Here is a 288,358-nt window from a genome sequence, read left to right as displayed (position 1 = left end):
CAAACCCCAAGTATTTTCCAGTCTTCACTAAGCTCTTAGGAAATTTACATATTCTTCTCAGGACACATGCTTTGCCTGAGACCAATGCTTTTTCAGTCTCTTGGTCGCTAACTCCTTTCGATCGCTTAGGCTACACAAAGGATAACAGGCAGGCCACAAGCAAAGCAGTCACGCAAGGAAGGGAGTGAAATGACAGTGTCTGCATCTCACAGGCCTCCACATCCTTTTGAGTGATTCTCTTGAAAGTCATCCCTTCCACTGACTTGTAGAAAGAGAAGCACTTCCCTCTTGGAAAACAGCATCCTTCAAAAGGCAGGGTTTCTTCCTCCTGGTTTAGCCCTATATTACTTGGGAGGTAGACATATCACAGGCATTATGATGATTAGCTCAATTCTAATGTCTTTTAGTAAATCCTACAGGAAAATGTCTGGCCCCAAATGGTGACGGCGAGGTAAACCTAAAATGAGAAGTTTTTAGCACCTTTCCTTCTCATTTTACATCCTAACTGTGAGTCTGGTAAGATAGGGAAAAAACTTAATTGATATCATCTTGTGAATAAATTGTAACCTCACAGTTCTGCTCCCTTGCTGTTGAGAAAAATCCTGGTCCCAAAGCTGACTAACCTTAACTTGAATTCAGATCTTCATCTGGTGTCCTCACACACATATTCTTTATGTCATCCATGGTTGCTCCATCACCTACCTTGGGATGGAAATACTGAAGCACTGATAAATCCCCACGGTTTCTTTTTGAAGTTCAAACCTGTCTTCAAATACCCCTAATTGCCACATTCCTCAGAATCTCTTTTTTTTTTTTATCGAGAGATGAATTATCAATCTTCCCTTTATGGACTAACAGAGCGGGAGCCCCAGTTACTGCTGTCTGATTCTTCCCCTTTTACCTGACCTTCGCTCATATCTTTGCCTTCTTCTAGTGTGTGGTGATAATTCAGAGATTTTACCGTACCCTACTGGAGGTGCTGATTCTCTAAACTATTCAGGACAGTATTCAAGCAACGTGTCTCAGTTTGACTCAAAAAGCAAGTCTCAAGCTTAGCATACAGACTAAAGTTTTCCTCAAATATCTGCTACCCTGACACATGCCACAAGTGACAGAATTTATCAACCAGAAAATTCTATGCCATACTAGCTCCATTATTCTAGGAATCATAGAGAAAGTAGATTGTATAAACATAATTGAAGGATTAACCCCAAACCAAGTATTCCTTTTTACTGAATTAGACTCTTCCTTTTCAATTTAAGTTAAAGTGGATTTAATTTTATCTTATTCAACAAATATTAATAAACATATTTCCTGACCCTGAGAAGCTCATCATGGGTAGGATGTGCAAATATCTACCCACATAGTTCCAAGAGAGGGCAGATGGGATTACAGTAGAGGCAAGCAGGAGAAGGAGGAGTTGATTCTGACTAAAATATCAGGGGAAGCTGCATGGAGGAAGCTGCAGTGGAGTTGGATCTTGGATGGTGAGTAAGGTGTCTAGTGCAAAGGGAAGGGAAGGGCAGCTTAAGTGAAGGGAAAGGCTGAACAAAGATTCATGAAACAGAGAGCTCAGGATGTGTTTAGGAAAGAGTAATTCGTCTGGTGGGTCACAGGGCTGACACCCTAGGAAAAGTAAAAAAAGATAATATAGAGGAGGGGTATCTTAGACACCAGATTTATTTTGGATTTGATTATAGGAGCAAAAAGGATTCAGTGAAGATTCCTAGAGGAGGAAGTACGAGGAGACACAGTTTTAAGAAATTCGTATGTGTCAACACATTCAAGCAGGACAACACCACGATGGATAATTACTGTTATTATTCCTAGTGTACAGATAAGGAAACAGACTCTAAGGGATTATTTGCCAAGGGTTACATGGCTATCAAGTGGCCAAGACTGAACTTGAACCCAGGCAGTCAGACCGCAAAATCCATTATGATTAACTATTGATACTACGCACATATCCTTTAAGTCCAGGTTTTAGGAAAGGGTCGGATATCAGGGCTGCAGGACTTCCGGAGAGGGTGAAGTAAACGTGGACTGCAGTGGGGAATGTGGGCAAGAAAGACTTCCTGGAGGCAGAGAGACAGACGTGGAGGCGTGACAGGAGGCTCAGTGCTCTTTCTGGTATGCCATTGCCAAGAGCCCTGGCTACCACAGAAGCTGGGTAAAAGTGGTATGGTGCTTCAGACAAGGAGGAAATTGTTTCCATCACAGCAATCAAGCAAGGCTTCACGAGCTGAGTACGACGGCGTTTACTTACCTGTCGTGCATCGCTGGCTTCCTCCTTGGCACAGAACGGCGCCGAGCACAAAGCAGGTATTCAATAACTAAACGAATGACAGCACGAATAAATAAATGAATTAATGATGAACTTAAGAGAGCTAGACTTACAGGTGTAATATGGAAATACACTTCCTTTGTGTACACTTCTCCATTCTCCCTGGGCATACTCACTCCCCATCTGAGCTGTCTATAAATGATTCTCTGGCAATGTTTATCTCATTAAACCTACCCTCGCTGGAAGTCTGTTTTCTTGTCTCTAAGCCTTATCTCTGTCTGTAAGGCAGCAGAGAAGGTAGAAGAGGAATATAATGGGCCTTGGAACCAAACAGACCTGGGCTGGACTCCTGCTGCATGATATCGGACAAGGTACCTCAGCTATTTCTCCATCTGTAAAAAACGGTGAAGATGGATCTTGTAAGTAAATATCCTTAATATAGATGTATATTTAGTCCATTTTTATCTAATAAAAGGCTAGGATTACGCACATATAACACAGCTGTGGAGTGTATGTTCCTAAATTCAGGAAGAAAGGCAATACTCAAAGGTAAAACCTAACCACTGCCGAACCAGAAAACCACCATTTGCTTGGCGTAAAGGAAAACTGACTTAAGGATAGAATTTTACTATTAAACTTTCACTCTCAAAGTACATGGCTAAGAAGAACAATGTTGTGGGCTCATCCTATTATGCTGTGAAAGCCACTACTTTATGTGGTAGAGCCAGTTTGAAACTTGAAGATTCAAGGGAATTTCACATCTGGGTGTGGAAATGACCTTTGTGTAATGAATGATTCTGACAACTGTATTTCTGGCCCTTCCAAGTCAGGAAATCATGTCTCTGCTTGGGTGTGCTTGTGAAAAAAGAAATTCTGATTAAATCAGCCACTGAGCTTGCATTTCCTGGAACTCGTAATATGCAACAATGACAATAGCAAAAACACCGCCAACATCTGCCATCTCTATTAAACATCTTCTTGATGCCAAATTCTATAGAAGACACTTCTTATATGATTCCATTTCATCATCACAACAACCTTGTACCATCCGCCATTTAGAACTAAAAATACTGAGTCTTGGAAAAATTAAATAATGTGCCTGAGGTCATCTGCTAGTAATTGCCTGGGTTAGGATTTGCGTCCATAGCTGTGATTTAAAAGTCATCTTCTCATCATACCTTTGATAGCTCAGATCCTAGTCTCACCATCCTTCAATCCTACAAATTTATCAACAAAGAGGGTAGAACCAGTGTCATTATGGATAAATTTGGGGGCCACCTTCTTCTGCCCCAGGTTATTTCTTTTTAAAATTCCTAAGATGCGGACACATAAATTATTTCAGGGATAAAAGACGGTCTATTTCTTAGTATTCAAAAGTATAATAGAATTAGTGTTGGGAGACTTGGGTTCAAGTTTAGGAACCACCTCTTAGTACTCTGTTCATAGAACATGTCACCTCCTCTCCTGATTTTCTTGTACATAGAAGAGAATAATACCACCTTCACAGAATATATAAGCAGAGCAAATGAAGAACTGGATTTTGTAAGTCAAGGTCTATACAGATGTAAATTGTTCTTTTATAACTCCATAGGGCAGCCTATTCTTTGCCTAGATCTTCAAGTGAGTCCAAGACAACCTTCTGTGTCCTGACCATATAGATGTTAAATAACAGATGATTTTTCACAGGACCCTAAGAGGACAGTCTCAACATCCCCAAAATTACATTTCTTTACAAATATGAACTATAACCTCTGCTCTACCCTTCAGCTACCATAGCCTGCAGGAGCTGGGCCACCAAGCCTACCTTCCTTGGAGAACCTCGTTGTCATAGGAAGGGTCCTTCACACCCCTGCAGTGCCTGGCATAAACTGCTCCAAGAATGGTAGCACGTGAGTGGCTGGCTCAGTAATCATCAGGAAATAATCCCGGGTACCATGACTACTGGCTTATGCTGCAGTCTTGGAAGGGAGAAGAGCTGTTCAACATTTTCTACTAAATTACCTTGCTGGGAACTGAAACTCTGTAACCAATCTCCAATCTTCACGTTTCTGATCTTTCCCAGGTTTCATATTTTCTCCTCAGCCTTATTTTTCAATGCTGGACTCTCTTTGGTGGCTAAACCCTTAATTATATAGACATAAAACTGCCCTTGCTAGAAAATATTCTAAATGTTTAATATTCTCTTTTGGGTCCTCTGTGGCAGAGCTGAGGTTTGTTTTCTAAAAAAGAGAAAACTGTGAGAGAAAATAAGCAACTTACTCAAGGTCACTAGCTAAATCACTGTCACGGTAAGATCTGAAGCAGTGATTCTCACTGGGCTTCACATTTGAATCATCTTGAGTTTTCTGAAATCCTAACGCTCCGGCATACACTCCAGGACAATTACATCCAAATCTCTCAGTACAGAACTGGGAATCACGATTTTTTTAAGTTCCCAATGTGATTCTAACGTACACCCAAGTTTTAGGACCACTGACTTAAACATCTGTTTCTCAAATTTTAATGTGCAAAGACATCACCTGAGGATTATGTTAAAGTGACGATTCTGATTCAGTAGGATGAAGGTGGGCAAGGGCTGAGATCCTACATTTCTAACAAGCCCTAGGGGATGTCAGTGCTACTGGTCTAAGGACCACACTTAGAACAGCAAGGTCAAAATAAGGAGCAATTCTCAAATTTTACTCCACATCTGAATCAATTAGGGAGTTTTGAAATTCTGGGTGTCTGGACTGGACCCCATACCAACTAAATCAGACGCTCCAGGGATGGCACTCAGGTATCAGCCTTTTTTTAAACTTATCCAATGATTCCAATGTGCGGCACATTTGTGAAACAGTGACTGAGGAATCCAGATCTCACTAATATCACATCTACTTTCCTCCAGAGGGTGGGAAGGATGAGCACAGAGAAATTCTAATTCACAGAGCAAGTTCGTGTTAGAAGGAAAGTCAAGTCATGCCATGTATGAAAGGATCAAATGAACACAGAGCACATTTTACTTGGAGGAGAGTAGACCCATGGTGTGTGTGCCGGGAAAGAGAGATTTATAATCTCTGCCTTTATATATTTGGAATTGTTGGAAGGAAGAGGCAGTAGACTTGGACTCTATAATTTCAAAAGCTAGGTCTCAGATCAGTGGGAGAAGTTCCAGGGAAACAAGGCTAGGCTAAATATAAGGAAATTCTGCCTACAAATTAGCTGTCCAAAAACAGAAAGTTTGACTTAGAAAGTTGCACATATTCCTACATCGTGGAAAAGGCTGGGCAGGGAAGAATCCTTCACGACTCCTTTTATTCCTCCGCACCTTCCCACCCCGCCTCTGGTCCTGGTCAACATCTAATCCATTAGTCAATCTTGCCAGGCCTACTTTGGATCTATATACCTGATGCATCTACACCTGTTATGACTCTCCTCATAGAACCACCATCATTTCTTGCCTTCGATACTGGGGTAGCCCCTCAACCAGTATAGCCTCATAAATGGAATATCCCCCCAATTGGAACAGCCTCCCGCATAGGCTCCTAACTGGAATAACCTCTTAACTGGAATGGCCTCCCAACTCGAATAGGCCCCCAATAGGAAAAGCCTGTAAACACTAAATGTGCAAACTCACCCTGACGGTGAGTGTTTCCAGAAGCCTGGCCCTCAGGCATCCCTAAACCTCAATGCACACATACCTACCAGCCTTGCATCTTACTCTATGCAGCATCCATGGCTGACTGACTTCTAGTTGTGTTTTCTCGAGACGGTCATTCCTCTGTGCACACTCAGGTCCTGGTTTCCTCAATGCAGGAAATTATGTTTGTCATTTTGTTTTCAACTATCAAGAAGCTTTCATCTAAACCTCTTTTTAGCGAGGGTTGTTTTCTGCTCATCTTATAAGAAAAATGCAAATGTTCTCTCTGCATTATTTCTGTGCATACACCATCTCTTTGTGTGTGAAACTGCAGCTGCATTTCACCACTTTTCTAGCAAAGCCCCGGCTCACACTCCCAGCTGTTGCCTTCCACACGCTGGTTCTTTGGACTCTGCAATGCAGTAAAAGTTGTTTCTGTAATTGAACAGCTTCTGGTCTGTCCTGTCCTCACTGGACTATTAGGCTATCCTCTGCAGAGAAGCTGCTGGTGACACTGTTCCATTTCTAAGGTCTCTAGAAATATTTGCAGTAAATAGTATTTCTTTGGTTTAACAATTAACAGAGAGACAAGAACTTCAGAAGGTTGTATTTTATCTCTTGTATTCAAACATCTGTATTTGGAGACCTTAGCCAAGGCTATGCCTGAGGACGTTTATGCCCCCTTGCACAGCACACCCTGGATTCATCTTATCTCACATGAAATCTCTGCACTGAAGGACAAGAATCTAAAATAATAAATTTGAAAAATTAATCTGAATTCTCACCTTGATAAAGTGGTTTTTCTCTCATACAGAGATTTAAAATGTTACAGTTAATACTGATCTATTACAAATCATGGAAAGACATAATTTGCCTTCCCTTAATTTTAGGGGAAGTAGAAAGGGGTTTGGAATCAGACATATTTGGATTTAGATCACAGCTCTGCTGCTTGCCAACCCTGTGACCTTGAGCATAATACTTAATCTTTCTGAGCCAAGGATTCTATATCACAGTAAGGGACTAATACAGCTCCAAGGGATGCATTAAAGCCTCCATAAGGCTCTGGGGATCTGGCAGACGTCAACAGACAAGAGTGGCTTCTGCAGCTGTAATTATTAGTGGTGGCAGGCTTTAGTGATATGGGTAGTGGTGGTGGTGGTAGTAGCATACAAGCATTTCATGTGCAGCTACTCAGATAAGTGACTGTGGACCTGGGATTTAAATTGACTTGAAAACTAAAAGTGTCCCAGTATATATACAATAGATGTAGATCATCAATCAACAAGGAACAGTAATTAGCAAATTCCTGAAGCATGGCTCTGCTTGCAGGGCCAAGAGAAAGAACATCACCTGTTGGCTCAGGAGGCCAGGTCACTAGGTGACAGTATTGGCTGCTGTGTCCCCTGTCTGAGCACAAGCACTTCTATGTCTTGGCCTGGAGCAGGACAGAGCGCAGGATGGGGTGGTGGCCTAGGTAGGACCTCAGAAGTCCTGAATCAGGATCTCTGAGCTTGGAAGTCTGCAGTCTGCGAAACTTCTTCACATGATTCCTATGCACACTCACTTTTTTTTTTTTTAACATCTTGATTGCAGTATAATTGCTTTACAATGGTGTGTTAGTTTCTGCTTTATAACAAAGTAAATCAGCGATACATATACATATATCCCCATATCTCCTCCCGCTTGCATCTGCCTCCCACCCTCCATATCCCACCCCTCTAGCCGGTCAAAAACACTGAGCTGATCTCCCTGTGCTATGCAGCTGCTTCCCACTAGCTACGTATTTTACATTTGGTAGTGTATATATGTCCATGCCACTCTCTCACTTCGTCCCAGTTTACCCTTGCCCCTCCCCGTGTCCTCAAGTCCATTCTTTACATCTGTATTTTTATTCCTGTCCTGCCCCTAGGTTCTTCAGAACCTTTTTTTTTTTAGATTCCATATATATGTGTTAGCATACGGTATTTATTTTTCTCTTTCTGACTTACTTCACTCTGTATGACAGAATCTAGGTCCATCCACCTCATTACAAATAACTCAATTTCATTTCTTTTTACGGCTGAGTAATATTCCATTGTATATATGTGCCATGTCCCCTTTATCCATTCCTCTGTCGATGGACACTTAGTTTGCTTCCATGTCCTGGCTATTGTAAATAGAGCTGCAATGAACATTGTGGTACATGACTCTTTTTTTGTTTTCTTTTTTTGGCGGTACGCGGGCCTCCCACTGCCGCGGCCCCTCCCCTTGTGGAGCACAGGCCCCGGACGCACAGGCTCAGCAGCCATGGCTCACGGGCCCAGCCGCTCCGCAGCACGTGGGATCCTCCCAGACCGGGGCACGAACCCACACCCCCCGCATCGGCAGGCGGATCCCCGACCACTGCGCCACCAGGGAAGCCCTACATGACTCTTTTTGAATTACGGTTTTCTCAGGGTATATGCCCAGTAGTGGGATTGCTGGGTCATATGGTAATTCTGTTTTTAGTTTTTTAAGGAACCTCCATACTGTTCTCCATAGTGGCTCTATCAATTGACATTCCCACCAACAGTGCAGGAGGGTTCCCTTTTCTCCACACCCTGTCCAGCGTTTGTTGTTAGTTGTAACTAGCCCAATGCCTGTCTCATAATAGGTAATCAATAAATATCTGTGGACTCATGAATGAGTTAAAATAAGTTAATACCATATAACTGTCACTAAACCCACCTTACAAATGAGAAAACTGAGGCTCAGCATCTGAGCTCAAGGTCAAGATCCGGTTTTGACAGCTTGAGAGTGCCTGAACCAGTTCCCACAGGTATGTTTGACTCCCAAGCCCATGTGTTGTCTACCTCACGACACTGTGCCTCTTTCAGCTTCAGGTAGGAACACACTCGTTAATAAGGTGTCCGGCAGGCATCGACCCTCTTTCTCCTAATCCTTCCACATAAAAATCTAGACAAATGTCTTTTGATGTCCATATTAGAATCTTATAAGTTTTGGCTGGGCCTGCCACTATGATCAGATCAAGAGGCTTTATAAAAGGGAACCAAATTTATTACTGGATTATTTTCTCTGGTGCCTTCCTGATTAAGTTAAGGAATGAAAACTAGATTTTAAAATAGAAAGAGATCAAAGTAAGAACAGTTGGATAAAGCGTCCATCAAGGAGACACCATAAAAGCAGAAAACCATTTTGTAGCTTCAAAATGAAGCATCACACACATAAACAGTACCTGCAGGAAGAATCCTGGAGAGTTCGGAAGAAAACCCTGACAGTCCACAGTATCCATATGACTGAGGAACAAGAGCCTGGAACTGGGTGTCAGACGACTTGAGTGAGTTCTGGAACCTCCTCGGTCACGATGATAAAACCCACAGAACAACTTAGTCCTGAGAACTAAACGAGATGCTATATTTGGAAAATGCTGGTAAAAGCCTTCACAAATATGAAAGGTGGAAGGCTGACAAAACAAACCTTGGGAAATGACCATATATTTCATTGGATTGACCTATCTCATAAGAAGCCCGTGACATGTTTGAATAGAGAGAACCAAAGGTTACAAAGAATCCTGACATTTGATTACCTGGGACCAGCGAAGCCCAGGTAAGCCTGCAATGTTTCTATCTAACAACCGTTTCAGGTTCGGTCACTGCAGACTCTGCCTGCTCTAGAAAATAATCTTCCCAGAATCTATCAACCTCGCTATTAGCTTTAACTGCAGCTTCAAAAGCCATCGGTGTCCTTTGCAGCAAAAACTTAGATTAGGCAATTTATCGGCAGAAGACAATGTCTAATTTGCACATAACTGAGGGCAGGAAAATGAACGATGCGTTCATAGCATTTCAGCTGACTCTGCAGTACAGCTCAGCTTTTTTTAAAGTTTCTTCAAAATTTAAAGGAAAAGAAATACAAGTACAGTGATTTCACTGCCTGTAGACATGACTTTTTGCCCTGTACTCAAAGCTCTGCGTGGTCTGGCTCCAACTTGACATTCTAGCTTCACCTGCAAGGAATTCACCGGCAGAATTACTTATACATGGTACCGTAGGCACATCTTTTGCCTTCCCAGCTCTATAAAATAATCCTCATAGAATCTATCAACCTTGCTGTTAGCTGTAACAGCAGCTTCAAAGCCTTCCCTTTATTTCACCTGCTCACGAATTCATTCATTCTTTATTCATAAATGAGTCCCTTTCTGGTGCTGGGACCTGGGACCATCTTGATGAATGTGACAGGCATGAACCCTCACCTTGGAGGCTATCTAGCCCAACAGGCAACTACTATGAACGTATGCTAAGTGCCTCGCTCCCCAATTTCCATCAGTTAATATCCTGCCTCTCTTTTCCAAATGTTACTTCTTCCTTGAAGTCTTTTCTCACCTCTCCAGTGGGGTCAACCTTTCCTACTTGCTTTGTGAGTCCCCTGACATTTCATAGCTGCCACCTATTAGGCACTATGCAGTTAGTGCTGGAATAAGTGCTGTGGAATAAGTGCTGTGGACAGGATTTAATTTTCAAAATAACACTATGAGGTAGATAGTGTATGAACCTCAGGTTTACAGATGATGAAACTGAGGCTTGGAGACTCACTCTGCCCAGCATCACTCAGCTTTAAGTGATGAAGCCAGGCTTCAAACCCAGGCAGTCTGACCCCAGCGCTTGGGCATTTCATCATTATGGTTTTCTGCCCACACACTTAATCATATTCATTTTTCTTGTCTCCCCCCAGCCTTTAGACCATAGGCTGAGAGTTTCCTGAAGGCAGGGTCTATGTCTCATTCACCTCTCATTCTACCCTGCCCATCATACCCCACCTCCATGCTAACATGTCCCAGCGGGACTGAACACTGAGCCAATATTTGTTGGATTTAACTGAATTCTATGGATACCCAATTTAAATTCTGTGATGTATCCTTGAACCATCTAGATGAACTTCTAAGTTCTTGTAACACATTAGCTTATTTTGTACTTCAATATTTTTTGGCTTCATTTGCATGAACTCCTTAGCGTTTGCGTCTCCAGACAGTTTATCATGCCAGAAAGCTAGCTGAGTTTGCTTTTATTCATGCATCTACCATTATAGAAAGTGGGGAGAGAATGTGATTTTCCAGGAGGGTGAAAAGCATTTCAGAGAACAGGTGGGTCTACTAAAAATGCTGCTGGCTTTTGCCAGGAGGGCACAACACGGGAAATGCTTTGAGCAGAGGTCTCCGCAGACTCACCTTTCTCAGTGACAACCCTGGGATGGCTGTCTCTGTTACCACCATCAGAGGCCTAAGCTCAGGACCCGGCCTGAAATACAGCCACATTTTCCCTCTTAGCCATTCTCAGCACAAATGCTTTGCGGAAAGTATTTGGCACAATTTGTAAGTCTAAAAGCAGGAGAGTGATTTGGACACTGATCTCGTATAATAACACACGATCTCCAACCAAGGCCTTCACTGAGACAGAAGAGGTGTAGCTCCCAATAACTACACAGTCCACAGACAATTTAGGAAACTATTTCCCATGGAAGAAGACGGTGCAGGTGCTGAGGTCCTATGCAATACCACCACTCTTCAGATTTAAGCAGAATTGTGTAAAATACAGCATTTTATACACAAATCTGATGTAAGTATAAGCTTCCTGGATCACTGGATTTAAATTCTTACAGGTACTAAAATGATCTGGTTATTGGCAATACAAATAGGTAGGCTGCCCTCTAAGCAGAGAGAGGAAGGAAAAGAATGTGCTCAGAGGAAGGGATATTGAAGCATTAAATTGATTACTGAATAACTGTATTATTTCATTTTCAGTGTTCTGTATATGTTATTTCCTGCCTGGAATTCTTCAGGACTTAGCTCTGTGAAGACATTCATAAAATCCTGCCTTATTCCCTAGAGAGTATCTCTGGTAACTGTTTACCAAAAACTCCTAGCAGGTTTTCTTTGGCGAGAGGGATTGGACCTCTGAGCAAAATGTATGAAAAAGAGATTTATTTCTCATTGGATATTCTTTTGTTTACAGATTAACTATTTAAAATAGAATTTAGGGGAAAAACATAAGTAAAATCAAAAGATAGGTGTCTGAGCTGCTAGTTTACTGTAAGTAAGGAATGAAGGAGCAGGCACTTTTTAAACCGCCCAGAAGCTTCCTTCCACTCACCTACCCCAACCCAGAGGTCAGTTTTTCTTTCTTCAGAAGGCACTGAGCAAAGCAATATTAAGCAAGGAAACAGCAAATAAAGAGGGAGTTCTTTAAAAAAAAAAATCTGTAGTTTGGTCATATATAAAGTTATATGTAGGGGCTTCCCTGGTGGCGCAGTGGTTGAGAGTCCGCCTGCCGATGCAGGGGACGCGGGTTCGTGCCCCGGTCCGGGAGGATCCCACATGCCGCGGAGCGGCTGGGCCCGTGAGCCATGGCCGCTGAGCCTGCGCGTCCGGAGCCTGTGCTCCGCAACGGGAGGGGCCACAGCAGTGAGAGGCCCGCGTACCGCAAAAAAAAAAAAGTTCTTATATGAGAAAAGAGTTTATGAAATATAAAATTCACAAAGAACAGAAGTCACTTTTTACCCAGATTAAAATAGTGGATCAAGCTTCTTCAAGATGGCGGACAAGACGCGGAGATCACCTTCCTCCCCACAAATACATCAGAAATACACCTACGTGTGGAACAGCTCCTACAGAACACCTACTGAACACTGGAGGAAGACCTCAGACCTCCCAAAAGGCAAGAAACCGCCCACGTACCTGGGTAGGGCAGAAGAAAAAAGAAAAAACAGAGACAAAAGAATAGGGACTGTACCTGCACCAGTGCGAGGGAGCCGTGAAGGAGGAAACGTTTCCACACACGAGGAAGCCTCTTCGCGGGTGGAGACTGCGGGTGGCGGACGGGGGGGAAGCTTCCGAGCTGCGGAGGAGAGCACAGCCACAGGGCTGCGGAGGGCAAAGCGGGGAGATTCCCGCACAGAGGATCAGGGCCGAGCGGCACTCACTAGGCCGAGAGGCTTGTCTGCTCACCCGCGGGGCCTGGAGTTAAGGCTCGGGCTTCGGTCGGAGCGCAGGCGTGAACACAGCCTGCAAGGGGCTAGTGCGCCACGGCTGGCTGGGAGGGAGTCCGGAAAAAGTCTGGCGCTGCAGAAGAGACGAGACTTTTTCCTGCCCCTTTGTTTCCTTGTGCGAGAGGAGAGGGGATTAAGACCGCCTCTTAAAGGAGCCCCAGAGACGGGTGCAAGCCGCGGCTATCAGTGCGGACCCCAGAGACGGGCATGAGACGCTAAGCCTGCTGCTGCCGCCACCAAGAAGCCTGTGTGCAAGCACAGGTCACTATTCCCACCTCCCCTCCGGGGAGCCTGTGCAGCCTGCCACTGCCAGGGTCCCCGGATCCAGGGACAACTTGCCCGGGAGAACGCACGGCGCGCCTCACGCTGTTGCAACGTCACGCCGGCCTCTGCCGCCGCAGTCCCGCCCTGCATCCGTACCCCTCCCTCCCCCCGGCCTGAGTGAGCCAGAGCCCCCGAATCAGCGGCTCCTTTAACCCCATCCTCGCTGAGCGAAGAATAGACGCCCTCAGGCAACCTACACGCAGAGGCGGGGCCGAATCCAAAGCTGAGCCCTGGGAGCTGTGCGAACAAAGAAGAAAAAGGGAAATCTCTCCCAGGAGCCTCAGAAGCAGCGGATTAAATCTCCACAATCAATTTGATGTACCCTGCATCTGTGGAGTACATGAATAGACAACGAATCATCCCAAATTGAGGAGGTGGACTTTGGAAGCAACGATATATATTTTTTTTATTCCCCTTTTTCTCTTTTTCTGTGTGTGTATGTGTATGCTTCTGTGTGTGATTTTGTCTGTATAGCTTTGCTTTTACCATTTTTCCTAGCGTTCTGTCTGTCCATTTTATGTTTTTTGTTTTTATTACTTTAAAATTTTTTTAATAATTATTTTTTATTTTAATTATTTTATTTTATCTTCTTTCTTTCTTTTTTTTTTTCTTTCTTTCTTTCTATTTTTTCTCCCTTTATTCTGAGCCGTGTGGATGAAAGGCTCTTGGTGCTCCAGCCAGGCATCAGGACTGTGCCTCTGAGGTGGGAGAGCCAAGTTCAGGACACTGGTCCACAAGAGACCTCTCAGCTCCACGTAATATCAAACAGTAAAAATCTCCCAGAGATCTCCATCTCAACGCCAAGACCCAGCTTCACTCAACGACCAGCAAGCTACAGTGCTGGACACCCTATGCCAAAAAACTAGCAAGACAGGAACACAACCCCACCCATTAGCAGAGAGGCTGCCTAAAATCATAATAAGGCCACAGATACCCCAAAGCACACCACCAGACATGGACCTGCCCACCAGAAATACAAAATCCAGCCTCATCCACCAGAACACAGGCACTAGTCCCCTCCACCAGGAAGCCTACACAACCCACTGAACCAGCCTTAGCCACTGGGGACAGACAACAAAAACAACGGGAACTATGAACCTGCAGCCTGTGAAAAAGAGACCCCAAACACAGTAAGTTAAGCAAAATGACAAGACAGAGAAACACACAGCAGATGAAGGAGCAAGGTAAAAATCGACCAGACCTAATAAATGAAGAGGAAATAGGCAGTCTACCTGAAAAAGAATTCAGAATAATGATAGTAAAGATGATCCAAAATCTTGGAAATAGATTACAGAAAATACAAGAAATGTTTAGCAAGTACCTAGAAGAACTAAAGAGCAAACAAACAGTGATGAACAACACAATAAATGAAATTAAAAATTCTCAGAAGAGATCAGTAGCAGAATAACTGAGGCAGAAGAATGAACGGATAAGTGACCTGGAAGATAAAATAGTGGAAATAACTACTGCAGAGCAGATTAAAGAAAAAAGAATGAAAAGAATTGGGGACAGTCTCAGAGATCTCTGGGACAACATTAAACGCACCAACATTCGAATTATAGGGGTCCCAGAAGAAGAAGAGAAAAAGAAAGGGACTGAAAAAATATTTGAAGGGATTATAGTTGAAAACTTCCCTAACATGGGAAAGGAAATAGTTAATCAAGTCCAGGAAGCACAGAGAGTCCCATACAGGATAAACCCAAGGAGAAACACGCCAAGACACACATTAACCAACTATCAAAAATAAAATACAAAAAAAAAATATTAAAAGCAGCAAGGGAGAAAAAACAAACACACAAGGGAATCCCCATAAGGTTAACAGCTGATCTTTCAACAGAAACTCTGCAAGCCAGAAGGGAGTGGCAGGACATATTTAAAGTGATGAAGGAGAAAAACCTACAACCAAGATTACTCTACCCAGCAAGGATCTCATTTAAATTTGATGGGGAAATTAAAACCTTTACAGATAAGCAAAAGCTAAAAGAATTCAGCACCACCAAACCAGCTTTACAACAAATGCTAAAGGAACTTCTCTAGGCAGAAAACACAAAAGAAGGAAAAGACCTACAATAAGAAACCCCAAACAATTAAGAAAATGGTAATACGAACATACATATCGATAATTACCTTAAATATAAATGAATTAAATGTGCCAACCAAAAGACATAGACTGGCTGAATGGATACAAAAACAAGACCCATATATATGCTGTCTACAAGAGACCCACTTCAGACCTAGAGACACATACAGACTGAAAGGGAATGCATTTCGCATTTTTAACAATAATTTTCTGAAATCAGTTGCAATAATTGGAGACACCTCAGAACAGAAAGCCATTAGAAGAAGAAGGTAAAAAGGAAGGGGAAGCATGAAGCCAGAGCTTGTGTTCCTTGATTCTGTTTTCTGAAGCAGAAGCATCGTCAGCCAACACCTGCTGAAGACATATCCACCCTCTGGTGACTGATCATTTACCAAATGATCACCTTATAAGTTATCCAGCTCTCAATACTATTCGGTTGGCCAAAAGTTTTGTTCATTTTTTCCCATAAGATGGCTGTAGTAGCACTTAGTTGTCTTTTAACTTCATTCGAAACAATTTTGTTAGATTGTATGTGACAGCTGTCATATCGGTGTACATTTTAAAAAAAGACATCAAAATTGGTGAATTTTTGTGTAGCCATTTTAATAATGAAGATGGAAAAGAAAGCAACATTTTCAGCATATTATGCTTTATTATTTCAAGAAAGGTTAAAGACACACCGAAACGCAAAAAAAGATTTGTGCAGTGTATGGAGAAGGCGCTGTGACCGATCGAACATGTCAAAAGTGGTTTGCTAAGTTTCGTGCTGGAGATTTCTCGCTGGACGATGCTCCATGGTCGGGTAGACCTGTTGAAGTTGATAGCAATCAAATCGAGACATTAACTGAGAACAATCAACCTTATACCATGCGGGAGATAGCCAACATACTCAGAATATCCAAATCAAGAGCTAAAAATCATTTGCACCATTTTGGTTATTTTAATTGCTTGGATGTTTGGGTTCCACGTGTTAAGCAAAAACAAAACCGTTCTTGACTGTATTTCTGCATGCAGTTCTCTACTGAAATGTAATGGAAACGTTCCATTTTGAAAACAAATTGTGACAGGCAATGAAAAGTGGATACTGTACAATAACGTGGAATGGAAGAGATCGTGGGGCAAGCAAAATGAACCACCACTAACCACACCAAAGTCCGGTCTTCATCCAAAGAAGGTGGTGTTGTGTATATGGTGGGATTGGAAGGGAGTCCTCTATTATGAGCTCCTTCTGGAAAACCCAACAGTTAATTCCAACAAGTACTGCTCCCAGTTAGACCAACTGAAAGCAGCACTCAACGAAAAGCATCCAGAATTAGTCAACAGAAAATGCATAATCTTCCATCAGGATAACGCAAGACCACATGTTTCTCTGATGAACAGGCAAAAACTGTTATAGCTTGGCTGGGAAGTTCTGATTCATCCTCCATATTCAGCAGACACTGCAACTTCGGATTTCCATTTATTTCGGTCTTTACAGAATTTTCTTAATGGAAAAAAATTTAAATTCCCTGGCAGACTGTAAAAGGCACCTGGAACAGTTCTTTGCTCAAAAAGATAAGTTTTGGGAAAACGGAATTATGAAGTTGCCTGAAAAATGTCAGAGGGTAATGGAACAAAAGGGTGAATAGGCTGTTCAATAAAATTCTTGGTGAAAATGAAAATGTGTCTTTTATCTTTACTTAAAAACCAAAGACACTTTCTGGCCAGCCCGATATATGGGATTCATCTTCAGATGTGGGCTTCCTCACTCCTTTCTCCAGTGGAAGCAGCTGCTCGGTATCAGGAAATGAACCCACAGACCTCTCACCAGTTTGACCCCATCACTGCATCTGGACTTCCCAAGGTTTTTTTTTTTTTTTTGTATTCTTCATGACTGATCCAGCAAGTCATGCTTAGGTATCTACTGTAGAGAAATTCTTGAGCATGTACACCAGAAAATATGCCTAAGAAAGTTCATAACTACTGCTGAATTGCCCCCCCTCACAATTAATATGTTGAAGTTCTAACCCCCAGTACCGAAGAATGTGACCTTATTTTGAAATAAGGCTGTTGCATATGTTATTAGTTAAGATGAGGTCATACTGGACTAGGGTGGACCCCTAAACCAATATGACTGCTATCCTTAAAAAGAGAATGCCATGTGAAGAGACAGACATGTGCGCAGAGAGAACACTGTGCAAAGACTGAAGTTATATTGCCATAAGCCAAGCAATTACCAGAAGCTCAGAGAGAGGCCTGGAACAGATCCTTCTCAGAGTGAGCACGGCCCTGCCAGCACTTTGATTTTGAACTTCTGTCCTTCAGCACTGTGAGATGACAAATTCCTTTTGATCTAAGCCACCCAGTTGTGCTACCTTGTTATGGCCACCCTAGCAAACCAATACAGGCTGATATTCAATATGCACTGGTACAGCTGACTGGTTGAAGTAATTTTCTTCCATTTGGTACACAGACATGGCCTCACTGTTGTTTTAGGCACCCCTGGCCTCCCTGTCTACCCTAACCCATTTCTTGGGACCCGTGGGCTTTCCCCATGATGCAAAACCTAAAGTCCCTCACAGTCTCAACGAACTACATCATTAGGGCTGCAACAACCTACTCAGGCCAGATTACTCTCTTCCTGCAAGAAAGGCAAAAGAACATACCTGTTCTCCTCAGCTTATCACTTCCTCATTGCACCTTAAGCCAAGGTCAAATCCTCTTCACATTATAAGGATATTACCAATAAGCTCTCTGAAGAAAAGGTAAATGATTACATATTAACCATCATGGAGGTGTAATAAATGTTCCAAAATCTATGCAATTCTCTGTGGCTCCTGGTTTCTATCTAAAAGGAGATCCTCTGGTTGAGGATGGGTTAAACTCACCTGAAGAGCTAATAACGTATTCCTAACTTCTATACATTCAATGCTTTCTAATCTCAAGTGGCATTTTCTATCTCTGCTTTCTTCAGGCCCCCACAGGAACTATTCCCACATAGAATGCCTTCACCAAGGGACACGGGACATACAATGCTACCCCTGCTTCCAGACATCTATGGAAAGCAACAGATGGAGTTGCTACCTCTGTTAAGCGGAAGCAAGGAGATTGTGATGCCACCTGACACATAAATGAAATGCCATAGGCTACACCTTCGCTGCAGGTAGCGCTCTCAGGACCTGATGTGATCCTGTGACCTCACCACACTAGATCTATCAACAGCTCACTGTGCTCTAAGGGGAAAATACTTTGTAGACATGATGTTGTATGAAGTCACTACTGCTTAGTTGAAATAGTCACCCGTGCAGGCCTGAGATAATACTTGTCTTGGAAGGAAACAGATGTAAAACTACAGTTTTAATAGAGGCCCTGACTTTCTAGGAAGAGTATGTTTCGGAACCTGTATTCGTGCATCTCAGTTGCCATGGATACAGGCAGCTGTGTGGATATGAAGCTAGCTCTTAAGGTAAGCAGCTAAAGAAGACCTGTGGTTAAAGCAGAGCTCAGCCTGCCTAACGAGTAATGATAGACCCTAAATCCAGTACTTCAGCTGTTTGAGAGAACTGCCAATGTAGTTTATTTGCTTCCGATAACATTCCTTAAGTTGTATTTGTTGCGTGAATAAATTAATGAATTAAAAGTTCATTTAACGGGTATTAATTGAGAGCTTTTATGTGACAGGCATTACACCAAGAGGCAGAGATGTAAAGATGAATAAAATATGGTTTCCGCCCTCAAAGGTCTCACTCTTTACTGAAGAAGGAAGGTATACATTATGGTAAGTTTTTAAATTGGCAAGCCTAATATACTACAAGAAAAACCATTCCTGGGAGGATAGGGCAGTGCCAGGGGAGGCTACATAGATGGGGGACTCTTTTAAAGCTGAGTCCTAATGGATCAGTCGGCTTGGCTCCAATATATTTGAAGATCAAGGGCTTTCCCAGCAGAAGGAAGATTATGTGGAAAATAGAGAGTCATGAAAGAGCAAGAATGTTAGGGGACTGCAAGGGCTATTTCTCAAAGACAAACAGTTCACCATTCCTCAAGTACTTATCAGTAGTGGCTCCACTATCTGGCGATCATAATCATCCAGAACATGGCCACACATCTGCAAAGGTCTCCTCCGCACTGGGGCAAACTATGACAAAGCCCATGCTCTTAATCTCTTGGTGGAATAGGGGCACCATCTTCACATCTGGGAGAGTAAATGCTTCACGTGACATCAAGTTTACTCACTTAACAAACACAGTTTTCAGTAGTCTCTTGAGAACGTACCCAAGGAGAAATATTAGCTGAGAATAAGAAAAATAATCAGAAAAATGCAGAAATCTAGTGATCAGTGTACTAACCCCCTGTCCCCCCAATAAAAGCATATCCAGCTGCCAGAGTACTCACACATAGCAGGCAAGTATAATAATTAATATGGTGATCCCTCTAGTCAAGGGAACTAGTTAAGATTCCGAGTCTGCTGCTTGTTAACTTGTGATGACGCTACAACTTTTCTCACCAAAATCACTTAAACATTAAAAAGTCTTGCTTCCTCAAGGTGTTAGTTTCTACTAACATTTCTTTTTATTTTTTAAATAATTTTTAAATTTTTTTAAATAATGTGTTTTATTTAGGCCACTATATCCAAAATGTTACTGCTTCAACATGTAATCAATATTAAAATTTGTGGTCTTTTGTATTTTTTTTTATTGACGTTATAGTTGATTTACAATGTGGTGCCAATCTCTGTCCTACAGCAACATGACTCAGTTATACTTATATACATTTTTTCTTAATATTCTTTTCCATTATGGTTTATCCCAGGTGATTGGATATAGTTCCCTGTGCTATACAGTAGGACCTTGTTGTTTATCTATTCTAAATGTAATAGTCTGCATCTACCAAACCCAAACTCCCAGTCTGTCCCTCTTCCTCCCCCTCTCCCCGTTGGCAACCACAAGTCTGGTCTCTATGTCTGTGAGTCTGTTTCTGTTTTGTAGATAGGTTCATTTGTGCCATATTTTAGATTCCACGTATCAGTGATATCATATGGTATTTGTCTTTCTCTTTCTGACTTACTTCACTTAGTATGATAATCTCTAGTTGCATCCATGTTGCACATGGCATTATTTTGTTCTTTTTTATGGCTGTCTATTCATTTTTTAATTTATATGGCATTATCTATTATATTTCTGAAAGGCCTGTCTGGAAAACTGAGATATCAGTATACTTTAACTTATCTGATGATTAGTGAAGCAGATGTTGGCTTCTTATCCTACGATTCTTTTGTGTGATGAACAAGGTCATTAAGTTAATTTAGAAGATAGTCTGACTAGTTGAAATACATATTTTATTTAGATAGAAAGGAAAAGAAATATTATTCCAACAGGCTTCATATTGAAAATCAAGTGAAAGAATTAAGTAGGATTACAAAACGGATGAAACTATACTTGAAATATTGGAAGAAGGCTGTTCTTGTAGGATCAGGGGCTGGGAGTTAGGCTAACAGAAGGTTTTGATTGTCCTTACATATTTCTGCAAAGATGCAGAAAAGCACAAACATATGCAATACTAATCACACACAACAAATCCATCACAGCTAGTATCTGGCTTATCCTAGAGAAAAACAGAACTGCATCTCAACTCTACTACCTGCTAAATTTTAACAAATTTGAGAGCTTGTCTTATTCTGAATCACTGTTTATTCTCTCGAAATTGATTTATCTATCTAGCTTTCAGAACCCAGCTTACCTTTGAAATTCAAATGAAGCAAGTGTGTATAAATGTATGAGTCTTTTCTTTCTTGTAGGAGTCTAGAGAGCAAAGATAACACCTGTGAGTCCTGTTGCTGTTTTTGCTCTCCCAATTTTATAGGCTTTTGTGAGATTAGAAATCACATATGATAAGTGTTGGCACATATACGTAGTCAGTAAATAGTGACTTGTTATTCTAAGCATTTAAAGCTCCAGGAAAGAATTCCCATCTTAAATTGTCTTTCTACAGGAGGAGATCATTAGAGAGCATTTCTGATTTAAAAATAACTACATAACTCTTCTTCAGTTAAAAACCTGACTCATTACTCAAGTTACAAATAATGCCCTCAAAGATTTTTGTTTTCTGTAATGACAAGACTTTCTGCTCAGAAGCAGATCCGCCATGAAGTTTAATCTTCCAGGGCTCTCACTTGCACAGATCCCTTCGAGCCTCTGGAAAAGGCAAGCAATGTATTCAGTCAGTTATGTGATTTTATAAAATTTGCCGAATAAATGTGTTTTAGCAGCAGACAGTTAAGGCCCCTGACTTTCTACTTTACTCTTTCTCTCTGTCACACTTTCCCTCCTGTCAGGTACAGAGTACCTGCAGGCATTTTTGGTATCTGGCCAAAGAATAGTTGAATTTGAAATACATTTAGTTGGGTTTACAGAAAAGTATTGATGTGTTTTGCTATGACTTCCATGCATAAATAAGTCACTGATAGCTGTCATGTACAGAAATGTCTTCTACAGATACCACTATCGCCATGCCAACTAACCCTATATCTCAAGATGAAGGTATACAGCAGAGGTTGTATACTGGTAGAAATGTGTTCAGTAGTACCTGGTATTAAATTAGGTGGGTAATGAAGGAGGGATGAGGTTTGGAATGCATAGAGCTGAAAGCTAGTCTGCAGAAAATTCTTCCAAATCCTAAATCTTATACATGAAAGATATATGATAGAGATTTTCCTGTATTTGACAATCTCCAAAATTTAGATACCATTACTAAATTATTATTGAGCAGTAGATTTTAAGATTCAATTAGCCATGATATAAAACATTATTCTGTAATAAATACATAACCTAAGGTTGCAGCCAGGGTTGTCAGTTGGTCCTCCTTATCCACGGGTTCCACACCCACAGATTCAAACAACTGCTGATCAAAAATATTCAGGACAAAAAATCCAGAAAGTTCCAATAAAACAAAACTTGAATTTGCCATGTACTGCAACTATTTATATAGCATTTACATTTAGTTATGTTTTATAATTAATCCAGAGATGGTGTATAGTATATGGGAAGATGTGGGTAGATTATATGCAAATACCATGCCCTTTTGTATAAAAGACTTGAGCATCCATGATTTTGGCATCTGCAGGGTGTCCTAAAACCTATCCCCCCTAGATACCAAGGGATCACTATAGTTTGCTTCAGGGAATTATACTATTCTGGAAACTTCATTTGTATAGGTATGTTTTTGCAGTATGGAAAGAAGCATATTTTGATATATTTGCAACTGTTGCCAAGGAGAAATAACCTATAATTCTCAAACAAGAGAACTATAAAAATTTAATATGTTTACCATGAGTAAAGAGAGAACTTCACAACTAAATCTCAGGGAAGCAGAAGAACTGGGTATAGAATCAGGAAGAGGAGACCTATGGAGGGATGTGAGGTACCATGGAGATGTGAGCAACACGATAAAGCAGGTGTTCTAACCTCAGTTATGCTGATAGATAGTCATATGATCTTTAAAGTGAACTATATTTTCTCTGGACCTCCATACCCTCATCCACAAAATAAATCAGCTGTTAAGATTTGTGATGTGGTACAGGATTGAATTCTTGGTGTAGTGTTTTCCAAAGTGTTTTTCTCAACTCCAGTCCATGAGGGAAGTTCTGAAAAATAACATCCCATGGTCAAATAATTTTAGAAAATGTTGCACAGGTTTTTTTCCCATCGGTATATTCGCCGTGCATTAGCATAATGCTGGCTCTAAAATGTGCTACAGTGAAGGAATATTTTTATTTTTGTTTATGTTAGTGCTCGCAAAATGTATTTGACTGTGAAGACCTTTTAGCATAATATCTATGGCATGTAATTTGGGGATGCTCCTCTAAAGCAGCATTCAAGAGTTCCTTCAGAGAGACTGACAACACACTATTTGCAGTTAGATAGCACAGTCAGAACGCTGCTTTGAGCTGTCCTCTTGCGATGGTGCTGAATTTGTTACTAGGAAGTCACCAGTAGACACAGCAAAATCCTTTGACATAAAACATAAAATGGAGGGAGGGCTGCTGGGTCGGGGGGAGGATAGTTCAGAGCATGTTGATCTTAAATAAAATTCTTCCCAATGGAGAGAAAAACTATTTTTAATGGCAGGAAATCATGTGAGGTTGGAGAGTCATTGACTGTAAAGATAAGCTCATTTCCATGGTAGAACCTCATCTGAGGAAAGGGGATACAAAGCAAGAAAGGAAGGTCACACCTTGTAACTGTGAATTATGTTCTATGAGAGATGCAAAAGACAGCACACATTTATGGTCTTTATTCTAAAAGGATTTAGATTCTAGTTTGGGAAAATGATGCAAATATTTGTAATAAAAAGAAACATGTGGATTTAAAAGGTAAGCAGAAACTGGCGCTTTGCAAATGGGATAAATCCCTGGGTGTGGTTAGGGAAGACTACTTAAAGAAAATGGTTGGTGTAGGTCTTCTAAGAGTGGGTAAAATGAGGATGGAAGGTAGATGCTTGGATGGATGAACAGAAGAGTAAAAATCATTAATGATAATAAAAACAGCTTAGATAAGGAAATGATCATGTATCAGGATCTGGGGTAGGAATACCACTACTGACACCATATAATGGGAAATTTGAAGCAAGAGCTGTCAGGCCACAGACAAAAAGGCAAGGAGAGAAAGAACAATGCCTGTCCCTAAAAGCCCAAACGCTTATGGAAAATAGATAGCTAGTGGGAAGCAGCCGTACAGCACAGGGAGATCAGCTGGGTGCTTTGTGACCACCTAGAGGGGTGGGACAGGGAGGGTGGGAGGCAGGGAGATGCAAGAGGGAAGAGATATGGGGATATATGTATACATATAACTGATTCACTTCGTTATAAAGCAGAAACTAACACACCATTGTAAAGCAATTATACTCCAATAAAAACGTAAAAAAAAAAAAAAAGAAAGAATTACACTAGATGAGACAGAGAATGAAGAGACTTTAAGGAAGTCCAAACCAATAAGCAAAGGAATGGATATGTGAGGATGAATGGAATGAGGAAAGGATGTTGGCTAGCAAATGTGACTACGAGGTGCAAGTGACAGTGGATGAGACTGAAAATACACTTTGGGCAAAACTGTGAAGGATCTTGAATGTCATATTAACGAAAGATTTATACAGAAGAATATTATAATTAAGTCTGTTTAAAAACAAAATTTTCAGACCATTCCCTTAGGAGATAAGAGACCGCTCACAAGGCAATTTAGAGTAAACAAGGACAGAAGAAAATATGGTAGCACTAGCTTCCAAATTTCATATCCCTGATGCAGTCTGAGGAGCTCTGATTCATATCTCATTTCATATAAGGCTTCCACTTAGGGTTTTGTTTGAACAAAGAGATCCACAATTTTTTAAAATGTTTGCTATCCAAAGATTTGGAAAGATAACTGGCTGTCTAGTACTAGATACACTAGAAAGGCAAGGATATTTTAGGAAGCTATTACAATTTAGCTACAATATCATGAACCCTTAATTAGAGAGATCAACACTAGTAGAAAATGGGAACATTCAAAGAATATTTCTGAATTATAATAAGCAGGAACTGTCTGCACACTGAACATGAATAATGAGGTACAAGGTGGACATACGATGATGACTCCAAGGTTTAAGCTCAAGTGCCTAGAAATGTGGTGGTATTATTCACTGAGATAAGGATCATAGGTTGAAGGGGAGATAAGAACTGGGACCTTTTCAACTTTATATACAATGATTCTAGATCCATAGCTTGCGACTGGATAAAGGCATACACTTAGGTGTTTCAGGAGACAAATATGGGTTAGAGATCTATACGTTGGTGTTCAACTGCAAAAGAGTGACTAAGGCCCAAATGTGTCCCCTGTGAAGGAGACATTCTTAACAATAAGAGCAGTATTAACAGCTAACATTAGCTAGGCACGTAATTTATGCCAGTAACTATGCTAAGAGTTTTACAAGGATTATATAATTGCATATGAATCCTATGTGTAAAAAATATCACTACTGCAGAGCAGAACAATGTAGCGATTAACATCTGGAAATGAACTGCCTATATTCAAATCCTGGCTCAGCGGTTAACTATCTTTGTCATTTGGGGCAAATTATTTACCTTGTCTGTGTTTCAGTGTTCTTATCTGTAAAATGGGGATAATAATCCCTAGAGCTATGATGCAAAGTGACTTAATGCATACGAAGGGCTTATAAGAGCTCCAGACACATAGCAAGCGTTCAGTAAACATAAGCAATTATTTTTCACCTCATTTTACAGATAATGGAAGCTAAGTCATAGAGAGGTTAAATAACTATCAATAGTAAAGGACACACTGCTACATAAATGGTCAGCACAGTCTAATCTCAAGTCCGCTCAACTTTTACACTAGCCTTACTGATGTAGATAAGAGAAAACGGTCAAGATTGTAACCTTGGGAAATGCCTACATTTTATCAGAGTAGAAGCCAGAGCACTAGTTAAGTGCACTTAGAAGGCATCATCAGATTACCGAAAGAAGCCGGGGGTGGGGAGGCGGGGGGTTTGCTAAACCATTGGAGGAAAGGGGTGGTCAAAAGTTGCAGAAGCTTCAGAGAGTTTAAAAAAGAAACACAATAAGAAAAGACTGCTGCGTTCGGCAATCAGAAAATCCTAGGAACATCAAGAGAGGATTGAGCATGTTAGGAAGGGCGAACACCAAGCAGGACATTCACAAAATGAATGCAAGGGAGAGAAATAAGAGCAGTCAGTGTAAAGTATAAATGGAGAAAGAATGTCAATTCAACCATACAACTCAAGGGAAAGAACGCTTAAGGCAGGTTGCCACAGAATGGGCAAGTCTTCGCTCTTTTTCTGTGTAGAGACTGGTACCATTAATGGGAGAGAGGGAGATGATATTAGGAAGGGGCAATCAATGCATCATGACCAAGGAGGATATAACAGCACATGGTGAAGAGAACACAGTGGTACATTTTAGCCTTGGAAAAGAGAGACTCAGGTTATTTTGAATCAAGAGAGGATAGAAGACATGTTTAATACTTACAGTGTGAGGGAGATAGATGGAATTTATCCCTTAGCAGTTTCAGACTTTTTGTGTGGAAAAAAAAAAGGTTTCTTTGTAAACAACGAGAAAGGGATGTATAGGGACCTTGAAGAAGAATGAAAATTTCTCCACAGGGATAAAAGAAAGATTACTGAGCAACTGTGAAGGCCCCGCTCAGCTGAGAGCAAAACAAATGATTAAGCGGCTTGTACAAGGGAATGAAAACGTAATGAAGCTCTCATCCACAGAATAAGGTAAAGGGAGACAAAGTGATATAAACAACTCACACAAATGGAAATGGTGCTTTTAGTCAATAGATATTTCACAGAAAAAGAGACAGAGAATGCTAACATCTTTTTGCATAAGGCATAGTATGCGAATGTATGTAATAGGATGTACAACACTTGTCATGCAACTGCTTGTAGAGGGGCAGGCATTGCAGTAGCATTCTCAGAAATTTTATTCACATGACATATATGTGGGAATTTGTAGAGCTAAGACTCTAATTCTGACTCTGCCACTAACAACTTTCTAACGGCCTAGCCTGGTCAAAATATGTTTCCTTTCTCTGGGTTCTCACCTACAAAATAGGGCTGAATTAGAAACTCTCTGAAGGTCAGTCCAGTTTTAAGATTGCATGAGCGTATGTTACAAATAATAGTATACACTGCCTTCCCTCTCCATCCCCCATGCCTCCAGAGATCTGCTTTTTGTACAGGATCTAGCTCTTAAGCTGACATTAAAGGAATGTATTACTTAGAGCTCTCAGGATACAGGCATGCCTCACTGACCCAAGGGCAGGTATGCAGCTAAGGCTCAAAAAGGAGCTGCTTTATTCCTATCTCTTTCTGTAACTTTCTGTGCTACTTAATCTGCATGAAGGAAGATGAATGCACCACAGCTACAGAGGTTTAAAGGAGCATTCCACATGACCAACTAGGATCTTTGAGCCCTTATTCCAGTTGGCTTAGATGGATTTGGGTAGTCTCTTCTAGTTCAATATATTCTGGACAAAGGGACAATTTCACTAACCAGTAAAAACTTCTGAAGGCCCACATTATAGATGATGAAGAATAGTCCTACGCTATGCTAAAAACCACTGTAAGGGTTTAGATCAAGTAGTGGCAATGTACACATGATCAAAGGGTGAAAAGGTCCTTGGGTATTTCTGTCTCAAACTCCTTTCAATGTCTTTGAAAATACAGCAGTTTTTGCCATATTATGAGAAGAAATAAAATGTACAATTGGAGGGCTCAGACAAATTATTTTTAATACTCTGAACACATGGGCAAAAAATAAGATTAGTTAAGATGTCTTCTGTAGTGGGACCTTCTCACCTGCTCTGACTAACTTTTAGTATAAGAATCTAGAGTTTAAGGCTCAGATCAGGTTCATTTGCTCTAAGTGTCTGTTAACCTACCTATACCTAAATCTAGCAAGCTAGCAACTTAGCCAAGGTGATAATTGGAGGAAATCCCTTAACTTAGAAAAGTAGATAACAAATAAAGTAGTGAAAATAAAACTGTGTATATACATCCTCTGGAATGAGAATATATACAGTTTACTATGCAATGCAACAGAAGTGCACATTTAGTGGGTTTAGTCTCAAATTCTTCATCACTAGAAACGTAATAAGCATGCTTAATGTAAAGATTTAAATGCAGGGGCATAGGCCTTTTAGGGGCTCGTATAAAAATACCTGGGCAGCCCCAGGGGTGTTTATAAAAATTTATTCAGTATTCTAATTTTATACTTTGAAAGTTGAAATGAATGCCTAATCTTTTATATACAGTCTATGAAAAATAAAGCTAAGCAAAATTACTTAGGCTGTTGAAGTTTAACTGTGCAAGGCGTTATTTTTCTCCAAATATGTCATCCATGAAACTGGCTGACTGCTCGTCAGTGTTAAGTACAGAGATGGCTGAGTGATGCGGCACTTTCCCCGTCCCCTGGCCTGAGTGCTCTGCCTCTTCTTGTCAGCTGTAGTCTCTGTATGTGATCAGACTCTGCTCTTTTCGGATGCAGAAAAAAACCTTGATTCTCCTTTATGTTAGGAAAGCCAATCCCCGTCAGGGTCCAGAGGAAAGTAAATCTTGATTTGGACAGTGACATGACAACTACTGGGAATACGACTGCCCAGGGCATTGCTGTTTAATCATGCCTGAGACCATGTGCCCCATGTATTAACCAGGGTGGAATACCAGCACTTTCACAAACAAGAGAAAACTGAACCTCAGGAAACTAGATTTGGATGTTTCTTCCTCAGATGTTCCTCTTGGTCACCAGTATCCAAGGGCAGCAATGAATATAACAGCATTCCCTAGTTCCACTGTGCTCAGTTGGCTTGGGGTAATTCACATGCTCCAACACAGGAGGAAGGGCACCCACTTAAGTAGAAACATCTTTATTCAATAGGAGTGACTATTTGGGGTACGGGGTAGGTAGGATAAAAAGTCGAGTTTCCTCTCACGTTCACCTATTTTCTCAGATTCTGGTAATTCCAAGGTGTGGGCACTAATCATTAAAGTCTGAACTTAGCTTTTACGTAAATCTTGGTTAATGAACATTTTCTTGTGGTAAGAAATGTCTCCTCTATTAAGCGTTGCTGATATATATGCGTGTCAGCCATCATCACCACCCACCATGGGCCTGACTACCTGACCTCTGTGAACTGATCAGGCTGGTTGTGAGTTCAAGCTTTATTATAGCATGACGTGAGTGTACTTTCCTCCAGCTCTCCAAACACCACTTCTGCTTGTGAGCAAAGGAAGCTACCAGATTTGTGACCTTGATGAGCTATTACGAAAATTATGAAATATGCAACATCTTTTGGTATAACACCAAGATGAGAAAACCCTCAACATTACAGATTCCTACTAATTGCATCTTATGTGTATCTGATCATCACTGCTTCATACTCAATAAGCATTTAGTGACTATTTGTTAGGTGAATGAATTAATGTATTGCAACCATGTCAAGATGGGTATGGAAATGACCAAAAACTAGAAAAGGACTTGGAAGAGTGAAACAGTTATTATGTTACAAAAGTAGGATTATGGGTTGTTTTTCTCTGATTAAAAACATCTTTTGCTATCATAGCAATAATGCTTTAATAATAACCACAAATTATGTTGGCATGTAATTCAGTTTATCGAGAATTATTCAACCAAAGATGTGCTTAACCTTATGGAACATATTAGAATACCTAAGCTGAGGTCTCTGTCCTTGAAAACCACATTTTATCCTGGAAGATAGCACATAAGCATGAGACAGGGACATTTCAAACAGGTAATGACTTAGTGGAATTCCCAAAAGAGCAATAAACAGAAGCACTGGAAGCAAGAAGAGCTCGAGCTCGAGCTCCAGGAACATCTCTAGAGCCTTAAGCACTCAAGAGTGAAGGATTCGCTTTGCCTGCTGCAGCAGTTAAGCTGGAACCGAAATCACTGCAGCAGCTACTACAGCAATCCGCAGCTCGGGGCTGCAGTTACAGCCATTGATTTTCCGTGGCTCTGGGGCTTGGTTCACCTCACTCTTATCACCTCAGACCCTCTGTGGCTTCAAGGTGTCAGGCACAGTCATCGCTTCTTTGAAATGTACCCACGGATCATTCTTGTGCTCTACATCTGCAAGAGCTCTGGGAAGAGAAAAATCACATAAAGGCTTTCTGACAACTGGCACCTGCCGAAGTGTCTGACGATGGCTAAGGTGTCCCTGCTGTCCCTGGCACATAACTCAACCTTATTCAGAGCAACTGAACTGGCTTTTACTCCTAATCCTGAAATTCAAAACTCTCCACATTTAGGGTGGCCCCAAATGAACTTCTAGCTTCACCTTTATCACACTATCCTCTCCTTCACGTCCCTTCCATAAATTCATCCCTATCAGTCTACCTGATATTCTGCAAAGTTACTCCCCACTCTTCAGGCCCTGGAGTTCTGCTCAAGTCTTTCCTTCTCCCAACACATCCCTTAAGACCTTGCTCAAGGGCTACCGACCCTATATCAGCCCCCCAAACTAATTCCCCTTATCCCTCCTCTAACTTATGATACCTTAATTACAGAATATTAAATGTTTTCTTAGGTATGTCCCACTTACTTACTTATCAGTTTCCAGAAAGTCACTCGCATTTTATCTAGCATTATGCCTTGTGTTCTGTACTACACACAGAGACAGAAATAAATCAGGCTAATGAGGCACTATACAAAAGATGTTTGTCTGAGCACCAGAATTATGGCACCGGTAGTTAGGTATGTTTCATAAGGTCAAAATACTTATTTCTAACCATACCTGGAAGAAAGTCATTAACTTGATTTTGAAAAGATGATCAAAGGATTGAGAATGACAGAAGCTACATTCCAAAGCTGCTGGAATGAGACCTGTAAAGAGTGTCTTATGTGGTTACTAACAATGGATGCTAAAGGACAAAAATGTGGTCTGAACTCAGTCTCCGATGCGCCAAGAGGAAATCTGGTCTGGACTCTAGCACATCTGCTTTTCTGCTTCAGAGTGTTTGTATTACTGACCACATCAGTAATACTCTGTGTTTGCATATTGACTCTGTGGCAGGGCTGCAAATGACTCTCTGTGTTGTTTCTCTTTCATTATCTGAGAATTAAAAAAAAAAAAAAAAACCTCATTAAAAGATACAGCCTGATCTTTGCAGACCAACAGGGAGATAAAGTGATAGAATACAACATGTGAGAGTAAGGTTTCCTCCCTCAGGGCTGCGGTTAACAGCAGCAGTGAGCAAAGGTAACTGCGTAGCAGCTTAAAGAGAGAACTGAAAGAGGAAAGGATCCCCGAGTATATGGAGCACATCATGAGGAACTCTCAGAAATCACTGGGACACAGTTTAAGGAGTTTAAGGTTTGACAAATTTATTTTGACCTTATGATATAATTTGGGTTTCATGACAATGAGAAAAAAGCTCAGAGTAAGTAAATGATTTGCCAAATATCATTCCTTTAACAAAGCAAGTATTTTAAAAAGTACGTTCTGTGGGCCAGGCACTGTACTTGATAAATCCTGGTGATTGTAGATTTTGAACTCAGTAACTCTCTCACAAATCCAGGATCCTATACACTGTGTCAAGATGGCTTTAAAATCCAAATAATGAAAAGTATTGAACTTGATTCCTGAGGTTTCTTTCCACCCTGGTGTTCAAAGGCTATAACGCATTTTTCCCTGGCTGAGGTTCAGCTGACACCTGCAAGGAGACTAGTGAAGTCTGGGAGTAGCTCCACGTATTTGAAAAAATGTGGAAGACTTTTTTTGCTCTGAGCAAGAAAGGAAACAGTCTGTGTGCAGGTTAGTTCAGGTTAAAACGTTTTAAACTTTCTGACCTGTTTCCGTATTGTGTTTATCATTCCAAATTCAAAATAAGTCAGGTCTCCTACAGTCTAGGAACTTCAGTCTAATGGGGGAAGCACAAGAAATAATTTCAATAGAACAAATAGGTGTTATGATAGTGTTAAGTACAGGATTAGGAAAAGTATACTTACCACAATCTATGTAATCAGGACACATTTTAGGGAAAACTAGATCTCAGTTTACAGTGATATTAACTAGAAGTTGGTCAGGCAAGAAGACAGACAAGGGCAATCCAAGCAGCTTTTGCTGAACAAGAAAAGGTATGGAAGAAAGAGACAACATAGTGCTTTTAGGAAAATATAAACACTTTTCTGATTCTAAAGAGTATAAAGGAAAAAGATTGACTGGCAAGGAAATTGGAGAGATAGGTATGATTTTCTTCTAATCATAAAGAGGAAAGGAGGAGTCATTTAAAAGTATGTGACATCACTGTTTGTAGAAGACCTAATACTATATGTAGAAAATCCTGAAGACATCACCAAAACACTACTACAGCTCATCAACAAGTTCAGTAAAGTTGCAGAATACAAAATTAATACACAGAAATCTGTTGCATTTCTATACACTAACAACAAGCTATCAGAAATTAAGAAAACAGAAATTAACTATCAGAAATTAAGAAAACAATCCCATTTAGCATGGCATCAAAAAGAGTAAAATACCTAGAAATAAATCTAACTAAGGAGGCTAAAGACCTGTACTTGGAAAATTATAAGACCCTAATGAAAGAAATTGAAGGTCACTCAAACATATGGAAAGAGATATCATGTTTATGGATTGGAAGAATTAATATTGTTAAAATGATCATACTACCCAAGACAGCCTACAGATACAATGCAATCCCTATCAATACACTACGGCATTTTTTTACAGAGCTATAACAAATAATTATAAAATTTGTATGGAAACACAAAAGACCCTGAATAGCCAAAGCAAACTTGAGAAACAATAGAGCTGGAGGAATAAAGCTCTTTGACTTCAGACTATACTACAAAGCTATAGTAATCAAATCAGTATGATACTGGCACAAAAAAAGACACATATATCAATGAAACAGAATAGAGATCTCAGAAATAAAGCCACACACTCATTGTCAATTAATGTACAACAAAGGAGGCAAGAATATACAATGGGGAAAAGATGGTCTCTTCTATAATGGTGCTGGGAAAACTGGAAAGCTACATGTAAAAGAAGGAAATTAAAATATTTTCTCACACTATGTACAAAAATTAACTCAAAATGGATTAAAGACCTAAATGTAAGAATGGAAACCATAAAAAAATCATAGAAGAAAACATAGGCACTCTTTGACATAAACTGTAGCAATATTTGTTTTGGATGTGTTTCCTAAGGCAAAGGAAACAAAAGCATAAATAAACAAATGGGACATATTTAAACTTAAAAACTTTTTCACTACGAAAGGAAAACATCGACAAAACAAAAAGACAACCTACTGAATGGGAGGAAATATTAATATTTGCAATGATATGTCCAATAAGGGATTAATATCCAAAATATATAAACAGCTCATACAATTCAATATCAAAAAAACAACCTGATTATAAAAATGGACAGAAGACCTGAATAGACATTTTTCCAAAGAATATATACAGACGGCCAATAGGCACATGAAAAGATGCTCAACGTCATTAATCATCAGAGAAATGCAAATCAAAGCCATTCAACAGGGCTTCCCTGGTGGCGCAGTGGTTGAGAGTCCGCCTGCCGATGCAGGGGACATGGGTTCGTGCCCCGGTCCGGGAAGATCCCACATGCCGCGGAGCGGCTGGGCCCGTGACCCATGGCCGCTGAGCCTGCGCGTCTGCAGCCTGTGCTCCGCAACGGGAGAGGCCACAACGGTGAGAGGCCCGCGTACCGGAAAAAACAAAAAACAAAAAAAAAACATTCAACACCTGTTAGAATAGCTATCATCAAAAAGACCACAAATAACACAAACTGGTGAGGATGTGGAGAAAAGGGAACTCTTGTGCACTATTGGTGGAAATATAAATCGGTGCAGCCACTATAGAAAACAGTATGGAGGCTCCTCAAAAAATTAAAAATAGAGCTACCATATAATCCAACAATTCCACTTATATCTGAAGAAAACAAAAGCACTAATTCGAAAAAATACATGCACCCTAATGTTCATAGCAGCATTGTTTACAATATCCAAGATATGAAAACAACTTAAGTGTCCATCAACAGATAAATGGATAACGACAACGTGAGATATACACACACACACACACATGCAATACTACCCAGTCACAAAAAAGGAATGAAATTTTGCCATTTGCAACAACATGGATGAACCTAGAGGGTATTATGCTTAGTGAAATAAGTCAGAGAAAGAAAATACTATATGTTATCACTTATATGTGGAATCTAAAAATAAAACAAATAAATATAACAAAACAGAAACAGACTCACAGATATAAAGAACAAACCAGTGGTTATCAGTCAGGAGAGGGAAGTGGGGAGGGGGAAGATAGGGGTAGGGGATAGAGAGGTACAAACTACTAGGTGTAAAATAAGTTAGCTACAAGGATTTATTGTACAGCATGGGGAATATAGCCAATAATTTATAACTTTAAATGGAGTTTAATCTATAAAAAATTTTGAATCATTATGTTGTACACCTGAAACTAATATTGTAAATTAACTATACATCAATAAAAAGTAAAAAAAATTCTTTGGAGGTGCTACCTGTTAATTTAGGGCACAAAAAAACGCATGTGATAAATTCACAGGGCCCTCTTACTGTTTCAAAATTCAGCCATGGTGATTGTATTCTGGTGTTTAGAAGACCTATAACCCTGTGGACACTCAGTAAATGTTTTTACATATAAATGAATGAGCACACAGTGATTTCACTGATTCCAGTACGTAATAGGAAGAGAAAACATGTCAGTGCAGACACTTTGGCTATCTACTAATGTTCTTCTGTTGCAGTTAGAAGGCTGAGTAGAAGGCAGATGCCAGCTTGGCTCTTTGGAAAGCCCATTTTCTAGATTGCCATTTTCCGTCCAAATAACACTGGACACAACTATATCTCTTAGCCAATCCATCATTATGATGATCAAAGGATCTGGGGAGAAACACTGTGCTTTCCTCAGTAACGCATTTCCACCACCATACCAAGGAGACTTCAAATTACTAACCTCGGTAACCCAGCTACTGAGTGAAAATAAAGAAACCAGCAACCAACAAACATAGGAATAAATAAAACAGTGACATCACTAGAACATTACTAACTTCTTCAGAACAAAGATAGGTCTAACCTTACGCAAAGATATCAAAAAGGCACAGAAAAAGGTAGGCAAGAACTGCAGGTATCATGGTGCCTTTGAGTCTATGGCTAAACTCTTGAGATACGCCACACACTTGTCTCCAGGGAGGTCTGGATATTTCCAAGCCAGGACTACACTGATCAAGAGGGATATCCTAAAGCTGAGCCATTCAAGATTTACTTTGTGATGTGCCAGTCTGATACATTTTTACCATGAAAATGAATTCTCCATTTCCCAATTGTTTTCCCCATTTTAACAAGCAGTTCTGTTCTTCATAGACTAGGAACCTGTATGGAAATGAATGTTCCTACCATTCTGCAGTCTCTGCAGGATGTTTCCAGATTTCATGGAACCCAAAGCTTGCATGGTGTAAAGTACACTTTGAGGTGAGGACAGATGGGGAGGCAGGCAGCCACATGTTGTTTTGGACTGAAAGAGAAAAGAATAACGGGAAAAGGACTTAGAAAAGTGGGAAAAGGTCAATCCAGCCATTCATTTGAATGCCAAATCAAGGAGTTTGGACATTTCAAGCAAGCGCATGAGGTAATCGTTACATAATAGTGATTTATGGTTATCTTTATAAACTTCTTCTAATGTAATTTAGCTGAAACGTGATCCCTCTTTCAGGTGATGAAACAATAAACTATTGGCTTACACTATGAAACCTTGATGCCAACTTAGTTTTTCTTAACGGTACAGAATCCTTCTGAAGTCACGATTTGGAAGCCTTTTTATTTCCTATAATTTTGTGCCTTTTCATTTATAAAACAAATCTGGATATACAATGGGAAGTGATTACCAAGTAGTAATATTTCAATGTGAGCCTAACATCCTTTATTCAAATGCAAAACAAAGACATTTCACCTTTAAAATAACCATGCTGGTTTCTAAAGTAATTGAACAGACACCATGTACTCAGTGATTTTCTCTGTTTCTATCTGTCTCTGTCTCTGTCTGTCTCTCTCTCTCTCTCTCCCTCCCTCTATATATATATATATATAGAGAGAGAGAGAGAGGGAGAGGGAGAGGGAGGGAGAGAGAGAGAGAGAGAGAGAGAGAGAGGGAGAGAGAGAGGGAGAGGGGGAGGGGGAGGGAGAGGGAGAGGGAGAGGGGGAGGGAGAGAGGGAGAGGGGGAGGGAGAGGGAGAGGGAGAGGGAGAGGGAGAGGGAGAGGGAGAGGGGGAGGGAGAGAGGGAGAGGGAGAGGGAGAGGGAGAGGGAGAGGGAGGGGGAGGGAGAGCGAGGGGGGAGGGAGAGGGAGTTAGGAGTTAGGAACCACATCTCTAAATTTAACAGAGAAAAATGTAATATAATTAACTCAGTAAAAAAATTTTGACTAGATAACTGGTCCTACTAGAATACTCCAGCACTTTGTAGCTTCTTTTTCTTCCATAAATTATTTTACACATTTGGTTCCACAATTAGCTGCATCAAAATTCTGATTCCTATTTCAGAAAGTTGTACTGGTATTCACGTACTGTCTTATGCTCACTTTGCACATTTAAAGTCAGGTAGAATGAGGCCTTACTAAATTTATCATATTATAATTTAATTTACTTTGGAATCCTTCATGACTCAATGCAATTTAATTGAGTTTCTACCATGCCTAAGGCCAGCAAGTCACTTCTGAGAAAGGGTAAGACCAAACTGGGAAGAAAATCCTATGTCCAGGTACAACCCCAAGAAGCTTTCTTCTTATTGTGTTCGCTCTTCTGAAAGAATTACTCACCTAGAAAACGAGCGTTTCTAGCTCCCAACATAGAGCAGTTTACGATTTACCCACCAGGGTAGAGGGCTTGGTGTCATTATCGCAGCAACAACCATTGTGAGTCCTCTGGTTTGTGGCTCACTTCCAGCCCATGCGCCCACACACACCCAAGCCTGTTTTCTACCTCAGCGCATGCTACCCACAACAGTCTACTTCTTTTTCAAGCACCAAAGCTTCCTTTAAAAACTCCATCATGTCTCTGTTATAAAGATCAACTTAAACTAAGGATCTATTTTTTCAGTCACTTAAGAGCGCTAAATGCCGGGTTAGATACATCACCGTAGTACCTAGGTTTTTAGCAAAAAGGTTATTTCATTCATTCCCACATGCAAAGAGACTGCAAACTGGAAGGAAGAGCGAAGGGCTGGGTACTCAGCTGGTTCTCTCACTTAGGCCTGTGACCTAGAGTAAGCTATCTAACCTTCCTCTGCCTTGGAATTCTTACCTTTAAAACGCATATTGTAAAAATCCTTATCACACAAGGCCTGTTGCATTCAGAATTTTGTCCCCCATGATCTCTGTGCACTGATGTTGCTTCCATGGTTATGTTGCATTACATGACAAATGGGATCTCGTAGCTGTGATTAAGATTACTAATTAGTTGACCTTAAAAATAGGAAGGGTATCCTGGGTCATTCAGGTGGGCCCAGGGTAATCCTATGAGCCCTCAAAAGCAGAAGAGGAAGGCCTAGAGATCTGACTCGTGAGAAGGATTCACCAGCCTTTGCTGGCTTGTCCAGGGGGCGGGTGGAAAGCATGACAATGAAATAAATGCTTCCCACAACCAGGGAGTGTGGAAGAGGATCCTCAGCCATGGGTGAAATCTGCAGCCTCAGGTGATACCTTGATTTTATCATGGGAAGACCCTGAACAGAAAATCCAACCACACTGCGCTGGACTTCTGACCTACAGAACTATGAGGGAAATAGTGAGTGTTGTTTTAAGCTACTAAGTTTGGAATAGTTTGTTTAATTAGTTATGAAGCAGTATACAACTAATGCATGGTCAGTGTGAGAATTAAATGGTAAATTTAGAAAGTCATTGTGAACAATAAATAGCCTTTGTGTATTAGTCAGAGTGTCCCAGAGAAACAGAACCAATAGGATAGATAGATATAGATATAAATATAAAACTTATCCTAAAGTATTGGCTCATGCAATTAGGGAGACTGAGAAGTCCCATAAAATCCTATGTGCAAGCTGGAGACCCAGAAAACCTACAGTGTAGTTTGAAGGCCTGAGATCTAGACAGCAGATGGTATAGATTCCAGTTTAAGCCTGAAGGCCTGAGAATCAGGAGTGCTGCGGACAGAAGATCAATGTTCCAACTCAAATAAATAGGTAGAGGGTAAATTCAACCTTCCTCTGTCTTTTTGTCCTACTTAAGCCCTCAGCAGATTGGATGATATCCACCCACATCGGAGTGGGCCACCTACTTTACTCATTCTACCAATTCAAATGCTAATCTCTTCCAGAAACATCCTCACAGACATACTCATTGATAATATTTAACCAGATATCTGAGCATCCTGTGGTCCAGTTAAGTTGATACATAAAACAACCATCACACTTTGTCTTTGCTATTACCGTTTTTTCCTTTAATAGTAATTCCCCGTGTCTCTGTGATTTCCAGAGGTTTTGTTTGTCTGGTGTGTTCTTGTTTTGGGCTGGTTTTTTGTTTGTCTTTGAATTTTGATTATTTCCAGCTTTGTTAAGGAATGACTGACAAAACTGTAATATATTTAAGCACACACGATGATTTGATATACGTATATACTGTGAAACGACTATCACGATCAAGTTCATTAACCCATCCGTCACCTCACATCCTTACCATTTTTTGTGGTTGTTATTGTTATTGTTGCTGTTTTGGTGAAGACATTCAAGATCTCCTCTCTCAGCAAACTTCAAGTATACAATACAGTATCAATAACCATAGTTACCATGCTGTACATTAGACCCGCAGAATTTATTCATCTTATAACTGAAAGTTTGTACTTGTTGACCTATAAGATCAGGAACAATACAAGGGTGTCCACTCTTGCCACTTCTGTCCAGCATAACCCTAGAAGTCTTAGAGCAACTAGGCACCCATTCAGTCAACTAAAACATAAATAAAAATCCTTGGTCTAATTCTGTGCTAAAAACAGACTTGTTTTTCATCAGGTATCACTTCATGTATACCTCTCTCCCTAGAAAAACACTTCAGAAAAGATAGCTTTTACTGAAGAGCAAAAACTAAGATCTGTTGTTACTCCCTACCACGCATACTTTTTTAAGAAACCATATTCTATTTCTTACATCATCATATCTCAAACTTTCTCCAAAAATAAAAAGAATTTTTATTAAAATATTTCATATTTCCCTCTGTAGCTTTTCAGTAATTAGTTAGGTATCACAATGAAAGATACAAATTTTGTCTATGGTAATATGGCACATACAATATTTTAAAACTGACTATTTCCCCCTGATTATCATTAAACCCGTTCTAGGTTATAAAGCAATTCGGGGTTGTAAATATGGCCAGAATGTGTTTTTGTCTGTATTCTGGTTCCACTAAGTATGCAGAACATATAGTAGTTGGGAGCTCATACCCTGAAAATAGACAACTTCAGTTTTGTGTTTCAGCTCTGTCACTTTATCAGCCATGACTTTGTGCAAGCTATTTAACACTCTAAGCCTCAGATTTTTCATCGTAAAATTCATTCATTCATTACACATACTTGTTGAGTAGCCATCATTTTTATTATCATTATTCTGTTCAAACTTACGTGACATACATGCCTATGTCACTGTACTTGACTAAAACAATTACAGAGTATTCAACTAGTTGGTATAAAACATAAATAGCAAAGTCATAACTTAGTTGGCAAGACTAAGGTCAAGTGTGAGAGCAGTGTGCCTCCTTTCACTGTTACCATAGGTGTCTGCACTTATGAGCTTGGTAGTATTTTTCACAATGTTCAGTGATTATGTATTTGTGCCCCCTCCTCCCTGACTTGAAGACAGGGGCTATATTATCCACCTCTCTATTTCCAGCTGCTAATACAATACCATGCACAATATGGTAGAGTTTAATAAATGTTTTAAATGAGTAAATGAATAATGAAACATATGCAGTGAGAAATAGGAAAACAATTAGAAAAAAAAAAAAACCCTCAACCTGGGGGATATGCTTTACTCTCCAACCTGTCACAGAATATCTGCAAATCAGAATACATTTAGGAGGGGCTTGAAAGAAGAGACATCTATGTTGGAATTCTATGTTGTAAAGTTTACTACAGTAGTGATTAAAGGACAGAAATGACAATCTCAAGAGTAACAGAGATGCAGTCTCAGAACTTGGGGGAAATGGATTAGAAACCCTACATCTTTAGACTGAACTTTAAGCAACTGTACACAAAGATGGAGCACTACTAGCCTTTTTTTTTTTTTTTAACATATTGGCACTAACACCAAGAAATGACCATCTCGGTGGGCCAGAGTGAAAGACAAAGGCAGGAAAAGATGACTATGACATAGAACCAAGTAAATCAATGTGGAGATAGACGTGACCCAGAAGATGTAACTCAAGTCAATCGAAGCTAAGCTTCAGTCATACTTTTGTAAATAGAACAGCACATTTGGCTTATGACCATATCACTCCAATCTCTGACTCCATCTTCACATTGCCTTCTCCTCTATGTCTTCTCTTCTATCTGTTCTCCTCTGTGTATCTAGTATAAGAAAACTTGTCATTGGAGTAGGGCCTACCCAGATTAACCAGGATAATCTCACTTAAAGATTCTTAACATAATTACATCTAAAAAGACCCCTTTTCTAAATAAAGTAACATTAACAGTTTCAAGATATTAGAACATGTACGTATCTTTTGGGGGGCCACCTTTCAACCCACTGCAGGAGGGACACTTTCCAACTCATTTCATGAGGGCAATGTTACTAAAATACCAAAACCAGACAAAAACATCACAAAAAAAGAAAAATACAAATCAATCTCTTATGAATATAGCTGCAAAAATTCTCATCAAAGTACCAGCAAAAAGAATATAGCAAACTATAAAAAGAATTATATTTCACAACCAAGGTGGGGGGCGATTGAGAGAGAGAATATCAGTAGAATAAAGAACAAAAGACATATGGTCATCTCAATGAATACAGAGAAGTATTTGACAAAATCCAACACCTTTCATCATAATACTCAACAAATTCAACAAACTAGGGATAAAAGGAAAAATCCTCAACCTGATGAAGGGGAACTATGAAAATTCTACAGCTAACGTCATACATATGGTGAAAGACTAGACGGTTTCCCCACTAAGATCAGGGACAAGACAGATATCCTCTCTTCTATTCTACATTGTACTGGAGGTTCTCGTCAGGTCAATGATGGAAGGAAGGGAGAGAAAAAAGAGAAGAATGAAGGAACAAAGGAAGAAAGAAAGAAAAGGCACCCAGACTGGAAACAAAGAAGTGAAGATACTACCTCTACTCACAGAAGACATGACATTTTATATGGAAAATCCTGAGAAATCCACTAAAAGTCTACTAGAGCTAATAAACAAGATTGGCAAAGTTGCAGAATACAAGATCAATATATGAAATGAATTGTATTTCTATAAACTTATAATGTCTAATTCAAAACTAAAATTAAGAAAACAGGTCCTTTTATAATTGCATCAAAAAAAGAAAATACTTAGGAATAAATTTGACAAAAGCAGTGCAAAACTTATATTCCTAAAACTAAAAATCATTTTGAAAGAAATTTTAAAAGACCTACATAAATGAGAAGAAATCCCACGTTCATGATTAGGAAGTCTTAAAATTGTCAAAATGGGCTTCCCTGGTGGCGCAGTGGTTGAGAGTCCACCTGCTGATGCAGGGGACACGGGTTCGTGCCCCGGTCCGGGAAGATCCCACATGCCGCAGAGCGGCTGGGCCCCTGAGCCATGGCCGCTGAGCCTGCGCGTCCAGAGCCTGTGCTCTGCAGCGGGAGAGGCTGCAACAGTGAGAGGCCCACGTACTGCAAAAAAAAAAAAAAAAAAAAAAAAAATATCAAAATGATAATACTCCCAAAATTAATCCATTGATTTAATGCCATCCCTATTAAAATCCCAGCTGGCTTCGCAGAAGTTGAGAAGCTGATTCCATATTTCATGTGGAAATGCAAAGGGCCCAAAATTGGCAAAAAAAAAAACTTAAAAAGGAAGAACAAAGTTAGAGAATTTACACTTCTCAATTTAAAACTAAGAGCTACAGTAATCAAGACAGTATGTATTGGCATTTGATAGAACTATAAATCAACTGAAGATTATTTAAAGCCTAGAAACAAACCCTTACGTTTATGGTCAATTGATTTTGGGCAAAGATACCAAGATAATTCAATGGAGAAAGAATGATAGAAATAGAAATGCATCTGTATGTTCACTCAAAGACATGTATAAAAATGTTCACAGAAACACAATTAATAGTACCAAACTAATAATAGTAGAAATATATGGGTAATATACTTTTTATGTGCATACAATGGAATAATTTACAGCAATGAAAATTAATGTATTATTTATGCATACAACATTAATAAAATACAAAATTATAGAGTTGAATGACCAAAGTCACACCTATTTATTTACATACTGTATGACAGTATTTAAAGTTTAGCAAAACTACGCTATGCTATTAGAAGTCAAGATAGTGCTTGCATTTGAGGAGGAGGGGTTGTGTAGTGATCTATCAGAGGCATAAGGAGAGCTTTTATAGTGTTAGTACTATTTATTTCTCAGTATGAGTGGTGATTATATTGGTCTGTTTACTTTGTGATAATTCATCAATATGTACAATTATGATTTACACATATGACTGCATATATGCTATGTTTTAATACAGAAGTTTAACTGGGAAAAAATGGATAGTGGCATGCACAAACCAAACAGCAATGGTGAAAAAGCAGACCTAGGTTCTCTTATCTTCTGACACCTGGTCCACTGTCTTACCATGCCACTGTATTCCCCCATACTATTCTTAATACAGTCAAATCAGATAGCTTTTAAAATTCAAGTTCATAATAAAAATAATAATGTTCTTTTTAACATATATTGGTAACATATTATTGTGCTCAGGTGAGATTACTTTTCTTGAGTCCATCTTAGAATTGTTGTCTACTCATAACCCATAGGGAAATATTTTAATCTAACAACTAATTTGAAATCATAACACAGAGCTATGTGTATAAGTAAATTCTATTCAATATTAATCCCTAAGACTATATCATTCAATCTTTTCCTTAGATTTTATTAGGTAATGTCTGGATTTTTAAATAAATTTTTTAAATTTATTTTATTTATTTATTTTTGGCTGTGTTGGGTCTTCGCCGCTTCATGCAGGCTTTCTCTAGTTGCCGCAAGCTGGGGCTACTCTTCATTGCAGTGCGCGGGCTTCTCATGGCGGTGGCTTCTCTTATTACGGAGCATGGGCTCTAGGCGCGCGGGCTTCAGTAGTTGTGGCACACAGGCTCAGCCGTTCTGGCGCATGGGCTTAGCTGCTCTGTGGCATGCGGGATCTTCCAGGACCAGGGATCGAACCTGTGTCCCCTGCATTGGCAGGTGGATTCTTAACCACTGTGCCACCAGGGAAGTCCCTAAGTACTTTGTTCTTTATCTTCTGACAATAATGTGCCTTGATATTTTCTTTTATTGATTGTATATATTTTATGGTCTGGGTAACACATATAAGAAAACAGCAAATTTAAGTTTCAAATGTCCGTTTGTGGCTTTTATTCTACATTTCATTCAGGTTCACTACAGCTCTAAATTTAAAGTCTCATAAAAGTTTGCTACAGTATATGAAATGTCAATATAATTTTTTTTATACTTGGAGAAAATAAAATTGAATTTTTACTGTTCAACTGGGATATTCACATAAGTAAAGAGTCTTTAAACTATCTATATACACTGCCTGCTGTAAAAATCACAGCCACAGTTATTTTAGTCCCTCTAGTTAAAGTGACAGTGTGTTATATGGCTCTTATGATTCTTTCCCATAATTAGCCAAAGATTTTACCTATTTTGACAGTTAGAAAAGACAGCCTCTTCAATAAGTGCTGCTAGGAAAACTGGACAGCTACATGTAAAAGTATGAAATTAGAACACTCCCTAACACCATACACAAAAAGAAACTCAAAATGGATTAAAGACTTAAATGTAAGGCCAGACACTATCAAACTCTTAGAGGAAAACATAGGCAGAACACTCTATGACATAAATCACAGCAAGATCCTTTTTGACCCACCTCCTAGAGAAATGGAAATAAAAACAAAAATAAACAAATGGGACCTAATGAAACTTCAAAGCTTTTGCACAGCAAAGGAAACCATAAACAAGACCAAAAGACAACCCTCAGAATGGGAGAAAATATTTGCAAATGAAGCAACTGACAAAGGATTCATCTCCAAAATTTACAAGCAGCTCATGCAGCTCAATAACAAAAAAACAAACAACCCAATCCAAGAATGGGCAGAAGATCTAAATAGACATTTCTCCAAAGAAGATACACAGATTACCAACAAACACATGAAAGAATGCTCAACATCATTAATCATTACAGAAATGCAAATCAAAACTACAATGAGATATCATCTCACACCAGTCAGAATGGCCGTCATCAAAAAATCTAGAAACAATAAATGCTGGAGAGGGTGTGGAGAAAAGGGAACCCTCTTGCACTGCTGGTGGGAATGTGAATTGGTACAGCCGCTATGGAGAACAGTATGGAGGTTCCTCAAAAAACTAAAAATAGAACTACCATATGACCCAGCAATCCCACTACTGGGCATATACCCTAAGAAAACGATAATTCAAAAAGAGTCATGTACCACAATGTTCACTGCAGTTCTATTTACAATAGCCAGGACATGGAAGCAGCCTAAGTGTCCATCATCGGATGAATGGATAAAGAAGATGTGGCACATATATACAATGGAATATTACTCAGCCATAAAAAGAAATGAAATTGAGTTATTTGTAGTGAGGTGGATGGACCTAGAGTCTGTCATACAGAGTGAAGTAAGTCAGAAAGAGAAAAAGAAATACCATACGCTAACACATATATATGGAATCTAAGGGGAAAAAATGTCATGAAGAACATAGGGTTAAGACGGGAATAAAGACACAGACCTACTAGAGAATGGACTTGAGGATATGGGGAGGGGGAAGGGTAAGCTGTGACAAAGTGAGAGAGTGGCATGGACATATATACACTACCAAACGAAAAATAGATAGCTAGTGGGAAGCAGCCGCATAGCACAGGGAGATCAGCTCGGTGGTTTGTGACCGCCTTGAGGGGTGGGATAGGGAGGGTGGGAGGGAGGGAGACGCAAGAGGGAAGAGATATGGGAACATATGTATATGTATAACTGATTCACTTTGTTATAAAGCAGAAACTAACACACCACTGTAAAGCAATTATACTCCAATAAAGATGTTTAAAAAAATAAAAATAAAAGCAAAGAGGCCAATGATGACACAAAGAAACTTATAAAGGATACATTAAAAGAAATATTTTACTGAAGAATCCCTGAGCACAGCAAGCATTCACTCTATGTCTAAGATTTCTTTCTTGCTATAGACTAAATGATTGTGTCCCTCCAAAATTCCTATGTTGAAATCCTAATCCCCAGTGTAAGGGTCTTACAAAGTGGGGTCTTTGAGAGATAATTAGGCTGTAAGAGTGGAGCCCTCAAGAATGGGATTAGTGCCCTTATGAAAGAGACCCCAAAGCTCCTTCCTCCCTTTTATCACGTGAGGACACAATGAGAGGACAGCTATCTCTGATACAGTTTACGGGCTGATTCCCCAGACACTGAATCTTCCAGAGACTTAAATATAGGCTTCCCAGCTTCCATAACAGTAAGAAATATATTTCTATTGTTTTAAGCCACCCAGTCTAATTGTACTGTATATAGGAAGTTTGTTACCTTCTCCTTATTTGTATGTTTATCATATACTTTGATATTTGAAATGTTATATGCTGGAAAGGCCACTTATACTTCTAGAATAGGTTGGATTTTATGCAACCTTTCTCTCTTGAATTAACAGCAATTAAGAAAATAAAAAACAAGAACAGCAATAACAGCAAAATATACAATGGTGTGTTCTCTTACTACCCTGGGAGGGATTGGAATCTCTAAGTTATAATAATTATTATAAAAATGAATTGTCCCATTTAGTTCAGGCTGGAGCTGAATAATCTACACATGGGTTGGAGAAATCATATCTGGTGCTTCTGTTTTCAAGTAAAAACTGTATGTATCTTTATGGGGAGAAGTCTCAAGGGGGGCAGTGAGACCTCCAGTGTAAATGATCAGGCATAGTCTAGATGACTGCACTCAAAAATGCTTTCACTTATATGTGAAATCTAAAAAAATGAAATGAAATAAACTGTACTCATAGATACAGGAACAGACTGGTGGTTTCCAGAGATGGGGAGTAGGGAGTGGGCAAAATAGGTAACGGTAGTCAAAAGGTACAAGCTTCCATTATAAGATAAATAAGCTCTGGGGATGTAATGTACAGCCTGGTGACTAAAGTTAACAATGCTGTATTGTCTATTAGAAAGCTGCTAAGAGAGTAGATCTTAAAATTTTTCAACACAAGGAAAAGAAATTTGTAACTATGTGTGGTGATGGATATTGACTAAACTTACTGTGGTAGTCATTTCACAATATATACATAATCAAATCTTCATGTTGTGAAGCAAAAACTAATACAATATGATATGTCAATTATATCTCAATAAAACTGAAAACAATATTTTTAGTACAGTTGATTTTTTACAAGTGAAAGCATCAGAGACCTTCAAATTCCTCTCTAACACAGAGAATCTTTGAATTTACTTCTGAAAAGCAATGAACTTGTCCTGACAGTTGGATAAACTGCAACTGATCTTGGACTGTAAAAGGTCCACACAGGTCTAAGGCAGTCATTGCTTTCATCACTAGGAGAAGTTCCTGAACCCTAGTACCTTTTTTGGAAATAAAAATGAGAAAAGCATATAAATGGTTTTAGTCATCTCAGAAATTAATGGGTCGAGGATCACCTTGTATTTTTTCATACACAGTACTTGCAATGCAAATATTTATTTTCAGAGTTTGGTAAATTATTCTAGTCTGTGGAGAAAGGAGTAAAAAGAAAAGAACCACAGGAACCGAAGAGGATGTAGGGCTCAACTAGATCCTTTGGGGAAAAGGAGCCCTGCAGAAAATAATTACTTTTCCTCATCACCTGCTTGCTCAAACCGAGCCTGTGCATCTATGCTAGTACTTTCTCTGACACCTGACATTTTGAAGAAGCCTCGCTTTTTTTGTCTGATCACTCTCATATAATTAACATTCCTCCAAACATTTTCTACACAAGAGTCTTGATTTGGAAACTAAAACACCCATCCCTGTGTCAGAATTATATGACTTCCTCCTCCCATCCAATTTAAAGCTTTTTCTCACCCCTACAGTAGAGGGAAAAGGGCCTGTATGTGCTTGCTTTCCAGCTCCCCTGCACCTCTCCATCCTGGCTGGACGTAGTTTCAGACCCTCCAAGGTAAGGAACAGGGAAGATGATATCAGGGGGAAGGGCATAGCCTCCTTGGGCAGCAGGGTGTTTAAAGCTAGTTCTTCCTCTCAAAGATGTGTGGAGAGCTCTTAGGAGTTTCTCATAGTTGCACCTGCAGGAGACTTCCAACTGCAACTCCCTTCATGCAGGCACTATCTCCAGTCTGGCTGGTTACTTCTAATTCCCTCCTCAGCCCCTGGACAGCTGTTAGTTCTCCCCCTCTTTGGGGATTATTTGCTTCATTGGGCACTTCTCTCAGAAGAATCCAAGATGGCCCCGACCAGCTCCCTCCTGGGGAAACACACAGTTCATTCCCTGTTTAGCTCTCAGAATTTCAACTTCTGACACAGGTTGCTTCTACCAGACTCTCCTCTAGTGACAAATTTTGGAGCATAAACGTTGCCTGGTACCTTCACCTCAAAACTCTAAGAGGCATAGGTCAACTATTCTGAGTGTTTCTCTAAAGTTCCTTACATGGTCTTCCCTCCTGTACGGGGAAGAGAGGGGGTGACAGGCATACACTGTATATCAACAACTTTCTCAAAAAAAAAAAAGCTTTCTTACCCAAAAAGGACTCCCTTTTCAACCTCTCCAGTCTTAAGAGGTAGATTTTAATATTTGAATTTACCTTTAGGTAGATATTAAGATCTTAAAATTGAAGACTCAAATGTGAGGCATCTCATTAGCCAAGGGATCTATCATCTTTGCTTTGATTACTCTCAGTCTTTTGGACTCTTAGCCCAAAATGAAATAGAAAGAGTCCCATATTGCCATCCTATTTTATATTGATGTAGCACCTGGTTATCCCTCTTGCCACCAGCTGGAGAACGCCACAAATCTCTCCCAGAGTCAGACTACTACTTATGAGTTTGGGGGATGAAAATGTGCTTTTCAGAGTTGCTGTCATCCACATTCTAATCAGTTCTTATGCAAGGTTAATCTACCTCCCAATGACACGAGACAAAATTAAGCCTCCATAATAGGTATCTTAGACACCTCTGGGGTGACAGAAACATAAGGAGAAAGCCACCCTAGAGTAGAAGTAAACCCAACCAAGAGTGTATGTAAATGGAATCAGCTTGTGACTATGCAATCTATGTGTTTAACACCTAGCATAATGGCTGGCATATAGTAAATACTAAATATGTTGCATTTGTCGTGTCATCCTTACCGAATCTCACTTTTCAAATGAAGAAAACAATACCAAGAATTTGCCTATTTTTCCCCATTCTGAAGAGAAAGATCACATGATATAATACATATACAAGAACATATAACCTCTTTGTGTGTTGTGCATGTATGCCATCCAGAAATATTCCATGAAACTAATTATCTGATGGAATGGATTAAGTGCTAATTTTGAAAATAGGGTGAAATCTGCATCTCCATCAGTCACGTGAAGAATGCATGGAAGATAATATTTTCATTTGACACAAGAAAAATAAGACTGAAGTGGTGGTTTGGGGCCTTACTGAAAGTCGCACAAATCAGAGGCAGATTTCTCCTCATTCCAACACTAGACAGAACAACGAGGGAAGCGTGATGAGAAGTTCTACTTTCCAACTTTAGAAGAAAGGCTAGGAGTTCGGGTTGATTCCCTGATGATCCACTCTCATTCTTATAGACATTGCTATCCATTAAGGCACCCATTAGCACAACTCATGACTGAGAGACAACGATGCAATCTGTTTTCATCAAAGAAAGAAAGAGAAGATTGCCAGGGATTTGTACATAATTTAGGATATAGTACGACATTTGTCAGGCTTTTTCAGCATTGCCGTTTTACTTATAAACAGTTTAGAGGAGGAGTATTTATAGCCCTTCGACCTCTCCCACTGGCCCTGAAAGAAATTGGATTTCCAACCAAATCCATTTACAAGGAGAGAGCTATTCATTCTACTAAAACCACATGGTAAGTACATTAAGTCGGAAAAATGCATTTTGATAAACAGAGAGACATTATACCCACAGGAATGGCAGCAGGCTCAGCGAAAGTTAAGCTTAGCGGCTTCTGGTCTCACTTGAAATTTTCCCAGCCCTTAAAGCATAGCAGTCCTACAATAGGTACTACAACAGACTGCTTCAGAGTTACAAGTTCAATTAACCACAGGGCCCAATTTCAGCCTTGACAGTTGGGGCATGAGGTGCTGTATGAAGAAGAAAAATGCCACAAACCCTTAAAAGGAATTTCAATTTCGAATCTACTTATATATAGCCCTAGCACCAGAATTAACATGGAGAGGTTACCAGAGGATATGGAATATATTCACCTTTGAAAAATGTTTTATCTATTTGGAGAGAAAGGACCAGCATATGCAAAATAGAACATTACAAAATTGAACATGATTGAAAGTTAAAAACAGACTGTCAACTATTAGAGCAATTTGGGCAAATTCAGATGAACTTCCTTGTAGTTCACCTGTAGGTGAAAAGGATATGAATTCAAAAGTTTGGAGAAAATATAGACTGAGCTTGGAAATCGAGAAGAAGTGAGAAAGAAGGTATTAATGATTACACGCTTGTTCCTGACTTAACGGACTTAGTGAATGGTGGTGACATTCACTAAGATTTGTAACACAGAATGAGAATTGGGAAAAAATATGATGGGTTAGTTCAGAAGTGTTGAGTCTGATCATTCTATGGGGCATTCAACAAAAAAGTCCAGCAGTGGTCTGGTAATATAAATGGAGTCCAATAGACATATAAATGCTGGAGATGAAGAACTCACAGTTATTGGGAATTAAGATCAACTCTAAGGTATCAATATCTTGCTTTCCTTTCAGTTCTAACCTTGTCTTTAAAGAAAGATGTGTCATATTTAACGACACATAAATTGTTCAACAAATAACAATACATATACACATAATATTCAGCACACATAAAAATACTCAAATATAGCTTTAGAAGAGACATCCCCAAATTGTCCCTAATTTTTAGATCAGCTGTAAATGACTCTTTAGATTCATTTTTAGTTATCTCTGACAACACTTCTGGAATTAAGTTCCTGAAAAGAATCAACGTTGGCTCTTTGTAGGCCGGGTAGCATATAATTCTGCGTTCTCCAACTTGGGAAAGTCAAAGAAATATTCCACAAGATTCAGTTATCTGCATCTGCTGAGTTGGGGGACCGTCACTCTCTGGAACTGGGTTCACTCGTCCAAATGCTAGTCAGGGGAGTGTAGCTACTGCTGTTTCTGCTGGGTGATCCACAAGCAGCACCAAAAATCAAAGAATATAAGTAAAACAACACACACACAGATTTCAGCCTCAGTGACTATGTCATAAATGAGCACGGAAAGTTCCAACTAAGCTTGGAAAAGACACGGAGAAGAAATTACACACCGAGCAGAAAATGGGACTTTGAGAGTACATGACAAGAAGCCGTTGCTTCTTTACCTTACACAAAAGTCTTCCGGGATCTCTAGGTACTAGAGACTAAAACTAGTTTCTTTACCCATCAACAAAATGAAAGAGCAAGTCTACATGTGTTCTGATGAGAATTGGAAAGAAAATTCCAGTTTTTCTCAGCAAATCTAAACAGCTGATTAACTAGACCAAATGGAATGAACAGGGGAAAATAAGCACCCTGAGAAATACCAACATAGAAGAAATGGGCAGGGAACAAGATGCCTGCAGAGATGTTCCAGAAGGAGATAACAGGACCCAACTGAAATTAAAATAATAAACTTTGGGGTAATAAGAATACTTAGGGGATCTGATCTAACTGGTGCATAAAAGTGCTATGTGATTAAAATATTATTTGTATATAATTAATGCAGTAAGACTATAATTCAGTGTATAATATAGAAAAGAATGAGGTTAGAGGACTGTGTGTGCAGAGAAGAACCCAATAAGGACAAGATGAATCTCCCCAATCTCAGTGGGAAAGAAGTTTCTCTCACTCTGGAGATTTCAGAGAAATCTTTTTTTTTAACTCAGGTGCTTGGATATAAACAAAGTTTAAATAAGCCATATTTATGATATTGTGTAAAATCGGTGGATTCTTGGCGAATGGAAAGTCAGATCCTAGCCCAATAAATGTGGAAGAGAGCTGGTGCCAAGGAAGATGAGAGATGTTTGTGACAGAGCAGGAGAAGTGAGGAAAAATATTTGACCACACCACCCTGTGTTTGGGGAAGAGTTTCTACCCTGCCTGTGAGTTTGATTTCCTCTTCAAGGTCACCATTACCGAATGAGAGTGCTAATATGCTTCTAAGGGGGCTTCTGATTCAAAGCAAGCTCCGTAAACCCTGCTATCATATTATTTACTTTACTAATATCCTTTGAAAACCTTATGTTAACAGGATTGTGCAACAGTAAACTTTTTCCAAGTCCAGTGACCACAAACCTGCAGCCAGGTCCTGCCAAATACGACTCTGAAACTCTTGAATATTCCTTATTTTTTCATTTGCATTGACTTGTCGCTGCCATTACTCTCCTGGACTTTTCTGCCCATATCCAACTGATTTTTCTATCTACGTTTCTCATCTCTGCCATTCATCCTTCACACTGCCGCCAGAAAACAGTGTTAAAATTATTAGTGATCTACATAAAAATAAATAACTATTCACCTTCTAAAAACAAAATGCATTTTTCTCCCCATGGTACTCAAAACATAAAAATCTGGTCCCTACTTTTTTTTTTTTTTCCATCTGCATCCTTTATTGCTACTCCATCCTCCATCATCCCACCACTCCATCATCTTTTCCAGTTTGAGGGCTGGGTAAATCACAGCTTTCTGTGGACAACTCTGCTATGCGTTTATGTAATCTTGATGTTGACTGGTATCTCCCTACCCTTAGATATTTTGGACGTTTCATTACAGTTCTAAATTATTTACTTCTTTCTGTAAACAGATCAAATCTTTCCACCACACTGAGATCAGGCCTAGCCATGTGACTTGTTTGACCAACGAAGTGTGAACAGAAGTAACATTTCTTTGCAGAAGCTTTCAGAGCCATGACAGAATTCTGACACTATTCTTTTTCTTTTGCCATGAGAACAGCATGTCCCAGTTAAGGGCTGCTCCCTCAGCTTAGATGACAGAATGGAACTCTGCGGTACAGAGCTAAAGTGAACCCACGCCCAACATGAAACATAGGCTAGATGGCCTTTGCAAACTACTCAGCAAAAGTGGACTGATGCAGAGATCTGGTTAAATAAGGTCCCAATACTAGCTCCAGGGCTGTGGCAATTCAAAGTCCTCCCCAACTTTTCATGTCTTACTTCCTCTTACATACTCTTCTCTGGTTCACTTCAACGAGTGCTACCTGAATTCTGTCCCATATAAAACCTACACTCAACGCACAGCCCCTTTATAGTTCTCTATAAGAAATCTAATCATTCTCAGGAGTTTCAGAAGTTGGCAACATTCAGGAACATTTCTATGGTTGAGACATTGGATGGCACCTCGCAGTATACAGTCTTCTGTTCACGCTGTCGCAGCTCCTCATATGCCACGGCCTTCCAAAACCTTGCTGCAACTCAGGACGCTCTCCACCTCCCACAGTGCTGCCCTGGGATGGTAGGTCAGCAACACACTCCTCTTGCATCTCTGTCTTGCCCCACAGAGCAGCATGTTTTCCCCATATGTATTCCCATTATTTATTTAAACCAAAATTCCATTTGCTATGAAATCATATTTTAATGCTATTACAAATAATGTTCTACCTTGACAGATAATACCTAAAATCCTATCAGACTTCTCCACTGCAAAAGCACTTTTAAATCCATTATCTTGTCATATCATCTCTATTTTTCTCTCCATCTCTGTGAAGGCAAGTGCCTTGACTCATATAATAACATGGAGTCTGCAGCTCTTCGCACAATGCCTGACATATAGTGGGCACTCAATCAATATCTGTGGGTAAATAATGAATGAATAAAAGAAAACATGAACATCGGTATTAAGTGACAAGCCAAGTATCTAAAGGTGCTTTCGCTTCTAAGGAAGCTAAGTAAACGCTGCTGCCATAATATTTACTCAGTTAATATCCTTTGTAAACCCATGTTAATAGGATTATGCATAAGTAAAATTTTTTCCAGCTCAATGACAACATAAGGGGCAGAAGTGGGGTTTCAGCTAATGTCTCTGATTCCAGTCCCCATGGCCTTACTGCACTCTGCCTCTGCCCCACACTCACAGCACTTTTACTATGGAGGGGTGTGGACAGCGGTAGAGTGAACACAATCTTCTGATCTCAGAGAGAGGGTTAAAGTGTCAGACAAGAATTGAACTAAAGGTTCAGGTTCAAGGTTACTTACAAACTGAAATTTTAATGAGAAATCTAAGAATAATCTGAGATTTGCTATAGGTAGCTGTAAAACGGGATTTTTCCTCTGGAACATATTTCGTTTACATTCATGAAACTGTGTGGATGCAGATCTCATAAATTCAGCTCACCTGGATGTGCCAGAGGGACGATCTAGAATGAGATGTTAAAGTCATAAATTCTACAAGCAAACGCCGTCTTCCTCACTCTGCAACGATAGATGACAAGCTGTTTTTGCCTGTTAAATAATTCATCCTCCTCAGTGTTTACAGGTTGACAAACACAAGAGGATTTACTCTTTCCTAATCACACTCAACTCTCCATTTTGAAAGCCTAGAGTCAGTTTTTGTAAATGCACAGGCTTATTATTCCCTGGCTGCTGTTGTCACAGAGTGAATAGAGTCATCATTCTTTCCTAGAAACATATAATCTGGAATCAGATGACCTGTATAGAGGTTTTAGCTCAACTACTTATTGACTGCGTGACCTGGGGCAAGGCGCACAAGTTTCAGGTTTGTGATCTCTAGAGCAGGATTACTAATAAACATAAGTGAGCAGTGAGGATCAAATGAGATAAGACAGTGACTTACAAACTCTATTCTATGGAGACTCAGAGGTGGGGAGAGGCCAAGGAAGAGAAGCCACAGCCCCGTCCCCATCCTCCACTGCTTGGACCAGAGAAAGTCAGCTTTTAGCTTTTCAGATCTCAGCTTCAGGCCTTCAAATCTCCAATTCAATCTTTTGTCGACCACATCTGTGGTTGCTTCCAATAAGAACACTTTCTCGCAATTGTCCGATGCTGTAGAGTTCATAGTGCACGTCCGTATATGTCATCTCACGTATAATCCTTACCGTGACACAAGAAAATTATCTCTCCCCCTTGGATGCTGAAAGACTGTGAGCCCCTAAAAGATTAAGTGACTTGCTGTAGTTCCCAAGATGAGGCAGCAGTAGCTCCCAACCAGAGAGAGGCGTGCTCTTCCTGCAACACTGGGCGGTTTTCACACATTCCTGTTTTCTCCAATACATAAGATACCATCTTTAATTTGAAAACTATTTGCCTTTTCAGATAACCTATGTTCTCACAATAAACAAGCCACATTTTCATTTTTCTTCAAAGAATGAAACTTCTGGCTTATCTTAAGAAGAAGGTAAAAGCATTGATTAAAAATCTGATAGGACTCATAACACAGCCCATGTTTCTCTTTGTAAAGCCACAAAGAACACACTGTCCCCAGAGCATGGACAATCCTGGTCCCAGCAGAGCACACTGGGAGGGACAATTGTGACTAGATGGAGACAGCAAACGTATCAGCAGCAAGGGTCACAGAATTTCCTTGTCAATGATACTAACTTTCTTCTCATTTAAGAGGAGCAACTATCTGGAATTTTTTTTCCTAGTTAACATTCTCTGTCCGTCTCCGCTGTAATCCCAAACGTCTGGCTATATTAAGACATTTTCTCTACTCACTGAGTTCATTAATCCATTCACTTATTAAATAAGCAGTAAGTACTTATCCTATGCAGGACATGGGGCTAGGAATTGTGAATACTGAATTTATAATAACCAGTTCCTGCCATCAAGATGTTCACAGTCTTGCTAAGAAGAAGTCACATGAATAAACACAAAGCAGAATGAGGTAAGTGCATAAGAGAGGTACAAAGAGTTCTGATAATGCGAAGAGGAAAGACCACTTTTGACCTAGGTTATCAGTAGCGGTCTTTGAGGTGAGACAGTCCAAGTGCTGCAAGTTCATGAATAGACAGAATCTCACTAGGTGAAAATGGGGGAGAGTCTATTCATGTTGGAAGGAATGGCAAGGCCAAGGAGACAGTCTGAAAGGCTTGGAAGAAGCAAAATGTGATATTAAAAAATATCAGATTGTAGAGTTAAGGAGTCTAGAGTTCCAGCTCCAGCTTACTCAACAGCTATGTGATCTTGGACAAGTTATTTGATCCTCCTTTACCTTAATTCAATCATTTTTAAAACAGAGATTAGATGTCTTGTTAAAAAACAGGAACCTTCAAGCATTGTTTCGGTTAACTTTTGAGGTTCAGTTTTAAAGGCCCCTGATAAGGCTTCTTACTAATTTAGATACATTAACTGGCATAACTGATAGGCTTCGAAGAGTTGGGCTGATATGAGTGAGCTGATAAATAACCATTTAAAAACTGGACTTCCACATTAAAGCCAACTGTTAAAAAAGGTAAGATAAAAGATTATACTAATGCCCATGAAAATAATGAATGTGATTTCAAAAGTGAAAAGGCTTATATTTACCTCGTATTATTCCTTGCATTACTCAAACAGTCTTTAGGGGAGAATGAAATTTCCCTATCTCCTTTAAGAGATGCTATCCATGTTCTTATATTAAGAGGAAGTAGTACTTGCACCTCCATAATGAAAATTAAATTACAAGAATCAAGATTGAAATCAAAGAAAAGTTTCTTTGTAGAAACGGACAGGCTGATTTTGAGGTGTATACAGAAATTCAAAGAGTCAAGAGTAGCCAAGACAGCTTGAAGAACAATGTGTGAAATCTTACTCTAATGGATATTAGATTCTTAATTAGGTAAGGTTTTGTTTGTTTGTTTTTATTTTTCTTTTCTCTCTCTTTTCTTGCTGCCTCTCCACACTACACTAAAATTGCCAGAATGCTTACTTTTTCTCCTGGGGAAATAATCTCTTGGTGTCCTCAAGCTTATCCCAAGTTCTCAAGTATTCCCTATGGTCATTACTGGCTCTGCTCCCCATGTAAACTTGCATAGCAAAGATACTTCACTTTGAAAAAAACTATTTCCAAGTTCCTCCTGCAGGACAGGAGGTTTAATGAGACAAAATGAACTTCTGGAAGTATCTTAGGAACCAATTAAGAGTGAGAATATTCATAAAAGGAATCCAAATCAGAAAAGAAGAAGGAAAGCTGTCACTGTTTGCAGATGACATGCCACTAAAAATAGAGAATCCTAAAGATGCCACCAAAAAACTACTAGAGCTAATCAATGAATTTGGTAAAGTAGCAGGATACAAAATTAATGCATAGAAATCTCTGGCATTCCTATACACTAATGATGAAAAATCTGAAAGAGAAATTAAGGAAACAGTCCCATTTACCACTGCAACAAAAAGAATAAAATACCTAGGAATAATCCTACCTAAGGAGACAAAAGACCTGTATGCAGAAAACTATAAGACACTGATGAAAGAAATTAAAAATGATACAAACAGATGGAGAGATATACCATGTTCTTAGATTGGAAGAATCAACATTGCCAAAATGACTATACTACCCAAAGCAATCTACAGATTCAATGCAATCCCTGTCAAACTACCAATGGCACTTTTCACAGAACTAGAACAAAAATTTCAAATTTGTATGGAAACACAAAAGACCCCGAATAGCCAAAGCAATCTTGAGAAAGAAAAACGGAGCTGGAGGAATCAGGCTCCTGGACTTCAAACTATACTACAAAACTACAGTAATCAAGACAGTATGGTACTAGCACAAAAACAGAAATAGAGACCAATGGAACAGGACAGAAAGCCCAGAGATAAACCCACACACATATGGTCACCTTATTTTTGATAAAGGAGGCAAGAATATACAATGGAGAAAAGATAGCCTCTTCAATAAGTGCTGTTGGGAAAACTGGACAGCTAAATGTAAAAGAATGAAATTAGAACACTCCCTAACACCATACACAAAAGTAAACTCAAAATGGATTAAAGACCTAAATGTAAGGCCAGACACTCTAAAGCTCTTAGAGGAAAACATGGGCAGAACACTCTATGACATAAATCACAGCAAGATCCTTTTTGACCCACCTCCTAGAGAAATGGAAATAAAAACAAAAATAAACAAATGGGACCTAGTGAAACTTCAAAGCTTTTGCACAGAAAAGGAAAACATAAACAAGATGAAAAGACAGCCCTCAGAATGCGAGAAAATATTTGCAAATGAAGCAATTGACAAAGCATTAATCTCCAAAATTTACAAGCAGCTCACGCAGCTCAATATCAAAAAAACAAACAACCCAATCCAAAAATGGGCAGAAGACCTAAATGGACATTTCTCCAGAGATATACAGATTGCCAACAAACACATGAAAGGATGCTCAACATCACTAATCATTAGAGAAATGCCAGTCAAAACTACAATGAGGTATCACCTCACACCAGTCAGAATGGCCATCATCAAAACATCTACAAACAATAAATGTGGGAGAGGGTGGGGAGAAAAGGGAACCCTCTTGCACTGTTGGTAGGAATGTAAATTGATACAGCCACTATGGAGAATAGTACAGAGGTTCATCAAAAAACTAAAAATAGAACTACCATATGACCCAGCAATCCCACTACTGGGCATATACCCTGAGAAAACCATAATTCAAAAAGAGTCATGTACCACAATGTTCACTGAAGCTCTATTTACAATAGCCGGGACATGGAAGCAAACTAAGTATCCATCAACAGAGGAATGGATAAAGAAGATGTGGCACATCTATACAATGGAATATTACTCAGCCAGAAAAAGAAACATAATTGATCTATTTGTAGTGAGGTGGATGGAGCTAGAGTCTGTCATACAGAGTGAAGCAAGTCAGAAAGAGAAAAACAAATACTGTATGCTAACACATATATATGGAATCTAAAAAGAAAACAAAAAAAAATTGTTCTGAAGAACCTAGGGGCAGGACAGAAATAAAGACGCAGACGTAGAGAATGGACTTGAGGACATGGGGAGGTGGAAGGGTAAGATGGGATGAAGTGAGAGAGTGGCATGGACTTATATTACTACCAAATGTAAAATAGATAGCTAGTGGGAAGCAGCTGCATAGCACAGGGAGATCAGCTCGGTGCTTTGTGACCCCCTAGAGGGGTGGGATAGGGAGGGTGGGAGAGAGATGCAAGCGGGAGGAGATATGGGGATATATGTATATGTATAGCTGATTCACTTTGTTATAAAGCAGAAACTAACACACCATTGTAAAGCAATTATACCCCAATAAAGATGTTTAAAAAAAAAAAAAGAACAATACCTTGTTAGTCTTTAAAGGCACAAGTAATAGAAGGGAAATATTTTTCACCAGAATGATTTTATTTGATTGTAGCACGTGGTTTCTTATGAAATGTGTAAATAAAGTTCAGAGAAAGGGAGTAGAAGGAGGACATAAAGTTGGGAAACGGAATAAATCAGAGTTTGTGAAAACCTGTTATCACAGTAGTATTGGGTCCATATGACAAATCTGTTATGTATACACAATGAGCAGTGGTGTTCTAAAATAAGCATAAATCGATCCGTATTATGTCCTCATTATTCCACGTCATGTACTCTACATTCTGGCCAGCCACACGTACTCACATAGGCCCCAGATCACTTGCCTCCATATACTTCCTCTCTCTACAATCCTCAATATTCCTCTTTGCATTCACATAAATACCAGGCCCAGGCCCAGGTAACTTTTCCATTTATTTAATTTTAAAATAAGTATTCTACTCACAAGTATCATAGTTTCACAGTCTCCCTCCCACTACTATTCCCCAGCTACCAGTTACCTCCACAGAAGTGACCAAGCATGTATCTCCCTGTGTGTTCTTCAGTCAGGAGGGATATTTTATAGATACGGGTGTATGTTTCTATATTTTACACAAACATGTCGTATTAACTGTATGTTACCTTGGGCAAATTATTTAACTTTCCACAGCAGTCTCCTCATCTGTAAAATGGGGGGAAAATAATACTACAGGCATCATAGTGATGTTCTGAGGATTAAATAAGTTAACACTCTCTCTCACACACATACACACACACACATATATATGGCAATGTTAAAATAGCCTTTAAAAGAAATTTATAGGCAAAATGGCAGCATAAATAGACGTAAGAGCTTCTCCTCCAATTGCAAACCACCAAAACTAGAATTTATTTTTATTGCTCAAATTAAAGGGGAGGGGTTTTCTAAGTTCCAGGAATGGAGAAGGAACACTTAGATGTAGTAGTGACCCCTACTTGAAGTTATGGAGCTCATGGGGGACTGGAATCTGAAACACACATTAGGGACCAGAGCTTTAACTTCTACATGGAAGCTAGAATTGGGGCTAGAGATCCCACATGTCATAGGAATCCAGCAGTGGACATCAACTGAACTGGAACACACTTGTCCATTTCCCAGGATCACAGAAGAAAGCAAGTCATTTAGTCCAGGCTGTGATTGGAAAGAGAATCAACCACCAGAAATTAGAAACCCAGTTTTATCCCAAGTTTATATTAACTGAGTATTATTTCCAAAACTCTGGAGACAAGAACCTAGCCTAAAAGTTGGTTAACAGTGGATAATCCCATGGAACTGGCAGAGTCATCTGTGAGATCTTTCAATAGGGAGGCTTCCAATGACCAAAGCATATGTGGACATTTTACAAAATATCTACAGTGTTAGTTTAAAAAGGCATAGCACCAAGAAAGCCAGCCTATGGAATTAACAAATGGAAGGATTACATTGCGGAAATAGAGATGGCAAAGCTTTAGAATAAGTATATGTGAAATGTTCAAGGTAATAAAAAAATGTAAATATTCAAAAAGAAAACAAAAGAGATTATAAAACTAAAAGAAGCCAAGTGAAAATGTATAAATTAAAAAATAAAGAGAATGTAACAATTCAGGGAGGTAATAATGAATTTGGAAGGCATAACTGAAGAAGTTAACAAAAACATAGTACTGAAAGTTAAACAGGGAAAAAGTGTGAGAAAGAAGCTAAGAACATGAAGAGCAGATGTAATTTCTAACAAAACTTTAAAATGAGTTCCAGAAAAAGAGTGGAGAACATGGGAGAGAAGTAATATGAAGAAATTTGAAGAAATAATGGTTCTAATTGAAGGCAGACATAAGTCTTCAGATTTAAAAGGCACAGTACAAAACACTATAAATCAAACAGATATACTTCTGTGTATATTTAGTGAAATGTCGAGTTTCAAGAATAAATAGAAAAGTTTTAAAGCTAACAGAGTAAGAAATGTTTACCCACGAAAGAAAAACAATAAAGAAGACAGCAGACTTATCATCAGCCACCATCAATGTAGAAGAAAATGGAAGAAGAAAAAAAAAGCTTTACAAATATGTGTAAATATACCAGTAATCACAATAAATATACACATACTAAACTCACCAGTTAAATAAAAGACCCTCAGCTTTAGGCGGGATGAACCAGTCGATAGGAGACAACTTCTCCCTCCTAGAACAATGTTAAAAGCCAGATAAAAAACAAAAATCATCTGCTTGAAGACAGCTGAGGCAAGAGTAGCTAGAGAAGCTATGACTCCCAAGAGAGAAGAAACTCTGAATAGTGACCTTTACGCAGCGCTCTCGAAAGACAAAAATGAAAGTACAAGATATACCAGAAAAGGAACTTGCAGACTATTACATTAATGAGCCAAAGATGGCCTCTGTGTGTTGGCCCCTAGGTTGTTTATTTCTTCACTACAGGCTGAGGCCCTTAGCTCAAAAGCCTGACTGCTCCAAATTCACATTTTTACAGATCCAATTCTTTTTAAAATAGCTGAAACATGCAGATTTTTAGCCATTTAGAGTCTGCCTGTTTTGCATACCCCACAAAACCTCCCTGGACAGTTACTAGTCATAAGGCCCCAAATCACTGCTCTCCTTTGGAGCTCCCTGACCCTGATACTCCCCACCCTGCTGCTAAGCCTCCTCTCTGATTCTTCTGTCACTTAGGAGTTCCCTTAACCTCCTCCCTTTCTGGCTGGTGGTCTCCATGTTGTAAGTCTCTGGAGGGTCTCATAAAGTGAGGAGCTTCCCATTTCATGCCACCCTGTCCAAATGCCATTGAATAAAGGTTGTTGTGTGTTACTACCTCTCATGGTCATATCTTTTAATGTGATTAGCCCCAATCCCTCAAACTCCTTACATAGACTACTCCAGGCTCTCAGTTTAAAACTCTGAAAAGCCAGGAATGAATTAACAGTAAGCCCAGCCTTTCTAGGGCTCACATTGGGACAGTCCCTGATTGAATGAAAGTAATAATCTATCACTATCTACTAGCTAAAAAAGAATGAGCCCATTCTAGAGGGAAAATAACCTCTAAATACTTTCAGTATACAACTTTTGTCATTCAATCAAAAATTAACAGATATACCAAAAGAAAAAAACTATATAACTGGAATCCATGGGGGTGGGGGCAACAGTAGAAACAGATACACAAGTGATGAAGATATACTTCATAAGGATTTTAAAATAGGAGAAAATAAATATGATTGTGGAGGATTTACTATAAGGATTTTAAAATAGGAGAAAATAGATATGATTGTGGAGGATTTACTAGAGAACTGTAATCTATTAGGAAAAAAATAGAAGTGCTTCCACTGACAATTTCTAAATCTGAAATTAGGTTAGATGAATACTGTAAACTAGAAGTCCAGAAGGACAGGAGAAAAAGAATGGAGAAGAAGAGAGAATGACTGAAAATTTTTTTCTAAAATATACTATCCCACAGATTCAAGTATCTCTGAAGATTTTAGAAAAGAATATATACAAAGAAAACTGACCCAGAGCATATAATAGACAAACTGGTGAAAAACACAGGAAAAGACAAACATTTAAAACTAGCTAGAGAAATAAGGATGCATTACCTACAAAGGAGAATATGAAACTGCTGACTTCTCGATGGAAAAAAGAAAGAAAAGACACATCTAAAATTCTGAAAGAAAAAGAAATGCCAAATGAAATTCTATATTCAGTAAAAATGTCATTAAAAAATGAAGATGAAGTTATCATGTTTTTAGATCAAGAGAGAATCTTCCAACAAACCTGCACTAAAATAAATCGACTAAAGAGAAATGTTCAAACAGAAGGAAAATGATCTCAGAACCTAACGTGTAACTGCAGATTGAAATAAAGAGAAATAAAACAGATAAGTAGTTAGGGAGATATAAATGAATATTGAGTATCTGAAATAATGATAATAATTATGGGATTTAAAATGTATATAACATTAAAACACACAACAAAAAACATACACCCTCACACACACACACTTATAAAAATAAACAAAGACATGTAGAAAAATGACCAGAAAGAAATATAAAATGATAGCAATGGTAATTGTTCTCGTTTGTTGGTGAGTTGCAAGTAGCGCTTTTTAGATAAATGATTCTAATTTTCTTTTCAGTGTATATATCTCTGTAGTCTCTGTGTGGCACCCAAAACAGGTAAAAATCTCTACCTTACCTCATGAAGGTAGTTGGGGAAACAAACATTAAAAATACTTAAAGAAGTAAAATATATAATAGAGCAGATGGCAATAAATCTACAAGCAAAGGAAATACACACACATTTAAAGATGCTGATTACCAAAGAGTGGGAAACTCGGTAAACAGCCCTTGCAGCCCACTTTACAGAATGCTATTCAGAGAGCCAGATTTCCCCCTCCACACAGGCCGATCCCCTACCCCCACTACCTCCAAGACCTGGGGGCTTTATAAATCCCCCAGTGGATGATCAGGTTTGCCCCTGTACCCTGCCCTGCCCAGGGACTTTTCTGGTTTTAATATTTGAAAATCCCGTATCCCAGGAATCCCCTCAGTATCGGCCAAACCATAACAGTTTGTCAACCTGCAACCTAAAAATAAAACCATTTGCTCATTCTGTTAGTTTACAGAGCTGTCACCAATGAAACTGTTGCCTTCAGAAGCTGTGCTTATTGGTCACAGCATCTGCCTCTGGATGTGGTATTCAAAGTTAGAATAACCCCTTCACAAGTCATGGAGAAGAACAGAGATGTCTTCAAGGAATAAATTAAAACAGTACAGTGACATACATTGGATTGTCACCACCAAGTACTGAAGTAATCCCACGTATCTCTGTCATTATCCTCAGTTTTTCTTCCTTAATGTTGGATAAAAATATACCCCCACTTCTTGTCAGTGTTGGCTCTCCTGAGAACTGTTCAGGATCATCCCCCCTTTCTAAGCATGTTTTGTAGTAACTGACATATTTTCTGAGCATAGATAACAGATGACCAGGGAACTAGGCATTTCACACATGTAATCTCATTTAATTCCAAAAACAATCCTGCAGGAAATATATTGCAACTATTTTACAGATGTGTTAACTGACATTCAGAGCGGTTCAGTAATTTGTACAGCGCCAAACAGCTAGCAAGGGCAAAGACGGAGAGGAAAACCATGGTCTAACCGCAAAGTTCAATTTCTTAATAATTTATCCTAAACTTTACTTTAAGAAGCTTTATGAGTCATCAAACACGAAACTGGGGTTTTAAAAGTGATTCTTATAACCTTTAGGGTTTTTTTATACAACGCTTTCTGTTCTGAGCTGCATTGACTTAAATGATATGATCTAAATTAGAGAATCTATGCATCCATTTCACTCAGGCACACAAATGTCTCTCTGCTATACATCGCTCTCTAAATAGAAATTGCTTTAGATAAAAAATTTTAATAGCTGAAATACTTATATAGTTTCTAGGTGAGTCATTCTGCAACTTTTAGTCTTTGGGAAGATTCCATATTTCTGGTTATCTGCTATGAAATGGTTTCCAGCTACCCACTTATGTCCTTGGTAAAGTTACAGCCCATTATTAAACAGCTTTTTTACTCAATACAGTTGATTTATTTATGCATCAAGCCTACAGTTAAAAGTTCACACTAAAACCAAAGATGTATTTTAAAGTTTTGTCAGGGCTTTTCAATAACTTCATCAGGCATTTAACCACATTTGACTAGATAGTACCCTGGGAAAAGATTAAATTTAGACAAAAGGTCTGTTGATTAAATTTAATTGAATTCCACAAATATTTACTGCCTTCCTCCTTCCTATACAGTAGGCACTCACCCTGCTTCCAAAAATACAGAGGTGAGATGTTGCTTCTGTCTCAATGAACTCTCTATCTACTTGAGAGACACATCAGCAAATAAATGCTCAGACAGAGAGGCAAATGTATCAACAGAAGTGACACAGAGTAACATGTGATACTGAAGCTGGGGAAAGAATATCAAGGGGGGCTCCCCAGAAGTAATGATGCCTAAGCTGGATTTTGAAAACGTTGCTATGTGGAAATCCTCAGGACCTACTAATTGATTTGATCCCTCTCCTTCAGTTTACTTCCAGTTTTGGTCAATCAGAATAATCAGAGATGTCCCAGGATTTTTTTCTCATACATCCAATTCAGAATCAAATGTCATCATCCTGCTTTGCTTATACTGCATGCATCCCACTAGGCCACTATCAGAAGCTACTACTTTCCGAAAACGTCTCCTATCACAGTTGTGCATGGACTTTCTCTCCCTTTAGAAATAACACTTAGATGCTCTGTTATGTCACTTATCAAAATCCTGCTTTGTGTCTGGGTTATCGGAACAATCGTTCTATCCTTAACAGGTGGTATGCTTTCTGAAAACTCAGAACAAACTTCATTAATATCACTACCTCTGTCTCCTCACATTCATTTACCCATCACTGACTGCAACACTGAGCCCAGTATCTGCAACAGAGTAGGGATTCCATAAGCAGTACGTCTTTGAGAAAGGAATTTTTGCCTGAGAGATGAGCCTTTGCATCCCTTGGCAGGAAAACAGGAGAGGTTCTCACTCCTATAGCAGACATGTGTAGTATAAATGGAATTTTAAATAAATTCCAAAATACACAAAATCAATATTAAAATGTACTAAGATGTCCCCGTATAAATGGATTCTTTCATGAGAAACTAATAATTCAATAATGCTTAGTTTCTGGTTTTTAGTCAGCAATAGAGGGACCGAAAGAAATTTCCTTTCTTGACTTGTCCCCAGGGCTCACACTCACTCACTTGGTTTATTTTAAGTTCTAGAATATAAAAGGGCTCTTGAATGCCTGGGATCTAGATGAAAGAACAAGATCTAAAAAAAATCAGAAAATTCGAGGAAAGAAAAGAACAAAAAAAAGAGTTGAATGCTTCCGATGGTCAAGAAGAGAAAGGATTGAAGAAAAGTCATCAGGTTTTAAGAGGAGGAGTCATGTGGCAAAATCAAACATGACAACAAATTTATCTCAGCAGGGAAAGAGGGGAAATAAACATTCTTTGGGAAGATAAATAAATTTGGAAGATGTCAAATAACTGAAATGTTATAATAGTTAAAGTTAGAATAGGATATTATTAAGCCCAGGAACTAGCTTGGCAAATAACCCAGTATCTCCAAGGACCCCATAAATGATTCATGTCTCCTCTTCAAAGGATCACAGTGCCAATTTCTTTTCAGTGAAAAAGGTGAGATATTCTCATTTCCTTATTTTATTAAAAAAACCTGAAATTTAAAATGTAGGAACATAGCACATTCCTAAATTTCCCCCTTAATATTGTTCAAAATCTATAATTTTTATTCAAGTCTTGGCTGCCTGCCAAGAACTAAAACAAACAAAAGAAAAATGCTAAAAGAATTTCTTAGGAAACTTAGATGATGTTCTACTTTAGTGCACAGAACCGTTCCTTGTAAAATTAAATATCTCACTAAAGCTAATGGGGAAGGTTGATGAAAGACATACACTTTGTATTCAAGGTCATTTTTTTACTTTATCCTTTTGATTGTGTTCTATTCTTTTCTACAGCCTGACATAATTCTTTTCATGAGAGAGATGGAAAATTACTTAGAAAAGATTTATATTTGTATCTATCATGAAACCACTTTAAATATATATTTAAGAACTTTGATCAGAAATTTTTATAAAATGAAAACAAGTCCAGAGAATTGCTTGAGTAACCTCTGAGGGGCAGCCAGTAAAAGTCATAGGTAACCAAATACAGCTAGAAAATGGTCTCAGTCATACTCAGTGTGAGGTTGGATTATTATTGTTTTTCTTTCTATCATAGCAGGAAATAAAATACCACATTGTGTTCAGAGCTTGGAAAATATCAAAAAGGTAAACTATCAAATTCCAGTGTATTAGTTATGGTAGGCAGACTGCTATAACAACTAAACCCCAAAGTAAATATCGGCTCAAGCACAAGAGACCCTTGTCTGGTCCTAGACTAGTGTAAAGGTCAGTGGAATGGCTCCTCTCCACACAATCCTTCAAAGACCTAGGCTGTCAGAAGCTCTGCTATCATGAACATGTGGTTTCCAAGGTCACCGCATCCCTTGTAGGCAGCCAGAAGAGAAAAAAAAATCATGAAGGAATACAAGCGTTTGTGGGTCAGGTCTGGAAGTGACATATTATTTTGCTCACATTAATTGGTCACTTGTCTGCACATGGAGGTTGGAGTAGATTTGCAGAGCTGTATTCCCAAAATTGGTAGACACCTCCCATAGTAACTCTACAATGCCAAGGAAGGGGAACAAGTATTTGGTAGACAACCTTCCATCTCACCACAATCCTGTACATTGCAGGAAATAGTACCAAGTATAAACACTTGTCAGTGGATCTGTTGCTGTGGGTAGCTGATCTGGGGTCAAATAAGTTTAGAATATGTCTTCAAGTTCCCTTTCTCTTGTCTGTGGGTGCAAAGTTTGTGCTCCCTGAAAAATTAAACATATCTATATAGATATATAGATAGCTATCTATATATCTATATATCCATACACTTGAAGCTATGGGCAGGATTCAGGAATATTTCCAATACAGAGTTAATACAGACCCAGTCACACAGCACAAATGATGAATTTTGGGTTAATGTCATAACCTGTTTTTTCACTGACAGCTTTTTATGTCATTATTCTACAGCATTATTTAAATGCTGCATGGTATACTACCATATAAAGTTACCATATTTATTTAATATTGCAGTTAAAACATATAAATATATTCTATGATCCAGGCTCCATTCTAATTTTTATATCATATCTCGTTTATCCCTCACAACCATGCTATGAAGTGGGTATTTTTATTATTATCCCCAACTAAAAAATGTAAAACCTCAGCTTCCATAACATAACAAAACTTTTACAAGATCATATACTGATCATATTTTTATTTACCTGCTTCTAGAATCTTTGTCTGGTTCAACTCTATTTCGCAAGTAGCAACTGCATTTCAAGCATTCCTTTGTGCTCTAATTCTTAACTCTGCCACAGAATTGGGAAGACAAAAGGAATTTAGATAAGCACAGAAAAAAAAATCACATTTATAAGCCTGCACCATGAGATGCAGTTTATTGCAGCCCCCAAGCTAGTTTTTAGAAAATACTTCCACGTGATCTACGGCTTAATCCAGAAACGGACCAAGGAACTGGACTGCTGCCATGCAATGAAGCTAAGAAGGCTATTTTAAAGTTCTTTTCTTGAGCAAACTCAGTAAAATAAGACAGGCTTCAAATGATTGATTTTTTTAAATACGACAAAGTTTTGCTCCATAAAGAAAGCACTGAGTTTACCTAATAGACTTTAGGAGTCCATTATTACGTTAATAATGTAATGCACAGTTCTGTTGCTGTTACTCATTCACAAACATGTTGCTGTGCAACGTTCACACCATCTGCAGGTAAAGCAGGTCAACTTTGGTCAGGGGAGACACTCACAGTCACCCAGTAGTAATACTGGGACTTTATCCTTCAAGTTCTAGGCTTAAAGTCCTCGCTATTTTTTATCGCTCCAAGCCTCCTTGCAATTTCTTTCCTGTCCTCCCAGGGAGCCTTATTAGTTTTATAGGTGTTATCTTTTTTCTGTTGGGTTAAAACAGTAAATGAGGAATTTGTGTTTCATACATAAATTCTTGTTTGATGCAAAACTACTGGCAAATATCTTAAACCTTAAAAACAGTCCCAGAAACAGAAGTCAACATAAAGAGTTCAGAAAAGACAATTGAGACAACTTTTTAATCCCCCTTGGGTTAGAGTAGTTTGGCATAAATGTGGCATGCATGCCTAAAGGAGGGAAAGATCATGCTTATTTGGAGGGATGATAAAAATCTTCTGGAGAAAGTTACATTCTTTAAATGGGTCTAGATGGAGTGCTGAAGGAGAGTCCCCATGTAGGAGACCATAAAACACAAGGTCTATGTGCCATAGAGTTTGTATCTAAATTCACTGAAAACTTTTATATGAAGAATGATATATTTGATACACGTGGGGACTCAGAAAATAAATTTTGATCTACACGTTTAAGTTGGCTTGGAAGAAACTTCTGTTAAGAATAAAGAGAAAATAGCACAGCTGTACTTCAGTTCTTTAACGTAACAAAATATCAATGGGGAGGGAAGGATGGGTCAGGATAGTAGATATAATATGGAAATAGAATTTGTAAAATTCACAAACTGAGCACAGAAATTGAATAGGCTTTTAGAGCTATTAATACACCAGATTCAAAGAGGGCCAACTACTGGAAGTTTGGGTATTGGTAAGATACTTTATATATCTCTAAGATTTTCCATTAGAAAATACAAATGTTTCTTCATTTATCGATTCAATTACTTTCTCTATATCCTGGTAATGTGTCCATTTTACCAAGAAGGAATTCAAGGCGCAGTGAAGCCACATACGTGGGCAATTGAATGTGCTCCAAGCTCAGCTAAAGTTGCCTGGATTCCTGGTTCTTCAAATGACAGACCACTGAATCACTTCATATTTTCTAAGAAAGCCAGGTGGGATGTTTCAAGTGTACTTGTGGAGTTCTCACTTGAATAGCTCTCCTTTGAGAAAGATTAATTAAGAGATAACAAGTAGGAATCCTTCATAGCATATCAATCTCTGCAGGTAGAAAGGATTACTATTTTAGCTCTCCACCTTCTGAACTCATCTAAATAAGATATTCAACATCATTGATTAGATAGTAACTATTATGCACTCACTTTGGAATGCAGGGTGGCCTTGCTTAAGGAGAGGCAGCAGAGAAATGTATAGGGTTAATAAGAGTATGGGCTCTGATACCAATCTTCTCAGGTTTAAATTCTACTTCTATTATTCTACTACTCATGTGACCTTGGGCAAGTTACTTAATATCTCTGTACCTCAGATTCCTAGTCTATAAAACTGAGATGGTAAGAATAACAGCTATTAGATCCTTCTGAAGTTAGAGGCACTCTTACCTGTACTGGTTAGAAGAGTGCCTGTCACATAACATGTTGAATATAACATGTATGTGCCTGGTTTCCCTAATTAAACAAGTAAGCTCCTTGAGAGAAGGGAAATGACTTAAGTAATTAATTTTGAACCTCCTATGACTTCCAGCATAATACATTTAGGTTGAATGAAACAAAACCATTCTAGAGAGCTTTTTTGGTCTGCAGAGATTCTCTGACAGCACAAACACTCAGTAGATGGCAAGGTCTATAGGGGCAATAAATTTTTCTCATTGAGTAGAGGAAACTCCAGAGTTCAGGATTCCCAGGAAATTGTGAATGTTCAACAGGGAGTTGCTTTTGGTTATTATTACTTGCCTTTATATACTTTAAGTGAACTGCTAAATGCCACACTGAGGCAATAAACCAGTTAAATATAGCTTGTTCCAAGAAGCTGGCCCTGAAAAGAAATTTTCTGTTAAAAGCCAGCTTTTAACGTCACAAGCAAATCTATGAAGGGACTGAAGAAGAGGAGGAACTTCGATGCTTGAAAGAACGTAGAATTCAGTCAGCCAGACCTGCATTAAAATCCAAGTTCTACCACTTCTCAGCCATGTGACAAACATAATACCCATCCATCCTCATATATACCGAGTCACAGACACACACACACACACACACACACACATACACACACACACACAATTAAATAGGTTTCCTAAGGCAAGAATTTAATGCATCTCTCCAGCCAATAATGCACATAGGTATCGACTGTTTATACACACCACATACTTTTCTGAATGTATACTTAAAACTTACAAAATTTAAAAATTTCTACGTTTAACCTTAAATATCTATCACTTATTTTGACCTTAATATGACAACTCATGCATGTTTTCATGAATGATATGTTTCTAAGCATTTTTTTATTTGATTAAATAAGCTATACACATTTATTAGCTTTTTAAAAAGTACGTTTTAAAGCTTTAAAAGGTGTAAAAATGCCTAGATCATGAAGTAGATCTCAAAGAAATATAGATTAAATGTTAATGATACGTTAGGAGAGAGCTCAAACAGATTACGGGATAGAGTTGAAGCTTTTGGTGATAAAGGACAGAGAACTCTGATGAAAGAAAAACAGTGACGGGAATGAGAAGAGCTCTCCCTCCACACTCAACAGGAGAAGGAATCACCCAAGCTGCAATGTGGATGAGCACCGCATAAGAAATTCATGCTACAGTGGCCTAGCTGCGGGGCAGATTACGGGGGACAAGAATTCACTAAATCAGGTAGATCCAATTATACTGCACTAACCACTACTAAGACTTTGTGAAGTGGAGTATGATACATTAGGCGCAAATGATTGGCCACAAAATCCCTTTGACCTTTGGTTTCCTCATGTCTAAAATGAGAAGAATAATGGCAACCTTACTTCTCCCTAGGAACTTGGCTGCGATGGTCAGTCATCACCGTGGGGAGGAGAGTGGCAGCCCCTCCACCCACTTGGCAAGCACCCCCCTGGGAACGGCAGAAACTTGAAAAAGGTTTCTCCTTGCCCTGCAGAGGAAGTCAGGTCTAAGTAAAGATGATGCGGCTGGTATTTATTAAGTGTTTGCAATGTGCCAAAGGACTGTGATGAGTACTTTATGCATATTTATCTATTTAATTCTCATGCCAACTTCATGATAAACATATTATAAATGTTCCTGGCCTAAGGAAAAGAAAATCAAGCCCAGAGATTTGGCCCCAAACACTTAGTTTAGTAAGTTGCAGGGCCCAGACTTGAACTCAATGAGTAGGTCAGTCCTTGACCTTAACCATGGCACTAAACCGTCTCTAGAAGAGATAGTTCCCCAGAAAGCTGAATTCTGAATCTCTCTGAATTCACCTTAAACCAGAGGTAATTCACCTTAAACCAGAATGCAAAGCCTCACCAAGAATGAATCACATGAATTCTTATAACACCAGGTTCTCAAAGCCTCAACGATCAGACCAGCTTCTGATTCAGGAAACTTAATGCATATAAGAAAGGAAGTCCTGGTAAGACTGAGAGCCAGATAATCCGTGGAAAATGGGTTAAATAGAAGATAGGTGAGCTTAACTTGTGATGAACATTTATTTCATCTTTGTTCCTTTTTCAAATGTTATTTCCTGTGTTGTATTCAAAATTAATATATTTCTTATCCTTCCTACTGCACAAAGATTGCATTATTTAGGAAAAGAACTAGTTGGGGTACTTTGACTCTACCCTTGCCCATGAATAGATGTCTGTTTTGTCTGAGTGAATCTAACAATAACCGAGGCACTTCCCCAGAAGGCAAGCATCAAAAATCAGCCATTTTGTGCAGGGCCTCAAACATAACGGCAAGTAAACAATACAGAAGTTACTTGTGCAAGCAGCTATCATAAGAGAAAAGGCTTTAATGTTACGGGTCAGCAGACCTGGGTTCAAGGGCATCCCAAATGGTGATGAAACTGCAGCTTGGCATGAGAGCTCTTCTCACTCTGCTCTCCCAGCATCACTGGACTGAGAGCTCTCCTGGGAGCCTTTATGTTCCTCACCACCAGGCGTCAGGTCTCACGCTTCCACGGGAGGCCAGTTCAAATGCTGCTTCTCCAGCAAGCGTGTCAGGACTGCTCCTGCCCTGTCCCTCACAGGCTAGGATGCTCAACGCACTTGGCTGAAGCAAAAGCCTGAAATCATAAAGGGAGCTCACAGTATCCACTGAACCACTTGGAAAGGAAAATGTTACAGTTATGCCCAGAAAGTGTGGAGATTTGAAGTGAAACATAGAATGTAGAGGTGTGAGTTATGAAAATAGAACGAGTTCACAAATGGTCAGGTGGTTTTTTATCATTTGGGGGCATCTTTTATGTGCCCGGCGCGAAGCTCATGTGAGTAAACTAGAAAGCTAGACCTGAACATCAAATACGTGGAAGTCAGCCAAGATAAGAAAACAAGAACTAGAAAGAGTGAGCAGAATGCTATGAACATAAAAAAGTAGAGACTATACCAAAGGAAGGGCAGCCATGCAGGTGGGAAGGACGGATGGATGAAAGAGCCCTCCTAACACACCTGTGCTTTACTCAATTTACTTAGCCAGGAATTCCGGACTAATCAAAGCAAGGTCACCGCAGTGCTATACAGAGCAGATGCCTGTTTGTCTGCAGCCTTTCCCTGACCCAGTGTCTACAACGGGCCAACTACCTCTAGTGGCAGGTGAGGTGCACCTAGGACTGAGAAAGAAGCCAAATTTTTGCTGCATCCCTGCCCCAAGACAAGCATGCCACTTCCTGCCCTTTTATACACAGGTAAATATCACCGTTCCTGAGTCGCTTACACTAGCATTCAATGCTCTTCCACATTTACATTTATACTTACAAATAGCACCAGTAAGGCCACATCCTCAGCTAGCGAAGAGAAAGCAGAATCAGTGCCCAGGGATCTCAATAATTTCCTTGCCTCTGTGTAGCTCTCCAGCACCCCGTAAAACTTCTGTCCACCCAAGCAGCTTTCAGAAACAAGGCAAAAATCCTCCATAGGTGCCTCAGCTATTAGCATGTCCCTCACAGACCTCCAGTTAAAGCCACTAGAAATGACTGAGGTCCCCAACCACTACGCTCTGAAGTCTTTGCCTGACTTTGCACGAAGGCTCTGCAGGGATACTGAGACAGGTCCATCTCAGGGAGGCTCAGTACTTCTTGGACCAAAATTGGCTTGAGGATTCTCCCACGTCCTTTCCCCACTTTCCTTAGGCTGCTCAACAGACTAGGATGCTTTAACCTCTCCCCCCATTTCTTCACTCTCCTTCACTCCAGGTCAGATTTCCAACAGTCCGATGGGCCTCCAACCTTTCCCAGCTCCCTCTTTACTTCCTCTCACAGGTGTTTTCTGTAATAAAGCACTTCCACCTTTAATCCTATCTTGACACTTGCTTCTCAAAAGACCCAGGATAATATTTTCTATGTAAAGCTATACATCTGCTCATTTATTCACTTATTGAAATAATTATTAACCATGTACTAAATTGTGCTAAATACTGTATGGGCAGAAAAAGGAGACTTAGCCCCTGACTTCAAAAAGCCAGGGTGGGGAGGCAAATAAATAGACATTTACAGTACATAGTAAGTGTTTTAATAGAGGGAACCACAGAAAAATGTGGAGGCTGATGATCTAGAACTGTAGAAGAGAAAGGAGGAGGGTTCTTATGGACTTCTGAGCAGAATTCTAAAAGAAGGAAGAGGAACTCTGCTCAAGTCGGTCTCCATTATGGTTTGTCCCCTTGAAATAGATCTTAATTCTACCTTGTTAGTTGGGCACCTATAGAGAAAGATCTATGGGCACAGAGTCTTGAGGGTGAGGCAGATCTATACCCCTACTGTTTCTGAGTAGATTTTACTTACCTTTAGAAAATAACCTAACTTGCATAAACTACAGAAGCTGCTTAGTCCTTAATCCTTCAAAACAATAGAGAAGCACAAAAAAAACCCTCTACTTCTACCAAAACACCTTTCGTCCCCAAAGTCATAACGTGCCAGAGCCACTAAAGTAGTAGCTAGTCCTCAAGCTTTATAAATATGTATCAAAAACCTGGATTTTTAAATGGAACTTTGTGCTTCATTAAAAATAAAGAATCTCGTTTAGGGGAGAAAAAAAAAAAATTTTGGACTCCCTGGGAGGCACTGTAGGATGTGTGGATACAGCCAAAGCTGCACCTCATCCTCACGCCTAAAAGGCTCCATCAGTGTCCCAAATCTGGTCTAGTTCCGGCACTGCCCGTCTCAGTGTGGCCTCGAACCACTAGCCATGTTTTCTCATGAGTCTAATTATCTTCAAGTTCACTTCCAGCTCTAGCCTTTTAAGATTTTAAATTTAATTAACTCAAGAGCAAATGACAAGTTAGAGCTTCATGAGAAGAGAGTCTGCAAATGAAGACTCCAGGTGAAGAAAAGGGAATTCAGTACTTGGAGTAAGAGGAAACTTATGTGTTTGACATCAGTTGGGTAGTTTCTGTGCCACTGAACGGACACAATCCTATGTCTCCTTTGTTGATAATTCAGAACAACACCTGACAGAAAATGTCCCCAGTATTGTGGGTGGGTAGCCAAAGCCCAAGGAGAATTTTAGATTCTAAGCAGCCCTGAAGGTGCACCCTTAGCTGAAGGGGAGATTTCTGGGCCTCACAGTTACAAGGTGGACAAGTGTTCTCCAAGGGCAGCCTCTTATACACACAATCACACTTCAAAGTGTTGATCTGAGAGAAGAAAGTGACAAGGAGTCCCTCCAGTGGGACCCAAATAAGAGAAAAGCAGCCCTAAGTAACAGTCTGTAAATGAGATCAAAATATAATATTTTAAAATATATTTCTCAGGGAAGTTGAACACTTTGAAGTCTAACACTCACAATGATCACTAAACACGTTTTAATGGAATGTGAGTCACAGATAAAAGGTGGGTGCGCAAGAGCAAAAGCAAAAAGTTACTCTGGAGGCAAGGCTGGGTGTTGGGGATTTGTTTCTCAAACATTCTTGTTATTTTGTTAACACAAACACTCTTAGTCTTCCAACCCAGAATGTCAGGCCACAGCCAACATCAAGTCACAAATCCAGGCCAAGTGTGTCTGTCTACACCCCTTAGAAACAGTGATGACTTTTAAAAATTAAAGATTATTTATTTTCAAGTCATAAGACATTAGATCTAGGAAAAATCTCAAAAGTCATCAAGTCCTCGCCCCCTCATCTATTGGGTGAAGTCTAGGAATAAATGACTAGTCTACGGACATGCACTAGATTGGAGTCCGCGCTGAGGAGAGAGTTCATGCCTCTATTCCCTGCTTTTCCTACGATAATTTGCTGTCTGTGTGGAGAATGATCCCAGGAAGCAACATCAGTACCTTCTCCCCCTTAGGCCAGACTGGTGGTCACCCTACCCAGGGTCATGATGCGCTGAGGGTGCCCAGCAAACGTCCGACAACCAGATGAACAGAGACCACCTTCACAGAAACACAGCCAAACCGTGATTTGTAGTCACTCTGAAAGCTCAAAATAAGCAAAGTGACCTGTTACATGCCACTAAGTAACAAAAGACTAAAAGAAAATGGCTATGTTTTTTAGTTCATGTTCAGGACATTGTGGGAGTTACACACCTGCAACAGGTCTCCTATTGCCATTTTTATCAAAGCTATCATTCAGTCAAGGCAAAGTTCCCTAATACACTTAAATATTTGCTTTAAGTTCTTCCAGGACAATGTTAAAACTTCCCAGAAGTGAACTTTTTAAAGGAAACAACAGCCACTGGCATCAGAGTCCATCAGAACCTTCACCCTCTCTACAAAGTTTCTGCTTTGATCTTAACCAGCCCACAATGTGCCCTTCTTCTCTGAAAGCAGGGCCCATTGGATTGAACCCTGCATGTCACAGAAAGTCACAAACTCATAATTTAGACAGAATTATAATTTATGAAGATACATGTAACTGGAGACCCAGAATGAGTCTGAGTAAGAATCACCCACCTCTGACAGTTAGCGCATCTGAAAACATCTCTATCTCCACTCATGACAGTGATCTCAGGCAGTCTCGTGGCTTTAAATATCATTTATGTGCAGATAACAGCAAATACACACCTCATCTCCCACCTCTTCCTTGGGCTTGGCATCTAATATAGGCTGTATGTGTCCACCCCCAAATCCATGTTTTAAAGTCCTTAACCCCCATTACCTCAGAATGTGACCTTATCTGGAGATAGGGTCTTTATAGAAGTAATCAAGTTAAAATGATGTTAGTACAGAGGGTCCTAATCCAGTGTGACTGGTGTCCTTATAAGAAGAAGAAGTTTGAATGCAGATGTGCGTTGAGGGAAAATGATGTAAAGAGACAAGGGGGGAAGACAGCCGCCTACAAGCCAAGGAGAAAGGCCTGGAACAGATCCTTCCCTCACATTCATTAGAAGGAACCGACTGACCTTGATGTTATGGACATCTAGCCTCTTCAACTGTGAGAAAATAAATTTCTGTTATTTAACCCACCCAGTTTGGGATATTGTGTTACAGCAGCCCTAGAACATTAATACAGCATCTCTACTTGAATATCTAATACTAATGTCACAAACTCAAAATGTCCAAGTCCATAGCTTGTATACCACCTGCTCCAACCTGTGGTCTCCAATATCCCCTATTTCTATAAACAGCAATTATAACCCATAGGTCTCCATGACAAAAACCAGTGATATCACCCTTGAAATCACAGCTTTCCTTCATATTCCTTAAATAATTCAGTATTTGATTACTGTACTTTTAAATCATATCCAAAAATGGACCACTTCTCACACGAGTCCACTCTGTCAACCAAATCAAACTACCATCACCACTCACCTGGATTTGTAAGAGCGTACCTGTCTCTTTCCTTCCAATCTGCCCTCTTACAATCCAATCTCCATACAGCCCCAAGAGTGACACTTTTAGGTGAGATCATCTGAATCCTCTGCTCAAGACTTCACAAAGGTTTTGTATCTGTATTTATTTATTTAAAGTCCTACCAAGGTGTGCAAGGCCCTGCTTGAGCTGTCATCCTGGGTAACCCTCAGTCCCCTTCTCTTATCTCTTTCTCCATTTCACCCACTCTGTTCCAATCAATCTAGCCTTCTTGCTGTCCCCAAGGGCCCTTGGTTCCCTCTGACACAGAATCATCTTCCCTCATATATCCACTGTTCCATCTCCTTTCCTTATTCATGTTTCTGCTGCAATGGCGTCTGACCCAAGCCTTTATGATCATCCCATCTAAATAGTACCCCCATATATTTGGTTACTTTTTGTTAGGTTTCTCCCACAAGACTCCCTGCAAGACCAGACATTGTATATTCTGTTCATTGCTATGGTCCTACCATTTAGATAGTACCCGGCAACTGGTACGTTTCCATAAAATATTTGTTGAGGGAAATGAAGGAGGGAAGGAAGGAGAAAGGAAAAAAGGAAAGAAAGAAGGGAGACAGGAATGCATTCATATGTATCTGAGCATATCAGTAAGATCATGGGGCAACCTTTCAGACAAGTACCTCCATGAAGAATGAGGAACTTTCTGAGATTAATCCTAAGCGTAATCCTAAGCAAAGGAAAAAGGCTTCCTGACATCGAGGCGACAAGCAAATCCTGAGTCATTACGGGGAAAATTTGATCTGACCGTAACATGGAAACTATCTCTAGGACTTATATTCTGGCCCAGTCCTCACTGGATTCAGGGGTGCTGTATGCAAATTCTGAAAGAACCTTTATACTAAAATTCTATACAACCTTGGGACCCAGGTGCATTGCCGTAACACTGGGGAAGATGTGCCTCTTTCACCACACATCATAAAGCAGCCTTCACATCTGGAAGGCTCAAGTATATTGGTAGAATCCTTGATAGAAACTGATATCACACTTTGCCCAGTGGAGTTTATAGTGTCCAGGGGGCACTGGGGACCTGTAGAGACCAGGGGGCCCAGCATGGCAACGCAGTGGCCAGAAAAACTGCAGTGATAGGCAGAGCAAACACTGCACCCAGTAGGCGCAGAATTTTTTCCAGAAACAAGTAATGTACTTCCCAGGGACTTCTACAAACACTTAGGAGGGCAATGGTATTATATAAGGTGTATGTATAAGCCTGTGAAATTTCAGTTTCTATTCCTGTGACCTCGTTGGCCCCCCAAATTTCTGAGTCCTGTGAAAATTCAGCATATATGTGTGTAATATCTTCTAATGAAGATAACTGAGATATAAATCTTCCAAAGAATTAGCATGATTTAGCTTTTTCCTACCAACTGAGGATTTTTATTAGGAATATTAATATGCTGTTATCTGCCCTGAAGTCTTTAAAGTATGTGATAGGATCGCCCCTCAACTAAATGTCCCTATGAGTACTTGTGTTTACTCTGTTAATTTGTGTCAGAAGACGTATTTAAAATTAGAATTATCAGTTGTCACTTTGTGTTGCCGTCAATGTGCCTGCTGGTATAGAATGCATATTTCCTTCTACTTCTGTTTCCATTTTGCTTTAACAAACCAAATCCCAGGCTGCAATTCCTACTAGCAATTCAACAGATACATGGATAAGAAAAGTCCCTGCCCTTTCCTGCCCTCACAAAGCTTACAATCACTCATTCTTTGTAGTATGAAGAAAAGCCTTTCAAGAAAGTTGGAGGTGACAGAGACAAATGGGCGCTACATTTGTAATCAAATTTTAAGTGGGTAAAAAATATGTTTTGGCAAACAGCATTGACTACTTTAGAGGGAAAATTGTTTGCCACTCAGGTAGCCTAAATCTGTTGGTGTGAGAAGTAAAGCAGGACTTGAGAAGCAAAAGAAAGAAGTGATCTGTCTGCACTGTCCTCTCAGGCCAGCATGCCCAGGAGCTAGGGCGAGTCAGGCGGGAGGAAGGTACAAGGTTGTTCTAGGGCCACTACCACCTTCGTAACAGGAAGAAAGCAGAAAGCTCTTCGTTTTCTAGAACCAGACATCTTGAAAAGCAGCCACTGATCCTAGTTCAAAGTCAAAGGAAGCCCTGGTCCCACCCTTCCTCAGTTCCTGCTAACAGGGGGGAAGACAGGGTGTGAACAGCAAATGATAGTCATGAAGGAACAAGGATACCAGCCAAAGCAAGAAGCAAGGGGATGAAAATGATATGTTTGTCATGGAACCCAAAGTACTCCTGGCACTAAGGCAGAAATTAATAGAGCTCTTCTAAAATTCAAAAACTTTCATTTATGTATCTGTCTATGTAAGTGGAAGTTTCCAAAGAGGGCATCCTAAAGGCAGCCCCTGGCAGCCAGAGAAATAATCTCAGCAGAGCAGTGGGTACGGATCTGTGTCCAGGACCACCATCAACAGTGCCTCATTTTAATGAAGAACAGATAGGCAGGAAAATGTTAATGTTGTATATACATGTAGGGTGGAGACACAGGTAGAGCTAAAGATAGAGACAAGATGAGAGAGAGAGATTAGTGCCTGTGTTCCTATACTCAACAAACCTTTTGAGTCCTAGCATCCCGTGCTAGATACTTGGGATAGAAACGTAAATCAGACACAGGTCTGAGAACTAGTCACAACCAAGAGGAGCCTAAGGAGACATGACGACTAATCCTAAAGTGGGATCCTGAATGGGATAATGAAACTGAAAAAGAGCATTAGAGGAAAACTGAGTAAATTCGAATAAAATACAGACTTTAGTTAATAATAAAGTATCCATATTGATTAACTGTGATGAATGTACTATACACATGTAAGATGTTAATAATAGGGAAACTGGATGTGATATATATGGAAACTGTACTATCGCCCCAGAAATTCTCAAAATCTAAAGCTATTCTAAACTAAGAGGGCTATTTTTAAAAAGTGGATTACGGTCTGAATAAAATCCAAATCCCTTATTATTACCATCATGATCTGGCCCCCGCCCACCTTTCCCACTTGACCTTGCACCTCTCTCCTTTTTGCTCAATGATCTTTAGCCGGATGGCTCCATCACACCATGTTCCTTTCTGTTTCAGGGCCACCGCACATATTGTTGCAGCCTCCTGGGATGTTCTTCTCATGACAACTGATCACTCAGGTCTCGGCTAAAGTGTCCTCTCCTCAGAGAGAGGCCTGTCCTGAATCCCCAATGTACCTCGTATGCCCTCACTCTGATATCCACTCTTTCATAAATTTATGTTCTTTTTCTTAGAAGGTATTATTAGTTGGAATTCTCTTTTTATTAGAGTGCTTATTTAATATCTCTCCCTCACCACGTATTAAGTTCCCTGTGGGTATAAGCTATTTCTGGCTTTTTCACCATTGAACACCCAGCTCCTAATCTAATACCTGCCCTATGATAAGTGTTCAAAAATATATGTGGAATCAATTAATTAAATGAGATATTGTGGGTGGGTCTATTTTAACACTTAAATCATTTTTTACATCCCTGTACACTAAGCGTCCAACATAGTATCTATTATGCCATGCACATATGCTCAATAATGATTTCTTTATTGTGCTAGATGCCTGGGTTTCAGATATAAATCAGACACAGGTCTACTTTCAGAGGCCACCGATTAACAGAGGAGACTAGAAAGCAAATGAGTGATTATAATTCAGTGTGATACGTGCCTTGGAAGCACTGAGGGTGGACATTGAGTCTGGGGGTTCAGTCTCCTTTCACAGAGTAATGCTGAACATTGAGGACCAGCTCTATCACTTGCGTCCTATCTGGCTGTGGACAAATAACTTCATAAATCCATGCTTCAATTTTCTTATTTCCAAGTTGATAAAAATGAACTAGAGACAATCTAAGATCCATTATCTAACATTCTTCAATTCTCAGTGTGGTGCAAGTTTTATGAACTGCTCTTCAACTTTACAACACAAGGAGTTTACAAATGTGTGGTTCTTTATATATAGGTAATTTCCTCAAATCTCCTATTTTCTCCCAAATAGTGGGAAAGCATGATGTCCAAAACTCTGAAGTTGTTTTCTGGTCTAAATGCTCTTCTTCTGGTAATCCTGGATCACATAGTGACAGTTCTTATTCCAACATAATTCATCTTAGTGGACTTATGAATATTCAAACCAAAAATCTGGAAAGAAGTGTAAAGGGTGTGAAATTAGGAACCTTCCATTTGGTGATAAAGTAGACTCTGTGTTGTTCTCGTAACAAGGGCCATGAAAGCTTCTCATTTGCCCATAAATAAATTTTCAGCTTCTGTGAGCAAAATCAACCATAAAAGTTTTAGCTTTTTGTTTTTGAATTTTATTTTATTTATTTTTTTATATAGCAGGTTCTTATTAGTCATCAATTTTATACACATCAGTGTATACATGTCAACCCCAATCGCCCAGTGAGTTCTGGCTTTATTATATTATCCAGCTGATATTGCTTTTTGAACTTGCATGAGTACCCCAATACATACTCACCTTGTTATTAAAGATCAAAGTACTGAAATACGGCAAAATGCGTGGTTCTAAGAATAGCACCTGGCCTGTAGTTGCCATTTAGTAACTATCTACTCATTTAATAAACATATATGAAGTACTGTATGAAGATCTGAAGACAAATGATCTGTAGGGATGTGACAAAGAGAGGCCTAGTCCACAGTCAGACGCTTCGGAGAGATCAGATAGTATGAAGACTAGAAAGTACTCCCTAGATCCCCAACATAGGGGTTAGTAATGACCTCAGAAAAACTACGTGAACTGAAAAACTGGACATCAAATCCAGATTACAGAGAGCTAAGGGATGAGGACGTAGGTAAAATTTCCAACAAAAGTTTGGCTGTAATAGGGAAGAAAGAGATATAGGGGTAGCTGGAGGGGTAGATAGTATTTAGGTGAAAAAAATGTTTAAACTGGGAGAGATTCATATAAGTTAAAATGCAGATGATAAAAAAAAAGTCTACAAATAATATATACTGGAGAGGTGCGGAGAAAAGGGAACCCACCAAAAGGGAACACTGTTGGTGGGAATGTAAATTGATACAGCCACTATGGAGAACAGTATGGAGGTTCCTTAAAAACTAAAAATAGAACTACCATATGATACAGCAATCCCACTCCTGGACATACCTCTGGAGAAAACTCTAATTCAAAAAGATACATGCACCCCAATGTTCATAGTAGCACTATTTACAATAACCAAGACATGGAAGCAACCTAAGTGTCAATCGACAAATGAATAGGTAAAGATGTAGTATGTGGAATATTACTCAGCCATAAAAAAGAATGAAATAATGCCATTTACAGCAACATGGATGAACCTTGAGAGTATCATAATAAGTGAAGTAAGTCAGATAGAGAAAGACAAATATCTGTTATCACTTATACACGGAATCTAAAAAATGATATAAGTAAACTTATTTACAAAACAGACTCACACACATAGAAAACAAACCTATGCTTGCCAAAGGGGAAGTGGGGGAGGGGTAAATTAGGAGCTTGGGATTAGCAGATCACACTACTATAGGTAAAATAAACAACAAGGTCCTGCTATATAGCACAGGGAACTATATTCAGTATCTTATAATAATTTATAATGGAAAAGAATCTGAAAAAGAATATATATATATACATACATATAAAACTGACTCACTTTGTTGTACAGCAGAAACTAACACAACACTGTAAACCAATTATACTTCAGTTAAAAATGCAGATGATAATAGTCCCGTAGAGAGGACGTTATTGCATATAGAGGAGGGAGAGAGGAGATAATCAGTGTCTCCCTCTATATATAGAAGAATCAACATCAGGAGACAATGAGGGGCTCAGAGAAAACTAAGTCGAGAAACACAATTGGATGGATTATCCTTAGGCAGGAGAAGCAAGAGAAGTTCCACCATTTGTACTGTAACATAAACAAGGAATTTGAAAGGACTGTACTTAAGTTGGGAGGTAGCAGGAACATTTTCTAAGACTGACTACAGCTCTTCAGGCTGCTGTTTCCTTACCGGACCTATTAAATCAATGGGTCCAGTAAGGATGTGCATTCATCTCTCTTCCTTCTAACAAAATTCTAATAAGCACTTGGAGTAGTGGTAAGAAAACTGGGGTAGAAAGCATGAAATATGCTTTCCAGTCACGATGCTACCATTTATTGGGCTTTCACCTCTGAATATAACGCAATCTGAGATGTACAAAAACGTTTCCATATAGCACAGTGCTTGAACACAACAGTGATCCATGGGAATGGATGCAAATTCCCTACCTGCCTTATAGTGTTGTAGGGATGAGTGAAATAATGAGTGTAAGAGTGCTTCATCACAGAGTTGGCAAAATCTATATACAGGTATAGGATTACTGGTTTCTTTGTTTTTTTTTCCTTAGAGAATCTACATTTCAAAACAGTTTTTTTAAAAAGAGGAGAACAGGGCTTCCCTGGTGGCGCAGTGGTTGAGAGTCCGCCTGCCGATGCAGGGGACATGGGTTCGTGCCCCGGTCCGGGAGGATCCCACGTGCCGCGGAGCGGCTGGGCCCGTGAGCCATGGCCGCTGAGCCTGCGCGTCCGGAGCCTGTGCTCCGCAATGGGAGAGGCCACAACAGTGAGAGGGCTGTGTACCGCAAAAAAAAAAAAAAAAAAAAAAGAGGAGAACAGAGAAAGCATTAACTTAGAGCACACCAAAGTGTGGGGGGCTGGGGGGAAAGGAGCGCACGCAGTCAATTCCTCTACTGCGCATTCGGAGAGTAAACAACAAGCTTTGGAACTGAGAGCCGTAGCCTTGAAACGACCGTGGCAGGCAGGCAGCCCAGCCAAGGAGAGCCGCGCCCAAAGGAAGAGAAGCAAGAGTGGCCTTCAGCCAAGTATAGATCATCTCGCTTTCTAATCTGAGCTGTACTTAAACCTCACCTCGCTTCCCCTCTTGGCGTATATCCTATCTCAAATAAAACAGGAGACGAAGTGCTCTGTGCGAGAAGGAGGTAAGCCTCAGGAAACATTATTAATGACCCACCCCTAACCTTCAGCCCGCAGAAGCTCAGCTGCCCAGAATTCTCTTATGAATCGGCATGGGGTTTGTCCAGAACACTGCATTTCCTCTAACTACCTCCACTCTATTCACGGTCATTGTATGAACAAGGACAACAGTGAGACTCTATCCTTTCCCACTCGACTCCAACCCTCCTCTAGTATGGCTTCTCAAGCTCATTCACTACATACTTGCTGCCGGGCAAGGTCAGTGCTCAATAACTATTTGATGAATAAAGAAGGAATGAATGGGCTTCCCTGGTGGCACAGTGGTTGAGAGTCCGCCTGCTGATGCAGGAGACACGGGTTCGTGCCCCGGTCCGGGAAGATCCCACATGCCGCGGAGCGGCTGGGCCCGTGAGCCATGGCCGCTGAAGCTGCGCATCCGGAGCCTGTGCTCCGCAACGGGAGAGGCCACGACAGTGAGAGGCCCGCGTACCGCAAAAAAAAAAAAAGAATGAATGAATGAGTAAATGAATGATCATTCTATGAACACCACCCTGTACTGCATGCTGGGGAATGAATGACAGGACACTTAAGCTTGGCCCTGGCCTGTGGGAAGCTCAGTACATGAACAATAACGGGAGCATGGTGGCTTACCGTGAGCCAGCTTGGTCTGGCCCCCATCAGACCTTGAACAGTTCTCATAATCAGTGTACCCTAAAGCTCTGTAAGTGGAAGGTGGGTTCAGATCAGTCCAGTAGCTTTTGAAGCACAGTGTCAGAGGAATGCACATGTTCATCCCCTCCCTGTCACTCCTCTGTTTTGATGTTGGAGGAACGGTGTCTCTTAGATGAATAGTGTATGAAGAAAACCTATAGCAATAATAACTAAAATGTATTGAGCATTTACTACTCTTCTAAGCATTTCACATATATCCATTTGGTCCTTTCAGAGGATCCAGGATTTTTATAACCTCCATTTTACAGATACAGAAAATGAGACAAAGAGAGGCTAAGATACTTGCCCAAGCCATACAGATTATAAGTGGGAGACCTAGGAATCAAATCTAGGCAGGCTAATGCCCGAGCCTGCACTCTCAACCACTACAGTTTACTGCTCTAAGAGGAGAGAGGAGGAAACAGCAGGACCCCTGAGGATAATGAAGCTTGGACTAGACTTCAGAGACAAACCAAAGCAAGTACACACTCAAGGGTAAACGTGTCTTGCTGAAGGCTGTAGTTTTGCAAAATCACACGGAACTCTTATTATGCACAGGGCACCCTACAAGGCACAGTGAGATGGTAACAGTCAGCAACAACTGAGTACCTGCCGTGAACTTTACATGTATTCGTACCAATCTTGAAAAGTATCTTGTATTTTACAGATGAGGAAAGTGAGACTCAAATACTAGGCTAGGTCACATAACTGGCCTGGCAGGGACAGGATTCAAACCCAAGTCTGTCTGACCCCGCAACACCCGAGCTCCTCCATGGTAGCACATGGCTCTCCAGGAGAGAGATGAAGGTATCCTGCTTCCCAAACTGGATTCTTGAGATCCTGACGGTGGCACATTGTAGGGTCCTGGGTCATCCTCCCCACTCCCAGGTTTTTCTGCCGGCCTCCTTTCAGGCTACTTGCAAGCTAAAACATGACAATCAAGTGGACAGTCCATACTTGCATAACCCAGATATCCACTGAAGTATCCTGTCTTTTTCCATTTCTAATGAAACTGGCTCAAACATCCTTCTCCATGTGATTTTTCACCCCAAATTCTTCCAATATCTCCAAGAAGTTTGGGTGTCTTCTGAGCATGTACAGACTTCTCTTCAAACATTCCCAAATGAAATAATGTCAGGAAGTATAGGGAGCTTTTCCACCCAGATCATGGCTTGCCCACCTCCCTCCTTTGGCCAATTAGGAAACTTCCACCTTCATCTTCTTACTGGATGCTGGAGACATTTCTTCCCACCCTCCGCTCTATGGTGATAACATCCATACAGGGTCTCTTCAAACCCGGGGAAAGTTTCTTATCTTCTCATTTGTCCAGGACAGTAGGTTGAAGCCCAGCTTTGTCTCCCAACATTCCTCTTCACCCTTGGAGTCAGAACTCTCTCCTGGAACTCTGACCTCGAAACACTAAGAAGTATTACTATACTGGGTCACTGTCTACTCTCTCAGACTCTTTACCTCCAAAAAAGAAATGGGAAGCCCTAGCAATGAGCTGGATCACTGCTACAGAAATAGATGGCTTAGCTTTCCAGCCTACTTGCATATTCTCATCCTTCCCAAGCCTCAGCTTCCACATGATTCAAGCCAGATTCTCTTGGCATAAGCAACGTTTCCTTAGAAACATCCATCATCATTTCCCATAGTCAGAACAAAGGGTAATTCTTCTCATCAGAATTCCAGGATTCTGCTCCACAGGTACTCCCCACGGGGACCTGAGCAATACTGTCTTCCATGGCTGGGTTCATCCCCATCACCCCCATCACAATGTCCTGAGCCGTTACCAGCATACGCCCCAAAGACTCAAGTACAGAGAGCAATTTGTGAGTGTGGTCACCAATCATGTTCTGAGGACTACCTCCTCCCAAAAGTGTAGGTGGAAAGCATATTCATCTCTGCTTCCCAGGTCCGTTAACCGTCAGGAACTCAACCTCAGGTGGCTAAATCCAACCCACACCAACATCTTCTTCCCCAATCAGAGCTAGAGCTTCCAGTGCTGGTGTTCTGTCCCAGGATATTCCCTGAGAGTAAGCAACACCAACTCCTTCTCCCCTTTGCCTAAAATTAACCTTACTAATCAGGGAATTGGAGAAATCCCCCAGTTCTACACAGCAGTTCATATTCTTGCAGCAGAATTATACCATAAATAATGATAACCACTCACTCCAATCGTCCTTTGGACCAGTATATCTATTTTAAAACACATTCAGCGGCTTCCCTGGTGGCGCAGTAGTTGAGAGTCCGCCTGCCGATGCAGGGGACACGGGTTCGTGCCCCGGTCCGGGAAGACCCCACATGCCGCGGAGCGGCTGGGCCCGTGAGCCATGGCCGCTGAGCCTGCGCATCCGGAGCCTGTGCTCCGCAATGGGAGAGGCTACAACAGTGAGAGGCCCGAGTACCACCAAAATGAATAAATAAATAAAACACATTCAGAGGTCTTCAGTGAGCTAGTACACGGTTCAGAAAAAAAAGCTGACATGCAGACAGTTCTAGCCATACTTCTGAGAAAACCTGCTTCCACAGAATCTAAGTAGATTCTACCCATATTACTGACTTCACGTAACATGCAAGTATAAGTAAGTATCCCACAGTCATTGAGAGAGAGAGTTGACATTTTGAGGTTGCAGATGGATGTGTATACAGTTTCACGGGTTTCCTGTCAGCTGGCTTTCCCTCCCTGCCTCATAGGTCCTGCAGCACTGCAGCATCGCCACAGTATAGTACCCACATTCACAATCCCTCTCTCCAGTGCCTGAGAATACCCACTCTTACACATTGCATATCAGGTTCGTTAATGTTGCGGCCCCCAGTGAGTCCATTCACCTGACAATTTTTGCTCAGTTGTTTGATCAATAGCAAGCCTATTTGCTGTGGAACTCCTAAGCCCTCCTGGACAACAAGAAATGCAAAGAAAGTAAGGACACAGAGATTTTGGTTTCCAAGAGTCTTTCATGCCTAATTGGCTAGAGGATTTTTTTTAGCTAAAATGTTTGCAAAATACTGCATATAACGTGATCTGTGTGAAATATGGAGAGAGAGATTAAACTATGAGGAGAATCTCTGGATTGTTTCATAAATTCCCTCTGACTTTGGGCTGGTATTCCAAGGATAAGTACAGCCCCCAGGTTGGTTAGTGTGTCCTCTCCTGTATCATGCAACTCTTTGGCAGCCATCGTACGAACATGCTAGGCTTCATCTTAGAGTAAGAATTTTGTGCAAAATAGAGTTGAATACTGTAAAGTGAAAGGTCGCTGACAAAAATTATAAACTGAGTGTTATTTGATGTGTTCTATCTTGTGAAGAAGGCTCAAACCCATTTTTTTTTCCAGTAATAAACTCGGGAGTAAGGAGGAGAGCAGTTGGTTTATGACTCAATTCTTGATCTTAGTCATGGTTTCCATAATATTAGTTGAGTTTTTCTGTTTCTTTTTTTCTTTTTTTTTTATCATACCATCACCCCCTCAGTGGTGTCCTTGTTATTCAATACGTTGACTCTGGTGTAGAATGCACCCCCTTTCCTTGATATCACAATCTCTTCATCTTACTCCAGTAATAAACAAATAAATGAATAATGAATGAATACAAAAATAGAAGATACAAAACAGACTTTTCCTGTTCTTATGCACTGAATTTCAGCCCCCCACACCACATAACATGTTGAAATGTCAACCCATAGTACCCGTGTATATGACTTTATTTGAGTATAGGGTCTTTGCAGATGATCTAGTTAAGATGAGGTCATTAGGGTGGATCCTAATCTGACTATACCCTTATAAGAAAAATTTATACACAGAGACAGAAATTTGGACACAGAAACAGAGACATAGAGAGGCATGATGATGTGAAGATGCAGGGAAATCAACATATACAAGCCAAGGAATACCTAAGGTTATCAGGAGCTAAGGGAGAGGAATGGAATAGATTCTACCTCATAGCCCTCTGAAGGAATCAACCCTGCCAAAACCTTGATTTTATACTTCTAGCCTCCAGAACTGTGAGACAACAAATTTCTGTTAAGTCACCCATTTCTGTGGTACTTTGTTACAGAAGCCCCAGGAAACTAATAGAGCTGAGTAGCAGATGTTACTGAACATTGACACACTGGCACAGGGGGACGTTGGTTTACATGGTCATGATAATGACACTTAAAATTAAGTATTAAACATTCCTCCTCTTTTAATATCACTCAACTATCTCTGTCATTTTAGGCAACAGTTCCCTTTTCCCCTTGCTCCTCCCTCCGCCTCTCCTCTGCTAAGACGCAGACATACATTTCTTTTCATTTGCAAAGCAAAGAGATATAGCTGTCCCTCCTGATTTCTGGACTCCAACCAATCCATGGTTTCAAGGTCTCATCCTCCAACTTCAAAGAGCTAATGAAGGCATTTACCTGAACAAAGAGTATCATCTCCCTTCATCTCTTCCCCCTGAAGCACTCTCCTTTATTACTGAGTAGGTATTTCCAATAGACTCAGTGCAGCCCATATACCACATGCTTGTGTCTAGGCTTATGACCCATGTTAGGGGCAGAGAGACTCTCCGTGGTCTGAAGCACTTACTTTAGAGAATCAAGCTGGTTACATGTTTCCAGAAGAGACGCCGGAAGAGAAGCCATCTCTCAGATGAGAGCTCTGTTCCTACTTATTTCCTCCTCTTCCATTCAGCTGCTCTGTAAATCTCTCTCTTACATAGCACATCTTTGTTTCTATCAGTCCACATATCCTTCATGGGACCAATTACCTGATTCTAATTTAGAAATACAGAAGCCAGACAGCACAGAAGAAGCCCAATGTTAATCTCTCAAAGTTCTTAGCCATTATTTAGAACAGATAAATAAAAATATGACTTGCAGTTTTCTTACACTAGCAGTTTAATACCCCGTGCAACTGTCTCCTTCTCACTTTCCTCACTATCTTTCCTTCCCTTCACAGCGTAAGGGTAGGTTTGTGAACCTGTAATTCTTCACTCCATCAATATGATTTTCTTCTGTAACCTTGGCTGTGGGTAAGTACTCATGAGTCTTCATTCCTTTTCCAGTTTAGAGCATATCAGAATCAATGGGGCACCACTGTTTCTACCAAGTGCTGCCCCTGAACAAAAGCATTCAGCAACTCCTTCTATCATTCACCTCAAGTCAAAACAATGAAAACACGTTAGGGATCATGAGGTACAGACAGTAATCCTGAATTAAGAATCAGAAGTCCTGGGTCTGATTTTTTTTATTCTGTGTGATTTTTGGCAAGTTACTTAATCTCTCAGGATCTCAGTTTTCTTACCTGTAAAATGGAGATGATAATACCACATACCTTGTTCTCTCCTCCACTTTAATAAAATTTTCTTGCTCCCCATGTAGAATGAATTTTGATCCATATTCCTGCTTTAACCTATCTCTATCCAATCCACCACCAAATGCATCTACTTCTCAAATGTCCCATAAATTGTCCAATTCCAAATTGTACTGCCAAAACTCTAGTCCAAGTGGCACAATCTCTTGCCAATAGCATTAAATGTTTTCTCTATTTGAGATCCATTGAATTTCTCCAAGACATTTTCAGGAGTATTTTTTCTAACATAATTCAGACCATGAAACTTCCCAGATTGAAAACCCTTTAAAAATGTTTTCCAGGGTCAGCTATGCTTTATTTACAAATATATCAATCAGTGATGGCAACCTAGAGGCTTGAGCCTCTGTTTGTTTTCCCTGAAGAGTATTTCAAGAGGATTTTAATTGGCTCCCCGCATTTATAAATCAGGAGATTTCATATAAAATTCAGATTCCCAAGTCCCTTGGAAAATTAGAAGACTTGGTCACACTATGACTGATTTCCTGTGGCAACAAGAAGTTGGAACAGAGTAGTTACTCCAAACTTGGACAAGACATGCCTCTCCCAGTTTGCAACACCATCCACCATTATTGTCTTCTAGGGGGCCCACTTCATTGAAGAATATACCTTGCTGGTTTCAATATGCATTTGAGTTTTTAACCTCTAGTCTGGATCAATTGAGCTGGATTTTTCCAGTCTATGTCAAGTTCCTGGCCCAATCCTAGAAATGACTTTCTCAAGACTGGCATATATCCACAGCTAGACATATTGACATAGAGCTTTCTAAGTCTTTATTCTAAAAAACATGTAGAACAAAGGCTCATTGGGGAACTGACAAATGTACTTGTATTTTTCTTTCATAAAAATCATACCACACACCTATTTAAATGGCCAGAATCCAAATGCCTGATAATATCAACTTCTGGCCAGGATGCAAAGCAACAGAAACTCTCATCTATTGCAAAATGAAACAACTATTTTGAAAGTCACTTTTGCAGCTTCTTATAAAACTAAACCCAGTCTTACCATACTATCTAGTAATCATGCTCCTATGTATTTACCCAACTGATTTTAAAACCTATGTCCACACAAAAATCTGAATACAAATATTTATAGTAGTTTTGTTCATAATAACCAAAAACCAGAAGCAACTAAGATGTCCTTCAATAGGTAAATGGATAAACAAAATGTGGTACATTCATACAACAGAATATTATTCAATGATAAAAATAAAGGAGGTTTGAAGCCATGAAAAGACATAGATGAACCTTAAGTGTTTATTTCTAAGAGGAAGAAGCCAATTTGTCAAGGCTACGTACTATATGATTCCAATCATATGGCATTCTGGAAAGACAAAACTACGGAGATAGTAAATAGACTAACGGTAAATCAGCTTGCCTCTAAGTTGAATGAATAAAAAAACTTTCCCAAGGACTTGTCCTGTTCTCCTAGCTAAGGGTACCTGTCCCTTTGCTGCTGCTGCTTAACTGGGATCAACTCTATCAGTGGCCTCCAACATCCAAGAGCCTCAATGTGTGTACTCTCTGGTAAAAACTGGACTAAAAAATATAACTTGAACTTAATGCTACAATCACTACACCATTTTATATAGAGTTTAGAAGCCAACCAAGAGGAGAATTTCTCTGAAGAGTAGATTTCTTGTCTGTTTTCTTACCCACTTGCAAGCAGAGAAGCTTACCACCTGCAGAGAGGCATTGAAGATAGCCCTTGGCCCTCTGAAAGATTCAGGAGGAAGACAGTGAAAGACAGAAACGCGATGGAGACGGTCGACAACTTTAGAGGTCAAAAGTAACACTGCAATGTAAAATACAGCCTTATAAATATTAGCTTCTGGACAACCAAAGTAGCCACTACCTCTCCCTTGAGGAAGAGCTACTAAATGGTAGAGAGAGAGGTAGAAGTTTCTTCCCTAGTACTTCCCTGAGTTGGAAGAACATGAGGAGAGAAGAAGGGCTTCCCATCCATTCCTGTTTGGCCCAGGCCAAAGGAATTTTGCCATTTCATATATAAGCATTGATAGTGAGGTTTGCAGCAGAGATGTTGCATAGTAAATCCCTGATGGAAGATTTGCAATGACCTGATGCAAAATTTGTAATGATGGTGGGAACAGAGAAGTCCCCATATCTTTATGCTATTCATATTATGAGGATTTTTTTGCCTCTCCTTGCTTGCCAACCTCTGACCCTCTCTCACTGTCTCACACCCACCTACCCTCTACATATACACAGACACAAATTGAGGACAGCTCTGTAGCTTCAGTTTGACAAAGAAGAAAGCACACTCCTGAAAGCACATTGCCAGGAGAAGTCTTTGGTCATCCATATCCGGAAGAGAACACGAGGCTTCTGAACCATATATGGTAACCAACTGTCCAGGTTTACCTGGGACTGAGGGGTTTCCCAAGAGACAGTTAAAACTGGATAAGGCCCAGGCAAATCAGGATAAGTTAGGTACCCTAACTTAGGCAAGTTGATGAACAGCTCTTATCCTTGCTGTATCAGATTTATCCTTGAGGCTTTAGGTGAAAGGCAAATACGAAAAAAGCCAAATTCCTCCTTGCCCAGCATGACTGGGATCCTTTGCGCTCCTTACTCTAGGTCAAGGAGAGCAGTACACTAGGCCCGTCTTGTGTATCTGCTGACAAATCTTCGGGAAAGAAAAGAACAAGATTAACAGAGACTTACAGCCTCTAAAGTACTTTTTACGACCTCCTCCCACTCCCATAGCTACCAAAGTCAAAGTTGGTAGGAATGCTATGTGGAAATCACACATCCCTTTGCTCACAGTCAGGTCAAGATAGACTCAGAAATGGAAGTGGATCCTGAGAAGGCAAAAGAAAATATGTCTTGGTGAGGGAGAGAAGGCAGCAAAACAGAGAGGTGATTCCTTTATCAAACAAATAGATAATGTGAAGAAGGTAGAAGAAATCACATTAATGCACTTCAAAGAAAATACAGCATCTTGAGAAAATGGGGGAAACTGGATAAGAATGAGGAAAAAAGTCAAGGTAGGAGTTGACAATTCTGTAAATTTTCACAAGACAAAAGCAACAACCACCTTAGCCAAATTATATTTAAAATAAGAAAAATCTGCCTGTGTGAAGATAAAAGTTTGGAAGGCAGTGAGTGTCAAGACTATGCAAAGATAAACCATGCCAGACAAATGATTACTCTTAATATGGGTATTACAGAGCAGAGGAAAGGAAAACAATAGCTGCAATAGATCTTGATTTGTATTCATTGCTTGACATTGTCTAATGAAATCACCTTTGAAACATTCATTGAAATTGTCTCAGATTAAGGCAGAAATTGCAAAGAAAGCTTTGTGGGAAACGGTAATTAACTGGGTCTCTTGGGAGGTAAGTGGTTCGATGACATTAAGTTTGGTGCTGGGTCCAGCTCAGTTCGTGTTTCCAGTAATGATGTACTGAAGGCAACCACAATGACTGAACTACAAGCCTCACCCTTACTTCACTGGAGGGTGAGGGAATTGAGTGGGGAGTTGGTGAAACACATATTCATGAAGACAGACAAATGCCTTAGCAGCCATCTACCCCCAACAGGTGAGCACTATACCAACACAAGGTCATTTAATTCTGGACCAGCATTTCAGATAGGTCGAAGGATCTGTAGTTCCCATGACAGCACTGGGGTTTTTTATGACTATGAGTGTTTCTGAAGAGTTTTGCTGTAAAAGAACTATCTAGAGAGAAATACGAGGTCCAGAAAGTCTATTTTTTTCAACAGGGAAAAAAGTACCTTGCCATACGTAGAACGGCACTCTAATCATTAACTTGAGATATCTGTGCTTTGTGACTCTCAGTAATTTTTCACCAAGATGTAGACTCAACTGCATGTACTCCCTAACAAAAATCACATATAAACTAGTTTCCCCCCTACATCTTTGGAGCAGTTCCTCAGAGCTATCTGAGAGGCTATCTCCCAGTTTATAGTCCTCAACAAGACCCTGAATAACCTTTATTCACAAAAAAAAAAGTACCACTGGTTCTTTGTTGTTGTTGTTTTTCTGATGGGAATGTAATAAAGAAAACAAAAGGAATTTAAGAAAAAGAAAAAATAATTGCTTGAACAATTTCATGGAGTAGACAAAAGCATTTAATCCTTCATAAGAGCATTGACAGTTTATATCTAGTAAGGCAGAATATTTGGGAAGGATGCATGGGTAGATATGTGTGATGGGTATGAGAGAGGCCCCTTCTGACTTCTCTGTTTTCAGGGATATGGAGCAGTGTCAGTAGACTGTGGCCGACGGACAGGCACCGGTCCACCACCCATTGTTTTCTGGCTCCCAATAAAATAAGGACATAATTGAGAGTATGTGTTTAGAAAGCATTATGACAAATTGTCAGAGTATTCTTATGTCTGTTGAATCTAATATTAAAAATCTAAGGTTCATTTTTTTGGTCTGTTCTTGTTTTCTTCTTTTCCTTTTTCTGCACATCAGAATAAACACTATAGTATTTTTAAAAAGTAGCAGATTGAAAACTTTTTAAATTTAGAAATCATAAAAAAGAGCAACAGACTAGAAATAAAAAAGAAAAATCCTTCCCCACTCACAGTCTGAGAAGCGCTAATGCAGGATTCAAGGTCACCACCGACTGAAAGTGTGGATAATAGAAGAGGTGCTGGTAATGAGGCTAGAGGAGACGTGAAGTAATTAGAAAAATGCAAGAATGAGTGGACTGTGGTAGCAGATCTTGATGTGTGGTCATCAGACCAGCAGCATCAGCACCATCTAGAAACTTGTTAGAAATGAAAATTCTCCAGCTCCACCCAGACTAACTGAATCAGAAACTTACCATATGTGTTCTGTAAAGCCCTCCAAGTGACTCTGATGCTTAGTAAAGGTTGAGAGTCACTGGAATAGGAAAATGCAGTAGAATTACTGGGCACAGCACTAAGAATCCATTTGAGATCTGGACTCCTACATTTAAAGTGAGTTCAGACAGCATGGCTTGGAATTTTCTCCTTTTAACACTTCCATTTTAGGAATTCTGACTTGCAGAATTGTAAATTAATAAGTTTATCTTGCTTTAGGTCACTAAGTTTATGGTTATTTGTTACAGCAACAGTGGGAAACTAATACACACTCCTTCCAGGAAACCAGATGAACTTCCCACAGTCTTCCATACTCTTTCTTCCCCCACCCACAGTATAGGCACAGAGGATCCAGGAGAGGACCCCAAGTCCCTGCTGGAGGATGACAACACAAGATGCAGCAGCCTGAGCCCTGGAATCACCACTTAGGAAACCACCTGTATTTAACTGTTATGCAGGAGAGAAATAAACACTATTCTGTTAAAACTCGGGGATTTGGGGGTTTATGTTAGAGAGCAGCCAGCCTAGACAGACTAATATTGAGAGTGATCTTGATGGTGGTAAAATTGTGAGTGCTGGGAGGGGAGTGAGAAGCAAAAAGAAGTCTGACAAGCAGTGTACAGCATACCACAGCTTTCTCTTCACTTCTGCCAAGGGTGCTACGGAGAGAGGCCACAGGAGAACCGGTAGTATTGACATATGTAACTATAGCCTAGTTGAGGACTATAATCACATCAAAGGAAATAATTAGCACATATATTAATGAGGTTCTTTTGTAGTCCTAATGTGAATGGTAATTGTTTGTATATTAAGACTTAATGCCTTGATCAGGTGCGAGAAATGTGAAAACAGTCATTCCCAACTCCCTGATGAGGATTATTTAAGTCCTCCTCTACACCTTTACTTGGGACACTAAAGACTGTCAGGAAGACAAAAAAATAAATAAAGACTGAAGTTCAAACAAATCAAGTGAGCACAGCTGGCTTAAGTGGATAAGTGTTAACCAGTAACTGAATAATTCTTCTTTCTTTCATATCTATCTTTTTTTTTTTTTTTTTTTTTTTTGCGGTACGCAGGCCTCTTACCGCTGTGGCCTCTCCCGTCATGGAGCACAGGCTCCCGACACGCAGGCCCAGTGGTCATGGCTCACAGGATCTTCCCAGACCGGGGCACAAACCCATGGCCCCTGCATCGGCAGGCGGACTCCCAACCACTGCGCCACCAGGGAAGCCCCCTCAGATCTACCTTTAAACTTGATTCCTTTTAAACATATACCCATCTGCACCAAGCTTCATTCTGTCTGCCTTCTAAATTTCCAAAGTTTGGTTTAACCAAAACACTAACTGCCTCTCCTCATTCACCTGCACCATTAACCTTAGCAGTAGGTACATCAAACATCCAAGAATGCAGCGCCATAGAAATGAAAAACAAGTTTCATACATGAGAATACTTGGAGTGTCTATAAGGAGCAGCAACTAAGACAATGGGGTAAAACTCAGGTGAAAGTCCGTAATTTAAAACCAAGTTGTAAATAAATAATAGAAAGTTAAACTGTCAAAAACAATTATGCAGTGGTAGCCTAGATTAAATAAACAAATGGTAGTGATGGTGAGAACAGGTTAATCCTCAAAATTTGTTCTGAAATTTTAAAAGATTAATGATTGGCATTTAAAAGGAGGGAGTTTCGTTTTCTATTTTAATGCAAAAAAAACCAGATTTTAAAATAAAGGATAAAAAATTTTGTCAATTGAAACACATTGAGGTCACTGTCAAAGATCTTTGGGAAGACTAGAATAAAGCTGGATACTGAAGGCATAATAATACCAGAATCTGAGTGGCGAACCACACCAGGAATTTCTGGAAAGGAGTACCATTTCTTAATCATCTCTACATCTTCAGCATTAGTCACAGTACCTAAAACAAGTTTTCAAAACATACACTTATTTTAATGAACAGGATATATGATCATTTCATTTGTACCACTTGGCAATATGGGTTTTCATTCCATAGAATGAAAAGTCTCCATGCCAAAAAAAAAGGAATAAATCAAATAAAAGTCAGCTATTTGCAGAAATGCCCAATTAATTCCACTTTTTTTTTTTTTTTTTTTTTTTTCTGCGGTACGCGGGCCTCTCACTGTTGTGGCCTCTCCCGTTGCGGAGCACAGGCCCCGGATGCGCAGGCTCAGCGGCCATGCCTCACGGGCCTAGCCGCTCCGCGGCATGTGGGATCTTCCCGGACCGGGGCACGAACCCGTATCCCCTGCATCGGCAGGCGGACTCTCAACCGCTGCGCCACCAGGAAAGCCCAATTCCACTTTTGAAAGTGACTGACAGAACGTAAACAGTGAACATTAGACAAAGATACACAACCGAATGGAAGTAGTACGTGCCAGGCCACCACCAAGATACAAAGTTATGCCACGTGTATTCTCGAATTCGTAGTTTCTTTTTGTTCCTGTCTAATCATGATGTTTCCTTGCGGAAATCTGAAAGAACAACTAATATTAGCTGAGACTTTAGGGAGGATATTCATTATAAGCTACAGCTGGCTGAAGGACAAAAATCAAAGGCATTTTGAACCGTGACTAAATTATGCGGTCAGAGTTTGCAATGATGAGCGACAAGTCAAAGAGAGCAATTTTTCTTTTTTAATAACTGTGTAGACAGTGACGGCCCATGCTGACATTCAGCAAATTTTTAATAACTCAGGGGTTTTAATTTAACATAGTCCCCCGTTCCTACCAACACAACATATAGATGCAATCATACTTATTTCACTTTTATACTCTCACCCCCCTCTCAAGAATTCCTGACAGATTTCTCTGACCTACCATGTTGTTTTGGGCTCAATTATGTTTTCCCAAAATTCATATGTTGAAGCCATAACCTCCAGATGGGCCTCAAACTATGACTGTATTTGGAGATAAGGTCTTTAAAGAGGTGATTAAATTAAAATGAGGTAATTAGAGTGGGCCCCAATACAATTTGTCTGTCCTTATAAGAAGAGGTGATTTGGACATCCAGGGAAACACCAGGGCTGCCGGTGCACATGAGAAAGACCATGTGAAGACACAGCAAGAAAGCAGCCACGGGCTTCCCTGGTGGCGCAGTGGTTGAGAGTCCACCTGCCGATGCAGGGGACACGGGTTCGTGTCCCGGTCTGGGAAGATCCCACACGCCGCAGAGCGGCTGGGCCCGTGAGCCATGGCCGCTGAGCCTGCGCGTCCGGAGCCTGTGCTCCGCAACGGGAGAGGCCGCAGCAGTGAGAGGCCCGCGTACCGCAAAAAAAAAAAAAAAAGAAAGAAAGCAGCCATGTGCAAGCCAAGGAGAGAAGCCTCAGAAGAAATCAAACCTGCTGACACGTTGATCTTCAACTTCCAGACTCCAGAACTGTGAGAAATTAAATTTCTGTTATTAAAGCTACTCAGTCTGTGGTATTTTGTTACGGCAGCCCTAACAAAATAACACAGATCAGGTCTGAACTCTTTCTGGCTTTAAAAATCTTGCCCCAGCCAACTTTTCTGATCCCAATTACCAACATGCACCCTCAGATCTCACCTTAGTGTCCTACACACCTCTGAGGGATCCTATATTACCTTTCATCCTGGATGCCCCTGCTAGTGATGCTCTTTCTCCTCTTTTGCCATTCATAAACCACAAGTCAGGAGTATCACAAAGGCTGCTTTAGCCCAGCGCAGGCTCATCTCTCCCTCCTCATAACACCTACCTGGTGTTACTACACTGAAAATGGAATCATTCTCAAAATCCCAAACAAATTCAATTCTACTGAGAACCCTGAGGACAGTACCACCAGTGCCTAAAACAAAGTATGACATAGAGAGGTACTTCAAAAATACTGGTTGAATGAACAAACTATCCAGAGAGGACTTTATTATTTCCTTATTTTTCACACGATAATTTTTATATTTCTTAATTTACTCATCTAGTTAAGAAGTAGTTAATGAGCCTCTTGTGTGTTTCTGGTTCTGTACTAGGCACTGAGGATACAGAAATAAATGGTATGAATTAGGTCCTCTGACTTACAGATAAGTAAACTGATTAACTATTACCTTTAACCCTCTCAGGAACATCAGGGTAGACACTGTACTGAAAGTACTGAACAGATGAAGAAATTCAAAGTCCGAGAGGTTGCTTCACTTACAAATGATCCAGGATCATTTGGAGAAGAAGTGGCAGAACTCGGCAGAAGCCCAGGTATGTCAAGTTCAGCCCCACTTGCTCTGAACCACTGTGCTATCGTTCTGTTCTGAGGAAGTGCAGGTGCAGAGGTGGTGTGGAGTGGCCTTGTGGGGGAGAGTGCTGAAGACCTTGCGGCGGGGCCCTTTGGGATTGGGGGCTGAGTGGTATATGGGGAAGCAGTGCTAACTTTGGAAATCAATCAGGAGCAGAAGGAAGTCCGAAAGTATGGAAAGGGCCTTAAAGGGCCTGGTTTTCTTTAAAGCTACACCTAGGCTCCCAAAGTGAAAGCAGAGAGGAGAGGGCTCAGGTAGGGTTGCCAGATAAAATATCAAATACCTAGTTAAATTTGAGTTTCATGTAAACAATGAATATATTTTACTACACGTATGCTATATATGTGTATATAAATATACATGATGGTTTTTTTGTTGCTGTTATTAAATCTGGCAATCCTAATTTCTGATCTTCTTTTAGATGTTTCTTCAGCTACATTCCTCGGGTCAGGAAGTAGAAGGGACTCAGGAAAGAGCCCCACCTGGAATGTAGTATGCATTTGGTCACAGCGTTGCCCGTGTGTCATCCCTAAAGAACCTGGGACTTCTGTGCCAGGGAGGAAGCTGACAGGCTGTAGGAGGATCAGAGGGCATCAACCCAGCTGACCTCAAAGCCTGAAATGTGCTTCCTCTTCCCACTTAATCCTATATTTAAAGATCAAATTTCCAAGGTAAACTCAAATCCAAAATACCTGATTATTACTTAGCTTCTGCTTAGATAGATTTAATGCACAAGTCCCAGTGTGAGCCCAAAGCAGATAAACCCACAAAATACATAAGCACGACCTTGTTTCCATGCAATAACTCCTTATAAAATAAAACCCACACTATCTGGCATGATACCCAAGGCTGTCCTCAAGCTACCTTTCTAGACTCAACTCTTTCCACAACAGCTCCAGAGCTGTGTGAAATACAACAGGTCCTGGAGTACAGTCAAACCAGTGACAGCCCCAAGTCTGCCTATGCTATTCCTCTCCCCAACAGAGACCCTACACTTCATTTTTGATTGTCAATATCCAAGGTGAGGGAGGCAATGATAGTATCAATACTTCCCCACCCTTGCCTTGTAGCCCATCGTACCACCAAGATACCAGCTGCATGCACTGTTATTACTCACACTCTATACAGCCAGTGTCACTGACTGAGAGTTCTCGAGGAAGTGGACATTGCTATGGAGTTAAGAGTACAAAGGGTTACTGACAAATAATACCTGTGAAAGGAAAAGGTAGGAAGCAATACTGGACAGAGGAGAGAGCTACCAGGGAGATGCCAATCTAATGATGCTTTGCCATCCCAACAGGGCACTCCAGAGCAAAAACGGCCCATCAGAGAAATCCCCAAACGGGCAGAAATGGTTAGGCCCTTGTACCACTGCGCTGCAGCCTTTGGCCACAATCCAGCCTGAGAACAGCACGACGAGAGCTAGAAATGAGGCATACCCTGACAATGCTAATAGTTGAAAGCTATCAGCTGATCACATCCCACAAGTAAGTAAAGAGTCCTTTTTTTAAGGAGGACCCTGAGAGGAACATCTACATGGCTGTCACAGCCAGAAAGGGACTCCCAGGCAGGGTTAATCCATGAAATGAGTTCAGAGGCATTCCACTCTGAAACATCCCCTAAAACTGACATAACACCTGAATTCTGCCATTCAAGTGTCATCTCTTTTAGGATATTAAAGATCTTTGGAATTTCTGAGATTCTCAGTATACTTCTTAAAATACATATACACTCCTAGACTAAATCCATCAGCACATGTAAGCAGAAAAAATTCATGACAATTGTGGCAGTACTGGATGATAACTGATGCCATGGGTGTGGGGTTTGACAGCCCTGGATATGAGTGCTTGCTAAAGGAACACAGAGTCAATTGTCTTCCGCCACAGGAACTAGGCAATGGTTGACCTGTTTGTTTGCGTTCAGGAATGCAAAAGGAAAAAGAGAAGGCTAAAAAGAGGTAAGGTAGACAGGGCATTCGTATTGAGCAAGATTCTGACCCATATCAGGAATGCTAAGATTCCCCAGTCTGCTACTCAGTGACCCAAGCAAGTTAGCCCTGCCAAAGAATCCTGCTGGAGCGGAAGGGCTTTCCATATATAGAGTCCATTCCAGAAGCACAGGACTTAGTGGAAGGATGTGAGCTGTTCAAGCTGAATAGGCGTCTATGGCTCTCTGGCCCTCGCTGGGGCAACATGATAGATGAGATAGAATCTCTATTGTAATGAAATTTCACAAAGTCCAAGAAGTAAATGCACAATGTAAATCAAGAATAAAGAAGCAGGGCTTCCCTGGTGGCGCGGTGGTTGAGAGTCCGCCTGCCGATGCAGGGGACGCGGGTTCGTGCCCCGGTCCGGGAAGATCCCACATGCCGCGGAGCGGCTGGGCCCGTGAGCCACGGCCGCTGAGCCTGTGCGTCCGGAGCTCCACAACGGGAGAGGCCACAATAATGAGAGGCCCGCGTACCACAAAAAAAAAAGAATAAAGAGTACTACTGAATATGTGAGAATAGGGTACTGTAGAGTCTCTCAGGAGGCCATGAAATCCTTTCTGAGAGTTCAGAGGAAACTGCTTCCAAAAGGGAAATTCAGAACAAAATTCTAAAATGTTTTAAATTTGGCCAGAATAGTGAGAAAGGTTTACAGGAAGAAGTATATGCAAAGGCTAAGAGGAGGAAGTATAACATGTTTGGGAACTGCCAGGTGTTTGGTATGCCTGGAGTAAAGAGGCTGAGAATTAAAAGAGCGGAAACTGAGAAACGTTGAGAGATGTGGCTGGAGTGCTAGGTGGGGGCCAGATCCCGAAGGGCATTGCTCTTATGTTAAGGAATTTGTATTTCATCCTGATGGCAATAGGGAGTCACTGAGTGATTAGTACAATGCCTAACACATAGAAAGCACTTATTAATATTACAAGTTATTCAATCATTCGTTCAACAAGTGCTTACTGAACATTTAAAGGACTATGTGCCAGACACCTTCCTACGATGGGATTAAAAAAAATAGTGAATAAAATCTGGAACTGAATCTTTTTTCTTGGAGAGGCCTCCTGTCTAATGGGAGAGTCAAACATCAATAAAAACTAACACACAAATATAACACTGCAACCAAATTAGTGCCATGAAAGAGACATGTATAGTACTGTGAGGTTTCTGTGAAGAATTGGTAATGCGCTGAGATATAAAAAGAAGAGTAGCCATGACTAAGGAAAGCAGGTTAGTGGTAAGAGTGCAGAGCAATGGGAAAAGCTTGAATAAGGACCTTGAGTAGGGATGCTGCATGGCTTGACTAAGAGACCAAAAGAAGATCAGATGTCTTGAGCCCCAGAAGCTCAAGGAAGTATGGAAAGAGATAAGGCTGGAGAAAGAGGAAGGAATATCCCCATCCAGGGCTTGTATGCAAGTGATGAGAACTTAAGTTTTCGTTGTGTGAGTAACAGGAAGATAGGGAGTTTTTTAATCTGCGTGCTAAGCGAGATACAACAGATACATGATGTAATGTGACTCCTGAAAAGATCTGTCTTGTTATAGTATGAAGAACAGAGCAAGGGAGGCGTGGGAGCCTTTGGAAACAGCAGTTTTGAAACTGAAAAGAGATGACTGTGCCTTGCACTTTGATGATGGCAGTGAAGATAAGCAAAAAGAAGCAGTAAGTATCAAAATAACAGGACTTTGATGGATAATATATCACATAAGCAGGTGAATGATGCTATCATTTACTGAGATGTGAACTCTGCGTCAGGCTTGGGGAAATCATGAGTTCAGCCTGAAATACGCTAACTTTAGCTGATACTGAGAGAGATAAATAGAAATGTCAGTTACGCACTGAGCTCTGACTTCATAAAATATATATATAAAGTATATGTATAAAATCTATGTGCAGTTTGTAACTGATCCTAGGTTAGCAGATGAGCTAACCTAGGGAGGAAGTGTAAAGTGAACTAATCTGATTTGCCTTATGCAAATGTCACATGGGCTACAGTATAAAGAATGGATTGGAGGAGAAGTTCCCAAGATAGCAGAGTAGAAAGACTCTGAGCTCACATTCTCTCAGGAACACAGCAAAATTACAACTATTTACGCAACAACTATCAATGAAAAAGAAGGGAATCTACCAGAAAAGATCTTCTACAGCTAAAGTTATAAAAAATGAATCACAACAAGATGGGTAGGAGGTATAGTCAAGACCCCAAACCCCAGGCGGGCAACCCATTAAAGGAAAAATAATTACAATGGTAGAGGTTGTCCCCCAGGAGTGAGGGGTCTGAGGCCCACATCAAGCTCCCCAGCCCACAGGTTCTGCGCTGGGAAGATGAGCACTGAGAACATTTGGCCTTAAAGGCCAGCAAGGCTCACTTTCAGGAGACCCAGAGGACTGGGGGAAATAGAGACTCCACTCTTAAAGAGCACACACAAAATCTCACATGCTCCAGGACTCAGGGCAGAAGCAATAATTTGAGAGTAACCTAGGTCAGGTGCACCTGCTGATCTCAGAGTGTCTCCTGGAGAGGCAGGAGGCAACTGGAGGTCACCCTGGGGACGCAGACACCGGCGGCAGCCATTTTAGGGAGCTCGTTCTACCATGTGGACACTGGTGCTGATAACACCATGTTGGAATTCTCTCTAGCTTATTGGCCTCAGGATCCAGTCCTGCCCCCACTCACCAGCCTGCAGGCACCAGAACTGGAAAGCCTCAGGCCAAGCAACTAACTGGGCAGGGACAGAGCCCCACCCACCAGCAGAGAGGATGCCTTAAGACCCCCAGAGCCCACAGCCATTCCTGGACACAGCCTTTCCCACCAGAGACCCCTGGGACCCAGCTCTACCCACCAGTGAACAGGCACCAGCCCCAGAATGCCCCGGGGCCCCAGCCCCACCCACCAGCGAGCGTTAACACCAATCTTTCTCAAACTATTCCAAAAAATTGCAGCAGAAGGAACACTTCCAAACTCATTCTATGAAGCCAGCTTCATCCTGATACCAAAACCAGAGAAAGATATCATAAAAAAAAGAAAATTATGGGCCAATATACCTGATTAATAACATAGATGCAAAAAGCCTCAAGAAAATATTAGCAAACCCAATCCAACAATACATTAAAAGAATCATACACCATGACCAAGTGGGTTTTATCCCAAGGATACAAGGATGGTTCAATATATACAAATCAATCATTGTGATACACACATTAACAAATTGAAGAATAAAAACCATATGATCATCTCAATAGATGCAAAAAAAGCTTTTAGCAAAATTCAACATCCATTTATAATAAAAATGCTCCAGAAACTGGGTATAGAGGGAACAATAAACATTAAAGAACACACTCTTAAACAAGTGGGCCAATTAAGAGATCAGAAGGGAAATTTGTAAATATCTTTAGACAAGTGAAAATGAAAACACAACATGTCAACATTTATGGCATGTAGTCAAAGAAGTGCTCAGATGGAAGTTTATACTTGTAAATGCTTACATTAAAGAAGAGAAAGGTCTCAAATTGACAACCAACTTTACAACTAAGAGAACTAGAACAAGAAAAACAAACTAAGCACAAAGATAGTGGGAGGAAGGAAATAATAATAATAAAGATTAAAAATAATATAAAGATTTTAGAAGAGATAAAGAAAGTAGAAAATAGAAAAAACAATAGAAGAAATCAATAAAACCAAGAATTGGCTCTTTGAGGAGATAAAAAATTGAAAAAAAGTCCCACAAAACTTTAGCTAGACTCACTAAGAAAAAAAGAAAGAAGACAAATAACCAAAATCATAAATGAAAGAGGGGACTACAAATGTCACAGAAGTTAAAAAAAAAAAGTGTGCTATGAACAATTATATGGCAACAAACTGGATAACCTGGATGAATAAGACAAAATCTGAGAAACAAACAACCTACCAAAACTGAATTATAAAGAAATAAAAAATCTGAATAGACCTATAACTCATAAGGAGATTGAATCACTAATCAAAAACCTCTCAATAAGGAAATTCTCAGGGCCAGATGTTTTCATTGGTGAATACCAGCAAACATTTAAAGAAGAATTATCACCAAAACTGCTCAAACTTTTCCAAGAAATTGAAGAGAAGGGAACATTTCTTAGCTCATTTTATGAGGCCAACATGCTCAAATCAAAGTCAGACAAAGACACTACAAGAAAAGAAAACTACAGACCAATATCCCTTATGAATATTGATGCCAAAATCTACAACAAAATACTAGAAACCTGAATTCAACAGCATATTAAAAGGATTATATGCCAAAACCAAGTGAGATTTATTCCTGGAATGCAAGAATAGTTTAACGTACAAAAATCCATCAATGTAATACACCACATTAACAAAATGAAGGGGTAAAAACACATGATCATCTCAATTGATGCAAAAAAAGAGTATTTGAAAAAAATTCAATACCTGTTCATGATAAAACAATAGTCAATAAATTAGGAATAGAAGTAAATTATCTCAGCATAATAAAAGCCATATATAAAAAACCCAAAACCAATATGATATGCAATAATGTAAGCTTTTCTTCTGAGAGCAGGAAGTAGAAAATGATGTCTGCTTCCACCACTTCTATTCAACGTAGTACTGAAAGTCCTAGCCAGTACAATTAGGCAAGAAAAATAAATAAAAAGCATATAAATTGGAAAAGAAGAAGTGAAATTACGCTTGCAGACATCATGATCTTTAGGGTAGAAAATCTTAAATTATACACACACACATACATACACACCTCAGAACAAATGAATTTAGCAAAAGTTGCAGGATATAAAATCAATTGCACTTCTATGTACTAAAAATGAGCAAACTGAAAAGGAATTTTTTAAATTGTATTTACAATAACATCAAAAAGAATAAAGTAAATAGGAATAAACTTAACCAAGGAGACAAAAGACTTGTACACTGAAAACTATAAAATGTTGCTGAAATAAATTAAAGATTTTAAAAAATGGAATGGATTCTGTTCATGGATTGCAAAACTTAAAATTGTTAAGATGTCACTATTACCCAAAGTGTTCTACAGGTCCAGTGCAATCCCTACCAAAATTTCAATGACATTTTTTTGAAGAAATAGAAAAAGTTCACCTAAAATTCCTATGAAATGTCAAGGGGGCGCTCAAACAGCCAAAACAATCTTGCAAAAATTAACAAAGTTGGCAGTCTCACACTTCCTGATTTTAAAACTTACTGCAAATCCACAGTCATCAAAACAATGTTGTACTGGCATAACAACAGATACATAAACAGTAGACTAAACAGAGATCCCAAAAATAAATCCTTGCATATATGGTCAAATGATTTTCAACAAAGATGCCAAGACAATTCAATGGGGAAAAGAGCCTTTTAATAAATAGTGATGGGAAAACTGGATGTCCACACGTAAAAGAATGAAGCTGGAGCCTTACTGTACACTATATACAAAAAATAACCAGAAACGGATAAACAACCTAAACATAAGAGCTAAAACTATAAAATTCTTTGAATAAAACAGTGGCAAATCTTCATGATATTAGATTTGACGATGATTTCTTGGCTATGACACCAAAAGCACAGGCAACAGGAGAAAAAATAGACTTTGTCCAACTTCATCAAAATTAAAAACTTTGTGTGTCAAAGGACACTCACAACAGATTGAAATGACAACCCAGAGACTGGGAGAAAATATTTGCAAATCACATATCTGATAAGGGATTGATATCCAGAATATATAAGGAACTCCTACAACTCAATAACAACAAAAACATACAACCTGATTTAAAACTGGGCAAAGGACTTGAATAGATATTTCTCGAAAAATGTATATAAATGGCCAATAAGCACATGAAGAGATGCTCAGCGTCACTAGTCAATAGGAAAATGCAAATCAAAACCACAATGATATACCACTCCACACCTCTTAAGTGGCTATTATAAAACAAAGTAACTAACACAAACTAACAAAAAACAGAAAATAACAACTGTTGGCAAGGATGTGGAGAAATTGGACTTGTACATTGCTGTGTGAATGTAAAATGGAATAGCTACCATGGAAAATGTTACGGTGATTCTTCAAAAAAATTACATGGAATTACCATGTGATCCAACAATTCCACTTCTGGGTATATACCCAAAACTTGAATAGTTACTGGTATACCTACGTTCATAGCAGCATTATTTAGAGTAGCTAAAATGTGGAAGCAACTCATGTCCATCAACAGATGAATAGATAAACAAAAATGTACATACAATGCAATATTGTTCAGCTTTAAAAAGAAAGGAAATTTTGACATATGGTACAACCAGGATGAACCTTGAAAACATTATGCTATGTAAAATAAGCCAGTCACAAAATGACATGTATTGTATGATTCCTGTTATATAAGGTCCCTGGAGTAGTCAAACTCACAGAGACAGAGAGTAAACTGATTGTTGCCAATGACTTGGAAGAGGGGGAATAGGAGTTAGTGTTTCACAAGTACAGAATTTCAGTTGAGGAAGATGGAGAAGTTCTGAATGGGGCTGATGGTTTCAGAATAATGTGAATGTAATTTAATGCCACAGAACTATACATTTAAAATGGTTAAAACAGTAAATTCATGCTATGTATATCTTACTACAATAAAAAAAGTTACCAAAAATGTGGGATACAGCTAAAAACCATGCTTTTTTTTTTTTGTGTGGTACGCGGGCCTCTCACTGTTGTGGCCTCTCCCGCTGCGGAACACAGGCTCCGGACGCGCAGGCTCAGCGGCCATGGCTCATGGGCCCAGCCGCTCCACGGCATGCGGGATCCTCCCGGACCGGGGCACGAACCCGCATCCCCTGCATCGGCAGGCAGACTCGCAACCACTGCGCCACCAGAGAAGCCCTAAAAACCATGCTTAAAAAGAAATTTATAACATTAAATGTGAATACTGGAAAAAATTCTCAAATTATTGACTTAAGCTTTCATATTAATCTTTAAAAAGAAATGAAAATTAAAACCAAAGATGCAGAACACAGGATATAACAAAGATAAGAGTAGGAAAATCAATCAAAGAGGAAACAAAATTGAAAGAGAAAATTTAACGTAATCAAAAGGTGTATACTTAAAAGATTAACAAATTGAAAATTTATCAATACTAGTAATGAGAAGGGTGATATTACAACAGATCCTATGAAAATTAGAATAAAAGGGAATATTTTTAACAAGTTCATGTCAGGAAATTTCATAATTTAAATCAAATGGATAAATCTGTGAAAATCACAAATTATGAAAGCTCATTAAAGAAGAAATAGACAAAAAGAATAGTTCTAGATCTATTTTTTAAATTAATTTATAGTTATAAACCCTTCTATAAAGAAAATACCAGTCCCAGATTTCACCTGGTGAATTTTGCTAAACATTTAAAGAAAATATAATGTCAATTCTATACAAAATATATATTTTTTAAAGTACAAGAGGAGGGAGTACTTCTCAACTCTATGAGTATTACCCTGATGGGAGGAAAAAAAAAAAAAAACTAACTCCATCTCAATATTTCTCATGAACATAGACACAAAAATTCTTAGCAAAAACATATAGCAATTGTGATGGATGAAAATAAAATGCTTTGACAAAATTCAACATCCATTCACAAGAAAAACTCTCAGCAAACTAAGAAGAGAGGGAGACTTCCTCAATCTGATGAAAGACATCTATACAAATCTTAAACCTGTCATCACTACTAATGATAAAATAGTGAATACTTTTCCTCCCAATATCAGGAAGAAGGCAAGGATGTCTATTCTCACCATATTTATTCTAGACTGTATTGGAGGATGAAAAGATCAAATGTAGACACATTGGTAGACAGTCCTAGCTGTTAGTGTCAACTGTCAGTCACGTGAGTGATTCATCTTGTACGTCTAACCCAGTTGAACCTTCAAATATTTCCAGTCTCAGCCACTATTTGGCTGCAACCTCACGAGCAACTCCAAGGAATAATCACCCAGCTGAACCAAGTCTATCCACAGAAATGCAAGACAAATTATGGGATATGGGGATATAAGTATACGTATAGCTGATTCACTTTATTATACAGCAGAAACTAAGACAACAGTGTAAAGCAATCATACTCCAATAAAGATGTTTAAAAAAAAGAAGAAAAATGCTGACAAAAAAAATTGTTGTTTTAAGCCATTAAATGTTGAAGTAGTTTGTAACCCAGCAATTGACAACTGATATAAAAAATATGTGCAATAGCAAAAAAGAAACCAGACAATATTACTTAGGGATAAACCCTATAAAACCTCCAGAATACTGCTGAGAAACTGAAGTGGCATGAACACACTGCAGCTTCTCCTGTCTATAGGCATCCAGCAACTGTTCAAAAATGCAGCTTCTAGTAGCCTTGTTCCCAATAGGTGAGCCAATCCGTGTTCTCTGGGGACCTTTGCAGCTAATAAATTGTTCTTTCTAAAGCCAGCTTCTGGAACAACAGTCTGTCTCCATTTCGCTGCCCAAGTAAAGATTCTCCAAGGATAAATATGGGGAGATCTGCAAATGTTCTTCCTTCCAAGATCAAAGGAGACTCCAGAGTTTTGTCTAAACTACAGAAAGACCATATACAAAATCCATGCCCCTTTATGAAACACATCCTATTCTCTGCTCTGAATGCAGTTCCTGGGAGCTCAGTCTCCTGGGAACATGACACTGCGCTGGGCTAACTCATCAGTGCTCTGGGAGGGGTGTCAGGAAATGCCATCAGCCACCAATACACCAGAAACGCTGCCCGGCACATGGTACCTCAGACACTGCCACTTTCAAATGTATCACTGTTTGAAATATATCACTGTATTTCAGTTCTTATTCTGTGCTGAAAACCTTGGTATTTAATTCCTTACAGCAACTGTTTTTTTCAATTCCGAAGTTGCAGAAATTCCCAACCATGCTAAGAAAATATTTTTAGCCCCATTTTTCATGTAGAAAAACTGATTCGTAGAATCTATTGAATCAGTAGAACCTACATTCTATCTAAATTTGAAGTCTTTGCTTTGTTCATCTCCACTTTGCCTCTGCTTGCTTTTATCCCTGTTTGCTGACTTATCTGTGTCCCCCATTAGACTATGAGACCATCAAGTACAAAGACTAGGCCTTAGTAATTTTTAGATCTCTAGGAAATAGCATAGTTGCTTATCTCTTAATCACTATTCACAAAATGTCACTTCAACTTTTGGATTAGAAGTTGCATCACACATATCTTAGTCTAAGTATTATCTCCCTCAACCAGACTGTAAGATCCCGTAAGGCAGGGGTCACATTTTATTCACCTTTGCATTCTTGGCGTCTAGCTCGAGGGCTGGCCCACAGTGAAAGTTTCATAGTAGAATAAGTGACAGACGCAACTCACCCAATTGCCCTGGCCTTCACTAACCAGCAGTAAAATTCCCAGAAGAGCTATAGAAAGCAGTAGGGGTATTAATGAAATAAGAGTCTGTGGGGGCTTCCCTGTGGCGTAGTGGTTGAGAGTCCGCCTGTCGATGCAGGGGACACGGGTTCGTGCCCCAGTCCGGGAAGATCCCACATGCCGCAGAGCGGCTGGGCCCGTTAGCCATGGCTGCTGAGCCCGCACGAGGCCACAACAGTGAGAGGCCCGCGTACCGCAGAAAGAGTCTTTGAATAATTTAGTAATTAACATTGTCTATATTTGCATTTATTTGCATAATGCTTCTTAGCTTATGAAATGTTTCCACATCTATTTTCTAACATAATCTTTCCAAGAGCCCTATGAGGTACAAAAAGCAAATACAATCTGCATTTTATATAAAAGATTCTGTGTCTTGCCCAAAGATACAAAACTGGATAGTGGTGATGTTAGAAATAATACTCAGATTTCCTGTCGTCCTGTATAGAACTTTTCCCACCGGATCACCCTTTGACCAAGGTGAACAACTGAGCATTCACTTCGGAATCCAACCATTTACAGCTGTGGGCCTGCAGTCAGGTTTTTTAAATTTTTGAACTTCAGTGGCCTCTTGTAAAATTGCAATAATTATTATTAACCTGACTTCCCCAATCAAGTCACATTTACTAAAATATCTATTAATATTAATCTGTACTAATATAATATGTTAATTTAAAAATAGAATTAAATTGTATTACTAGAATAATATTTACTGAGTCATATTTATTCTTTTTATTAAAAATAAAAGTGCAAAGAAGATAAAATACTGACTGAATCCAATGCAAAAGTATTAAAATTCTGAGGAAGAAATGAGAAATCTTCCCCCAAAAGCAGAGAGATTTGACAAGTAATATCTTTCCTAAATTCTGCTCCTTGTTTTCTTCTGAGCCTAGGAGTCTAGTGGGGTAGAGCTGTCTGTTATCCCAAAGCAGCCCTCATCGATAATTTAGGAAGCCTCCAGTATCCAGGGTGGTTGGCTCTCCCTGCACTGCAATCCAGGATTTGAGCTGCCCTGCTGATTCTTTAACCTAGCTCTTCACTACTACATTAAGAATGCTTTTTGGGGCTTCCCTGGTGGCGCATTAGTTGTGGGTCCGCCTGCCGATGCAGGGGACACGGGTTCGTGCCCCGGTCCGGGAGGATCCCACATGCCGCGGAGCGGCTGGGCCCGTGAGCCATGGCCGCTGGGCATGCGCATCCGGAGCCTGTGTTCCGCAGCGGGAGAGGCCACAACAGTGAGAAGCCTGCGTACCGCAAAAAAAAAAAAAAAAAGAATGCTTTTTGGGGCTTCCCTGGTGGCACAGTGGTTGAGAGTCCGCCTGCCGATGCCCCGGTCCGGGAAGACCCCACATGCCGCGGAGCGGCTGGGCCCCTGAGCCATGGCCGCTGAGCCTGCGCGTCCGGAGCCTGTGCTCCGCAACGGGAGAGGCCACAACAGTGAGAGGCCCAAGTAACGCAAACAAAAAAAAAAAGAATGCATTTTGCTAATTATTCATATTTATGTAAAATATCTCATATATCCCAAAAGGGAAGCTGCTTTAGATGGTTCTTCAGTGAGCTTTCTAACTGCCAGACAGAAAGTCACACCCGTTTGCTAGCTAGTGTCCAGCATGACCTATGGATTAAGAATATACTACCTGGGCTTCCCTGGTGACACAGTGGTAGAGAGTCCGCCTGCCGATGCAGGAGACACGGGGTCATGCCCCGGTCCGGGAGGATCCCACATGCCGCGGAGCGGCTAGGCCTGTGAGCCATGGCCGCTGGGCATGCGCATCCGGAGCCTGTGCTCCGCAACGGGAGAGGCCACAACAGTGAGAGGCCTGCGTACCGCAAACAAAAAAAAAAAAAAAAAAAGAATATACTACCTTATGCCGTTATGGGCAAGCATCAGATGGTTTTTTCAGTTCTGAAGAAATTTTTATTAACTTCCTAGGATTTCGAGGGTAGTCAAATCTAATTTGTAAGAACACACGAAGTCAACAGGCCTATGAAAATGTCAGGAATTCCTTGCTAAGGACAAATGTATATGGGTCAAATGGTGAGTCTGAATCCACTCAAATTCCTCACTGCCTTCAATGTAAATCCTCAACTCAAGCAAACAGCACAATTCGCCTACTTCTAGCCTCCTCTCTCTGCCTGTGATTAAACTCACTCCGACCCGGAATGCCTTTTCAACTCCTCTGCAACCATAAAAGTAATGGTTGCCATTTATTATTACCTAATAGGGTGCATCTGTTCCCAAACTTAAGTCGCTAAAGGAAGTGTTGTCTCCATTGTACAGACGATGAACCAGAGGCTCGAGAAAGTTAGGCAGTGTATGCGAAATGCACAACTAGTGATAGAAGCGGGGTTTAAATTCTGTGCAAGTCAAATGCGCACTCTTCCCTTTATGCTTCTTCTCTCAGGACTAGCCCCAAGCCCACCCCCTTCCAGAAAGTCTCCTCCGAGCATGCGACTCTGAATGACCTCACACTTCTTTCTTCTCCACTCACTGACTACTTAGCACACTTTGCCTGGTGGTGACTCCTGGTCTCTAACGCTGTCTTCCACTCAGCCACAAAATTCTTGGGGACAGAATATGCTCTTATATTTCTGGTATATCTTACCTCTCTTCCACCAAGCTTTTTTTTTTTTTTTTTTTTTTGCGGTACGCGGGCTTCTCACTGTCGTGGCCTCTCCCGTTGCGGAGCACAGGCCCCGGACGCGCAGGCCCAGCGGCCATGGCTCACGGGTCCAGCCGCTCCGCGGCATGTGGGATCCTCCCGGACCGGGGCACGAACCCGCGTCCCCTGCATCGGCAGGCGGACTCCCAACCACTGCGCCACCAGGGAAGCCCCCCACCAAGCTTTTTATCCCATTAAAATAAAATTTTTTGGTAAGGACAAATATCTACTTGGATGTCCTATTGATCTCTGCATACCTTTAGATGTTTTGAATAGTGCTGTGTACAAAGTAGACATCTAAAAACTGGATGTTGACACGAATATAAATTGGATCTAGACTAAATATCCATTTGAAAGACAAAGAAAGTAGGATGCAAAGAGGTTAAAAGCCAAAATTCTCACAGAAATTTTCTGACAGGCCTAGGTCTCTTGATGCACTGACCAGTGGATTTTTTTCCCACATGATATCTAGGGTGACCTTTCAATTTCTTGCCCAAACTTTGACATTTTTAAGAGTCAAAGTGAGTAATACTTAAAATTTTTCTGGGACAACAGGCATAAACGACAATATATCATCACCTAGTTATTTCTCACGGCCTTTACCAATGGCAATAAGGGCTGTACATGCTTACATACAGCGTATACAATGTGCCAAGTGCTGTTCTGAGATTATAAATGCTGTCTATGATATAGTTATAGATATACGTGTACCTATAAAACAACTTGTGTAATCTCCGTAAATAAGTACTATTATTATTCCATCGTACGGATGAGAAAACTGAGGCACAGAGAGGATGAGTAACCTGCCTAAAGTCATACATCTAACAAATACTGGCGCTAAAGATTTGAACTCAAATAGTCTAGCTCACAAGCCATTGCTCTTAACCACCACAAAACAGAAAGCAAGTACTCAATAATATCTGATGGCTGTTTATCCCTAAGATCACTTCCGTTGATCAAGGTGCCATTATTATGGCACAGTAGAAAGAGCCCAGGGTCAGGAAGCAAAAGGAATGGAACCCAGTGTCCACCCAACCTCTGAATCACCATGTCACACTCCTCAGTCTTCCATCTTTAAGAGTGTTAATTAGTCTACTCTTTTTTTTTTTTTTCTAAGAAGATGTTGGGGGTAGGAGTTTATTAATTAATTTTTTATTTATTTTTGCTGTGGTGCGTCTTTCGTTTCTGTGCGAGGGCTTTCTCTAGTTGTGGCAAGCGGGGGCCACTGTTCATCGCGGTACGCGGGCCTCTCACTATCAGTATCACCTCTCTTGTTACAGAGCACAGGCTCCAGACGCGCAGGCTCAGTAGTTGTGGCTCACGGGCCTAGTTGCTCCGCGGCATGTGGGATCTTCCCAGACCAGGGCTCGAACCCACGTCCCCTGCATTGGCAGGCAGATTCTCAACCACTGCGCCACCAGGGAAGCCCTCCCAAGAGTGTTAGACTACTCTTGAAGTCTACTAGCTTGAGAGACTCCGTTTATAGGATTGATGGATATGATTTTACTTCAGGGTTTAACATGGCCTAGCACCTGATGGGTACTGAGAGAGAACTCACCTTAGTCTGAGTCCTGAGGGACAGTTATCCTTGACTTCTGAGGGCCTTGATGACAATACGCCAGGTTACTCACAACAGCCTGTGAAATTGGTACAGCATCTCCAATTTCAGATGGGAAAGGAGAAATTCAGGAAAACTAAATTATTTACCCAACGTCACACTGTTATATGGAAGACCCAGGATTGGAATCCAGTCTATCTAACTCCAAAGCTGTGGTCATTGTACTAGAGCACTCTGGCAGACAAATATCACCTAAGTTCACAGACACAGCTTGTTTTTCCAGCTCCTCAATTTCATGATTCACTAGTTATGTGGGTCAGAAGTAGCAACATCCAAAAAGCACAAGAAGCATCGCTCGGGAGGCGGGGGGGCGAGGCAAGAAAAGAATTCCATCCAATTCAACCAGCTTTAGTACCCGTGCCATTCCTGTTGCTCAAACATACTTAGAAACTAGATATAATAAAGGTGTTTATGGAGACACCACAGAGTATACTGCTGAATTTCTGAGGTTCTATGGTTGCCAGGGAAACAATGATCTTCTCTTACTTACAGGAAAGCTTCTTTAAGAGTGCGACATGACTCAGAGATACCAGGAACTGGAATCTTTACAGGGAACTGTCTGTGTGAAGCATGCAGTCATCACCATATACCTGTCTGACTTGAGTTTCTCAAAGTCCATCTCCATCTCCCAGAGATTCTTCCTGCACAAATGCTGGGGTATGGGTCCCACCACTGTTACTCAGTCTGCTGAGGACGATGGGTCCCAAGCCCAGTCTGGTTTCTTTAGAAATCTTCCCCCCTCTTAGTGAGAGGCACCAGGACCAGCACAAAAGGGCACTTTGGGGGATAAGCAGGGCTCTCAGATATAGATCCGGAACCATCTTCCTGGCCCACCTTAGAACGGGCTCCATTCCTGACTTTCTTTGTTGCTGGCTTCTCATTACAGTTTCTGTTTAAGTCCCAACTTCCTTTCTGCTTTGACCTGCAATATCTGTTCCCCTAACCCCTGTTTTCATTTCAGCTCTCAGAAACTTTTAGGTAACGCTTGCCCTTTCCCTAGTAGCCAGAATGCCTACTGCCATGGGGCAGAGTCAGCTCAAAGAAAGGGTCTTAATAGTCACGATTCCAGCGCTCAGCCTGAGGACATCCTCCCCTCTCTACCATCTCAGTAAGAGGACAGCCAGCCCTCGCTGTCCTGCTCGGGCTGTTCCCTGTCAACCAGCTTTGGACAGCTGCAGCCGTCAGAGTGTCTCCTCACTGGCCTTGGTCCTGCCCTTTAGGCTGCACAAAGTCTAGCCCCACCCCTCTGGCCCAGGAAGTCCCTTGAGGGGGGTGCTGGCCCCCCTCAAGCCCCGCGCCCCAAGCCCTCTCCTCCAGCACCTCCCCACAGGACCACACACCATTCCTGTCGGGAACATACAGACAGTGCTCTAATCCCTCACCAGGACTTTGGCTTCTTGAATGGAATGACCATGGAACATCCATGGCACAACACGGGAACATCACATCCCGTTCCTCCTGAGGTTCCTCACTGACACCCCTCACACAGGACCTCAAGTCCTGACTTGTGTTTTCAGGCTTCCTTGTCCCTCCTTTTCCTCAGTCTGAGTGCTGTCTACTAGGGAAATCTCAGTCCTTTCCATGCCCATATTTCTACTTTCCACAAGGAAGCAGTAACTTTCCACAAGTCCTTTTCCCTCCCCCCCCCAACACTGTCCTCTCAGAGTCAAACAGCACGTATTGAGTACTTACAGTAATCTCAATTCTGACCAGCTTTATTAGAATTTCCTGGGGTAGATACTCTGAACTCTGCCATTGAACACCCACTGGTGAACACTGCCTTGGGGAAAAGAGAGTCCCTTCCCTTCTCAGCTATAAGAGTATCTGCTCAACTCCATGCCTTTAAGCCAGACCAACTACCCCGAACGCTATGGACTACTCCCTAGTGGCCAATAGAAATGAGCCTTGGACATTCCAGCCCCACTGATGACAAATGTCTCTGAACTCTCCCTTCACCCTTCTCCTTCTCTCTCACCTCTGGAACCACCCTTTATCTCCCTGACTCCCAGCTTCCAGAATCTGTCCCGCACTAGTCATGCCTTGGAATGAAACCCAGGTTTGCTTTTCGTTACTGCTCTTGACATATTTCTCTGACAAGGTATGTGTTCACCCTCCACTGTGTTAGCTTGCTTGCCCAGCTACCTGCACAGTTTGAACATCCAGAATCACTAACCTCCTTCCTGGCCAGCCTCGAAGGCGCTTCTGCGGGTGCTGCCGCTGGCTCTCTAGCACACAGGCCAAAAGGGCCGATACCCACTTAATGAAACCTCAGCTTGGCCAAAGTCATTTCATTCACTATGCAGAGATTAGTTACACCTCATGAAATTCTGGCCAGAAAGTTTTGTTTTCATTTTCAGAGGTAATGATGGCCTGACGGAAAAAAATTATAGCATTTTAAACAATACTCCGGTAATAATTTATGCATCCATCACACAGAAGTCTTATTAGATACAGACTATGTTTGATGGAATCAAAATCTAATCAGAAGCCCCTATTCCAAAATATCTAGCTGAAGACCCAGGTGGGAAAGTAAGTCTGTGGAAGGACAGAAATGAAAGCAGCAAACAAGCAAAGTTTTATCCTTAGAAAGCACGTTGTTACAACTTTTAGTCACCATTGGAATGTTGGCTTGTCAAAAAGAAAAAAAAAATATATATATATATATAGAGAGAGAGAGAGAATTAATTAAAAACTGAGCCATCTTAGGCACTTATCAGTCTTTTCCCCAGGAGAGGACAAACTCCTCGAGGACCAACTCCCTAGCCAGGCATGAGACTCAACAACTGAACTCTGTGTCCTTGTTCTCTACTCACCCCTTTCACCCCTTAGGTTTCCTCTGTTCTGAGCACCTCATCATTCTTCAAACATGACTGAACCTATTCTAATGTCTGGACCTGGATTCCTCCATCCTATATACAAGGCTTCCCATCTTTGCCCTTCCCAACTCTTCCCATTAGTGAATTCCAAACTAAAATTCCTCCTCCCTCAAGAAGGCTTCCTAAATAGATTCACCCCCCAAACTTCTCCCCCTCTTCACCCATAGCGTATACAGACTGTGCCAGTAAATTAGAACTAAAATTGGCCCTTTTCTTAGTCACTGTCTCAGATTACTGTCTCATTTAACTCCTGAATCTCCTAACTTAAGATTGATCTCACTCACTTTCAAAGACACCGGCAACCACTTCACATCCATTAGGAGGGCTATTATGGGAAAAACAGAAAATAAGAAGTGTTGGTGGGGATGTGGAGAAGTGGGAACCCTTGTGCACTGGTGGTCGGAATGTAAAATGGCACTGCCACTGTGGAAAACAGTGTGTCAATTCCTCAAAACATTCAAAATAAAAGTACCACATGACCCCTATTACCATGTGGTAATAAAATTGTTATATAATGTAAGCGAAAGTAATTAATGCCACTGAAGTCTACACTTAAAAATTGTTAAGATGGGGGCTTCCCTGGTGGCGCAGTGGTTGAGAGTCCACCTGCCGATGCAGGGGACACAGGTTCGTGCCCTGGTCCAGGAAGATCCCACATGCCGCGGAGCGGCTGGGCCCGTGAGCCATGGCCGCTGAGCCTGTGCGTCCGGAGCCTGTGCTCCGCAACGGAAGAGGCCACAACAGTGAGAGGCCCGTGTACCGCAACAGAAAAAAAAAAAAATTGTTAAGATGGTAAATTTTGTTATGTATACTTTACCACAACAACAACAAGAGAAAAAAAATAGAGAAAAAGACTGAGACTGAAGGAAGAAAAACTAACTTTCTTAATGTCTCCCGTGCTAAGTGATTTTCATAGATTATCCTTTTTAAGCTTTGTAACAACCTTGATTTTAACCCCATATTTCGGATGAGCAGATGAAGCTGAGGCTGAGTATGTCAGTAATTTTCCTATGCTTTCCAACTTGCAGAAAATGCAGATTTGAACATAGGCCTGTCTGACCCGTGACCACTGCTCATATGTTCCTCCTCAACGTCTCTCCTTCCTTATACTTATGCTCCTTCTCCTCACATACAGGTTACTCCCCTGAGAAAGCAGAATGTGCCTTAAATGTCGGTGCCTCCTCATTGGCCTAGCCAAAGCTAAAATACGTGCTTCGTAATTGTTTATTTATTTATTTATTTTTACATCTTTATTGGAGTATAATTGCTTTACATTGTTGTGTTAGTTTCTGCTGTATAACAAGGTGAATCAGCTATACATATACATACATCCCCATATCTCCTCCCTCTTGCGTCTCCCTCCCTCCCACCCTCCCTGTCCCACCCCTCCAGGCGGTCACAAAGCACCGAGCTGATCTCCCTGTGCTATGCGGCTGCTTCCCACTAGCTATCTACCTTACGTTTGGTAGTGTATATATGTCCATGCCTCTCTCTCGCTTTGTCACAGCTTACCCTTCCCCCTCCCCATATCCTCAAGTCTGTTCTCTAGTAGGTCTGTGTCTTTATTCCTGTCTTACCCCTAGGTTCTTCATGACATTTTTTTTTTCTTCAATCCCATATATATGTGTTAGCATGCGGTATTTGTCTCTCTCTTCATAATTGTTTATTGAATTGATTCTCCTCCTTGCTTACTTAGGCAGTGAATGACCCAGAACTGGTGGGTGCTTTGGCATCATTTTTACCTGAGATTACTGGACTCAACTCATGGCAAATCTGTGATCAGCCAGAGGCTGCCAGGCTGTGCCCTTCTCCATTGCAATCTATGATCTGACAAAAGAAAAAATCTATTTTAGGATTTCCCACGTCCGCTATGGTTCTGAGTAATGCCTGAGATTTGTTATCTAGCAATAAAGCAAGAAAAGATGGGAAATTGTATTTACATTTTCCACGCTGTTAAGCTTTCTATACCTAACCTTGAATACTTAATACTGTGAGTTATGTGATGAGTTATGACTCATCAAGGAAAGATAGTTTTATTTACAAAAAAGGAAACAAAGCTTAACTCTCAGTAGGATGGTTACCTCACAGAGGAAAGAGAGCAGAACATACGTTTTTAAATTGTAAATGTTGAAAATGAAAAATAAACTACTTCTCTTACTGAAAGTGAGGACTTTTCAGATCTTCTCTTGATTCCTAACCTTCATCAAAAGAGTAATAATAGTACTAATTTCTCATGACTTACCCATCTGGAAAGCCCCTACCCTAATAGCTGCATACTCAAATCTCATCTTCCTTCAAGGTTCAGCTCCATACCCTTCTTCCATGAAGACTTCTCTGACCAACTCCCTATCTCCCTTCTTTCCTGCCACTTACCTTGTCCAGTAGTCTGCACTTTAATTTGCTAATGCTACTTATTTACATCTCACATCTTCCCTTTAAACTCGGTCCTACTTCGGAATAAGAGATTTTATTTCTTTAAACCATAGCCCAAGACACTGTAGTGACTCAGTAAGTATGTACTGTTGACATATACTTCACATATTGTGTTTATTACATTTCGCTTGTATATATAGAATGCAGAGTTTAAATCTATCCAGTTTCCTTTAGAACACAGGGCAGAAGAATACCTACAGTTATTGCCAGTAATATGGTTTTTAAAGAGCTGCCAGTTTTACTTGGGAAAACTATTTATGATGAAATGTCCTCTTATGCATTTATATCACTGGACCCAGAAGAAGCCAGGACAAGCACAGATAAGGGTGGACAGGATGTGGTACTTCCTGGGAATGCTGTCAGATTCCATTTTTAAGGTTCTTCTAATGCTAAGGGCAGGAACTTCAAGAACATGTAGTAACCTGGTTAAATATTAATGCTCCACAGGCTAGGAGACGAGACTGATGTTTAATTTTCAGTGCTTTACCTCCCTGCCATCTTCCAGACAACAGAAAATTAAATTCTGACTCTACTGCAGTGCTTTTCAACCTACCTTCAGTTTAGAATCATCTGTGGTGATATGGAAAAACACAAATTCCCCAGCCCTACCTCCAGAGACTTGGATGCAATTGATCTGGGCATCCGTATCTGTTGAAAGCTCCCAAGGTGATTTTAAAGTGTAACCAGAATTGAGAACCACTGACAAAATGTTTGATTTATCAATTCCTCTCTCTGAACCTACTCTAAGTGCCAAAAAAAAAAAAAAAAAATTAAAAGTAACAACCCAGCCTCCATGCTGCCTCAGAAAAATGGGAATTTACTAGGTTTTAACAGAAAGAATATAGTAATAAAAGATATGGTACAGGATGGGCAAATGCCCAATGACATTTCCAAGTCTGGGTACCTTGGGTCCTAGATACTTCTTCCTCTGCACAGAGCCTCACTGTGGCTGTTAGAATAAATACCTATGATATTTGAAATCAACCAAGAAAAGACTTCCCTGGTAAGAAGTTGGCAGTCCTTACCACCCAGAAAAATGACACCAACATATCACTAGGCATTTCAGTCTTCATTGCTTCTGAGTGATGGGATACCGAAGCCATGTACAACTGTTTCTTGCTAAAAGCAGAGGAAAGGTCACTTTTTATGTCAAGTACTCCCTTGAACAACTGGAACAAGTTCACAACTGGGATAGAGATGGAGGCAGAGATAGGGGGACTTTATGAGGAAACACAGATTTATTGTTGACCAAATTATGATCAGAAGAAGTAGAAGGCATCCCCACCGGCAACATGGACTAAATTAGACTTCCCAGGGTAGGCTGAGCTCTTCCAGAGAGAGTAACAGACCCGTTTTCTTGTTGCGTGAGATGAATCACCCTTTAGTGTTAGTCAACAACTGACTTGGTTACAAGGGGACTTATTGGTTATAAGAAGAAAGCATAAAATGCATTCAAAATGGTCCATTTTGAAGGTAAGATGATTAAAAGAAACATTTTAACTCAGAACATATACAAAATGGGGGAAGCTAAAGAGGTATAACAAGAGCATTGGGTCAAAAGCCCCTCAGACCATATAGTCTTTGGGTTTCAGGTGTCCCTACATGTCCCTCAAGCACCTAAAATTCGGCCAGTGAAAAATTGAGCCCAACTCCTCTCCTCTATTCTCGGTCTTGGATGGTAACACTACCCAGAAGCCTATGTCAGAAGTCTAAGCTTTACCTTGATTTTTCCTCCGTCCTTCCTCCCATCCACGTCCAATTGCTTACCAGGCTTTACTAGTTTCTCTGCCTTGAACTAGGCCTAGTTCAAGTTAGGCCTTTATCATTGCTTGTCTAAATCATGGGTTACCAAACCAGAGCTCTTGGAACAAATCCTGGCCCTCAACCTGTTTTTGTAAATAAAGTTTTATTTACATATCATCTAGGACTGCTTTCAAGCTACAATAACAGAGCTGAGTAGTTGCAACACATAACATACATAGTCCATAAAGGCAAAAATATTTACTATCTGGCCCTTTACAGAAAAACCTTGCTAACTCATGGTCTATGTCACTGCAATATTCTTCTGAAAGGTTATCCTACTCCACCCTCTCCCCTACATCCAAACTTTATCCCTCACACTGCTAATAGAATAGTATTTCAAAAATAAAACTCCAATCATTTCCCTCCATACCTTAAAAGGATGGCTTCTCGTGAAAAGTAAGATCCAAACTGTCAGCCTGGCATTCAAGACCGCACTCTATAACTTCTCACCCAATCCCGGGTTCCCTCAGCTCGTTCGTTCTCTCTTCTGAGCAGCATAGCTTTTCTCTCCTTGGGAAATCTATGCTCCAATTTGACATGAAGTTCATTCAGGCATGTTTCAACTCACAGAGGGCTTATCGTATCATCATTTCAAAAAGCAAACACTCCCCTAAAGGAATTTACTTTCCAGTTTACTCTACTTACTTTATTATGTAATGGCCTTGATAGAGAAGATGATCAGAAAGCTTTAACAGAGGTAGATCTTCCAGTGGAAAGAGTTTACCAGGTAATAGAGAATAGGGAAGGGCTTCAGAGACAATTGTTTGAACAAAGTTAAAATGGGAAGGTATTCTTGAGAAACAACAAAAAGTTTGCTGTGTGGTGCTGAATAGCCCCAGATGAGGACAGAAAGGCAATTTGTAAAATTTTAATGTCATAGTAGGGACCTTGTACATATCCGATACCAGCCAAAATTCTAATGATGGTAGGATCGTGACAATCATCCCACATGTGGAAAACCAATCCAAGACTGCTAGGCAAGGAAATGCCAGGATTCGATTCTCCTTACACAAAGGAAGCTGGTGAGAGTGAGAAATAAGGGAAGAAAAAAAATAAAGGCAAAGAATCCAGTATAGAGGTAATTATAATAGCCCAGTGAAAAATGAAACGGCCTGAACTTGGGTGGTGGCAGTTGAAATCAAAGATGGAATTAGCAATTAACTGGATCTAGGAACTCTGGATAAAAGAATGAATGCTGAATTTAAGGCTTCTAGTTTGTACAATTAGCTAACTGGATGGAGGGACTTGTAGCCAAGATCAGGATTATAGGAGAAGGACCTGATTTGGAAGGCAAGTTGCAGATGCAGATAATAAGTTTCATTTATACATGTGAAATCCCAGCTGCTGGAGATTATCTAGATGGAAGTACCAAGGATGAAGTTAAAAATGTGTACCTGTTCCTCCAGTGAAAACCGGATGCTAGAGATTAAAATACCATCAAGTTTGGGGAGTGGTAGAAAGCTTGAGAAAATGTAGCCATGTCATCTTGGCTTCAAGGTTGCCCATAAGCATCTTGGTTCATGATCTTGGTTGGCTCCATGGGCCTTAAGAAAAGAAATTGTCAACCAATTGGAGAAAAAAAGTTCTGATTCTCTCGACCAGAGACTTTAATGAAATAGAACTGAAGAGAATGAGACCACTTAGAATTTAAATTCAGTGTATGTTTTTGAAAACAACCCACAAATAAAGAAAAGGGAGGGGTATTATATAAGAAAGTGTTAAGAGAGCATTATTCCTGAGTAGATCAAAGGCCTAATTAACTGGGTACCAGTAGATCTGGAAAGTTAAAGAGATGCAAATTCTCCGCATGAGATGAGGGGGTAGCTGCATCTCTGCTTCCTGGGAGGGGTCATCCCAGTCTTGCTGTAACAGGACCAGGAGGCAGAATGGTGAGCTGTACCTTCGGTAGTAAAAGCTGAGAGAAGAAAAATGTTCCTATGATCACCTCAACGGCGTCAGGAACTAAAAGCCAAGGGGAACGTGAAACTGGGAACTTGTATCCTTCACTTTGAAATTTTGGCTTTCCTTGGCTTCTTTCTCACCGAAATCATCCATAAAGCCCTTATAATAAAAAAGGCCTGTAAATGTATTTAGGGGTACAGTAAAGAAGCAGATAACTCTCAGCGGACAAGACCATGCTCCGCTCTACAGGAGTCTGAAGAGAGGGAACCCAAAGAGATCAAACAGGCGGGGACAGCCATTAAAGGAGAGAAACGCAAGCTGAATTTCTAGGTTCTACATCAAACAAATAAAGGAGATCCTCAAATGTCAGCCTATAATTAAGAAAGGGGCCAAGAAATAGCTCTCATTCTCTCTCATATTTTTAAAGAGCATATTATGGAAGGTACCAAAAAGACAATGCATCTAATGGCAAAATATAGCGTGTCACATCTTTACCAAGGAAGGCTGGAATCCAGAAACCACTAAAGTTTCTAGAGACAATCAAGGGGAATATTGAAGGGGTTCAATGGTCAAGGAATGGCTAGATCCAATACTCAGGTTGAATAATTCTGATGGGATAGGATCAAGGCATAATATTCAAACTAAAGTTGGCCTCCTCTTCCCCATGAAGAATAATCTCAGTTTGTTCACTCAAGAAACATTCATTAATCATGTATTTGTACAAACTACTGTATTAGATATTCACAGAAATACACACAGTCTCTACACTTCAAAGGGATCACAGTCCAAGGAAGGAAGCCAAGTGAAGACAAGGCCACAAAATGAAGTCATATGAGAGCACATGGGCACTGTCAGTCCCAGTCGAATCCCCCAACCCTAAAGTGTGATATACAGCACAGACCCACTGCTTGTGTCCCTGAGGCACAGAAGGGGATGAGGGAGATGCCCAAAGACTGGAAATAAGCAAATGTAATGGCAAAAAGAAAAAAATATACGCCTCATCAACAGAAGACCCACAGGTTGATATATTTACTCTGGTCAGCTGTCAGGGCCAGCCAGGCTAACAGGGCCAGAGGCTACATCTTAGCTGCATTCTGATTCTCTGTTGTTCCTTCCTCTTTCACATAGACTCCTGGAAAAAGAAGTTTTGCTCCTTCTTATGAAGCGACAAGACACAACGGAAATAGCACAGGCTTAGCAGTCTGACCAATCCCTCATCCTTCACTTGTTATCATATGATCTCAGCTACATTTTTCAACCTTCCTGAAACTGTTTCTTCATCTATGAAATGAGAATAAAAGTTCTGCCCTCAAGTTTGTTGTAAAGATTCACTGAGAAAATAAATTGAGTATTTAGTTCAGTGTTTGGCAAATCGATAAATATTATTCGTTATTATACTGTTATCCCTTTGCCCGCAAGTACAAGCATACTTCCCTTACCAACTTCTGTCTGGTGTAGTTTCTCCCTGTTTGACTAGGAAGTCACACAGGTGTATTTTTTTGTAGCAGCTATAGCAGCCCTGCCACCATCATAGCTCAGGAGATGATCGTCGGATAGGAACTGTGGACACAGTTCCCCAGCCTGAAGACCTTGATGGTCCACTCCTCTCCACGCTGCCCTCTGCTGACCACAGACAGTCACTGCAATTGACCTTTCAGGTCCTAGCAGTGTCAGACTATAGGAGAGATCCTTATCGCTGACAGATTTCTAGAATTAGTTGTTGATAAACAGGTCGTTTATAGTCATATAGCAAAGAAGGAGATGACCACCAAGAGTCAAAATGGACTCACTAAGAAAATATCTCCTGCTAAATTCACATCATTCTTCTGTGTAATGGCGTTATTAGCCTGATTATTAGAAAATATATTAAACAGAATTGCCATAAAACACTTGCCAAATGTTTTCTAATAACCTTGTGGAAAAGATGTAACTATTAGGTGAAATAAATATCAGACAGGAGGCTCCACGGCATGGATGAGTAATCAAACTGTAGAATTTGTTAATGAATCTTGAAAGTTGCTCCAAGGCTCCATCAACAATCCTATCCCACTCAACATTTTTATAATTGACATGAATGAAGATGAAAGATATATCGTATTTTCCAATGATACAATATTAGGCTGAACAGCTCACGTGATACACAGACTCCACTTTCCAAAAATCTCACCAAACTCAATTTAATAAATAGTTACTGAGTTGCCTCTATCTTCCAAGCACTAAAGACAGATTGACAAACAAGGACTCTACCCTCATAGAGTAAATGCCTTGTGGAAATTCAAAACTGTATTTGGAATCACCTGAATTAAAATATTGGAAAGCAAGTTATTTTTTAATATTTGGCCTAAACAAAACATACCTGTTTAAAGATATAAACCACAAACAACTAGTTTGCAATACACAGTCTAAATCAGCAATATTTACTCAGTGACTAAAATCACTATTTAATTGTAGGTGAAAGTCACAGAAGAATTCATATAAACGTGAAAGCTCCCTGGACATCTGTCCTAGTTGGACCATATATGGGTAATTGTAAAATGGACAGAAATCTATGCTGACAAACTAAAGAGTGGCCACAGTTTGATGACCAAGAGGGATCTAGATATCTTGCCTCAGGAACACTCAAAAAAAAACCATGTTTGTTGGGTTACAGACAAGAAAACTAAGGAAAGAGGCCATGTGTGTTGTGTATGTGTGTGCACACATGTGGGCATATTTGTGACAGGGATTAAGAAGCAGGTAGCTTTTTTCAAACACTGAAGATATGTCGTATCCTTCACCATAGTGGACTGTGGTAGGTGGATACAGTTTTCACTACAAGTACACTTTCCTTTCACTGTGTCTTCTAGTAATGGAAGCCTTTTTCCTGTGGGAAATTTATTCCACATCGTCCAGGTAGGGCTAAGTGCTAGGCTTCCCCCACTCCAAGCAACACCCAGCTCTGATTTGGGGTGTCACATGACCCTAACCTTCTTCCACTAAAGTTTTGCTAGTGTTATCAGGAAAAAGGCACTTTCGTTTCTCTGAGAGTCCCACTAAGGTTCACATAAGCCAGGAGCTACCAAGGATCATCTTTTCCATCACTTAGAGCCCAACAGAGAGGGAAAGAAAGAAAAGAACTAACAGAGAAAAGTAGAGCTCAGAGATTTAAAGAGGGGAATTGCTATGATATGGTTTAAGTACCTGTATCCACCTTACATGATGTTAGACCAATCACTGTATCTTTTCGATAAGTTATCTTTTTGTTTAAGGTACTTTGAGGGGGTTTCTATTATTTACCCTAAAAAAATCCTGACCATTATTTTCACTAAACACTTAGTACTTTATGAACTGTGTCTTCCTTACTCATCTTTATAACCCAGTATGAAGCAGAGACCTTAAGATATAGTAAGTACTAAAAAAAAAAAAAAAAGATATAGTAAGTACTCCATAATTGCTATGATAAATTGAAGTGAACCAAAACTTCAAGGAAGCTGATTTGGACTCAGTTAAGGGCAGTCTTCCTAAAGACTGGCATTGTTATGGACTGAATGTGTCCCTTCAACGTTCAAATGTTGAAACCTAATCCCAATGTGATGCTATTAGGACTTTTAGGAGATGATTACGTTTCGAGGGTGGAGCCCTCATGAATGGCATTAGTGCTCTTATAAGAGACCCCAGAGAGCTCCTCTGTCCCTTCTGCCATGTGAGTGCATAGCAGGAAGACAGTCATCTATGAACCAGGAAGGAGGTCCTCATCAGACACCAAATCTGCCAACACCTTAATCTTGGACTTCCCAGACTCCAGAACTACATGAAACGAATGTTTGTTGTTTAAGTCACCCAGTCTTTGGCAGCCCAAACTGACTAAGATAGGTACGGTTCAATATCAGTGCCACGAAAAGCATCACTAAAGGTGTTCAAGCTGAGACTGTGACTGTTCAGGCTCCTGAGGCTGGGTACTTGGGGAAAGCATCCTATAAGCGGGTTCCTTCTGGTCCAGGGTCTGTGATTCTAGGTAACATGTACCTTCTTTCCATCACTGAAAATACCCTTTATGTTGTTTTTTCTATCAGATTTCATTAAAATTAACTTATCTTTTGGCCTTTTATTCATTTGCTTTACTCTTTAAGTTCTATGAAACAGTAATTGCTGGAAAGGTTGGCATAAGGCAAGCTGAAAGAAAACTGAAGCAGCACTGAGAATAGCCCCGTTAGAGTCTCAGCTCTGCCTGAGATTCTCAATGATCACAGACAAGGTGGTTTAGGCTTCCTGTCTATACATGTTCTGTTAAAGAGATAGCATGTAAAACTATTTAAAGTAAGAGTAAAATCAGAACAATGTTTAGTTATGTTTGAGGACTGTCTGAAGGAAGGAATATATGAGAAGAAAAGTAAAAGATGGGGAAGACATAAATAACAATTGGAATATTCAAGTGCAGAACTGTCAAGAACCAATCTTGTTTGATTTACTAATCTCTAGGTAGATACCCCTGTATTAACCATATACTTTCATATTAAATAGTTTCCATAATCAGAGCATCTTTTAAAAAAGAAAGTTTAAATGAATTCAATCTTTAATTTTATTGTCTTGACTATGCTCTCAAAATCCTATGTTGACTATTACGTTTTTATCCTGGACATAAATAAATGTATAAACAAAAATCTGAAAACAAAGCAAAGGTTAAAGATTTATTGTAAAATATAAGCCATGAAGCATTTTGACCGTCAAAACTGGGACTTTGCTTAGTGATTAGAAAATGTGATCCTGTATACATCGTTACCTCCACACCTGCTTAATGGTTCTGCATAGAAAGTAATCATCAGAAATGATCCTCATGGACTGTTGTTCAAGTTCTTAATCCGCTTAGCAGTTCCTTCATGTGTGATTTACACTTTCCCTTATTACCAGGCGGCTGCAGCAAACACCTTTTTTTCTGGTCTTTGGGAATCGTTTTGTTGCAGCAGGTAATACCAACTCAGACAATACTATGACATCACTAATACTATTTGTGATGTGTGCTTGCAGCTAAATCCTGCCACCTCGTCTGCAGAGCAAACTTGACTCGTATCTACGCAGATAAAATCATAGCCCTAGGTCCTCACTGAAATAAGTGAATCACTGTGATATTTCAGTAAATATTGAGAAGCATCAATTCTTTCTTTGTACCTAACTATCATCTAGAATTCTGGGTGACATGCACAGGCCAGAGATGGCAGGGTAGAAAGAAAAAGAGGCAGCGAGCCTGGGCAAGGGAGAAGATGAAAGAGGGAAAGAGACATATTGCAAAGTATAAGGATATGAGCATTTAGTTTTTATAAGAAAATTACCCCCGAGTTCTAGAATAAAACTAGTATTGCTATCATCTACTTTGCTACCCTGAAAAGGAAGACAAATGTGCTTATAGGAAGGAAAAGAAAAAGTTATGCTACAAGATTTAATTCTACATTCTGACCATTCTTTTTTTGTCACATCCCCTATACAATCATGTGAGAATATCATTTTAAATGACCTTAAGGAAAAGGGAAAGTACAAGATGAAAATTTATGTAGGACCGAGGGCATTATTTCTCTCTTTTGCAGAGCTGTCTTATTGTTATATTGTTCTTGTAATAAAAAACAAAAAGACCTTCAGACACCAGCAAAGAAATTTTGCCTTTGACTACTATTTTCTTAGCAACATGGCAAATATTTGGTGGGCTAACATATACATACAAAAATAACTCATGAGTCAAAAAAATCATTCCTGTGGGAAGTACTTTTGAAAGTATATAATTAACCTCAAACAAAAGCAAGTGAAGGACACCTTTCAAAGGAAACATTTCCGCACTGGAGAATTAGTTCGCTTTTCTTTCTTTTCCAAATACAAAATGACTTTCCTTGATTCTCTTCCCACACACTAATTCAGATAAACCATATGCAGTATGAAGCTTTTTAAATACCGAGATAAGATATTTCAAAGGTCATATTAACATCTGAAAATAGTCCTTTAACATTTTGCAAATATTTAGAGATTTTGCACACAAATTCACTAATTTTCTAATTTTTGATTGTCAGCATTCCCTAATAATTGAAACCTTAGAAGATTAGAAAATGCTGTGCATGTTGCTATCTTGTTCTCAGCATCATCAACCGTGCGTAGGGACATAGCTAAGGGAAGATGTCAATATTCCAACCTGAGAGATAGCAGAAGAAATGATCATTTTGCCTACTCTTAAAATAAGGGCTGAACTCAGTGAAAAGAATTTTGGCAAAGCAAAATTATAAATATCTCACCATACAAACAGTCAAACAAATGAACATAGTAAATGAGTCTACTTTTCAAGATACAGGAGCACAGTGTCCAGAGGAGGACCCTGAGATGATTCTGCCCCTGACTTTTTTCTCCTTGATACTGTCTACACAGCAGATATGCTCAGTGAACACCATTCCTACCAGGCCATCACCAACGTTGCCAACTCAACCTCAGAAATAAAGTGTTTTCTTTCTGAAACTGGTAAAGCATGCTTTTGACAATTCCAGGGTATATGTCAAAGACTAACTTGGGCCAACAGATAAACAGAAGATTGTCACATATATAAGTAAGTTTTGTCACAGGTGCTTCGGGGCTATCATTTCTAAATCTGATCTCACATTAGAATCACCCAGATAACTTTTAAAAATGCAGATTCCAAGGCCCAGCTCCAGAATCAAGTTTTCTCAGGTCACCGGAGCTGGGGGAAATGGGGGTCAGAGGAGCATATGAGGTTTTCTCATGTTCAAAACCACATGGCAAGCAAGAGACAGAACTAGAAGAACTCAAGTCTCCTATTACCAAAGATATCTAGTCACCATCTTCTCTGTGCCATAAAACACACTTTATCCCAAATTAACTAGCTGGATTACATGATTTCTCGGTCTTCCTCCTGCTTTTATTCCAATTGCTTCCAATAGTAGTAAGCACAAAATCCAGCCTCCTCACCATCGCAGGGTCTGCTTCATGGGCACATGGCTCACACAGTCACACCGGGCCCACGGTAAGAAGGGCCCGCACTTAGTTAATGCTTTGTTGTCTTCGTCTTGAAATCCTTAATAGTTTCTTATAAAGGGGTCCTGCGTTTTCAGTATGCACCAAGGCCCCACAAATTATGCAGTCAGTAGTGCCCAGGATCCAGCCCCAGCCTCCTCTCACCTCACCTCCCTCGGCTCTTCTCCTTCACTGGGCTCCAGCCACCCTCGCTTGCTTTCTGTCCCTCGCACATGCTAAAAAACTAGGTCAGACCACCTAGAGGGGTGGGATGGGGAGGGTGGGAGGGAGGGAGACACAAGAGGGAAGAGATGTGGGAACATATGTATATGTATAACTGATTCACTTTGTTACACAGCAGGAACTAACACATCATTGTAAAGCAATTATACTCCAATACAGATGTTAAAAAAAAAACTAGGTCAGAGCATAAGGCTTAGCTTAGAGACTGCATGAGGTCTCGTACATCCCTTAATTGTAAGTTTAGCTCTCAGGATCCTACCATCCTCTGACCAACACCAAAACGATGACGATGTGCTTAGTGGCGTTTGCAAAGAGAGAGATGGTAGAGCTCAAAAAGGGGCCTTGACTTTGCCTGCCACCCTGCCACGTGGTCAGAAGGGAGACAAAGTGCTACTTGGTACTCCTGCCTTTCGATCCTTGCTGGTAACAAAGAGGAATTGTGTCCCAAACATTGACCTGGGAGTTGAGCAATCAGGTTATCAATGATTCCTGGAGGGACTGGAAGAGAGAACTGGAGAGACTGCAGGGGGAAATAAAAAGACAAGGTGAAACAGCCTCTCCTGCAGTCAAATAGATTTTAAAATACATTAAAATGTATTTCTAAGTCACAATAATATAAGCTAATTAGGGAGAAAGAGAGGCTAAATGTAGAAAGTCTCAATTATGCTAAATTTCAAAGAATTTAAGAGAATTGTATAAAGCTGCTTAGGGACTCTGCTTCAATGAACCACAACAAAGAATTTCCAAGTGTGAAAAGCCAGTTTCCTTGAGTAGATAAAAAGACCCTGGAAATTTAGCAGGCTATTAATTTGGTAAGCAAATCTGTTCCTTATAAATTGAACAAGAGTGACTGCAGATTTCAAATCAGTGGGTACTGAATCCCTGTGTAGTATATTTCTCCTCTCCTTAGTGTAGGACAATTCTAGAGCCCATGCTATACTCACACACCCACTACTCCTGGAAATCTCAACTATGAAATCCCCAGGAGCACCAAGAGAAGCTAGCGTTTCAATTAGGCATTATGCCTTTCCATGACAGCTTTCTCCAAAACTGCCCCATGTGAGGGGCACGGCAGAGAATATATTTTAAATATTATTAGAATACTCCTGAGTGACTGAGCAGTCCTTGTAAGGCTTGAATCCCAAATGTTGACAAGGGAATTGAATTCAAGGACAACCCTCCAGGAAAGGCCGCAAAGAGTAATAGAAAGCGAGTAGTCTTTAAAGTTGACCTACTTGAATGCCAACTCTGCCATCAGCTCCCTGGAGAACACAGGAAAGATATTTTGACACAGAGGTTTCATCTGGTGAATGAAGGAAGGACCCTGTCTTGAAGAGTGGTTGGGAGAACCAAAGGGAGTAAAAAAGGTAAGATGAGCGTGGGTGATCTCCTAAACTATCATTACATAGTTTGAAATTCACGCTATAGTTTTTCTTTAAGCATCTTCACTAAAGGATATAGGAGCTGCAAAGGATCAAGAGAATCATTTCAAATGATGCTTTCATGTAGCAGATGAATATCTGAGTCTGGCCTAGCACCACGTTGATAGCTTTGGGATAATGTAGGGGTTCAGAACAAGTCGCCCCAAGATGTGGCACTCTGGCCTGCAAATTCATATGTGCTGAAAACAATCAAGGCCCAAAAGACTTAGGAAGAGCCTCTGACCTTCCACCTAATGCCTAAAAGAATTTAGATAGAGAACCTATTCCAGGAAGGGAACTATCACCATAGCAGCCTTCCGTATCCCGTATTATACAGTCAGCATCCTCCGATTCAACCAGCCCAGACTGAATTTCTACACCATTTTATATAAAGGACTTGAGCATCCATGGATTTTGGTATCTGTGGGGATCCTGGAACCAATCTCCATGGATACGGAGAGACAGCTGTATAATACGAATTAGGTGCAGTGGATAGGTAAGAACCTAGCAGAGCCTGTTTGACCAAAGGCCTCTCTTTATGTCCCATTGTTTCTGGATGACCCTGTAAACATTTGTTTACCAAGCATTTACTCTTTTCATTCTTCTTGTGAATTGCCCTCCTTCCCTTTGAAGTCCAGACTCCTAACACTCTCTCTTTCGTCCGCAATGACGTATAGACATACATACCTCATTCTGCCTGACTGTCTTTGGAGTCTCCCATGTTTATGCAGATTCCCTGTATGTACATGATTAAGTTTAGGGGATTTTTTCTCCTGTTAATCTGTCTTATGTCATTTTCATCATTCAACCAGCCAAAAGAACTAAGAAGAAAGGAGGGGAATTTTCCTCTCCCCAACAATAGCAAGAGGACATGAACCCAAGGTCATCTTGCTTGGGGCCCTTTCTGTCACTTCCTTCTTCACTGGGGACCAAGTCGTAAGGACAGACTGCCTCAGCAGCAAAGCTAAAAGGAAACTGTCTTAGTCCAAAGTTGTGCATAGCCCAGCCCATCCTGCTAGATAATAATAAAAATGATAGCTCCATTTTTTGAGCGGCTGACAGGTGTCAGGCATTGTGCTAGACATCTTACCTTACCACCCTCCTCACCCATTCATAGAAGTCCTGCCTTTACAGACAAGAAAGGTGCCACTAGCAAGTGTCAGTTATGTCCTCAAGGTCACACAGCTGGTACCAGACAGAACCTCGATTCAAATTAAAGTCTGCCTTTGCTATGGACCCTGCTCTTTTCAAGTAAGGGGATGGAAGAGAAAGTGTGGAACCATGAAGAAAGTGAATTCTGCAGGAGGTGACAGCAACCCTGACAGGTCCTCAGAAGATGAGAGCCCCAGCACTGCTGGTGCCCACTGCAGAGGTTATATAACACTGACCTGCAGAAGGAGTGCCCGGTAGGCTGCAGGCGCGGACCGGCGGGAGGATGTTGCTGCGGCCTGGGAATCGTTATCTTTTTAAAAAATCACCACGCTGCTCACTGCAGAGAAAAAAAGGCAATATCAAGTTTTCAGAAACTCTGAATTGGAGATCAGCCAAGGCAAACTCAGTTCGCTGCAGAGGACTCGGTAATAAAATGCCGTGTGCATTTGGGCCGGATGTATGGGGAAAAGCAAATGGAACAGGGCAGAGTTTTTAGCTCTAACGTTGCCTTCAATCATTGGACAGTGGGGTTTACAGTTATTGGAAGTCCTTGATGCGGAATTTAAGAGAAACTCTCCTGCAGGAAAAAGAAAGGACAAAAAATAACCCAAAACATTAAAGGACCCACAGCTGTTTTCACCTTGGGTCCAGTTCTCCAATTGAAATTGTTCTCCCAGCAGCAAACCTAACACAGTACAAACACTGTTCTATAGAAAACATTTGTCTAATCAGGAGTTGGGGTTTGGTCCCATCTGTTTAACAGAATTGCTCATCACCTCAAAGTTAACTGAAATCTGTTATCAACAAATTACATAAGAACCTGGTAAATATTTTATAGAGAGAATTGTAAATATTTCCCTCTCTGTTCAAGGAATAAGTGATTATTTACCCATTGCCTGCTTGGCTGCCTCGTAGGTGATCAAGGACACTTTCAAAGCTGCTGTGGCTCATCATGAAGGGGAGAGAAATTTCCAGCCTCCAGGACACTACTGTCACTGTTAGGTCAAAGAGTCCAGTAAATCGAGAAGACATGACATCATGATATCAGCTTAACAGGGCAAAAGAAATCCCAAGAGGGAGATTATCATTGCCTTCGGAGATTATGCAGTGTGGTCCAAAGAACACAGACTTGAGAGCCAGACAGACCTGGGTTTGAATCCTGGCTCTGTCACCGACTGCTGTGTGGCCTTAGGAAAGCTACTTTATCTCTTGCAGTCTCTCAACTCTCCACACAGGGTTGTTATCATCTGGTAAGCAAGTTGCCTAGAACAGTGCGGGGCACATAGTAATAATAATAGCAATGATGATACTGGTAGTAGCACTTGTTGAGCCATCACTCAACACATTTTACTTGCCTTCTTCCAACCTCCTCTCTTCTTTTCAACCAAGTGTTTCCTGCGTTAGGTAGAGAAACCAGCTGACCTCTGAAGCGTCTTCCAGCTCTAAGCTTCCAAACAAGACCACCAGGCCATATTAGTTACTGGTCTTGTCTCAAGAGTGTAAGGCAGAAGAAGTGCTTCTTGGGAATGACATCCTGGAAGATGGGCCCCCCATTGTGTCTTTTCATAGTGCAGTGTAGGGTCATTCTGCCTTTACTGCATGAATGGATGAATGCATGGATGGAGTAAAACATCCAGCCTAGGACCTTGACTTGCAATGAACAGCTGTGTGGCTTGAACCTAGCCCTGTAGGAGTCTAGGTTTGTGTATCAGCCTTGGAAAGGCAGCAGTGAGAGAGTGGAACCAAATGAGGCACAGGACACATCGATGGAAAACGTAGGTCCATGTTTTCAGCTACCAGGGACTTCTCTGCTTGGACCAGGAGGTAAACCCACAATCCTTGAAAATCAGCAATGCCTGGGTTCTCACCACTGAACCCCATCAGCACACAGCTCTCCATACCACACCCATGCCTGTGCTCTGCCTTTCTATTTTCCAGGGGCACTTGTAACACTTTTTAGCACATATTTAAAACTCTTCTGCTGGGCTCTTTGGGTTCGCTGCAGTTTGGAGTGAGCTGAGAGGGGCCTGCATGTCTATCTGTTAAATGTTCCCTGGCACAGAACCATCCTGGGAGGCCTCAGTCAAGGCTTTGCAACTTCAGGAGACCTACTCTCCATTCTCTGCCCACATGGAGTCCCCCAACTCCACACAATCTAGCTCCTGATGACAGATATGCCAGAGTGTCTTGTGTCCCACAGCCCTGCCTGTCCCCGTGAGAGTGAAGGCTCCTTGAGGGCAGGCACAGAGAACACATCTGCTTCCTTCCCTCAACCCTCCGTTTCCCACACATAGAAGGTCTGGCTGATTAAACTCTGCTGCCGCGTCTCTGCCTCCTTCCACAGGGGTTAGATTCTTCCTCTCTGAGTCGAGGACCCGCAGCCTTAAGAGCCTAAGGGGGAAGGAGGGGTGAGATCGAAGGCTGAGGGACCTGGGCGGCTCCTCCCCCCACTGAAGATGTGTGTGTGTTTGCAGGGGGAGGTCTATGGACCAGGGCAAAGGAGGGTGAGGGCCAGACCATCAGGCCCCCAAGGACATGCCCAGAGTCAGGGAACCTGTACTGCAGACAAAAGATAATCCTCCAGAGACTTCCACGTGTTAAAAGGCACAAAGCTCCTTTCCCAAAGGGTGAAACTCTGGACAAGCCCATCCCAGAGGCCAGTGACTGGCCTCAAATGGCCTAGAGGACATGTGCAAACACGGAGAGTTTGTGGATTCAGACCCATCCTCTGCTCCCACACTAAAGTGGGCAGTGGGACACTGGACCCTTGAACACGATTTGTTTGTTATCCTCATCTTCACAAGACAGAAATAACTTGTGATAGACAATTAGGACAGAACTGTCTATCAGCAGTCACTAGATGACCTTGAGCTTCCAAGGCCTCGTGCAAGTAACTACTTAACAGGAGGCTGGAAGAGCAAACCAAAGTCCTTCCTTCCACTGTCTTTCTTGCCAACTTTAAATATTCTCCATATTTTTTTTTCTATAGGATTCTTCCTGGGCTTGATGTTCTGACTAGATTTCCATGCTTTGGAAAGACCTGAGTTGTACCCAATAATTACCAGATGGCTGTTTATTACCTCCAATTACTCACTTTTCACCTCTAGCCTCATCTTTACCACAGAGCTTCCAGCAAACAAATCTATTAGAATAAACCCACCTACACTGGGCCATCCCAACGAAGTAGGTAGTTTGACCTTATGAAGTAAAGGCTGTTTTCCACAGCTCACCCCTCTGAGGTTTCTACATCCATTGGGCATTTGATCTAGGCCTTTGGGGACATGATCAAACATGGCCATGTTTAGCTACTCCGCACACTGTCATTTACCACTGGGTTATGCTCCCACAAATCAAGTCTCCTGGGAAGGTTTTCAAAGAAGGTCTTTATTTGAAAATCAAGTTGTTCCCTCCCTGCTTTGCCCTGCCCATGGGAGCCAGAAGATTTTATTTTAAGGTGAGAAGCGGGGCAGCTAATAGACTATACTCTTCTGAATTTTAGAGGCAGCATTCATTCTCTGCCAAAAATAGGGGCTCCAATTGCCAATCTGCTCCGTTTCCGGGGCACTCACTGAACTCCTTAAAACTGCTAATTATATCCTGTGGAAATCATAATCCTTCCTACTGGCTTTTGGGCTTGCCTATTTTCAATGAAGTCAGTTGGCCCCAAATGCTGACTCTCTATGAAAGTTCTTCCATATGAATAGAGGGAAAGTAGAAGGAAGAAAACAGTCTTGCCTTGGAATTCGGAGACCTGGATGTTAGTCTCAGTTCTGACATTAACGGTTCAGGGGACTTTTATTCACGTGCACCTATTTCCTCAATTCTAAAATGAAAGATTGGGAATGACATTTTCAGTGTCACTTCCAGTCCCAAACAATGCTAAACAATGCTAGTCATCCTTCCATGGGCTCTCAAAGTTTCTCTGAGCAGAGAAGCAAGAATTTAAGCCCTGGGTCTGAGGCAAGGGGAAGCAGCTAGAACAAGGGAAGAAAGGAAGGCAACGAATAAAAGCTAGGATACGTAGGACGTTGTTTGCCAAAATATATTCCAGGAAACAACATGGCCCTGGAAAACAATAGGTGCTGCTACCTTTAAAGGGTGCTCTATGGTCAAATAAATTTGGAAAATATTCAGTTAACAAATGGCTTCCTTTACTCCGGGTCTTCTCACAGCAATTAAAATGCTAATATGAATTGTAGATCTCCCAATGGTGCACACAGCGTGTATGACATCTCAAAGTTATATTCTGAAGAAACCACTCTGGGAAATGTTAATCTAAGAGAAGCTACAACCATCAACAGTGCTGTTAGCAAACAGGGCAAGATATCCCTGGAGATAGCACCTAGGGAAAGTTAGATTATCGCTGTAAATGAAATAATAATGGCTATGGATTCCTTCTGCAGTAAAGGTGTGAATATATAGAAACTCAATTCTTTCAATCAGTATTTATTAGATGCTTCCTATGGATTTAGGCCTGTGCTGGGAAAAAGAGAGTATTTTTAAGTGAGCGTGTGTGTGTGTGTGTGTGTGTGTGTGTGTGTGTGTACACACACGCACGTGCGCACACGCCTGCATACACTGAGCAGAGGTAGGGAGTGCAGCAAGTGTGGTAAAGAGAAAGACTTGATCAAAGGCCTCAAGACGTAATCTGGTGAGTTAACCTAAGTTACTTATAGAAAACTATGCAGGGTACCAAGCTTTGTGGTCAAGACAATGTAAGAATGTGTATCAAGGAGAGATGGCACAGGCAGGAAAATCTCTGTGGAGAGTCGAGGCTCATACTGGTCCGTTAGAAATTCAGTTAGTATAGATCAGATGATAACCTGACACCACTGACACGTAAGATTTGTCTCCATTTATAAGTTAAGAGCTGACAAATATTTCTTAGCACCAATAGTTAGAACAGAATAGTTGGAAGTGCTGCCATAACGTGTAGAATTACCTGTCTCTGCCTCGAGTCAGTTGCAGTATATGGCCATTTCTCACTACCACTTTAGAAGATAATTCTTCCTGTTCTCCTCCTACTCTATGCTATCAACCCCACGCCCTGTCCTCTGGGTTTCCCTCGATTCATGTAAATTAATGACCATTTCAAGCCCCAATTTGTGGCCAGTCTCTGAAGAGGTCCTGGAAAAAAATACCACGCACCTCGTTTATTCCATCGTTCTTTTCCATCGTGGATTTCCTGGTTTCATGTGAGCTCGCTGTGCATGATATGCTCACAGGGAGTGTGCCCGTGAACATTCACCCCACTTAAAGCTGAGATGAGTCTTCCAACACATACTGGGAACACCACCTTCTCCACAACTGTTGTGCCAAAGAACCCACACATGCTCTCTCTGCATAGTATTTACCAGGGTATGTGAGTGCCGAGAACTTAACCTGGTAAATTTCAATAGGCCAGACGATTAAAAAAGAAGAAGACCATGTGCTCAATCAATTGCTATGATACATAACAGGTCTTCAAGATGACCCCCCATGAGTCACACCTCCATGTGTTCACTTCCTTTGTAGCCCCTCTCCCAGTGAATTTTAGCTGGCCTTGTCTAACCAATAGAACGTAGCAACAGTGATACTCTGTGACTTCTGAAGCTAGTTCATACAAAGCCTTGAAGCTTCTGCCTTGGCCTCTGGGAACAATCACTCTTGAAATGCTCACGCTAGACGAAGTCAGCCTTCATGTAAGCGTTTTGACTACCCTGGACTACCAGGCTTCAAAAAACTCAAGCCACCTGGAGGCAAGCTGAAGATGCCAGGTGGAAAGAGTAGATGCTACAGAACACTGAAGTGACAGAGGAATGAAGAAGTCATCCTGGAAGTGGATCCTCCAGCCCCAGGCACCCCAGCTACGGTCCCATATATCAGAGACAGACTGCCAGATGAAAGCTTTCCTGAATTCCCAACCCGTAGAGTCATGAGCCAAAGAAGATGTTTTCGTGAAGCCGCTAAGTGTCAGGGAGTTTATTATGCAGCAATAAATGATGAGAACTCATTGGATGAAAATCCAATGCAGGAGTTAACTTCAAATGAAAGGAACACACAGAACAGGTTTTGATTGTTGACATAAGAAGAAACAGATGAAAGTTTCACTGCCTGACAAGGGCAACGGTATCCATATTTTTCCTAACTGAGAAACTGTCAACTCCAATAAGAGGAAGTGATATCTAGACTATCAAGCAGTGGGAGTCATTTGAAGGAGCACGATAGGAGGAATCGTGTATGAAGCACTTGGTATTTTCAGGTATGGTTGCGTGAATTCTCTCACGCAAGCCCCATAATGAACTTGTTTTAGCGTGGTATCGTGCTGCTCACTTTATAAATCAGGAAACTGAGCCACAGAGAGAAGAATGGGCTGCCAGGTCACAGAGCTTGGATGAATGAGTGAGCCACAGAGAGAAGAATGGGCTGCCAGGTCACAGAGCTTGGATGAATGAGTATTCTGCTTCTCACAGGGTTGAGAAGTAGACCTCACGAGCTAGCAGCCAGGTATTATTCTGCGCGCTCCCTCAAGGTTGATTCTGAAATTAAAGGTAGTAACAGAGCTAGCAGCCTGTGGGTAGAGACAGGATCACTTCCAGGGAACCACTTAAGAAAGGCATAGTAAATCCAAGCCCCGTGTAAAAATCCAGTTTTAACTCCCTGAACTCCTGCTGAGGAGACTCCTTTCCACATATATTTATTGAGTACCTCCTGTGCTAGGGCTCCAAAGATGAGTAAGAACTACCCCTGACTCAAAGAACTCGTAATCCGGTAGAGAAAGCATTCACGCAAATTCAGTAGCGTTAGGAGGGCTGCGCAAAATGTCTCAGGAGAAGCTGCCCTTTGCCCCACCTGAGGGGTCTGGAAGCGTGTTCTAGAAGAGCTACTGACTACACTCATCTTTGCAGGACTGGCAGAAGTCAGCCAGCCTGAAGGGACTGAAGATGTCCTCCTTGTAGGGAGACACTCCACCTTGGGCCTCTCTGCCTATCATTTCTGGATCCTCTGTGATCAACCTGCAGAAAGGTATGACTGCCTCTTTCTTTCTATTAAGCCTGTCACTGGAGTTTCTAGTACTTTGTCGAAATATAATGCACACACGAAGCCTGGGTAGGATGATAAATTGAGAAAGCGGAATTCTCTGTGTGCTTTGAAAATAAAGCCCAAAGGAAAATACCTTGAATATTGATGGGAGATTTAATACTTCATTTTTATCGTTCTCTCAAAGCACACTTCAAACTCCACTGAACTAGTTCCTAGATCTGGCTGAAAATCTTCCATTTTGTGCGCCTTTGCTGGACATTGTCGTTTCCCCAAATGCTCCTACCTCTCAATATGAAACTTCATTTCTTGTCCCTTTTTAGAGAAGAGCTCTCACTGGCTAAACCCAGACATGAAGAACTGAAGAGGAAAAATGCTATTTCCTCCAACTTTGGTTCTCCCCTTCTCTTTTTTCTCCTTCTTCCCTCTATCTCTCTCAGTACTTCTCTCTCTGGCTAGCCCTCTGTCTCTGTCTTCCTTTCCTTCTTTTTCTCTTCTCCGAAACCATATCTCCAACTCCCTTTTCTCTTTATTTTCATCCACCCTTTACATACATTTTAATGCAATGAAAAGGTCAGCTTTTGAAATCAAGTTGATTCCGATCTTCTTACTGAACTTCACACACACACACACACACACACACACTTGCACACAAAACACACATTTGCATGCACATGGCACCATGTTATTTGCATATTCTCCGTTCGTTCTCTTCTCCCTCCTCTTTGCCTTTCCAAATCCTTCTGCCCTTTCAAGTTCATATGCTAGCTCCTGCAGGCAAGTCTCTTCAATCCTTCCAGGCCACAGAGACTTCTCCCTCTCTGGAGTTCTGATAGCATTTATTTCTGTACCATCTATCATAGCGTGAAATTAACCATTGTCTAGAATTGTTCTCCCATAATACTTTTATTCCTGAGAAGATAGATTCTTCTCCATAGCTAAAAATGTCTCCTGTACTGCAATCCCCTGCTCAAGAATCTTGAATGGTTCCCTGTGGCCTATAGCAGAGTTTCCTAGCTCTTCCAATGAAGCACAGACCGCTAAATAGAATGTACGCATACCGTTCGTGATTCTGGGGTAGAGCCCAACTGCCCCCTCTCACAAAATGTCCTTAGTAGCTCATGGTTTCACCTTTAAAATGCAAGCAAATTTAACATTATAACTTATAGTAAAGCTTTCTGTAAATCTGTAGAGATGAACTCAAATTCATGAGATATGAAAATGTGGGAACATTCGAGATAATTAAGTCTAAAGCCTAATCCTTTCACATGCTTTAGAGACCACTGCAGGGCCAAGAGTGGCCATATCAGTGCCATAAATTGTTCTGGGGCTTCCTAGCACTTTCACGATGTAGACCAAACTCTCTAGCATGACGTTCAGTACCATCTGTGACTTGGCCACTGTCTGCTTCTCCAGCCTCACCTTTCATGCTGCATCTCTCTGTCCTCATGCACACTCCACTCTAGCCATAAGGACGTGCGTGCGATGCCTTACATACACCTTGGCATTCACATTTCACGATGCTCTTTTCCTGAATGTCCTTGCATATCAACCCTCCACACACACCTCTCAGTCCCAAGCCAGCTGGTGAACACTTTCTCCAAGAAGGTGTTTTGTGCTAACGACGTACCAAGCATCATCCCGTTTTTCCACTTTCTATTACAATGTCTCTTACATTATTTCACTCATTTGTTAAAAAAGAAAAGAATTGTTCGAGCCCCTCACCCAATAAGGAGCAGATGAAGCATAAAGTGCAGTAATACTGACTTGTAGGTTTTGGTAGAGCAGTTGGTATGCGAAAATATGTACAAATAAAAAGTCAGCTTTTCGTGGAATGGGAACTGTTCCCGTAGAATGGGAAAATCATTTGATGTTCAAAAACAAGCTAAAAACTTCGTTGGGGGGAGGGGAATACGGAGGTTCTGTATGTAGCCATTCATCTAAGATGCATAATGCACACTAGACAACAGGTGCTAGTCCCGGGCAATAGTCCAAAGGGGAGCAGACCTCTCTCCTGTGTGTCTCAGGCAGCCTGGAAACTGGCTCTTGCTCTCTCCCTTCTTCCTCAGCTCCTCTCCCACGAGGTGCTAGAAAGAGAATACAGCGTGTCCCAGACCCTGAGGAGCTTTCAGGTGAGCTGAATGGCTGAGTCACACACATATACTTTAAAAGCAATGTAAGAGCTTTCCAAGAGCTGCATAAAGTGACCCAAGAGCTACAGTTTCTGAGGGAAGAAAAGAGTCCAGTGCTGGCGGGTTAGGGAAATCATCCTGGAGGAGGGCAGAATCCTTCAGAGATGGGAGCTGGTCTCAGAATTCTTCAAGGCCATTTTTGCTGCTTGTATAGTCTGATGTCAAAGGACGCAGCCTTGATTTCCACTACATTCTTGCTTAAATGCCATGGCTCACAGTGGAATGGTCCTTTAGTACTGCTGGCCTTAGGGGACGGGATTTCCATGAGGAGCCACTATCCTAACCTCTACCCTCTACACTCCCACTCCCCAAAGAAGAAAGAGGCTGGCATTTCTTGAGTATCCACCAAGTGCAGGAACACATTTAGCATATAAGTACATGTTTACAGTGACTCCTCCCCAAAGCCTGTGAGATATGCTCATTTCATAATTGAAGAACCTCTGGTAAAGCCCAGTTAAGCGACTTGCCCAAGGTCAAACAGCAGGTAAGGGGCATACCTGAGCTTTAAACACAGCTTTTCTGATTTCAAAGCACATATTCCTTCTACAACATCAGGAACTGCATTGGCGTAACATTATTCTGTGCTTTATTTTATTGAGATCCAAATGTCATTGAGCTTATAACTGTACATAACTACTGTCCAAAATATATATTGTATTGATATACCCCAAACTCTCTAAGTTTAAAAAACATTTCCATCAACTTACTCTGGGCTAAAGCTTTCCACAGTTACAGCATTGATGAACTCTGCAAAGGGTAAACAATGATTTATCTGGCAATATTTCACATGATTCCTTCAAACTTTTTTTTTTTTTTTTTTTTTTTTTTTTGTGGTACACGGGCCCCTCACTGTTGTGGCCTCTCCCGTTGCGGAGCACAGGCTCCAGATGCACAGACTCAGCGGCCGTGGCTCACGGGCCCAGCCGCTCCGCGGCATGTGGGATCCTCCTGGACTGGGGCACGAACCCGTGTCCCCTGCATCGGCAGGCGGACTCTCAACCACTGCGCCACCAGGGAAGCCCCCTCCAAACTTTTTTATTTAACTCAATGCTATCCCTGAACTCCTGTCTAGCTTTCTGGGAAGAAAATGCAGCAGAATCACCTGCTTTAAGGTTAGGCATAGCTAAATGTTAACCATAAATAGTATGTCTTACAATCCCCAAGTTGCTATTGATTTTCTTTTGGATTTTAAAGCCATTTAATTAAAGAGCTGAAAGCAATGTAATATTGCATAAGTCAAACTTTATATAACATTTGGTCCTTTGTTTTGGCCTCTCACTTATATTGATCACCTTACCCATGAATAAATTAGTTGGGGTTAAACAAATGTATGAACCACGTAAATATTCACTGGCAGTTCTGCCTTGCCCCCAGAGTACTCCTAGAGGTGGGCAGCACATCCCAATTAGACCCTGGGCACAGTGCTGCACCAAAGCAGTCATTACATGGGAAGCTCATTACGTGACTCCCCTTAGCAAGCCTGCTTAAGGGCTTTCCTACTTGGTCCTCACACCCTTCTCATGGATAACGGGTCTAAAGGAAGTTACATGCAGGGTCCTCATCTGCTAAGCTGGGGTCCCATGGGACAGTGGGACCAAACCAGGATCCAGACCAGGCTGCTGGAGTGAGCTGGGCTGTGACAGGGCACAGGCGACGTGACTACTGTGAAGTGTAGTGGAAACTCGGGGAGGCGTTATGAAGAATCTAATCAAGGGGGGACTTTAAGTAGGACTGGCAGCTGATAATGGGCCCTGGGATACATTACTCGGTGGCCATGGAAGGAATTATGAGTGGACAACAAGGTAAAGGGGGTCCAGAGGTACCAACCAGAGAACAAAAGCACAGAGGGCGAGACAGGATGGAGTTTCAGAAGAGAAGGAGCCCAGTTAGCAGAGTGAAGGTACAAGTTAGAATAGCTCCGGCACTGAGAATCACTTGATGTTGAGCTACTGATTTAACAAAGTGTGTTTACAAATATCTATGCCTTCTTATTCATTTTATTTCAAACACTCATACTGCTTTCTGTGCTTCAGTCACCTTTTAAAATACTCACAAACATTTATTTAGAAGCTGTAACAACCCTTAGAGGCAGATACTAGTATTATCCCCACTTTATTAGTTAGCAAACTGAGGCGCAGGCAAGTTAAGAAACTTGCTCAAGGTTACAGAGTTAGAATTTATTATTTTAAATTTTACCTAGAACACGGTGAGTCTTTTCAATTTGCAAACAAGTGTTCATTTCAACTCCATAAAATTATATATCTAATATATTATTCATTATTGTCTACAATCTATTGCTCAGTTTATTTTTTTCTTCAGAATGACTATTTTTCAAGGATTGGATATTTATTTTGTGATCCACATATCTATTGTCTTTTTGTTCATGTTTTTATTTTGTCCTTTTCTCTGCATTTGAAGAAAGTATTTCAAATTTATCTTTCATTTCTTTTTTTTATACCTTTCACTTCTCTTTTTTCCTTCCATTGCAGATTTTTGTTTCAATACTGTATTTTTACTTTCTCAAATTCCTTTATTTCAACCAGTCCTTTTTTATCTCTACCTTCCCTTCAATTTGGTCTCACCTTATGACTGCCTATTCCTTAGATTGAGAACAGGCCATCTTACATTTTATTAAATGCATCTAACAAGGGGGTTCTGAAATTGTCTTCTAGTTTCTGGAGTAAAATTTGTTTTCTAAGGTATCTTAGTCTGAGTATTTTAGATTATTCTACTTTCTTGGAGGTTTAGAGAAACAATATGTGGAATATCCTTCCAGCCACCATCCCCCATGCACACACACACACACACGCACGTGCACACGCCTACACACGTGCACACAGTCCACTTGGGTTTAGTCACTCAGATATACATCCGGAGTAAATATTGATGTGTATAACCTTGAGTCCAAATTCTGAGACCCAACACAATTCAGTGTAGCTCTGGTTGGTGTAATATGAGATGTTTTGTTCTTGATGTCAGTTTTCCTGTCACACCACAAAATTAGGACAGGCTGTAGCTCTTCTTTGAATAACTATAGTACTCAAATGGCTTCTCATTGCACAATATATTGTACAAAAGAAATTCTAGGGGAAAGAGAAATATGTGTTCACACACACACACACACACACAAAGAAAAAACCTGGCCAGAGGAGAAGGAAGTATCTGATGGATGTGGTGTGCCTTGGGGCAAAAGATTTTTAAATTCCTTCTGATTTATTTCATACTTGGAAAAATAAACAAACAAAGCCACAATCCATCAGACCAGTGATAAGGCACTAGATGCCTTCTTGCTCCCACAGTCCCTAAGAGTTTAAAGTCGAATGAGTAGATACTACACTTGCTCCTTCAAAAAGGAGGTCTATCCTGTTACTGTAGCAGATGGTACCATGCTCAGTATCAGAGTAGTTTTCAACAGTGAGAGGATTCATGCTGGCTAGTTCATTACATACATATCTGTTCCACTTCTTCTTTTGGGCAATCAGGCATATGGGAAGTTTAGATTTTGACAATGAATCTTGTTGAATGATACATATAAAAAGATATCTTGGTATCAAGATAGCGTGTTGGTCAGGTAATGACCTAGTAACAGAAAGAAATGTCTAGGAAGAGGACTTCATTGATCATACTGTGAACGATATTCTATATTCTATCCTTGTCCTGTTGGAATAGTAGCCTTAATGGTATGGAAATTCTTGGAGTGACATCTCAAAAACAAAAACCAATTTGGATGAAGAAATACAAAAAGAGGTCCAGATGGCTTTTGTTGTGCTCCCCATTGTAAATGAGGATGGCTGTCCATAGCAGCCAGAGTGCATCTGTTCACCATTTTATTCAATTACTTAATTAGAATAATGTTCTCTCCTTAACTGTCACTGTTTTAATAAAACAATATCAAAATAAAGTTGTTATTCGATATTTTCTAAGTAGAGCTTAAATGCATAGGAGGAAAGCATCATCCGTTATTTCACTGAGTCTCAAATACATGTCCCTCTCCCTCATCCTATAGAGTTAATTCTCCCATCAGATGTGTAAAGTTTCTGTTTAAGCAGAGGAAAATCTGGGGCCAAACTTCTAATGTTATCCCCTCCAGCAGATCTATCACTGTGTTGCTGAGGAGAGAAAGTTGGCAGCAAGGAACAGCATGACTGATCACATTGTTGTTTCTTTAACTCATATAAATCCATCTCACATGCTTTGTGAGAGTTGTCCACTTGTTAAAATAGGATATAAATAAGCAAGCCTAGGAATGGAAATCCCCTGGTAATATGGCAGATATCCAGAAAAACATTGTCTACTTCTTCAGAGTTGTGACACTTTTCAGAAACCATTCTGCATCTCCACAGTTAAATGCATTTATAAGGTTCTTATGAGAAAAGATCTGTCCATCCTAAAAGTTAAAAACAATTCTTCAGCAGCGAAGCAAGACTGATAAACTCTCAGGAGCCCTCTGAATGCAAACAAAAAAAAAAAAAAGAAAAAAAAAGAAAAAGTTGCTGCATCTTCCATCTATCATGGGTGGGCTATGAGCTCAGGATCTTGAGACCTACAGACGCATAGCGCTGAAAGAGACCCCAGAGTCCATTCAGCCCACATGCAAACTCCCTGGGATGCATTTTAAGAATACTGATACTTTAACCCCACCTCATACTACTAAATCCAAACCTTTCAGGAAGGGACTGGATATCTGTATTCTTTAGACGCCCCCAGGAGATTCTAATGTGCAGAACCACTTGCTTCTGGCCAAATGAGGCAAAAGAAGAATCGGGGAATTCAAATCACCCGATTGGAGAAAGACCATCATAGGGGATGCAGATGGCATACACGGGCATCTGAAATATCTCCCTATCCAAGCTGAATGCAAGTTGCACATGTTAAAAAGAAACGATGATGGGGCAGTTCAAAGCAACAACAACAAAAGACTACTTTAGTGTTATTTAGAAGTGCATAGAAGGCAGTTTAAAGTCTCTTTCTTTCAGTTAGGAGCTGTTGATGAGAAAGTTGCTCTCAAGGACCAAAGCAGCCCAGAAATGTGTGTGTGCCCTTGAAAGAATCAAAGGCTGTAATTTAGTAAAAGTCAAAACAAAACAAAAACATTAAATTTTACCTAGATTATTTAAATTCTTAACCCTTTCTCTGATTTTTATATTTCCTTTATATTATTTAGTATAACCATTTGGAATTAATAAGTAGTTAATTCTATGATTTCAAGAGGATATTTCTTTTGGTGGAGAAAGCCTGAGTGGGTATTAGAGAAGCCGGGGAATGGGGAGCATAGGGGACTTACTGGGCCATGGGGGTGGGGAAGGAAGCAACATTAAGAATTCATTTTTTTCTTTTACTAAATCCAAGAGAAAAGAGCCATGGTGTCAAGGCTGAAATTTTGTTTTGGCCCCCTCAGCACACACTTCACAAATGGTGCCTTTCTCCTAGACCAACTGCAAGTCTGCAAGGCCATTAACTGCCCTGGTAAAAGTTCACAACTACTGGGGCTTCCCTGGTGGCGCAGTGGTTGAGAATCTGCCTGCTAATGCAGGGGACACGGGTTCAAGCCCTGGTCTGGAAGGATCCCATATGCCGTGGAGCAACTAGGCCCATGAGCCACAACTACTGAGCCTGCGCTCCGCAACAAGAGAGGCCACGACAGTGAGAGGCCCATGCACCGCGATGAAGAGTGGTCCCCGCTTGCCACAACTAGAGAAAGCCCTCACACAGAAACGAAGACCCAGCCCAGCAAAAATAAATAAATAAATTACTAAACTCCTACCCCCAACATCTTAAAAAAAAAAAAAAAGTTCACAACTACTGCCTAGAAGCTTCCAGAAGCAAGAGATCAAGGAGACCCATGAGTCAAAGTGGGCTAGAAATTCAGGCTCCAAGTCTCAGGCTCCCTCCAAACCTTCTGACCTGGGCTGCTGCTACCCACTGGGCCCCAGGGAGGCCCCATACCAGCAAGCTCTGCCATCTGTTCAGAAGTCCCACGTGGGACCAACTACCATCTGTATTTCAATTTCACCACTTGGTCTTCTGTATACGTTTACCTGCATTCGTTTGTACAAGAGTTGATTGGGATTTATTTGATTTTGATGAATAACTGACTTGTGGTTTAGTCTTAGAACTAATTATGCCAGACAGCTCCTAAAGAATCTGTCTTCTATGATTCACAGCTGACTTCATAGGAATTTAGCCCAGACATAAATGTAATAAATCCAAGATTGATCTGAGAAAGACTACATTATTCATGTTTCTCTCCGATACTTGACATAAGCCTGTTTTCTGTTGAGGATGCCGGTGTATCCACTGTAACTTGTTTTTGCTCTGAGCATGGCTTAAACTGTACTGATGCCCCTCCTCCTTGGTGACTCACATAAGACAGTTCAACTGCCCTGAGCCAAGCAGGATCTATTATGGCCAATGTCCTCTCTGGCTAGAACTGCCCGAGCCACAGTCCTTGGCTCAGAGAAGTAGTGGTAGCCCAGGTCTTGTACAGAGCTGGTGACTCACTGAAGCAGCACTGGCTCCTGACCCAGAGGCTGGGCTCCCATGGCTGGCCAGCAAACCACGAGAGAGCCTATCATGAAGGCACAGCCAGTAGAGGTGATAGATACTGACCAATCAGAGCAGCAACTTACTGCCTTTGAATTAGCAACTCCAGAGAGGATTGGCCAGACAGGAACAAATTGAGCATGAAGCACTCCCATGCAAAGAAGCTTAGACCTCACGAAAAAGAGAATGTATGGGTCCCAGAGCTGCCCTGAGCCCTGAACAGACTCCCAGTCCCAGAACCACTCCACCAGCATTCCACTCCAAACCCACCTTTTCTCTGTATGGCCTGAGAAAATCTCTATTCCCTACAACTATAGATCTCAAGCAATGGAATGAATTCTAGACTTGGAATTGTGACAAACTGGATGAGAGTTCTAGTTCTGTCATTTACTAGGTAAGTCAACTTGTTTGATTCTTTTGAATTTGATTTCCTAACTTGTAAAAGAGGAGAAATGTCAATTACCTGGTCCCAATGTTAAAAAGTGGATGTGAAAAAATTTTTATATGAAACTTAGAACAATGTCTTGCACGTAGGTAGTCAACAAATGTTAGATATTGTTTTTATTGTGATGATTAAATAAGATAAGAACTGTTTCAGGCACACAGCAGACACTAATACATGGTAATTATTAGCACAGTCTCTACAAATAGACAGGCTCTAAAGCAACATCTCTATCATTAGCAAAGAGTTATTTGTTACTCAAGTTTTCTCTTTAACAAGTGGAAACAAGGGAGGAGGGTTGCTGAGAAGCCCACAGCCCAGTGTTCTGCTGGCAGGCATGGTGAGAGGCCCCCTCCTGGGGAAGAAGCCAACATGTGCTGTCTTACCCACTTAACAGAGAATGTCCTATTGCTGTCACTACCACTCCTTCCTACTAGAAGAATAAGTGTTATTGATATGAAACAATTTAATTTAAATCCAATCTAACTGCAATAGGAATATCTATTTTCAGCAAGACTCCCAGCCAACTGAGCTAAAGAATGCTAACAAATTTGGGAGGAGATCCCTAGATAAAGAATGTCATGAAAATTTGGCCTCCTGCTCTGAATCTGTTACACAAGAAAAGTTGGGAAAGGGGGCTGGCGGAACCTGATGGTCGCCACTCAATCCCTCAAGTTCTGACAGAGGCCCCCCCTGGTCTGCCCAGCTCCAGCCTCCTGTGGGTGTAAGGAGGAGGGTAGGTGAGTGAGCTAAGACACGAGGCAGAGGAGTCTATGGTCCCTTCTCACAGAGTACTTTTGCTGTGTCTGTGGATGCTGTTCAAGCTCAGAAGAAGAGGGGCTACAGATTGGGAACATTTGCCAAAGGATGAAGAGTAGGAAGGAGCTGAGGCTTGGAGTACGACAGAGCGAGCACAGTAGAAGGAGAAAAGTAAACCTTTTTAATGTTTATGTAAACATAAACGGTAAACATTGATAGACTTGATTCATTTATTAAATCTGTAGCCTCTTTCACACTTTGGGCAAGTTGCTTCTATAATTTTACCTGTCTGAACCCTGCTAAGATATTTTCTGATCATTCAGCTTCAAAAAAGAAAACGGAGAACCAGAGCCAGGCACCTTATAAAGTGCAATGAGATGCGCTAACCGTCCATTGCCTTGACCATGAGAACAATGCAAGGGGAGTAAGTTGATCATGACCTAACATAGCCTGTGTTGGCAAAGTTGGTTTGGTTCACACTTTTAGCAATTTTTCAGAACAGTGGCTATTATTAAACCAATCTGGATTCTTTTCTGTGTTATCATAGTCTCTTAGAGATGAAAGAAACATTGGAGCAGTGTTTTACAAGCTGTGTTCCACAACAAAGTAGTTCCAAGAAATATGATGGTACTACAAGAAAAGAGGATTCTCTTTGTCAGAAAAGTTTATGAGATCACAATGTCCGTAAGGATATTAAAGGCTTTAGAAGTCCTACAGTAAAAAAAAAAGAAAAGAAAAACCAAAAACTATGAAGCTTGGTTTAACTCAGCATTTCCTAAACTTATTTGATGAAAGTATCCTATTTTCATGAAGCACTTCTCTAAGACCATGCAGAACACGATCCACATAACATTGGTTTAAAAAACACTGCCTTCAAGTGTTTTGTTACCAAAATATCTGGTCCTGTAACCCACTCAATTAAAAAACAGCTTCTTTAACATCCCTGACAAAAAGACTTCCAGTTCACACTCTGCTTAGCCATGTCCCATGACTAGAAAGACTTTACCTCAGGGGACATCTAGTTCCACGTCTGAAAAATGACATGACAAGAGCATGGAAGTTGGAGTTAGAAGACCTGAACTCTAAAACCCTACTGGCCATAAGCTTTTCTCCTCTGAGCCTTGGAGTCTTTCTGTGTAAAATGGCCATGATGACACTACCTACATAAAACTATATAAAGTTTTATAGTTTATTGTCTCTACTGGTATTCTACTAGTAGCCAAGAGTTGCTTCCTGTAACTTTGTTTCTGTTATCCTTATCTTGTCTTCTGGAGACAAACAGAATTGAGTGAAAACTGTCCCGGTTTCACATAGTATTCTGTCAGTTAGATCACAGTTACATTGAACTTCTCAAAATTCCCTTTTCTGGGATATACTCAGTTATTTAACTACAGCTTGTAAAATAAGAAAACATAGTACCAAGTTCCTTCAAAATCATGGGAATTTGCTCTGCAGATACAATTGCTTAAGGCTCTTCCTAATATTTTTTTATCAGGGATTAAACCTAATGTTTCAGTTTTGATCTCACACCAGCAGAAAAGAGTATCACTCCCACCATGCACCAATTAGTAAAACTAAGTTTAGGTTCATGTATTAACAGTCTTGGGCTACGTAGGGCTCCACTGATCTTGTGGTCAATTAAAAGCAAAGTCTTTCTGGCAGAAGTGCTACCAAGCTGTGTCTCTCTGGCTTGTTCAGTTGAGTATTTAAACCTAAAAGCAGTACTTTACCCTTTACCTTTTAAAGGTCAAACTTGCTGGTTTCAACCCAGCATCCTGGCCTCTTGTTTTCCTCTTTGATTCCAATGTGAAGGCTGTGTCATCTGCAAGGCTGATGAGAGCCTCTCTCTCTTACACAGCCTCACCCAGGTCTTAGCTAAAAATGTTGATCAGAGGCTTAGCAGCAAAGTCAATTCTCCAGCAACAGCAGAGTGTCCTCAACTGTCAAACCAGATAATAGTGAGGAAGTTATGCCATTGGACACACACAGGGAGAAGGGAAACTGCAAACTACTGCCAATAATCCACTCTTCCTGAAAGTAAATAGAAACAGTCTTTCAAAAAATCTGCCACAATGAAGTTGAAGATATTTTAAGTTTCTCTCCTTCAATAGTAGGCAAAAAGAATGCCTGAGATATTGCTTCTTTGTATTCCTATGAACTTTCACTGTGAATGTCAAACAGAATAAGCAGTCATCTGCACTGTCTCATCTGAAGGGGCGCAAAAGACTTTTATTTGTGTATTCATTCATTCAGTCAGTCAATAAGCCATCAAGCATATATTATAGGCTTGTTGTATTCAGGAAATGTAGTGAGCTCAGGACATTTAAGATAAAGCATATCTCTGCCCTTGGGAGCTTAATCATATAAAGGGGGTAATAGAAACTCAAATGAGTGCAAGAAGCGTTAGAGAGCTTTACCACCTATTAGAGTTTAATAAGGTGATATAAAATTAGGATACAATAATACATAGTGTATCTATATATCTTATATCTAAATGTATTTCTACATCTACATCAATATCGATATAACAAAACAACACGGGAAAAGATTATGGAAGTTTTCATTTAAAATCTCAACAGATAGAACAGATGATCTCTGAAGCAACAATAATAATGTGATGTATTTTATAAAATAAAACTATACAATGTTTTCTCACCAAAGTCACACACTTAGTAAGTAGTAGTAAAAGACTGAGGTGTAGGCCATCCACCCCCGAGACTGCACACTGAACTATGACTTTATCCTATTTCGCCTTCTAGAATGACAAAGTTCAAAACAAGGATTCATTCTCAGTGGTGTTGAGGATATTTGAAAGCTCTCATGAACTGATAGCGTGAATTCAAATTGCATGGTTTTCGTAAGACAGTCTCCATATGAATTACAATATGAAATGTGCATGCCTAACCTATAAAATACTCAAAAAGGGTGCAAAGGTATTTGCGCCACGATGGTCATTGTAACATTATTTACAATAGAAGATTAACTAAATAAATGTTGGTGTAGCCACTTAATAGAACTCTATGCAATCATTTAAAAAGACAAGAAAAAGGCAAAAGTGTAGAGACAGAAAGCAGACTAGTGTTGCCTGGGGTTGGGGTGGCCATGGGCATTGACTGTAAGCAGGCAGAAGGGAACTTTTAAGGGTAATGGAAATGTCCTAACGCTGAATTATGGTGATGGTTGCACAACTGGAAAAATGCACTGAAAGATTATCAAGCTGTACACAAAGTCTGTAAGATTAGACACCAAATTATCACCAGGAGGTATCTCTAGGTATGGAGATTATGAGGGACTTTCACCATAAACATCTTATCGCTAAGTGTTATCATTATGAATTACTTTTGCAATCAAAAAAAGTTCTTAAGTAATCCCTATCTCATATCAATAAACAATATTATATATAATTATGAAAATTCACTTTCCCAATAACAAGATAAAGATGACAATTCATACCACTATTTTTTAATGAACAAGGCCCAAGTATTAAAAATAATGAGATATGATCACTATTATTGATGATGTCTTGTCTATTTGAAAAACCAAAGAGAATCAACTAAAAGACCATAAAATTTTAATGAAGTTAATAACAAGGTTAGTTATGAAATAATTGTTCAGAAATCAGTATTTTCCTATCTATTAACAATAATTAAAGAGAAAATATAACAAAAACAGAAACTAAGAAATAGATTAACTCAATAAGAGATGTATAACAACCTGTATAAAGGAAACCACAGACTTCCTGGAGGTTAATGAAAGAAATATAGAATAAATGCTATTTTCCTAGATAAGATGAGAATATTTTAAAGGAGTTGATTATCTGCATAAGAATAAAGACGACTTTTCTAAAATCAAAGCAATCGATGTATATGAATTAAGTATTAAAATTTATCATATAGTGATAAATCTTAAAAGAGGCATTCACATTCAAATATATGACAGATCAGAGGAGCAAAATATCATTTCTCAAATATATATGTGAATAAATCCTATGGTAAAGATGATATTTCAAATTAGAGGAAAAAGGAAGATTTAGTCAATAAGTACTGTGGGACTCAGCTAACCAGTTAGAAAAATAAAGTTAGATCCCCTCATCTCACTTTACCCGCAAAACAAATTTGATGTGGATTTAAAACCAGTCCAGGATTCCAAAGGCAATGTCTCTGGTTAAAAAATGCAAATCCAGTGATAATAGTCCTGTGAACACTGTGGTTCTTAATGTCATGGGGATCTAACCTAAACATGAAGATCAAAAATACAATAAAAGTAGAAGCATCCAGACCTTAAGGAGAAACAATCAACCGTCTCCAGCAGTGTGGGATACTGAAAGGACTGGATTTTTAAATCCGACAGATTATGATTGAAATCCTGGCTCTACCACTTACTGGCCAATCACTCAATCTCTCTCCTTGCCTCAGTTTCCTTTTAGGTAAAGTAGAATAAGTAAAAATTATAATATATTTCACATTAGATATTAGAAGTAAATTAAATAATCCGTGCAAAGTACTTTGCTGTCACTTAGATATTAAACTAATATACTCCCTATCCATCTGTATTAGTCAGCTTGGGCTGCCATAACAATATACCACAGACTGGGTGGTTTAAACAACAAGAATTTATTTCTTAAGATTCTGGAGACTGGAAAGTACAAGACCAATGTGCTGGTCAATTCAGTTCCTGGTGCAAGCTTTCTTCCCGACTTGCAGATAGCCGCCTTCTTGCTGTCTTCACTTGGTAAGGAGAGAAACTGAGCTCTCTGGTGTCTCTTCCTATAAGGACACTAATTCCAACATGAGGATCTCATCCTCATGATTTTATCTATCTCTGTTTACCTCCAAAGGTCCCATCTCCAAATACCATAATATTGGAGATTAGGGCCTCAACATATGAACTGGGGGGAGACAAAAACATCAAGTTCATAACACTCTTCCACCCCCTTTTATCTCAAACTATTTGCAGGACAAGAAATGCTTAGCTATGATTTTTATTTTGTTTCCCTAAAACTTAAGATGATAAGAACATTCAGAAAAACATTCCCTGATTTATTCATCAGACATTTAATAAGCACCTACTTTCTTCCAGATATTGTACTAGGTACTGAGGTTATAAAGATTAATTAATCAGACAGCCTTCAAGGAGTTCAAAATCTAACAACTGCCTATTGATAATGTCTCACTTCTTCCTTAAAAATGACTATTTCCCTCCCTTTTTATGACAGTCTTAATGTTAAGAGCTTTCATGTTCCTCTGGTCATTTCCTTCTTGGATAAAGCAGCACAGGTAAGCAGGCGGCCTTTATTAACTCAATTGAATATATAAAGGAAATAGGTACTTAGAATTTAAGGGCATGAAATAGTATTCGTATATGCTCAGCACTAGGGGAAGAGATGAAATGAGAAGAGTTCTTTTTAAAGTCCATGTGTTTGAATGTTTTTCCTTTCTTAACAGACTGTATTCTCTAAGGGAGCAGTCCTCTTTGGATTCTTCACAAAATTAAAGCAAAGAATCTTTTCTAAAAATATTTACTAAAATAACTTCTCCAATTGATCCTCGAACAGCTTCATGAGCAAGAAGTAACTCTCCTCTTTATAAAACTGAAGCTTCATAAAACTGAAGTGAGAAAAGGTCATAATATCAATGATAACAAGCCTTAACTTGGAAAACAATATTTTATCAGTATCCAGCCATGCCGCAGGCCATTCCTCTTCAAAGGAAAGGTTTTCATTCGTGTTGTGTATGATGCAGCACACAAGAAATAGGGAAATCCCAGGCAGTAATTACTGAAGCAATTATCACTGATTGTTTCAGGTAAAGAAACGGAAGTTCAAACCATCAAGTGCCATATAAAAGGTGCCACAGCTGAGGTTTTTGTACATTTATTTAATGTTTCTTTTATTTTTTATAAAAGCGATACTAGCTCATGAAAAAAATAATCAAACACTAAGAAAAAGTATAAAATGAAAAAAGTAAGTCTTCGTCCATCTCTCGCAAACTTTGCCCTACTATCCAGAGGTAGGCATCCTAGCCTATTCCTTGTGGAAGAGCAGGCAACTAACATCAATGTATATAATACCCTTTTTTAATACGTAAATTGGATTAGCTAATAATAATATTTTGCATCATACTTGTATCAGTAGCAAAATACTTTGGAGAGCTTTCCAGAACAGCACATGTAGCTCTATCTCATTCTATTTAATGACAGCTCATTTCCATAAGAGTCCAAAACGGGATTCGTTTTTCCTGTCTCTTGGTAACCACTGTCCTTTGTACCATGCAAGTAACTCTCTTAATAAATTCAAGAACTGAATTGAGAAAAGGTCATAATATCAAGCTCAACAAGACTTGACTTTAAGAACAGTACTTATCAGTATCTGTCCATGCCAGGGACCACTCCTTTTCAAAGAGAAGGTTTTCATTCATGTTGTTTATGAGGTAGCACACACAAAATAGGATAATGCCAGGCAAAATCCTCTCTTTCACACACATGGCAAAAATTGAAAGACACAACCTGTTTACTGTCTGTGTCAATGCAACACAAGCTTCAGGTAACTTTTCCTCAGACCTTGCAGCTCAAGATAACTATCCTCAAGTTCATAATAATAAAAATTAAAAGAACAAGAGAAAAAAAAATAAGGTTTCTTCACGCTGGAGATACAAAGACCGAACAAATCTGCTAGTTATAATTCTGAGCAAAATAGTTTGACAGACATAGACTTTAAAAGACAATTTCTCAACATTCAAGTGTAGCCAGAGGTAACAGAACATTCTTTTCCCAAACTCAGTCAGGGCCTTCAAACGCTGCCTTGTTCAATTCAAAGGGTGGAGTTCCAGTTACAGTGAGAACAAGAGAAGCAGACAGAATCCCGGAATGCTCAGAAACATGCAACTCAGTAGGTTTGCTAGAAAAGAAACCTCATTTAGGTAAAAAGGTTAAAACTCCTATTCAGCAAACATAGGTTTTTCTAAGAGTACGAAACCCAAAGTAATCATGTCGCCTAATCAAATGGGTGCCCTGTTGCTCTGTAATCAATGATAATGAATGGATTTTGTAGAGTAGAGTATTTATAAGCCTTTTCAATGCAGGAAAGCCTTTTCAGTGAGAGGCCCTTTGCAGCCTCTCAGAGGAGGGCAGAAATGGAGAAGATGCCCATCTTCCTGCCTCCAAGGTCTAAAGGCCAACAACGTTCATTAGCTATTTACCTACCTGTGTAGAGCCACATTCAACACAAGATGCCATTCTACAAACCTCACCCACATGGAGACATGCTGAGAAAGAAAAATTAGCCAAAAACAGCCAGACATTCAAACTTAAGAAAACAACAGAGCTAAAAGGAAAAAAAATAGTGATTTAATTCATTCAGGTGTCACATTTTTATTACGTGCTTTTTCCGACAGGCACGGTGTGTACTAAGGATCTGGCTGTAATAAAACTCAATCTCCGTACACAAAGAAATCCCAGTTTAGAGTGGGAGACAGAGATGTAAACAATTAACCATTCAGTGTTATAAACACCATGATGAAGAGAAGTCACGGAGCCATGGGAGGAAAGAGAGCAACTCCCTCATCTTAAATGATACATAGAATAAGCACAAAGAGAAACTATTTTTGAATCCTCACTGGGAAACTGATCACAGTAGTTGACTGAGGAGGGGAAATATCTACTGAAAGATAGAACTAGAGAGACTTACTTTCATTGTATACATTTATTTTTCAACCTTTGAAATGTGCACACTTTGCATGCATCAGCAATTCACAAATTAATTAATTAATTTAAAATAAAATGGTGGGTAAAAATGATTAAAGAAATTAATCCTTGTCCAGGGTAAAGAACAATAACTATCTAATATCTGTTTATTCACAGTCAAAAAAAAAATAAGAATGCATTAGTACCCATGATTAAATGATAATGCATCTGAATTTTTATAAGCATGTTTGAAATTCAAAAACTTGCATTTTATAACAAGGTCCCATGTTTTCACGCAATCAAATCATAACCTTAGCAAACTATGATGCTGTTCATGGTGTAAACTGGTAAACCACTTGATAGAACAGTTGGACTTTACTGAGTAAAGTTGAAGATATGTATCACCCATTTCCAGTTCTGGGTAGACACTCAAGATGGTTCTCAGTCTTTAATGTATGTCAGAGGACTAGTTAAATCCCAGACTGCCAGGCCCCACCTCCAGAGTTTCCAACTAAGTAAGGTCTGGGATGTGACCAGAGAATATGCATTTATGAATTCCCAGGTGATGATGTTGCTGATGCAAAGGTCACACTTTGAGAACCACTGCGTTAGAGATAATCACACACGTGAACAAGGATATTCATAGCAGCATTTTTCATAATACACCAAACTGGAAACAACCCAATCACTATCAGTAAAAGAAGGCTTAAGTTGTGGTAAAATGGTACAATGGATTACCACATAGCAATAAAATAAGCTGCAGCTTCCCACAATAATGTGAATGACACTCAGAAAAACAATATGTGGCAAAAAAATGCAACACAAAGAACATATTCAGTATGATTTCATCAGTATAATGTCCCAAAGTAGAAAAAAAAAATGAAACTACTATATCATTTACAGATGCAAACATAGACAGTAAAAGTATAATGCAAAGCAAGTAAATGGTTATCTCATGAGTCAGAATACTGGTTACCTCCAAGGTGGAATGTGGAGTTATGATTGGGGAGGGTCATATGGAGATCTTCCGGGTGTTGGCAACGCACTGTTTCTTGACTTGGGTGGCAGTTATCCCCGTATTGGCTTTGTAGTTATTTGTTAAATCGTACGTATGTGTTTAATGAACTTTCTTTACAAATGTTATATTTAACAATAGAAGAAGGGGAAAATATATCCAAAAGGGAGACAGTATTAAAAAAATGAGTGAGGCAGGAAAAGCTTCATAGAGATGCTGAGATATGAGATCCAATAAAGGAAGTTTAAATCTTTTTAATTAAAAGAACTACTATATTTGGATACATGAAAATAGAGTTGTTAAAGAATTTTTTAAATATATTATTCTGTTGATAAGTTAAAATTTTAAATTATCAATTTTATAAAATTCAATGAAAGGTTTCTTAAATTAATAACAATTTCATCCCTCTGCCAACTCAATGGGAATAAAATTTTTAAAATAATCTATTTTATTACTGCTTTTAAGATAAAGAAAAGTTTAATTGATTATAATTAAATATGCTTTAAAGCCAAGAATCAGGCCATTTTCTGTGTTGGGTAGGTTCTAGGTGCCAAATTACAAATGGAAAAATCATTTCTGGGATTGAATCTTTTCAGCAAATGATTACAAATCAACCAACATTTTGTGATCCAGCACAGCCCTCTCTCTTCTTTCCCAGAAATAGACAAGAGTTCTTTCCTTCTCAACACATAATCGTCACTTTAATCCATGAGAGGTAAAAGGTTTTTCAAAATATCTACCTCTTTAGCCAAAGTTTTTAGATGAGTTAAAGCACATCTGTTATATTGGTTTAGCCAAAATTTTTGTTTTGTTAATGAGTACGTTGTTCAATAAATTTCTTGGTGAAAATGAAAAACATCTTTTATTGTTATGTAAAACCGAACGAACTTTTCGGCCAGTCCAATATTTCTCAGTTTCATTTTGCTGAGTGATTCCTATTTGCTTCTTAGGGGCCCCATCTTGAAGTAGAAATTAGTGTTCCTTTTGACTCGTGTATCTATATAATGATGTCTTGATTATTTCTAAAGTTAATAATTACCTCATTATTCTAAAGACTGACATGATGAACCACATAGCCCTCCTTCTAAGCTTCTCCAGTCTGGACCTTCTCCCGACTCAAGAAAATCATAAGTTGACCCAAAAGTTGTTGGTCTCTAAAAATTCAGGGACCAATACATCTTTCATTCATATGTGAGTTCCCACAAATCCACTATTAAATCCATCATTTTGGGTAGAAGAGTAACTCCCTCTCTCATTTTCAGTTTCTTCCTTTACTCTGGATCCTTCTCCCAAAGAACAACAAAAATATCACTTACATCCTTTACCCCTTCTCCACTATAAAGCTTCTCTTAATGCTAGTCCACATCCAATGTTACTGACTCCTCCAAGAAGCCTCCCCTGAATTGGCTCCCTTCTCTCCGGGAGGAATTATGTTTTGCCTCTCTGTGTTCCTATGGCACCTCTTACTGGTCTCTTTTACAATACCTTCCCAATGTATTGCAATTACTTAACTTATATGTCTGCGGCTTTCACTGCTCCTTGAGGGAGTGGCTACGTTATATTCATCTCTGAATCTACATGTAACACAATAACTCATACTCAATAAACACAGTATTGGACTGAACACTTTCAACTTTTCCACCATCTTAAAATATCTTCTTCCGGCAAACGTAAATGCTGATAGCAGACCTACTACGTGTAAGGTACTTTCTTAGAAATCTGGGGGTGCCATCATGGAGATTTAAAATTAAAACTGCCACTTAATAAAATATAATGCAAAGGATAAAAAGTGTTATAAATGCTGAAATAGAATAATGAACAAAATATATGAAAATGCTGAAGAAAGAAAAACCTTTTCAATTAATGAGCAGAGAAGGATGGAAAGGGAAGTCTCCAGGCAGAAAGCAACAGCACATAAATGACACTCTGCCTTTCAACCCCTAATTACCCAGGTTTGAATTACTTGGAATTATTTTTTATTCCCCACCTCATCTCATACAGTCAATTGGAAACTCCCAAACGTTCCTTTTTTGGTAATGGCCCCTATATCCACCACCTCCTTTGCAACTGCACTCCTATTGCCTCATCCATGACCTCTGACGTGAAATGAGCAGGTGCGATAAGCTGTTAGCTCATCTCTTTCTTCCTTCTTTCTCTACTTGATCAATATATCTTACACGGTCTTTCAGGATTATCCTCAGTGTGGAATTCTAATCCTATCATTTCTCTGCACAAAAGCCTTTAATGACTCTCATTAACTACCAAATTAATTTCCAGCTCCTCAGAGCCAAAGCACAGCGCAACGTGGCTAAAACCACAATTTTAGCCTTATCTCCAGCCGTATCCTTACTTTGACCCTGTGCTTTGACCAGACTTGGCTGTTCAACATTCCTCAACAGTCTCTCCATCTTTCTGCCTCATTTCTCTTCCTCTACCTGCTGTGGCTTCCCTACCCGTTTCCACTAGTCAAAATCCCTGCCCACTTGTAGAAACGGCTAAAGGGGCTCAAGTGGCATTTGCTGGATGTAGCCTCCTTACTGGCTATTTTTTCTACAAAACAACCCGTGTGATCTCTTCCATTCTGAATGTCTATGGCATCATTCTTTGGATCCTGTGTTGTTTTCACTGCCCCATTGATGTGGACTCATAGAGCTATGTAGGGCCTCCCACACTCTACAAAACACACCCCCTTCCCCAATCCTACCTCTGCCTTATGCCTGGACTTGCTTTAATAAGGAATTAAATTTTTACTTGAGAGCAAAGCAGCACCTCATTTCTCTCAAGAACTCCTCAAGCACCTTGCACAGGGTCTGACCCTAAGAGTCTTCCATTCAAGTTCAACATCAAAAAATGGATATTACTACAGAAACACACCCTCATGGCTAGATGAAAACATGTAAATCTAAGATAACATTTTACACTATTGTTTTAGGGAAGAAATGTAGGTATCACTAGCAGGATGGGATTTGGTGTTATTCACCTGTGTTCCCCCACGATCCTTATGCCAAGTTGGCCGTGGAAAACATCTGCCTAGTGAAAGTACACAGACTAACAGTAAGTCTTTAAAGACAAATTAGTTTGGCAGACAAGAATTCTCCTTAATTCTTGGAATAATTTAAAAATCAGAGTCCAGCCAAGATGAAATGTTGATCTGAGGGGCAGCAGCTAACACCAGGATGCCAAGTGGGAACTGGGCAGCCTAGCTACCTGGGTATTTCTGCTGGTGAGGATTATAAGTCAAGATGGCTCTGCTTTTGTCATCCACACCTTGCAAGCCTTAAGAAGTTAGAAACAAACTGAGAAATGTAGGAACCTTGGACCCCCTTCAAACCAATATTCCTTAAGTATATGTTCATTTTTCTAGTGGGAGTAAGTAACTTTTTACTAATAAGAACTATACACATAAACAGATTTAATTACTAATCCAGTTCTAACATCTGAAGAAGAGTCAACTTCTGGAAAAAAGAGTGATCAAAACAGTTCCCCATTTTCGTAGAGTTCCTGTCCTTATAGTTTTTCCAAACAAGACACAACCTGAGAGGCATATAAAGATTTGGAATTTAGATAACATAATAAATCATTCATTCCCAATAAACAGAAGCATGGCCTGCATCATTTGGTTTCAAAACTTCAGCTGACTCTGAATGCCAAGGATGAATGCATGTACCACGGGTCAAAACGATCAAAGATCAATGATCAATGGAGCTATTATCCCTTCTCCCACTTAAAGAGTGATATAAATTTCCACTGGATAGTATTTTCAGTGTCAGTGGGAGTGGGAATACATTTAGCCATTTTATTCTGAGGATGTTTAAAAGCCTATCTCTTATATACTAGTGCTCCAGAAAACTGCCCAGCTGGCCTTCCCTGTGAATGGCGCTCCTAAGCAGATACGAGTTACTTTGTGTGCAGTCATTGAAGACTCTCTCCTCTCCTCGGTTATTTTCCAGTCTCTCTATGAAGTGAAAGCTTTATTCCTTGTTAAAGCAATTTCGTTCATCAATAGACAGGTAGGTGGTGGGGAGGCCCGACCTAGCCTGTGCTCACTACATTAATGCACAAGGTTAGAAAAAGCTTTATGTAACTAATACACCTTTTTCATACCTGTACATCTGTTCATGTTTGTACATCACTTCTCAAACAAAATCATGTGTGTGAGAAGAAAGATAGAAGTTGCTTGCCAGGACTTCCCATTCTAGACATTAGATGGGCTATAAAGTAATCAATGTAAATTACAGAACGTCACAAAGGTGTGAGCCAAATCTGCACAACCCCCTCATTTTAAAGATAAGAAAATCAAGTTCCAGAATGGGGAAGGCACAGTCATCTGATGACACAATGCGTTAGTGGTAGAGTAGTACTCACGGCCTCAGAGATCCATGTTTCCCCCAGCGGTGTTGAGCCAGTCAATAAATCCCTAGGAAGACCAGGAAACCATCTTCATGACATAAATTAAGGGGCTGATTCATCTCCCATTCACAGTCTGATGCCTAAAAAGCCCCCATCAAATTTCTGAGGGAGAACAAAAAGGGAAAATTGGTGGTACTATACATATATGAGTGCATACATTTTAGATCCTTATTTGATATTAGACTAAAAACAGGCAGAGAATGGAGCATGAGGACCCTTGGAGACTGAGAAGCCAGAGTGAATACCATCAGAGACATAAGAAGCTCTGAAAGAAAAAGGTTGGCAAACACTGGAAATAGGCTTCACCTACCCCAAAATTGAGGATGGAGAAGGCAACTCTGCATGTACATGTAAATCCCACCTGGAGAAAAACAGCCAAAGAAGCTTGTAACAGTTTTAGGGGGAGAAATTGTTTTTAGAAATGATATGGAGTTTATACAATTTCGCAACTTGGGTAGTTCAGGAAAGTTCTAGAACAGGAACCTATGTGGCAATTTCAGTGGACATTATCCATCTGTTAGCCTAAAGTGAAAGGTAGCACAATAGAACAAAAAAAGAGGAAAGAGAAAATGTAAGATCAAACAGAGACAAACACAATATCCATGGTTGAGAGAAAGGTGCTAACAGTGCCTCTCCTGGCTGCTCTACCACATCTGCCCTAGTGCTGGCCCTCCCCATCTGGACTGATTCAATTCCCACCTCCCAAGCAATACTTTTGCCTCCAGCTTGAGCCTAACACTGATGTCAAAGGGCTCTCAGACCCTTTGTGCTCCAGTGACTTACTCATTGCTCATCCCGCCTCTTGAACTCCCCAAAGCTAACTCCCATTTATCTTTCAAAGACCAGGTCAGCTGTTATCTCATCCAGAAAGCTTTCTCTGATCCCCCAGTCTGCCTAAGAAGCCCCTCCTCTGTGCTCAGATAGTACCTAGGTTTACTCATATCTATAACCATACCCAAAACGCTATCCTACAAACCTTGATTCACTTGTCTGTCCTTCTAATTAGATTGAGAACAACTTGAGGGCGGGAACTCTCTTCCTTTCCTTGGTATCCTTCACACTTACCACAAGGCATGGCACATAGAAGCAGTCACTGAATGTTTCCTGAATGAAAGAATATTCCTAATGTTAAACCTGATGATGTAACATATCTGCTTGCGAGTTCTCCAGGGCCGATGATACAAGAAACATCCAAATTCCTTTGCCTACTGTACTATTCAAGGTTCTCCATGGTAGGAGTCCAGGATATCTTTCCTAAACCAGGTAGCCTGGATAAGCTGATGTTTCCATCATAACTGAACTCCTGTACTTCACATAAATTGTCTGAATATTCAGCGCAACCAGTGGGGAACTCCCCTTAAGGCATTTCTACTACAGATGAGCCAGAGTGACGTAATGGCTGTCCACCAACAAAGGCTCAAATAAGCTGTCCAACACACAAGGTGCGGCCTTCAAACATGCTGATGAAACAAGGCCTTAATACTTCAGGAAATCACAATGCCTATTTCACAGCAATGCACTTGAATCATTTGTCAGTAACCACTGGCTTACGCAGAGCCTGGTAGGCATCCAGATGGTCCAAGCTGGACTAAGTGCCCTGTGTGAGTTTCAGCAGAAGAATGTCTACAGATCCCTGATGGGAAGAGAATCTTCTCACCCACTACTACCCCAGCCTTCTCCACACATACCTTATCATTGTGCTATCTTGAAACACGGGGTTCTATGCCAGGGGATTAAATTTTATTTTGATAACCTATAGAAAGTTCATCTACCTGGCCCCAGGGAACAGTTACAAGGGGCGATCAGAAGTGGTATGTAATTTTTCAGCAGTATAACTTAAAGCCTCCCTAATGGAAAACAGGGACCAAGAAAGGTCCCAAATGACTAGCCAGGGTGCTGTTGACATAGATGTGTAAGCTGATTATAGCAAATAGAGAATCCACTTCCCAGGGGCCTCACTTAGAAGAGGCTGAAAGTTAGTGCTGGAAAGTGAACTCTGAACCTGAAGCCCTCTCTATTTATGACCCTGACCCTTAACAGATAGAAACACAAATGTGCTTGCCTTTCCCATAGCATGGTCTCTACGTTCACACCCAGAGCCTTTGCACAGGTTATTGACTTACTTATCTGCTTAACCCAGTCTTTCTCATCTGTAAAGATCCACTTAAGAGGCCAATAAGTCTCTCCTTATTCCCCAGTCAGGCTTGATTACTTTCTCCTCTCAAAACCCTGATGAACATCTATTCAGCACTCACGTCTTTACCCCCTGCAGTACAGTCTTTGGAGTTCATATATTCCTCCCTTCTGGACTGTGAGTCCCTTAGGGCAGAGAACACTTTCATTTCATCTCTTTGCCCTGCTGCTCCCTAGAGAATAGGGCCTGCCTAAGAGTAGGGACTCTCTTCCCGACGGGCACACACCATACTAGCCTGGAGCAATGTTCTGAATAGCGATTTCCTAGATGAACAAGGTTCACGGAGAAAATTAATAAAAGAGAAAAGCCTCCTCTGACTCGAAGCCAAGGTGGCCACTCTCTGTCTCAGGAGTCATAGAAGTGTTTATAAGGCAGACATGATAATAAATGATCATTCCACCACTAAGACAATCACAGCTTCTAGGATTGCATAAGTGCCTCCTTTCAGCAACATCAGAGGGCCAGCCTGGACAATGCCACTCTACATAACGATGGAAAACAGATGTTTTTCTGTACTTGGTCCAGTTGGATCAAAGTGTTTAGATGAACATCCAACCATTCCTAAAGAGAAAGAGAAGGATGTGTTGGCAGAAACATGGTATCTAGGGATAAAGATCTAAAATTTGGCTTTACCACTTAACAGCTTCTTAATTCTGGCATATAAGTGTTTATCACTTGTAATTTTCTTATGAGGAGTCTTTTGCCATCTTTGGTCAGTAGGAAGTTGATGACTACTTTCTAGTTGTTTTTTTTTCTTTACTAAAAAATGTAATAAATACAACTTATTTTCTCTGTGTTTAACCCTGGCATTATTCTATGTTTGTATATGTTGCATCTTCCTTATTGCTAATTTCTGAGCAGTATGTAATTTCAGTTTCGATTTGTTCTCTGGACAAGTGTTATTTGGGAGAGTTGGCTTTGTTTCAGTATAGTTTATCATTATTGGGGACTGGAAGTTTTGGTGAACTTATGTTATTATGTTCAGTTTTATTTCATGGCCAGAGGGTTGGGCTTACATCAGTTAGGCATTTTACCACTTACCAGCTTTTGATTGTTAAGATTATTTCTTATACAAGGGTGGTGTTGAGGGGAGCCATATTCTCTCTTCTGGATCTGTGAAACCTGGTTTTGAACTAGTGAGAGAAAAACAAACTCATAACCCACCATGACAAGAAGAAACCACAAACATCTCTTAACCCCACCTACCTTTGCTTGAGCCACTTTGCTTTGGTCTGTAGACTATGAATCTGTTAAAGTAGAAGCATAGTTTCTACAGAATATAATGGCTAGACTCATACAAAAGTGATGTCTGGAAGCAAAATTTATTCAGTAATGGAAATACTAGTGCTCTATAAATTCCTATCGTTTAAAATTTTAAAGATCCTTTTTTTAACATCTTTATTGGAGTATAATTACTTTACAATGGTGTGTTAGTTTCTGCTTTATAACAAAGTGAATCAGCTATACATATACATATATCCCCGTATCTCCTCCCCCTTGTTTCTCCCTCCCACCCTCCCTATCCCACCCCTCTAGGTGGTCACAAAGCACCGAGCTGATCTCCCTGTGCTATGCGGCTGCTTCCCACTAGCTATCTATTTTACATCTGGTAGTGTATATATAAGTCCATGCCACTCTCTCACTTTGTCCCAGCTTACCCTTCCCCCTCCCCGTGTCAAGTCCATTCTCTACGTCTGCATCTTTATTCCTGTCCTGCCCCTAGGTTCTTCATAACCATTTTTTTTTTAGATTCCATATATATGTGTTAGCATACAGTATTTGTTTTCCTCTTGCTGACTTCACTCTGTATGACAGACTCTAGGTCCATCCACCTCACTACAAATAACTCAATGTTGTTTCTTTTTATGGCTGAGTAATATTCCATTTTATATATATATATATATATATATATATATATATATATATATATGCAGCACATCTTCTTTATCCATTCATCTGTCGATGGACACTTAGGTTGCTTCCATGTCCTGGCTACTGTAAAGAGAGCTGCAGTGAACATTGTGGTACATGACTCTTTTTGAATTATGGTTTTCTCAGGGTATATGCCCACTAGTGGGATTGCTGTGTCATATGGTAGTTCTATTTTTAGTTTTTTAAGGAACCTCCATACTGTTCTCCATAGTGGCTGTATCAATTTACATTCCCACCAACAGTGCAAGAGGGTTCCCTTTTCTCCACACCCTCTCCAACATTTATTGTTTCTAGATTTTTTTGATGATGGCCATTCTGACCGGTGTGAGGTGATACCTCATTGTAGTTTTGATCTGCATTTCTCTAATGATTAGTGATGTTGAGCATCCTTTCATGTGTTTCTTGGCAATCTGTATATCTTCTTTGGAGAAATGCCTATTTAGGTCTTCTGCCCATTTAAACATTCTTAGCAAAAAATGCCAACAGTATCGCATGTTGATTTGACTTCAACATATTCACATTATTTTGTTTATGAAACACCAAGATAATTCATGATGTTGTTTTCAATACTGTTGCCTCCTTACCCTTTTCTCTTTCTTCTCCAGATTTACTTTTTCTCGTTCACAGCCTATTTAGTGCTGGCACCCTGTCTGCTATCCTGCTTTTTTCAAATAACATTTGAAACCCAGCAGCTTCCTAAGAGGCTCATCTAACCATGTGTTTATGTGGGCCACCTTTCATCTGAGCAGCTCAGGCTGTCTCAAAGACATTAACTCATGGCTTTCCTGGGACATGCTCAGTAAGTCATAATTATATCCACCCTGAATGGAGGACTGCTCAGAATGCCGATGACTAATGGAAACTTACCCAAGAAACCGGATGAACTTGGACTGAAATGAAAGTCTCTGACGCTAACAGCCTGGGCTCCACACTAGAAATTACAATTTTCTCTATTAGGGTTTGAAGTTCTCTTTCCCTTTAAGTTTAGAATCATGAATTTTTGAGTTGACAAAAACCTTAATCCCTATCATTTGTTATCTCAGACGAAAACAAAGAGTTCCAGGAAACGTGAGAAATGAAATAACAAGTGCTTGAAACAGAGTAGGTCTCTCTGCTATTGCTTATAGATTTATAATTTTCTTCATGGATCCATGGGGTTTTTTTTGGTCTTTTTTTAAACCATCCCCTCCTTTCCTCCCTTTCTCTCATCTCTAGTACCTGTCAGATGGTTTTACACAAAAAATTGTTTATTTTACCTTGCATGTACAAAATACAACACAACATAAATTCAGACTAATTATGTGCAAAAACCATTTCAATGACTGAGAAGAGATAGTAGAATCTCTTTAAAGAAATTCAGTTTTGTTCCGCTTAGACCCATAGGTAATTCAAATTAAGCTATTAAAATGCTCCCTAAGAGATACATTCTTTGAAGTTAGGTATTAGAGATGGCCACATTTTAATTATGAGCCATGGGTACTGTAATGCTAGGTCTGCACTGCTAACAATATCACTAATCACATGCATAGTAATGACGCACATCCGTGCATCAGTTTGCAGTTGACAAAATGCTTTCAGGCCTATTAGCCCCTTGGATTCTCCAACTCCCATATCAAGAGAGGAAAGGACATCATTAATCCCACTTTACACACAAAGAAACTCAAGGTCCATACGGTTAAATGATCTACTAAAACCAGACAACCAAGAGAGAGGGTAGGACCAGGAGCTGAGATCTGCTGCCTCCACACCCTTGTCTTTTCAGTAAACGGCCCCATGCTTTGGTTCCAGACCCTGGCATAAGTTTCCCTGCTAAGACTGTGCTTCTCGAGGACAGGGGCTGAGTCATAGTCACCCCTGTACTCTCCACAACTCTACACTGAGGTTGTGCTCAATAAACGTTCTTTACACTAAATGTAATTGCATTGAAAAATTGGATTAAGTTGTACCAAAATCCCTATGGCCATCCTTTGGGTTAATACTGCCTTATTTTCATAAAATTCCTGCATTAAAGGGGCTGAGTAATGAAGCTCTTCCTGCAGGGCCAACTCTGCAAGGAAGAAGCCTCCTGTGCTCTGGCTCCAGGGGAAGCCTGGCAGGGCTCCAGCTTCCTTGACACCTGAGTCTTCTCATCCTCTAACGTTTGATTCAAGGCCTACCTCCTCCAGGAAGCTTTCTCCACCTCACCCTTCCTAAATCTTTTCAGATTCATGTGCCCCATGCTGGATACTTAACACTCACAGCTTTAATTAAAACCTACTCTACCTTCCTCGTCAAACAGACATCCACAGGGACCAATTTTAATTTCTCTGCCTCTTCCCAGCATTGACCAGAGTAGCATCTCATTTTTGCTAGGTTCCCAATAAACACTGAATAATAGCTAATAAGACTCTGGGTTCACTAGGTTCTGAGTTCAATCTTGGCCAGATGTTGAAGTGATCCTACTTCTAGCCTTACCCCAGCATCTCACATCTCCTTGGACAGCCCAGGGTATGCCCTCTACTTGGCTAAATACACAACCAAACACAAAGGGTCATGGCTCCACCTCTGAGCTGCTGCTTCTTCCTATCTGTGGGCTTTGAACAATAAAGCACCCTGCCTGTTGCTACCTTGTATAGTCTTCAAACTCCAGACAGCTATAGTTGGTTCTGCATGCAGCAAAGAGAGAGCCCCTAGTTCCACTGTAGCCATGCACAGAGTTCCCTGAAAGCCAAATAGCCCCTGTATGGCACATCCATATGAGTGGCTAGGGAATGACGTAAACTCACAGTACTCTCATGTTCTTTAAATGGCTCCACTGCAATGCAGCACTCAGCCTACTCGCTCTCTAGGAAAGGGTGGCTCAGCTCTCGGTGGTGTGGAAGGAAGTGCTGAGAGCCCAAGGAAAGAGCTAGTGCTGAGAATACTGTGGCAAAGTCGTGATGCTCACAGCTTAGGCTCTTAATGATGCAGCACTGACAATGGTAATCAGAGACAGAGAGACACAGACACAGAGGCAAAAGGGCAGTGGAGAGAATGAGGGAAGCAGAGTAAGAGAGGGAGAGAGAGAGAGAGAGGCTTAGCAAAACACAAAGGGGTAATGCTTGCTGAGAAGTTTCCAAGTGAGTTCTACAAGTTTCCAAGCCAGTTGTCTGGTAGAACCTTGTTCTTTTTGCTACTCCCTCACAGGGAGAACTGAAACCACCTATCCATGTAGCTAAGCTATATCTAAAATTCCAAGAAAAAGAAATCCCAGGAAAGCAGAGCTGGAGCTTAGCTGCAGGAGGCCAGTTTATAAACTACCTCTAAAAACCCATCCCTCTCCTTTCTCCACTCCACATCCCCAGTCATTTCCTGTTTTAGGGTACCTTAGTGCCCTCCTCCTCCCCCAGTATGAAACTGGATTTCACAGAAGACTGTCCACATTTGTCAGTAAGGCTCTGAGTGACCCATACTTTCCTACCCCACCCCACCCTAAGAAGGTTGATCATGTCAAGCCTGATCGCTTAGCATGGGACATTAGTCTCTAGCCCATGAGAAAGAGACTCCAGGCCTGGTCTGCAAGCTACAGTCCGTCTCTGTCTGGGAACTCTCTCCCGATGCTTTGGGTGCTGGGATTGTTGTCCCATTTCCCCGTGATGGGGCACTGGAGGCCCTGCTCCTAAGGATAACACAGTTCCTGGCCATTTATCAGATTTTCTTGCAATGTGATTTCTTTTTCTCCTGAGGTCATTTCTTGGCCATTTAATTTTTTTTTCTTTGCCCTTCTAGTTCTGCAGGTATTTATTGGGCACATATTGTAATTATAAACCCAGTTTCAGTACAGGGAGCAGAATAAGAGTTCGTTGTAAGCCAGATCTAAAATGACAATGTGGGGTGTGCAAGAAACTCACGAGCCTAAGAGGCCAGGACCCCACACCTCCAGTCTTTGGTGAAAACTCACAGCAACGGAAAACTCACTCAGAGCCTGAGTGCTAAGGAGCACAACTCTGAGACATCGAATTCCAGACGTAAGTGGCTAGAGGCAATCGCATCCCTCATTTATAATTTATACTTAAATAACCTGATACAGCTTTTAGATGAACTGGGTATGGCCTACAAAGATGCCTGTGTGAAGGGGAGCAGAGTAATAGGTCAGCACAGAGCCAGGCCACAGCCTAAACTAAGGTAACACGGTTCTTAAAGGAATAGTTGGAAATGAAGCAGGGGACTCAATATGGCCCTGACATACTGTCTAACAAGACACTGACATTTTAGCTGCAACTGCAAGAATGACAGGAGTTCACCAGGCAGTAGAGGGAGAGGTAAGGCAGGATGTTCTAGAAGAGGGATCAAGGATTGAGTTGTGCTCTGACACAGTGGAGGCTGGAACCCAGAGTGCACGGGTATCTACATTCCCAGGCCTTGGGAATCCATTGTTGGCTCGATTAGAAATTACTGAAGCACCTGTACTTTTCCTTTATAGCAAGTCTCATGGTTTGTAACTATGTATTTGTAAGATTTGCTTATATTTGTCTCCCCCAACCTCTACTCTATCCAAAACCTACTCCAGAAAGGCAAAAATTCCAACTGTTTTGCTCACCATTGTATCCTCAACACCTAACACAGACTTTAGTACTTAATGGGATTAACTAAATATTTGACAATGAACAAATAAAAGAGTGGACTACAAACTCTCTGAGAGCTGCTCTATCAGAGCACTCAATGCTGTATATTAATAAGGCATTGGTATTTGTTTGCAATTGAACTAAATTAGACATCAATTCATATTAAAAGTACCATGGGCTATGCACACAGTATTAATTTTATGATGTTTGAAGATAACTATTTTGTGGATTGGTTTCCCCTCACCTAGCCCCATTTTTCCCTTCTGTAGGATGAGACCCATTTGGAATATATATGCATTTTTTAATCTTAGATAAAAGGCAACTTCCTTAAAATGTGTTCTAAATCTCACCAATGTGCACTAAAAGTAGTAAAAGGCTAATGATTCACCTCATACGCTGCTGGTGGGAATGTAAATTTGTGCAGCCACTGTGGAAAACAGTATGGAAGTTCCTCAAAACACTAAAAATAGAACTACCATATGACCGAACAATCCCACTGCTGGGTATATATCAGAAAAAACCAAAAACCCTAATTCAAATACCCGCACTCCAATGTTCACAGCAGCATTATTTACAATAGCCAAGATATGGAAGCAACCTAAGTGTTCACCAACAGAAGAAAAGATAAAGAAGATGTGGTATATACATACAATGGAATACTACTCGGCCATAAAAATCAATGAAATATTGCCATTTGCAACAACATGGATGGACTTGGAGGGCATTATGCTAAGTGAAATTAGTCAGACGAGAAAGACAAATACCGTATGATATCACTTATATGTGAAATCTAAAAAACACAAGTAGTGAATATAACAGAAAAAGGAGCAGGCTCACAAATATAGAGAATAAGCTAGTGGTCCCCAGTGGGGAGAAGGAAAGGGGGAGGGGCAGGATTAAGAGGTACAAACTATTAGGTATAAAATAAGCTACAAGGATATATTGTACCACAAAGGGAATGTAGCCAATATCCTCTAATAACTATAAATGAAGCATAATCTTTACAAATTGTGAATCACTAGATTGTGTACCTGTTAAGTTATATAACATTATACATCAACTACACTTCAATAAAACATAAATATTTTTAAATTAAAAAGAGAATCCAATAAGTAATTGACATTGTAATTCCATTAATATGGGCCACTCTTGAGCCTATATTTTGGAAAAAACAGGACGAAGAATTAGGAGAAAAACATAGCAGACACACAAATCACTCTATAGTTTTTGTAACTGCATGCATAAATAACATTTCAGCCTGATAAAAAAATCAAAGGCCTTCTTTATTTAGTCTTAGAATCTATCCTTGCACATATATTGAAAAAAATAAATTAGTTAAGTTTTGCAACTGTAAAAAAAAAAGGGTAATTGTTCAGAAGAATACAGTGGGGATATTGACACTCAGTCCCCACGTTAAATATGTGAAACTTTAGTACATTTATGATTTGGAAAGACCAAGAGATCCAAAAGATGCTCTTGGTGCAAAACATAAGGATGCAAGAGAAAATTCTCTCTAAGGCAAATCTGTATTAGAGTGCGCTGGCCTGGGGAGAGGGGAGGAAATAAAGCAAGGCTGATTTCCACTGGTCTCCCTCCTGGCTCTCGGCCACAATGGCATGGCTCTACACTGGGTGTTCGTTACCTGGATATGGGCATTGAAGTGTTTCCTTGCCCTCCGCAATCCATCTACATAATATGCTTTGGAGGCAATTCCCCACTATAGATGTCACCAGCTCCCAGTGAAACAATACAGTCTCATTCTCAGAGACCTCTGCTGACTACTGAAAACCTTCTCTAACTCTGTATCTCTCAGGGATGTAGGGGTAATGCCACATATCTGTTCTGGTCTTTACTTTTCTGATTCTACTTGACAATCTTAATAGCTCCTCCCAGCAGGGAAGGCCAAGATAATTAACCAAAGCCCAGAGAAGTCTAGGTATCGAAACTTCCCCATTTTGCAGATGAGGAAACTCAGACAGACCTAGAGAGGTTAACTGACACACTAAGGTCACCAAAAGAGAATGAGAACACAGATCCCTGCCCTTAAACACATGCTCCTTCTTTTCTCCTCCCCTGCATTTTCTCCTTTCAACAGCGTCTCCTTATTAACATTTCCCACCTCTACACTTTCTTTCAGTTCCCACTGCCATTACACCACTTTGGTGTTCACATTCTTTCTTGTGTTCTCAATACTTTGCCCATGTCATCCCCACCACTTCCACCAGCAGGCTCTTCTCCATTCAAAATAAAAAGTTATCATCACTGAAAAGCCAGTGCAAAGCCTTTCCCTTCCATAAACCGTCACAGTACACTGGCACAAGAATCCTTTCTATCTCTAACACCAAAAGTCTGGACCCTTCTTTGACACTTTGCATGAACTTTCTTTATTTCGTATACTGTTATCCTTTGTTAAGGGAAATGCTTCTTCCCCACTCAGGGTAAATCTTTCCCCCCCAGAAAAGGAGCTTAATTATTGATATCTCTCTACCACTTATTCACTTCTCATCAGGGGAAAGTAGCAAAGAATAAACTCATAATTATAGACACAGTTCCTCTCTTTTCTTCTTGGAAATAAGCTCTTCTACAAAGAGTGGCTCCTCTCTGTTCCCTGGGGTAAGAGGCACTGCATGGCTAAGAGTGTAAATCTCTCTAATTCTGGACTTCAGTGTCAGGTCACCTACTGGGAGCTATGTGCACCTCAGTCTAGCCTTTATCTACTAGAAATAAATGTACTCTATTGCCCTATATGCATTATCTTTGGTATGTTTCTCAACTGGTCCACAACTCAGAGAGGAAGGGAGGGAATTCCTCTGGATACCACAGCATTCTATATGGATATTTAAGTCTCACTTTATCATTTAATCACTGCTTTATATGCTTTGTCTCTTCATTGCTAGTGTGAACTCCTCAGAGGCAAGAACAATGGAGGGTAATTTTTCATATCCCCCCAGAGCACTCAGTTCCAAGCTTTGCACATAGCAGGTGCTCAATCCACTTCTATTCAGTGAAATATTTGTTGAAAAACTGTGATACCTCCCAGCAATCAAGTAATTTTTCTTAAAGTGTTTTCACCATAATTCTACCACATATAAAGATCCGTAACCAAGGAAACATCTTTCCCATTGCAGCTAAAATGGGTCCTTTCAGTTTTAAAAAATCTCCTTCCATAAGTACTTATCCTCCTCCTCCATCATTTCTCTGACTCTCTCTGCATGTAGAAATAAGAAAAAAATTTTAAAACACTAATAAGTTCTTGCAGAAGGACAGCCAGCTAAGGCATGGTAGCTCTGATTACTCTCTCTCTCTTTTCATTCATAATCCCTAAGAAGACATGCTTGCTTTCAGACACAATGACACCTAAAGTTGGTAGAGCTTAGAATTATTATTTTTCTGCCAGCAGACCCCCTGTCAGTATGACCTGGATGAGTTTGAGACAACCCTAGAGATTCCCAGTTGCAGTGTTTCCTTCTTCTGTCTCAGGCTGTTCCAACTCATCTCCCTGGGACTGACTCTTCCTCCTTCTGTGTCCACTTACCCAGAGCCATACTTCTGTATCACCCCACCCTGAGTATGACCTAACGACTGTGATTTTTCTCTGCCTTGCCCCTTCTGGGAATTTGCTACCACTTCCCCACGCCCCAGTTCTGTTACTGACATATTACCGTAGTTCACCTAATTTTGCCAAGCGATTTGGCCCATGTGTAGAACCTCTGAGTAGTCTCCACTAGGACCTTTTTGTATAAACAGTTTAATTCCCCAGCTTCCATTTGACCTGAGGCATTTCCTCTAATTCATCCTCTTTCCTAACCTCAATCAACCCATCATCATCATAACAGCCTGGGTCTACCAAATGTAGTCCAAAATATAAGATCAGAGTGTGAAAGAGAAAAGGAATTTTTAAGATGTTCCAGTCTGACCTTTCCTTTTCTTCATTTTGTAGATGAAGACACCAAGGCACACAGAGGTTAAGTTACTAAAGTGAGCTAAAGGCAAATTCAGGAGTAAACCCCACTACACCTGAGAACCAATTTTATACTCCAATATTTTTAAAGAAATAGAAAATAACACAACAACTGATATTGATTTACCATTATTGTATAAAAGAGAACTGCCAAAATGATACAGATTTCTCACAAACCAATACGTCAAATTCAAGGTATTTGCAAACTGAAGATTGATTTTCAGCAGTTTTTATGAGATGGATATTAAACTATACACAACAAGGCTGAATGTTCTATCCTGTGAGACCAACAATTCAGTCTTTTAATAGTAGATAGCTGCAGTAAGAGAAACTCTAGAAGCCTCCAGGGTCTAATATTCCATTAGGAGTATAAATAGCAGTTATCGATCTGAAAGCAAAAGGATTTCACCATAATATTAAAGGAAGAAATACTCTACAAAATAACATCAAGAGAATTTAATAAAAAATATGACTCTAAACAAAAAAATCCAAATCCTTAAACTTAAACAAATATGTAATAGGTTCATAAAAATAGGACAAATCCTACCTCTACCATAATGAAATCATTTGCATTGATACAAAGAAAAGTCTATCACCCTCCAAATGCAACATTTTAGACATATTCTGTATCTTGTGATGACAAGTTATAAGATTTATAACTTTACCAGCATGATGTAAACCAAACAATACCCCTAAGACTAAAAATATATTTACACTAAGAACACTGCATAATTTTGCTGTTAATTTCCCACCCATCAAACCAAAAACTGTGCAAAATAGTTTGTCAATTCAGCTCTGTGTTTTCATCAATAAATGACACTTGAACTATTCATGTATTTACTAAAATTCTCACAAATTTCACATTGATAAGTAATGTTTCAATTCACAACCATAACACTTTGCTGTATATGCAAGAGAGCGACAGAGATAGGAGAGAGACATATATTATCCATGAATTTGGGCTCTCAGATTCAAATACAGCCATCTCATTCCTGAAAATAATTGTACCCTGCTCCCTATAAGCTCTCCGTCTTCCTGAAATGGGAGATAATGGCAGCACTGTTGGGAGGTGACTGGGCACTGATGATTTGTCAGCACTCGGGGAACGGGTTGGCTGAATCACTTAAAAAGAGTACAGCAATTTGTCAGGCCAGTGCTTATAATGCAAAGGGCTCTCTGCATGCTAACATAGAAGCTTGTCACACAAACCCACCCCAACTTTAAACCAATAAGTAGTCTCTCACTTGAGCCACTCACTGAAGAGGGCAAAAATGGGCCAGGACTCTATAGAACGTACATTTTTAAGGTGGACTATTTAAAATCTACATTTGCATTCGGGTTGTAAGATTTTGACCTTGCCAGTCACTGCTTCTTCAATAACTGTAGATGGAATGATAATAAAGCCTGGCTCTCTTTTGAGTGTTTGAATAACATTAATAATATATTTAATCCTCATCTAATTCTTAGATGAGAGAACTGGGAAGAGTTTTCTTAGATGAGAGTCACAGGGAGGCTAAGAAATTTGTCCGAGACAAGTGGCAGAATCTCAATTCCAGCTCAGGCAGTCTCACTCCAGAGCTCTTATCACAAAGTGCAATGCAGGTGAATCGATAAGGAAAGAAATAAAAGGCTGCCCAGGGAAAATGACATTTCAGAACAACCTCCTCAGATTCTCAGGACCTTCGTAAGTGTTTTTCCAACAAAATGTACTCCCTCTTACTCTGTCTTCATATCTGTAATGGCTTTAATGTCCTCGGAGTACCAACTCTGAGATGTCAACTCCCCAGTTCTGTGCCACAACTTAGTTTCCCAGAACCTTTCACAGTCCTGTAGGATATCATACCAATTCAGCCCATTAAAGACATTATATTGTTCTTTGGAAAAAATGTCTATTCAGTTCTTCTGCCCATTTTTCCAAAGAGGAAGTGCAGGTGGCCAATAGGCACATGAAGAGATGCTCAACATCACTAATCAACAGAGAAATGCAAATCAAAGCCACAACAAGGTATCACCTCTCACCTGTCAGAATGGCTATCATCAAAAAGAACACAAATAAGTGCTGGCAAGGATGTGAAGAAAAGGGAACACTTGTACACTGTTGGTGGGAATGTAAATTAGTGCAGCCACTGTGGAAAACAGTATGGAGGTTCCTCAAAAAACTAAAAATAGAACTACCATATGACCCAGCAATTCTACTCCTGAGTATATATCCAAAGAAAACAAAGGCACTAATTCTAAAAGACCCATGCACCCCAATGTTCATAGAAGCATTACTTACAATACTCAAGATATGGAAGCAAACTAAGTGTCCATCGATAGATGAATGGATAAAGAAGATGTGGCACATATATACAATGGAATACTACTCAGCCATAAAAAGAATGAAATTTTGCCATTTGCAGCAACATGGATAGACCTGGAGGGTATTATGCTTAGTGAAATAAGTCAGACAAGAAAGACAAATGCTGTATGATATCACTTATACATGGAATCTAAAAAATACAACAAAATAGTGAATATAACAAAAAAGAAGCAGACTCACAGATATAGAGAACAAACTAGTGGTTATCAGTGGGGAGACGGAAGAGGAATGGAGGGGCAAGATAGGGAGTAGGGGATTAAGAAATGCAAACTATTAGGTATAAAATAAGCTACAAAGATATGTCATACAATAGGGGGGGATACAGTCAACATTTTATAATAACTATAAATGGAGTATAACCTTTAAAAGTTGTGAATCACTATGTTGTACATCTGTAACTTGTATAATATTGTACATTGACTATACTTCAATCAAAATTTTTTTGATTAAAGGAAGGAAGGAAGACATATTGATGGAACAACATAGCAAGTTGTTCAAGAAAAAAGTGTAGTGTTTGGTGGACACTGTTGGGTAAAAAGGCAAGTTACATCACACATAGGTGTTCTACTTGGATCATTTTACCAAGTAATTTGAAAAGCTGACCACTCTAGTTGGGGCCTAGGGCAACAGAAGATACTCAGACTGGTCCTGACTTCAGAGCAGATAGCTCTGATATATGCCCTTGTAACTCAGTGCATCTTTCAGACCAGAGTCCCTTCAGTTTTGGAGAACAGCTATATGCTCTACAACAAGTAAGCAATCTTCTTTTGAGAAATAGTTCTCAACTCACTACTGAACTCACAACAGTGAGAACATGAGCCCTCCTCACCCATGAATTTTTGGACATTTCAGCAGGACATTGGATCATCACAGAGTGTGATATTGACTCCAAAATCCGGGGGGAACTACCCTGTTCTCACCTGAATTACACAGAAAAACCAGAGTCCTGTTCATTTTCTAGGTTTGTGTTTTAAGTGCCAATCTGTTGCTTAGATAAGAAAGCATTAAACTTACTGTTCAGCATTCTGTGGAAAGTACAGGGTACCCTCAACTACATAACGCTATAGCTCTCCTTCTCTCCAACATGAGCTTCCTGTCCTGCAACTGTGTTTTCTTTGCAGCTGCATTGACTCTGTAAAATCAGCATTGTCTGCTCACTGGATATGAGAACATTGTTATTAAACACTCTTTGGTGTATTTTTAAAATCACACACTTTCTTTCTGAAATTAAACTAAAACCAAAACCCCATTTCGTATCATTATGACAATTCCTGTGAAGCCCTATTAAATATGATGCTGCAGAAGCAGGAGCTAATGATAATTGCTCTTTAATGGCATCAAGTTCAATTCCATTGCAAAGAACTCCCTCCAGAAATTATACCCCCAGCAAGCAGAAATATTTGAACCTGCTAGCATTTGTAGCTAAGTAATATGGTTAAAATAAAATTGTTAAATGGCAAAAGCGGTATCCACGGCATCTTAATAATCCGCGTTCTAACCATTTGTTCGTTGGTTTGTTTTAAAATCTTGGGATGCTTTAGTTATGTACACTGCCTACCACAAAGGGGAAAATGGGACCAACTTCACAGCCTGAGGATTCCTAGTGGTGTTATTATTGACATTACTAACAGTGAGACAGGCTGGGACCTGAGACCCTTTGCTGCAGTGCTGCAATGCTTGCACCTGGACACACCTTTCCTGGAGCCACAAAATACAAAGAAATTATATGGGACTAAAAATAACTGCAAGTATTGCAGTTGGGCAAATTCTGGACAAAAGACCAAAAAACCCAACTGCTGCTTTTGAAGAGCCTGGAGCAAAAGCAGCGTACTGCGCATGCTCCCTGCACACACCACCACCTAAGGGGTGGGCAAACCACCTAAGCTACCCCTCCTCCCTGACCACTGGACACACCCCTACCCTCATCCCATATAAGGACCCAGCTTGCCCCCCACCCCGCCGGCCTCGGGGAGCGAACAAACAAGGGAACCTGCTGTTTGTTCTACCTCCCCCGCTGCTGCAGCAGGGGCCCCAAAAAAGCCTTGCCTGAATTTCTTGTCTGACCTCTGATCAATTTCTACTGATTAAGGAGGCCAAGAACCCTGGTCAGTAACAGTAGCATACAGCATAATTAAGAAAAGTACAGAACGTACAATCCTAGGTGTGAATCCTGGTAACATCCTAACTGTGTAACACCAAGAAAATTACTTAATTTCTCTGAGCTTCAGGGTTAGTTTATGTTTTAAATGAGAGCGTGTACATTGAATGCCTGCCACAGTACCAGACACCAACCAAACAACAACTGTTGTTAGTGTCCTCTGTGGTCACTCTGCTGGCAAAGATGCCCCCAGAGATGCCCTAAAATAGTTCAGCTTAAACTGGGAATAAGGAAGAGGCTCAGCGTGATGGGAAGAACGAAGACGACATGATGGTGATTAGCGGGCACTCTCCCGTACTTATTTCTCGAGGGAGATCTAAAGCGTTCTTTTGGGGCTTCCCTGGTGGCGCAGTGGTTGAGAGTCCGCCTGCCGATGCAGGGGACACGGGTTTGTGCCCCGGTCCAGGAGGATCCCACATGCCGCGGAGTGGCTGGGCCCGTGAGCCATGGCGGCTGAGCCTGCGCGTCCGGAGCCTGTGCTCCGCAACGGGAGAGGCCACAACAGTGAGAGGCCCACATACCGCAAAAGAAAATAAAAATTTAAAAAAATAAAGCGTTCTTTTGTAGCTGGTGGTCAATCCTACGTAACAAAAAGATGGAGCTATGCTAAGGAGGCTTTAAGCCTTCCAGGAAGGAGGAAATCTGAGCTGCTGAAGCTCTGCTGCCTAAATAACAAGCAAGACAGCTGGTGGGAGAGGAAGTCAGGGGAAGTCAAAGAAGAATACATACTGTGAAAATCTGATGCGCGTGTACAGCCACAGTCTGGAGAAGTTTCCAACCTCTACTGCGCTCATTCTAATCACCTGCTCTGACAGCGAAAACCTTTGCCCCAGTGGATTCTATAAAAAGGTTCAGGGAATGAATGTTCTGCTGAGGCTGTGTAATGACTTTTCGTCTGGAAGCAATGGTCAGAAAACAAAGTCTACACTAGAATCAAGCCTATTTCCAGGGATAAAATTGGGTGAGCTCCAAAAGCCTCCAAGTGCTTTTCAGGGGAGAAAAACAGAGTTAAAAGTATTTTTCATCGGCTCAGGTGGAGACAGATATGCACACTGTTTTGTATATAGCCCCTATTTGTGGAAGTAATGCTATGTGCTTCATCCTTAAGCCTGTGGTGACCACTGTGAACAGCATTTTTCCACTTCCATATAAAATAATAAATGGTAATATTTACTGAGCATTTATGATGCTCCAGGCACAAAACTCTAAAGAAAAAGGATAGAATTTGTATGTGAATCAGCACAGTCAAGATATAAGAAGCTCCCCCAGAGACTCTGCAGTAACTGTTTTCTCCTGTCACATGTCAGTACACGTGAGTATCGTTCAGGTTTTCAGGAGGCCAGAAACGAAGGATTCTGCAGTTCCACCATCACAACAGCCTCAAATTATTCAGTCTTTCAGATTAGTCTTTCCTGAATGAAGAGTTTGTTCTCTGATACCAAGCCCTGCAGACATCCTCCTATCGCACTGCCATCATTACCTTGATTTTCCACTCTTTGGCTAGCTGCAGTATTAGTGTCAGCAAGTTCTGTGCATTTTTAAGCTCGTGAAGGGATTGTCATTTCACCCTGTGGACTTGCTCCTTCTTGCAATACTGACAGCTGACTTACATCCTGGTTATAATTAATGACAACTTGCTAGTGGTTTTACATAGCACATTTCATCTCCAGATTACAAAAGGCTCTGTAAAAATTCTCTCCCAGTTCCTCCCAGCAGGATGGAAAGATTTAAGAAGCCAGAAAGCTTCAGTTGCCTGCCCAGTAAACAGTAACAAAAGGAAAAATAGAAATCAAGTTCCTCTGGGTTTAAGCCACTGCATCTATGTGAGGAGCCAGGAGGCCTCCCCATAAAGGAAGAGACATGAAAGCAATGTGTGTAGAAACTCATAGCACAGATGGGAAGAACTGCAATAGTTCGGGTTCACAAACTGACCCCCATGCCCAGAAGACAAAGATAGACTGAAGAAAGAGGCAGACCTCTCCAGACTGGTAGGTGGCAGGTTTAACAAGCAAGGAAACTTACATGTGAAGCTTGTCTCAGGCACCACAAGATAGTAGATCCCTGTGTCCATGCACGAGAATCTTAAGTTTATATAGAGGCCTCACCCCGGTTCAGTCACATATACAGTGCAGACGGTCTAACCAACGCAATGCTCTCTTAAGGCAGTATCCTTGAAATGGCTCTGGGAACTCTGAATGAGAAACACACATTCCAAGGACAGGGGAGGGGATAAGAAACATGCAATTGCCCAGGGCCAGCTCCCGGGTCAAGGAGAGGTCACATCCTCTCAATTACCTCTTCCAACAAATACTTCTCTTTTCTTTGGGCTCTCAATACCTATTTGTGGCTTTGAAACAGATCCATTAGTCAGGTAGGACTACTACTATTCAAGGATCCTGAGAAAGGCTTGGAGAGTTGTTACTAGTTTGGGGTTTTGTGGTTTATTTATAAGCAGGAAGTTTTGTCACTCTTGTTTCAAGATCAACAATAAACAGGGAGAGAGACTCACTTTGTGTGTTTAAACTGAGTTCAAGACCTATGTTATAGGCCCACCGAAACCACAATGACTCCCCAATCTCTCCTTCTTTCTCAAACCCCATCTCAAATGTGTTCTCCAAGATGGAGAAGAGGCTCTTGAGGGCTATTTAGGACAAATTCTGACTCAGCCCTGTTAGCAGAAGGAGGCCAAAGAATACAGTAGAAAAACCTCTGAACTCTTAGAAGACCTGACTTCAAGCCCTGCCTCAGACCTGGCTTTCTATGGGACAGTTTTGTTAATCTTCCAATGGGCTGTCTCCTGGAAGTAGAATGAAAATTTTGTTCCAAGAAAATTAAGGAATATATATATATTTTTTAAAGAATCAAGTTGGGTCAGGACATCGACCAAAATGGAGGAGGAAGACGTTGAGCTCACCTCCTCTCACAGGCGCACCAAAATTACAACTACTTACAGAAAACCATTGATGAAAAACACCAGAACCTGTCAAAACAGATCTTCTACAATTAAAGATATAAAGAAGGAACCACAATAAGACAGGTAGGAAGTCAGGATAAGAGTCATGGTAAAGTCCCATACCCCCAGGTGGCAACCCACAAATGGAAGAAAAATTACAATTACAGAGGTTCTCCCTAAGGAGTAAGGGGTCTGAGCCCCACAATGGGCTTCGCATCCCAGGAGTCCAGCATTGAGATGAGGCCCCAAAACATTTGGCTTTGAAAGTCAGTAGGACTTACTTTCAGGAGACCCAGGGGACTGTGGGAAATAGAGACTCCACACCTAAAGGGTACACACAAAATCTCACATGTTCCATGACCCAGGTCAGAAGCAGTAATTTGAAAGGAGCCTGAGCCAGACCTACTTGTTGATCTTGGAGACTCTCCCAGAGAAGCAGGAGGCAACTAGAGCTCACCCTGGAGACACAGACATCGGAGGCAGCCATTTTGGGGAGCTTGTTCCTCTACGTAGACACTGATGCTGGCAAGGGCCATCCTGGAATCCTCTCGCTAGCTTATTAGCCTCAGGACACAACCCCATACCCACCAAACAACCTGTAGGCACCAGCACCAGAACACCTCAGGCCAAGCAACTAACTGGGTGATGACATAGCCCTACCCACCAGCAGACAGACTGCCTTAAGAACCCCTGAGCCCACAGCTGCCCTGGACACAGCCCTGCCCACCAGAGGGCCCAAGACCCAGCCCCACATTACAGTGTGCAAGCACTAGACCTGGGACCCCCCAGGGCCCTGCATTCAGAGAACTGGGGACCCAGTTCCACCCACCAGTGGTCAGGCACCAGCTGCAGAATCACCAGCAAGCCTGCTAAAGCCTTGGGACCAGCCTCACCCACCAGCAGGTGGACAAGAATCCCAGGATAACCTCATGCCCCCAGACTGCAGACACATCCCACCCACCTTCAGGCCAGTACCCACTCTAGGACCTGCTGGGCCCTAGCCCATTCACCAGCAGGTCAACACAAGCTTCAGGACACCCTCAGTCATGTGTATCAGGAAACAGTGGTCTGACACCAGCTCAGGGACCCCTGAACCCTGCATCCAGACCCTAGGACGCAGCTCTACCCACCAGTGGGCCAGCACTAGCCATAGGACCTCTCTTCACTCACTGTGGGTAGGCACCACATAGGCAGAACACTCTTTGACATAAATTGCAGCAATATTTTTTTAGATCTGTCCCCTAAGACAAAGGAAACAAAAGCAAAAATAAACCAATGAGACTTTATTAAAGTTAAAAGCTTTTGCACAGCAAAAGGAAACCACAAACAAAACAAAAAGACAACCTACTAAATGGGAAAAAATATTTGCAAATGATATGACCAATAAGGGGTTAATATTCAAAATATGTAAACAGCTCATAAAATTCAATATCAAAAAAACAAACAACCTGATTAAGAAATGGGCAGAAGAAGACCTAAATAGATATTTCCCAAAGAAGACATACAGATGGACAACAGGCACAGGTAAAGATGCTCAACATCACTGAACATCAGAGAAATGCAAATCAAAAACACAAAGTGATATCACCTCACCTACCATAATGGCTATCATCAAAAAGAACACAAATAACAAATGTTGGCCAGCATGTAGAGAAAAGGGAACCCTTGTACAATGTTGGTGGGACTGTAAATTAGTGCAGCCACTGTGGAAAACACTATAGAGGTTCCTCAAGAAACTAAAAATAGGGGCTTCCCTGGTGGCGCAGTGGTTGAGAGTCTGCCTGCCGATGCCGGGAACACGGGTTCGTGCCCCGGTCCGGGAAGATCCCGCATGCTGCAGAGCGGCTGGGCCCATGAGCCATGGCCGTTGAGCCTGCGCATCCGGAGCCTGTGCTCTGCAACGGGAGAGGCCGCAACAGGGAGAGGCCCGCGTACAGCAAAAAAAAAAAAAAAAAAAAAAAAGAAACTAAAAATAGAACTAACATATGACCCAGCAATTCCACTCCTGGGTATATATCTGAAGAAAATGAAAGCACTAATTCGAAAAGACTCATGCACTCCAATGTTCGTAGCAGTATTACTTACAATAGCCAAGATATGGAAGCAACCTAAGTGTTTATCAATAGATGAATGGATAAAGAAGATGTGGCATATGTATACAATGGAATACTCAGTCATAAAAAAAGGAAATTTTGCCATTTGAAACATGAATAGACCTGGAGGGTATTATGCTTAGTGAAATAAGTCAGACAGAGAACGACAAATACTGTATGACATCACTTATATGTGGAATGTAAAAAATAAAACTAGTGAATATAACAAAAAAGATAGAGAACAATTATAGAGAACAAACTAGTGGTTACCAGGGGGAAGAAGGAAGGGGAAGGGAGGGTCAGGATAAGGAGTAGGGGATTAAGAGGTATAAACTATTAGGTATAAAATAAGCTACAATATACATCATACAATATGGGGGATAGAGCCAATATTTTATAATAACTGTAAATGGAGTATAACCTTTAAAAATTGTGAATTACTACACTGTACACCTGAAATTTATATAGTATTATAAGCCAACTATAACTCAATAAAAATATTTAATTAAACTTTTAAAATATATTAAAAAATAAAAAAGAACTAGTTACAGGGCTTCCCTGGTGGCGCAGTGGTTGAGAGTCCACCTGCCGATGCAGGGGACACGGGTTCGTGCCCCGGTCCGGGAAGATCCCACATGCCGCGGAGCGGCTGGGCCCGTGAGCCATGGCCGCTGAGCCTGTGCTCCGCCACAACAGTGAGAGGCCCGCATACCGCAAAAAAAAAAAAAAAAAAGAACTAGTTACACCAAAATTAATTAAATCAGAAAGAATTCCTAAAATTTAGAATATCTAAACATCTATATAGAAATATAGCTATATCTAGATATGTACATAGAGAGATATGATCATTTTGGTGCTATATATTTTTTGGTAGAGAAGGATTATCAGTTGAGCATCAAAATTGAATACAATAAAGTGAAACTGGAAAATGAAAAAAATACTAGATAAAAATTATACATTTAAAAAGAGAAAGACAGAAAGAAGATGAAGAAAGGAAAAAAGGAAGAAGGAAGGAAGGAAGGAAGGGAGGGAGGAAGGGAGGGAGGGAGTGAAAGAAAGAAAGAAAGAAAGAAAGAAAGGAGGAAAGAAAGAAAGAATGAAAGAAAGAAAGGAGGAAAGAGAAAGGAAAAATTCGTTCTACTCGAGCTTATTTCCTAGGAGCTATTATGCATATTAGATCACCAGGATAAGAATGTACCAAGCTCTTTCAAGGAAATTGATGGCCACCAGATACAATTTAAAATATGTAATAAAGATCAATGGACAAATTTTATTAAGCATATATTATGTACAAAGCAGTGGGGACTGAGAAGAAAATAAAAGTGTGAAACACAGTTCCTGTCATTCTATATTTCATAAGCTTGCTTAAATAATAGACAAGCACACCCTTAAAAAGTAACTGAAAACCAACCTATGCTGTATAGCATGTGACTAAAAAGAGATTCAAATGCCATAGGAAATATATGAGACAGAAAGGACATAGAAGGGGCATAGAAGTGGTTTATGGAATTAAAGATGAAAGAGCAGGAAAACAGAAAACCAAGGTAAGAGGGTTACTTAAGCAAAGCTGAGGTATTGGGAAAATATAAGGTTCCCTGGGGTCAACTGTAAACCATTTTGTTGGAGATGAAGATTACAAGTATAATAAATAAAATAGAAAATAGAAATGTCAGGTTGTGATTCAGGCTGTATTGCACATAAAAAAACCTCAGTGAGAAGAAATAAGGGAAGGAAAACCTCCCATTTATGATATAAATAAATAACCTAAGCAAACACTTATTAATAAATGTTCAAAATCTACTGAACAGAACTATAGAACTCTTGAAGGACATAAAAGTAGACTTGTACAAATGAAAAGACATATCATGTTCTTGATTAGGAAGACAATGCAAAAGAGATTCTAATTCTTACTAAGTTATACATGCAATGTGATCCCAGTAAAAAAAATACCATTTTTTCTAAAGGTGGACAAGTTGATTACAAAGTTTATTAATCAAAATAATAATATGCAATAATAGCTAGAATATCTCTGAAAAGGAAGAGCAATGGGGCAGGATAAAAGGTGGCTAGCCCTAACATATGGTAAAACATAAAGTCTATTAAGAGTAAAACAATGTGCTATTGCTACATGGATTGAAAGATATATTAATAAAACAGAATTAAATATCTAGAAATAGGACCAGTGGATATTTAGTATTTTAGTATATTTAATAAGCAAATCAGTGGAGGAAAGAAAAATGTTTAATATGCCATGTTGTGGTAACTGGCTATTCATATTACTAAAAAATAGATTAAACTGGATTGTTCCTCACACTGCAGACCAGGACAATTACCCGTGGATAAGGCATTTAAATGTAAAAATTGAAAGCATACAAATATTAGGAAAAAAGCATTGGTAAATTCTCTATAGTCTGGAAGAAGACAAATTTAAATAAGAAGCAACAAAAAGAGAGATTCATAAATTTGATAAACTTTTTTTAAATTATGGCAAAAATAACTCATAAGCAAAGTGGAAAAGACAAATGACAAACATAAATATTTGCAACATACATGACAGGTAAGGATTCGCATTCCTAAAATAGAAAGACAATAAATAGGTAATCATCTAATATACAGAAGAAAAACTCCAATAACCCTATTGAAAAATGAGCAAGAGACATGAATATAGATTTAACAGAAAAAGAAATGCAAATGACCCTTTAACATGGAAATATGCTCAAGATCATTCAAAATAAGAGAGCTGCAGAGCAAAACTACAAAGATACCATTTTCCCCTTTCAGACTGTCAGAAGTTCAAAAGTTTAACAGTATATTCTTCTTGGTAAGGATTTGGAGATATAGTTTCATACACTGCTGATGTGAATGCCAAATGGTACAATCACTAGGTAACAGAATTAAGCAATCTTGCTCATGCTAAATCTGGAGCAATAAATGTTTTGAAAAATCAAGGAAGTTATCAAAGTCTGCTGGAGGTGTATCAAGAGAACTCAAAAGCCAACTTCAAGGAACGCTCAACTATCTAAAGATAGGATAATTTGAGCAGTATAATCAATTAATGTCTTCATGAGATTTTAAATCTTCATATATGTTTTAAATAATTCTAAAAATTAAAAACCAGCTTATTAGTTACCACTGGAGGATATTAGAAGATTCAACACATAATTCTGAAAAATGTTAGCTAAGTTCAGAGAACCCAGCATTTGTCCTGCCTTTCATGTATGAACTCTACCTCAGGGTAACTAAATAGTTGATGATGGAAAGTTTCTCTTTAAAGTATTACAGTTAATTATTAAAGAACAACACCACTTTGCAACCTGTAATGAAATGATGGAAGCAATGATCATCAATGGCTCTGAAGCCATTAGGTGAAAAGCTGATCGGGAACTTTATGACTGGGTCAAGTTGAGCCCTGAGCCCACTGATCTTAACATCAGAAGAAGAAAGAAATCAACTATTATATTCCACCTGAGGTAATGAAACATGAAGTTCTCACAACTATGAGGTATTTGTGCCAAAAATTTGAAGCTAAATCTGATTACACCTCCAACTTTAATTATTAAGTTGAAACATAAAATGGCCAATACTTGACCATTTTGAGCTACAAAAATACAATTACATTCGGTTCAATCAAATAGAGAGGGCAGAGAAGCATGTTAAGTTAAATTTAATAGTGAAGCAATTGGCAAAATCTAGACAGTTCAAATCACTCCGTTTCCTCAACAACAAAACAACAACAAATTTATAAGGAAATTTTAAAAGAGGGGGGAGAGTACTTATAGACTAAAAAAGAACTGAGATTTATTGATGAAGCAGGAAGTGTGGCTCTTATTAAGATTCTGATTCAAATAATCCCACTATGAAAAGAAAATGAGACTAAGAAAATTTTAAAACTGAGTATTTGATGATAAAGAATTACTGCTAATTTTTTGGTACTTTAATGGCATTGTGGTTATTTTTTAAGTACTCATTTTTTAGAGATACATGCTAGAGTGTATTACAGATGAAATTTAATTAGTCTGGGATTTGCTTTAACATAATCTAAAGAGTGGCTATGAGAAAGAAGAGATATGAGCGTAGATGAACAAGGTTGACAATACGTCGTGATTATGGAAGATGGGTGCTGGGTACATGGACGTTCATTAAACTATTCTCTATCCTTTTGTATATATGTATGACTTTTCCCATCATTTAAAAAAATGGGGAAAGTATATTTAGACTAATCATTGGAGGGTCATTGAAAGTCTCTCATCAGGGAAGAAGAGATTCATCAAATTACAAAAAAAAAAAAATGATACACTCACTCTTGTCTTGAATTTTTCTATGGTACACATAGGAGCCCAATATAACTGCAATTCCTTTCAACCTGACTGTTTGAAGCCCAAAGCAAAGGTATCTCCAGAACAAGTGGGTGGCAGACACACTTGCCTTGCAGCTATTTTTTTTTCAAGAGAGAAATGAAAGAAAAAAGTCAACATGCAGGTCAGATCTTTGTGATTCTCTAATGCTCCAACAGATCAGCTAAAAAAAGTTTCCCCAAATAAACTGATGTTGTATAACTCAAAGACAGGAAAGGTTGTGCAAAGTTGTACATGTTTTTAACAAAACTTTAGAAGTGAACCAATTTAAACTACCTGAGCAGAAAGTTAAAATGATATATTACTTTTTTCTCTCTAAAATAAACAGTTCTATATTTTCACATACTCTTAGTAATCCAAGACACATTAACATATTCTCTGTACAAACTTGTTTATGCTGTTAATTTTCTTAAGAAAGATTTCTTCCAAAGATATAAGCATAAACTTAAGTTTATACCTTGGTATATTTTCTATTTCTTTTAGATTTCATACACGGCATCCAAGTATTTTCAAGATTTGATTCCTGCCATCCTTGGAAATAGCAGCTTCATTTTCTGTTTTTCCCCTACCACGCAGCCCTTCACTGTGGTGGACAAACCCAAAAGTGGCCTTAAAGGATTTCTGCCCCCTGATGTCCAAGCTATTGTGTGATCCCCTTCACTTGACCTGTGACTTGCTTCTACTCAATATAACGTAGCAGAGGTGATTGACTAGGTTACACTGTATTACAAAGTGGTGAGATTCCTCACCCCCATGATTAGGTTATGAAATATATATGACTCTGTCTTGTTAGCATGCACCAGAAAGGCTTTCTTGTTGGCCTAGAAGAAGCAAGTTGCTATGATGTGATTGGAGAAGGCCACATGGCAGGGTCTCTAGGTTTTGAGGGCCTTGATCCTATGATCATAAGGATATAAATTTTGCTAACAACTATGTGAACTTGGAAGAGGATCCTGAGCTCCAGAAAGGAATGTAGCCCAACTGATACCTTGATTACAGCTTTGTGAGATATTGAGCAGAGGACTCAGGGTTAGCCATGCCCACACTGCTGATCCATGGAAACTGTGAGGCAATAAAGGCCTGTTGTATTAAGCTGCCAAGTTTGTGGTTGTCTGCTAGGCAGCAATAGAAGATAATATACTTGTGAGCACACCTCCTGGACCCCATCCCATGTTCAAATGGGTTTTTCTGTTTGGAATGACCTCTCTCCTTTATTTACTTCTTATATGTTGTTGCAAATACATATAGCATCCTTTAAGATCTTGTTTAAACCATCTTCTCTGGTAAGTTTCTCCAACTCTTGCTTCTAATCATGCTCCCACCATCAGCCTTTATGTATCTGCAGTTGCCTTAAACATACTATTGTAAATATCCCCTTACTCATGGCCTGCATACTGCACCAGACACTGTTTTTCATTCATTCATTCATTTATTCAACAAACATTTATTTCCTGAAAACAATATTCTACCTTTGCCTTTTTTTTTTTTTTTTTTTTTGGCGGTACGCGGGCCTCTCACTGTTGTGGCCTCTCGCGTTGCAGAGCACAGGCTCCAGATGCGCAGGCTCAGCGGCCATGGCTCACAGGCCCAGCCGCTCTGCGGCATGTGGGATCTTCCCGGACCGGGGCACGAACCCATGTTCCCTACAACGGCAGGCGGACTCTCAACCACTACGCCACCAGGGAAGCCCCTACAAACAGTATTCTAAATAGTATGCTAAGTGCTGGGGAGACAGATTTGAAAAAGTCTTTTCTCAAAAGACAGAGACCAATTTTTATTCATTTTTATGTCTCCTGATGGCTGCCTGTGGAACATAAAAAAAATGGGGGCTGTAAGTGAATTTGCCAAAACATCAATTTTCCAAGGATAGCTTGCTAAATGACCAATTCAATTCATCAAAAGCTGCCAAGCACCTTAAACTGGCTTCTCACAGCCATTTCACTTTGGGAGGCAGAGACAGGTTCAGAGTTTAAGCGTGCAAAACCGAGAATTGTATTTAAAGAAAAGCACCTTTGACTTCTGAGACACCTTTGCATTTTCCAATATGAATCCTGTGAAATAGAGATATTCAGCCGAGTGGAGCTCTGTGGAGAAAAGACTCTAGCAAAAATGAGTAATTTGATCATCTGGTGAATTAACAGCAGTAAATTGGATTGCAGATTCTTCTTCTTCTCTCTTTGGTAGAAACAATAAGAGCAACGGTGAGTTTAAGGAAGACAAGATCCACATGGGCAAGAGTACTTGGAGAGACCACTCTGGAAGATTTAGTTCATAAGCTGAGCTTTGAAAGAGGAGAAGAATCTAAGTGAATGGAGGAGAACTTTGGGAAAAGCTAATTATTTACAAAGACGATGAAGCTACATTTTCATCAGAGGAATTAGGTCCAAATTTAATTCATTAACTATTGGAAATATTATAAATTAATTATTTTATTAATTTATTCAGAGGACATCAAAAAAAACAGAGGACTTTCCTGGTGGCGCAGTGGTTAAGAATCCGCCTGCCAATGCAGGGGACATGGGCTTAAGCCCTGGTCCGGGAAGATCCCACATGCCGTGGACCCACTAAGCCCGCGCACCACAACTACTGAGCCTGCGCTTTAGAGCCCGTGAGCCACAACTACTGAAGCCCGCATGCGTACAGCCCATGCTCCGCAACAAGAGAAGCCACCGCGATGAGAAGCCCGCGCACCGCAACGAAGACTAGCCCCCGCTCACCGCAACTAGAGAAAGCCCACGCGCAGCAACGAAAACCCAATGCAGCCAAAAATAAATAAATTTATTTTTTAAAAAAACAAACAGACATTCACAAAGAGACCTAAGAATCAGAATGTTGAGTGAAAGACAAAATGCTGACCTTGAGGAGAATTGCATTGCTCTTACAATCAGTTTTGGAGGACTTAGAATTAGACACTGGGGAATCATTTATTCTTTATAAGCCCATGTTTATATTAAAACTAAAAACAAATGCAATGATATTCTCCTTAACAACAACGATAAGAAAAGTAGGAATACACCCTCCTTGCTTGTTGTTTGGTCGTACCCATGTCCTGCATGTGTCTCTCATGCGAGTGTTACTAGTTGTTTTTATTGCTTCTTGATCTCATGTCTATCATCAGATCCTTTTTGCTTCACAAAATGAGTTCAAACTATTTCTTTTTTGCTTTTATTTTGCGTTTTATAATTTGGGGAGTTGTGAAATTTGGAACTATGTCTTCTTTCAATGATTGGTAGAACACTTTGACATAACCATTTTGGCCTGGTGTTTTCATATTGTTATAGGAATATTCAGGTTTTCAATTTCTTCCTAGGTAATTTAAATTTTTCTAGGATTTTTAAAATTCCACCTAAGCTTAAATATATTGGCATAAAATTGCTCATAATATCCTTATATTATCTAATTTCTATAGCATATACAGTTATGTCCACTTTTTACTCCTAGTGGTATTTATTTGTATCAATTCCTTCTCTCTCTTTTTATTGATCAATCTTGCCAATTTTATTTGTCAATTTTATTTTTGTCCAAAAAATGACCTTTGTCTTTATTGATTCTCTCTACAGTATCTTCACTTTCAATTTCTATTGATTTTACCTCAGTATTATCAGTGCCTTTAATCTACTTTCTTTGCATGTATTCTGTTTTCCCAACTTTTGAATTTGAATGCTTAGCTCATAATGTTTAATTCTTTAATGTATGAGTCACTTCAAAGTCTATTTTTTTCTTTTCTGGATGCATTTTTCCTAATATGTTTTTAGTTACTGGTTTCTAATATAGTATGATTTGTTTGAAATTTATTGACTCATGCTTTATGGCCTAGTACATGGTCAGTTTTCCTAAATACCTCAGATATACTTGAAGAAGTTTCCAATTATTAGGTGCAATCTTCCATATATGTTCATTAGAACAAGATTATTATTTGTAATGTTCAAATTTTGTGTCTCCTTACTGATATATTTTTGTCTGAGTTCATACACTGAGAGACATATTATAACCTCCCTGTATCACAATAGATAAATCAATTTCTCCCTTGAATTCTGTCAAGTTTTGTTTATGCCTTCTTAAAGGAAACAAGTTTAGAATTATACCTTCCTGAGGAGTTAAACCATTTACTGCTAGTGATGTTTTTTGCCTCAAAGTCTTCTGGTGTTAATATAGCTAACCCAGTAAATTTTGGGTTTGTTTTCATCTTTTATATCTTTTCCATTCCTTTATTGTTTATTTTTCTGTATCTTTATGTTTTAGGTATGATACTTGTAAAAACATATAGCCTCATTTTGTGTTAGTTTTCCAATCTGACAAGTTTTGCCTTTCATATAGAGAAATTAGATCATTTTCATTGATTTGAATTACTGATGTATTTGGATACATATGTATTTAAAAATAAAATACTATTGTATTTTGTGTTATTTCCACCAGCTTTATTTCCCTTTTTCTGTGTTAACAGTCTTTCTAACACATTTTAATATGTACATTTAATGAAGACAAATGTTAGTAAATAAATTTACCCTGCTCCAAACAAGACAAGGATGTGAGCAAGTTTGATACCTGCTGTGGAGGCTATAGAAGGGCACCTCTCAGACCACTGACTGAGGAGCACAACGGCCTGAAGGCCCAGCTTCCATACTCAAAAATCCATTACTGCATGTGCACAGGCCGTGGTGACCAAGTGTGGTAAGGATACCAAGGCAGGTAGGTATATTTCTGGATGATGTAGGACTCTTCCAAAGAAAGATTTTGCTATCTGGCTCAAGAAGTCAGCACTAATCTTTTCAAACTTCTTAAAAACTGCATACAACCTAAGATTATTTTCATTTAGCTCTTCCTTTACAAGGGTCAGAACGTCGTTATGGTCTCATTATTGTCTCATTAGGCTCTCCCAGCCTGACCCCACTTCCCATTTTTCCTCATGGACATTTCCCCTAATGAATCACTTGCGTATCTAATCTTTTGGAATTTGCTTCTCAAATATCTCAGACTAACAAAAGTGGTACCAGAGGTGGTCTAAGAAAACAAGTGGTATGATGAGAATTTGGGGCTGTTTCCGCTACCATCAATTGGGTAAACATGACAGCATCCTGGTTGGCAGGTGGGACACAGACTGTCACTGGCACAAGGTGGTAAAAAACCCTAGCTCAGTATTTAGTAGACTCAGCATTGAATTAGTCTAAGAGCTCCTATACTGGTCTTGCAATCAAACGCTAGCAGCTTTACTTTTGCTTTGTCAATACTATTCCACTCTTTCTCTGTAACTCAGTATTTTCTTTCTCTTTGCCTGGGTTCTTGCCTTGATAGTCTGCCATAATCCTATTTTTTTCTAACACTGAGTCCCCTATTTAGCTCTAGAAAATCTGCTCACAATCCCTGATGATATGGTTTCCATTTACTGAGAAGCCTACCTACCATATGTCTGGTGTTGTTATCACACTAATCCTCACATCTCTGCCAGTAGTTATTTTACCTCATCTACAGCTGAGACTCAGAAATATTCAGTGAATGGAGCGAGGCTGTAGTTTTACCTATGTTCCCATTTGGCTATGCTCATTTGCAAAGGAGATGAGGAAACTTCAGGGGAAAATCTTGAACCCTGAGTAGTATGGGCACATACAAGGTGTGTCCAACAGACAGAGGCCAGTGTTGCCAGAACAAATGTGCAGAGGAGATTATAAAGCCATGGAAAGAAAATTCACCAGAAGGAAAGAATGAATGTGTCGCAGTAAACTCGACTCATAAACCATGCATAAGGACCAGAAGGAAGACGTATGCAAGAAAGAGCATGATAGCTGTAACCCAGCCTAGTCCTTTTGGAGACACACTGGAAGCGTGCTCCCTGGAGAGCAGTGGAGTTATAGATGTTCAGCGAAAGAACTGTCACAGTATTTGCTGAGGAATTTGGGAACAAGGCAATCCTGCTCTGGGAATTCTACCCACTCCACCCACCCTAGCCAAGCAGTCGATAAATAATACAGAAGGAAGGGGTAGTCTCTCATTTTGTAAAAAGCATGGGAAAGGGGGGAAGGGAGTTGGGAATGAGCACAGAAGGGGTAGGATGGGCAGGGGAGTGTTCAGGGGTCAGCACCAGCGCATTGCCAGGGAACTGCACCTGGTGGCAGTGGCAGAACCACCTCTCTCTGGGCAGCAAGGATGTATCAGAAGCAGAACTCCCACTAGAGTGGTACCAGGCAGTAAAGGTTAGGAAAACGTTCATTCACTTATTCAACAAATATTTATTTAAGAGCTACTGCTTGCCAGGCACTGTGCAAGATCCCTCGGTTGACCGGCAATGAGACAACAGAGGTGTTTGAGGCTAAAACAAATAGAATGAATAAAAAGGAGCTGTACTTTGACCCTCAAAAGCCCTTTTGGAAAATCTCACTTTACCAAGCTTCCTTCTTTGGAAATGTTCTAATATAGTCTTGATCTATTTATCTAACATAGTCTTGATCTATCTTTTCTTATTGGATTATCAGAGACTTTTATTTGAAGGGATACTAATATTTTATTGATTATATGGATTGAAAATATCCTCTCCTTGTCTGTTATTTGCCTTTTACATTTATTTATGGCAGAAGCAGGCATTCACTGTTTTGTGATCTAATAACTTTATACACGTCTTTGTTACAGAGCTAACCTCCTTGCCCACAGCGTTTCTCCTTTAAGGCTATGGAAACAAGGCTAGACTTGGAATTGGGATATCTGGGTTATGACAGAAGTCTTCTAACATTAATAGTATGTGACTTTGGGTAAGTTTCTTAAGACAAACATTAAATCCTAAAACATCAGACAGTCTGCTGGGTTTCTTATATATGGTATCTGATTTAACCTTTACAACTATTTGCCTATTTTTCAGAGAAATAAAGCGACTTACCCAGTGATACATAGCTACTTAATGACATCCTTGGGAATCAAATTCAAGTATGACTCCTGAATTTATGTTGCTTTCTTCTCTTAATGTGTGTTTCAGGATTCTCATGTGAAAAATCACACACACTCCAAAAAAAAAAAAGGAGTAAATGGAACTATGATCCCTAAATCCCTCACTGCTCTGAGATTCCATGATTCAAAGCATCTATTAGAAACCAATAACTATGAGACACTCTGGAAAGGGACTACTGATTCTAAAACCACTGGTCCTGTAGAAGAAGACAATTAACAGCAAATGACAATGGAGTGACTGATATCTTGATTTTAAAAACCATGCAAAATTGACTTTGAACAGGATTACCCCATAAAGATAGAATAAACTTTTTTTCTGACAAGCTTTACAATTGCACTATGAAAAGTACTTGATGTATAGCAGCTATATATTATTGAAAATCACTATTCACTAAGAACTTTACCTATACCATCTCCTTTCATTTTCAAGAGAAACTCATGAGGTATTTTACTCTCCATTTTAAAGATGAGCAAACTGAGACATAGCGAGGTTATATGACCCCACAACTAGTAACACCCAAACCTCTCTCCAAACCACCACCCAACACCATGCAGCCCTGGACTTCCCCTTGTTAGAAATCTACAGCCAGTATCAAATCTTTGCCAAGTGAGGTTCTCTTCTTATAGCAACTTAGTCTTTTATGACATTGTCATCATTGAAGAATCTCATTAGATCTTCAATATTAAGGGAGTCTTCTGAGTTAGCAAAGTGAAAGAAAGCATATCAGAGAGAATTACAGGTCTTTCACAGAATGAAAAGTCTATAAATAGACTTACTAACCACTTAAGGAAAACTTTAAAAGTATTTTTATTGCTGACTTTTCAAAAAGGAACCTATGTTGAAAATTTAAGGCTGACATTTACTTGTTGAGCAGCTAAAGTTCTCTTTTTCCTTTAAAGGGTCTGCTGAAAAATTTGTGTTTCCTACTTCTCTATTAAAGTTCCTGAACCTCACTTAATATGAATTCCTGTGAAAATCAGAGTTACACATTCCATAACATGGTGGCATTTAAAACTCCCTCATAAAGGACTTATCTCTCCTAGGGCTCGTGAGCTAATGAAGTGTAGAGTGGCTATAGAAAGCTCCATGGAAAGCATACATTCCAAGGAATAGAAGGTGAAGAGGAAAACAATGCATCCAGAAGAGATTCTAATTACGACTTCTAAAGTTAGGCTTGCAGTATGCTTTCAGAGCCAGGAAGACTGTGGGTGTAATGCGACGGCTAGCTTGTATTGTTTGTACCCCTCATAATTAATTATTGCATAGGAAGACTTACCTACACCAAGGTGACCAGATGATAGTCTAGGTAAGTACGATTGCCCTTGAACATCCCTCCAAATAAAGTCTAGATCAAAAAGTGTAGCAACCACTGTCCTGTGTTTTGCTGCTTTTTGCTCAAGTGTATTTGGAACCTTCATTAAGCTATTTTGGAAACTGTCAGAGAATCATCCTGATTTTACCTTATGAACCACAGTCACAGAACTTCTGAGAAGCTTTTGATCCCCTATGACATTTGTTTTCGTGTTATTTTTTCTAATTCTACCTTTAAGAAAAAAGGTCTGTTGTGGTTCTCTCAAATGCCGAAAGAAGGAACAACACTCATGATGATGTTGCCTAACATTTACCTTCTAAATACCAAGCTTAGCATATACACAGGGTGATAGGGCATAAAGTATCTTCCTATTATATGTGTGTGTGTTTTATATTCTTTTATAAAATGTCATGGGGTGATTTAAAATGCACATTTAAGTACTATTTCCCAAGAAAATGTAAAATTCTAAATATAGAAAAGTTGAGCCCTGAACAGAATTAATCTCCCTGAAATCAAATACCTTTTAAAATACAAAAAGACTAACTGTCCAAGCCATCACTGACTCCTTTCTTCTCCATCATATCCAATATCCACTCCATCACTGGATCAGGTTGGTTTCACCTCAGAAATATCCAGGGGGCACACACACACACTCTCTCTCTCTCTCTCTCATCTTTCATTAGGACTATTTCAACAGCTTCCTTACTAGTCTTCTAACCATCTGTTTCAACCACTTTAGTCCATTCTCTCTGTAGTATTACCAGAGTAGTCTTAAAACTGATGAGTTTGTATCCCTGATTGATAACATTTCCTAGTTCCATATTGCCTATATGATTAAAAAAATACAAAATTCTTAGTGCAGTGTCTCACAAAGTGTGATTCTCAGAACAACTGTATCAGAATCTTCTAAAGTCCTTACTGGAAAAAAAAAAAAAATGCACATCCCCGGCCCCAGCCCAAGACTACTAAATCAGAATCCTTGGGTCTGAGTTCAGTAATCTACATTTTAACTCAGAAAAAATAAGTCTCCTGGAGAGAAGAGAAAGCATAAAATATTTTAGAAGTTTTGGAAAATTTCAGTATCTGGTAATATTATGAATGAGAACTCCTAAAAATCATGACTGAAAAATTCCTAAAAGTACTAGATAAAGGAATGAGGTAATATGTAAAATATTAAAGGAAATCCATCCAGTCTAGAAAAGAAAAGGAATAACATGGATCCAAAGATGTGAAACAGAGTAGCAAATCTGATCGTAAAGTTTCCATAAAGTCAGACCCAAGTCTCAGGAAAAAGGGGAATTGAAAAAATATATATAGCAAACTCAGAAATAGATAGCAAAATTCCTTTTCTGTCTTAGCCTTGGTTCTGAGAAGAAAGAAATAAAATCATTTTCCCTGAGTATTCATAACCACTACCTGGCTCCTTATGTGAGTTGATGCCTTAAATTCACACTATGTGCTTGGAGAAAAATATAAAGGCAAACTATTTTATTTTATAGTAGACCCAAATCTGCAGCATCCCCAAAGGCAAATCTCTTTCAGATAAACATGGAGTCAGTTCAAGCAACAAAGAAGTCCCATAAATACATTTCCAAATATGAACTACCAATGAAAAGCTATAAAACACACAAGGAGACAAAGAAATATGGTGAGAGTCATCATTTACAAAAAAAACAGAACACAGTTCAGAAAGACTTTAAACGTATATGCTAAGAGATATAGAATGTAAAATAAATGTTTACAATTAGCAAAAAGATTACGGTCTATAAATATTATTTCTCACTAAAAGGAACAGTGGTTACTTGGAGAATTGGCTGAGCCAGATCTGGAAAATAAAGTATAAATGTTGATCTTGGAACATCTTGTCCTATCAGAAAGCAATGAAGCTTTAAAGGCTAATATAGCCTCTTGTCAAAAAGACTCAGGGAATAACTGAAGAGGCCCCAACTGAAGAGGCATACAACTGGCCAATAACTCCCAAATTTATATCACCAGCTCAAAGTGCTCTCTTAAACTTCAGACTCATATATAAAACTATCTACTCAGTATATCCACTTGAAAAATCTCATATATATCTCAAACCTAGCATGTCCAAAACGAACTCTTGAATCTTTCCCCAAAATCTGTCTCATCCACAGTCATCCCCACAAAAATTATTGCATAAAACCTTCAAATGACTCAAGCCAAAAACCTTGGAGTTACCTTGACTTTTCCCTTCTCATTTCTTATGCAAATTCTTTTTTTTAAAATAAGTTATTCACAAAAAGAAAACCAGAATCGACTGATGACTCACCACTTACATTGCTACAGTGAACCAAGCCACTATCATCTCCTACCAGGATTATAGCAACACTTGTCCACTGTAATCTATTAAGCCCAATATCAAACAAAATAAAAGCCAATGTTTTTACAATGGCCTAAAAGATCTTACCCATTCTGCTCCCTCTTACCTTTCTGGTTTATTCTACTTCTCTTTCCCTCATTTACTCTGCTCCAGCCATGTTGGCCTCCTCGCTTTTCCTTGAACACACCGTAGGGCCTTTGAACTATTTCCTTAGCCAGGAATCTTATTCCCCCAGTTATCCCCTGGTTAATGTGCTACCTCTTTCAAGTCTTTGTTTAAAAGTCAGCGAGGCCTACTGGCACCCCCTCCAACTTCCAATCTCTATGTTCTATTTTTTTCTCATAATACTTATTATCTTCAAACACACTCTAATTTACTTTGTGTGTTGTTGTTGTTGTTTTATATATATTTATTTATTTTTATTTGTTCCTAATTAGATTCTAATTGGTTAGTAGTTTCCCACTTAGTCCCAGAGAAAGAGGGGAGTACCTGACCTATATTTAGTGACTACTGTCTCTGAATTTTTTGATCATAGGAATGATAAAATGGTTTTAGAAAAGCAATATTAGTAACTATATCCAACATTGCACGAAAAATGTGACCCTTGCAGAGAAGATCACAACTTTGTTTCTCTATAATACTTGAATTTTTAAAGACTTTGGAATGCTTTAGCTAGCAAGGATCAACAAGGGAAAGTTCCACCCTCCATGTGAAATGCCTGAGCCAAAATGATTTCAGAGTATAGCATATCCATTCTGTGGAGTTACCTGCTCAATAGGAGAGATGAAGAATCCAACCAACCTTTTAAAACAAAGGATTAATGTCAGGACTGCTTCTCTGAACGTGGTCTCCACTGTGAGAGTGACTTGGAGTTTCACCTTAGGCATCAAAGGGGTATATGTTCACTCCTTGAAATAAACCCTCTAACTGTATTCCTGTCCATTTAAAATGTATCCATGATTTACCAAGCCCCATACAAAAGGAATTTGGCAAGTCACACAACTTTGGGGATAAGAACCTATTTATATCAGCTGATAGCTTTGCAGGGATTTAAGAAATACAAAATAAAATAAACAGGATAGTGTTGATTTACATGGTAAGCATTAATAATGCTTATCAAAGGTTGAGCAATGTGTAGCCTTAAAAGAATGTATTACAACTTTCCCACTGGGACACTATGTATTGTACTGCATTAAGATGTTTAAGGGAGACTACACAGATACACATTTAAGATGGAATGTTGATTACAGTCAACAAAGAAAAATTGTAAATGTAAAACATTAGATGTCTCAGGATTTCCTTTGTAAAGATTCTCTGTGCCTTTTCTTTTTCCACATTTTAAGTTGTAATTTTCTTAGGCCACCTCGTTCTTTCCCCTTTGACGCTAAGTAATGACATTACAGTGCTAAGATTTGAAATTGCACGTGCTCCTAAATGCTGGTGAAAGAAATCTCAAAAATACAAGAAAGAGAAAATGTTTCTCTCTCCCTACTGGTGCAGAAAAAATATTATTCTGCCTCATACAGCTAGTTCTGATAAAATGGTCAATGGAGAACATCTACAAGTATAAGATCGATACACCTTATACTTTGATAGATGTATCGATCTTATACATCTATCAAATATGTGTGAAAAAGTGTAATCTGTTCTAGGTTAGGTTATTGAAACTGTCCTTAGAAGTGTTATTTGTACAAAGGAGTCTTTTGGGACACCTGGACTTTAAAGTTTATTGTTCTGCCCTGAGAAATATAACCTGTTAGCCTTCCAAGTTTGCGATTCTGATTGTGAGTATTTCAATGATTATTTGCCCTGGTCATAATATTCAAATTGGCCTTATAAATAGTTGTGAGGTTTCTATTTTAACAGTGCTCCAGAAGAGAACTTTTGGAATTCCCTTTCTTCTCCATTTATACATAAATGTCCCAATAACACCATGAAAATGCGGAATTCTTCATTCAAAGGGTTCAAGACTCTTTGTCTCATCAATTAAATCTAGTATATCCCGGGGCATTCTGAATCACAGTAACAAACATAAAAATCCTGAGACCATATAATTTTTAAAATGCAGAGGGAAGATAATCCTTTTTAGCTAAAAATATATTTAGGGAGGACATACTTAGCATCTTTCTTGTAGCCTGGAATTTGACCAAAAAACCTTGAACTTCTCTTTTCCTTTTAACTTGAATTTCCAGCACATATTTGCAAAACCATGTTCAAATACAGCATACCAGTCCCTCATGGGAATCTCCTGATTTACAGATGAGCAAATTAGAGAGCAATGAGGTTAAGTAAGAATGTCAGAATCACACATAAAGCAGGAAAAGAGTAAGACATTAAGCTGCTAAGTACTAATTTCTGGGTGTGTGACCCAGCAGCTGCTTCTGAAGGAATACAATTAGTTCCATATGAGATTTTATCTAGCTATTAATGCCTCAATTCTAGTGCTAGGGGAAGAAATTCTGAACTGTTTCTGAAATGTTATAGAAACAGACATAGTTAAATGGAAGAGAAAACCTTTGCTATATTACTCATAATGAGTCTTTTTCTAGATCACTCATAATAGCTATCATTTTACTTTGCTTTTCTCCAATTTTACTCAGAATTATTATTAGTTCTCTTCCCCTTACAGAACATCTCAATTTTACTAAGATTAACATTTCTATAAGCATATTGCCATAAAGTGGATTTTGTTATCCATGTAGCATTGTTGATGCTTTCATAAAATGACATTTAGAAGGAGAAAATACAGGTATATAATGAGGTGGAATAGGAAAAGCACTTCAGTCCTCAACTAGAAGAAAACTTAAAAAAAAAAATAAAGTGATTAACTGTTATTTTATTTATTCTTTCTGTTAACTACAATGAGGAAGGAAAAGATATGATTAGTTAAACCAAACCCATATTTCAAGTAATCAAGGAGAGGAATGAGAAAATCAATTGTCCAACCAACTGATAAGAAAAGCAATTGTGTTTTCAGATGCTAATTTGACCTTATTAAGCCAAAGCATTCTTTCAATAGTATGACACAAATTAGGAAAGGCCCTTGTGGAGTGTGTCTAGGAGCTGAAACAACAGACACAGACAGAAATAATCATGATAAAATGTTCTGTGACTGGAAATAGTGCTATCATTGAAGAAAATACTACAGGAACATAGAGGAAGAAAACATTAATTTTTGTTTGGGGGTAATGAGGCAAGGGTGAGAAAAGACTTCAAGGTGATAATGTTTTCTACCACCTTGTCCAAATTATCCCTTGCTGTGATGAATAGGTTAATAGAAAAATTACTTATAAAACTATGCATTGTGGCACAAGTAGTAAGCTCTCCTCTCATCAAGATTTAACAAAGTTGGATGGTTAAACTGTACATTCTTTTACAGTTACAGCCTGCTGACTCAAGCAGAAACTCCTCTATCAAAACCTCTTTTGTCTGGCTTTAACCTATATTTCTAATTTTATGTTTCAGCAAGTCACTTTCTACTTACTACACTCCAGAAAACCAGAATATTCTTGAATTTTCTCCCCCTGTATACAATTTTACCATTTTCTCTGTCTAAAATGTCCTTTTCTAATTTTACTTTTGTCTGTCATAATTATCAATCTCTCATTCCAGACTTAACTCAAATGCTATGTCATCCATCTTTCTATTCATCTGTAGTGGGTTAAAGACTCAAATTCTTTGTCATTCCCCTACCAAGAGGTGGGATCTATTTATCTACTCCCTTAAATCGGGGCTGAGACTGACTATTTTAGCTAGTAGAATACAACTGATGTAATATTGCATCAGTTTTGGACCTAGCCTTTAAGAGAAATGGTAGTTTCTTCATCCTCTGTCACAGTATGCTCCCTCAGAGAAAAGCCAGCTGCCATGTGAGAACTCCAACGGCCCTGCCATATTGTGAGGAAGCCTGAGTTACCCATGTGGAGCGGCCACATTTAGAGTGAGATGCTCGGCCAGGCCCAAGCGGTTCCCAACATCCCAGCTGATGCTCTAGACGTATGAGTGAAGGAGATGTCTTGGACTACTAGCCTAGTTGAATCTCTAGATGGCTGTATTGCCAGTTACTACCTGACTGCGGCCCTGGGAGAGTCCAAGCAAGAATGGCTCAGCTGAACTGAGTCAGCCTATAGGAAAGTTAGAGAGAATAACAAACCGTTGTTAAAAGTCACTAACTTTTGGAATGGTTTGTAATACAGAAACTGATCATCAAAATACTATGCAAAAAGTGTATATCGAAAAACTATGGAAGTAGTAAGAAGATCAGTGGTTGCCAGGACTTTGGGAGGAGGGAAGGATAAACAGGTGGAGCACAGGGGATTTTTAGGGCAGTGAAACTCTTCTGTATGTTTCAATAATGGTGGATACATATCATTATACATCTGTTGAACACAGAATATACAATACTAAGAGTAAATCTTAATGTAAACTATGGACTTGGGGTGATAATCACATCAATATTGGTTCATTAATTGTTTCCCAAACAAATCCTCCATCCCATCACCTTCACAGGGTGAAAGCATTCAACTAGAAGAGGCTAACTAACATTGAGGGTTTGGTGAGTTTTACAAAGTGTGATGATAGACTTAGTCATGGAAGAATTTTTTTGTGGAGAGAGTGGGGAATGTGGTTTTAAAAGGTTTCTAAAGAACTCAGAGCGATTTTTTCTTTTTTGTTTATTCTTTTTCATTTGGTATTTAACGTTGCCCCTGACTTTTGATACATTTAATTTAAAGTACATGTTTCCTAAATTATAACATTTTATTTTCTATGCTTCATCATTTTTATGTTTTTTACAAGTTGTATATAATTTTATAAGAGAATTGTTATTTATTCACATTACTGGTAATATGAAAATATTTAAAACTTCATTGGTAATAAAGTTTTAAATAGGCTCTTCAATCAGGAATATCATTTCTGTATCAGCAAAATAAAACAAAAATTTATTATATACAATACAATCTGATTTGTATTAATTACAGAAAATATTACAACTAAGACCAATCTAGATGAATAAAATCAGAATATAAAAATATTTTAGTTTAAATTTTTTAGATTAACATAAACATAGTACTAGTAAATATTTCTTGTATTTGATTTGCTTAAGTAGGACACAGTTTTATTAAGTTAAGCTTGTCTTAATATGTTTTTGTTTTAAAGTCTCTAGATATGTAACTATAATCAAGTTACTTAGTCATGAAGATGATAATATTTACTTCTTAGGAATTTAAAAGAAGGAATGTGGACAAAGTACCTAACTGCCTGACAGACAGTAAGGTTAGTAATAATGAGAGCTCTTCAATTAAAGTGAGCTTTTAAAAATTAATTTACATTCTGCTCTCTCTTCCAAATCTGCCATCGTTACAAATGCAAAACCTTTTTAGGCACTTCACAAAAAGGTTTACAAAGGACAAACAAGCACATGAAAAAGGGCTTAAAAATCATCAGTCATCAGAAAATGCAAATTAAAACTACAGTGAGCTGCCATTACACCCTAAGAATGGCTAAAGCGAAAACAAATGTTGGAGAGGATGTGAAGCAACTGGAAATCACAAACGTTGCTGGTAGGAACGTAAAACAGTACAACTTCTTTGGGAAACTGTTTTGCAGTTTCTTAAAAAGTTAAACACAAATCTACTCTATGATTCTGCGATCCCCCTTCCAGGTATTCATTCAAGAAAAATGAAATATATACCAACCAAAGGCCATGTACAAAAATGTTCATAGTAGCTTTATTAATCAGAGCCATCATCTAATTCAAGAGTAAAAAACCTTGGTATATTTATACAGGGAAACACCACCCAGCAATAGAAAAGAACAAATGATTGATATACACAACAGATGAATCCCAAAGCATTAGGCTGAGTGAAAACCTAGACACAAGAAAGTATGTGCTGTATTATTCCATTTATATAAAATTCTAGAGTAAGCAAAACTAACCTATGCTGATAGAAATCAGGTCAAGTGGTTTCTTCCCTGGTGTGTATATTTGAATGGAGAGAGGAAAAAGGGAGTGGGGAGGCTCTCTCTCTTCATTTCTAGAACTGCCAGAAGTCTGTAAATTTTTTTTTATTATGTGGAGAAAGGTGGATGGGTCTTTTCATAGTAATAGTTTTATTTGTTTTTGTGTATGAGGACTCTTTATTAGGTTTGGGCTTATATTAATCAATATTGTTAATTTCATCCTTTAACATTTTAATATAGTAAAGTTTTCCTTTTAGTACCATATTTGGCTGCATTTCCTGTAGTTTGTTCTCTACTACAACTTATTCCTAAAATGTTGGTCAATTCAATTGGGTTTCTTCTTTTAACTGGGAGTAGTAAGAATTGTTGTTGTTGTTTTCTTTTATCAATTTAACTTTCTAATTCTTCTTTGGTTGCCCTTTTTAGTTTTACTACATTGTGATCAAACAATTTGACCTAAACAATTTCTAATTTTTGAAATATATTGAGGTTTTTCTGAGACTTAACATACGTTCAACTTCTGTACCTGTTCCATAGGTGTTTAAAAGAATGTATATTATCTATATATACTTATTTAAACAAGTTTAATAATTCTTATTCAGATGCTTTATAACCATATGTATATTAGACCTGTCTGGGTCTCCTTTTCATAGTACATTTAACAATGTTTTATATTTCAATTATATGTTGCCTGATGAATAAAAATTTGTGTCTGTTGTATCTTACTGGTAGATCTTGAAGTTTGTTGATATAAAATATGCTTATTTGCCTCATGTAATGCAATGTAAGAAAGAAAACCACCTCAAGACATACAGCTTAATGGGATTAAAACTAAGACTGTCTTCATAACATTATTATTTGGCTACCTGTATTAATATGTTTACTACTCCAGGGTATCCAAAAGAAGTTGCCCAAATGTATTTTTCAAGTTACTTATTTCAAGCACAACTGGATCTTTGGAAAATACATAGCAAGGATAATCTTGGACAATTTCCTACATATAATCAATGTTGAGAAATGAAACTAGTAGACTGAACTTTATTCCTAAAGTTATGGAGTTGAAAACTAAAATTTAAAGATGATTCTGATGTCATATTGTATAAAATAAACAAACACAGGGCTTCCCTGGTGGCGCAGTGGTTGAGAGTCCGCCTGCCGATGCGGGGGACACAGGTTCGTGCCCCGGTCCGGGAAGATCCCACACACCGCGGAGCGGCTGGGCCCGTGAGCCATGGCCGCTGAGCCTGCGCGTCCGGAGCCTGTGCTCCGCAACGGGAGAGGCCACAACAGTGAGAGGCCCGGGTAAAAAAATAAAATATAAAAAAAATAAACAAACACAATTATGTAGGACTGGATCTATTATTAGACTTCACTGTTTTATTCTTTGGCCCTGACATATTAGGAGTCCTCTGTCCTGCCCATTATTCCAAGAGAAGTTCTCAGGATTTTTACCTGGAGGAAACCCTAGCCACTGGCTGCTTTGTATAAAGATGGCTCTCCTCTGTAATTAATCATTCAATCAATTACCCTGGTATTGCCCCAAGCACCTTTTTGATTTATACTTGATCCTGAGTTGAGTGTTTCTTCAGGATTCCTCTGGTAAAAACCGTTTTCACCTTTGCAGCCGGTTACTTCTATCCATGTCTATGTCTTTTCAGGTTATAATTTCCTTTGTCAATCTGACCTTACCTGCTTTCCATAAATCAAAAATTATGCAAAATATCTTAAATATGAAATACAGATTTCCAAATGGATATGGACGACTTTCTTGCTTTTCAACACTGTTATAGAATACACACACCCACGTGCACATACACACAATTTCAACAGGACCAGAGGATTTTAGGAGGGACCTGGATCTTCAGAGGGACCTGAATAAGACCAACATCTTGGCTAAGTCAAGGAGACCCCATTCATATTATGTTGGTTTTGCTTTTCATGAGACTGTACAAAACAGGACCTTAGAGGAAGAAAGCACGTATGCTCAGTCTACCATCTTGAACTTGATGTATGAATCGTCCACTGGTCTTTTAAATGGGTCTTTCTTCCTTCTTCATGCTAGTTATAATTGTTTTAGAAGTCTCAGAAAATCTCAGAATTGGTTATTTCAAAATGTGTACAACTCTGGCATCTGGGTTCTATGTAAGATCAGCAAAAATCTTTTGTAACTTACTATTTCTAGATATGGTTAAATTAAAAGAGGGATATTAAAAAAATAAAAGAGGGATATTAACAGTTTCCCAGATGGGGGAAAAAAGAGATTGTAGGTTTAAAGACAAATAATTATAATTCTCCAAATGTTCCCATGTATTTGCATTTGCTTGTTGACTGCTTTTATCACTCAGTAAAACTAATGGTCTTCTGCATCCAAATACAATAGAAAACAATCTTTACTGAGAAAAAAATTTAAAATATGAATTGCTATGCGGTAAAGTCTTATTGAAACATTTTGGCAATTTCTAATTGCCAAATTAGAATTGACTGAGGCCTACTGGGACATGAAAACAACATTTGCTGATAGCAGAATATATTCTAGATAACAACAGGACTCAGTGTTTTGGCTTTAAGTATTTGTTAATTCAAAATGCATAATGCCCATTTATAAATGGGTGCATATACATCTACAAAATCAAAACAAAACTTATTTCCCAGAGATTTTTCTACTATTCCAACAATCCAGTATAGCAAAATAATATTTCCAATACATCTTATGATTAAAACAAATATCCATATCACCTGGAACCTCAGAGGAAAGTATTTATTATAATAAAATAAGTAGATAATAATTTGATAAATGTGAACCCATGTGTGTTCATGGAGCCAATGACAAAATTTTGTCTTCATGACACCCACTGCTTATAGGACAAGCTTCAAATTCTTTCCATTAGCATTTAAGGCTCTCCTAATTCCAGCTTCTATCTCTTCATCCTCTCTTGTCTCTCATTACTTTCCAACATAAATAAAATTTTAAATCTAGGAAACTATTTTCCTCACTTGCTCATTCATTGGTTTATTCATTCAATAAATGTTCATTAAGCCTTCGCTATGTATTGGGCACAGTTTTAGGCACTGGGGATACATCAGTGAAATGACAGACAAAAATTCCTGCTCTTGTGGAGTTTATATTCTTGTGAGGTTAGGGAGAGACAGACATTAAAGCATAAATTTAATAAATATGTAAACTATATGTCAGAAGCCAAAGATTATGGAAGTTGCCCAGAATAAATGCTAGCAGGAGTACATGGGAAGAGGGAGGGGTGCAATTGATCCAGCTCAAGCCCTTGGCTTCCAGTAAAGCCGTTCATAACTTCTCCAACCTATAATGATTGTTGCATCCTATGGACCACTGTAACACTACTTGACAATCTGCATCATTCAACTGACTTTTCTTAAATACTGTCTTATATTGACGTAAGAAGTAAACTAGAAACGGAGGCTTGGGAGAGCAGTCTAGGAGTCTAGTTCTAGCTCTTCTACTTGGTACATCATATAACCTGTCTGGGTGGTTATATGATGTACCTTTAAAATGAGAGGTTTAAACTAGATGTTATCTGAATATCTTTCGAAATTGAAACATCATTATTTTTATGTTTAATGTTCTTCTCCCCTCATCCACAATTTCACCATAAAAATCCTTCATAAGTGTCCTTCCTTCTAGAACCATCCATATATGTAATGTGTAATAAGCTATAATATATGTTAGTTGATTTACTGGCAAAAACATCTTCACTCTCATCATCAAAACACCATTCATGAGCTTCCCTGGTGACGCAGTGGTTAAGAATCTGCCTGCCAATTCAGGGGACGGGTTCGAGCCCTGGTCTGCGAAGATCCCACATGACGCAGAGCAACTAAGCCCGTGCACCACAACTACTGAGCCCGTGTGCCTAGAGCCCATGCTCCACAACAAGAGAAGCCACTGCAATGAGAAGCCCACACACCTCAACGAAGAGTAGTCCCCACTCGCCGCAAATAGAAAAAGCCCGCACGCAGCAACAAAGACCCAATGCAGCAAAAAAAAAAAAAAAAAAGAAAAAAAATTAAAAACACCATTCAGCAATGGAAAATTTTCAGGCACATCCCAACTTTTCTACTGGCCGCAAATATTTCATGCAATGAACTCTCTCTCTCTCTCTAGTCTCTGAGTAATGTCTGGATTTTACAGGAATTTAAGCTCAAGTACTTATGGCTCTCAAACTCTATTACTAATATTCTATGGATACAAATGGTTTATTTAAAAAGCATGTGATTCTAGCTAGGAAAATCTGCCCCTGCAAGGCTTCCACATCATTTGGAGTTTGTATTACCACATAATCACTCCCAGTCGCTAGTCAGTCTATAACTCTGGAAAAGAAATTAATCCACCAGACTGCCCAGATGAGTGCTTTGCTGACTTTGATGTGCATAGGAATACCTGGGCAACTTGTAAAAATGCAGATTCTGACTCAGTAGGACTGGGGCGTGAAACTTGCATTTCTAACAATCTCCTTGGTGGTGCCGATCCTGCTTGTCTACATACCACACTTCCAATATTAAGGGGCTAAAAGAAATGATGGCATTATTAAACACTTTCAAGATGGAAATATGACTTGTTCATTTTTACCACCATTGAACTGCTGAAGCTACTTTTCTCCCCATTTAAAAAATATGGTCTTTTCTTATAGTCTATCATATTTGTGGACAGTTCTACTGAAAGATGCATATTTATATTATCGTTAATCTATCAAGGAGTGGACAGAGGTAAAAACATTATTTACATTATGTGGTACAATTAATCCTAACAGGAAAATGGTCACTCTGATTCAGTGAAGAGAGTTTGGGCCTAACATTTTTTTAAAAAACAAAATTTTATTGATATAAACCATATCAGAACTGTCAGGGATAGGAAGGAAAAAAATATTGTCTCTGACTATCTTCCAAGACTTGCCCAAGTATTTTAAAAATTTTTCATAATTAACAAATTAATTTTTTTCCATTTAAGTTGCTACAAAAATACTGCAGATAATGTTTTGGCTTCCATGCTATGTGCAGATGTGAGTGAGTCAGGAGAGGAGAGTTCATTCAATCAGGCAAGGTTGGAGCGGGGAATGGACCTACGTCTCACCTTAGAATGAATGCTTGCAGATAAAAAAATAAATATAGGGCTTCCCTGGTGGTGCAGTGGTTGAGAGTCTGTCTGCCAATGCAGGGGACACAGGTTCGAGCCCTGGTCTGGGAAGATCCCACAAGCCACGGAGCAACTGGGCCCGTGAGCCACAACTACTGAGCCTGCGCGTCTGGAGCTTGTGCTCCGCAACAAGAGAGGCCGCAACAGTGAGAGGCCTGCGCACCGCAATGAAGAGTGGCCCCCGCTCGCCACAAGTAGAGAAAGCCCATGCACAGAAATGAAGACCCAACACAGCCAAAAATAAATAAATAAATAAAAAATTAAAAAAAAAAATATATATATAACTGAACAGGGCCTGAGAGAAAGTGCCAATGTTGAGCCAAAAAGTTTGTCAGATGAATTATCAAAGCCAAGAGATCTTAAAATTTGGAATGCAAAATACAGCATTAAATAGGCTTCAAAAAAACAAGTGAGTTAAGAATTGGAAACCATGGTTCAGAAAGGGTAAGACCAGCCATGGTCTGTATCAATTTGGGGGAAAATTAATACCCACACAAGGCTTTCACTGCTCCTATAGATAACTGTGTGAGTGGACCAGATTTATTTATCAAGAATGGGATTGATACTAGATAAAGGAATTATTTATCTTGCATAAACCTTTATTTTAACTAAAATAAATTCAGCCTTACCTGCCTGTGCACTTTATCATATAATCTAAGTTAGGAAAATTCATATTAACAGATTAGATAACCATCGTCCATTAAAATGACATTAGAATTGTCTCTGTAGATTCAATAATAAAAAGCAATCTGTATTCATCTGTACAAATTTCTTAAATGACTAGCAAATAAAAATGAAATTTTCATCCACTGCTGTTGCCCAGTCTAGTTACTGAAAAACATTCTGTTCCTCAAAAGATACCATAAGAACTCTTAAAGTTTTAATTACTGACACAAAGTTTACTGTTCATCTTTTTATTGTTCAATGCCAGTTTGAAGTACAAATACCAGAACATTTAACTCAGATGTGGAATCACCAGAGTTACACAATTTATATCTCACAGCTCATTCCCAGAGGGTGTCAAACTGGCCAAAAAGGAAAAACACAAGCCAGGCTCTGAAAGGCTGGAAGGAGAAAGATTGTATATCCTAAGCACAGAGCCTGTTGAAAGAGAGCTCCTGGTCAAAGGAATAGTCATGGGGTGAGAGCAGAGGGCCCTAGGGGGTCCCCCTGCAACATGAAGCAGGCATGTTCTCTCTTGAGCCTGACCACTGCCAGGTTCGACGGCTTAAAGCCCCTGAACTGACACATAATGCACCATGTTGGGACGGGGTATGAGGAAGTCAGGCTGTTCCCCTTCTCAAGAGACTGCTACCCTAACCCAGACAGACAAGAAACCCCTAAGGATATTTCACCCTTTACACCAGAACATGCTTGGTGTCTGGATTAGGGGTGAATGAGAGGCTTATCCCCACAAACATGAAGCTTCCAGCTGGCAGCCCAACAAATGCATTATGGTGCTGCCCCCAGCCAGGGCAGGAGGAACACTCACCATGCCCTGTCCCAAGAGGCTGCAGGCAAGCACACCAGGCCCTGACCCCCCATGTGTCCACACCAAGGCTCCCGCTGTGGGCAGAGGACACCACGGGTCTCAGAAAAGGGCACTGAGAGAGAGGCTCTGTGGCCAGGACAACAGGGTCCCTGGAGAGGGCAGTTAAGATCTCATTTAAGAGAGGCAGCAGAAATTGAGACTCAGCCTGAACCAAGGCTCCAAACCTCAGGGTATATTCAGTTGTCCCATCAGACTTCTTACAAAACATAAATTCACAGAGAATTATTAAGAATTTTAAGATAGGGGGCCTGATGTACTTCACTGCCCACGCCCATGAAGACCGTCCTGCTCTAGACACATGAGAATAAAACTGTATAACACCATCAACATATAGTTGCCAAAACCTGGGAGGGGATCACTTCTCCTTGGAGAAATGACTGATTCCAAGTCTGGGCCAGGGAAAGTGCAAGTAGAACATGGACAACCTAGTGTCAGAAAGCAAAGAAGTAGCCAAAGACTAAAAGGAATGTAGCAAATGGACATAAGAGCCAGTGTAAATGTGCTCCCATTGCCCACATTTAGGATAACTTGAGCATCAAACTTTGTAACTGTAATCGATTGTAATATGTTGAATAAATAAAATTCCATAAGAACAAATGATACTCTAAAAGAAAATAAGAGAGAACAGGAAAGAAGGCAGGCAGGGAGGGAGGGGGGATAGAAAGAAACTCATTTGCTTGCATTGGAGGTAACTATTATCCTAACTCCTTACTCTGAAAATTGGTGACTGGAGGGAAAAAAATAAGCATTTACCCTGCTTTTTAAAAATGAACTACAGTTCACTGCCAGTTGATGAATGAAACCTCTTTTTTACAGAAGAATGATAGTCTTAAAAGGTAATTAAAAGAAATAGTTCAGTCAAGGATCATCAATGGATACTAAAACCATTTAGATGGAAGGTTGATGGGGAACAGGACAGCAAAATGGAAAATTTACTTTTATAATAGAAAGATCTTGTGGTTACCACCTCAACCACATAATCAGACCTAGCATCGCAAATAGTGACATTTTATAGCTCTTGATGTGCTACAGTATACTTGGGAAGAACTCTTTGCCAAAAATGATCAATGGAATCTAATTAAGCCTTTAGACACAATCTACTGTTATAGGAAACACAGCGGGTAGAGAAACAAATGACATCATAGGAAGCAGAGAGACAAACCCAAAATGTAGACATTCTACTAGGCAATTGATCTGGTCTCTTCAATAATTCAATGTCACAAAAAATAAAATTGAGAGGGGGGTGGTATTACACTAAAGGGGCATAACCCAAAATTTAACATGAAATTTGATAGATTCCACGTTCAAAATAGTCAGTTATAATAGCCATTTGTGAATAGCTGGAAAGGTTTTAAATACCTAGCTTTGGATAATACATGAGAATTGTTGTGAATCTTCTAGGTGTAATAATAGTATTTTGCCTGTGTGAGAGAATGTCCTTATCTTTACAAGACACAGGCTTAACTGTTTGGGTGGGTGACTTTCTCTGAAATGATTCTGCAAAGAGGCTAAAAGGTTAACTTTTGAATCTCAAAGGAGGGCATGTGGAGGTTGACTGTATTATTCTTTCAGCTTTTCTGTGTCAAAAAATTTTTACAGTGGAAGTCAGAGTCTTATTAATATACCTTACAAACTTTCTCTTTAACAGCTATAACCTTTTTCAAACAAATCTTACAAGGAGGCACAGGAAGTAAAGCAGACAACAGCTGAGCTGTTCTGACTGGAGCAGAGGCTGATGAACTAGAAGTCCATCCTTATCAGCAACCCCCTTGTCCCTTGAAGGGATCCCTGAAGCATTCAGAGGAACTCAGTTAAAACCCTCTGGCTTAGTAAACCATTTCACATAGTGAATAGAAGGGTTCGGATGGCAGTAGAGCATGAAGTACCTGAGGAAAAGAAAAGTGTACTCGAAGAAAGGGCATAAAAAAGGAAGATGACAAAATAAGAACTTAATATGTATTTCACATTCTTATTAAGACCAGTCCTCTCCTAGGACATTATGGGGCACCTAAGTAAATTGTCACTGAAGGCATATACAAGACCCAACTTCAGAGAGAAAGAGGCCTCTCGTCACTGGGTGGCATTGTCATTAAATCAGTGGAGGATTCACCGTAGAACATAGAGCGAAAGTGTCCATCCATTCAAAACATCTCATAAACAGATCCAGAGGGAAGTTCTAGCTTCACATGGTCTTTTTAAATTAAAAAAGGACATCTCTTATATATCTTTTGATATGTACTCTTAAAGTCCAATTCAATGCACTTTAATTACTAAAAAGTTTTAGACTTGGTGCAGTCTCTTTTGTAAAACAGCCCAACAAGTCTTTATTTACTTCCTATTTGAAATACATTTCACTTTAAGAAAGTAGCCTACTAAGTGTATGCATGTTTTAATTATGCTCTGTTAGAGCATAATCAGATAGTATTAGTTTTAATTAGGTACTGAGCTTTAATTTTCATTCTTTTGTATGCTATTGGGTATGTGCGGGTGTTTATGATGTTAAAGACCTGACTCTTTCTTAATTAGTTTCCACCCATTCTGATTTTTCTCCGAAATAATAAACCCACATCATCTATTGTGTACAGATAAATACACACAATTTTCTAAGAGAGAAAGATTTTCTAAGGAATTGAATTTGTGAGCATAATAAAATATCATTTTTTCTAGGTGTTTTACCTATGGATAGTTGCTTGGGTTAAAGTTTCATAGATCTTCACCATTATTCCGAAAGCTTAGGAATTACTTTTTTAAAAATAATAACCAGTAGAGTTTCTTGAAAGCATATTGTCCCACTTGCTTCTCATGGCATTCCTACAATGTAGGTATTATTTTCCCTTCTTGAGAAAGTGCCTGGACTGGAATTAAACCATACATAAGATGTATCTGATTTGAAAATCCATGTTCCTTCTGAAATATCAACTAGCATCATTAGAAATTAAAATTTAGAAAGTAAAATGAGAATATACCACATCAACAAGTTTCCACACATTTGGGGGCATATAATGTGAAATTGTTTTTGTTGCTGGTAAGAAATCATAATGAGACTAATTAAGCCATGAAAACAGTTGCTTTTCAACCTGTCTTGAATATTGAAGGGATTAGGCACTGAGAAACTACAGACACAATCATTCTCTCAAGCTATAAGAGAAACACTAAGTGGTGATCTTTTAACCTGCTTCTTCAGAAGTAAAAACAGTCATGAGTTGAAAAGAAACATATTTCATATGCTTAATCAAAAGAGGAATACCTAGAATATGTCAACAAGTAATGGTTGCATAACCGTCTCCAACCTTGCTAATGACCCCCACAAATGCATCAGGACTTCCCACTTTGAATGGTTGTATGACTATGCCAGAAAAAATCATTTTTTAGGCTGGTCTTTGCTCAGCATGTTATATTACACTTTCATGAATAACACTATTGATTTTTTAATCACAGATACAATTTTTAAAGCCAAATATTGGACCCAAGAGCAATATCAAAGTAGTTGCCTTCCATCAAAACGACAAAGTAATCTGTATTTTGACATCTGTAAAATTTGGATATTGTTACCTCATGGATCTAGTATTAGAATTAAATAAGAATAAACACATGAAAGCTACTTTGGTGCTTAATACACAGTAGGTCCTTGCAGTGGGTTGAATGGTGGCCCCCCAAGAGACATGTCCATGCCCTAATTCCTGTAATCTGTGAATGTTACTTTATTTGGAAAAAAAGGTCTTTACAGATTTTTGCCAAGAATCTTGAGATCATCCTGGATTATCTAGATGGCCCCTAAATGCAATGGCAAGTGTCCTTATAAGAGAAATAGGACACTGATAAACAGTTGTGAAGATGGAGGCAGAGATTGGAGTGATGTGGCCACAAGTCAAGGACACTAAGGAATTCCTTAGGCCACCAGAAGCTAGAAGAAGCCAAGAAGGATTTTACCCTAGAGCCTCCAGAGGGAGTGTAGCCCTCCTTACGCCTTCATTTCAGAAGTCTGGCCTCCAGAACTGTAAGTGAGTTTTTTCTGTTTCAAGCCACCCTGTTGTTGTAATTTGTCATGGTAATGATGGGAAACTATTATAGTTCTCACATGGTAGTTAATAATAATTAAAGTCATTGCTATGTCTTCCTATCAATTTAATGCAAGGGTTCTCAATCTTCAATGCACATTTAAATCACCTGGGAAGCTACTAAAACATGCAAGCCCAGACCCCGCCCCCTAAGATTCTGGTTTAATAGGTAGCGGGCAGGGAAGAGGTATGGTTCTCAGTGGTTTTTAAAATCTCCCAGTTAAATATAATGTAAAGCAAATGTTAAGATACATTGTTAACATCGCTATTCAAGAGTCTGTCTTCCCAGACTTCCCTGGTGGTGCAGTGGTTAAGAATCCACCTGCTAATGCAGGGGACCCGGGTTCGAGTCCTGGTCCAGGAAGATCCCACATGCCACAGAGCAACTAAGCCCATGCACCAAAACTACTGAGCCTGTGTTCTAGAGCCCACAAGCCACAACTACTGAAGCCCACGTGCCTAGTAAAGATGATCCAAAATCTTGTAAATAGAATGGAGAAAATACAAGAAACATTTAACAAGGACCTAGAAGAACTAAAGAGCAAACAATGATGAACAAAATAAATGAAATTTAAAATTCTCTAGAAGGAATCAATAGCAGAATAACTGAGGAAAAAACGGATAAGTGACCTGGAAGATAACATAGTGGAAATAACTGCCACAGAGCAGAATAAAGAAAAAAGAATGAGAAGAATTGAGGACAGTCTCAGAGACCTCTGGGACAACACTAAACACACCAGCATTCTAATTATAGGGGTCCCAGAAGAAGAAGAGAAAAGTAAGGGTCTGAGAAAATATTTGAAGAGATCATACTTGAAAACTTCCCTAACATGGGAAAGGAAATAGTCAATCAAGTCCAGGAATCACAGAGAGTCCCATACAGGATAAATCCAAGGAGAAACACACCAAGACACATATGAATCAAACTACCAAAAATTAAATACAAAGAAAACATATTAAAAGCAGCAAGAGAAAAGTAACAAATAACATACAAGGGAATCCCCACAAGATCAACAGCTGAACTTTCAGCAGAAACTCTGCAAGCCAGAAGGGAGTGGCAGGACATATTTAAAGTGCTGAAAGGAGAAAACCTACAACCAAGATTACTCTGACCAGCAAGGATCTCATTCAGATTTGACGGAGAAATTAAAAACTTTACAGACAAGCAAAAGTTAAGAGAATTCAGCATCACCAAACCAGCTTTACAACAAATGCTAATGGAACTTCTCTAGGTAGGAAACACAAGAAAAGGAAAAGATCTACAATAACAAACTCAAAACAATTAAGAAATGGTAATAGGAACATACATATCAATAACTACCTTAAATGTAAATGGGTTAAATGCTCCAACCAAAAGACATAGATTGGCTGAATGGATACAAAAACAAGACCCGTATATATGCTGTCTACAAGAGACCCAATTCAGACCTAGGGGCACATACAAATTGAAAGTGAGGGGATGGAAAAAGATATTCCATGCAAACGGAAATCAAAAGAAAGCTGGAGTAGCAGTTCTCATATCAGACAGAATAGACTTTAAAACAAAGACTATTACAAAAGACAAAGAAGGACACTACATAAAGATCAAGGGATCAATCCAAGAAGAAGGTGTAACAATTGTAAATATTTATGCACCCAACATAGGAGCACCTCAATACATAAGGCAATAACAGCAGTAAAAGGGGAAATGGACAATAACACAATAATAGTAGGGGATTTTAACACCACACTTTCACCAATGGACAGATCATCCAAAAGGAAATAAATAAGGAAACTCAAGCTTTAAATGACACATTAGAACAGATGGACTTAATTGATATTTATAGGAAATTCCATCCAAAAACAAGAGAATACACTTTCCTCTCAAGTGCTCATGGAATATTCTCCAGGATACATCATATCTTGGGTCACAAATCAAGCCTTGGTAAATTTAAGAAAATTGAAATCATTTCAAGTATCTTTTCCAACCACAGTGCTATGAGGCTAGATATCAATTATGGGAAAAAAATCTGTAAAAAATACAAACACATGGAGGCTAAACAATACACTACTAAATAACCAAGAGATCATTGAAGAAATCAAAGGGGAAATCAAAAATTAACTAGAAACAAATGACAATGAAAACACGATGACCCAAAACCTATGGGATGCAGAAAAAGCAGTTATAAGAAGGAAGTTTAGAGCAATACAATCCTACCTCAAGAAACAAGAAACATCTCAAATAAACATCCTAACCTTACACCTAAAGCAATTAGAGTTAGAGAAAGAAGAACAAAAAAAACCCCCAAAGTTAGAAGGAAAGAAATTATAAAGATCAGATCAGAAATAAATGAAAAAGAAATGAAGGAAACAACAGCAAAGATCAATAAAACTAAAAGCTGGTTTTTTGAGAAGATAAACAAAATTGATAAAAAATTAGTCAGACTCATCACGAAAAAAGAAAAGGGAAGAGGACTCAAATCAATAGAATTGGAAATCAAAAAGGAGAAGTAACAACTGACACTGCAGAAATACAAAGGATCATGAGAGATTATGATCTCTCATGCAACTATATGCCAATAAATTGGACAACCTGGAAGAAATGGACAAATTCTTAGAAAAGCACAAACTTCTGAGACTGAGCCACGAAGAAATAGAAAATATAAACTGACCAATCACAAGCACTGAAATTGAGGCTGTGATTAAAAATCTTCCAGCAAACAAAAGCTCAGGACCAGATAGCTGCACAGGCGAATTCTATCAAACATTTACAGAAGAGCTAACACCTTTCCTTCTCAAACTCTTCCAAAATATAGCAGAGGGAGGAACACTCCCAAACTCATTCTATGAGGGCACCATGACCCTGATACCAAAACCAGACAAAGATGTCACACACACACACAAAAATCTACAGACCAATATCACTGATGAACATAGATGCAAAAATCCTCAGCAAAATACTAGCAAACAAAATCCAACAGCACACTAAAAGGATCATACACCATGATCAAGTGGGGTTCACCCCAGGAATGCAAGGATTCTTCAATATACACAAATCAATCAATGTGATAAACCATATTAACAAATTGAAGGAGAAAAACCATATGACCATCTCAATAGATGCAGAAAAACCTTTCAACAAAATTCAACACATATTTATGATAAAACCCTCCAGAAAGTAGGCACAGAGGGAACTTACCTCAACATACTAAAGGCCATATATGACAAACCCACAGCCAACATCATTCTCAATGGTGAAAAACTGAAACCATTTCCTCTAAGATCAGGAACAAGACAAGGTTGTCCAATCTCACCACTATTATTCAACATAGTTTTGGAAGTTTTAGCCACAGCAATCAGAGAAGAAAAAGACATAAAAGGAATCCAAATTGGAATAGAAGTAAAGCTGTCACTGTTTGCAGATGACATGATACTATACATAGAGAATCCTAAAGATGCTACCAGAAAACTACTAGAACTAATTAATGAATTTGGTAAAGTAGCAGGATACAAAACTCTTGCACAGAAATCTCTTGCATTCCTATACAATAATGATGAAAAATCTGAAAGTGAAATTAAAGAAACACTCCCATTTACCATTGCAACAAAAGGAGTAAAATACCTAGGAATGAACCTACCTAAGGAGACAAAAGACCTGTATGCAGAAAACTATAAGACACTGATGAGGCTTCCCTGGTGGCGCAGTGGCTGACAGTCTGCCTGCCGATGCAGGGGATGCGGGTTCATGCCCCAATCCGGGAGGGTCCCGCATGCCACGGAGCAGCTGGGCCCATGAGCCATGGCCGCTGGTTCTGCGCGTCCAGAGCCTGTGCTCTGTGGTGGGGGAGGCCACGGCAGTGAGAGGCCCATGTACCGCAAAAAAAAAAAAAGAACACTGATGAAAGAAATTAAAGATGATACAAGCAGATGGAGAGATATACCATGTTCTTGGATTGGAAGAATCAACATTGTGAAAATGACTATACTACACAAAGCAATCTACAGATTCAGTGCAATCCCTATCAAATTACCAATGGCATTTTTTTTTTTTTTGTGGTATGCGGGCCTCTCACTGTTGTGGCCTCTCCCGTTGCGGAGCACAGGCTCTGGACGCGCAGGCTCAGCGGCCATGGCTCACGGGCCCAGCCGCTCCGCAGCATGTGGGATCTTCCCGGACCGGGGCACGAACCCGTGTCCCCTCCATTGGCAGGAGGACTCTCAACCACTGTGCCACCAGGGAAGCCCACCAATGGCATTTTTAACAGAACTAGAACAAAAAATTTCACAATTTGTATGGAAACACAAAAGACCCCGAATAGCCAAAGCAATCTTGAGAAAGAAAAACGGAGCTGGAGGAATCAGGCTCCTGGACTTCAGACTATGCTACAAAGCAACAGTAATCAAGACAGTATGGTACTGGCACAAAAACAGAAATATACATCAATGAAACAGGATAAAAAGCCCAGAGATAAACCCACGCACATATGGTCACCTTATTTTTGATAAAGAGGCAAGAATATACAATGGAGAAAAGACAGCCTCTTCAATAAGTGGTGCTGGGAAAACTGGACAGCTACATGTAAAAGAAAGAAATTAGAATGCTCCTTAACACCATACACAAAAATAAACTCAAAATGGCTTAAAGACCTAAGTGTAAGACCAGACACTATAAAACTCTTAGAGGAAAACATGGGCAGAACACTCCATGACATAAATCACAGCAAGATCCTTTTTGACACACCTCCTAGAGAAATGGATATAAAAACAAAAATGGTATCTAATGAAACTTAAAAGCTTTTGCACAGAAAAGGAAAACATAAACAAGATGAAAAGACAACCCTCAGAGCTGATTCACTTTGTTATAAAGCAGAAACTAACACACCATTGTAAAGCAATTATACCCCAATAAAGATGTTTAAAAAAAAAAAAAGACAACCCTCAGAACGGGAGAAAATATTTGCAAATGAAGCAACTGACAAAGGATTCATCTCCAAAATTTACAAGCAGCTCATGCAGCTCAATATCAAATAAACAAACAACCCAATCCAAAAATGGGCAGAAGACCTAAACAGACATTTCTCCAAAGAAGATATACAGATTGCCAAGAAACACATGAAAGAATTCTCAACATCACTAATCATTAGAGAAATGCAAATCAAAACTACAATGAGGTATCACCTCACACTAGTCAGAATGGCCATCATCAAAAAATCTACAAACAATAAATGCTGGAGAGGGTGTGGAGAAAAGGGAACGTAGGCATAGAGGGAACTCTATGCAGTGTTGGTGGGAATGTAAATTGATACAGTCACTATAGAGAACAGTATGGAGGTTCCTTAAGAAACTAAAAATAGAACTATCATATGGCCCAGCAATCACACTGCTGGGCATATGTACTGGGAAAACCATAATTCAAAAAACCACAATAAGTCACGTACCACAATGTTCACTGCAGCTCTATTTACAATAGCCAGGACATGGAAGCAACCTAAGTGTCCATCGACAGAGGAATGGATAAAGGGGACATGGCACATATATACAATGGAATATTACTCAGCCATAAAAAGAAATGAAATTGAGTTATTTTTAGTGAAGTGGATGGAGCTAGAGTCTGTCATACAGAGTGAAGAAAGTCAGAAAGAGAAAAACAAATGTTGTGTGCTAACACATATACATGGAATCTAAAAAAAAAAAAAAATTCGTTCTGAAGAACCTAGGGGCAGGACAGGAATAAAGATGCAGGCGTAGAGAATGGACTTGAGGACACGGGGAGGGGGAAGGGTAAGCTGGGACAAAGTGAGAGAGTGGCATGGATTTATATACACTACCAAATGTAAAATAGATAGCTAGTGGGAAGCAGCTGCATAGCACAGGGAGATCAGCTCAGTGCTTTGTGACCACCTAGAGGGGTGGGATAGGTAGGGTGGGAGGGAGGCGTAAGAGGGAGGGGATATGGGGATATATGTATACATATAGCTGATTCACTTTGTTATACAGCAGAAACTAACACAGTATTGTAAAGCAATTATACTGCAATAAAGATGTTAAAAAAAAACTATTTGTTATAATGGGGAAATCTACATACTACCCTGGAATTCTTTCACACCATTTTATTCCTCTTTAGAGCTTTCAAACCATCCAGCAGACACATGCGGAAAAATCTGTTTGAAAATTATAAGTGAGAGATGTTTTATAAACTCCAGATGGAATTTGGTGTCTAGTCAGATCAAATATGAAAAGACATCCAGCACCAGGGTAGATATCTAGCAAGTAAATTCTGTCTGACTTTGTGAATAGAAATTTTCTGCATTTTACTAACTGAACCTTAGTGTGGAAGCTAAGCAATTATTCTGTTTGGGGGCCAGGGAAAGTGGAGGAATGGTGAAAGGTTACCATCATTTATTGAGAACTACAACATAACAGGCACACAGTGATAGATATTTTATATCCAATGTCTTGTTATAAGCAACCGCCTCATGACCTGAGTATAACTGAAGTTCAGTAAGGTTAAGTGTCTTGCCCAAATCTTGGATGACCAAGATCCAAAATCCAAAATCCACTCAAAACTATTTTCTTTTTCCATACAGTTGATATGCACTTTCTTGTCCAACCAGTCACTCACTAATTCCCATTTCACTCTTAATTCTTCACTGCCAATTTATTCCATCCAACTTTTAACCAAAACCTTTCTCTCTTCTATTTAAACAGATGTTCCTAATTTCAATATTCACTGATTTTCTTCTCCATGTCCAAGTTATCTCACTTCCTGACTTGTGATGTTACATATAAACATTTCAAATTTTATGAAAAAATTTATGAAAGGAGTTAACATGTACCATTTTGAAGGCTTCCCAGTTTTAATTGTCCTTTGCATAAAGAGCTGCTGATGGCTTTTAAATTTCGTCCTTTCTCTTTTCTGCAGGTGCTTGCTTATGCGTCAGTGGTGGGCTGAAATATATGACAACATTCCTTGCTCAAGGAGAAAATTCAGATCAATCTAGGCACTAAGTCAATTGTATACCACCTAATAGGGAATGTATTTATTCAAAAAGTATTTACAAGATGGCTATTGTGAGTCAGGAACATCGAGTACTTATCACAAGTTGTCACTATGTTCCTCATGCTCCTAATCTATCTTTCCAGCTTTTGCCTCCACCCCTCCATCAAAGGCAATTGCAAGTAACCATATTTGGACTACCACCATTTTCTAAACACACTACAGGTTTTCCCAATCTGAGTTTTTATTTACTCCTTTCTCCCTACCTAAAAGCCTGTCTCACATCTCACCTTATAGGAATCCTATTCATTTTACAAAGCTCATCACAGCTCAAAGGCCACCCCTTCAGGAGACCTTCTCAACCACCATAGCTGGAAGTGCTCTCTTCTTCCTTCCAACTGCTGTAGCATTGCATTTGTTTTTCCAATCACTTTTATCTATCTTTTTATGGTACAATGATTCGCACAGATACAAAAAAATCATATAAGCCATTTGTATATGGCTCCATTTCCACATGGATTTATTATAATAATAGCCAGTTATTCTCTTGCTTAATTTTCTGATTATTTTCCTTTATTATACCCAAATGTCCCACTAGATATGCCATATACTTACTGTATAATTTTCAAATGTTCAAGGATTTCAAAACATATCAATTCCTTTTTTCCGGATAATCTCTCTCCAGAGCACTCCTACTCTGCTCTGGACTGGTTGCTCTCCAGGCCTGTGACAGAGCTGTTCTGTTGGGTCTTCCTTTTCCCTTCATCCTGATCACTTCTGGAAAATTCCATGATAGATTCATGATTTCCTCTATCCCATAATACTGCTTTTTAAAATTTAGCATCTACACTCCAGTAGCTTTCTCATAAAAATGCATGGGAGGTAAATTTTCTGAGTATTTGATATCAAAATTGTTTTTATTTGATTAAAAGTTTGGCTTGTGATAGGATTCTAAGTAATAAATTATTTTCCATCAGATTCTCTGTCTCTCTATTCCCAGTTTGTAATAGTATACTTCCAGTAGTATACCTCCAGTAGCAATAGTATACTTCCATATTATTTGGTATGGTGTTTTCTTATTCTTTAAGTATCTATCGAACACTTGTGCACCATGTGCAGAATCTCATCTACTTAGCAAGGCAGTATAGTGTTACGGTTAAGCACGTAGACTGGAGCCAGGCTACCTGGGTTCAAAACCCTGCTTTGCCCCTTTCTAGCCTGTGAGCTTGGGCAAATTGCTTTACATATCTTTGTCTCAGTTTCCTCATCTATAATATTCAGAAAATTAAATGAGTTGTTCCCTGACGTTCTGGCACATAGTACACACTTAGTAAGTGTTTGCTATTATCATCAAGGCTCTACTTTTCTTGTGCTATTAAGTAAAAGTCAGACTTTGCTCAGGTATGCCTTAATAAGCCTCTGCTGTTTCTAGGGTAGGTTTGTTTCCCTTAAAGTCCAGTTTGTTATTCTTTTAATTATGACACTAGACTTGCCTAGACAAACTAATGCAAAATATTTCTGGTGAGTCCAAGATAATTACCTCTTTAACAGTCCTAGAGTTCTAGGATATGAGGAATTGCTAAATGGGCTTTCACACTGTAAAAAGGTTTAATTGTTTCACCTAAGTGAGCATATACCTTCATAGGAAATGCATTCAAGAAGTGATTTGCTAAAATCTGTGCAGTGTTTTGATTTTACTTGAGTCTTACATCAAGAAACACTTGAGAAAAAAAAGCAAATTGATTTCCTGAGATTCTATTTCTCTTCATAATATTTTTCCCTAGTAGAGTTTACATGTTGCAAGGATTTTCACAGTCAGATACTACTCTCAAAAAGAAGGAATTGAAAGTTCCAAAAAGGAAAAAAATATCAAAAGAGAATAGATAAAATGGAAAAGAATAAGAATACTTAAAAAGAAGGGTTAACATGTAATTCAGTTAGTGAATGAAGAGAAATTAATTTTAAAAAAAATTTTAAAAGAAAAAGTGGCTGGGAAGCAGAACAAAAATGAAAACATACCTATGAAACTTATTAATCAGTTTATAGAGAATAACATCTAAAGACAATTTGCACAAATTCCTGGGTGGCTCTGAAGGTGCTAGCTCTTTATGTTTGCATTTCCTTAGCTATTAATCAGTCAGCTTTTGTTAAATAGTGTGAAGCTCTTGCTCAAGGTAGGGTCATCCCCATAATGTACTCTAGGCCAACTCTTATACCCCAGACCACCTTCATCCTTCTGAGAAAACAAAAGAAGATATGGTTCCCCCTGGGCAAATGCTTGATGGATGTGAAATAGTAAAGTCTGAGGCAAAACAAATCAAATCACATTATGAGAAGCACTAAAGGAAGAGTATGGTAAAAATTCCAGTAACTGTTCTTTACAAGAATATAGAAATCACATCCAGAAAATGTGCTGACTCTGACCATAGTATGTCTCTTGTCTGCATGTCTCTCAAAGGATACTGGAATCAGAGGCCATTTCCATGGTTTTTAGCATATTTCACACAGCTTTACTGAGATATATTTCACAAATTATAGAATTCATCCATTTTAAGTTTACAATTCAATGATTCTTAATAACTTTGCTGAATGGTGCAACCATGATCATAAGTCAGTTTTAGAACATTTCATTCCCCAATAAGATCCCTCATGCCCATTTAGACACATCCTAACCACAGGCCCAAGTAACCACCAATCTATCTTCTGTCTCTGTAAATTTGCCTCTCTGGACATGTTATATAAATGGAATCATACAATATGTCTGGATATTGTATGGATACTTTGAATAATGTTTTTGAGGTTCATCCATGAAGTAACATATGTCAGTAGTTCATTCCTTTTTATGGCTGAATAGTATTCCATCATGTGGATCTACCACATTTTGTCTACCCACTCACTTGATGGACATTAAGGCTGTTTCCAGTTTTGGGCTATAAGAATAATGCTGCTGTAAACGTTCACTCACAAGTCTTTGTATGGACATATGTTTTTGTTCCTCTCGGGTAAAACCTAGAGTAGGATTGCTGGATCACATGGTAGTTTTATGTTTAACTTTTCTACAAGCTGCCAAACTATTTTCCAAGTGACTGCATCAGTAATGTATGAGGATTCACATTTTCCACATCTTCACTAACATTTGTTATTGCTTATCTTATTTATTATAGCCATTCTGCTGGGTGTGAAGTAATATCTTTGTGGTTTGGACTTACATTTATTTCTCTAATAATTAATGATGTTGAGCAGCTCCTAGCATTTTAAAGTTGCAAGCTCTTTATTTTACAAATTAGTAGACTGACAACTAGAGAAGTGATTTATCTAAGGTGATTCAGAAATTTAGTGGCAAAAATAGAATTCATGTCTCTTGGTTCTTTAGTGCTTATTTTTCTCTATGAAGCAATAAATATAACCATTTTTAAAAGAAAGTTTAGGCCCCCTCCAGAAGATTACAACTGCCTTTAAGCAGGACTCAAGTTCTGGATCTGTCACTATACTCAGGTCAGTTTTCATGTAACCTCTATTTTTTCTTTCCTCTTGCTGTGTATAGAATCTAGCCTATGTTTGATGTCCATAAATAGCTAAGTGACTGAATGAATGAATGCCAATAAATGTTTAAAGTACAATAGCTATCTGAGGAAAAGCCAACAGTGATGGAAAGAATACACAAAATATGTATTGTAAAAGTATACAATCAACAAGTGAAATAAGAACTTTCTTCCTACTCCCAAATTGAATGAGTGTGCTCACTGCCCCACCTACACTTTCTAAATGAAATCTTTCATCATCTCTTAGTTATATTATAACAATAGCATCAAAATTGTCTTTCCAGCACCAGTTTCCCCCAACTCTTGATCACTGGTAATATAAATATCTGAAATCATTCCCCTACTTAAAAACTGCCATTGTCTAGCCAGCTTCCTTAAGACAGAGTCCAGGTTACTTAGGATGACACACAAGCTCTTGTCGCATATTAAGTGGGCCTTTAGAACAAGGTAAATAGCCTGGAGATCATGGATGGGCCAGCACCAGCAAGAAAATCTCCATTCTGAGGCAAGTTTTCAAGCTAGCGTCTCTTAACTTTCCAAGTCTGTGAAAAACCAAACCAAACCAACAAAAACATACAATCAATTGCTCCTGCTTGGGCCATTTGGGTGGAAAACATGAATGCTTTCTAACATACGGCAGTCCAGTACCTATGCCTCAGAATCGGTTATCCTGTCGTCTGTCTCCAAAACCATCTCTATTTCTCTTCTCCCTTTAGAACAGAACCACCACTTTGACAGAAAATAAGCCCTGATCCAGCATGACTGGTATAAATCCAGTGCTTCCTGAGGTAGTTAAGCTGAGGCTTGATGCTTTTCTGAGCTCACAAATGGAGAAACTCTGCTGATATTTTCATTCTTCGGCACAGTAATCCAGACTCTAGGATGACTCACTCACTGCGTTCACACGCATTTTCACAAATATTAACACAGATTAATGCATCAACTCTCGCTTGGCATGAGTTTACAGTTCGTGAAGAGCAACTGTGAATTAGATTGTGACAGAAGATCCATCTATTCAGAAGAACACCATGCTCTTTCCAACTCCTGGAAAATGTAATGCTGCAGACAGGCCAAGGTAAATACCACATAAAGTAACAATATATTATTGCCTTCTCTTAACTTGTCAGATTTAGTATAGATGCTTTAAGAACTACCTCTAAATCCTTTTTTTACAACACATTTGATCAACAATTTTGAGCACTCTTCAGTGTGATTTCATTTTTGCCAGAGTCGCTGTCTTTTTCACGTCTTAAAATGACCCACAGCTTTTGTGAAATATCAAATAACATAGATATTGGGTAAATGTTTTTAACAATACCTCTTGTTATTCAAACCTTATAGAAGTACAATTATATGTATATTTAAGTATCATGTAAACTTGTGATATATTTTTATATTTTTGTAGACATTCCAGATGGTTGAACACCTAAAAATCTTTAAATAATTTTTAAACCATGGCACAAACAGTTTTTGCTGGCATTCTAGAAACCCACTCATTTTATTAGCATATGCCTCCCTGTCATATTTTAACAGTCCCTAATAATAACCAAAACAGTTAGCACGTAAATAGCATTGATAAGCTGAGCCAAACTATAATGTGGAGAGAAATTATGGTGCGGTGGCAAGAACGCTATAAAAGTATAAGGGGGTGTTGATTCTAATGTTGACTCTAGCACTAACTGGACGACCTTTGACAAGTTACCTCACCCTTCTGGGCCTCCATTTCCCTATCTGTTGGATGAGCAGTGTCACCAATAGGGTTTCCTGAGATCTCAGAGAGCAAGAGGAGTGAAACAGAGAAGGAGGAAAAGCCAATAGAAGGACCTGTATGGTGTCAAGTTGGCCACTGTCTCGGGTGACCGGTGCTCAGAACCATCTGGGAGCTTCATGAAATGAGCAGTCTCAGAGCAGTCCACCAAGGGGACAAAAAGGGGAAGAAAGCATTTATTCATCAACTCAGTACCTCATCAGTCAAGGGTGGCCCTAAGGGTGCTAAAGGCCCCAAAATTTCAGGTTTGCACTTGCATGAGTGTAGAACAGGGTCCCACCTGTCCACTCAGAGCTGTCAAAGAAGCCCTGCTCAGGAAGTGAGAGGTATGAAGAGAAGCCTGAAACAAAGTGCTCTCAGGTTACTCTGAAGGGTAGCAGCTCAAATCCTGCACAGAAGTGGTCACCTGAGCAGTAACCAGCGTAAGGAAAGCCAAGTGCATTCGAAACAGTGGTCAGCGTGCTCTCAGAAACCTTCAGCTCTTATATTATTTAATATTAATAACTACCATCTATGTAGCTTCACTGTTTACAGTGCTGCACAACAGACCTGTAAGTAGATATTGTTGTCTCTATTTCAGATGAGGAAACTAAGTCTAGAAAGATTAAGTAATTTTCATAAGACAAGTGTCCTCAACATTCAATACTTTTGACACTCTGGGTCAGATTTTTTTTTTTTTTTTTGTAAACATCTTTACTGGAGTATAATTGCTTTACAATGGTGTGTTAGTTTCTGCTTCATAACAAAGCGAATCAGTTATACATATACATATGTCCCCATAGCTCTTTCCTCTTGCGTCTCCCTCCCTCCCACCCTCCCTATCCCACCCCTCTAGGTGGTCACAAAGCACAGAGCTGATCTCCTTGCGCTGTGCGGCTGCTTCCCACTAGCTATCTATTTCACGTTTGGTAGTGTATATATGTGCATGCCACTCTCGCTTTGTCACAGCTTACCCTTCCCCCTCCCCGTATCCTCAAGTCCATTCTCTAGTAGGTCTGTGTCTTTTATTCTCGTCATACAGAGTGAAGTAAGTCAGAAAGAGAAAAACAAATACTGTATGCTAACATATATATATGGAATCTAAAAAATAATAAAAAAATAAAATTAAAAAACTGTCATGAAGAACCGAGGGGCAAGGCGGGAATAAAGACACAGACCTACTGGGTCAGATTTTTTTTAATGGGAATGCGGGGAGGCTGTCCTGAGCACTGTAGGATGTTTCACAGCATCTTTGTTCTTTACCCACTAGATGCCAGTAGCACCCCTAGGGTCATAAGAATCAAACCCTCTGCTGGATGTCTCCTGACAGGCAAAAATCACCCCCATTTAAGAACCACTAGCAGAAAGTCAAAATTGCAATAAGCAACATAATTGCAATTTGAATGAAGAAAGGACTGACTCCACACTTCATTTGAAGCACAGAAGTGTCCCTTTAACTGTCACAGATTAACCCAGCCATCTGTTTTAAGGGAATCAAAGCATTATAGAAATCAGATGGTTAAAAACAAATCTGTTCTTAAGATTATGTTTGAGTAAATGCAATGGTAGGGACACAGAGTTAGTAGTAAGAATACTGATGTAAGACACAGACATCCCAGCACACTCCTGACAATACAGGAAATGAGTGGGGTGTTCAGACTAGATAAGAATTACTTCCTAGGAACCCATAGTAATTGGTTCTTATCACCTTGGTAATCAAAAAAAAAGGACTTGATATCAGAACCTTTATTAGTCTTTATATGTGCACATATGTACAAAATGAGTTATTACTAAAGTAAGTAAGTGGTATTCATATCTCCTTTCTCCTTCCTAGGCAAGGAAAGAGAAGTCGATATTATGTTTCTAAGATCCTAAGGGATCCTTACCTCCTCACCTCCAGCAGAAAGCAAACAGTTTTGTGTTTCAATAGTCGCTTTTAGGGAGTGTGCTAAGTGGGTCTAGAGTAAAGGGAGAGAGAGGCTTCTGGTGGCACTGAAAAGAGGAAGCCAGACCAAGGAGACTAAGGAGAAAAAATGGGAATATCTGATTGTCCCAAATGCAAGACAGCCTTGCCTGCTTAGAAGAGACACTAGGAATGCGGAGATCGCAACAAGACACACGGCAGCCTTGAGAACAAGGGCATGGAGTCTCTGGAAGAGTAAGCAGTCTAAGCTTGACTGAATTCAGACTTCCTGCCAGCCAAAGTGGGCAGCAGTGAGGACGGTTTAGTCTGATTCAAAAAAAACTAATTAATATGATAATTTTCATATCCTAGAATTGGTGGACAAATATTCATACTTAACTATATATATGTAAACTGTAAATAGTGTTAATTCCAGGTTGACATTCTAAACAAATCAACTGGTCACCTTTATAAGGTCTGAGTTTAAAAGTTTCTTTAGTTATAGTTAAATATCTGGTCTAGTGGTCTGTACAGTCTATCTAATCATAACAAGCAAGTCTGGGACCTATGGGGCAGAGGCAGGAAGGCGACCTCTTTTCTGAATGCTACTCTAGCCGTGCTAATGTGTTGATCATAATTGGTATGTATATTCTTTAATTCAATTTAATTCAGGCATGGTGCTAGAAGCTGGGATTCTATATTGAGAAAAGCAGATAATCACGGTTCTTACGGATCTTGAACTTCTAGGTGGACTGGTGGACGCCAGTAAAATAATCACACAAATAAATATAAAATTATAGTTTCAGGAAGGAGGCATACAGGCTAACATGAGAATTAAAATAGGAAGGTTTTCCTTGCTCAGAAGTCAGGGAACATTTGTCCAAGATGTGAGTGAGAACTGAAGAGATGAGTACGAATTAAATAAGCGAAGAAGGGAGGAGAGGGGCGCCAAGTTCCAAGCAAAAGAAAGAGCCTGTGCAATCTCTGCTGAGAGGGAAGAAAATGGTGGGAGTGCAAAACGAAGGCCGGAGAAGTAAATAAAGGTGAGAATACACGTTTAAGACCATGTTACAGACTTCAGTCTCTACAAAAAATAGGACACCACTGAAGCAGTTTAAACTGAGGATAAGATGAGAGGGTGGAGATGGGAAGTGACATGATCAAACTGACACCACAAAACTGTAGCATAAGCTATAAAGGTCAATGTCATGGTCCTAGGATTCAAGAGGAGAGCTGATAAGGGAGAGAAAGACTCACTTTAAAGGTCAAAAGAAATTAAGCAAGGAGAAATAAACCGCTATAATGAGTCCATTATGTGCCCTAAGAAATCTTATATGGCACTGAAAGATAGGAAATGCTCAGAAGAGAGAAGCTACACTGGAAAAATGACCTAACCAGTTGTACCAAAACTGTTACAGCTCTTCTCACATGGTCCTCCTCTGGCTAGAATTACCTGTGATATTTCAGGATGTGAACATTTTTCTCATTTTTTTGTTGTGTTAGAATTTTCATAGAAGTAATTCATGTTCATTAGGAAAGTACAAGTGTGAAAATGTAGATAACAATCGTCTATAATCTCACCAGAATTTATAATGACATTATTGCTGTGTGACTCACCATTCTCTAAGGGAAACTAAGCCCAGCCCAGTGGCCAGGGTAGGTCACTGGTTCTGTGAAGTACAAAGTACTTGAGGAAACAGAAGACACTTATATTACTGGATAAGTCAAGCCACAGCCACTAGAGAAGAGGCCAAAATCCAAATTCTGGAAAAAGCACATATGGACACCAAGTCTAGAGGTGTCAGAGATAAGATTGAAGTTAGCAGTACAATATGGAAGCCATTGGAGTCAGAACTGTCCTTGAACACCAGCTGGTATTTGAAGCTTATTATTACAGGCAGGCAGGTTTTTTGGTGCATGGGAAAATCTACCTAGTGCTAACATCTAGCCAGGTTTCAAACTGGTCTTTTTAAAACCAGTATCAGAACTATTGATACTTAAGATATTTGTCAAGTGACACCATAAAACTCCTAGAAGAAAGCATAGGCAAAACACTCTCTGACGTAAATTGTACCAATGTTTTCTTAGGTCAGTCTCCCAAGGCAGTAGAAATAAAAACAAAAATAAACAAATGGGACCTAATCAAACTTACAAGATTTGCACTGCAAAGAAAACCATAAAAAAAATAAAATGAAAAGACAATCTACAGAATGGGAGAAAATATTTGAAAATGTTGTGACCCACAAGGGCTAGATAATCTCCAAAATATACAAACTCAACAACAACAACAACACAAAAAAACCCAATCAAAAAATGGTCAGAAGAACTTATAGACATTTCTCCAAAGCAGACATACAGGTGGCCAGTAGGCACATGAAAAGATGCTCAACATCACTAATCATTAGAGACATGCAAATCAAAACTACAGTGAGGTATCACCTCACACCAGTCAGAATGGCCATCATGAAAAAGTCAACAAATAACAAATGCCGGAGAGGGTGTGGAGAGAAGGGAACCCTCCTGCACTGTGGGTGGGAATGTAAATTGATACAGCCACTATGGAGAACAGTATGGAGGGTCCTCAGAAAACTAAACATAGAATTACCATATGATCCAGCAATCCCACTCCTGGAAATATATTCAGACAAAACTATAATTCAAAAAGATACATGCAGCCTTATGTTCATAGCAGCACTGTTCACAATAGCCAAAACATGGAAACAACCTAAATGTCCATCAACAGATGAATGGATAAAGATGATGTGGTATATATATATATATACACACACACACACACACACACACACACACACACACACACACACACACAGTGGAATACTACTCAGCCATAAAAAAAGAACTAAATAACACCATTTGCAGCAACATGGATGCAACTAGAGATTATCATACTAAGTGAAGTAAGTCAGAAAAACAAATAGCGTATGATATCATTTATATGTGGAATCTAAAATATGGCACAAATTAACCTATCTACAAAGCATAAACTGACTCATAGACATAGAGAACAGACTTGTGGTTGCCAGGGGGAGGGGGAGAGGGAGAGAGATGGACTGGGAGTTTGGAGTTGGTAGATGTAAACTGTTACATTTAGAATGAATAAACAACAAGGTCCTACTGTATAGCACAGGGAACTATATAGTCAATATCCTGTGTTAAACCATAATGGAAAAAAATATTAAAAAAGAATGTCTCTATGTGTATAACTGAGTCACTGTGCTGTACAGCAGAGATGGGCACAACATTGTAAATCAACTAGACTTCAATTTAAGAAAAAGAAAAAAAAGATATTTGTCAAAAACACACATAAATACACACACACACACACACACATTCCTAGTATCTTCTCCAAACCTAATGAGTAAGTATCTCTGAAGTTAAGATTCAGAATTATACATTTTCAACAAGTTTAGATAATTCTTTTGTGTACTCAAGTGCCAATATCAGGGGTCTAGGCTATGACTACCATGAAGCCTGCTGCTAAAAGAAAGCCCGTGACTATTAAGAGCTAGTGACTATTCGAGTAACATTGACCTACTCTGCCTAGTAAAAGAAGTTCTTTTTCTCAGTAATTAGAAAAAAGCAGTTAAGGTCCAGAAGCCCTGGTCCCTGCCTTCACTATAGCCTTCCCAAAGCCCAAAGTCTAATACTGTAGTTCATCAATTGCATGAAATATTTTGGATCAGTGATCTTTTACAAATGAATTCAATTATAAGCTACCAAAAGCTGAATGGAATAAGACCTAGCTTCATTTAAAATATCATTTTTCCTTATTACATTATAATATTCCCTAAACCAACATAAAACCAAAAGAAGACCCACTTTACTTTCTTTTCTTAAATTTTCACCAAAGTATTGGGAGGTAGATCAAAGCTTTCTATATCAGTGTTTTATAGCTTCTCAGGCTTATAAAGTGCCTAGCTGATATTGGAAGAGCGGAAACCATCAAGTGTCACTTTTTGTTGCGGATAAACACATAGAAGAGGACAGACTCTGTGTGAGAATAATAGAACAAGACCAAGAAATCACAGAAGATAAAAAGCTGAATAAGCTTTTATTGAATAATAATAAAAGCTGAATCAACAAAATATCAATTGTTTCTTAAAGCAAGCACAACTGATATTCATAAGTTAAGTATAGGATTTAAGAATTATAAAATAATCTTCCCATGATATTCAGGATCAGTCAGATTCCCAAACACTGGATCGAATTCTGAAGTCCCCAAATCCAAGAAATATGTGACATATTTATAAAGCATTCAGAACTAAAACCTGAATATAGGCTTGAAAATATTTACTTTAAATCACCTTAGCTGGTGAAAAATAAATAAGTGAAACTATTTCATGTATAGCCAGGTAGAAATGTTTTGTTAAAGCAAAAATCTGTAAAGGGTGATGTTTATTTGGTTTGTCCTCTCTAAACATTAGAAACAACAAACATAATAAGTAACTAAACACAATAATCTTTAAGATAGCAATAAGTCTTTGGACAAGAATAAAACTGGAGAGGAATGGAGAAATGTCTACAGGGGGTAAAATTCTTTGCCCAGATGAACTATCATTCAAGTATGAGGACAAAATAAAGACGCTTTTCAACATGCAAGAACTCAGAAAGTTTTCTACCTGCACTGGTTAAGATTATTTCAGGTGTAAATGAAGTAAATCTAATTCAAATAAGTTTAAACAGAACAGGGACTCTATTTGCAACTAAGACCCAGTGCAGCGTAAATAAATAATTTTTTTTTTTTTTAAGGGACTTCCCTGGTAGTCCAGTGGTAAAGAATCAGCCTTACAATGCAGGGGATGCGGGTTCGATCCCTGGTCAGGGAACTAAGATCCCACATGCCGGGGGCCAACTAAGCCTGCACGCCACAACTACTGAGCTCAGGCACCTCAGCTAGAGAGCCTGAACACCACAAACTACAGAGCCCACGTGTCCTGGAGCCTGCACACCACAACTGAAGAGAAAACCCACGTGCCACAACGAGTGATTCCCGCATGCCACAACTAAGACCCAATGCAGCCAAAATTAAATAATAAATAAGTCTTAAAAAAAGAAGAGGGACTCTATTGGCTCAAACAACTGGGAAGAAAGGGGGTCATGCAGGTCTGACTATGCCCAGAGTCTCAACTACTTTCATCAACTCTTCCTCTCTCTCTATTTTTCTCCTCGATCTGTTTGTTTGTTTTTCAGTCTGTGGCATCATTCTCTCTCCTACTGAATATATCCCTCCTCCAAATTGTGGGAAAAGAAGAAAACATGGTTGGAACTAGTCCGATTTTATATCATCCCACTAGTAAAAACAAATCAAAACTGCATCAGTATATATAAATCCCCTGGAAAGACTGATCAGACTTGAGCCACCTCTTTTAAAAAATCCCTGTGCTCCAGGTGATCTTGTACTATGATGGGCTACACATTGATCATAGAGTATAGTGACTTACAGTGCCACAAGGGTCACATCAAATGGCTAGTGCTAGAGGAGCAAATTTCTAAAGAAAAGCATGTTATTGCCATAAGAAGGTAGGAGACATAGTAGGCAGCTAAAACAGCAGTAATGCACTATGCCACCTATTATCCTTTCTGAAAAAAAATTCTGGAAATCATAATTCTGCAAAACAAACAAACAAAAAGAAAAGAAGAATAAAAATTCACAGAAAGAAAAATGCACAAGCAAGCAGAGAAACAAGCAAAATGTATATTTCTATCCAAATAATTGTTGATAATATGCTTATGAAGTAAAATACAGTTAAGATATACATGTATATTATTATGTAATTATGTATTTTATATACATTACATATATAATTGTTAAGAAAGGAGTTATAAAAACATAATAGGCATTTAAAAAACTGAAAAATTGCAGATGATCCAAGATCATTGTGTAGGGGGAAGGAAGTGCTCAAGAGCAAAGAAAAGGTATCCTAAAAATCTCATCTTATTTAAATGGATAAAAGGGAGAAAGTTTTATATGCCTTGTTCAGTTATCTATGTTAATAGGAAAACATATGTTTAAATACATATATGTTGAAATTTTAAAAGTAGCACAAAAAGAGTGGCTCTCAAATTTTTAAAGCACTAGAAGGAGAAAAACATGGGAAAAATTATCAAACCAGGACAAGCCACAAAGTGAGTTAAATATGGGCAAATAAGAAAGCATAATAAAAGGAAGAGACAAAAGAAGATGGCAGAAAAGAGAAAACATATAAGTAATTACAGTAAGTAGAAATGCATCACATTCCCACATTCTAAACCACCCTCTAAACCATCATTATTGCTGTCATCTGAAGTCCCTAGGTCATATCCCTCACTACTGAACAATTTTAGCCTGGCTCACCGTCACTCTCTAATACTACTCCTTTCATATTTGTGGTAATTTCAGTGTACATTTCAATAAATTCTCCTGGCACTCCAACCTGTTAGTTACTTGATTTTTTTCCTATAATAATAATCTTCTCGTACCACCTCAGTCACTCTTTCCCATTGCCAGATCCTAGACACAGCAATCTCTCCACAATCTCAGTTTCATAAATCTTATTCTCTGCCACAATCTCCTATCTTGCAAGCTCATCTCCTATAGTCTTCCAAACCCAATAATCCTTTGATTCCACTGGGACTTCCAAGTCATTAATCCTACCACTCTTTCACGGTCCCTCATTCCTTTTGATGTCCTTACTCTTCTCCTCACCCAGTTTAGATTACATAGTTAATCCTGATAATTAATCCTTGTTATATTCCTTGCCCTTCTCTCACTGATGGGAATTTGCTTGGTGAAATTTATGCCACTGGTTATATCCAATCCTCTACCAACTCTAAGTCTGAACATATGAAGCTGAGCATGACTGGAGGAAAATGCAATTCCACACATGACTGCTCTCACTTTAAAATTCAACCATGAACCTCAAATGGGACCCTAATATTGCCAGACAAAAAACCCATAGATCTTGGTCTACTGATTCTCCTACTCTCCTAGACAACTATTTCAGATGTTCTTCTCTCTTTGGAAATCCTACGAACACCTCCTTTATAAACATCAATCTCAGCATATAATCAGTTTCCTATATTATGAAGGATTTGAAATAATCAAAAGAGAACATCCAGAGACTTTCACCATCACATCTACACATACCTGCCTTCTCACCTGTTAGCAGAAATAATAAACTTGCAAGCTCCTATCTAAAGCCAATCTCCCACAAGTTCACTAGATAACCATCTCTTTTTGCCTACTCGTAGACAAGTTTCTAGCAATTCTTCCCTTTCTCTCCTACATCAATTTTATGCTCTTTATTCTCCATCAGCATACAAAGAAACTATCATTTCTCCCATGTTTAAAAAAATCCTCTTTGCACTCTTCCCCTATAGCTACTACCCCCATTTCTCTGCTCCCCTTTCCAGCAAAACTCCTTTAAAAGCCGTTGGTATTCACTGTGGCCTATTTCTCTCCCACTCTTTCTTAAACTCATGCCAATCAAGCTTTGCCCCACTGCTGCACTGAAACCATTCCACTCAGCATCATCAGTGATCGCCACATTGCTAAGCTCAATTGTCAATTTTTTTTTTTTTTTGCAGTACATTTTTTTTATTGGACTGTAGTTGCTTTACAATGGTGTGTTAGTTTCTGCTGTACAACAAAGTGAATCAGCTATATGTATACATATATCCTCTCCATCTTTGACCTCCCTCCCACCCATCTAGGTCATCACAGAGCACTGAGCTGAGCTCCCTGTGCTATACAGCAGGTTCCCACTAGCTGTCAATTGTACACATGGTAGTGTATATATGTCCATCCTAATCTCCCAGTTCGTCCCACCCGCCCTTCCCCCACTGTGTCCACATGTCCATTTTCTTCATTAAGAAAGGAGTGATACACTTTCTTCACTTGGCTTTCCATATATCACACTCCCTTGTTTTTTCTATTAGCTCACGCATTTCTCTTCTCTCCTTTGATATTGTCTCTTCTTTTTATTGATCTTTTAATATTGGAGTGTCCCAATGTTAAATCTCTAGTCCTCTCCTCTATCTACACTCATTCTCTTGGTTATCACATCCATTTCCACAGTTTTAAATACCTTCAATAAACGGCTGACTACCAGATTTAAATCTCTAAAACAGGTGTTGCTTCAAAACTCCAGACTAGCCTATCCTACCCTTAACATTTCCACTTAGATATCTAATAAACATCTCAGATTCAGTATGTCTAAAACCAACTCCTGATACCAACTACGTTAGTCAGCTCAGGCTGCCATAATAAAAAACCACAGACTGGGCTCAAACAGCAGGAATTTATTTCTCACAGTTCTGGAGAATGGAAGTTCCAGATAAGGGTGCCAGCAGGGTCAGTGTCTGGTGAGAGGTCTCTCCGTGGGTCGCAGATGGCCACCTTTTCTGCGTGTCCTCACATTGCCTTTTTCCTCAGTGTGTGCAGATCTTTATCTTGTTCTTTCCTCTCCACCATCGATTTCCAACAATCAGAGTGATCCTTTTAATCACAAGTCAGATCTTACTCTCTCATTTCATTCAAGTCTTTGTTTCAGTCTTAATTTTTCAATGACCCCTACCCAGACCACCCTATTTAATATTAAAACCTCCTCCTCCACATACATTGCCCCTCTCCCTCACCCCATTCTGCTTTTATTTAATATCTTCTAACATATTATATAATTCACCTAATTGTAATGTCTATTGTTTATGTCTGCCTTGATTAGCATTTAGGATCTATAAAAGCAGTAAATTCTGTCTATTTTGTTCACTGACATATTCTGAGTACCTATAACAGTGCCTTATACATAGCAAGTACCCAATACATATTTTGGATGAATTAGTAAGTTAATTCTATTCTTATATTAATGAATAATAATAACTATTTGAGCAACTGTTCATGACAGTGCTTAGTTAAATATTAATTGTCATCATTTATTAAATGTCTACCATGTACCAGGCACTCTGTTGGACAGCTTACAAACTTTATAATTCTGATAAAAACCTTGAAAGTCAGGCCTTACTATCAACAATTTGGAGATGAAGAAGATGAAGAAACAGAGAATCTAAGAAATTATAATGAGTTGTAGCCAGATCTATCTGTCTTCAAAACCCCATGCTTCTTTCTGCTACAATATGCTGCTTCTGCTTTCAGTTTATTTGTTTCACACCCTTTTTGGAAATGCAGGGTATGATGTAACCAAAAGTCATAACGTTGCATTTATTTTCATCTCTTGCCCGACTCCTTTTCTACCGAAAAACCAAAACCCAATCTGCTGATTATGTCTCCATATGTCAGAGAAAGAGGTCCACGTTTCCCATAGTACTCAAGTCAGAGGGAAATATTTAAAGAACTAAGTATTAGATCAGAAAGAAGAACTTTCAACATAGACTCTTAAACATCAGTGAAACTGAAAATTAGCACATAGTTATCAGGAGAAATACTTTTATTTCTCCATTTTGCTTCAGAATAGAAAGTTAAGGCAGGCATATTCTGTCAGAATTTCCAAAACTGAAAAGACTTTCATGGCTGAAGGTCGAGGAATGTGAAAAATTTAAAAAGAATATTGAATCTATCTATTCAACAATCCTTTTAAAATGTTTTTTGAACTCCTATCACTAAATAAATTTTACCTCTTATAAATCTGCAATTAGGAATGGTATGAGGTAATAATCAATTCATCATAAACTCATTTTTAGGGACTAACTAATGCTAATAAAATCCTTTCTCACATATAAGAACATTGTCAAATATGACATTACTTCTATTTTGTCCAATGATGACTTGAAAAAAAATTTAATAAGGTCATGTTTTAATTTTTTAATTATATGTTCAATGTAATAAATTTAGAAACTTTTCCACCTGTTTGTCAAGCTAGGCTTCAGCATAAATAAAACTATGGTTAAAATATATACATATATGTTTAAAGTGACAAGAAATGTGGACATGAACATAAATGGATTGTTTTGTGCAACATTTAAACTATTACATAATCTTATATGTCTGAGTTAAATATTCATGTATTGATAGATTTATTAATGTCTCATTTATTTGCAACCTTCTTTTTAAAACCCAGCACTGGCAAGGTGCTAACATTTAACTAATGAGTAATGGAGACAAGATATTCAGAGTTCAAGAGCCCATAAAACTTACCATCACTTAGTGTCATGCCATGCCTTTAATGTTTAATATAAAAATATTTTTTAATTGAGGAAATTAAATTTAACATTTTCATTAAAATTTTTAAATTTTAGCTAATGCCCTAAATTATGAATACTCAAAATATAGATTCATAAATAGAATTGTAAACATGTAGAAATGTTTTAACATTTAAAGATTAAGATACTATGCACTGGGCTTCCCTGGTGGCGCAATGGTTGAGAATCTGCCTGCTAATGCAGGGGACACGGGTTCGAGCCCTGGTCTGGGAGGATCCCACATGCCGCGGAGCAACTAGGCCCGTGAGCCACAACTACTGAGCCTGCGTGTTTGGAGCCTGTGTTCCACAACAAGAGAGGCCACGATAGTGAGAGGCCCGTGCACCACCATGAAGAGTCGACCCCGCTTGCCGCAACTGGAGAAAGCCCTCGCACAGAAACGAAGACCCAACACAGCAAAAAATAATTAATTAATAAACTCCTACCCCCAACATCTTCAAAAAAAAAAAAAAAAAAGAAAACCACAGCTTTAAAAAAAAAAAAAAAAAGATGCTATGCTCTATGATTAGATACATAACTCTACTTTTTTGGATTTCTTCCTTTCTACTTAGTCTGTGAGATTTAAGAAAAAAAAGAGAATTGACTTTATTTTTATTTAACTTTTAAATGTATAACTTCTGTATCTCCCCAACCAGGTTGTCAGCCTCATGAGAGCAACCAAATTTGATATTCATTGTATATCCAGGAGTTATCCTGATGTCTTGCATACTGTAGCACTCAAAAGAAAGGAGAATAAAAGGAAGAAAAGAAGAAAAGCAACATTAAAGCAGATAGCAGTTATAAAGTTAATGGAAGGAGCATTAGCCTTCATTTCAGTTCAACAAAATTTACTATGTGACAGGTACTGTGTTAGGATCTAAAGTCTTATAATCTGCTTACTTGAAAAAGTCTCTTAAACTAAACATTAGTTTCATTATCTGGAATGGGGATGAAAATGGATTGGTAAGAAGATTTAATGACGCAAAATATAGAATGCACTATAAACTTTTCCAAAACTATACAAATACACATAAGGATGATAATGATAAACTAGTTACTAAGTATTTTGCAAATTTAATTTCAAGTATAATCTCAATTACTTTCATAATTCTATCTCAATTTAAAACTTATCACCTTGATATACTGCCTTTGTAAGAAAAAGCTGCTAAGCAAAGGAACTTTACATCCAATTTCTAACAAATTCCCAAGCAGTTTTCAAAGACACATAGGAATGTGTTAGCCATAGCTAAGAATTCTACCATAAAATCAGTTTGAGTCAAAAGCTGGAAAGAGTTGCAAATATGAGAGTTTTTTCCCTTCTGTTGTTATGAAATTATGATGTCACTCATGTGATAAGAAAGGAAAACTAAGCAAAATATTTTTAAATAAAGAGAAGTTCAAAAGTGCTATATATAACACCATGAATGTACTTAATGTCACTGAAATGTATACCTAAAAATGATTAAAATGGTAAATTTGTATTATGCATATTTTACTGCAATAAAAAAACTGCTATATCCTTTTTAAATTTGTTTTATAGTAAAAGGACTTCCATGGAACCTGGCACAGAACATTACACATGTTAAACTGAATTGGCCAAACATGTATAATGGTTGAATTGTGCCTTAATAAAGAAAGTGTCCTGGAAAGTAAATATTCAAAACAAATGCAGACTTCAAAGCATAAGGGTAAATATTCCTCAGCCTAGGCTTCATATGTGGAATCCTTTAAGGCAGGATACCCTATTAGTAACTTTTTTATTTATAACCTATAAGTGATGATAAAAACTCCTTTCTAAAATATTAATAATAACTATTAGTAATTACATGCTTGCTATGTACCAGGAGCTGTGCTAGACATTTCATGTATATTATCTCTAATGTTAGTCCCATGAAAATCGATCACATAACCCTTACTTCACTCCACTAGTCCCCATAATCAAAAACTTTAGAGCTACTGAAACTTCTTTTTTCAGGTGTGGAAAACAGATCACTTCCATAGTATTGTCTTTATAAAAGACCTCAGAAAATCCAAGCAATCATTCTTATGATATAGAATAGGAATTAATTTAAGAGGGAGTTCCTTACAAGTCAGGTAGGCCCAAGCCATGCCATGGGTAGGTTCCCTTAAAAGGATGGCTCCTGTATAGAAAGAATGATGAGTAATACGATCTGAGTTTTACAAATGAGAGGGTTTATAGAAATGAGGTCATTTATTCAGTTCCAAACTCATCATATGCCCTCAGTAAATGTTTGTTGAGCGCATGAATAAATGAATGAGTTAGGAAACAGATCATATACTTCCTACTTGAGATACATGAGAGATAATGATGATCACTACCCTAAATCTTTATTCTTTTTCTTTTCCATCATCCTTTAATAGCAATTAAAAGTTGCTAAAGTACCTAAAAATATTTCACATTCTTTGTTATCTACATTCAATATCTTTCCCTCTTGGTATTTCTCCTTTTATTTCCAATTAGTAACCCACAGGGTGTTTCATTTGCAAAACAACAGAATATCAGAAGTTATTTTAGTGATTACAATATACCAAATGAAGAAACATTTGCAAGCCAAATGAGGCTACATGACATATTCAAGGTCAGGCAGAGAGAGTCAGAATGAAATCTCAAATCTCCTATTATATTAGTTGTTTAATGGATTTTGCCTCTAAGATTTTTGGGGGGTGGTGGTGGGTGTATTTTTTTATTGAAGTATAATTGATTTACAATATTATATTAGTTTTAGGTGTACAACATAGGGATTCAATATTTTTATAGGTTATACTCCATTTAAAGTTATTACAGAATAATGGCTATACCTGCCTCTTAGATTTTATTAGCTAAATTTGTATACTCTCTTAATCTGGAACCATGATATATACGTGAATATTCCACACAGTAGTTGGCAAACTGATGGACATTTATTGGGTCTAAATACATACTTGTTAATCATACTTCTGTTAATACTTGATGGTTATTAACATTCATATAGTCACAGAATTGGAATTACTAATAGTATTTGGTTGTCCATGCAGCACATCATAGGGCATTCATTATACATCACAAAAGTAACACATTAAAATATTCCCTTATATTGGTTAGTGGTTTTGATTTCCACTTAGTAGAAACTTTCCAGGCCTAGCATAGACTTTTACAGCTCCATCTTAATGTTGACCATTTAGTCTCTGGTGCATTTTGGCTCCTAAGTGCAGCTCTTGCTAACAAAATAGAAGATAAAACTTCCTTTGGAGCAATTTTGTCATGGCTTAAAGTGCTCTGAAATGTCTCTGTTCAAAAAGAAAAGCTTTTGTTAATGTTGACAATGTAATTCCTTTAAAGAATCCCCAAAAAGAAAATCTATGAGAGAAACATTTTCAGAAGTTGATAGGTAGACACAGCCACAATTTAAAATGAACTATAATTAGTCCCTTTTTCCCTAAAAGAAACTGTATTGATAGAAGGTGAAGGCCTAAGATATTTGAAACCTAAGTCTTCTCATATAAGATCCCTGGCTAGAAAAGTTAAGATTATAGGAAACTTAAATAAATACTGCTAAGTGAAAGGAGACAGGGTGCAAATATGTAAAACATGACTCCAACTGTATGATATTATCGAAAAGGCAAACCTATAAATACAGTAAAAAGATGAGTGGCTGTCAGAAGTTGTGGGCATGGGGGGAGTGAAGAGGGGTGAATAAGTGGAGCAGAGAGGATTTTTAGGGCAGTGAAACTGTTCTGTATGGTATTATAACAGTGAATACATGATTTTATGCATTTGACAAAACTCACAGAACTGTACAACACAAAGTATGAACTCTAATGTAAATTGTAAATTTTAGTTAATACTAATGTATCAATTTTGGTTCAACAATTATAGCATATATACCACAGCAACACAAAATGTTACAGGGAAACTGGGGAGGGGGAGTGGGTAGTAGTATGCAAAAACTCTGTACTTTCTATTTAATTTTTCTGTAAATCTAAAACTATTTTAAGAAATAAGTCTATTAATTTTTTAAGTTAGTATTATAAAAATGTTAATGGTTATAAAACTATACTCTCATTTCTTAACAAGAGTTTTAATCTAGCATGAGAGTGTTATATCTCTTCAGATAAACACATGTTCAGCTGCATACAACTTTATAACATTGTATATTCGTGAATCGTAGGTGCTATTACACTTTCTATGTATACAGCACCTTCGAAAATATTCCTAGATGCAAGTCCAACTTTGTGGCATTCTAATCAAAATATGTTCACTTAAATAAATTTCTTTCCTGTCAAAAAAGTTTTAATTATTAAATAAAAGTTTAAAAAATATATGTGATTTAAGTCTGTTTTAGAGAAATAAATCAGTATGTACACAGAATTATACATTGAGCTAACTTCTATACCACTCTGCAACATGCAAATTAAAATTTTCTATCCATAAGTTTGTCACTCCCAAAATAGGAGGAGATTTAGACGTGTAGAGAAATTTTGTGAAAGTATATAAAATGTTCGAGCAAAATGCTACTAAATTGATTAGAAAATGAAGTAGCAGCTGGAAGACTCTGATCCACCCAGCAGGCTATGAAAGAACCCTTTGTTCTGCCCCATTACAATAAGCTGCCTCTAAATTTTGGTTATTCACACGAAGTCCATATGTCCTATAGCAAGTTGTCCTACTCATAAAGGTACTTGATGGCTGATAATGACAATAACAGTAATGCTGAGGGTAATCATTCCAAGTGTAGCATTTAGAATAGTGGTAGATTTGTGTGGTATTGTTTTGTGAAACAAACTTTAAAAGACACAAAATATAATTTTATAAAACATTGATTTTTGCCTATAGGTGAAAGTACATAAAAATTTCATAAAGTTTTGCTGAAAATCAGCGTTATCAAGAATAAACAATAAGGGGCTTCCCTAGTGACGCAGTGGTTAAGAATCTGCCTGCCAATGCAGGGGACGCAGGTTCGAGTCCTGGTCCGGGAAGATCCCACATTCTGCGGAGCAACTAAGCCGTGCGCCACCACTACTGAGCCGCGTGCCACAACTACTGAAGCCCATGTGCCTAGAGCCCGTGCTCCACAACAAGAGAAGCCACCGCAATGAGAAGTCCGCGCACCGCAACAGAGTAGCCCCCACTCGTCGCTACTAGAGAAAGCCCGGACGCAGCAACGAAGACCCAGTGCAGCCAAAAATAAATTAATTTTTTAAAAAAAGTGTGTAAATTAATTTAAGTAGGTGTTGTTTGTTTTAAAAGGCATTTATACAAGCCTTGTGAGGAAAAAGTTGGGTTCTGCTTTGAAGCTGGCCTAAATTCTGAGGGAGACAGAGTAAGCAAGAAAGAGCCAAAGACAAAAATGTCCAAAAGCCCCACTGGATTTAGCTATATTCTCTTCTGCAAACTAAAAAGGCTACAAACTTAGTAGATTTATCAATAAAAATACAAAGCCAAGCATAAAAAATCATGAAATAAATGCTATATTAATATTCAGCATATAATCAATAAACATTTTTGAATACAAGACACTGATAAAGTGCTCTAGAGACTAAAAAGAAGTTCCTAATATGATGCCTATGCACAAGCTTAGATAGGTGAAGAGATAAATAGTATGACAGGTGTAATAAATGTTTTATGAGTGAATTTTTAAAGAAAGCGCTAATGTTATTTATGGTTCATAGTAATTATAACACATTCAAATAGTTGGAGAAAGCATTATAGAGATTGTAATGTGAGGCTGGATAAGATTTAAATAGGCAAGAGAGGAAAGCACTTTAAGAGTGGAAAGAGCATTAGTAAAATGGGAAAATATTAGCTGGAGAAAGTGAAGCATTAACAGACTAGTTTAGTTATAGGGAAGCTGTGGGGTGATCACCCAGAAAGTTACATTAGGTCAAGTCACATTATAAAAAGAATGGGAAAGGATGAATAGGTCAGAGAACTCCTTAGGAAAAGAAAGCAGCAGGATTTGATAGCACAAAATAAATGTCAGGTAGAAGAGTGAATGATGACTGATAGGATTTCGGATATGAGTTGAAGTTATTGACCTGTAGCAATGTGGAAATTAGAGCAGTATCCGATACCAGTTAGGCACCTTGGCCCTGAAGCAGGCTGCCTGGGTTTAAATTCTAATTTTTCAGTTAATACTTTTTGAGCTTAGACCAGTTATTTAAACTCACAATGTAAAACAGAGAGAGAAATCTGTGAGGTTATTTAAGGATTAAATGATTTAATATATGTAAAGATTTAGAATAGCTCCTGACTCATAGCATACATCTAATGGATATTAGGTTTCTTTATTATTGTTATACAATTGAAATTAGAATTTGAGAAAGATATAATTTGGCACCTAAACCATAAATTTGGTATGGTAAATGATCCCATCAAATTAAGGAAATTTCTAAGGAACACAATACAGAAGTAAAAAGCAAAAGTCTATGGGCTAAACTTTGGAGTTTGCTTATATCTAAAAATCAGAGAGTTAAAAAAAAATAGTATGGTCAGGAAAATAAGAGGTAGTGTATTATCACAAAGCAAAGGTATCATAGGTGCTAGGCAGCTAGCAATGCAAAGAAATAAGAGAAAAGGCACTCTGAAAAATGGCCAAAGTCCTCAGTGACTCTTAAGAGTGTTTTTTCTAGTGAAGGAGGCAGGGAAGGACAAAGAGAAATAAAGACTCTGAGAAGAGAAGGGATATATACATATACATGGAAGATTACAAAATAACTGAGTAGGAATTGGAGCTACTGAATGTAGAGCAATGACATAAGGGAAAGAAAAGGCAACGGCAATTAGCCAGGCAGCAGAATCAATCACAAAGATTTCTTAAGAAGAAGGAGACATACGGATTATGTAATTAAGTATGTCAATAAAATTATGTTTATTGAAATATAAATATTATGTTAAATTGGTATTAAGACTATTTTTAAAAGTTAAATCAGAATTACTATAGTTGCTTTAAAAACGGTTATTTTAGTCAAAATGTCAGATACACTAAACCCATTTGACTTTTCATATTTCAGTTCCTTTAGCATTAAGTTTTTTCTCCTCTTAATCTCAAATTTTTAACATGTTGAAATACATACATTATTGAATTTATTAAGTATTACGTAAAAAATTATTAAGTATTAAGTATTACGTAAAAAAAAATTACGTATTACTAATATTAAGTATTAGTTACAGAACAGATAGCAACTAAAAATACTTTATGTGCTTATTAATAATAAAAAGTTATTGTTTCATAGAAATATGTAGGGGCAAGGAACTGTTAACAGTTGTTTCCTCCATCAAGAAAAATCGGATCACTGAGTGTCAAAAAGTAAGAGAAGTACTTATATTCACTGTTTCTTTTTTTTCTTTATCCTTTGCATTTTGTACCATGTCTAGATATTAACATTTCAAAAACAAATAAAATTTAAAAGACTATTTGAAGGAAAACATAAAAGTAAAAAGGCAAAAATAAATAAAAACTTGTTCTAATAGCTGTTTTTTTTTTTTTTTACTAATGCAAAGGGAATACGTACTTAGGCAATTTAAATGTATTAAACTCATTTTATAAAAAATTTAAATGGGATAAGAGATAGGACATTGAATTTTGAGAAGTATTTTTATAATTGTTTTCACAATTATTTAGAAATTATATATGCTTTTACTTTGTTCCACCTTATTTTTCTCTTCATAAAAAAAAGAGGAAGACATTGAACATTCTGACAAGCCAAGCAGCCGAATTTCTGAAGAAAGATACACAGTAAGCGATCTAGATTCAAGCTTTGTTTTGACATCTTTGGCTCAAGAGGAAAATGCAACAAAGTAGAGCAAAGAAGAGGGAAGAGAACTTTAAATGCCAGGACTCGCAGAACTATGTGCCTCAAGAAGAAAAGTTTAATCAAAGTGATACATTTAAGACAAAACTATTCTTGTTCACTTTGTTGATTCTTGCATTCAGCTAACACTTATTGAATACTTATTGTGTCAAGCCAGTTCCTAGGCACTGGAAACACAGTGACAAATAAGAAAAACTTTTGCCCTCCCAGAGTTTAAAATTTAGTGAAAAAGGCTGACAATAAACAAGATAAATAAGTAAAATACATAGTCTGTTAATGGCAAAGTATTAAGGAGGAAAAAATAAAAGCACGGAAGGGGCATATGAATGTTAACAGAAAGAAAAAGCCACACTGAGAAAGTGACATTTCTTTCACAGGAAGCGAGTGCCGGCAAGCTATACAGGTATTTTAGGAACAAGCATTCCAGGAAAAGAAAGCAAGTGAAGAAGCCCTGAGGCAGGGACATTCCTAATGTATCCAACAAACAAGGTCAGTGTGGTTTCAGTAGAATGAAAAAGGGGAAAATAGTAGAGAGGAGTTTAGGGAATTGAGAGCGTCAAATCATCACATACCCTTGTACATGAAAGTAAGAATTGCGGCGTTTTCTCTGAGTCAGTCAGAAAACCTTTGGAAAGTTTTGAGCAGAGTTGTGATGTGCTATGACATATCTTAAAGAATCATTCTGGCTAATGTGTTCAGAATAGATTGAAGGGGAGCAAGTACTAAAAGCAAGGAGACCAACTGGTACTCTACTGCAATCATCCTGGCAAGAAAAGCTAAAGCCAACAGGATTTGGCGGTGGGCCAGCTGTGCGTAGTGAGAAAAAAATGTCAAAAATGACTCCAAGATCTCTAACCTGAGTAACTGAAAGAATGAAGTTGCCACTCACTGAAATGAGAAAGCCTGTGGGAGGAGGGGTTTGCGGGGAAATATCAGGAGCTCAGTTCAGGACACGTTAGGTTTGAGATGCCTATTAGACATCACAGTAGAGATGTTGAGTAAACAGTTATGAGTGAAGTTAAGGGAAGAGGTCCTCAAGGCTTCTTCTTTTTTTTTTTTGATTTTATTTATTTATTTATTATTTTTGGCTGCATTGGGTCTTCATTGCTTTCTGTACTTGCAGAGAGCGGGGGCTACTCTTTGTTGAGGTGTGCAGGCTTCTCATTGCGGTCGCTCCTCCCGTTGTGGAGCACAGGCTCTAGGCGCACAGGCTTCAGTAGTTGTGGCTCGTGGGCTCTAGAGCGCAGGCTCAGTAGTTGTGGCGCATGGGCTCAGTTGCTCTGCGGCATGTGGGATCTTCCCAGACCAGGGTTTGAACCCGTGTCCCCTGCATCGGCAGGCAGATCCTTAACCACTGCGCCACCAGGGAAGCCCAAGGCTTCTTCTTTTTTTTCTTTTTTGAATTACGTGTGCTCAAAATTATAAAATTTATTAAATTACAGAAACATAATTGTAGAGACTTTTAGATTATGAGTTTATTCTTTTGCCCGTACCCCGGATAGGTAAAATAGTTTAATGACTATTTCTTCTCAGTTTGCTGTTATAGCATGTGCCCATGCTTAAAAACAAAAACAACAGCAACAAAAACATGAAATGGGAATATGTGAAGGATAGCTTCAGTGATATATTTTACAACTATATGGAAAAAATATAATTTAGAACCCTTCTGGTATCTTTATATCCTGGTCCCCGTAGCGCAAAAGATAATTTTTAGTAGTATAAATTCTGTCACAAACTACTGTATGTCTATGTAAATATGTATAATGTCTCTGTTATTAGAAAATTTTCCCAAACTGATGGCTGACTCTACAAATATCCTTTCATGTGGCCATTTAGATGGAACTAAAGATCAACTTTACTACATATTTTGTTTTCTATTTTGATTAACTAAATAATGTTAAATGGATGACATTAACTTGGAAGTTTGCATACTTAAGGCACTGACTATCAACATAACTTTTTCAAGTTGATTTAATGGAAGGCTCTGCTTCTCTTCTCATGCTCACTGTTAATGCATCCAAAAGCTTGTTACTTTAAACTGAAGTAACACAGAGATTTATTCTAAGGTTGAATAAAAGCAAGTATTTTTTGAAGTGGCTTTCATCCTTTGAATATTTTTCTTCTGATCTGAAAGCATTCAACTTTTACATTTTAAGAACAAACATAAAAAGAACAATGTGGAGAGAGGGTGGATTTCAATTTTAAATGTCTTCTACCATAGCCCTCAATGCAGACTCTTCAAACCTGGCTATGAAGACAAAAGCAAAAGAGCCAAAATGTTACTTCCCTCCTATCCTCCAACTTTCTAATTCCAGAGACAAGAATTCACAGAACTAGGGAGAAGAGGGAAGGTGGGGCCTGTTTCTGTGTGCATATGTGTGTTTGGGTAGGTGGTACTGGGGGAAGGTGTCCTTGAGTAATGACACTAGCACGAGCAAATTTTCCATTTGAGGAGGTGTAATCTTCCTCAAAATTTTAATGAGAAAAGCTCTACAAATCAAAGTAGTAGTGGGGTAGTGGCATGGAAAACCACTGCAGCAGTATGTGCTAGGAATTTAAACTTATCACGTAGTTCAGAGTGTGAAAGAACCAATAGTGATTGTAAATTTATATACTATTTATTAGAGAAAGAATGAAAGCATATATAAAACCTCCTAAAATTAGGAATAAGACTCGAAGCACAAAAACTTGCCCTAGAGAAACTTATATGAGAACAAAATTCAGTATTTACACACAGCAACAAGGAATAGGGAAAAGGACAAACCTTGGCTTGTGAAGACAAACCTTGATTGTGATGAGATCTGCCTTGTATAAAGATAAAAGAAAAATCCAACATGGGACTTATAATGATAATAAAAAGAAGGAAAGATGAGGACCCACGTAGAAAAAAAGTTAAAGGAATATCTTCATCAGACTCAAAGGAATAGGCATACTCCTAAAGATAACGTAATTCAGGATACAGGAAAAAACGTAAAGAACAAGTCAAACATTCTAAATAGTTATTAATTATTGAGTATTTCCTATGTATCAGTATATTGTTATTCATTACTGAGGAGTTCTATCAGAGCTGTTATAAATATATCACATGTATTAGATCATTTAATCATCACAATGATCCCATGAGATATTATTATCCCCTTTTTAGATATAAAGACTTTCCCAAGATCATAAAGCTATTAAGAATTCAAAAAGGGCTTCCCTGGTGGCGCAGTGGTTGAGAATCTGCCTGCTAATGCAGGGGACACGGGTTCGAGCCCTGGTCTGGGAAGATCCCACATGCCGCGGAGCAACTAGGCCTGTGAGCCACAACTACTGAGCCTGCGCGTCTGGAGCCTGTGCTCCACAACAAGAGAGGCCACGATAGTGAGAGGCCCGCGCACCGCGATGAAGAGTCGCCCCCGCTTGCCGCAACTGGAGAAAGCCCTCGCACAGAAACGAAGACCCAACACAGCCGAAAATAAATAAATAAGAATTAGAAATTCATTAAAAAAGTACATTAATATTAAAAAAAAAGAATTCAAAAAGACATAGCTATTATGAGCAGGTATAGAACTTTATTCATTCGTATACTCAAATAATATTTTATGGGTACTTACAAGGGGCAGGTACTATTCTAGGCACTTGGGATATATTAGTGGGGAGAGGGGAGAGAAACCTGTCTTCAAGGAGCTTGTATTCCAGCAAGATATAAATTATATAGTGTGTGAGAAGGTGATGAGTTCTGCGGGGGGAAAACCCAGAAATTAGAGCAGGATATTGAAGTTAGAAAGTACCTGGTGAGGGATCAAAATTAATGTATAGAGCTGAGTTTGAAATGGTTTTTAATGTGTCTGAGAACCTTGGCTTGTAATACGATAATTTAATCCAGTCATATTTATTTTGTGAAGTGATATGTCAGTCTTCCTTTTGTTATTGTATGCTTTTTGATTTTTATCTTTTCTTGATGCTTCCCTCTTTCCTTACTTTTTGCTAAGTAGCCCACTTTATTGTTATTTCTCTGCCAAGTGTTTTGAAAAGTATTACTCTACTAATGGCTACCTTTAAATTATGTATATCATTTACTTCCTCTATGTACAGAAACTAAGCTCCACAAGGCCAGTCTTATACATGTCTTCTTACGTATTCTATTACTGAGCCTGATACAGTAGCAGGAGTATCAAAATATTTTTGTTTTATGAATAAACAAGTTAATAGTAGGTAATAACTACATGATCATAATTCTGCTCTGGGGCCAAAGATAGACTCTGGAGGGAGAAACTAAAACTAGAAAGTGAATACAAAGAAAGGTGAAAAAATTGCTACAGAAGAGAAGGCCTCTATCCCAATCCTGACTAAGTGATCTTGAAAAACGTACCCATCCTCTTTGCACTTCTGGTTTTTTTTCACTTTAAAAATAGGGAGAGTGGATTTGAACAGTGGTTCGTTACCTTTTTGTGAGTCATAGATCCTCTTGAGAAATCAATAAACACTAGCAATGTTCTCCACAAAAGCTTTATATACATATGTCATGAAACATAAGTTGACATATTTTATAAGATTATGAAAAGCCTTTAATGTGAACATTGTTTTTTTATTATTTTTTATTTTTTGCCGTACGCGGACCTCTCACTGTGTGGCCTTTCCCGTTGCGGAGCACAGGCTCCGGATGTGCAGGCTCAGCGGCCACAGCTCACGGGCCCAGCCGCTCTGCGGCATGTGGGATCTTCCCGGACCGGGGCACGAACCCGTGTCCCCTGCATCGGCAGGTGGACTCTCAACCACTGCACCACCAGGGAAGCCCCAAACATTGTTTTTTTTAATGTGAATATGAGACACTAAAGAAATATTTTATAACATTTAAAGGTAGATACACACATTAGATACATACACACAAAACCCTCTCCATATTTTATAATAAAGAAAGCCCAAAACTCCTAAGCTGGAAGGAAGCATTTATCCAAAGAAAGAAACAGAAGATTTATAGATGTGAAATGTTTTGAAGTATTAGAGTCCAATACCTTCTGCTAAGTTCTCGTCACATATTTATTGCAGATAGGGATGAAGTTGTTTAAGCTTAGCTTTTCTTGACAAACCAATTCTGATTGGTCGACTGCATGTCTTAAGAGGTAGTAGTCTTGAAATTCCATATGAAAAGTTACCACCTAAAAGTATAAGACAATAAAAGTACATAAGGGAGTAAAACTCAGTCATAGTTTCTATGCTTAAAAATTTTTACTAACTTCTAATCATGATACTAGCAACATTTACTGAGTCACTGAGCTAAGTGCTTTGAATGCATTACTTAACTTACTCCAATCTCCATTTTTTAAAAGTGGAAAACTCAGCACAAAAAATTTAAGTAACTTGCCAAACATACAATAAAATAGCAGCTAAATAAAATCAGCATTCCAGTCAGGAAATCTGACCTAACAACAACAACAAAAACTATATAGGTTTTAAAGTTAACTTGATGTAGTGGTTGTAAAGACCATGTTGTTTTTCTATTAGAAGTTACTAGACTATACTGTTAATAATTACATTTGGCTTCTAATAGAGATTATTATCAATAATAGAGCACAAATGTATTTCATCTGTCATGTATCAATGGAGGGCTCTAATTTTGAAGTTTTTATTTAACATCACACTAACATTTTCTAAAAAGTTCAAACCATTTCATGGAGGTATATATGTTACTAAATCAGTTAACCAAACAAGCAGAATCAATTACTCTTGATAATGAGTACCTCTCATTAACAAAATACCTCTTACTTTGAGTACTTTTAAAAAAATAAACAGTAGGGTACATATGTAAAGCTAAAGATGTATCAAGCTTTAACGAATTAGTGTGACCTTAACATAACAGCACATTATGCTAAAAACAGTGTAATCAACCTAACGTTAAATATGATAAAAGGTAAACAGCATGATTTCTATTAAGCTGAATCAAATAGAATCTGTGTGTATCTATGTAAACAATAATGAAATACAATATAAAATTTAGCTATATGTAAATAGAAAACACAAAAATAGCTATAAATCAGTTTATGATATTTTATTCAACATTAAAATTATAAAGTTAATTATAAAAATAAGAGGAAGAATGTATTGCTAGATTTTTTCATTTTTTTAAATGAAAAAGGATGGTCTAAAATAAAATTGTTGGATCATGAGTGATACACTAGATTTGGTTATAAATTAGGTAATTTCAGCAATTATGCTAAGTGTACACCTTTATTATGAAATTATTGTTTCAGAAAAAAGCTATGATTAGTCTACTTGATTACTTTTTCAAAGTATAGCTTTCCTCTTTCACATTCTAATACAATAGATACTTCTGGTAATTTTGCAATGGATGGGAAATGGGAAATCACTGAACCAATTTGTATCAATAGCAGGTCTTTTGCAAAGCACATGACCTTAAACAGTCATTAAATTGTGGCTATAAGAATATGCTTCTTTGTCTCCTTGGATTTCCTACCTTTTTTTAAAAATAAATAATGATCCCTTTTATTATTGCTATATACTAGATTAACTTACTGCTTTGTATTGTGTAACAATTCTAAACATCCAAGCATCATACCAGAAATTGCTCATTTTAGAAATCAATGTTAAAGAAAAAAGTCATGAAGGTTGTTAGTGGTCTTTTGGAAATAATGCCAAATCAGTTGTTTTCTAAATCCTTGTAACTCAAAGTTCCAGCTCAACTCAAAGTCTAGCAGCATCTCCATTTGCTAGGACCTTGATAAAAATGCAGAATCTTAGAGCCTACTACACAACAAAATCAGAATCATTTAATAAAACACCCAGGTGATTCATATGTCAGATGAAATAAAAACTCACTTGAGAGCTGTGAGTTTCAGTTTTATTTGGGGACTTACTGTGGACCATAACCCAAGATACAGCCTCTCAGATAGCTCTGAAGAGGTAAGGGAGGAGGTCAGCATATATGTGATTTTGGAGAAGGGGTACCTGCAATCACACACACATCTTGGTAGAAGGTTACTGCTAGTCAGGAGGAACAGATATCTTAATTATTTTAGTGCTTTTCTAAGTATGGGAAGATGCCAGAAATTGGATTCATACAATTTTCCCCTGAAAATATCTATCTGAAGGCCTGTTCTGCCAGTTTTTCCAGAGCACAGAATGTCTCATTCCTGATCTCTTCCCTGAACTCCTTTCAGGGTGTGCTACAGGTCAGCAAGTGCAGTGGCTAATGACTCAATGCTTGTAGAATCGGTGACTAGTGACATTCTTTGGCTGACATATATCCACATTAAAATTAGAGAAGTAGGGCTTCCCTGGTGGCGCAGTGGTTGAGAGTCCGCCTGCCGATGCAGGGGACACGGGTTCGTGCCCCGGTCCAGGAGGATCCCACATGCCGCGGAGCGGCTGGGCCCGTGAGCCATGGCCGCTGAGCCTGCGCGTCTGGAGCCTGTGCTCCGCAACGGGAGACGCCGCAACAGTGAGAGGCCCATGTAACGCTAAAAAAATAAAAAATAAAAAAAAATAAAATTAGAGAAGTATTGGTGCTAAATGGTATATGAAGCACCTGGCACACTGGCTAGCTGGCATTTAACACGCTCAAAGTACTTGCCTTCTCCATACAACAAAGAGAGAAGAGAGAGACAAGGGGAGATAGGATACCCTGGAGATATTAGTAGTAAAAATTTTAATTGGAGGCATCATGATGACAAGTGGGTAGGTATCAATAACATTTCTGTACAATCAGAAGTTTTCCAATACCTTTAAAATCACCCTACATAAGCAGGCACCCACTCTCCCTAGGCAGTTAGTCCAGTATTATCCCCACTTCACAGTATCTCCCAACTTTTCCCTTAACACTACGGATTTTAACAAGCCTCAGGAAGATCATTCCATTTTTATGCACTTTGAAAGTGGATTCAAAACAACGATCCTAACATAGTATTAAATAACTGTGGCTGACCTCACACATTATTTTTCATATTTTATAACAAGGAGGAACTTTTCCTTGTGAAGGCACAATAGACTATCGTGGGTTCAGATATTTCCAACAAGTGTAACATTTCTTTCCCAATTTAGGCACACACTTTAATCTGCCTCAAATATCCTTTTTATTACCACAATTAACATCAGGATGACAATACGGTTTGTGCTCCCTAATCTTCCTTTATTCTATCACAGAATATGTTCCTAAACCCAATTTCTTCCTTTCTTCCTGTCCTAGAAGAAACAAACCCTATCCTTTTCAGGCCAATTCCACCATCCCACTTTTAGTCTTAAAGAGTATTGTTCCTTTAATTATTTCCTTTATTCGTGGGAGAAGAGATTTCCCATGGGCTTTTGATCTTCCAAGGACTTGGATTAATTTTTAAGAGTATTTCATTGTAAGCTAAGAAAAGAGGAAATTATGCAATTCTGAAGTGTCTGAATAAAAGTACCAGGGACAGCAATTCTACTGATGAGAAGCCAGGAGAAATGCTTTGAGAAATGATGCATGACTGAAGATATTTTGGTAAATATACTTCACCTACACGATTATTATTTCTAGATCCAGTCTTATTGTAGAATACCAGCAATTTCTGACCAAATGGAAACGTAGTTATTCAGAAAATAATTCCCTAATTTTAATCCAACTCTTACCTCACCCCCATTGGTACTGCAAGTTAGAACAGGTGTTAGACTTAGTGTGTCTCATTCTGATATTAAACACCTCTTAGGCAAAGGATAAGGTTAGCTGGTTAACTTTTCTTCAGTTTGATTTTCTATAGTAAGCACAAGTTTAAACACCATAGTCCTAAATCATGTTAATATATGTAAATGATGCTAATTTCTTTCAAAATCACTACATAAAATGTACATGTAAAGAGCCTCATAATCTTTCAAGAATAGAAAACAATGATAATAAACGTATAATTGGGAGTAACATCAACATAAATCCAACTTAGATAAATGCCTTTTTCATTTTTGCTAATTAATGTTACATACATTCGATGTGTATATTAGGTATATATATATATGTATATGTATATATACATATATATATATAAAACACCTATTTTATCATAGTTATTGCAATGCATCACTGCAAATATTTAAACAGTTTTAGAGTGCATTTTCTAATTACATTCTAAATGATATTTTAATTTTAGCTAATTTTTAACTATAGGAATTTGCATCAGTAAATTATTAATGTTTACCAAAGTATTAAATCATGTATTTATTTGTTAACACCCTAAGTATATTTTCCTCATGCTAAAAGTACAAAAATGCAATAATCATCTTAGAAAGTATTATAGAAAATAACTAAAAATCTTACCTCCCTTCAGTAAATAATTAAATTTTTCTTCCTTAAGTTCATCAGAGAAAAAAGCTGGTCTCTCAGGTGAAGGTTTTTCACAATCTAAAAATAAAGATCAATGTGTTATAGCAAAAAGTAACTTTTATATAAAATATTAATACTATAAAAAAATTACGTTTTCAGGAATATTTCCTCCCATTGGCTCCTAATATTTAGATAAGTAAAACAGGACAAAGCTCCTTTTAAAAATTTCATCACTTGTTCCCATCAACTTCAGTATGTTATTTAATGTTTGAACAACACTTTATAGAAAAATAATAATGCATCAATAAACATTGTCTTATACCTTATCTTCTTTTTTGCCAAAATTATATATTTGGCCTACAAAGAAAAAAAAAAAGCAGCATTTTCTTTTAACTCAGAAAGTATATTTTAAAACTAATTTCATACCTTCCTTAGAAGTAGAGTAGAGTAATTCTTCCTCTGATGTTCTTAGACAGCAATATTCATTAGGAACTTCCTGTTCTCCATTTTTGGGTACTTTTTTCCATTTAAATAAACTTTGGTGTTTTTCATGCATATTAGGCCCTGCTATCGTATCACAGAGCAAAGAAGATGAACGTATTTTGTTTTCTGTACCCATTTTCAAACCTTTTTTAATCTCCGTTTTTACCTCCACAACATCATTATTTTCTACAAAGTAATTTTCTTGCCCATTGTTGGTTTCCACAGTGCTTAGAATTTCATTTTCCATACTAATTTCATGAAACATATGGAGTTCTTCAAGTACTAAATCAAATTTACTCTTCATCTCAAAATCGTTTACTGTTGTCAGAGCGTCTCTTGATAAACACTTGGCAGATAAGTCCTGAAAACATTCATTGTTCCCAACACTCAAATGAGTTTCAAACTGAAGATTAAAACATTCTGAAGAGTCATTCTTTGGATGAAAATGCTTTGAATTAGCTAACTCACTTTCTTGAAAAATATTCTCAGATTCATTTCTGTCAGCTACATTATTTCGATTAACATATTTAGTTTCTTCCACACTTACTTTCTTATTCATTAATGAAACTGGTTGCACAAAAAATATGCCTTCCGTTGAATAAAAACTCTTTTTCTCTTCCTTTTCTATCTTAATATCTTCATGAACTTGGCAACTGTTTGTTAAACTTTGTGCTGTGACTTTTACTTCCTCCTTCAAAATTAAGTCACATTTTTTTTCTTCAATTTCACTTATCAAGTCCCCAAAATTTAGCACCGGAGTTATAGTTGTCAGATTGGTTTGTTCATTGTGTTTTTTGTCGTGGCTTGCCTGTATAGCCTGTTGCCTAATACTGAAGAAATCTTCAAATATGCATTTAAAATTAAATCTGTTGATCTTATTATGCTTTTGTTTTCCTTCAGAATACAAATCTTGGTTCTGCATATTTATTTCATAAGTTTTTTTATTAATATATTTCTGGATCTGTATAAATTGAGGACAAGACTTAACATGTGTTTTAACAGTTTTAGGACTACAGTGAACCCAGTTTCCCACACTCATGAGCCGTTCAGGACAACTCTTATTCTTGTAACTAATTTCTTTTGTCAAAAAAATTTCATCGATGTCATCAAAGTCCATTAAAAGGGGAATTTTTTCATATGTTTCAAAAATTGGAAAGTGTATGTTTTTAATTGTCATACTGGAGGAACTGATAAGTTTTTTCACTGTAATGTTTTTTGGATAATTCAAATATATTACCCATTTGAAAATGCATCTCTCTTCTAATTTAGAATCATTTTCAATTATTGTTAAAGAGTCAAAGTTATTGAGCAAAGATGTTATGTTGGTTTTCAATATAATATTTAGAAGGTCTAAAACACTGGTTTGTAAATATATGCTTAAAATGTCATTATTTCTATTGACATTCATATTCCTAGTTATTAGATTTTGAACATCAATTTGATTTTTACACTTCAAAATTCCATACCAGGTTAAGATATTACTATCTTTTTGATTTCCTGAAATACTTTTAAGGAAATAAAAAATTCCTGTAATGAAATTTTCAAAAATACTGCTTAAATGAAAGTCTTTTTGTGTAGTATAACATCTCAACTGTAGCATATTATCGTTTTCTCCTTTACCTTTGAACCAAAAAATTTTTATTGAAGCTTTTTGACTACCCAGTGTTTCTATCATGAGAGGCTTTGATTTTTTTTCATGTGTTTTCATGACTTCTGTATTGTGATAATTTTCTTTGCTTAAAAGATCTGTTTCTAATAATTGTTGCAAATTCAATATTTCTCCAGTTGTTTTCATATTTTCACATTTAGTTTTGTAACTATCCATAATCCAACAATTTTTCCTATTTTTTCTCAAAATATGTCTAATGTTACAGTCCCAGCTTTTCGATTTTTCTGATCTGGTAGATATGTAGCTGTCCAGGCATGTTTCTGCCTCTTCCCAATTTGCATTTTCTAGTTTTATAGTGAAATTCTTTGCAGAGTCTATTGCACCAGACTTGATACTACAGTGATTATAGTAGTGTAAACTGATCAAGTCTTTTTTTCTCGCACAAACACTTTGGTTGCTGAGTGACTGGTGGTTACTTCCATAACATTCAGAAAAAATATTTTCTGCATCCACAACTTTTTTATCATCCTGTAACTTTTGCTTCTTAACATCAGGTCTATTTTGGGACCAGTGAATGTTTGTGAAATCCCTCACATATGCCTCATTTTTGTCATTTTTCTTCATTATTTCCTTTAAATAGACAGAAGACATTTTGCTATTTAAATCAGTTGGAAACTCAGGGATACTTATCGTGCCGCTATCTCTGAAATAGCTGGGTTCGGCAATTTCCATGCTGGGCTGGGTTTGAGATTTTGATATTTTTAGTGTAGATGCTGAAATGCTATTTTCTTTTTTATTTGATGGCATAACGCTGTCAGCTTTACATCTGTTCTTAATATCATGAAACGCTGATATGGTTTCCTTGTAAAAGGTAACATCTAAAAATGAATTTTCTGTCTGTTTTGTGCAATTATTGTCTTTCTGGCTATTGTCTCTCCCCCGGGGTAAATATCGTTTTCCATCATCGTTTTTAATTGCCTGTCCATCATGTATAGAGGCGTTGGGCAGCTGACCAGCCTCTGTTCCAGATCTATCACTGCAATGCACACCGAAGGACTCTCTGTCATACAGCCCTGGTTCACAAGACGTTCTAGAAGCCTTCAAACCAGAATCAAAACTTTGTGAGGGGAGAGACCGCAAACAACTCTTCATCTCAAATCCGCTATTTTGGCATACCAGGTTACACATCTGCTTCTCACCGACAGATTTCTCCACACGCGAGTCTGTGGAGTTATCAAAAATCTCCTTGGCTGAAACCAGAAGCGCCTTGAAGGGTCTGGCCGACGACTCCCAGGCTTTTTCCACCTCAGACAAGCGAGGCACCAAAGGCAGCCTCCAGCCCGCCTCAGAAACACCACCGGGCTCCTCAAGACGGGGCCGCTTACTACGGGGTGGTGGGGAATCAGGGTCGTCAGGAGGCGGTAAAGGGGAAGCAGGCTCCCCGAGCTCCACAACCTGCAGCGCGCGCTGCGTGAACGACATGACAGCGAACTGAGGGAATCTGTCAGAGGCTCCGGCCAGACTCGGGTCTCTCAGCAGGCGCAAAGTGGCTCCGCCCCACCGCGCCCCCTAGCCCCACCCCCCGAGCCCGCCTCGGTCACGCCCCTGACACGCCCCTTGAGGCCTGGCCTCGGCCCTAGCCTCAGGGCTAGCCCACCTCGACCACGCCCCACCCCGCCCCCGTGGCCCAAGCCTAGGCCACGCCCCCAGCCACCGCACTCCCGCGAGTCCCAGGTAGTCTCTCCCTCAAAGCACCTAGCGCCTGGGACTGTTACTTTGTCTATTTTTAGCGCCCTTTGCTATTGCCAGGGTTGTAGCCGATTGAAACTTTTTCTTCCCTCTGGTAGAATTAATGAGAAAAGTCAGAATCTCTTTTTTTTTAAATCTGTGAACGGAAACAGCTTTATTTTTTTAATTCTAAAACTCTGTGTTTTCCTCAGAAGCGACTTCTCCACAGTTTCTCCCGAGCGTCTTGTCCAGTAAAACCATGCAGTTCTGTAAACACCAAACCAAATCTCTCTGTGTGCGGATAAACTTTCCAAAATGCTCTTAATAACCCCAGTGGCATTGAAAATCAGGTTTCCACTTCACTCATGAAGTGTGTTTTGGGAAAGGACGGCACTGGTACTTAACGATCTGAATATTTGAGGAAAAAACGTGTGTAGAAACTATTATCCAGATAAATTATTAATCTTCATTTTAAGACTGTAGAAAAAAAAAGCTTTCATATGCGCTGTGGAGTTTTCTTTCCCAATATTGTGAATGCCACTACTTAAAGATAAAAATCATATGTTTCAGCTATTCTGTTCATTATAAGCGTGAATAATCATACATATGTGTGTTCTGTGTCACACATAATAAATTTTGTAAATGTTGTTTTTCTTTTTCCTCTGCTTTGAGAACAATTTATTATCTTCAGTCAATCCTGATTTTTGTGAATGTTGTACTTCTAAAGAAGAAAATGATTTTCAAAATGTTTATTAAGAAACTTGCAATTACTACTCAGTAATCAAAAACATCAGTCCCCTTGATGATTGTTTCAAAGTTGATAAGTTGTATGTTCCCTGGTTAAAAAAATTATAAGGACTGCAATAATGTGCAACAGGAATCCTAATTTCATAACCCATAGGCATATAAATGGCAAAATATGACTGGCATAATACTTTAGGTAATAAACTGTTCATCACCCTCCTGTCTTGTAAATACTTAGATATGCTGTGATTCCAATTCCAGGCATTACTTTGGCTGTGAATTCTTCCAGAGAAATGTTTACTTAAATTTGTTGAAAGCCTTAAAGTATAAGCACTTCATCAATGCTGTAAATAAGAATGTGGCAGTGGCTCAGATTACACCTCAGGGAGTTCTCAAAGTGCTGCTTCTATATATCTTTAGTTCCACTGTTTTTTTATCCCAGATTTTCCTCAGTTCTACATTCCATTCAAATGCACTCTGTTCTACGCTTTAATCAGCCTCCAGACTGACTTGCATAGCCAAGGTGGATATAACTGGTACATTAACATAACATTAGAAATAAGCTTTCTATCTGTATAGGAAATGCCATAGCTTTGTGATTCTAGATTGATCTTTAACTTGGTGTTTATTTCTCATCTTGCTAGTTTTCCCCAGAACACACTATTTTTTAAATCTCTATCACACCATTATTTTAAAATTATGCGTTGTTTAAGGACTAGAATTCAAATAAACCCAGAAGTTTTCAGTTTAATTCAACAATTGTTTGAGAACTATGTCTAAGATGCTCTTAAGTGTACAGAAATGTATGGTTTTGTTTTTGTTTTGTTTTTTTCTGAAGAAACACAGCAATGAAGACAGGAAAAGAAGTCTTTTCTTGCACTTACTTATTTCAACATTACATTAATGACCACTGTCACTTTAATCAATGCCTATTGAAACTACTACGTGTGTTTTTCCTTTATTTTTAAAATGCTACCTTGCAAATAGTTATGAGAAATGCAAAAAATTGTATCTTCAACTCATCTTAATCAAAATATAAATGAGACGTTCAAATCTTCCCTACTCTTCAAGGCCCATTTCAAATGTCACATTTTTCTATAGCACTTTACCTGCCCTTCCTTAGAAAACTCCTACCTCCTTAAAAAACAGTAAACTGAGCTTTAAGGCCAGCACCTGTCATTCCTTTCAGCTTGGTGTCCTATTATAGTTCAGCTCTGAAGGAATGAAAGAATGAGATAAACCTCATACTTAAAATATGACCAAAGCTCCTTAGAGTTAAATCAGAAATTCACTCAGTACCACGGGATGCCTGAAGTCCAGTATCCTTAGCACGGTATGGCAGATCCTCACAACTAGATCCCACCTTAACTTTTTTGGCTTCATCTTTTTTTACAATTTGCCCTGTGCTGCCTACACGAGACTGTTTGTTATTTTCTTGTCTTTTCATGCATGTTCTCAATGCCCTCCTCTTTCCCCACCTGACAAACTCCTATTCAGCCTAAAAGGGTTCTACCCAAAATCTACCTCCACTGTGAAAGCTCTACCTCATCCCTGCTCTATCCAAACCGCAGGCAAGATTATTTGTATCCTCATCTGTGTTCCTGTAGAACTGGATTTTCAACTATACTATAACACTTACAACATTGTATTGAGCTGTTTACATCCCCTCTACCAGACTCTGTGTTAATAGGGCAAAGATCTATTCATTTTTACATCCCCAGTGCCTCAGTTAACTTCAGTTAATGAGAAAAAATGTAATTATAGTACTGTTACTATACCTTTACCAATCCAAATGGATTTTGTGGTGTCTTAAGTGTGTTTTAAGCTTCTTGTTTTGATTGTATGTTAAAATGGAGACTTGCTTGAGATCATACCAACATAGAGCCAAAGATTGACTTTAAATATTACCAGTATTAATGTCATTTAAATTTCATGGTAAGAGCAGATATTCAACAGGACAGTTTTTCTCTTTTATGTCTTTTAATAAAGCATGTAAATGATGAATAAATACACTCAACCTAAAACTTTATTTCAGACTGACAAGATAATCAAATATATTTTAAACACTTAATAAGAACAACTAACACAAATATTTAAACCAGCGCTTCCCTGGTGGCACAGTGGTTAAGAATCTGCCTGCCAATGCAGGGGACACGGGTTCGAGCCCTGTCCGGGAAGATCTCACATGCTACGAAGCAACTAAGCCTGTGCACCACAACTATTGATCCTGTGCTCTAGAGCCCATGCCCCGCAACAAGAGAAGCCACTGCAAAGAGAAGCCCGCGCACGGCAACGAAGAGTAGCCCTGGCTTGCAGGAACTAGAGAAAGCCCACGCGCGGCAACAAAGATCCAGCACAACCAAAAATAAATAAAAATAAAAAATTTATTAAAACATATTTAAACAAAATACAGGGGTTAAAGAGGAAAATATCACTTACTAAAAATATTTAAAATAAATATGGCTATAAATAACACCAAGAGCATTTTTTATCAAGTCACTAAGAAGTTCTAGTTGGAAAAATATTTCAGAAAACCATGGTGCTCTGTATATCCACATACGCAATTAACCTTTCAGCAGAGCAGCAACTGTAACTTAATAAAATGGTCTTAAATGAGACAATGTATAAGCAAATACTTTAAGCTTTAAATCACCTCCTTATTGTCAATTTTCATTAATGACATCATTATCTACCCACTCTCCTAAACTAGAGACTCTTAGTGTTATCCTTAATTTTTTCTCTCTTTTACAGTCCTTCCCCATGACCCAACCCCTATGTAGACATTCATCAAATATTGTTAATTCTGTATCAAATATAACCCAGGAATTAACCTTCTATTCTTTATCCATAATGTTTCAGCTTTAGTTCAGGCCCTCATCATCTCCTGCTGAGAATAGTAAAAAGAATGATCTTTTTACTAGTCTCCCCTCCATTTCTACCCACCACTACCATGAGACTTTTCTTCTTAAAATATTAATCACTTTGTTACATGTTTCCTGACTTAAGAACTTCTCTTGACTCTTTGATACATACAGAATAAAATACAAGCTCTTTAATTCAACATGCAAAGTTCTTCATAGTCCATCTCCAAACTGTTTTTTCAGCTTCTGTATACTTCCACAACACAACTAGCTTTCCTGCAGCTCTAAGCTTCTCACCATTGTCAAATATATAAAGCCCTTTCACAATTCCAGGTCTTGGGCCTATGCTGGTTCATTTGCCTAAAGTGTAATGTCAGGCCTTACTTAAATCTTAAGTCCTTCCAGTTTACAGCCATGTCGTATGTTTAGACATCCACAGTTTCATCTGCTCCCCTTTCTTTAGTTCTAAATATTATTTCATTAACGTACTATTATATTTTTTGCACATTTAGCTATTCAAAAATAATCATTTACCTGAGCCCTTACTGTTGGAAAACCAGGGCGGCGGGGGCGGCTGGAAACGTTCAACTATTTCCAACACTCATCCGATGGTCTAATAAATTTCAGCATCAATTAAAAGATTCTTTGCTGCTGAAATAAAAGCAAGAGTCTGTATTATTTTGGAATTCATGTAACTGTAAATAACACCTCTCTTAAAAATTAATTGTGAATTCTTTTCAATTAAACTTTCACAAGAATCTTTTCAAAATTTTGAGATAGCAAAATGTCTATCATTTTTATCATACAAACTTGTAATTACTTAGATTGCTTTCTCCTTTTGTATAGTTTTTCTGCTGAGATTAGTCACTTTGCTTTGGTTGGTTGCATAATAAATATTTAGCTGGACATGGCAAATTCATAGAACTACAATTTACCTCAAATTTTGAAGGAATTTCATACATTTACATTAAATACAAAATACATTTAACATAAAAACTATGCTAAACATAATTTTTTATCCTGAAAGCAAAATAGAATAATATTTAGGTGAGTAGATTCTGGAGTCAAATTGTCTATGTTTGAAGCTATGGTCCACTTCTTCCTAGCTGTGTAATGTGAGCAAATTACTTAACCCTTCTGAGACACAGATTCCTATACAGGGGAATTATAAAGTAGAAACTACCTCATAGGCTGTTGTGTGATCTAAATGAAATGCACCACGTAAGGCATTTAGAGGAGAGTTGGCTGTGTACATAGATATTCATTAAACATTTCTTAAGTTATGATAGTTATTATTGACATCGTACTGGCAAGGTTAGACTGGCTCCTACAGCTTAATGAATTGAACACCAGTATCTCTTCCCAACCCCAAATGTCAGTCATTTTCTGTGGGTAGCTTGGAGTAGGCCACGATGGAAGTATTTCTATTTAAATTGCTAAAATCAGCAAACACTACAAATTAGGGAGTTTTTTTTTTTTCTTTCTAGAAAGCCAGTTGTTAAACAGTTACAAGCACAGTATTGAATCAAACTCTGTTTCACAGTACTTTAGAAACATTACTGTATAAATCAATTCTCACTACAGAATTGTAGCCTTAGCAATCCAGGCAGTTTTTTCTTTCTTGTCTGGCTAAGGTCAAAGAGAGGAAATTTGACAGACTCTATATTGGTGCCAAGACACAGTGTGAAAACTTTATTACAACAAAACAAAACAAACAAACAAAAAAACGATGTTAATTTGTTTTCACCTCATTTGATCCTTTTTCATGAGTGAAGAGCCCCCAAATTTGCCAAATACAAAAAAGTAACTGTACTTTTCAATATTTTAAGTTTGCTTATGGCTCTGTGATTTCAGAATGGCAACAGGTTCAGTTCAGAGGAAAATAATGGATCGAAAGAATCCTTCTTCTCTCATTATTTACGGCAGAGTGTAGCCACTGCTTACTGTCAATCAATAATCATTGACAGCTAAATAATAACAGTTTTCAAAGTACCTTAAGTAAATGCTCTCATCTGATGATTTAATTACTCTTTGACTTGCTGAATGAATGAATACTATCTGCAAGAAAGTATGCCTCGTACTGAAGTAAACGCTATGACATAGAAAATGTCATCTTTGTCTCTAAAACATGCATTCTGGCCAGAAATATGCATATTAAAAGATAAATATGCATATAAAACTAACACTACATGGCCCATTATGTAGCCTAGTTAATCAGGTCATTCACAGCTTTGTGCTAGTCTGTCTTCTAGCCTGATCTCCAGCAACTTCTCTCCCTTCTCCCATGCCTCTCACACTCTATCTCACCAAACTGCTTACAATTCCCCAGATACTCATGTTTTCTTTCCGTTGTTCAGTTTTTAAGACATTTATTGATTATCTGTTATGCACCAGGCACTGTGTTGGCTATTAGATATTCAAAATTGACAGTCTTTTTTCAAGAAATTTACAGGATAGTAGGAGAAACAGACATATAGAGCTTATTACAATATAATAGGATAAGTACTACAGCAGAGGAATATCCAAGCACTGAAGAAAGAGGACCAAACCTAGTCTGGAAGCTTAGGGAAGGTGCTCAGGAAGAAATGGTCCCCAAAAGCTTATTCTTGAAGGATACATTCATTCATTCCATTCCTATGAGCTGTAATTTTTTATAAAACTCCCCTTCTTCTCCATACTACTCAATTTTTATCCATATCCCCACCATTTCAGACTTCTATTGTAATACTTATAAAATTACATAATGGTTGGTTGTGTATATACAATCTACTCCACTAAATTATTAGCTCCTTGACACTTAGAACAGTTACCTTGTTGAACTTTGTGTTTCCAGTGTATAGCATGGGACCTACCATACAATAGATAATAATATTTTTCTAATTATTGTGTTCAATAGATACCAAGTGAGTGATATATCAAATAAGCAGGATTAAGAAATAGATACTATAAGGAATTCAGTGAAGGAGGAAATGAGTTCTAGATAGAAAGGCAAGAGGCTTTACAGAGGGAAGAATTGAACTGGGCCTAGAAAAACAGAATTTAGACGGCCTAGATTCTGTTTCAACTAGAAAATAAGAAATGACCTAAGGTCCAAAAAAATAGAGCTCTGCTTTCTCAGAGATTAAGGAAGTATAGAAATAGCTCTAGCATTGGACTGAGATATAGAAGTAAAGATGAACTAATTAGGAAAGTCATTAACCCAAGGGGTCTGGCTACAGGAAGAGCTACCCAGTCAGGATATAAAACAACTAGGATCTAGAAGAAACTGAGTGATATTTTTAAAAACCAAATCTAAATACAGTCTATAATACAGTAACGTACCTATTATGAATGCAATATATGCCCCAGTATTTCTCCATTTGTAATGAATCAGTTGAGCACGTTCTTCATAACTGAGTTCAGCATGTTCTATTCATTAGTGGATCTTAATAAGAGGAGAATTAATTATATAAAAACATGACCAAGGCCATGACTCCCTTGAGCAGTTTTTTGAAGGAGTCTTGAAAAAGAGAGCCAAGAATCACAGCAAGTGGGGAGGAAATGTGAGCTTAGGACATGGGGAGAGGCAGTTAGTCGCCCATGGCAGTATGTTGTCACACAATTCTATTAAAGAGCAACCTTCCTCATTTTTAAAAGTTTCTCATAGATAACTATACCCTATGAGGAACAAAGTAGGGCAAGAATACATGTTTAGTTTTGTAATGTTATCTGACGCACATACATTATATACATAATACAGTAAGTCCCCTACCTACAAACAAGTCCTGTTTCGACGGTGCTTTCGTAAGTCCAATTTGTTCGTGAGTTCAACAAAGTTAGCCTAGGTACCCAACTCACACAGTCAGCTATAGAGTACTGTACTGGAATAGGTTTATAATACTTTTCACACAAATCATACATAAAAAAACAAACTTTTCACACATAAAAAAACAAACTTTTCACACAAATCATACATAAAAAAACAAACACAAAAACAAACACAAAAAATAACATTTTTAATCTTTACAGTACAGTACCTTGAAAAGTACAGTAGTACACCACTGTACGAGAGCTGGTGCTTCTTAGCAGTACCAGCTATATCACTGCTGCTTTTATGCTTACTTCCGGACATCCTGGGCTTGATATAAAGATACTGTCTTACTGTACTCTGTGCAGTACTATACAGGAAAGTACACAAAAGCACAACAACTTGTAGAGGATGCACGCACGTGACGATGTACGCCAGACACGTGAGCTAACTTACGTGATTAGACATGCGAACGCACATTGGCATCTTTGAAAGCTCGTGACTTGAAGGTTCACATGTAGGGGACTGACTGTATTTGTTTTACATGGTACTTAATTATGAATAGAAAGGAAAGTCGCAAAATGTCACTTGTTTTACAACTTTGCCTGAGGCCAGTCGTGCTGATCACCCACTTACTACAGTTATATATCAGCTTCCAAAAGCTAAGCCCATGATTTCTGGAGACCACTCAGAGGGACTCTAGAGGTGACTCTCTTAAAAGTTATGTAGTTCAGATCTTGGACAATAACCTGGAAAAACATAGATACAGGATATGGGCTACTGGTTACAGTAACAATGCCACCTTTTCAGAAAATAGAGAAACAGGGCAGGGGCTGGGCTTGGTACATAATAGTCAGCTAAGCAAAGACAGAACCACAGTAATCATGATTGGGTTGATCCTTTTTTTATATGTGAAAAACTAAAAGGTGAGAAGGAGAAGCTGAAGCAGAAGCAGTGTGACCATATATTTCCAAGCTCTAATCAGGAAAAAATATGTATGTGTGCTCTCCAATACAAAAATAATATAATGAATCAAAGGACTGTAAATAGAAATTTAGTTTAATATGATCTATGACCATCCATGTTTTGTAACAATTTAATGTTCAGTAATAATGTACAAAAAGGCACAGAGGTTTTCTTTGGTTTTAGCTTATAAAATCTCTGCTGGGTGAAAACAAACACAAAAAAACCTTATTTCAATTCAAACAGTATTTAGTACAGAATATGTGCTCAGCACTGCACTGAATGCCATCCTCTTCTTGTAGTCATGAATACTTAAATATATATGTGTCTCCCTGTTGAATCGCCTTCTACTTCCACAGCAATGTAACAGCTGCACCATCTTCTCCACTTTTTACTCTCCAAACTCCTCTCTCCTAATAATAATTTTTTCAAAAAAGATAATATTTTAACTTCTGCATGCCACTGAAGAAAAGACCTCTTCCATTGGATTTGATCTATAAACTAATTGTCTCAAACCATAATTACGTATCCATGAAGTATTGATACAAGGTCAAACTTTGTCAGGAAACTCAAAATAGAAAGAGACTCTTGTCAGTTTAAACTCCAAAAGGAATAGCTCAAGGGTCTGCAGGATAGTTTGGTACTGGGGGCTGACAAATAGAAGACTAGAAACAGAACTGTGACATCATTCACCACTAACCCTTCCTGCAGCCCCGTCCTTTAGTACAGACCTACAACAAGAGCATTAGGGTTTGCATATAGTCAAAACTGCATTAACTGTGCTGCTCGGAAGTGTGCCTTTACTTTGCCAGAGATTCAGTAGAATTACAAAATGATTTTTGGTTTTATTAATTTTAAAAAAAGTATTCGAACTCTGGCAAGAAAATAACATCAAATTTCAGGCTTTTTGGTGTTTTTGTTATTTTCTATTGCTTTTTAAGAATGATCACTATAAATTTAAATCAACTTCAACTGAAATCATAGTAAGAACTTTAAGATGGAGAGTAATGTCCAGAAATCTATTGAGAGGCAATATAGAGAGTAGTTAAGAACATAGGATTATAGACTCTCTACCCCAGAAGTCCTCCTCATGCTTCAGTCCTCTACTTCTTTACCTGGGAAGTTTGTTCATTTTGTGATAATTCATTGTGTTGTACATTTATGAATGATATTTTTCTGTATGTATGTCTTATTTCTATTTTTTTAAAAAAAGAAAGGGGCTTCCCTGGTGGTGCAATGGTTGAGAGTCTGCCTGCCGATGCAGGGGACACGGGTTCGTGCCCCGGTCCGGGAAGATCCCACGTGCCGTGGAGCGGCTGGGCCCGTGAGCCATGGCTGCTGAGCCTGCGCGTCTGGAGCCTGGGCTCCGCAACAGGAGAGGCCACAACAGTGAGAGGCCCGCGTAACGCAAAAAGAAAAAACAAGAAAGAAAGAAAAAAGTGTTGATTCTGGAAGTAAACTGGCTAGATTTGAATCCTGGTGCCATAACTTACTATCTGTTTGACCTTGGGGTAAACTCCTTAACCCTCTTTTCCTCAATTTCTTCAACTGTAAGATGAGAATATTAGTACCTGCCCCTTGTGGTGGTTGTAGGACTTTATGATTCTATATGTGTAGGATTTTATATTCTATATGTAAAACACATAGAACAGTGCCTTACACATGACAAATTCTATATAAGCATTATAGTTATTAACAGTAACCCATTCACTTCTTTAACCATTCTAGAATAAGAATCCTTAGATAATCCTTTAAAAAATCATTTAAGAGGATTTCCCAACTTCTAGATTTTCATTGATTTGTCAAATTGCTCATTTTTTCCCCTTTGTTTCACAGAGAGCTCCGTGGGAAATAATTCTTTTTCATTTTCTCTCTAGATTTAATATAAAAGGAAAAGAGACTAAAATATATACCATTGGATATTTCCATATATCTTCACTGATATATAGCTATCACTCTGTTTTTCAAATACACTATTAAGTCTGCTTTTTAAAGTGTCTATAACATGTTTATTTATTAATCCTCATTTAAGAATAATTAGCTTAGTACTTTTGTGACTATATCCTGATTTTCTCTTCATCAATTGTTATCATTTAGAGTTTTTTTTAATGGTTTTCCTAAATACAGCCAAATAAGACCCTCATTCCTAAGGACTCAAAGGTATTTACTCTGGACAAGTAAACTCAAGGACATACCTAAGGACTCAAAGGTATTTACTCTGGGAACCAGTTTTTACTCAATGGAACAGACATTAAATACTGAGTATCTATTATATATTCAATATTGTGCCAGGTGTCATACAAAGAAGTTATGATACAGAGACAAGGCATTAATAATAAAAAAATTTAATAACAATATAAAGGTTTAAAATTTTTTATATGTAATTATAAATAGATTATATAAATAATATATACTGTGGTTTAAAAGAATTGAGTTATTAAGGATTAGAATGGGTATAAGGCATCATAGAGAATATTTATGATTTGGATATAAACAGAATAGTAAAATATATTCCAGATGAGAACAAGAGCATGAACAAAGGCATAAATAAAAGTGTAAGATATAATTGAGCAATAGTGAGTAAACAGGTGTTTTTGAGAGAGAGTGGTTTTGTGAGGGGGTAAAAGAAGATAGGAAAGAGACTTGAGGTCAGGGTGTTCAGAACCTTGAATGCCAGTCTTAAAAGAAAGTGTGAACTTCATGCTATAGGAAAGACTATATTTGTGGGTTTGCTTCAGGAGAAAGAGGTATTTAAAATAGGCTTTCAGAAAAATTCACCTAATGGCTGCACTTAGGATGAATTAGAGACAAGTGGGAGAGAATGCTGTCCCTAGCAGAAATTAGTTAAGAGGCTATTGCCATACAACTAGAAATATTAAGGATCTGTATTTGAGCATCAACCATAGGAATGAGAAGGAAAAAAATGGGAATGATATTTTTTTAAAAATATGATTAGAATTTCATTACTTTTGTGCTGTTGTGGAGGTAAAGAGTCAGCAATGAGTCCAAAGTTTCAAGTTTAGATGATTAGGAAAATAGAGACACCGTTAGAAGAAGAGAGAAGGGGGAGAGGCTGTAACTTGTTTGACGATATATCACAAGGGTAAAGGCTAGGAGTTTGGTTTAAGTATATTGCATTGAAGAAATTGCTAAATGTTATTGCACTAGACTTCTAGTTGGAAAAAGAAATGGAGCTCAACAGCAGCAAAGAGCAGAAACTAGGAGGGTTTTGGTTTCATTTAGGGGCCTTCATTTGCTGGAGTTGAAGATTAAAAATTCTGGCAATCTTCCTTTTAGGTGACTCATCTAGAGTGTTAGAGCAGGTTTGACAGATTAAATCTGGAGTGGACATGTTTCCCATCCCACCCTGGTCCTTTTTACTGGAAGGGGAAGGGCCTGGTTCAGTCCACTAATAAACAGAGTTAAAAGCTACTGAGTGGAATCAACATCTGAAGGAAAACCAGAACTTTCTTTTAAAAAATCTGAATTTCATTGTAATAGTCATGAACAGGTTCATCAGATATTTTGTGTGGGAGCCACTGTTTTGTTCCAATCAACAGGCATTGGAAAAGCCCTAGGAATTGCCCAACAAAGTCATCTAGTATTAACCAAAATTTGAGAAACAGAGACCTGATTAAAAAGGGGCTTATTTGGGGTTTGTTAGGACAGCAGCCCGGGAGACACAGATTGAAGAAGTGCCTGAACTGTCAAAATGGGGGAGGATTATAAAGGCAAGAACCACAAGGTTACAGTTATAGGTTAGTTATATGAATTGTTTATCAAGAATTATAATTGGAGCTGGCAAGAAGGGTACTTGTTAAGTAAGGATTGGTTGGGCTCTGAAATGGTTGCATAGTTAGAAGGGAGAACAACCTTGAAACACAATGTTACAGCTAGCAGACGTTTTAAAAACAATGGAATATTACTCAGCCATAAAAAGAAACGAAATTGAGCTATTTGTAATGAGGTGGATAGACCTAGAGTCTGTCATACAGAGTGAAGTAAGTCAGAAAGAGAAAGACAAATACCGTATGCTAATACATATATATGGAATTTAAGAAAAAAAAATGTCATGAAGAACCTAGGGGTAAGACAGGAATAAAGCCACAGACCTACTAGAGAACAGACTTGAGGATATGGGGAGGGGGAAGGGTGAGTTGTGACAAAGCGAGACAGAGGCATGGACATATATACACTACCAAACGTAAGGTAGCTAGCTAGTGGGAAGCAGCCGCTTAGCACAGGGATATCAGCTCGGTGCTTTGTGACCGCCTGGAGGGGTGGGATAGGGAGGGTGGGAGGGAGGGAGACGCAAGAGGGAAGAGATATGGGAACATATGTATATGTATAACTGATTCACTTTGTTATAAAGCAGAAACTAACACACCATTGTAAAGCAATTATACCCCAATAAAGACGTTAAAAAGCAAAACAGAACAAAACAAAAAAACCTTGGGTTAGGTATAGTTCACAGAAAGTTCAAGTTCTTAATGGTGCCTGAGACCAGGCGCTCAATGGCTGCCCAAATCCATTTTTGTATGCCTGAACTATGATTACTCCATTATAATTTTAATTTGTCATCACTAGCAATTGCCCAAGCCTGATTGTACAATAAGTTAGTGGGCTGGTGTTCTGGTTCTAATTCTAGAGAACTTTCTGAAAATTTTAAACTGCCTAATAGACCACTAGAGGGCTAGCAAATGGATTTCATACAACTTCCTCCATCACATGAATATAAACGTATTTTAATCACAGTGCGTATGTTTTCATGCTGGACTGAAGCCTTCCCTTGCAGACAGGCTACTGCCTCTTCTGTGGATAAAGTTCTTCTGGAAAAAATTATCCTTGCTTGGGGAATTCCTCTTGAATTTCATAATAATCGAGGAATCCAGTTTCCTGGTCAGGTGCTTTGATAAGTCTTCACTGTTTGGCCAGTTTTACAGTATTTTATTGCACTTAACACCCTAAATCCTCGTAGTTGAATAAATTGACAGCATTATTAAGACACCATTGGCAAAATTTGTAGAGGCCCTCCTAATACCCTGGCGAGAAGCATTCCCACTCGTCCTTCTAAATCTCAGCTCCACCACTGTCGGAACTCATAGACACTCACCCTTTGAGATAGTCACAGGATGCTCAATGCACGTGGCTGCTGCTTCTTTTGATCCACTGGAAATTTCATCTACCAGAAAAGACACCTCCAGAAGAACTTTCTTCAACCTTGCTGAAAAGGCTCCTATCAGGTACTGCTAATCATCCCCTGTGCTACCAAACTCCAAGGAATAGATTCTTGGATTTATATGACACACCTAAAGAAAGTGCTGAAATCTACCTGGATCTGCACATCATCTGAAAGTAAAGATTTTCCAGAAATAAACTAGATAACATCTGATGAGACAGATTTCCCAAGATATCTGAACCATGCCTTTTAGAATTTTGTCACCAAACCTTTGATGATAATATAACGCTTCAGATGCTCTCCAGTGCCTATGTTCTTGATAACATATGGACTTTCGATAAAAAGTGCCTGAGAGGTTGTCCCTCCTACCCCTCCTTGTTACTCAGATATGACTTCAATATGTTTCCTAGCTGTGTACTTTCCCTCTGACAAGACACAGAACACTCAGGAAAGGCCCTTCCTGGCGTTGAGGGACAAAAAGCCACTGAAACTGGAAAACCTGACTCTTGATCAGTAATGCTTTTAGAGAAAAATCTTGATTAAAAGGGAAAAGTATGAAAAATCAATAAACAGAAACCTAAATTAAATAGACTCAGGAGACCTGAAGGGGGAATTCTCACACCATATGACAACAGCAGAGCCCAAAAGGAAGAAGAAAAACTCCTCCTCTTCTTTCCTGGCAACAACTCAGCCAATGAAAAGCCATGGACTCTGTTTACTGTAGCCCTCCCAACTTTTCCCCTCTATAAAAGAGTGCTCCTCCCGCTGGATTGTGCAAGCACTTGCACCGTGGCTCACCATGGCTCAACTGCAATTCTCAATTGCTATTCTCTGTAGATCCTGAATAAACCCATCTTTGTTGGAAAAATAACTGGCTGTCTATTTGGTTTAGATCAACAAGTGTAACCTACATATAGACAATCACTTGCAAAATATTAAAATATATGACATTTCCTTTAGAAAGTATAAAAGGAAAAACCATTTAAACTTTTACAAAGGCCTTGAAAAGCTATGATCAGGTCCAAGGAACAGTCAGAGAAAAAAATAGTCTAGTACAGCTTTCATTTGGCAGGAGGAAGAAGAAGAAGGAGGAGAAGGAGGAGGAGGACGGGGAGGGGGAGGAGAGGGGGAGGGGGAAGAGGAGGGGAGGGGAGGGGAAGGGATGAGGGGGAGGAGGGGGAGGAGGAGGAGGGGAGGAGGAGGAGGGGGAGGATGAGGGGAGGGGGAGGATGGGGAGGATGTAGGGAGGAGGAGGAGGGAGAGGAGGAGGGGGAGGGGGAGGAGGAGGGGGAGGAGGGGGAGGAGGAGGAGGGGAGGAGGAGGAGGGGAGGATGAGGGGAGGGGGAGGATGGGGAGGATGTAGGGAGGAGGAGGAGGGAGAGGAGGAGGGGGAGGAGGAGGGGGAGGAGGAGGGGGAGGAGGAGGGGGAGGAGGAGGGGAGGAGGGGAGGAGGGGAGGAGGGGAGGAGGAGGGGAGGAGGGGGAGGAGGGGAGGGGAAGGAGGAGGAAGAGACATCTATCAATACGTAAGGAAGAATATAAACATTTTCTTGGCTTGCAAATGATTATACTGGTTGCTAAAAGAAGGTTTGGTTCCAGTGTCCAATGTCAATTGTAAACACTATTGCCCAGTCAAATAAATCTAGAAACTCCCTTTTGTCAAATATAATGTCCTCTTTCTTTCATAAATCTAATCAATGGCATTCACAGAAACTAATTCAAGCCCTAAGTCACTTCTTGTTTAAATTCCTTTATAATATATTCCACTACATATGGTACAAACCTATATTGAATAATAAGAAATATAATCACCTGCTGGAAGATGTTAAGTTTTCTCTTAAAATCAGTATAAAAACAACTGTTTTTCATTATTTGGGGTTCTGTAAACAGAAAATTATGTATCAGACTATACCAATTATGAAACAGAATCATTATTAAGTTATAAAAATAATCTTTCCAATTATCAGAATGCTCAACTGAATTTTAATTCTTCTAGATAGTAAAATCACAGAAAAATAACCCACTGAGAATGAACACTAAAGAGATAGAGGAAATTAATCCACCAAATAATTGCCAAGCTTTATTATGAATCAGGAATTTGGCATTTTGAATGAATCAAAGTAGAAATACAAGACACAGCTTCTGCACTAAGTAGCTTTAAAATATAGTTGGATATTAAAATCTAAAAGGAAAACTATGTGTCTTGGTGGTATTTCATTGATTATTCCATGCATCTTAAGTCTAATGAAAACTGAAAAGAAGAACTATCACTCTGGAATAGATAATCAGGGAAGTCTTCACGGTATTTGAACAAGAACTTGAAGAATAAGTAGGAAATGTTACAGCTATCCAAATTCAGCAATGCCCTGTAATCTGACTCTTTGGTGGAAATCTGCCAATCCATTCTAAAATTCCTCATTTGGTGGTACAAATTGATGAGTCAGGAGATCTTTGTTTGAGAAGATCTTGCCCTGCTCAGGCTCATTTAAAAGATTCTACAGTGGGCCCTTAGTATCTATGGGTTCCACATCTACAGCTTCAACCAACTGAGGATCAAAAATATTGGGGGGGGAAATTCCAGAAAGTTCCAAAAAGCCGAACAGGCAACTATGTACATAGCACTTACACTGTATTTACAACTATTTACATAGTATTTATGTTGTATTCAGAATTAAAAGTAGTCTAGAGCTGATTTAAATTACATGGGAGAATATGCATAGGGTATATGCAAATACTAAGCCATTTCATATAAGGGACTTGAGCATTCATGAATTTTAATATCCAAGGGGGTCCTGGAAGCAGTCCTCCATAGATACCGAGGGATGACTGTATTCTGCTCTAATTCCAGATCTAGGATCTGGTCAGAAACTACTACCACAGCCCGTTACTTGACCCAGCTCCAGTTCACCCCACAGAAGAGTATCACCGTAACTACCAAAGAGGACAATTTTCTGATGGAAAAATATTTTGTCATCAATCTGAAGAGATTCATCTTTGTCATCTTTCTATTCATTTATACTATTTTTGAATAAAATGCATCACCAAGAAACAGTGTGATCCTTCCTATGGGAGAAGCAGGAAAGAAATATTCAGAGAAATAAGTAGAAAGCATACTCACCTGACAGCAGCAGGGACATTGTGTCTTAACTGCCTTAATGTTCCTGAATGAGGTTTTCTTAATTAGTTTCAAGGTGATCCTACAAGTTATTTTCACAGCTGCTGGAGAGACACAGGCTACTCAGATGAACACTGGTGGCTTCTAAAGACATAAATAGAGTTGGGTTACTGTATTCTTTCCTCCTGGCCTAAGTGGAAAATCGTTCACACAGCATTTAGGATAGAAAGAGTACAAGCATAAGTGATATCATTAATGGTCCATTCTCATAGATTAATAGACTTATTAGCTCCTAGAGAGAAAGAGCTTCAATCTATTTAGAAGTATTTAGAAAACCTTATTTTTAAAAATGCCTGTTGAATTCATAAAAGCCAAAGAGTAAATTTTAGCTGTTTCAAAACCAATCCTCATCCATTGGATTCAAATTGATTTCAAAATGGCCATGATCTCAAATGTCAATCACTTATTTTTCAAGTAATACAATGATGTATGAACATTTTAATGTTTCCAGGTAGCAGGATTTTAATAAAATGTGGCCTTTATAGATTTAATCTTTGGGCTGTATCTATTTGTGAATGACTCTGAAGGTTATAATGACAGTAATATGTCATTTGCTAAAGCTCAAATATGAACCTTATATGACTATGAAGCTGGTGCTTGTAATTGATAACTAAATTAATAAATTAATTTATTAATTTATAATAAATTAATAAATCTGGTCAAATGACCACCCAGTGTCTGCACCTCAACCTAGCTTTGTTGTGCTTATTTAATTTACTGTCTCACTTAATATTCTATAAATAGGCAATATGGCTTACTTTACCAACAAAGCAATTTTATCCTAGTGATATTCACAAATAGGGAGTCAGGAAGGTCTTAGGACACATCCCTCAGGAATGTTAAGGGTCTGCATTATATTAAAAAGCAATACAATTAGTCTGTTATTTAGTCTTATTTTTTATCCAATCCAAAATCAACATGCTTGAACTTCTAATACTATATTACAATCTACACAATCACAGCCAATAAGGTCTATCGTCAATGAATGTTTCTAAAAACATTATATGTATTGTGAACTTAACATTGCTCTAAAAAGTCAAGTCTATTTAAAAAACATTATATTGGCAAAGTGTTATTTATATAAGTCTAATTTCAAAATATTGTTTAACACTACAGTGTTATTAATACTGTTTTATTAGAACATCTATAAACTAGCCTGAGAAATCTTAAACCAACTTGTTCTAGGTCTAGCAGTGGTACTGTGATCTCTGTCCCTAATCTGATTTTCATCAACAATATATCAACATCAACTCAAAACCATGAATTTAATTTGGTTTTCAGTTGGAAGAAACTGGCTTAACACTACCTTAGATGTAAATCAGCACTATTAACTTACTGTCTGGAATTTTGGGGATGCCCAGTATCTTGAAGTTTTGAACTACAGAGCTCTATTTTTATAAATGAGGAAATCAAGTTATGAAGGGAACTTCAGTGATTTTCCCAAGTAGCAAAATTGGTTCTTGAATCACTATCTCTTAATTCAAAATCCAGTGATTTTCCACAGAAAAAAAAAATAAAAAAAGAGGGGGATGGGAGATGTCTATTTGTAGAAAAGAAAATTTTATCTTTCTATTATCTCAGTGCCAGAATATTCTTTACTGTAGACCTATCTGCTGAATACCATATCCAAATGCAGTTATCCTCCCTATTAATTTCCTAGGGCTGCTATAACAAGATACCGCAGAATGGGTGACTTAAACAACAAAATTTTATTCTTTCACCGTTCTGGAGGCCAGAAGTCTGAAATCAAGTTGTCACTAGGGTTGGTTCCTTCTGTGGGCTCTGAGGAAGAATCTGCTTCATGCCTCTCTTCTAGCTTCTGGTGGCTGCTGGAAACCCCTGCCATTCTTTGGCTTGTGCATAACTCCAATCTCTGCCCCCATAGTCACCTGACATTTTCTCTCTGTGTGTCTCTCTCTGTCTCTGTGTCTTTCCTCTTCTTATAAGGACACCAGTTATTTTGGATTTAGGGCCCACTCTAATCCATTATGACCTCATCTTAACCTGTAAAGAACCTATTTCTAAATAACGTCACAATCTGAGGTTTGGGATGGACATGAATTTTGAGGGGATACTATTCAACCCAGTACATCTTACCTAAATGGTGATAGGAGACAGTTATGAAAGATTTTTTTCCTATCCTGAGTTAACTTACCTTTCTTTGGCTTATAGATTTTTAAAAAAATATTTCAACATTTTATGGAACATTAAAAAGGATTTTCAATGTGTAATAATTACTAGCCTATCAATAATTAACCAAATCTAAATAATTTCAAAATTATGACATGTGTGTCCTGTAGATTCAGAATTCATCACATTAGATATGATGTACTAGTCATAAAATTTTAACCAAAAATAAAGAAATTGGAATTATATTTTGCCTTTCTACAAGAAAGTAGACTGAACCAATGGCTAGGCATATCTACCTGTCCTTTAAAGCTGGGTCTGAGAGAAGTTACCAGTACCCACTGAATAGTGAGAGAACCTAATGTAAATATAAACTCAACTCTGTTGGAAAATTTTAGATCAAATGGTGCTCACCAAAGAGAGAAAAACAACAAAACAATACTGTACCTATGCATTGAAAATGCAAAGCCAGGAAAGAGGACGTTGCCCTAAAAACTCATGGGAAAATTTTACTTCTAAAAAATAAGAAAGGGAAGAGAATTCCAGAAGACAGCTATTTTGCATCTTCAGAAAAGATAAAAGAAATGGCCTCTGGAACTAAAGCAGGGAGATAGCAAACTGAGATGAAGGCGGAAATGCTAAAGTTGAAAAAGAAAACATATGAAATGTATTAACAGAATTAAAATCTGTACTGGACATAAAAGAGCAGAATTAACACTACAGAAAACCAAATCAATCCTATGGAAATCAAAGATTCAACCCTCCACAGTACACAGAGAAAACAGTCAAAGCTAAACATGATGAGAAAAGTTTACACATTAAATTTTCTGGCTCATGGAGAAACGGACACAACTCTCTCCATGTCAAGTTCAAATTAAAAACCCAGTTGGCGTTCCTAGGTTCTAATGTCCAAACCAGCAACAGATAGTAGCCAAGGACCTATTTCTTCAGACTAGAGGAGAGACCAGGGAGCTGTTTATTTGTGGCCTAGGCATATTCCTCCAAAAGTATCTACTACAGATCCCAAATATGAAAACAAAAAATTAGATGGATGGGTGGATGGATAAATAGGCAGACAGACACAAATATGTATTTACATATAAATGCATAATCATTAATTTAATTATTAATATTTTCTAAAGCAATTTAACCAACATGCATATATTTGAAACATATTTTATTTATTAACTATGGATCATATTCCCTTTTAGCTGGGTTAGATACACATAAGAACTCTTAACAATCATTATGTTAGTTCCACAAACACTTTTTTAAAGGTAATATCCTAAGTGCTGCTTAAAAAATACTAAAATGAGCAGAACAGCTATTACTTTCCAGGAGTTTGCAAACAAATATATAATGAGAATAACAAGTGCACAATAACCTCTCCCAAATTCCTTTTCCCAAACTTAGGTGATTCCTAGTTTTACCATTCTCATGCCTCCTCTCTATACTTGCCCCTTGTCAATCATATCTAGTCTCATGGCCTCAACCACTACCTGTATTAATAACTAATAGACAAATTGCTATTATATAGTATCTTATGTTTAAATAGAGCTTCACAGTTTGTATTCTCATATATGCTATCTCAGTTCATCTTCACAACAACCCTGTAAACTGTCTGCTATGCGCTAGGAAACGAAAGATTCTTCTGTCAGGAGATAATATTTTAGCTGAACTTGATGGATTAATAGAAATCTTCCAGGCAAAGGAAAGAGAATTTCCCAAGAAGAGAGAAGAAGCAAATGCAAAAGTACTGAGAAGTACAACTCCAGAGTATGACAGAGCAAAGAAGAGTGAAAAGATGTAGCAGGAGATGAGGTTGGAAGGGTATGCAAAAGCTAGAAAATAAAGGGTCTTGTATGCTGTGCATTTTTACCTTTACTGTATAAAGCGAGAAACCACTTAATGGTTTTATTCAAAGGAGTGATGTGATTTTATTTTTTTTTCAATAGTTATGAGAATGAAAAAGAACAAGTCTCAGGAGTGAGATGACGAAAGGCTGAACTAATAGAGTGGCAGTGAGGGATGAGTTTGAGAGACATTCAAAAAGTGGGATTTATAGGACTTAAGTAATGATTTGATGGGGAATGAGAGAGATGGAGGAACTGAAGGTGATACCCAAGGTTTGATTTAGAGGACTGGGTTGATAGAGGGCACCTTCAAAGCGCTAGGGTGCACAGGGAGATCAGTGGAGGTCGGGGGGTGGGGGGGAAGGGGAGATAAGTATTTTGTACACTTTGAACCTGAAGTATCTGTAAGAAATTCACATGAAGATGTTCTGTAGGCAGTTGTAAATAAGGAACTGGACAGTAATGTCTGGATTTAAGATCACCAGTGGTCATTTTTCCTCTTCTTGAACACTCCCTCTTTAGGATGCTAAAATGGACTTAAAGGAGATATATAGTAAGGACAGAAAAAAAATGAGGGAGGCTTCTGTTTCTGTTCTCCTTCAGGCAGTAGATGAAAAGGCAGGAATGCTGGGAAAGGTAGACTTTTATCTGAGCCTGTTTCCTTCCTGCTTCCCCCCACCCAAAAAATAAATAGATGCTCTGTGGTTAAGGCAGCCAAGTAGCAGTCTGCCACATAGTGGAAGATTCTGAATACGTGACTTAGGGTTTGAAGTTTTCTCAGGAGGAAACGGGAGATTATTGAAGAGAAATAAGATGATCACGGTATACACAACACTTATCTTGCATAGTTATATTAGGTGGATAAAAAAGTAGTAATTTACAGAGGGAGAATCACAGTATTATTTGGAATGGGCTAAAGAAAAAGGAGGAATTAAGGCCAACTGAAGAAGGCATCTGGAGATGTTACTAGTACATATGTTGTGTCAGTTTCCTCCTCATCTGTAAAATGGATTATAATAGTACCTATCTCACACTTCATAGAGTTGTTATTAAATACAATATTGCATATAAAATGCTCAGTACACTGCCTGACACAAAGTAGGTGCTCAATAGGTGTCTGATAAATGAATAATGAATGAGATCAAAAGAAATTCAGCCTGCAGGCACTACTGAACACCACTACTGGTTACCGAGCATTTTCTTTCTTTTTAAAAAATCAGTACAATCCACTCTCCTAGAGACTATGGTACAGGTGCTAAACCTATGTTCTGAAAAAAATTAAAGGTCATCAATGGTCACTCTTTCTCTTCTTGAACCTCCTTAGGATGGTAACATGAACTTTAAAGGAGGAATATGATAAGAACACTAAAAACTGAGAGAGCCAACTGTTTCTTTCCTCCTTCAGGCAGTAGGTAAAAATGTAAACTCCACTGTGAAAATACTTTGGTAAAGACTGTGGGTTTTTGTTGGTTGTCTCAGAATTCATTATATTTATTTTTCCCTTAAATTATATGCTAAGATTCTCTGTTCAGTTTGAGTAAAAATTCAAAAGAAGTATAATAAGGAAAATAGAGATTGAAGGGAGAAACAAGTCATTAAGATCTGCTTTAGGCAGGAAGGGCTTTTGAAGACCCTTCAGGATCAGATGGTCTCCAAAGTACAGAAGTTCCAGAATATGAATCCATGATTATATTGGCAGTGGCTAGTCACACAACTAAAAAAGAGTACAGCCTAGCAAAAAGGATTACCTGAAAAGTCATCAAAGAAAAGGAACAGGGAACATATATAGTCCAATTCTGCTATCATAATTTCTTTTGTGTCATCACTAACAATAGTGGTGAACATTTTCAACTTAAGACCACTGCTATAAATCTATAGGTTAGGCCCAAATGTAGAAGACATGGAATGAATGGAATAAAGCATCTCCTATTTTTAAATAGTTATAGCAAGTGCTGTAGATCACCTGTGCTTGCTATGACTATTTTTGAGATTCCAAGAAACTTCTGGAAACTCAAAACTTTGACTATAATTCATTCAGCAGGGACTTTAATTTTTATTGTGGATTGTTCAAATTTTAAGAGAAATTGGTGACACAGCAAAGAATGATCTTTCAAACTGAATTTAGATTCAATCATGGATTACAGAGATAAATCAGGAGAGGGCTGGGTGAAATGATCTATTAAAACTAGGGCTTTTAATCCCTCTTCTGTGTAGAGAGGCATGGAGCGCTCCCTCTAATTGCATGGGAATCACTCCTCATGGTCTTGCATTTTTCCACATATTTTAGAAAAAAAAAAATTTAGAAAGAGTACAGACATATACAATGAAACACTTTATGTGTCAGAAAAACTGCTGTACAGTTTTATTCTAGGTGACAACTTCCTGTTTGAACTTCCTGTTTGTCTTTAAAATAAAATTATTTTATTTTGTTGGTCTATCCATATATTTTTTAAAATAGGATTAAAAATCAGGATAAACATAATTATCTTACATAATGCCTCTCCTCTGCAATGATTAATACCCTTAGCTTTTTGAAATAAAGGCACTTTACCATACAAGAAAATTACTATCATTATTCTTTATGAATTTAAATGAGTATAAATCCATTTTTCCAATTCCTGCGTCTTTTTGTTTTCTAATGTTGTCTTCCAAACACTTTTTCTTCTAATTTCCTAAATGCCCTCATGCCTTAAGTTCCACCCTTCTTGGCCCATATATTTTATACAGAGCATGTCTGATAAATAATATTACCATGAGGTCACAGGGCCACAGGCTTAGACCAGTTATATCACTGGCAATTTGCACTTTTACTGCCATTCTCAGTTTTCAGTTTGTCCATGCCACAAATAAAGTGGATGGAAATATTAAATATAGTTGTGTACACCTGAAAAATCGTCCTTGGTTTTATTTTGTTTGTTTGAATCTAGGAAGGAGTGAGGTGGAAGTAAGGCTACTTCAGGAAAGAATATAATTTGTAATTGAGGAAAGGAAAATGGCTTCTCAGTTGTTTCCGGGCAAGTGAGGCTTCTACCAAGTACTCCAGAAAAAACAAACAACCCTCTCCCTAAAGCACCTTTCTCCCCTTCCCTCTTCCTGCCCCCGACGTACCCCCTCTCTCTCTCCCCCAAATCTCCAGGATGTGAAAGCTGACACCGCGGGCGGTCCGCAGTGCTGGGGACCTGGCTTCAAGTTATGCGACAACTGCTGCAGCTGATAGCTTCTTTACTAAACACGGTGCGGTGTCCCAGTCCCTCTACCCCAGGGCAGCGCACCTCTGCTCTTCTGTAATCACAACTGAAAATGACTGAAAAAGGGAAGAAACACAGGGCTCCCTCATTTTTTAGTGTCCCTATCACAGTCCTCTTTTAAAGATCATTCTACCATCCTATAGAGGGGACCTGCTTTCTGTAATTTAAATGATAATTATCCCTTTGATGTTTTTAGGATGGGCTTCCCTACTGTGACTTCGTGTTGCATATATAAAAGGCATCACACACACCTACAATTTTTTTAACAACAAATGAGCTTAAAAAGATAAAGGTGCACAATAACTGGAGATTAAAAAATAAGATATCGCCAAACAACGCTTCAGTGCAAATACAACTAACAAGCAAAATCTTGCCCAATTAGACAAAGCTGCTTCACAAACGCGCACGCTTCTCAGTCAAATCTCCCCTATAGCACAACACGGTCTAAAGTATCAGTGTTCATTTTTCCCGACACACAAGTTGTCAGTAAGTCATCAACGACCTAACATTGCCACGAAAGAGACCTCCAGGGCGCGATAAATAAGTACATCTCCTCGAAGCAAAGAAATGGCATCATGACCCCCTACGGTTGATGCGGTTTGCAGCGCGGAGACCGTTCTCCGGAGAGAAACCAGAGAGCACAGCGTAAAATGCTAGAGTAGGGGAAATCGACAAAAGACTGGAAATCACTTTGAAAGCTTTGGAGGTTGTGTCCGTGAGAGAACAACGCGACTTATCGAGAACTGACTTTTGCCCCCACCCCATGCCGAGAAACAGAAAGAATCGGGCCGGGCAAGCCCCGCTACACAGTGCTTATCGCGGCCGGGGGTCGCAGCGCTGGCGCCCGCCAGATTCACAACCTGCTCGGCTGCCGCAGCACGCCGGGGCCGCGCGCCCTGCTCCGCGCGAATCCACGCTCCGGGTTTCCGCGTTCACCGGCTCCGCGCGGAAGAGCCCTGCCGGGAGGGCACCTCGAAGAGCCTTGTCCGGGGAGTCCCGGGAGCGCTCTCCCGCTCTGCGCCACCTGCCCGAGGCGTCTGGCCCAGGGGCGCGAGTTCGTGACCTGTGGGCGGTCCAGGTTGGCCTTGAGCTCGAGGCAGCGGCTAAGGCGTCACCGCAGAGGCCCTCACCGAACACTAGCCTTCCAAAGCCTGAGAGTTGTCCGGCGGAGTTTCTCTTGATCTTTGCTTAAGTAGCCTCAGGTTCTTCCAAGCTGGACGCCCCCTACTAGCAGTCAGGGGTAGACTCCCTCCTAGCAATGGAGGTTTGTCTGCCTCGAGCCCTTTGGCCAAGGGAGATACTCATGGTGTCCTCAGAACCCCAAACGGCAGTTTTTCCTGGACGTGATAAGGAATTTGAAGGCACTCTGCAAATCGTAAAACTCTCTGCTTAAAGAGAAAGTCGACCTTCACTGCGTCTCCAGAATTTCCCTCTCTTGAAAATTCCCACCTGAATGTAAACCTCAAC

General features: G+C 39.1%; 1 protein-coding gene across 1 annotated transcript; it reads right to left on the bottom strand.

Annotated features, from left to right (window-relative positions):
- Positions 1–134,057: 134,057 nt before the first annotated feature.
- RAD51AP2 (RAD51 associated protein 2) lies at positions 134,058–262,709 on the bottom strand. Its single transcript, XM_065890860.1, is given in 4 exon segments — positions 134,058–134,275; positions 254,850–254,993; positions 259,130–259,213; positions 259,562–262,709. Coding segments are annotated over 4 exon segments (3,594 nt in total).
- Between the last annotated feature and the right edge of the window lie 25,649 nt (positions 262,710–288,358).

The sequence above is a fragment of the Phocoena phocoena genome, chromosome 14 (genome assembly GCF_963924675.1).
Source record: "Phocoena phocoena chromosome 14, mPhoPho1.1, whole genome shotgun sequence".
NCBI lineage: Eukaryota > Metazoa > Chordata > Mammalia > Artiodactyla > Phocoenidae > Phocoena > Phocoena phocoena.
The sequence above is the reverse complement of the archived record's forward strand: the minus strand, read 5'-3'. Positions and strand labels throughout refer to the sequence as shown.